The sequence below is a fragment of the Artibeus jamaicensis genome, unplaced genomic scaffold (genome assembly GCF_021234435.1).
Source record: "Artibeus jamaicensis isolate MK-2021 breed Jamaican fruit bat unplaced genomic scaffold, CSHL_Jam_final contig_335, whole genome shotgun sequence".
In the NCBI taxonomy this organism is placed as follows: domain Eukaryota; kingdom Metazoa; phylum Chordata; class Mammalia; order Chiroptera; family Phyllostomidae; genus Artibeus; species Artibeus jamaicensis.
Window position 1 is genome coordinate 1,935,232 of NW_026521800.1, and position 288,358 is coordinate 2,223,589.

The window sequence follows — 288,358 nt, forward strand, 5'->3', positions numbered from 1 at the left end:
TGAGGTTCTATCTGAGCTACAATTGTTCAGTAATGACTGCCATAAATCAAGGTTCTCCTGTGAATATTTGCCATATATTTTTATCTGTTTTAAGACCACAAAAGGTATTTATTATGATAGGTATTCATTATGATAGATATTCATGCTGGCTTGTCCACAGATTCACCCGAATGGTTCATGAAATTATTTATGAAGAAGTTTCTACAGATACTTTGCAGTTTCTAGAAGCTAGTTTTTGAATGAAATATGTAAATATTCTCCTTCCATGAATGCAGTTCAGATGTAGAGAGAGCAATGAGGAAAGCTAACTGTGACATCAGTACCTATCAGAATCATTTTTTTGAAAGGAGAAATACTTGTCTTCCTATCCAGGTGGATTACCCACTGCTATAGGAGGGTGATTTATTGAGCAGTTGTGATTTGTAGTATGTTGTATTAAAAATTGAAAGCATTCACTTCTGTGCAGATGCAAATACAATTAGATTAACTTTATTTTAAGCTTTGATTACATTATAGTTAATAAGAACATACTATGTTAAGCCAGTTTAACAGTCTAGCAAAATGCATTTAATTTTAAAATTGGATATTGGAAGGTTTGACAAATGCTGGGAGATTATTCAGTAGAGTTAGTATGATGTTCCTATGGGGACCTTCATGTACTCCTGGTGCTGAAAGCTCAGGAACAGTCTTCAAAGGCCTGAAATATGGTTATACAGACCAGGGAATTCCATTCTGGCTTCTCCCTCAGGTTTCTTCCTGCTGTTTTTTTGTTTGTTAAGAATCACAATCTGCTAATCTAACTCACACCCTAGGCATATCAGTGGATAATTCTGACCATAAATCAGCCTTGCAAATAAATACCCAGTAGCCTTGTCTGTCGAAACCTTGGAGCACAATACAAATGATAGGGCAGCAGCACTACTGGCTGTAAGGTGGATATTGCCTCTCAGCACCTGACTGATAAGCTGAGGTCCCCTCGTGAATGATGTGAAGGACAAGAGAGAATTAGTGGCTGCCCACCCTCCCACATGTTTGGTCACTTAATCTGCCATCTTGTCCAAATTGTTTGGCTTATTCTTATTGTATCTCTAAAAATATACCTGGGTCTGCATCATTATACAAAGATGATCTCATAGAGACAGGTGAAGTATAATCACTAAATAAACAGACTAATTCCTCATTCCTCTTGTCCCAAGCCAGCCTTATTACTTCCTAGTACAGGCATACTTGCATTTTTTTACAAACTGAAGGCAAAACCCTCCATCACTATAAAGACTACAACTCATTTTATTGGATATTCACTTTATCATGGTGGTCTGGAATGGAACCTGCAATGCTTCTGAGGTATGCCTGTACCATAGCCCCAAAAAAGGGTTAAAATAAGGGCTATTGGTCCCTGCTGATCAGACCATGGTGTGATACCTCCTATAAAATGAACCATAAAACTACATTATTTAATAGAGCTGAGTGTTGCACCTGCTTTCTTAGCTCCTCTTAGGTGATTAAGTTTCTCACAAATGCAATTTGTTGATATGGGGGCACATCTCACAAGGTAAATCTGTGAAATTTGGCAGGCAGTTGCCTTGCTGCAGGTGCAAGATGAAAGACCTTTTCCTGGCTTTGCCAAGAAGACAAATGATGTTGTATTCAGTCCGTGGGAAAAATATTCTGACACAGAGGGCAGAACTTGTTTCTATAAAAGGAGAATAGGATTCTAGGGCTTGAATCATGTGCTTCTCTCCTTTTGGGGGAGTATGTTACCATTAAGGGCGGAGTAGGGGAGCAGAAGTCTTATATGTGCTAGGTATTAAGTGAATCCCCTTACTAAGGGAATTCCTCTGATATTTGAAGCTGCAGCCATTTGCAATGATAAATGATGACTTTTATGATCTATGAGAGCTTAATTAGGGCTTAATTAAAGCTAATGCTTAGAATCCTTTGGAAGGTAGAGTCATTATAAACTAACTTCCACTCTGAATAGTCTGGGTTTGGAAAGCATGTCTTTGCATTCACTCTTTGGTGCCCTATTTAATCCTGTCTGGGTCTTCACACCTAAGTTAAAGCAAGAGCTGACTATTTTTGCATTAGAATTTCCTTAGGCAAGATTACAAGAGGCTGAGTGCCCAGTTCCCTTTCAGCCCCCTGTGCATTTAGACAGAAGGTTGTTTTTCAATCTGCAAATTCAGTTCGCCATACACATGTCTCAGGGAGTCACTGGTCATGCTGGCTATCAGCTTCCGAGGGCCGGAGACCCAAGGCCGACACACTTCTTCCCACTGCACAGTGGAGTTGGGCCGGATTTCACTGAAAGGATGAAAAGAGAGGAAAGGTTTTACTTCCCAACAAAGCAGATCCAGTTTCATATCTTGATCAAGAAGCAGTGAGAACACCTGATTTCTTCTCTCAGTTAATGGTGGCTAGAAGTCTGGTTGGTTACACTTGTTAAAACCCAAATAAGGTCCCTGAGAAGGCTCTGCCAGGGTCTGCTATTGACAGCCCTTTGGGTCATGTTTTTTTCCTCTTGGATGCATCAGCATCTCTCTCAATATGTATGGTCCATGCAGTGTGTGGTGAAGCTGTGCTGAGCCCCATGGCTACAAGTTAACTGAACTCTAACTCATTCCCAAGCCTCCTTGTCAATGTGACTGATATGCCTTGACCCATTTTTTTGCTCCCTAGTTCCTATCTGGGACTCAGCTCATGTCTAAATTCCCTGGATGTGTTTGCTGAGGTGCTGACACTCTAATTAGTTCTTACCAGCCCTCTTGGGATAGACTAAGGCCGAAGATCACAACCCTGCCTACTACCCATGGACTATTGAGTGTCTGTATGCTCTGTGGTTTGTAATCCTGTTTCAACCACCAAACCGGGTCCTCTGCCCATATTTTTGCCTGTCCCACCTTTCTCTCCTCATTTGTTGCCTGCTAATAGTAGTCTTGGTATTCTCCTCTTCCTCTGCAACCCATGCTCTGAGGCCTTCTTAAGCTTCATGGACAAGCCCACCCCAGTGCATAAATGAGGTCATTAAGTGCTGGGGGTATTTAGGTTTCCCTAGAGTGCTTCATGTATATCACCCCATACAGGGTTTAAGAGGAGATTATAACAGATTTAACGTGTATGATAGTCCCCTGAGGTAGATACTATTTGACACATTTTAGAGTTAAGAAAAATGGAAGATAAAACATGTGAAGCAACATTTACAAGATCACAGATATGTTAATGGGTAGAGACAAGATTCGAATCCAGTTTTATCTGATATCCAAATCCATGCATTTTCTACTACTCTATACTGTATTTCATACTATGTCCTATAAGATGGCATTTTGACCACTGTGCTTGCTTTTCCACATGTTTGATTTCTCAGGCTAGACTGACACCCTTTTATTCTGTACCAAGAGCTTTCTGCAAGTGTTGTCATTGGAGGACTCCTGGAATTTGCTCTCTGACTCTCAGGGAGGGCATATGCTGGGTGGCAGGATGGGACCCTTGGCCAGTGCTTTTCTGGGAGAGCATTGGGGAAATGAATGCAGACTCCATGCATGTTTTGAAAAGAGGGGAAAAAGAATCTAATTATTGTCAGGGTATATTGAGGGACAGCATGTGAGAACTGGAAAGCATGTAGACATTACTTAGTTCAATGCTTTAATTCCACATATGAGGAGACTGAGATCCAAAGAGTCTTATGGAAGCTCCCATGGTCATAGAAACCAATGGTCCAAATGGTAGAAGAAGAGATCACACTGGGGGACATAATAAGGATGCTTGTGTTAAAAAATGAAAAATGTGTTGTGTAGATGAATTCTGTGGATAGATCCATAGATATATAGGTCAGGGGGAGGAAGGCACTTTTGTTAGCATCATGGAGGACCTGGGGAAACAAAGAACCTGAAGTAAACTGTAGCTTCAGACTTGGGAGTTTAATGGGCTGCAAGGAAGAAGAATGTTGAAGAAAAGTCAGGAATGGTTCAAGGAACTCATCTGCAAGAGCTCGCATTTGCTCTTGGGGGCTGGGGCCATATTGCGTCACTTTATTTTTTTAAGTATATTTTATTGATTATGCTATTACAGTGGTCCCATTTTTTATCCCCTTTACCCTCCTCTGCACTAAAACCACCTCCCTCTAGCATACCCAACTTAGTTCATGTACATAAGTCATACATATAAGTCCTTTGGCTTCTCCATTTCCCATACGATTCTTAACCTCCCCCGTCTATTTTGTGCCTATCATTTATGCTTCTTATTCCTTGTACCATTTTCCCCTTCCCCTCCCCACTGATAACCCTCCATGTGATCTCTATTTCTGTGAATCTGTTCCTGTCCTAGTTTGTTTTTATTTTTTTTAGGTTCAGTTGTTAATAGTTGCAATTTTTGTCACTTTACTATTCAAAAATTTTTAAAGATTTTATTTATTTATCTTTAGAGGGGAAGAGAAGGAGAGAGGAAGAGAAATATTAATGTATGGTTGCCTCTTGTGCATCCCCCGGTGGGAACTGGCCTGCAACCCAGGTATGTGCCCTGACTGGGAATCGAACCACGATCCTCTGGTTCGCAGGCCCGCACTCAATCCACTGAGCTACATCAACCAGGGCTTTTGAATTTTTTATCTTGTTCTTTTTCTTAGATAAGTCCCTTTAACATTTCATATAAGAAGGGCTTGGTGATGATGAACTCCTTTAACTTTACCTAATCTGGGAAGCACTTTACCTGCCCCTCCATTCTAAATGAAAGCTTTGCTGGATAGAGTAATCTTGGATGTTAAATCCTTGCCTTTCATGACTTGGAATACTTCTTTCCAGCCCCTTCTTGCCTGCAAGGTTTCTTTTGAGAAATCACCTAATAGTATTATGGGTACTTCTTTGTAGGTAACTGTCTCCTTCTCTCTTGCTGCTTTTAAGATAGTCTTCTTAAAGATTAAGATTAAGATATTTAATCTTGGGTAATGTAATTATGATGTGTCTTGGAATGTGCTTCCTTGGGTCCAACATCTTTGGGACTCTCTGAGCTTCCTGGACTTCCTGGAAGTCTATTTCTTTTGCCAGATTAGGGAAGTTTTTTTATTATTTGTTCAAATAAGTTTTCAGTTTCTTGCTCTTGTTCTCCTCTTGGCATCCCCATGATTTGGATGTTGGAATGTTTAAAGTTCTCCTGAAGGTTCCTAAGCCTCTCTTCATTTTTTCATTTTTTTTGTTTCTTTATTCTGTTCTGGTTGAATGTTTATTTCTTCCTCCTGCTCCAACCCAATGATTTGAGTTCTGGTTTCATTCCTTTCACTGTTGGTTCCCTGTACATTTTCCTTTACTTAACTTTTCATAGCTTTCACTTTTTCCTCTATTTTGTGACCTATACTCAACCATTTCTGTGAACATCCTGATTACCAGTGTTTCGAGTTCTGCATCTAATAGGTTGGCTATCTCTTCAACACTTAGTTATATTTTTTCTGGAGCTTTGATATATTCTTTGATTTGGGCCATTTTTTTTTTTGTCTCAGAATGCCTGTTCCAATGTAAGGGGTGGAGCCTTAAGTATTTGCTAAGGCAGGGCAACCCACATCGCTGCCTTGTAGTGCTATGTGCAGGGGAGGGGTCTGAGAATGAACAGTGCTGTTTACATGGCTCTCAGCTGGCTTTCAGCCCCTTCCACAGCTACCCACAAGCAAATTGGGCCCTTCTGGTGCTGATTCCCAGGTGGGTGGTTTTGTGTACATTCTAGGACCCTGTGGGTCTCTCCAATGAACTCTTCTGTGATGTGTCTTGATGTGTCCCTCTTTGGATCCAGCTTCTTTGGGACTCTCTGAGCTTCCTGGACTTGCATGTCTTCTCTAGATTGGGGGAGTTTTCTTTCACTAATTTTTTCAAATAAGCTTCAATTTCTTGCTCTTCCTCTTCTCCTTCTGGCACACAGGTAATTTGAATTTTGGAATATTTAAATTTGTCCCAGAGGTTCCTAAGCCTCTCCTTAATTTTTTTGAATTCTTCTTTTTTCATTTCATTCCAGTAGAATGTTTGTTTCTTCCTTCTGTTCCAAATTGTTGTTTTGAGTCCTGGTTTGCTTCCCTTCACTTTTGTTTCTCTGTGTATTTTTCTTTTTTTAACTTTGCATAGCCTTCACTTCGTTCTTTATTTTGCTGCCTTACTCAATCATATCTGTGAGCATCCTGATTTGAATTCTGCATCTGATAGGTTGTGTATCTCCTCATCACTTAGTTCTTTTTCTGGAGTTTTGTTCTGTTCTTTCATTTGGACCATATTTCTTTGTCTTGGCACACCTGTTACGTTGTAAGGGACAAAGACTTAGGTATTCACCAGGGTGGTGCAACCCACTTTGCTGGGTTGTGGTGCTGTATGTGGGGGAGGGGTCAGAGAAGGAACAATGCCACTGGCTCAGCTCTTACTCTGCTTTCAGTTACTTCCCCTGCTACTCACAAGTGGATTGAACCCTTTGAGGTGCTGTCCTGATGCTGATTCCCAGGTGGGTGGGCTTGTGTACATTCTAGAATGCTGTGGATCCTCCAATGGATTCTCCTATGAGACTGTGAGTTTCTCCCATCTCTTCAACCCCCACAGGTTTTTATAGCCAGAGGTTTTGAAACTTTCTTTTCCTGTGCTGAAACACTGGGTTGTGCGGTCTGTCCCACCTTCCAGTTGTTTCTCCAAGTATATCTGCATGTGAATATGGGACCACCTTGTCCTCCAGCCACTGCCTTGCCTACCCAGTCCACAAGTTGCAGGCTTTTTCCATGTCTTCTCTGCTCACGCTTTCCATTTCTGCCTCTCCTACCCATGTGGATGAATGTTTCTTCTTTAACTCCTTGGTTGTTGGACTTCCATGCAGTTTGTTTTGGGAAGTTCTGCTTTATTTTTGTTTTGAAATTGGTTGTTGTCCTTGCTTTGGTTGTGTAAGAAAGCACGTTATAACTATCTACACCTCCATCTTGGCTGAAGGTCATGTTGTATCACTTTATATAGACAGAGCCAAGGTAAAGGGAGAAACCTGGGGCCACATACTTGTACTTGACCAATTCTATGTAAAGTTGGAACCCCAAAATTTCCTTATATGTCACTAAAACTACATATATTTCAGCTGGCTGTGGGTATATCCTCTGTGACAAAAAAGGGAAAGGACCCAAATCCCAGAAATCTAAGAAATCCCTTTCTCTCTTGTATCTGTGGCTACTAGATAGAGAAAGGCATTGAAAGCCTTGAGAACCTCTTTCTTTGGGGCTTCTCCAGGCACTGACTTTGACACCAAAAATTTGCATGTCTCAATTAATTTGGTATTTGCTAATGCTTTTTCTAATTTTTGTTCTTTATAAATGTGACTATATAAATATTTAAATCAGATATATATATAAAAGCCAAACTATGTGAAAAGTACATACACATAACCTATATATGTATTTTTCAAACTCATTAAATTGATTTTATTATTCAAGGTTTAAAAATCACTGATTTCATCATAGGTTTTTTCACCAGTAAAAGTCAGATACTGTGGAAGATTGAATAGAATGTGAAGAGTTTATATTTGTACTGCACTTAGAACTATGGTAAGCCATGGTAAATGACAAGTGTTAGGTGTGTGGTTTTATTTTTATTATCACCATAACTTTTGTGGTTGCTGTTTGCTCTGCTTGGACCCTCTGCAAAATAATTTAGAATAATAATTCCTATTGCCTATATGTAGAAAAATAGTTCTCCATCCTTAGCTTACAGTGATTATTTCAATAGGTATATAAGTTTTGAAATATTTATTTCTCAACAACTGTGTTACTTTACCCTGATCCATTCATTTTCCCTTCTCTGGTTTCCCCAAGTGATCAATCAGAAATGTTTCAACATGCATGACCCATGGACATGAACTAAGAGGGATATTGCTGGGGGGGAAAGGGAGGTACCAGGTGGATGGGGGCAAAAGGGGAAAATGAGACAACTGTATAGCATAAAATTAAAAACAAAGAAAGAAATGTTTCATGGAATAGTCATTCATCTTTCTCAAAGATCTGGCTTGGAGCCATGTAATGGAGGTAAGTATTGACTTGGCCAAAAAGTCTGTGTGGTCTTTTTCATAAAATAAAGGACATGTTTTTCATTTTCACCAATAATTTTACTGATTTGGTTATTTTGAGTCTGTTGGCCATGTCCCATTATTGCTTCTAGTGAGTAGAGGCCAGGGGTGCTGCTAAACATCTTCCAATGCATCAGGCAACCCCACAGCGAATAATTATTTGGCCAAAATGTCAATAGTACCAAGAAACTCACAAACCACTTTTGACACATTTGATCAGCACCTTATCCATACACCACACAAATATTTTTTTGCATTTCAGTTGTGTTTTTACCTTTCTGAAATAATATAGCATAATATGCCGAAATATTACATATCTTCTTCCATCTTCAATATTAAAATGGCTCCACAAAAATTCACCAATTTTGATAAGTTTTTAAAGTTCATGCTGATATGATAGCGCTCACAATACAATCTAACAAAATTGTTTTGAATTAAGTTAAAGACAACTAAGCACTACTAGAGCATTCTTATAAAAAAAAAACAAACAAAAGGACATTTTGGCCAACCCAATACACCTAACAGAAACTATAGTCTCTGACCTTTTCTTCATCATTTGTGCTTACTGATTAATTTGTCCACATGATGATATTCATACCTGTATCTCACACATGCAAATATGTACAGTCATCATATATGAATACCACACAAAGATACTCATAAAAGAAGATACACATTGCAAGTCTAAATGTGCATTTACCTACAGATAAGTAGATACAGAAAGAGAGAAATAAATCCTTTACCCATGTTGGTAGGTAGAGTAATACTGAAATAATCTCATTTGTCTGGAAATAGATGTGGTGATAAATGATTCTCAGTAATGTGCTGAGCCATCAGGATATGCTGGCCATTTATCATCTTGAACACATGCAGGCAAGTGGGATTATTATTACAATAAACTGCACAGAGGTTTGTCCTCTGTGGGTCTAGCCCTCAGTTTCTATCCTACTTGAAAAACTCAAAATTTAAATAAAAATCACAAAGTCAGGGAACTTTTCTCTTGAAATAACTTCCTGAACCTGATCATTTTTCAAGAGAAAAATGAACCTGGAAGATGAATTATTTGATGTCCTAGGAGTATCAAATGCAGAAACTTGAAAGCTGAGAGTCTGTGGGAAGAAGTAGGGGAAGAGCAGGAAGGTAAGCCTTCTCAGAGTAGAGTTGGCTTATACCCTGATCAAGGAATGAGACATGGTACCCACTGCCTTCCTTGTTCCTAGTTCAGTTTCCTGCTCATCAGGTCCCACCTTCTAGGCCCCCTGTTTTGAGTAAGAAACCCTCTGCCTTCTAGGACCCCAGCAGGGATGTGGGTAGACAGGCAGGGTGGCAAGTCCCTCCACTATTAATGATGAGTATCCTAGAAAGGAACATAATCTTGTGAAGGATTCTAGTTCTACACAGTTGCCTTTTTTAAGAGTCCAGGTTGTTACCTAGATCTGCCACTCTTAGATCAGGTCTTTGTAGCAGAGGGCACACTGGCATGTTTCTAATTGGCTGGCAGTAGGGATGTGGGCATTGGCTGGCTCTGGGCTTGGTTGTGAAGGTGTGTGCTAGAGTCAGGTGGAAACGGATAAAGTAGTGCTCTCTCCAGAGTCCCAGACCCTCCCCTAGATAATATGTATTTTTCAATTTTTGACCACTTCTGAGAAATAAGGCTTCCCTGGTTTTGGAAAGATATACACACCCCCTCAGATCTGAATTCCTATAAGACACTAAGGACCTGGTGTCCTCTCTGTTACCTATCTTCCAGAGAAATATATGCTGAAGTAACTAGTTGTAGTACCTTAAGCAGAGGATGGGTGGGATGTTTGCCTAGTATCCATGTAGGGACTAGTCTCTTTCACCCTTTCACTGATTAACTCCACTTTGTCCACCCTAATATAAGATATTAGCAATAAACAATTTGCTGGACATTCAACCTATTTTGAGCATTATACCTCCCAAATCATGGGTCATTGTACTGTGTGAGCATTAATTTTCCCTCTAACACATAGATTGTTTCTTTTCATGTATTGGCTTTTGATCAATGTGGGATTTTTTGGCATAGCCCAGGTCTAAAGGTAGCAGGAGGTTCTGGCACTCTCAGATGAAACATGTGGGGTTACTGTTTGAGAGAGAAAAAAATGGATACAGTAGGGGGCTGTTTTGAAGAAGAAACATGGTTCACTTTGCCTGAGTAGTTCTTACATCTTATTCCAGTGGGAAGGTGTGAGGACGGGTAAGTTAGACCATCATTTCTGATGAAAGCAGGACTATTATTGCTGACCTCTCCCTCTAGCTGCGGTTGATTTCTAATTTAAATCATTTTTCCCTGCGTCTTTCCTATTAGCACAGGAAGGTTGTTATATTTTGTGATTACATATTTTTAAAGCACTCAAATTATTTTCTCTGCTGTTTATTGCATGCACAAACACCAAGCATCTCTTAAACTATGGGAAGCAAAAGCTGTGAGCACTGTAATTTAAAAGAAATGCAGAGAGCCCTTAGTGGGCAAATTGATTTTCAAAGATGCCCCAGAAGGGGTGAAGGAGGCCTTGCAGTTGTCCCACAGATTGCAGAGCAAGGTAGCTTCTGTATAGGACATTGGAGAAATTCCTAACATACCTGGTCATCAGAAAGTTCCCAAAGCTTTCTACCTCCTTTTCTATACTTTAGAAGGTCACCCCACAGGAAATTTGCTAGATTGATTGATGCTGACAGGGGCTTACTTGTGGTAGAAATGAAAGTAATAAACCTCAGATTGGGATCTCTTCTGGGTGTCACACTCTAAGAGGATCACTGACAAATTAGAGTATGTGGGAGAGGGAGGGAGCTAGAACTACATTAGAGGCAAGAGGAATGAAGTCAGCGTGGGTATAGAGAAGACTCAAAGAAGATGTGACAGTTGTCTGCAAACATTTGCAAACCATGAAATGGAAGAGAGATGGGCCTTATTTTATGTATAGGTTTAGATGACAGAGTTAGGATCAATGGAAGGATGAAAAGGTACGATTGTTTTCTAACAATTAGAGTTACCTGACCATGGAATGGTCTCTTTTCTTGGGTGACAGTCTATGTCAGTAGAAGTCACAGAAGCTGAGAACTGTATGGCACAGTGTGATGATGTTAGGTGTGAATGAAGAAGTTTCACTATGTTATTACAGAGCCTGGGTTAGTCATTGGTTCACTGACTAGGGAACTATGTCCACAACATTTTAGTCTCAACTTTATTTTACTGAAAACAATAGTTCTAGAGAGAGTGCTTGGCTGGTAAAATCTGGGAGCTGGTGCTGAAAGGAAAGGATCCAAGAAAAGAAACACCTAAGGAATAGCATGATAACTAATGCATAATAGGAACTCAATAAATATTAGTCAAATTGATACATAAAGAAGTGGGATGACAAAATGCTTGAAACTTAGGTTCTGCAATCAGCCACCCTGAGTCTGAATCTTGGTGCTACTCTTATAAGCTCTGCACCTTGGGGCAAGCCAGTTGACCTCTCAAAGCCTCAAATTCCTCTCCTACTGAATGGAGATAATAACGGTACCCACCTTATTTGGGTGGTTTTAGGGATTCAAAAATGGAAGTGCCTATCAAACCAACCCTATTTTTACCCCATTCTCCACAGAAATTCCAGTAAGGAAGTAGCAGCTTCTCAGACATTTTCACTGAGAATTAGATGTAAATTGGGAAAAGACGCATGGAAAGAAAACTCCCCAGATCCCCACATCACCATCCCACAACCCCCAGCACATACCGGAACATCTTCCTCATTGGTTTTATTACTCCAGGACCATCCAGGCGGATCCAAACATTTTGCAGAGTTTCGCTTAGAGGATTGGTGAACTCAACAGTCACAACCATGTCAGAACCAACCATTTTAGCGCCACGGACCTGAGAAATGAGTTGGGGGAGAACACAACTCATTAGCAGCACATAAACCTCTCTTTGTTCTGTGTCCTTAACCACCTTCACTTCTGCTTCAGTTTTACAGTAAGATTATTTTTTTGACAGTGGAACCAGTGTGATGAGGATAGCTTACTGCTTTGACTGGGAGATACCTATTGAGAAAATGATGGAAAATTACTAATTAGAATCACACTCTTTTCCTCATTATAAAACCACCCTAATTAGAGTTCAGGTTAATAGCCTGGCTACCGGCTGCTCTTTGTCAGCAGGAGGTGGAAATGCATTTGGTGCAGTAACAGATTTCTGTGGTGAGGGCAGCAGGGCCAACTCTGCTTCTGGATGGGGCTCAAGTTTCATGTCAGAACTTGGGGGATTCCTGAGTTCGAGAGGAAAAATGCCCCAGGGAGCCTGTACCTTTTCACTATTAGAGACACTGTATAGAAATATGTTCAAAGAGGGAGTCCTCACTGTTGAACTTGAAGAAGAGGAAGCTGGACACTAAAATAGTTAGAAGAGACTTCGTTTGCAGCTACAGCCTCTGAGTCCGGGAGAGTGTGAGGCTATTTGTGGGTGAATTTATCCACAACAAATCTTGGAAGTATCAGGTATTTGGCAGGAGATGACAGAGTTCAATGCCAGCTTCAACACTTCCTAGCAGTAAGGCCTTGTGACTTCCTCAACCTTTCTGAGACTGTTTCCATGCCTCTGAAATAGACTGACATTTCCATGGTGTGATCTATGGAATGCTATTATTAGTAGTTGTTTCGATGCTGTGTTTCCCTGTGCCAGCACTGTGCCACACACTGGGAGCTATATGCTTTTGTAACACCAACACAACGTGCTGGAAAATGGCCTTTGCTTGTTTGCTTAGGGGCTGTGTATCCCAAATGGATGGATCTGTATAAGTAACTTGGATGGTAAGTTACTTGGATGGATGCTAAGTAACTTGGGAACAATATAATAAAAGTTCTTCCTCGTAAGAAAGGGATAGAATGAAATGATATGTAAAAAGCAGCTGGCACACTGTATAGCCCCTACTTTTTTTGAAGTGGAAATGTTTGAAGTAGTTTGTTTTATTAACCTTACATTCTAGCCTGCTTTCTGCTCCAATATCTAGCCAATGCCCAGTAAATATTTCTTAAATTAGGTTGACTGCTTAAAAAAAAGAATTTAATGGTCATTTGACTTTTCTATATAACAACCCATTATGATACCTTCTTTCTTTCTTTTTTTTGTAAAATGGGAGACAACCTGTACTTTATTTTATTTAAAGTATATTTATTGATTATGCTGTTACAGTTTTTCCCAATTTTCCCCCTTTATTCTGCCTCTGCCCTGCAACCCCCAACCCTCGAGCATTCCCTCCTCTAGTTCATGTCCATGGGTTGTACATATAAGTTCTTTGAATTCTCTGTTTCCTATACCATTTTTGACCTCTCCCAATCTATTTTATGCCTATCAATTATGCCTCTTATTTCCTGCACCTTTCCTCTATTCTTCCCGTCCCCCTCCCCATTGATAACCCTGCATATGATCTCCATTTCTCTGATTCTGTTCCTGTTCTAGTTGTTTGCTTAGTTTTTGTTTTCATTGTTTTTCTTTTTTTAGTTCATTTGTTAATAGTTGTGAGTTTGTTGTCATTTTAGTGTTCATAGTTTTTGATCTTCTTCAATTTCATAGATAAGTCCCTTTAACATTACGTATAAGAAGGGCTTGGTGATGATGAACTAACTCCTTTAACTTTACCTAATCTGGGAAGTACCTTATCTGCCCTTCCATTCTAAATGACAGCTTTGCTGAATAGAGTCATCTTGGATGTAGGTCCTTGCCTTTCATGACTTGGAATACTTCTTTCCAACCCCTTCTTGCCTGTAAGATTTCTTTTGAGAAATCAGCTGATAGTCTTGTGAGCACTCCTTTGTGGGCAACTGTCTCCTTTCCTCTTGCTGCTTTTAAGATTCTCTCCTTATCTTTAATCTTGAGTAACTTAATGATGATGTGCCTTGGTATGTTCCTCTTTGGGCCCAACTTCTTTGGGACTCTCTGGGCTTCCTGGACTTCTTGGACTTCCTAGAAGTCTATTTCCTTCATCAGATTGGGGAAGTTTTCCTTTATTATATGTTCAGATAAGTTTTCAATTTCTTGCTCTTGTTCTTCTCCTTCTGGCAACCTTATGATTCAAGTATTGGAACATTTAAATTTGTCCCAGAGTTTCCTCGGCCTCTCTTAATTTTTCTAAATTCTTGCTTTCTTCATTCTGTTAGGGTTGTATGTTTATTTTTTTCTTTTGTTCCAAATTGTTGATTTGAGTCCCAGCTTTCTTCCTGTCACTGTTGGTTCCCTGAATATTTTGCTTTATTTCACTTTGGGTATCGTTCATTTGTTCTTCCATTTTGCAACCGAGCTCGATCAGATCTGTGATCATTTTGATTACCAGGGCTTTGAATTCTCTATCAGATAGGTTGGCTATCTCTTCGTTGCTTAGTTCTCTTTCTGGAGTTTTGTTCTATTCTTTAATTTGGGCCCCATTATTTTGTCTTGGTGCATCTGTTAAGGTTTAAGGGGCAGGGCCTTAGGTATTAACCCAGGCAGGGCAACTCTCCTCGCTGTGCTGCACTCCTGTGGGGGAGGGGCCAGAGAGGGAACAATGCAGCTGTCCTGCTTGGTTCTAGCCCCACTTTCCATGAACTCTCGTGTGAGACTGGGAGATTCTCCCACCGTGGAAATCCCTGTTGTAGTCCACAGTCAGCTCTGAGTGTCAGTTTTCTATTCAGCCAGCCCCGCCCACAGGGTCTGTCGCCTTGGTTCTCTCCATCTGCCCATCTTACTGGTCTGGTTGACTATTTCTTTAATTCCTTGGTTGTTGGAGTTCCATGTAGTTTAATTTTCTGGCACTTCTGGTTGTTTATTGATTTTAGATTGGTTGTTATCCTCCTTTTGGTTGTTCGAGGAAGCGAAGGGTTTCTACCTGTGCCTCCATCTTGGCCGGAACTCTATACCTTATTTCTTTAAGCAGTGTGTGTAATACCAGAAATAGCATGTGGAAATGAACCTTTCTTTTGAAAGGGTGAGAACAGTGTCCAGAGAAGATGACTCTACAGTCAAGAATAGAACTTTATGGCTTTACTCTTTAAGATACAGTTTACTACTAAATCTCTATAAGATCTTTCAACTCTGCAAGAAAACTAAAAATTGCAGTCAATTCCAAAGCTCCATCTCTTGGGGTGGGGTTGGTGGAGAATACATTCAGAGGAGTCAGAGTGGAGCAGATGGTGATCATAATGCCGACTACAGCAGATGTCACCAACACAGCCCAGACTGGGGGCCAGGCAGTGTGTTCAGCACTATTAGCCCATGGTCCTCAGCCTGGCACACATAATAGAATTGCTTGGGGATCTTTAAAATTACAGAGGTCTAGGCCCACCCCCCAAAATTACATTAAAATCTTGGGTGGTATAGCCTGTGTACTTCAAGCACCCCTGTTGATTTCTAAGGAATAACTTAGAAAACTACCCCCCACCCCAGTTGAAAACTGCTGAGCAGACTCAACATTTGGAAAAGAGACTGGATTTTTCCTTTTTCTCATATGTCCCGACTCTATCATAGATGTTGGAGGTATGGAAGTGCATTATGATAATACTTCACATGATACCCTAGGTTTAATTCTCAAGTGTGTCCAATATATTTTTCCTAAGTTGAAAAAAATTTCAGAATGCTTTTTCATTTATAAAAATACAAACTAAACATAATATTTATAAAAAACTATGTGAATTTGAGAAAGCAGGGATGCTTCAGGGACACTACTGGTAAAAACATTTTCTCTGATCACTTTAAGTTGGGGGGTATTTTGAAGCCATCTGCCTTCCTCTGCATGCTTTGATAAGTCTGAGCACAAGTCCCTTAAAAAATCTGACCCTTCTTCCACACAGACATACACAGTGACAAATAGGAGACATGCACAACTCACATCTAGTTTTAGGGTAGTCATTTAGACAGACCCAGGTTATCTGTCCATGGCCCGCTGGGGCTCATGTGCTCCAGGTTGAGAGTCACTTCCATACTGGTTGGCCAGCTCTACAGGAAGATCCTGGAGCTGTGGAAAGATAAGTGCACCTTTCCAGGTCACTGATGAAAGTGATGGGGGAAATTAGGTTATCTGAAATGTTGGTCCATGTGTTTGGGCCTTCATGGATAGGTTTTAGATCTGAATATGATTAGAAAAGTAAGTCTTCTCAGATAATTTCATATGTCATGCCTAATCAGTTTGCTTCCAAGAGATTATCTCTGTAATTAGCTGCTGACAGGGGTATATAAATACTGCCTCGGCTTCCCTGGTGCCAGCAGGGAGGAGGCTGGGAAGGAGTGGGAGAAGAAAAAAAGTGGCTGTAGAATGTTTCTTTTGTGATTAACAAAGACTCAGTGTCTGTTTTCTGACATTTGCCTCCTGTACCCAAATTTAAATGTCCTTTGCCTGACTGCTGAGATGATAATCAGCTTTAAAACTCAAACCAAACCAAATACAAAAGCCGGCCCAACATTTAACATCACTATTTTCTGCTTAGGAATTTAAGTGGTGATACTTTCCTCCATTCTTTTGAGGAAAACAGAGCATACACATAGCATTTTCATATTGCATGTTGATTTGAGTGATGTGTTATGTGATGGTATCTGTGAAATACTGTGAATGATGATTGTTGTGGCTGAAAGTGTTTGTTCAAATACTAATTTTTTAGGGAATCTGCACTGCTTTTCTTCAATGCTGTAAAAATAATTCTATATCAACATATATCGGAAATTATATTTTTTATTTTCTTGCTTTCATAAAACCTTAGGTAAAAGGAACCTTTAGCAATCCAGAGATGGTTAGATTAAGAAGACAGTTTTGTGTATATTCACCTTAGAAAAGAGGAGCTACCACTCAAGCCAGAGAAAAGGAAAAAGCCTACGTCATACTTGGTGACATTAAATTCTTTCCCATGTGTTTCATGGTCCTGATTCTCTAAAATTTTCTGTTAAATACATCTGTTTTGAGAAGTTGACAAAATATGCTTACCAAGTTAAACACCATTCACCAATATTGACATACTGAGTTGTCTTTTATGCTATTTCATGATAATGAGCAACTTCTGATTCTTTGATGAGTTGTGCATGTCTCCTAATTGTCACTGTGTATGTCTGTGTGGAAGAAGGGTCAGATTTTTTAAGGGACTTGTGCTCAGACTTATCAAAGCATGCAGAAGAGGGCAGATGGCTTCAAAATACCCCCTCAACTTAAAGTGATCAGAGAAAATGTTTTTACCAGTAGTGTCCCTGAAGCAGCCCTGCTTTCTCAAATTCACACCGTTTTTATAAATATTATCTTAGTTTGTATTTTTACAAACAGGAAAGTTACTGACATACACAAACACAAACTTTTGGGAAGATATTTCTTTTTTTAGGAAATCACAAGATCTCTTCCATAGAGTATATGCTTTATGATATACATAGCTATATTCAAAGTTGAAACTGAAATGAAGAAAAAAGTTTGAGAGAGAATGAATATAGTTAACAATATGATTCATATGATTTATGAATTCACCTCAAAGCTCTTACTTCAGGTGCTTTCAATAATGTGTTACATGTATTGCTGGAAAATTAACTTCTTCCTCCTCCTCAGCCTGTGGTCACTGCAGGTAATAAACAGCTACTTGTTTGTAAACTGTGCTCATCAGCACTGGCACCACCACTGTTATTAGCTAACACATTTAGCTTGTCATTTAAATGGTTTAAGATAGACAGGCAAGTGTGGTTCAGACCCTGGCTGGTATGGTTCAATTGCTTGGAGTGTCGTCCCATAAGCCGAGTGGTGATGGGTTTGATTCCTGGTCAGGGCACATGCTTAGGTTGTGGGTTTGGTCCTGGGTTGGGGCACGCATGAGAGGCAACCAATCCATGTTTCTCTCTCACAGCAGTGTTTTTCTCCCTCTCTCTTCTCACTACTCCCCTCTCTAAAATCAATAAGCATGTCCTTGGTGAGGATTAAAGAAAAAAGACAGCCAGGCAATGTTCTGCATCTGCATTGTTTGATAATGGTGGCCCCTAATAACATGTGGCTATTTAAATTTAAATTAATTGAATTAGCATGGATGGAAAGGATTATGCTGAGTGAAATAAGCCAGGTGGTGAAAGACAAATACCATATGATCTCACCTGTAACAGGAAGCTAAACGACAAAACAAACAAGCAAGTAAAAATATAACCAAAGACACTAAAATAGAGAACAGGCAGACAGTGACCAGAGGGGAAAAGGGAGGGAATTTCAGGGGAAAAAGGGAAGGACTTACAGGAACTAGTAAAAAGGACACATGGATAACAACTAAGGGGGAGTAGAAATGGGAGGGAGGTGGGGAGCACAGAGGGGGGTGGGATGGGAGTAAAAGACAGAAAACTACTTGAACAACAATTAAATAAATTTAAAAAAATTAATTGAATTAAATTTAAAAAATTAAAAATTCAGTTTCTTATTTGCATTAGCCACATTTCAAGTGCTCAGTAACTAACTACTTGTGGCTAGTGGCTATTGTATTGGACAGCACAGATTTAGAATATTTCCAAATCATAGAAAGTTTTAGTGAACAAGTGATTTACGTATATTAACTCATTTAATCCTCACAACCATATGAGGTAGATACTATGAGCCTTCATTTTATAGATGATGAATCTGGGGCACAGGGAAGATATATCACTTGTTTAAGTTCATACAGTAAGTAGGGGAGTGAGACTTAAATTCAGACAGTTTGGTGACAGAGTCAGTGTTTAACCATCCCTCTAGACTGACGCTGATTAGTAATAATAATATTAATAACTTACATTTTTTTAGTGTTCAGTTAGTAATGCAGGCATTCTTGGCACCATTTAATTTGTATTATCTTGTTCAATTCTCCTTACAGCCCTACAGACTTGGGAGTATACATTACATTCTACTGTGTGATATGTGGTATGATCATTACATACCACATATCACATATCACACTCTACTGATGTGAAACTGAAACTTAGAAGGTAAGCAAAGTACCCAAGTGACAGAGCTGGTAAATTGGCAGAACCCTGATATAAATCTAGGTCTTTCTGACTGCAAAACAGTCATAGTTAAATACCACGTACATTGTAATCTCTCACAGCACAGAGGCAAAAACAGTGATATTTTCTTTGCTGGAAATAGCCTCATTATTTTCTGAAATCCACTGAGGAATCATTTGCTGTATTATCTTATATTGTCACTAAACTACCAGTTGAGTGCAACGATTATAACTTGACCCTGAACTAAATTTGAAACCATATATACAACCAACTCTTTTTTTACTTTATGGAGAGAGAATCAGATTCCTATGCCAGAGCAAAATGTGGCAAGATAGGCTTGGGGCCTTGATATATTATATTACTTGATGATAATAGGATTTTCTATTTAGTGTAAAGATAGAGATATCATTTTAAAAAATAACCAGTAACCCAAATATAGTGGGATTATATGATAAGGTAAATAGGACTCATTATTCTTGATGTCTTATTTTATGTGTGTCTTTTTTTAAGATTAAAAAAAATGGCAAACAGGATACGCATAGAGCAAATTATGTTTTAGATACCCCAGTTACTAGAGATTTCTCATTTTCAGTCTCCAGCACAGGCTGTTCTGCAGCTGTACTGCCAAGGGAGAAGGAAATGTGCACGCTCTGGTGGCTGGGCTCACTCACTGCCATGCTCTGTCTAGCATGTGCTCTCCTGGCTGTACACCCACTCTCTATCCTTTGTGACCACCAGCCATGAGTGGGTGAGGTCAGCAACCTGAGCATGTAAAGTCATAGCTGGTGGTGCCCTGCCTGGGACCCAGGATACATAGGTTATAACTGCTCATGATACATAGGCTATAACTGCTCAGAGCCTCTCATTATAGGACCTCAGGTAGACGTGTTTGATTTTCTCCAGAGATGGTGTAGGACCATACCATGGGGCACAAGTGCAGTGGCTGAGGCACAAACAGTGACCATATTTGAGGAAGTTGAGGGGAAAGCTTGCTGGACTCAGGGTCTGAAGACCAGGGGCTGTGACAATATGTCCTTGGGCCAAGTGGCTTGACCTCTCTGGTGTCAGTTTCATACGTGGTTAGGGAGAGGATTCAATGTGAAAGTGTCTGGTGAAGCATCGGAAACATACCAGCATTTACTGAATCTAAAAGTTGCTGAGGTTTAAAGGAAGATATGTTGCTGAAGTGACCATGGGAGCCTCCTCATCCCTAAGTTCCCCTATGGAGAATGAGGTGAACTTGGTTTCTTAGGTACTGGGGAAGAGAACCACAAAGGAGAGAAGCTGGGAGCACTCACCAACAATTTCCAAAGAGAAGTGGAGAAGCCCAGCTCCCTGTGCCCCTGCATCAGCCTCCCACTAAGAGGCCATGGAGATGGGCAGGGTAGTAGTGTGTCCTGGTGCACACCAGGGAGAACACAGGGAGGTGGGAAGGGAGACGAGTGCTTGGTTGAAGGCATGGGAGGGAAAATGGTTCACAGTCAGGGCTTAATTAGAACACAGTATCTATTTCATTCTCTATCTTGATGGAAAGTTTCAAATATTTAGGTTCTCGCAGAACAAAAGTAAACTGTAGGTAGGTCTCACAATTTACCCACTGGCTGTCAAGCATTTGGGGGACACTTAATACATCTCAAGTGGATTCCCCAAGTTTAACCATTCCTGTAGAATAAGGGTGTATGAGTTGGGATGTCTGTCATGGGAGCAGGGCCCTGATACCCACCATAGCAACTGTCCCTGCCTTGTTCCACTCTGGGTAAAATGAAGGCCATGGGGAAGATTCTACACTTAACCCTAGGAAGAGTTGTGTGCTCAATTAGAACATGGCATTAGAGCAGCTGTTAAGAAAAACCGTGAAGTGTCTTGAGTTTGAAGAGATTGGGATGTGGAGCCAGCACCAGGTATGTCTGTGCAAGTTGGGAATGGGTGTCACTTTTCTGGGTGGGTGCAGCTCTTTGCATGGCTTGGTGAGGGGTGAGTAGTGACAGGGCTGGTTTTGGTGTCCTTGCAACCCCCACCCCCCAGGCTGAGCAGTTTGTACTAGGAAGGGAGCCCATCCAGAGGTGGGTCCCCGTAGTCCTCTGGAGGGTTGGTGAGGACATTGCCCACGTGACCTGCATTATCCTTACTGCTGCAGGACCAGAGCACCAAGGCCCAGCTAGTCAAAGCTGGTGGTACAGCCATTCTGCTAGTGATGTCTATGAATTACCCACTTTCATAGGCCCTGTATACACTGTCCATGGGAGAGGAACCTGCCAGGCTGGGTAGTGGTGGTCAACCCATGAGAAAACAGGGTGGCTGTGCTCTTGGAGCTGATCAAGGACTGAAGAGAAAGATCAGCAATCTTTTAAAGAAAAAGTCAGTAACAATGTTCTCAATGTTGAGTTTTTCTCTGATAATTTCTAAAAAGCATTTTCTATTACTTATATACAGAGGGGGCACCAAATTACTATTTGTTGAGTGAATTAAATAAACGAATGAACTAACAAGTGACAGACTAAACAAAGGAATGAATAAACACTAGAAATTTCTTTTAGTCAACAGCACAAGTAAGTAAGGAGTAAATGTGTTAAAATGTGTGAAGTGTTAAAATCATGTCAATGCCACTTTAGGCCAACACTTACACTTGCAGGGACTGTGTTCATCCTAGGGGTGGGGAAGTCAGCAAAGCATGTTAAAACACATGTTAGAAAAAACTTAGAAACAGTTAATTTTTCTTGTTTTAAAAGTTCAAAAGAATTTTTTTAATGTGGAGGCACCTGTGTGTTCATGGTTGTAATTTTTAGTATTATACACATATAAAGTGGTTATATTTTCTGTTAGTAAAACTGCTTCTAGCTCATATGAGAAAATGAGCTACTGGTGTTTTGTGATGTTCTTTCTGCAAAGGCTGCAGGACTTGTTTCACAGGATAATACTACCAAGGTCTTGGCACCTGAGCTGCTTTAGAATGGCACTTGGAAGAGTTTATTTCCCAGATGCTAAACAGAGGTCATCTGAGGAACATGTAAAAGCCTCTGCTCTCCAGGTGGTCCCACATTTGTGTGCAGATAAACCAGGAAGAACAACTAGGGAGCAAAATAGACCACAAAATCCAGGGCTCCAGCTCAGGGAAATAAAGCCTCAAACCACTGACTGAAAACACCTGTAGAGGTTGAGGCAGCAGCTGGAGAAACTCCCAGCCTCACATGAGAGTTCCTTGGAGAGACCCACAGGGTCCTAGAGTGTACACAAACCCACCCACCCAGGAATCAGCACTAGAAGGGCCCACTTTGCTTGCAGGTAGCAGGGGAAGTGACTGAAACCCGGCAGAGAGCAGAGCAATCTCCATTGTTCTCTCTCAGACCCCTTCCCCACATACAGCATCACAAAGCAGCAATTTGGGTTGCCCATCCCTGATGAATGCACAAGGCTCCACTTCTTACTACAAAACAGGCAGCTGAGACCAAATAAAGTGGCCTAAATGGAAGAACAGATCAAAGCTCCAGAAAAAAATACAACTAAGCAACTAAGAGATAGCCAACCTATCAGATGCACAGTTCAAAACACTGCTAATCAGGATGCTCACAGGGATAGTTGAATTTGGTCACAAATTAGATGAAAAAATGAAGCTATGCTAAGTGAAATAAAGGAAAATGTACAGGGAACCAACAATGATGGGAAGGAAACTGGGACTCAAATCAACAATGTGGACCAGGAGGAAGAAAGAGACATCCAAACAGAAAAGAATGAAGAAACAAGAATTCAAAAAAATGAGGAGAGGCTTGGGAACCTCCAGGACATCTTTAAGCGTTCCAACATCCAAATTATAGGGATACCAGAAAGAGAAAAGGAAGAGCAACATGTGAAAAAGTTATTTGAACAAATAATGAAGGAGAACTTCCCCAATCTGGCAAAGGAAATAGACTTTCGGGAAATGCAGGAAGCTCAGAGAGTCCCAAAGAAGTTGGACCCAAGAAGGAACACACCAAGGCACATCATCATTACATTACCCAAAATTAAAAATAAGGAGAGAATCTTAGAAGCAGCAAGGGAAAAGAAGAAAGTGACCTACAAAGAAGTTCCCATAAGGCTGTCAGCTGATTTCCCAAAAGAGACCTTATAGGCAAGAAGGAGATGAAAAGGAGTATTCCAAGTCATGAAAGGCAAGGACCTACATCCAAGATTGCTCTATCCAGCAAAGCTTTCATTTAGAATGGAAGGGCAGATAAAGTGCTTCTCAGATAAGGTCAAGTTAAAGGAGTTCATCATCACCAAGCCCTTATTATTTGAAATGTTAAAGAGATTTAGCTAAGAAAAAAAGATAAAAAATATGAACAGTAAAATGACAGCACACTCACAGTTATTAACAACCACACCTAAAACAAAAGCAAACTAAGAGGACAGCTAGATCAGGAGCGAACCATAGAAATGAAGATCACCTGGAGGGTTAGCAACAGTGGAGTGGGAGAATGAGAAGATGGGAGAAGGTACAGAGAATAAGTAGCATAGATGGTAGGTAGAAAATAGATAGAGGAGAGGGCAAGAATAGTAGGGAAAATATAGAATCTAAAGAACTTGAGACATGTGGTCATAAACTAAAGGGGGGGAATGGTGGGGGAAGGGCTGTGCAGGGTGGAGGGGAATGAAGGGGGGTAATAGAACAACTATAATGGCATAATCAATAAAATATATTTTAAAAAAGAAAAAAGAAAAAATAGATAAAATATATGAACAGTAAAATGACAGCAAACTCACAGTTATTAACAACCACACGTAAAACAAAGACAAAAGCAAACTAAGGAAACAACTAGAACAGGAACAGAACCATAGAAGTGGAGATCACATGGAGGGTTATCAACAGGGAAGTGGGAGGGGGAGAGATTGGAAAAAGGTACAGAGAATAAGTAGCATAAATGGTAGGTAGAAAATAGACAGGGGAGGTTAAGAAGAGTATAGGGAATGGAGAAGCCAAAGAACTTATATGTATGACCCATGGACATAAATTAAAGCAGGGGAATGTGGGTGAGAGGGGGTATGCAGGGCAAAGGGGAGTGAAGGGGGGAAAATGGGACAACTGTAATAGCATAATCAATAAAATATATTTTTAAAAATAAAAACCTTTGCTCTCTTTCCTCCCAGCCTTATTCCAGGCTCTTGAAGACTGGCTCCCCTCACATGAGGGGACAATGCACACACTCAACACCAAGGAGTCAGATTCAGATTCGATACCACCAGGTGAATATTACCTTCACTTTAGGCCAGAGGGCCACATGCTGCTCCAAACAGCTCTTAGGCTGTGACCGTGGGAAAAATGGGACTAGGTAGGGAGGGAGAAACTTTTATCAGCAACTATTAGGTCCTAGCATGGACTAAACCTTCTCACAAACTTTATAGATGTTAACTCACAAAAACTTTGTATTTTATACATAATTGAAATTAATGGTAGTAGTATTATATTTATCAGTAGGTTAAGCATTTTGCAAAAGTGGACACTGAAGTTCAGAGAAAGAGGATGTGTATTTATGAGAGAGGGAGAAGAGAAAGAAGAGAAGGAGCAGAGGAGAAGAGAAATAAAGTGGAGGTTGGCTATGTGTGGTGGAAGCTAAAAGACATTGGTCTTCATTGAGTGCTTACTATGATCAAGGTATTCTACTATGCTAAGCTCTGTATGTGAATTATTTCAGTGATCCCTCCCAGAAACCCAATGGGGTCAGTACTATTACTGGGCCCACTTTACTTCTGAGATGGTTAAATAATTGGCCCAAAGGAGCCTGGGCAGCATTATGAACCCAGGTGGTCTGACTGCAGCAGTCTCTAAGCCACCATGCTACTCAATGTCTCTATGAAAGGGGCTGCAGGGGTCCCTGCTTGTGGTCTTGACCTAGCAGACTTGGATCAGATCACAAAACATGTGAAATGTAACTACTAACTACCAGTGGGAGAAAGTCCCCAGAATGCCATTTCCATATCACACACCAGATTCCAGACAAACCAGTCTATAGCCTGAGTTGGGGGAATTCAGTGGGGGGCACTCAGCTGGGGCACCATTTGAACTCAGATAGTGCCTCTACCCTTTCCAAAAAATAGCTGTTCATTAAAAATTAAAATGCTGAAGAGTCTTTTTTCTGACTTAAAGCATCTTACAACTATCAACACATGCGAAGGCAGAGAAAAACTCTATGTCTGATTTTAATAAAATATACTTTTCTCATCAAAATATTTTGATAGCATGGAAAAAGAAATGTGTGCTCATTAAAGTTTAATGAATGTCTCTTCCTGCCGTTTTCCATATGAAGATCATACACTATGATTCATGCATGGTGGGTGGTGGGAATAGTTAACTTATCATCATGGGGAAGAATGTGATCCAAGACTGAGTTTACAAGGATGTAAGTACATGTCCACTGGGCTACTGCTTTGATTGACAGGTGTCTGAATCCCACCTGTGGATTCAGACAGGTGGGCTCAATATTGTTCCAGGTTGACTCTATTGCTCTGAAAAGGGGGCTAGTTAAGAACAGCTACAAACTTGCTGGCAGGTAACTCTGGTCCCAAGGCTAAGCTCAGGACTCCCAGAATAAGACGATGATTTGGACAAAGTCCTTGAGGAGAAGGGAGAAAGAAAAGGAGTTCTGGCTCTTGGGAGCCAGACAATAAATGTTGACAGTAATGTCACATTTATGCTCTAGAATCTTCACTGAAGCCTCTGTTCATAGACTGAATTATAAAGTTCTCATCTAAAAATTTAGGCTCAGCCTATAATAGCCCCAAGCTGCCTTTCTAGGTTTATCACCATTAGGCCCCTGCTTCCAGCCTCGACTCCAACCAAAGCAGGCTTCTAGTTGCTCCCCACTCCTGCTATCTACCTCTCTCCTTGTCATTGATTACATTATCGCCTAGGATCTGGAGTGATCTCTCCATCCATCTCTACTGCTTGAAATGCTGTACATTCACTGAAGATCACTTATAGCCTTAATTTTTGTTACCCTACTTCAACCTAATTCATGTGATTTTTCTCCTCTGAAAACCACAGAAGCTTTTGTGAAGGTAGTCACCATCTTCTACTTCCTGTGAAAGTTCCAGTGTAAAAGCAATGTAGCCTCATGGTTATCTGTACAGACTTTTGAGTCAGAAGGACCTAGGTTAGAAGCTTCATTCTTTCTTTTATTAGGCACGTGATCACAGGTGAGTTGCTTACGAATAGTAATAATGACAGTAGTAACAACAACCAACGTACACTTGGCACTTACAGCAAGTTGGGCATTAGGTGTCCCTTAATTCATTATATACTCAAAACAACCTATGAAGTAAGTATTGCCATGATCTCTTTTTCACAGGTGATAACATGATGCTGAGAGAGATCAAGTGATGTGTCTAAGGTCACAGTTATTATGTTCAGAATTCAGGCTTTGAACTCAGATAGTTTGGTCCCAAAGCCCATGTTCTGAACACTATGCTACAGGGGACAACCCTGTCTGGGCCTCAGTTTTCTTATCTGCAATATATGGAGTATAGTAGTAATATCCACCTTGTAAGATGGCATTGAGAATTAAATAAAATAAGACAAGAGAAGTATAGTATTGAGCACACTAACTCATAGCTTCTATCATTGTCATCACCACGTGCTGCTCTGTCCCCTCCTCCTAACCAAGAGTTAAGGACAGATAGGAGGGTAATGTCCCCCTCACCCTTTGGTATTCACATCTTCTCCCCTGTGCATGGCACATTCATTGTAGAGACCTTGAGAGGTCCTGCCAGCTGTGGATCCATGCCAGGCTCAAAGAGATTGACAAAGATTTCTAGTATTTTCCTAGAATTTGGGGAAGTGTCCTAGGCAATTCTGGACCTCTGAGCCATTGTGCTTTCACTGCATTTAGCTCCCTCCCCAACTCCTGTTTTATTCATTATTTTACTCCTCTTTGTAAAGTCTCTTGTATAATACTTCAATTCAACATTTTCTTTCTTTCCTCTCCTGCCCCTTTCTCTTTCTTCCTTCCCCCCTGCTGGTCTCTCCTCTGTCCTCTCCTCCTTTCCCTTCTCTTCTTTCCCTTCCCTTCCCCTCCTTTCTTTTCTGGTGTCCTCTTTCCCTCCTCAGTCACTCTCAGGATGAAGACTGCCATCTGAATGTCATGACTGTATTTTATTTCTTCAGTAGGTTAATCAGGTCCCTGCTCCTTTAGCCAAAGTTTCTGGAATCAGGGTGTGAGGTGCTTTACCCAGGAACACCTCTTCCCCTGCTTGGATTTAGTTTGTTCTTAAGGTTAATATGGTTAATGGGGTTAGTTGTTAAGGGGTAAGTGGTATGTGAGCCTGCCTCCCGCCTCCTTTCCTGAGCAATCTGGGCTCGGAACACAAGCCAGAATTTCCATTTCCCTCATGCTTGAGTTCTCATCAAATAGTTCTACCTCTAAATAAGTTTCCTCCAGGCAAAGCATCCCTGATACATTAATGATAATTAAAAACAAAACAGAAACACAACGTTTTAAAAAGTGTATCCTCCCTGCCCATCTCACCCAACTTGTTGGAGAAAGTATTTTGTTGATTCTGCCCCTGAAGAATTAAACTGCAATTTAAATTAAGTAAACCAAACAGATAGCTAACAAATAATCCTTCACATTAATAATGTCTAAAGGATGAAAGTTACTAGTTTTTTTTTATACATCCAGTTTACTGTCAGTGGTGCAATTCAATTCCACTCCGTGGCAGGGTGTGAGCACTGCACAGCTTGGGGGGGCTCTCTCCCGAGCTGTTCACAGGGACAGGCTGTTGCTGCATAGGTAGGGAGAATGTGCAGGCCTTGGCTCTGCTGGAAAAGCTTCCTAGGATGAGTCTAGGAAGAACAGTGGGAGGGGATAACAGAGAGACCTGTAGGTCACCGCCCACGTGTGCCAGGGCCAGTAGGCCACGAGGGAAGCCTGCCATTTGGGAATAGTAGGCAGGACCACCCTGGTTATAGTAGCCAGAGCCTCATGCTACTGAATTCATGTTTTCATGGACTAATGGCACCACTGGAAGAATGCCAATACTATGTCTCCATTTTGCATGTTTCCTATTCTGCCTACAGACCTTGTACATCCTCATTTTTGTCTCCTCAGGCCTCTTGTGCATATGATGTTCAGATGGGCCTTTTTGGAGCAACTGGGGTGAGAAAAACAAACAGAAATGATGACTTAAGCCTTTCTAGAAATGAAGGGCCTGGGGTTCTTTTCCTCGGCGGGCACATGTCTCTGCTTGAATGAGCCTTGTTCTAGGGTGACACATTGTATGATAGTCCTCAAGTGCTACCTATGTGGCATGAGATGCGACAAGAGTTGCTATTTTTAATGCTACTCAACAATTATTAGTTTTACAAATGATTCACAGAAAATCATTCATAAGATACAAGGCCTAACTCCCTCTCCCTCCTCTTGCTACACCATACCCACAGCTCTAGGGCATTTAAAATATGAGAAATTTTTTAAAACTTTGATTTGGCTATTATTTTAGGGGAATGCAGCTTAGGATCTGTGCTAATCACTCTTAATCACTTCAAGAAAAATGTTGTCCAGTGACTTGGGAAGGTCTTTAAGCCCTATATAAGGCTGCCACAAGATGCCGCACCCCAAGGACCTGCTAAAAACCTGGTTTCTGCTCACAGGGCATAAAGGTATGTCAGAGGTGTGGCCACAATGCTGCCAGTGCTCCTGAGATGTGGGAGCTAATGGGCTATCATATTCAGCACTTCTTTGCCAAGTCCCTTTGAGCCACCTGGGCAGAGATTTTTGGCGGTAAATGGGGAGACAGTGTTAAAACTACTAGCCAAAAGAACAAAAAACAAAAAAAGCAAAACAAAACAAGAAAACAAACCAAAAAACCCATTGTGACAAAAGTCGGAAAACTGGTTATCTTGGTAAATGGGGGTGGAGGTTATTTATGGGAAACAGCATGAGGGAACTTCCCCGGGTGTTGAAAATCCTCTGCATCTTCATCTTGTTGGTGATTGCAAGGTGTGTATGTATGTAAGAAGTCATTGTCATCAAGATGACATTTCACTTCGTGTATTCTACTGTATACAATTATATCTCAATGAATAACAGTACCGTCTCAAACGCAGGTGGAAGATGATCCAAGCAGTTCCTATTTCATGCCAGGCCTGACCCACTTTGTGCTGGAAGCAGTGAGAGTCTAAGTTTATGTATCCATTACACATCTTTATCTTCCTCTACATGTGTTTTTATACCTACAGGGTATATTTATATCTGCAGCCAGATTTATATATTTAACTCTGGAGAGGAGAGAAAAGTGTTATATATGTATGTCTATATATAGGATGGTTTACTTCTTTCAAAGAACAGGAGGATCCTAGCTCCATTTTATTTTTGGGGATCAGGACACACACACACACAAGAAAACACAATAAGCCTGAATAAATAATCAACAACCTTGCCATTCTCTCTTGTCTGAGATGCTAAAACTGACCTTGATGATGATCTTGGGGATTGTCAGCACGGTGGACTTCTGCTTGGCCAGAATATCCCCAGTATCATTGACACGAGCTGTGACAAAGAAGTGCAGGGTTGCTTGCTCCAGCAGCTGGCCCATGTACTCGCCTGCTCTGACCAGCACCTCCTTCTTCTTGACTGGCAGAGGGAAACAAACACGCCAGGTGTCAAGACCTGAGATAGGATCTGATTTACTTTTTCCAAGCACCTCCATTTTTCCCACATTAGCACAGCACCCACCAGAAAAACAGCAAAGGTGAGGGAGGGGCAGACGGAACAAGGAGTCAGTCAATCAGGGATAAACTCTCCTGCTTCTGGGTAAAGAATGTGTTGGAAATTTGGTATTCAGTACAGTCTTATTAGAGAAAACGTGTCAAGTTTTCCAAACGGTGCTTTTGCTGTTGTAAAATATATAATGCCATGTTTAAAATCAAGGACCAAGGGTTTTAACTGCAGCTGCTTTGATTTAGGCAGGGACAATCTCAAGATAACTGATGTGGAGCAGTGAAGTTCAAGGACACCACTCCACATGCCGACCGCTTATGCCATAAGAAACAGCTCATGCAGACCATGGGCCACACTGGAGCAAGACTGTAAATTACCTAAACCTTTTAATCCTGTGTAGTGCTCCATATTTTCTTTCCAGCTTCTTCTGAACCTATCTGACATTTTTTTTTTATTTAAAAGAAAGAAGCTGTTGAAACCAGTTTTCACCATAGGCATTCAACTTCTTCCCAACACCCCCCCCCCTCCGACTTGCCACTTAAAAAACATTTGTGCCAAAAGGTTGTTTCCTCAGGTTCACCATTAGGTTGAGGATGGGGATTCCATCTTGTGGCTCTGGCCATAGCGGTGAAGTTCAGTTTGGCTTCATCATCCACTTTCTCTATTAGTTCCCTGTCCCACAGCCCAGGATTCTAGAGAGCAAAGGGCAGTTCTTCTGCAGGCCAAACCCAGGCCATGATGCAGCACTTGCTGCTACCTACATGGTCAGAGCCACAGCCATATGTTAGTGTGACATTGCCAGACAGCAGCCCAGAGAGAAATGGTGGCTCACACCCCGACTCCCATGCACAGAGCACGGGCTCTGCAAATGTTCAGGGAGCTGAATGTCTCCACCACTGCTTCCCTGCCCAATGTCTGCTTTTTGCCAAAGGTTTCTCCTTTTTGCAAAAGTTATTGAAGGAAGTGACTCCCATGATCAATAGTTCCAAGTGCAGAGCATAGTTCCTTACAGCCCTCTATAAGGAGCAACGGCCCCCATAACCAGGAAGGATGCTGTGTGGAGGCAGCTCCGGGGCACAGGGAAGCCTCCTGACTGACTGGTTCACAGGTGAATCAGCCCCTGATTCAAAGCTCCTCATCAATGAGCAGGTACTGTGACCACCTCCAGCTCTCTGACTGAAAAGTTCTTAATTTTGGCTCCACATCTGAATCATCCTGCTAGACCCCACCCCAGACCAATTAAATCGGAATCTTGTGGGTTGGGGCTGGGCATTGTTTTGAGTGCTGATGCAGACTCCAGTATGCAACCGGGGGCAGAGAAGCAGTGCCCCAACCACCACAGATTCTCCAAGGAATCAGCTCTGAAAAAGCTGTGGTGCAAGCAGAAAGGACGTCCTTTCTAACCCAGGTCCCCACTACTCCAGGTGTGGTCTCCACCCCAGCAGACCGCCATCACCGAGGTGGAGGGAGGGGGTGGCTTGTTAGAGATGAAGGTTTTCCAGCTCTACCCCACCTACCGGATCAGGCTCTACTCTTGATTAAGATGCCAAGATGATGGGTATGCAGGTTTGAAAAGCCCCCATAGACAGGAGGTTTTAGCAGCAGAAGCAGCAGAGTTTGAGCAGAGTTAGGGCAGACAGGACAGTCAGTTTTAAAAAGGAAAGTTCTGTACCCCAGAGCCTACTCAATTCCAGGCAAACTGAAAAGGCTGGTCATACTAGACCAGTGGTTGTCAACTGGCATCAATTCCCCTTCCCCACCTCCCAGGGGAGGTTTGGCAATGTGGAGACATTTTTGGTTGTCACAACTGAGGGTTGCTACTAGCTTCTAGTCAGTAGAGGCCAAGGATGCTGCTAAACTCCTACAATGCACAGGACAGCCTCCACAAGAATCACCTGCAGCCTGGAGTGCATGTGGTGCTTCAGCTGAGGGACCCTGCCCTAGGCTATGCAGAATTATTAGAGGGTATTGGTCCCTCCGAGGCAGGTACTAAACAAATTGGATTGATTTCTGGAGCAGTCCTATACCAGCCAGAGCTAGCCATCTGAAACTATGAACTGGCCTTGATCTTGGCCCTTGAATTCTGTGTTTTTGAATGACCCAATTTTACCACTTTGGGGAGGCCTATGCCTAGACCCTGCATCCTCCATGGCTCCCCCATCAATTAATTGTCCAGATGAATAAGACTCTGTCCCTCAGTTAGATACAATCTCAGATGAGCACGAGGGCTTGCTTTTCACTTCCCTATATCTGGATAAATGAAGTGGCAAAATAACAGGCCTTGAAGAATGTGCCTCTAGATACCTCCAGCGATAAGAAAATAGGGGCTTCCTCTGGTCATTTCTAGAGAATTGTGTTTGAACACTGGGTTCCTTAAGGTTTGTGAGATACGCCTGACTTCTTTCCATCAATATTTACAGAGGCTCTCACTATGCACATAGTGTTGGCATCAGGACCCTTTTGCCTCCAAGGCAGAGCATTCTCTCACAGCACCAGGGAAACTGGGCTGTGCTTCCAGCCCAAGAGAACAGCATGCTCAAAATAGTACATTATGTAAGTGCTGTATTTTGCCACCACACAAGAAATTGTTCTAGATAAAGTTTATTAAACGTGGCAAGAGAAAGAAGAATAGATTTTCATTCTATGAGTGGTGGAGCTGGGATCCTGCCAATATCATTTACGGTGTCTGGGGAAAGCCAAGGGAGACACAGACTGGAGCTGTCTCGTCTCTTTTCCAAAAAGCAAAGAAAACTAAATATAGCCATGTGGAAATGATAGCACCTTTGAAGGTACTGGAAGGTTTAAGTTATTCAAGTTTTCCAAGCTGATTCCAGCCCACACATTTTCTTTAATCATCAATCTGGAAAGTATTCCTCCCATTCTATTTAGAAAACTTTCTTTGCAAGACAGCCTCCTAAGAAAGTACTCTGACCTGCTAAATTAAGGTCTAGAATCATGTGGCATTTTGCAATAATGTGCGATTTATTTTAGATTGCAGTATGCAGTTTGTTGCATGCAGTTAATGCCACCTACCTGTAGGGTAAAGCAAGAAATAATTTCCAACTCCTTTCAAGTTTTTCAGGACATGCCTTGGGGTGGGCTGAGTGGGTGGGACCAGTGTTAATACTGAGTCTGGCTTAGGTTTGGTCAGCTGTCCCCAGATCAGTGACTGAGAGGGCTAATATATCTTTCTAGCCCATTAACTCACATGAGCTCACTCATCTATTTGATTATGGAGAGAAGCAGAAGGAGATTGAGAGATGGGCTTTCATGAAGTGGAAAAAGGGTGGCATATAGTTCCCTGTTCAGTGGAGGGAGGGGCAGCTGGACTCCAGGTAACAAGAGCACGAGTAAGGAAACTGGCCCACTCAGGGCCGAAGGTTACAGCAAGTTGGCTTACTGTCATTGCCTGAATGGGATCTGCTTTCTATTATCTGCTTTGCCTTTACTGACTGTGTGTGACCTTGAACACATACATCTTCAGTCTCAGTTTCCCCAAATGTAAACATGTTGGAAATTAACATTTACTGAGAGCCTATCTTGTGTGAAGCATTCCACATGTATTTATCTCATTTAATTTCCTCCACACTCTCCTGTCATACTGCACAACCAACAGTCAACCACGCTGGTGGGCTCTACCTTCAGAACATCTTATCAGTTCTCACTACCTCCCTTGCTACCCCACCATCTCTCAATAAATTGTTGCAATAGCATCCTAACTAGTCTTAAGCTCTAGCCCTACTTCCCAGAGTCTATTGTCAACATAGCAGCCAGAGTGATCTTTCGAAATCTAAGTCATGCCATACTTCTGCTCTAAACCCTTTAATGTTCTTCAGGTCATCTGGAAGCAATACCAAAGTCTATAAGGGCCTACTACTCTTCTCATGGTCTGCACCTACCACTCTCCACTTGCCATTTTTGCTCCTGACTCTGATCTTGTTGCTCATTGAACACATCAGGCATGCTGTGGCCTCAGGGCCTTTTCACTTATGGTTTCTCCTGATTGGATAGTTTGTTCCCATCGTTCTTTCAGATTTCTTTTAAATGGTTTTTCCCCCAAACATCCCATCTCTACCACCACTTCCTATCTCCATTAACCTGCTTTTATTTACCTAGTACAGCTCAACCACACTACACATTCACTTGTCTGATTGTTTATTGTTGAGCCCCATCTCCACTACAGGACACTATAAACTCCACGTCTTGCTCATTGACATGCCTCTAGCATAAAGCAGAACTGGACTTGTGAGCATAAAATAAAGGTTTGAGGAATGAATCAACAACCCTGTCATGTGGGTGGTATTGCTTCCATGTACAGATGAGGGGAGTGAGCTCACATTACTAAAGTAGCTTGCCTAAGGACACATAGCTAGTAGGTGACATAGTCACATCTCAAATCCAGACTTGGCTAATTCTAGACTCAGGCTCTAAAATTCACTGCGGCTTCCTGCACTAAACAATTGCAATGACTGTTCTGCTCCTGAGTCCTTTACCAAACTGCCCTTTTCTCTAAGAATTCCTTTCCCAATCCCTACGATAGGAAAAGTGCTGAGTCTTATAGTTTCCAAAGAAAATAACATGGTGATTAATTTCCTAGTTGTTAAAACCACAGTGTGGAAGCTAGGGTGCATTGCTTCCTTCAAATTAGGGTAGGTTTCTTAGAATTAGGATTTTTAGGAAGAGTTTTCCTTTTTTTTCTGGGAATATCTTTCTGAACTTACTGATGCTTGGAACAGACATCAAATCCAGAAAGCTTGAACACTGTGGAGACATGATATGGTCCTGTTTTGTAAAAGTTATTATTTGTATACCTTTCCTTTTTTCTTTTCTTTTTCAGTGCCACACATCAGGCAACAACAATCTGGTATCCTGAAGTGCTCAGGTCCTTTCCAGCCTGCTCTGTCTGACTTGACATGCTCTACCTGGAGGCCAGTTTCTTCTACTTGACTCATTTTGCCACTTGTGTGCTCATCTATTGTGCCCACTAAATACTAGGACCCCAGGAAATGAGACTGATTGAAATTGCAATCCCCAGTGCAAGCTGCAATTGTGTCGATCCCAATCCTGCCCAAAACATTCTTAATTTTTATAGTGAAGATACTTTGGAGGGCCATGTATACAGGGGAGGCTGGAAGGGATCAAGGGTGATTAAGAGTCCCCTGAAAGATGACAGAGAGAACAAAGCCCCTCAGAGACTCCTGGACAGCACATCCTGAGCCTCCCACCTCCTCTCCTAAGGGTGGGCTTTCTCCTGTCCTTATATATCAGACAGATCAATTTTCAGAAACAGCCTTTAGGCAGAGCTTAGATCTCCCTGCCTTCTGAATTGTAAAGCAACACCCATCATTCCTGCTGGGGAAGCCCTACAAAACCTGACTTGGGGAGAGAGGCAGCACAAGGAGACCTGCTTTCTGGGGTGTGTTCTTTACCTACTTTCTTGTGCACTCAATGGCCTTGGTATCTTGTTCAAATCAGATCCTGTTTTGACAGGTCTGGATGGGGCCTGAGAGTCTGCAATTCTAACCAGCTCCCTAGGGATGCTGGTGCTTCAGGTCCTCAACCCACACTTTGAGTAGCAAGAAGTTGTTATATTTAATTTTCATGACTCATGGGGCTGGCTCTAGACTTTGAAAATTTCAATGCTCATTTCTATGCATGAGATATGAAGATGAAAGGTGAGGCCTCTCTGAAAGAGGTTGGTTCTCCCATGTGGTTCCCACTCCTGAATTCTGGGGTAGAACCTGAACTTCAACAGAAAGTTATTAGAGGATATCAGCACTGAGTGAGACAGAGAAGCAGATCACAAGTTCTAGATGGAACAGCGCCCCCTGATTAGCTTACATGACAAAGGCTCCAGAGTTACATCAAATGTTTCCTTCTTGAATTCCTCCTTGGAAACCCCAGTGTAGAAGATAATGTTGCCTGAGAGATAGGCGGAGATGGTGTAAGTGCTGGGGCTGTTGTTCCGAAAGGTGATGGTGAGCATGAAGTCTTTTCCAAGCACAGCATTTTCCACTTCAAAGTCCATGTCCACATCAGACTTCGACTTCATGATGCCCTCTGTGTTGAGAGGTTTTTTAACCCCGTACATCAGGGCAGTGTCAAGGGCCAGTCTCTCTTCCTTTTGACCTAGGAAAGATGGAGAGGTAATGACAGGGGAAAAGAAATGCAACCCATCAAAGAAAAGTTGCAGTAATAGACACCTTGTGTGCTGTACCTGTTGCATTTCCTCTATAAGCCATACACCTTCCTTTGAGGCAGGTGTCAAAATTTTTCCTATGTTACAAATTCTGCCAGATCAACTTCCAGAGAGTCATGACCTGCCCTCATTGTGGAGTTAGGCAGCATTCCCAGTGCCATTCTGGCAGGGGTTGCTAAGGGGCTTGCTCTAACAGTTGTTTCTCCAGTGTTCAACAGTAGAATTGCAAAAATCTAACACTCCTCAAACTGTAGTATCAATTTGCTTCCCTCCCCAAGTCCTAGCCATGTAGCTAGAATTTGGGAATCTCTTAGCAAAGATGTTGGCAATAGTCACATCTGCCCATTCCTTGTTCTCCATTATGAATTTCCTACTATTCCTGGATCTCCCCAACAAGACCTGTCTTCCCATTTAGGCCTGTCCCCTTGGCTCCTGCTGAGCTGACCCTGGGCAGCTCTCATCTTGTCAGCCACTCCTTCCTCTGTTGTCATTTGCTTCCAACAGAGTGCAGAGATCGCTGTTTTTCAAAGAGTGCACTGCACTGTAGACCACAACCTAGCAAACTGTTCACAAGTCTTTCCTGAAAAACGGTTCTAGGTCAAGTTCCCCTGGGGAGTACTGGATCCTTTAGTGCCTCCTGGATATTCACAATGTCCAATAGCCTAGGAAAGATTCTGAGATCAAGCCCTACATCAGGGAGACTTGTTTATCAAGTTCCCCCAAACTCATCTGACACTGAACACTTTTTTTTTGAGGGACACCTATTGGCACGGTGGTACTGTTGAGACATGTGGGCTGTTTTTAGGAATATGTCTTTTGTAGGATTTTGAAGGTGGTGGTGGTGGTGGTAGAGGTGAAAGTAGGGAGAGGAGGAGTAGGGGTGAATTCTGAAGGAAGAGATAAATAACTTTTCTACAGGTGAAGAAGTGAGAAGTACAGGTACAAGTTAGGCCTCAGAGTTTGCTGCTTCCAACTCCAAGTTGGGTAAACGTTCCTTGCAGAGTACAGAACAATGTGCTTGGCCTTGGGGACAGGGATTGCAGAGGTGTGGAGGAATAGTCGGCAGTCTCTTTACCATCCTAGTACCTTTGGGTATATCTTAGTGCACTGTGGAAACTAGAGATGCACATTTTTTGGCTTGTAAAAAGTAGTCATGGGAATGGCTAGCAAAAACAAAAGAAACACTTCAGCATAAAAATGCTGGCTTGTATAATTATGTTAATTTAAGATATTGTTACTTTACTCAGTTTATAATAAAATGCAATAGAGATGAAGAGGTCAATAAATGATAATATCTACCATTGACAGCTAACTCTGTGATGGGCATTGTGGTAAATACATATTGTATATTATCTCATTTAATCCTCAGAACAACTCTACCAGGCAGGCGCTATTATTACCATCAGTTCCCTGATTTGTAAAACAAGGGAGCCAACATTGTAGAGTTGTTAGGTGGATTTAAGGTAGCATATGTGTAAGAACTGACAGCTACTTGTATTTTGCAAAGTGAGAGAAAACGCCAGCAGGTTTTGCAAACAATGGAAAATGCATATTTGTGTGTGCATGTGTATTAACAATTTCTCTAATTGTTAAGACAGGCAGAATGGTCCTCAGCTGGTTGGGCAAGTCCTACAGAGCAAAGGGTTGTTGGTTTGATTCCTGGTCAGCCATACGCCTGGATTGTGAGTTTGGTCCACTGTTGAGGGTGTATGAGAGACAACTGATCTGTGTTCTCTTTCACATCAATGTTCCACTCCTATTTCTCCCTCTCTTCCCCTCTGTCTAAAAATAAATAAAATCTTTAAAAAAGACTGTCAGAATGTGCCTGAAGCTGTTTGTTTAGGACAAAGATTGGCTAGAGCACATGTTTACAGATCAATAGGGGGAGATAGTAATAAAGGGAAGGAGGGGCTATGACAAGGAAAGTGCAGTGAAGTATTTTAGCAGAATGCATCTGGCAAATAGCTCTGTGAAAAAGAGAGCATTAGTGGCTATTGCTTTGGATGGATACCAAATATGCATTTAGGCAAAATGCAGGGGGTGAATAGCAGCAGCAGAAACACAGCCAGGGAGGTGCCTACTTTGAGGAGAGAGGCTGAGCTGGATGGGACGAGGGGAGCCTGGGAAGGCTTGTAGGGCTATGAGAGACTTTACAGCTGGTGGTGTCATGGATAAGGGAACCTCCAGCTTCATTCTGGGGTCTAGCCTGGCCCTGTGAGCAGGAAGTGCCAGGCAGAGGCAGGCGGGGATGTTACAGAAAGCACAGGCTCAAATAGGAGGCAACAGTGCAGGGTTTCCCAGTTTGGCAGAAGTTCCCACCCCTCTGAAGTTGGGCTTTGTGCTCCGATGTTTCACATAATTTGGGCCATGAATTTAGTGCCATGAGAGTATGATCAAAAGCCAGATTACCTTTTCTGAGATTTCTCTGTGGCCTCCAGGAGCAAGGTCACAGACATCTTTCTGTTAACTGGGATGCAAGGGGAGTGCCCTTTTGTTTGAAGAAGCCTCTTCTCATTGTTTGGGTTTTAGCTCAGATGTCACCTTCTCAGAGTGCCCTCCCTTCCATTACCCTGTGTAATATGTCCCCAACCCCAGTCCTCTCATCTCTCACTGACATATTACCTGATTTTATTTCCTTTTGCCTTTCCATATGTCACTATATGGCATTATTTCCCATTATAACGCAAGCTTTGTGTCTTAGGACCCAGCCTGGCACAGAGACTCTGAATGACTGAGACTTGGTGAAGTCCTTTGCTTTCATCCAGAAACAAAACTTTTATCTTTATAACAGATACTAAATAGTCCATTTTAGGACATTTGATGTTTAATTAAGCTCACCCATGAAATGCCCCCTGAGTTACCACTTATTTGATCATTTCATGCTAGTTGAGTGCCTATAATGCCCAGGCACTGTGCTCAGGTGAGAAGCACAGCAGTTCCCTTAGGGGCCCAGGTATCACAGATGCTGGGGCAGACGTTTCTGTGTGATGCTGGAAACTGGGAAAGACTCAACAGCACCTGGGGGCAAAGAAAACTTCTCTGAGGGGTTTTCCCTCTACAGTGGGAAGGCAAGCGGGAGCCTGGCTTGCTGGAGGAACTGTCACCAGCTCACCTGGTTGCAGCTTATGATACCTGTGGGTGTGGTTAGGATGGGCCCGGAGGGGGCCAAAAAGGCAGAGATCAGAGGCTTGGCCAAACTGATTGCAATGCCCTGGAGGTGGCTGAAGAGAGGGAGGGCTTTCAAGCAGTGTGGTACCAGGCTCAGATTTACATTTTAAATATATTGCTTTGGCAGCAATGCAAGTTTAGGATGAGGGAAAGTGGATAAGGGAGAAAGGTAAAACTGGGAAGCTTTGGCATGTTTCCAGGAGAAAAAAAATACTAGCCCAAGCTAATAGTAGTGTTATGGTAGAAATAATAAAAGTACTAGCAGTAGCAGAAACTTACTTTTATTGGACCTTTCTAGGTATGAACACTATGATAAGGGCTTTCTGCATATGATTCCAGTTAATTCTCAGAGAGTGGCAATGGAGGGAAAGAGGAGCAGATGAATTTCAGCTATTTCAGAGGGGGCATTTGGAAGATTTGCTGCTTGACTGATTTTTAAATTGCTAAATTTGGTTGGATCCTGGTTCTCTTCACTGGGGTAGGGAGTGGGGGAGAAATAGATCTGGGGTGGGGTGGGAGGAGTGGGAAAGGTGACATTTGGGAAGGTTCAGTTTCAGGTTTCTGGGGGACATGTAGGTAAATGTGGAGCTGAAAAGAGAAGTCTAAACTGGAGTGAATAACGTGGGAGTGATCAGTGTTTATTTGGATGTGTATAGAAAGAATGTAAAAGAAGTGGCCATGAAACCCAAGGATGGGAGCTTTGAGTGAAGTAAAATTCAGAGGGAGTAAGAAAAGGGGAGCTTAGAATCAGAAGGAGATAGAAAAAAGAACCAAGCAGGTTGGGATGGCAGTGGGAGACATTTATATCATAGAAACAAAGAAAATAGAGAGTTTTAAGACTTTGGAGGGAGCAATTGCATCAACAGATGTAGGAAGGTCAGGCAAGCTTAGGTCTACAAAATGACTATACCACATGGCAACCTGGTGGTCTTGGTAATCTTGGGAAATTTCAAGGATAGGCTGTAGCAGATCTTGGGGTATGATAGGTGAGAAATAAAAGAAAAAGGAACATGACAGGATGCCAGGTGTAGGCAGCTCTCCCAAGACACCTGCCTATGGAAGCGAGGAGAAAGAAAGTTCAGGTATGTCTGGTGGGGGATATATTGTTGAAAAAGAATTTGTATAACTTTTAAAAGATAGGTGGCACTTGAGCCTGCTGAAATTCTAATGGGAAGGAGCTCATACAGGAGAGAAAAAATACAAGTGACAGAAGGAATCACTGATGAAGCAATGAGGAAATATGATTCAGACACCATCATGAAGGAGATACACTGTCACAGAACAAGTTTTAAGGATTCTAGTTTTCAAAGTTTTATAGTATAGAAGGTGTAAAATTAATGTAAAACTTTAGTTCATCAAAGTGAAAAATGATCTATCCATAATTTAGTTAATTAAAACAATAAATTCCTAAATCTAGTAATAATTTCTTTATTTATGTGTTTATACATTGCCAAGTTTTAGTGGCCTCAATTGAGAATTTGTGGATAGAGAATTTATATGAGAGATTCAACAATGAGAATCAATGTGGCCAATTCAGGGCCACAGATGCTGGCAGCGCCTTCCTGGATGCCCATGGCAGACATCAGTTATCACTCACTCTTCCACTACATTGAGAGCAGACTCGGCATCCTTCTCTAAATAGTACTCCACTCGGTCATTCCCAAAGCTAGAATTTGAAATGCATATGCCATCTATGATTAAAAAGTTAACGGTCCATCTACTTGGGATCAAAGTCTAGCCCAGAAGTGGGATGGGTGTCTCTTACAATTATCTATGCAAATTTAGGGACTATTTTGTTTTAGACCAGACCCCCACTCAGTCCACCTATCTGAGCTTTGGCATCTTGCCAGACTCTGGAGGCCTGGATTACAAATGTTTTCCACATTCAAAGCTGGCACATTTTATTTGTTTTAATCTGGTGTCCACTACTGGCCAAGCTCTGGATTTCTTTTTTGTAGTCAGGAGCTTTTCCAGTAGTCTTTAGGTCCTTCCTTTCTTGACATCTGACCCTTATTTGGACTTCACTGTTGCCTCTGCCGCTGACAGGTAATGCCATTCTGCTGTGTGATTTAGATAAGACAGCTGATGGCTTCTATGGCTCCTGGTAGGCCTATGTCTTGTTCTCTTGTCTGGTTAGGACTTCTTCCACCCTAGGGGATTTTATTCACAATGCTTATCCTGCTGCCTCTTCCTGGAGAGCTCCTTCCTCATGCTTCACCTAGCCAATTTTTGTTTGTCTTTCTATCTCAGTGAGCCCATCAGGAAAGTCCTCCAGGATCTCTGAGCCTGGCCCGTGACTCCCTTCTCTGTGTTCTATAGCTGCTGTCCACCCCCTTTTCAGGACACACATCTCGCAACTTGGTGATGGTTTGCTTCCTACTGGTCTCTACAGCTAGATGGGAAGGCAGGGATCTTCATGTCTCCATTCATACCCAGTGTTGAAAATATGGGGGTGGCTAATACCAGTTGTTGAATGAATGCACAAAGGAATGAATGTTGCAGTTAGTTTCTTTTACTTTTTTTAATGCATTTTTCTTTTTCCTTCCAAACCTTTTTGCCTGTAACTCTATAAGAAGAGAACATTGCTTGTTTGGTTTATTTTATCATGCTTATATTTTTTAGCACAAAATTATTTTTTGGATTGTTTCTATTGCTATGCCTTCAAATTAATTATTTCTCCCTCTTTTTAAGAAAAAGCCAAAAAACCCACCCCTTTTGTATTTATGTTGTACAATGTGTGATAACCAAAAGAAGAGAAGGATAAATGATTTTAGAAACACAGCAACAATTCACTAGGTCAGTGACAGAAATTTTGAATTTCTAATACTATGCACAAGAGTTCTTAGTTCAGCAAACTTCCTCGTCATAGTGCAAATTACTTTTGTAAATAAGAGCACAAGAGTGTCTAAAATATTTAAAACAAATTCTGTACTCCTTAGCACTTCAGGAATACTGATGAATATTAGATATATGCTAATTATTTATCATTTTTATACATTTACTAAAATAAATACTACTCCTAAGATCTCTGATGGTGAATCATCTAAAAAATATACTCCAAAATCCCCATCAAGACACCTAAGCTCCTTCCTCTCTTGTCTCCTGTTGACCTTGGGCAGCTTTGTCTTCAGCTACTGGGCACTCTGAGCTTGATGCCTGCAGGACCCTGAGCACACCAGGTGCTTCATATTGCCATGCTTTGGCCGTGTTCCCACTGCCTGGGAGCCAGCTTTCTTTAACTATGGTCTGTGATTTCTCTCACCCATCTTCACTTTCCTTGCTTCTCCTGGTTGGACTGAGTGCCTCTCTTCTTTTTATCAAATCTCCTTCTGCATAATGATCCTATCACTTGGCCAGAATCCAAAATTGAGTCCTGCTCACTAAGATGATCCCCAGCACTAAACATATTCCCAGGTATAGAGTAGGCAATCAATAGCAATTAAAAGAGAATTGAACTCAACAGCTCCATTTAAGATATTCCACACAATAAAAGTTAACAAAACCACCTTGTCACTATTTTATAATTGAAATGGGCCTTCAACTTAATTGGCCTAAATTAGTATGATTGCACTGTCCTGTTAATATTGTATTATCTTCCTCAAGGGATTCCCATGATAATTCAGTGGAATTCAGTGTATATAAGAATAGTGTATGAAGCAGTAAAACAGATGTGAATCATTATTAATATTTATATTATTTAACTAAAATTATATTAGTTATACAATATTTTCTAATAGGATAATTTTAAATTATTTTTGTTCTTTTATTATTCCATATGCTGTTAAAGTAGATATGACTTAAAATCAAATCATTCTGACAAATCATGTGAAGGGGAATTCTGCTCAAAGCAAACACAAACTATAATGAAAAATTGTGGGAGTGATGTGTCTTTCACTCATGAGAGTTTATACTGCTCTGACTCCCATATGCTGTAAACACCAGTGCAGCCTCTGGAACACAGCTGGTAGGTACCATGGGTAAGTACTAAATGGACTGGGGCAAAGAAATGTCATTGAATTACAGTAAATTACCTTCTTGGAATTTGTAGGTATCAGTAATATCCTTCATGCCATCTCCTCCAACTTGTTTTGTCACAATTAATTTTCCAACATGGGTGGTATCAACAGCTTCCACTACCTGAGTGCCGTCTTTCTTCGCTGTGATGTAAACAAGATCACTGTTGACCTAAAAATGGGAAAAGGGAGCATTAGCCATCATCAAATGTCTTTGTTACCAAAATCTCTGGCTCTCAATGGTTTAGTCATCTAAAATCCCTAGAACTGACGTGTTTCTTCAACGACCTTGGATTCATGGGGCTAAACTATTTTAAAACTGTTCTGAAAGAGAATCTAGGCTAGATTATTGATCAGGTATTTTAAATTAAGAATATTTAGTGCTGAGACTATCAGTTGTCTAAATATCAGTGACTTCTTCCCCTTCCCTCCTTTTTCTTGCTGGTAAATTTCACCTAAGAGAGAGCTGAGAATTCCATGTATATTACTATATTTTCCAGGCTTCTTTTAATGTAGTAATGGCTGTGTGACATTCTTTTGGGAAAAAGAGAAAGTCTGTTGGGTGGTTTCTGGGAAAGATTTTTCTTTTTTATAAGAGGAGAGAAGACTTGGGAGAGTTTGCCTTTCTCTTCCTGCTTTTCACGTGAATGTGAAATGATGCTTGGAGATGGTTTAGCCATCCTGAGACAGTGAAGAGCAACATTGCCAATAGTACAGAGACAGTAGAGTAGAAACATAAGAAGCATTGGAGGGATTTACAATGCCATTAAATGGCTAAGCCAACCTCAGGACTACCTACTTCAGATGTCTTGAGTACATTACGCACCAGTGAGTCACTTCTGACTCCTGGTGACTCCATGAATGAGTGGTGTCCCCCATGTCTTGCTGAGCCCTGCTCAGCTCCTGTAGACTCCTGCCTATGACTTATTTTATGTATCCTATCTCATACTTGGTCTCCCTTTTTTCCCCACTTCCTTCTTTTTTTCCCATTATAACTGTTGATTTCAAAGAATCTTCTCATGATGTGCCTGAAGTAGGTAGGACGGCTTTAGTTTTGTCATTTTTGCTGCCAGTGATGTTTCAGGCTTAATTTGCTCTAAAGCCCACTTGTTCATTTTTCTGCTTGTCCAGAGTATTCACAGAGCTCTCCTTCAACACTGTATTTCCAATAAATAATTTTTTTCTATTACCTTTATTTGCTGTCAGATTTCTGCGTCCATGCATATTAATTGGGAATACAAGGGTCTGGATAATCAGCCTTGGTCTCTAATGGCACACCTTTGTTCTTGGTGATCTTTCCTAATTCTTTTATTGCTCTTCTTTAAATCTCCATCTTCTTATGGGCTGCAGTCTCCATTTGTATTTATGACTGAACCAAGATAAGCAAAATCTTTAACAATTTCAATGTCTTCATTGTTTATGTTAAAGCTGCATATTCCATGATTTTTGTCTTCTTGATGTTCAAATATAGTCCTGCTTTGGTGCTTTCCCCTTTCACTTTCATCAGAAGTCGTTTCAAATCATTGCTACTTTCTGCCAGCAAGATAGTGCCATCTGTGTATCTTAAGTTATTATTATTTCTGCCACCAGTGTTCATTGCTCCTCCCTCTGAGTTTAGTCTAGTGTTTCATATGATATGTCCTGTGTATAGATTAAACAATATGGAAATATACAGCACATTTGTCTGACATCTTTGTCTGTAGGAAACCATTCTGTTTCTATTTACTAGCTTTACAGTGACTTCCTATCTGTGACACAGGCCAGGCATCAGGATGCTCCAGTGCTGAGCTACATCCTTTTCTTTCAGAGCAACCCAGAGCTTTCCATGATCCCCACAGTCAAGGCTTTACTGAAGTTTGTAAAACATACACTAACCTTTCAACCTTGAGGGTTTCTTATATGAGAAAAATTAAACTTAAACTCCTACCATTTAAGTCATTTTCATTATTACTTGCAGCCAAAAGCATTTTTATTGAAAAATAATTTTAGACTATCCAGACAAAATTCAGGCAACTTTCTGATGATTCAGCAACCAAACCATGCTATCTGTGGGGCTTGGAAATAAGATCTTGGGGCCATGCTGGGTGACTCCCTTCCAAGGTTCTGCCTCATCACTTTGTATTTGAGAGACAGTATCTATATCTGTGCCCGAAGGCTGATTCCCCCAGAGTCCCTTATTAGATTCTTTATAATCACTACCTTGTGTTCCATTTATTAGTATGGAAGCAGGCAGGATACACAAATTGCACTGCTATATCAGGTGCTTCTGCTGAAAATAGTATCTAATGTGTTTACTAAGTATTTCCAACCTCCTCCAAGCCTCAGTTCCCTCCTCTTTTTAAAAGGGCAATAGTAGCTTCTTCCTCAGGATAGTTCAAAGAATTAACTAAAAGAAACACATGTATATTACTTATCATATAGTGCCTGGCATAGAGCAAACACTCATAAATATTATCAATAATAAAAATAACAAATTATTTATTAGTATTGCCAGATATTTTTAAGGTACTAGAATTCTAGTGACATAAATGAACAACATAAATTCAGTCACTTGGAGAGTTTATACTCTAGTAAGAAATATTCTGTGTATCTGAATCACCTGGTAGAATTAAAGAAAATAGATGTCTGGTCAAGGAGGTCTTAGATGCAACCCTAAATCTATTACCTTTTTAAAAAAATGTCCAAGATAATCCTATTGGATACCCAAGCCAGAGAATCCCTGCAATACATACAATGAGTACCTAGCAGGGAAATGTCTAAGATACCATGGGGGCTTCTGGGGTTGGGCAGGATGGGTTGGGGGCTAGGAAGTAACAGCCAAATTTCAATCTGAAAGATGCATAGAAATTAGTGAACTAAAGGATCTCACATTAAGTGTTCTTACCAAAAAAAAAAAAAAACCCAAATAGACAAACAAACAAACAAACAAACATAAAACTCACAAAAAAACACAAGGAGTTTTTTTGAAGTGATGGATATGTGTAGTACTTTGGTTGTGGTGATAGCATCACAGATGAATACATTAAATGTGTGCAGTTTAAAGTGATCAGTTATGCCCCCAATAAAGCTAAAAACAGTTAAAGTGTAAAAAAAGAAAGAAAGAAGTCTACAACAGGCAGAGTGCCCAGTCCCTGTACATGTTCTGAAGAACATATTCAAAAAGCACACAGGATTAACTGTAAGATACTTGGATTCTGATTTTGCATGTGTACTTTTTACAAGTTACCTTATCCTCTATGATCTTCAGTCTCTGCTTCTATAAAATAAAAACAGTTATACTGGTCTTGCAACAGTTTAGGACTGAGTTAGATAGGATCTAGGTGAGCATGACTTGTAAATTTCAAAACCCAGTAAAAATCTAATGGAGAAACTTGATAATAGTCTTATGTTTTAAAGCTGAGGTTAAAGAGGTTTAAAAGTCTCTACTTTCTCAAAAAATGTTTGGAATTTACATAAAACTTGATTCTACTAGGGAGAAAGTAAGTAGCTAACATTTGTTAAACACCGATGATGTTTCAGAGATATTTCAAAATTATTTAATTTAACCCCTACAACAATCATGTGAGGTATGCGTTATTATCCCAGTTTTACAAATGCAGCCACCAAGACTCAGAAGGTCAACAAAGTGTGGACACATGGCTGAGAGCTGGTAGAGAAGAGGTGTAAACCCTAGGCTGGCTCATTGCCTGCTCCCTGACTTCTGCTCCCTGACTCTGACTCCGGAAAGGAATTTTCCAGCCCCTGGTATATTTCTTGACCTTCACAGCTCACGGCCTCTCCCAAAGCACCCTGCAGGACCATGATCAGCACCGTGCATGGTGAACTGTTTCCCTGTTTGGGCCTCAGAGTTCTGAGGGGAGAAAAATGGTGACCCTGCTACTCAACGGAGTCTCTGGGCTCTGCTGCAATAGCCATAGGACATGAAAGGTTGAAATGTGAAATCAGGAACCAGGACAGAAGATGACAGAGCAGACCCATAAAAAATGTCTGTCATTTTGAAAAAAAGAAAAGAAAGTTAAATAACCGTTATATGAACTTCCTGAAAACTTTGCCTTTTTCTCTGGGACAGGCCATGCAAGCACAAAGAGCTCCTCCTTCACTTGCAAATTATAGCAACAATAATGACAAATATCCTCTTAATAACAGCCTTTATAATGGCTTATGGTTACCCAGGGAGAGAAGGCTAAATATGAAAGTGGCTTGATCCTTGTCTCCCCTTGGGCACAGCTTAGGAAACTTATGTAGGTGAAAACTCAGGGCAGCCCAATAGCACTGTCCCTTGTGGAGAGAGGAGAGAAGAAATACATAAGAAATGGCTTTTGCATGTGTATGCTGTGGGTGGGGGAACAGGAATGTCATTAACATGATATTAACATGTCATGTTAATACTTCCAATTAACATAACACCCACCAGATTTCTTTTTAGTTTCAGCCACTATACTATCAGGAGAATAGTGGAGAATCAGGATGGTTCTCCATCCTGATCACACATTAAAGTCACTGAGGGACTTAAAAAGCAGCAGTGATAAGTCCCCACCCCAAACCAATTGCATGTCTACAGTAGAATAGTCAAAAGTGCAGGGGATGCTGGAAAAAATATTGGATAAATGCTGTGTAACTTTAAGAAAGTAACTGAATGTCTCTGGGTTTAATAATACTATCCTTGTAGAGCTGGTAGGTGGATCAATACTACTTGTGAAAACCTATGTTTAAGGCCAATTTCTTTTGAATGGAAAGAAGTCTTCATGATTATCTAGTCCAGGGGTGTCAAACTCATTTTCATCGGGGACCACATCAGCCTCGTGGTTGCCTTCAAAGGGCCAAACCTGCCTGCTCCAACTGCCCTATGTCTGCTCTGTGCTCACCATTCCTGCAGCCTGTAGCATCCGTGCTGCCAGGCCCCATCAGTGCTGGGGGCATGCCATCTAGTCCCTAGCTTTCTGAGACACCATTCTCAGCAGTGTACTCAGGTCAGCTTTTGTTTGCTTGCTTGCTTGCTTGCTTGCTTGCTTGCTTGATTCATTCATTCATTCATTCATTCATTCATTCATTCATCCAACAAGTATTTATTCATGACTACTATGTGCCAGAGCTTGCTTTCAGCAATGAGAATACAGAAAGAGTTACAATCACCCTTAAGGCAGGATAGAAAAATTAAAAACAACAGAGGAAGGTGGGGCGAGTGAAGGCCTCTTGGGAAGTGACTTGAACAGAGACCAGGATACAGTGAGGGAACAGAACAGTCCCCTAACATACAACAGGGAAGAGTTTTCACTGCAAAAGGAACAGTATGTGTAAAGACTCTAAAATGAGAGCATGTTTGGAAGTTTTCAGAAGAGTAAGAGAGTCAGTATAACTGGAAGGAAATGAGCAAGGGGTCAGAGTGAAGGGGAAGCTGGGGGCCAGATCACAGCAAATCTGGTAAAGATTTATGTTCAATTTTATTTGAAGGGTGGTGGGAATATATTAGAGGTTGGAGCAGAGTAGTGACAAGTTTTTATTTACATTTTGAAAATAAAATTCTGGCTGATTTGTGGAGAATAGATAGAAAAAGGGGTAAGAGGAGGAGGGAGATGGATTAGCAGGCAACTTCACAGGGCTCGGTCCATTGTATGCTCAAAGGGTAATGATCAACCATCATAAACATAGCTGATGAATGACAATTTTTAAAGGTGTTTCTGGCAAGGTGCCTGAGGAAGATTAAGAAAAGAAGTCAAGATAATTTCCAAGTTTTATGTTATTTAATTGAATAGATGAATAATTTTAGGTCAGAAAAAGGTGCCAAAATTGGCTGCATCTAGTAAATGGTCACAATATAAACAACTTTGAATAGAGAATAAAGAGTCTGCAGAGAAGCAACTGCACATGTTGGACACAGAGAACTGATGGCCCAGAGCTTGGGAAGGTGGAGCTTCTGGAGCCACAGGGTGGTTACTGTGGTCATCAGGAACCAGTTGTCACCAGCTCAGTGCCGGGAGGGAAGACAGGAGTGTGTGTGCTGTGTACATGAGTGGGGTATGTGTGTTTGCATGCACATGTGTGTGTGCATGTGTGTATATGTACATACATGCGTGAGTTTGAAGTGGGATGGTGTGAAGGAGACAACAGATCCAATTAGAAGAAGCTAAGCTAGAAGAGAAGCAGCAATTCCTGAGAGCTTAATGAACATGGTGATTCAGAAGGTGACTTCAGACTTTTAGGACTGCTCTGCTCCCTTGTTACCTCTTGAAGCCTGAGGGCACTGTGAGCTGGTGAAAGAAAAGGCAGATGGCCCTCCAGAACTGAGAAACTCTCTCCTGCACTGAGGGCATGAGAAGGGAAGAGGAGAAAAATAAATTTCAAGCCCTGAAAAGAAACTATAAATGCTCAGGCTAAATTTCCAAAATGGAGGAGGAGAAGAAAAGGGACATAGGTAAGATGCTTTCTATGCATAACCCCTCTTGTTTGGGGTTCTGCTTCACTAAAGGAGACCAAGTTCCTGACAAGAGCAAAATGTCAATAAACATGATGTTTGCTCTGGCTTGGAAATGAGTAAGGAATGACCAAGAATGCATGCCAAGAGACAAGAAACGGCAGAATCCAGATGACCCCCCTGGGTAGGTAGTGAGAGGCAAGTTTACGCAGCCAGGAAGTGAGAATGGGAAAGGAGGATGCAGTCTAAAGCCTGAGTCATGAGATGCCCACTGTGGTGTCCTACTTTAGGTACCATTGAGAAAGGATTCTTCATACCCTTTTCAACAGCTCAAACATTTCTTATAAATGACTCAGCCCTGGTACTCAGGCTGTACCAGAGCAACAGACCGTATACTCTGCCAGACAAGTATGCAATGATAAGTGGAGTGATTATAATTTGCAAACTCTGGTGACATTCAAAACACCCCAATCTATATTTATTAACAGCAAAAGTGTTTACTTTAACAGTTATTAGGCAATTTGCTCTTGGAGGGAGGTTCCTTCCTTTCTCCCTCTTAGCAGCAATAAAACATAAGAAAAGTATAAAAACAAGGCTTTGTGCATTTTAGAGTGATTTTCTATTAAGAGGTTCTCATAGCATCATAAACTATTAGATGGCAACTCAGAAGTTTAGATAAATATTCAAATCCCAAGGCAAAATTGAGGAAATAAAATTCCAAATATGATAAGTTTGTTCTCCCAAGGCTTCTAGAAACTGTAATGGGAGATATCGTGGAAGAAATGCTGTTCGTTTTGTGTAGTTCACATTTCTGATTTTGCTGTTTAAATATTTATGCTTTTTGTGCTTCCTGAACATTTCCCAATCTTGCTTCCTCCGTTGCCCTTGATTGCCATTTATCCAGTCCTCTCTGGCATGGAGTGATGTCACAGTCTTCTTGTGAGCTTTGAATAGATAGCTTTGAATGTCTCCCACACACCATTTGGGTGATCAAGTCATCCTCCCTGTCTGAAATTTTCTCCTTCCTTTGGCTTCTTTCTTACCCCCTTTGCCCAAATAACCACTAATCACCTAACAAGACTCAGCTCAGGCACTAATTCCTACAGTCAGCATCTGGATGCTTCTTACAGGCGCTGGCAACACTCTGCTCATCTTACTGTGGCTATCACCAGGGTGTCATTACTGCCTGTCCCCATGTTACCCGCCCACCCGAGACATGGTCTTATGGCCTTTGCTCTCCTACTTCAGTTCCTGGCCCACATTTCTCAGTTAATGAATCTGTATGTATAAATATAGATCATTTATCACCTAAGTTGCCTATCTGACAGTTAGTTTCATAGCATCTCATGTACTATTATTTAACTTTTGATGTGTTTATGTACTCTACCCTGCATCAAGAATTAAATTTCTTAAGGACATAGGACCCTGCATTCCCCACAGCACAGTGCCTGATGCATGTTAATAATAAATATTTACTCATTCTAGTTAAAAAGTGTGGTGGTTAGTAAAGCAATTGCTTATGAGGGAAAAATAATCTCAAAACATCCAGGAAAGAAAAATGTTAGCTAAGAACTGCATTTACAATTAATAACCTGGAGGTTGGCATGATGTCTAGTTAACTGTGTAAGCACAAAGCATATGCCACACACCTGGGAAATCTAGGAGGAAAAAACCTCAGTATCTTATTCTTTGAGGTGTTAAGAGGTCTGGGGGTAAAGGAGCCCTTTCCCCAGCTTCCCGCTTACCTCTGCAAAAACGAAGGGTGCATCAAACTGGAAGCAAACATGACCATGCTTAATGGCTTGAACAGAGGCTGGGCCACACCGATACATCCCTGCATTACACAAAGGAAAACAGGATGAGTTTGTGTCTTCAAGTCTGTTCACATTTAGGACAGGGCATAGCGCTGAGGTGGCTCCACAGAGGCAAGTGCTCCTCAGGGTTGTCACTGATTTAGCCCAGTGCTTTCCATGCCAGGGAGGGCAGAAGACCAGTGTGTGTAATCAGAATTGTTTTGTTGGAAATGTCTCCTCAAAGTGAAATTTGAACTCATGAAAAAACTCAGGAAATCACTGCTCCTGTGTTTATTCTTCCACCTACAAACACATACTCAAGTGTGGGTGCCATGCTACTGGATAACATAATATTTATATGCTTTTACAGTTGGCATCTGGGATGTCGGAAATGGCAATATATCCTCAGGGGTTGTGCTGTTGTTTGTTTTGTGTTTTGGACATTAAGAACACCTACCAAGAGAATTTGGACTCTAATCACACACACTGACCAATGCCCAATATGCACAGAGAAAGTCAATAGGACCACGTTTGTTTATTTACAAAGTTTTAAAATTGTCAGCTGTCTCTAGTTAACAAGAGATTTACTGCTATTAGTCATCTCTAAAGTCTCTTCGTGATAAAGGGTGTGGCAAAAGTAGGTTTACTTTGACAGTGTGCAAAACACAGAGTTTATTCTTTTATTAGTATTTATTAATTATTGCATTATTTTTTCATATGAACAACTGTAAACTTACTTTTTCACCACCCTGTATAACCTAGAACACCAGAAAGTGTTGAACTTTCTCCTTTAAAATCCACTAAGTTTTTATATAAATACATAATGAATGTTTATATATATGTATTTGTATACATATACACACAACCAATATCTCATATCAACCTAAGGAAATAAACATAATGTCCCCAGGCCATTGCCTTTCATTGTCATATTAAAGATAAATAGAGGCTTATGATGTGATTTTATTAAAATCTGGTGGGGGAGTCATACTGCTATTCTTTGCTAAGCGTAGTTTGCAAGTTACATGACAGATACTCAAATTTTGAAAGAAATCACATAATATGAAAAGAAATTAGATTCTGGGGAAAGACAAACTTTTTGAGTCCCTTATTTCTCTACTGCCTTATTTCTTACTACTGTATACCAGGGAGGGTGGAAATACGTTTTGTAGCCTAGTAAAAGTGCTTACCTAGATATTTTTTCTCCTGTCTTCAAAACTGCTTATCATAGCAGGAGTAGATGAATTATGTATGTATGTAAAGTTTTATGCTTTTTTCCCTACAAGTTATGAAGCAATCACCGTAAAGCCAACCATTGAAATGAAATTAAGTTAAAGAACACGCATAAATGACCATGGACATGGACAATAGGGTGGGGATTAGGTTGAAACGGGAAAGGGTGGGGCAGAGGAGAGCAACAGGGGAAATTTGGGACAACTGTGTTAGAACAACAATAGGAAAAAACAGAAAAAGAAAAAAACAGACATAAAATTAACCCTGATTGGCAGGTAGTACCACTGCATATGTGTACAGAAAGTATGTTTTCAAGGTTGGTTCCCTCTCGCAGTGTTTCCCACACATCAAGGGCAATCATAAAAGTGAAATGAAGATCAGCAGTTAAACAGCTCCCTCAGGAAGGATGCAGGTTTACCGTCACTGTTTTCCTGGGGGGTGCTGTCCACAGCTTGCCAACCTCCAAACCCGACAGGTAGATCAGGCCTCGTCATCCAGGCTTCATTCCAGCAGTGGTAGTTCCTTGGAAAACACCCTCCAGTGAGAATCAATTTCCCATCACATTCAATACTCCAAAAAATTAAAAAGTGACCAAAATCCTGAGAATATACCATCTACTAATTATCTGAATGGATTAAACTAATTGAGGACTCCCAGAGATAGCCTGGGCTCTAGACTTCAGTTTGCTGGGAAGATCCCTGCCCATTGGTAGCCCTAGGGGCACTCACACAGCTGGACAGTGCTCTTTTCCAGCTAACCTCAGTTTCAAGTCTCCTCAGAGATATTCTAACTAGCACATTAAACAGTTTTGATATTAGTTATTCTCTGCTGCCTAATGAAACAGAACATACTACATGCTAAAGGGGTAGGAAAATGTTAATTGAAAACAAAATACATACATTTTTGCATTCCTTTTATATTTATGTATGTTACATTTATAAAGCATATCCTTTGTAACAGTTAAGCAATAAAATACCTGTGTTTATGTGTTCAGACCATTGTCATGGAAACTATAACATTAACTCCTGATTATAATTGTTGCAAATTTCCATTTGCTCTTCAGCAAGAAGGAAAGGTTGTCAGGGTGAGTGTCTCTTTACTCTTTATCAAGGTGAATAACCCATGAGCTGAGGGCCATGCAAAACTTGTCACAACTTTGCAAGTGACCCTGGAGGCAAGAGCATGGGACAAAATGTCCTCATGAATTGTATTATTATGTCCTTGAAAAGACCTGTAATTATATGACACTACAGAAACAAATGAGAGCACATGAACCCATCCACACTACAGAAAACTACAGAAAATATTCATATAGTAAAAACAATTTAATGGGAGGTAAAGTAGTTTCAGCAGTCCTATAGCACTGATGAATTTCAAGCCCAACCACTAACTACCCTTTTTCTAAATGTCCTTCAGCATTATTAATTTGTACATGTTGTCATATCTTTGAGTATAGCTCAACTTTCATTGGCTCAATTCAGAGATGTTTATTGAACGATGCACCCATTATGTGTCAGACGCCATGCTAGGTGCTAGAGATTCAATGAAGATCAAGATGTAGGTTTTTGCCCATAAAGAGCTTCACAATCTAGGAGAAATGGCAAATTTAAACCAATTGTTCAAACATTTCATAAGTTTGCTATGAGGCTTAAACAAGATAATATATGTATAGCACTCTACGTCTGGCATGTGATAAGTGCTCAAAAATGGTAACTCTCAGACTTTTAAAAATAATTGATGTGATGTATACTACAGTGGAAATTCATCTGGCGTACAATAGGTCTCAGTGGAAAACTCTCAGGGCATAAGCAGAGAGTTCATGGCAGAAGTGATACTTGAACTGAGTCCTGAAAAGTAAGTGGGACTTTCACAGGTCAACAAATGCAGTAAGAACAAAGTTGTGAAGACATGAAATAGATCCACAGTGTGTTTTGGGAAATGTATGCTGTGGCTGTGCCTGGGTAGCTTTTTTTTTTTGCATATGTGTGTTCATGAGAGAAGAGGATGATAGGTGAGGGTAGGCAGTAAACCCAATGCTGACAAATACACATAACACTTAATATGTGCCAAGCATCATTCTCAAAGCTTTCTGTATACTAACTCACTGGATGTTTATAGTGCCCTATCAGAAGGGCATTGTTATCTTCTCCAGTTTACAAGGGAGGAAACTGAAGCACAGAGAGGTTAAGACTCTTGCCTGAGATTACACAGCTAGTTAGTAATAGAACTCCCAGATCTGAGTTATGCTGCAGGTAAAGATGAGGCAGGTAGTGAGAACCTTTTATCCCAAATTAAATATTTGGGCTTTATTCTTGGGAAAATTAAATCTGCAATTCTGTATTTGTGAGAGATGTGTGAACAAACAATATGAGAGATTGAGCCAAATTACTCCTGCTCCTAAATACTACAAATAGTTGCAATGGGTCAAAAATATGTTCACTACAGAGACACCTGGCCATCATAGTGGAGAGAGGAGCTACAGGAGGTTCAGTGATGGCTTATGGAGATGTGAGGGAACCAGAGGCATTGAGGAGGACTTTTTACATTTACAAGAATGAATGAAGGAGGAATGGAACAAGGTTTGTGTTGAAGGAGGCAGTGTTGGGTGGGTGACAGGTTTATTTTGGACACGATGAACTTGAGTGTCTGTGGCAAATTCAGGAGATGAAACCCAAGAGGCATTTTGAAATACTCATGTGGCATTCAGGATTGGATAAAGAAGAAGTCATTTATGGATGATGGAGGGAAATAGGGGAACAGCCAGAGGAGGAGTGAGTGAAGGGGAAAGATGCAGTGTAGATTTGTCCCCTAAGAGTGATCTAGACTGTGAAGGGAAGAAGAGAAGATTGGGCAATGGCTAGAAATTATGCTATGCAGGAAAGATTGTTTGAATTATTTTTACATTAAGAGAGATTGTCAGTTTGTAGAGGGGAAAAACCAGTCTAGAAGGAGTTGAAATAAAGAGAGATGGATTGAAAGGAGTCTCCAATGCCAAGGGTGCAAGAGATCAAGAGCAGCACCATGGACAGGTGTGGGGAACAAGGTACTGTCTGTAGGGGAGAGAGGTGCGGATGTGGATCAGAATCAGGGTATGGAGGTGTTGGGGCAGGAACATGAAGTTGTCTCTGTCTTTGCTCTGAAGCTGGAAGAAAGGTCACTGTATTAAACAATGGTGTCTAGCCTCCTTTTAGGACAGTGGAGTTCATACCATCAGGCAGAGAGATCCAGAAAACACAGCAATGAAATATTTGCAATACCACATGGGCACAGTTCCTACACAATATGTGGTGTTTACCAACTCTGCCTTTCACCAATATACTACCACTCTAGATTAATATGCCCTAGAATCTCCTTATTTACATTTAAGTATCTTGGGCAAAATTAGCCTTGAACAAGATAAACAAGCTTTGCATTTAAGATCTCAGGTAAAAACTTTTATTTGAGAATAATATTTCTTTTCAAATGACCAGGAGGTGGGGAAAACTTTATTTTCTCTCATTATGATATCTAAGTATTTATTCATGATCTCTTCCACTTTAACCTATGACTGAGACCTTCTCTAAGGGTAGAAGAGGTTAATAAGAGGGTCCAGAACTTGTAGGCAGTGAGATAGACAGAACTATGACCTATCTACCTCACCCACTGCCTAAGAATTCCAGGGGTTGGGTCTCAGTCAACACACAGAAAGGCAATGGCTGGGCTCCCAGCATGGCGGTGAGCAGAGGGAGCCATGGGGCTCTTTCCCGTCATGCTGTTCTCCGTTCAGCAATGTCCAGGAAGAGTTTATTCTGGGCCACTCATTCCAAGAGGGTTCCCTTTTGGCTGGATGTTAAGTATTTCTGGGTACACGTACTTGTCTTTTATATTTCAAGTTCCCCCATGGAAAAGGCTAACAGTTACATACATTTCTGAATTCCATTTTCCTACTCTGCAGGCTGGGGAATCTAAATGCTTCCTGAAGGCTCATTCTTATTTTATAGCTTCTTTACCTAGATTCTTAATAGCCATTCTGCTTTCATCCTGTGGTTTCATCTCGCATGTGCGGAGTACACGGATTCACTTTGGAGCTCTGTCTTGTTCACTGTCACATTCTCAGCACCAGAGCTGGCTCTTGGGAGGCACTTGCAAAGTAATGGTTGACTAGAAGGTGAGGGCATCTAGCAAGGCAGGTATAATTAAACCCCTGTTTGTTTTTAAAATTCAAAGTTTTATATTTTCTCAGAGTCCTCATATGAAGCCTGACTTCCCATAATACCACCAAAATGTGCAGTGTACCTTTAAAGTAAAAATTATAAATCTCTCAAGTGATCTACTTTCCTTATTGCCCTTTCTAAAGAAGCAGTGTCAAAATTAAAACAAAGCCCCCATCTCACTGAGAATTATTTAGTCAAGTTGAATTAAATGGGGGACAGATAATGATGGAGATGGCAAGTGAACACATTTTTGCTTTATGTTACTTTCCGTGTGCTTCCTATACTGACAGTTAGTGATTTCTGGAGGTCCTTTCAAGGATGCTAATAATCCAGCAGTTTCAGTACAAAGGACCCAGAAAATGTTCACTGAAGGCAGAGCCTCCCTAATGAAGCAGCAGCATGCACACTGCTGGGGACCCGCGAAGGTATGCCACAGCCCTGAAATTAAAGTTTCTCCTCTGACTCAGGAAACCCCTGTCCTTAGAATTCACACTCAGGAGATAATCACACAGATGTGATGGCAAGTACATAGAATATTCATCGTTGCATTATTTGTAAGAAGGGAAAATCGGAAACAGCCCAATTGCCCAATATTTAATTAATTATTTGAAACTCAAAATAGAATATTATTCAGGCATAAAAATGCAGGTCTATGTTTATTAGACAGGAAATATTTCTATGGCATACTAACTTTTAAAAATCACACTATAGCACCATATATAGTGTATATGTTCATCATGTATATAAATAAGTGTGAAAGGAAGAATTTTAAATGACCTTCACCCCTGTATAATTTTCCCCTTGATGTCTATGAATAAGATGGTATATCACTCCTTGGATTTTGCAGTTGCAATTAAGATAATTAACCTTTTGACTGACTTAAATGAGAGATTACCAAGGTGGGCCTGGCCTAATCAGGTGAGCACTTTAAATGTGGGTTTAGAGGACAGAGACAGAACAAGTCAGAGATTCAACGTAACAGAGACATTATATTGCTGGCCTTGAAGAAGATGGCCACTTATATGAGTTTTAAAGCTGTAAGGAACTGAGTTCTTCCAAGAACCTAAAGAAGTGCTGAACCTTAGATGGGGCAACAGTCCCAGCTAACGCTTTGAGACTGTAAGCAAAAGACCCAGTTAACCTGTGCCCAAATTCCTGACTTGCATAAATGGTTTGATAATAAATTTGTATTGTTCTGAGCTGTTAAATTTTTGGTAATTGTTATGCAGCAATAAAAAATAAATACAATATTCAAAGATGTTAAAGAATGCTTAACAAAATGTTGACAATGTTGAGTAGTTAGAAAGCATATGACTTACTTTCATGATTGTTTTTACATTTGAAATTTTAAAAATAAACATGTACTAGTTTTCTCTCTCCCCCCAAAAAATGTTAAGAGGGCTATTTTTAATTAAAACATGGTAGAGCATAGTTCAAAATCTTCCCTGGTTCTAACAGCTGGCTAACGTCACATCCAGATTGCAAGAGCCGATGGGAGTGTGGAGAAGTGGATGGAGAACATAGCTGAAACCACAATGGGCTTTAGAGCTCCCTGTGCTATATTTTTAAGGAAAATAAAGTGGATTATTGAAGCACAGAGCCCTTTACTGCCTTTAATTTAGCTGATGCTTAAACACTACACAGGGTCATCTCATTTACAAACTGTGCAGAAAGGTTGCAGAGAAAAGGAATCCCTAAAAGGGAAGAAAGAGATATGAGCTTGTAACTCTGTTTCTGCAGCTTTATTAGGGCCCAAGGGAAAGCACAAACAAGATCCAGAGAAAGCCCTGAAGGAGCTGTCTTAGACCAACTTCACATGTAAACCAAATATTTGACTTCTTTTATTTTAAAAATGGCAGGGGATGGAAGAAAGGTGCTTGTCTGGCTTGCAAATTATTTGTGTATTCATAGAAATGAGCACAGCCCCTCCACTCTGGCTCTGCTCATGACTTCTAATATAGGCAGTGATATTAGTGACAAAATGACAGCACAGGTCCAGCCAAGATGGAGGCATGGGCAGATATGCTTCACTTCCTTGCACAACCAAAAAGAAGGATGACAACCAATTTAAAAACAAAAGACAGCCCTGGCTGGTGTGGCTCAGTGGATTGATTGTCAGCCTGTGTATCAAAGGGTCGCTGATTCGATTCCCAGTGTATGGCACATGCCTGGGTTGCAAGCCAGGTCCCCAGTAGGGGGCATGCAAGAGGCAACCACACACTGATGTTTCTCTCCCTCTCTTTCTCCCTCCCTCCCTCCCTTCTCTCAAAAAATAAACAAAAATTTTAAAGAAAGAAAACAAACAGAACTGCCAGAAAAATCAAACTATATGGAAGTTGAACAACCAATAAGTTAAAGAAACATTCACTTAGACTCATAGGAGAGTTGGAGATGGGAAGCTGAGATGGCAAGGACATGTGACAAGGCAGAGGCTAGTGGGCTGGGTTATCCGTATTAGCATGAAGATAAACTGGCAGGAACAACTGGGGAATAAGACAGACTGCACAGCCAAGGGTTCTAGCACAGGAAAAGAAAGCTTCAAAACCTCTAACTGTAAAAACCTGTGAGGGTTGTGGCAGTGAGAGAAACTCCCAATCTTGTTGGAAACCACTCTGCCTGGTGTCAGGAATTGTAACTACCCCCTATGGCTAAGGCTGAGTGAGTGACCTCTGAAATTTGAGCCACAAGAAGACAAAGCTTGTCTCTAGTAGCAAACGCCGCCTCTGCTTCCTCCCCTGCCCCCAGTGCATGGTTGGATAGTCAGAGACAGGTATGACCCCTTAGAGGAGGGGCAACCTAAGCCAGACACAATCACGTGGGAGGCCATCATGGAAGGACTCAGGGGGCTGCAACAAAAAGGGAGTGATGGACACTCGCCCCCTGGCTATTCTGACATAGCTGAGTCCTCATGTCCTCTGGGAGAAGTGCTTCCTGGCTCTAATCCACTTAAGCCTTAAAAACTTTGATGGGGAAGACGGTGCAGCCCTGTGCTGAAAAGGGCAGGTTCCCTGGGTGATTGGGCCTAAGAAAGAATATGTAAAATCCTGTTAAACCTGCTTTGTTTAGAATGCTCTCATTTAAATGATAAGAGTCCAAGCAAGAAGTTTGTTCCTCAGTTTTATGGCTCTTTAGCTACCTGACCCTGACTGAGAATAAGCCCTCTTAGTTCTTTGAATGCTATCTATTGTTTGAACCCTACCTGTATTCTTGTGCAAACAAACCCAATAAAAGCCCATTGAGGAAGGGGCTCTTGGCCCTTCTTTTTGAGGGATGGGCTACCTTTCCTCCCGAAGCAGATCATGTCTTGGTAGTTTCACTTTCATCCAGAGTGGATGGGGGACTTTGCAGGCAAGTTGCCCTGACACAGTCTCACAGGAGAGTCTGGTGGAGGGGCCCATGGAATCCTTGAAAATGCACAAGCCTACCTACCTGGCATCAGCATCTGAAATGGCGCAGTCCACTTGTGGAAAGTGAGAGAAATAACTGAAAGTGGGGTGAAAGCCAAGCAAGCAGCATTGTTCCCTCTTGGACAACTCCTCCACATACAGTGCCACAACCCAGTGAAGCGGGTTGCCCCATCCTGGTGAATGCCTAAGGTTCTGCCCCTTACAACATAACAGGTGAAATAAGACAAAGAAATATGGCCCAAATAAAAGAATAGATTGAAACTCCAGAAAAAGAACTAAGTGATGAGGAGATATACAACCTATCTGATGCTGAGTTAAAAACACTGGTAATCAGGATGCTCATGGAAATGATTGGGTACAGTTACAAAATAAAGGAAGACATAAAGATTATGCAACATGAAGTAAAGAAAAATATACAGGGAACCAACAGCCAAGGGAAGGAAACTGGAACTGAAATCAAAGAAGGAAAAGATGAATACTCAACTGGAACAGAGTGAAGAAGCAAAAAATTCAAAATTGAGGACAAGCTTACGAACCTCTGGGACAACTTTAAACGTTACAACATCTGAATCATAGGGGTGTCAGAAGAAAAGGAAGAGCAAGAAATTGAAAACTTATTTGAACAAATAATGAAAGAAAATCTCCCCAATCTGGCAAAGGAAGTAGACATGCAAACCCAGAAAACTCAGAGAATCCCCAAGAAATTGGATCCAAGGAAGCACACACCAAGACACACCATAATTACACTACCCAAGATTAAAGATAAAGAGAGAATCTTAAAAGCAGCAAGAGAAAAGGAGAAAGTTAACTACAAAGGAGTTCCCATTAGACTATCAGCTGATTTCTCAAAAGAGACCTTGCAGGCAATAAGGGGCTGAAAAGTTTTCAAAGCCATGAAAAGCAAGGACATACATCCAAGATTACTCTACCCAGCAAAGCTATCATTTAGAATAGAAGGGCAGATAAAGTTCTTCCAAGATGAGGTAAAGTTAAAGAAGTTCATTATCACCAAGCCCTCATTATATGAAATGTTAAAGGGATTTATCTAAGAAAAAGAAGATCAAAACTAGGAACAGTAAAATAACAACAAACACAACTATCAACAACTGAACCTAAAAACAAACAAATAAACTAAGCAAACAACTAGAACAGGAACAGAATCACAGAAATGGAGAATCACAGAAATGATCACATGGATGGTTATCAGTGGGGAGGAGGTGGGAGGAGATAGGAGGAAAAGGGACATGAAATAAGAAGCATAACTGGTAGGTACAAAATAGACAGGGGTAGATTAAGCATAGTATAGGAAATGGAGAAGTCAAAGAACTTATATGTATGACCCATGGACATAAATAAACTAGGGGGCATGGAATGCTGGCATGAGGAGGGGTGCAAGGTGGAGGAGGATAAAGGGGAGAAAAAATGGGACAACTGTAATAGCATAATCAATAACATATACTTGAAAAATGACAGCACATCCTGGAATTTTAAAACTTTGTTCATTTCAATGGTAATGGGTAGGGTAGAATCAGAGATGTTGGGAAGAAGTTGGGACAAGTTGGTGGAGTTGGTTGGAGTTGGTGGAGTTGGTCTTAGTAAGACATTCCAAAGTGGAAATAAAAACTTTGACCAAGAAAACACTTTCAGATAGGAAAGGTAATGAAGCAAGACAACGAAAAGGAATTATTCAGAGGTACTGGGGCATGCTGAGGGAAACTTGTATGGAGCTGGGATCCGGGAGCACCACACTGTTTCAGAATGCATCTGTTCATTGTTAGGGACTGCTGGAGTGCTTAAACCAGGAAGGGGCATTTAGAGTCTGTCTAAGGTCATGTCAGTCAAAGGCCGGAGGCCCGGACAGGTGAAGACCAGGCCAGCGCATCCACCCCTTCCCCCCCTCCCCCCTGCTGTAGGAACCAACTGCTCACCAAGGAAAAAAGACGATATGACGGTTTTTGCTTTTGCTTGTCCTGCATGGGGAAGGGTCCTATAATGTTCATTGAGAAGTTGAAGTTTAAGCACAGTCTGATGTGGCAGGAGAGAACCCATTTGAGGGGGTTGAAGATAGGGGCAGACTTGAGTGTATACTGTAACTTCCAAAATGAAACTATGAAGTATATTTACAGCAGAGGTGATAGTCAAAATAATTAATAACTGCCCAGACACAGACATGAACAAACTGGAAGTTGTAACCAATCAGAAAGGATACTCACTATAAATGCCAGGAAAGTCTTTCCAGGGCATATTGGATAAATGCCAGCCCAGATGTATTCAACCACATGTACAATACGATAGTACTTAAATTTCTTTCCATTTACAAAGTTATCTGGGAGTGCGTCTTTCCTTAGTCCTGAGAGTATAGCCTTTCCACTTTCTTCTTCAGCTTCCAGGTATTGATTTCTTGAATATTTGTTGAGAGAATTCTATAGCAGTTTCATTGACAATGAATTTTAGAAAATTAGGGGATAATCATGTAATTTCTTTTTTTCTCCTCTTTTGATAGCTCCCCTCTTTTGATTATCTATTTTACTTATTTTTTCATTGTGGGACAAGAAAATGGAAGAGTCAGAAGGATACTAAGTTTGGTGCTAATGAAAGAAGCAAATGACTTCCCAAAATGCTCAGGAAGTAGATATCACACATTCAAATACTTATTGCCATTACTAATGAGTAGAAGTTCCTCTGTAACTCTGCTGGGTTCACTTTTGAAAATGAGCCTCTGTCCCCCTTTACTACTCTCTCTGACATAGCAATTAGAAATTGATATTCCACCTGAAAATGAAGAAAGTGTTGGATATTGAGAGTATTTATTTGAATAACGCTAATGTGTAAAAACTTTCTATAATTAATGCTGGCCAAGTTTGTCCATAGATATTGAAGAAAGTGTTTAAAAAATACTATCAACAATCTTTGTAAGTTCCAAAGTTACTGTTTTGCACTTTAAAGCTGTTTATTAGTATAAGATCCTAAGGTTGATAGCTCTTATATAAAGTTTTTCTAGAGGTCTTATTAATCATCAAAAGAAATTAGTTTATATTCAGTATAGATTAAGTGGTACATATTTTATTAGCTTCTAATTATTTGAAAACTGGTAATCTTTGAGTGTTGTATATGATGACTCTCTTAGGCAGAATTTATGATTAACCAAAATGACATTTATCTTATTATGAAAAACACCTTACTGTGTTCTATGGGTTTATCAGATGACTTCAACTTTCTTTTTCATCCTAATCTCCTGAGAGGTATTTGCAATGACATCTGCTTTTTTAAATCTCCTGACTTTCTCTTTGTTCATTCTCAAGAGGGATTTGAGTAGGGAACTACAGGCTCTCTCAGCAGATATTCCAGATGCAGCACTAGGGTAGGTGTATGAGAGGTATGGGAGGAGAGCCTAGTGCGATGGGTTTCAACCTTCAAAAAAGGCCCTTCCTAATTTTGTAACAAGTATTTTGTAACACCCCTTTATTATGCTGAAGTGAACTCCACAAATACCTTTCTATACACATATTTTTTCAAGTACCAATATAATGCCCTATAGTGTATAAAGGAATATGGAAATAAAAGGATAAACATAAAGTCATAATTTCAACAAATATATGTCAGAAAGATGATGATAGACACCAAGTTATTCCTACAAAATGTAAAACCTGAAAGGAGCGTGACAGACTCCCAATTTGGAACTGCTTTGTGGTGGTTCAGTGTGTGCTCTTGGGAAATACTTCCAGGATGGCAGAGTGAGGGCCTTCAAAAAACTGGTTCTTCATAAAGTCAATGAGAATACTAGTAAACATGATCAAAACCAACTTTTCCAGAAATGAAAATGTACCAAGACTTCCGACAATCTAAGGAGGATTAATACATCAAAAATTGAGTCTCATTAAGAATAGCGACCTTTGTGACATTTTAATTTGCCTTATTCCCACACCCCTCTTTACGTCTCCATTGTAGTCTTGAAAACCTAAAGCTTTGTATCTACAGTAGTTAGAAAAACTTGCAGCCTATAAAACAATGAAGGGGAGAAAATGGGTTTGGAACTCTCTAGAAACTCAACTTCAAAGAATTATTACTGTTCAATCTGTCTGGAAGCTCTCTAAAAATCTCCACTCTCGGATTATTTTAATTTGATCTGATTCAGAGATCACTCTGTGCAACTAGTCCTATTTGTATGATGTTTTTCAAAAACAATTAAAAGCAGCTGTTTAACGTCATACCTGCCTGAAGGGGTTGGTACAAGCTGAAGATAATAAAGGCTGCCCCCCAAAACTTAAAAGGAAAACCTAGGGACTGACATTCTCATAGGGGATTTGAACAACTCTTACATATTCTGAGTCTAAATGGCCACATACACATGCAGGGTTTTGTGCATGCCCAGGAAAGCCCCAAGACAGTCCTAGTCTCCCACTTCTGGCTGACCTTGAGGCTTTGTACAAGCAGAGAATGAAGGCTACAGTAGAACTGTAAACTTCTTGCTGGATCAGTTAAGACATTCACCCAACATATGCATACACAGAGCTCCTAAGAAAAATGAGAACTTGTTGGTTCAAGGTATGTAAGGTCCAATTATTAACAGCCCACTAAATTAACTCAGCAAAGAGGCTTTAGTGGCCAGACATGATAAAGAATACAGACTATAAAATTAGTACAGGAAAGTCACTAAACAAACAGCATCAGCCACAGCAAAAATAACAAACATCAACAACAGACTCTGGGGAGCAGGAAATCTGATTTTCAGAGTTACCATATTTATTATTTAAAATGTTCAGTTTTTAACAAAAATTGCAAGACATATAAACAAAACAGAAAGGTATGAACCACACACAGGGAAAAAAAAAGCAGTCAAGAGGAACTGTCACTGAAAAAACCAAGACATTGCATTTACTAGACAAAGATATTATGTCAGCTGTTATAAGTGTGTTTAAAGAACTAAAGGAAACCATGAGAGTGGTATCTAACTAAACAGGGAAAATTAATAAAAAACTTAAAAATTATGAAAAGAAACTAAACAGAAATTCTATAGTACAATAACTAAAATGAAAATTTCAAAATTGCACCTAAAGGTCTTGAAAACAGATTTAAGTAGGCAGAAAGGAGAAAAAACATCAGTGAAGGTAAAGTCAATTGAAATGATCCAATCTAAATAACAGAAGAAAACATGAAAAATGAACAGAGCCCCAGACACAAGTGGGACACAAATCAAGTGTAGCAACATACTTATAATGTGACTCCCAGAAGAAGAGAAAGTAGCAGAAAGAATATTTGAGAAATAATAGCTGAAAATGTTCCAAATTTGATTATAGAGATGAATATACATATGTAAGAAGTTAAGAGACTCCAAATATGATCAACTCAAAGATATATACACATCAACATGTCGCAGCCAAACTGTCAAAAACTGAAGACAAAAACAATCTTGAAGATGGCATGAGAAAAGTAATTGACTATGTACAAAAGGATATCAGTAGTATTAAAAGTAACTTTTTATCAGAAAACATAAAAGCTAGAAACCAGTGATATGATGTATTCAAAAGGCTGAAAGAAAATTGTTAACCAAGAATTGTATATCTTGTAATACTGTCCTTCAAAAGAAGAAATAAAGGTAACTACATAGAGTAATATGGAATGTAGTATAAGTGTATATTTGTTTGTAATTGTCTCTGATTTTTAACAAAACTTCATAAAACAATAATTATAAAATTGTATCAATGGGCTTATAATGTAGAAATATATAATCTGTATTGCAACAATACCTCAAAGGGAGGGGGAAATGGAACAAAGTTATTATATGCTGTGGAAATTAAGTTGGTATTAATCTGAACCCGATTGTTGTAAATTTTTATGTTAATTGCAATCCTCAGGAAAACCACTGAGAAAAAACTGAAAAACATATAGTAAAAAGAAACAAAAAATATATTAAAATTGTATACTAAAATATATATTACATAATATTAGAAAGAAATGGAGAAACAGAAGAAGAAAGATAGAATATATAAAAAGAAAATAGCAAAATGGCAGATGTAAGTCCTATTTATCAGTAATCACACTGAATGTTAATAAAATAAATACTCCAATCAAAAGATAGAGGTTGGCAAAATAGATAACAAAAAGTGATTTAACTATCAATATATACTGTATATAAGAGATACATTTTATACTCAAAGATGCACATAGGTTGAAAGTAAAAAGATGAAAAAATATACCATGTAAATAGTAGCCAAAAGATCGCTAGAGTGGCTATATTTATATTAGGAAAAATAGAGTTTATGACAAATATTGTTAGTAGAGACAAAGAAGAACATTTTTAATAATAAAAGGATAATGCTATCAGGAAGACGTAACAATAGTTAACATATCTGCATCTAATAAAAGAGTCCCAACATACATGAAGGCAAAACTAAGAAAACTGATGAGAAACATAGATAATTTAACAATTTAAACAGAGGTAGGTTGTATTGGTTGGATGAAATGGATGAAGGGAGTCAAAAGGTACAAACTTCCAGTTACAAAATAAATGTCATGGGTTTGTAACTACAGCATGGTAACTATGGTCAGTAAGGTGGTACTGCATATTTAAAACTTGCTAAAAGAGTAGATCTTAAAAGTCCTCATCACACACAAAATATTTTATGTCTCTTGATGGATATTAACTAGACTAATTGTGGTGATCATTTGTAATATATATAAATACTATTATTGAATCATTATGTTATAGACTTTAAACTAACACAATAATATGTCAATTATACCTCAAACAAACCAACAAACAAATAAAAACTGTTCCACAAATACAAGTTTGAGACTTTAATGCTATACTTTCAATATGGATGGAACAAATAGGTAGAAAGTTAACAAGGAAACAGAAGACTATAATACACCAAATAAACATAATGGACATCCATAGAACACGCTACCCAACAACAGAAAAATACACAATGTTCTCAAGTGCAAATGGAACATTTTTCAGAATAGATGATACATTTTACCATAAAACAAATCTTAAAGTTGAATCCATTAACATTTAATATAATTACTGATAAACAGGATTTACATCTGACACTTTTTTATTATGTCTTTTTTCTTCCTCTGTTCCTCTATTCTTTATTTTGGGGAAAAATATTTTCTAGTGTGTCATTTAATTTTTTTTTCTGTTTCTTCTTACTACAAGTTTTTTTCAGTTTTATTCTTAGTACTTTCCTTTGGGATTACCATTAATATCATAACTTAAAACAATATAGCTCAGATTTACTAATAGGAATATAATTTCAATAACAAAATTTTTGTTCCATTCCCCCTGTCTTTTTGCTGTTAATGTAATAAAGATTACATCTTTCTATATTATAAAAACATCAACATGGAGGAAGATGTTCCCCTTACACTTGGGGTGGAAAAACCGAGCTGATCTAGGGAGGAACAGAGCAAAGAGCCACCAGTACTATAGCATATATGAAAATAGGAGATCAAAAATTGGAGTGGACATTGAAAAACGAGATGGTAAAGAGAGTGCTTCAAGACAATAAGGGCCCAGGGATCAGAGCAGGGACAGGGGTGGCTGCAGTCCCATGCCCAGCACCCACCACAGGGTTCTTGGGAGAGAGCTGGGTCAACTGCTCTCTCTTTGGCCAAACAGGGTTTGAGCAACATTGGGAGAGACTTGGTTGCTTAAAGTCACAGAAAGGGGAATCAGAACTAAGTGGCAAACACACAGGGGCTGTGAGCACCCATGCATAGCCCTAGGAAGACTGCATGCCCCAACCTTGAGGTGGCTGTGCTCACCTGCGAGATCGTGCCAGCAATTTGGGGAGAGTGTGCCTTGTGGAAGACACAACTGTAGACCTGAGGAGAGTGTGTGCTCAACAGGAGGCCTGGAGCCCCCACACAAAGCTGTATGAAGAGGAACCATGATAGTTCTGGGGACAGTACCTGTGAGGCTGACTGAGCACTATGGGAAAGGGAGAAAAGCCCCTCAGCCTGCTGCAGCCAGCAAGACCAGAAAAACAAGTGGGGCCAGTTTGAAACCAGCCAGAGGCTTCTTCTTCTTCTTTTTTAAGTAATTTTTTATTTTTAAATTTTTATTATTTTTTTATCTCTCAATTCCTTTTTCCTGTCTCTCCTTCTTTCTTTTATTCTTTCTTCCTTTCTTTCCAATGTTATCTTTTTTCCTTCCTTCTTCTGCTTTTTTTTTTTAATACCCACAAATGAGACAAAAAACCCTGGAGCTGTGAAAATACCAGAGTTGGACCCAAAGAGGGGGCATCCCAACAGCTGAGATAGTGAGATAAATTTCACTTTGCTATTACAGAGAACCTGCAAGTTATTGCACATTTGTACTATTATTTTTCATTATTCTTACATCTTTTATTTTAATAGTATTTTTGTATTCCTCTTCTTCCTGCTTAGTCTTCTTTGCTTGGCTGGTTATGTTGCATCATTTGACAGGTTTCCCCTGTTTTCTCTTTCATAGTGTACTGCTAATTTACTGACATCCACTTCACTTGTGTTCCAATAGCATGCTACTCAAGGTCCTATACTCCCTATTCTTGTTATCTAAATCACCTAGATTCTGTCATATGACTGTTGCTTTAATATTATTGTAAATAATAGCTGTTCCATACAGTTGTAAATACTACACAACACTCCTCCCAGATCTTAGCTCACTTCACGGTTTCCTAATCTCTATTACTGTAGTGGTTAACTCTATTCTCTCACACACTACACCTATTTACTATCCTTTACTCTCACCTTACCTCAGAATCTGACCTCCCACAAGCTTACTGCTTTCTAGATACAACTCAAAAGCCTTCCCTCCCCAAAAAGAGTCTTATTTTCTTTCCATCCTTTCTTAAAAGTGGCTAGTTGGGTGGAATATCACTATTAACACTATACATAGCCAAAGGATCTCCCATATCTTCTCTACAGGCTGCTACTGTAAATATCACAGAATACTCTCTTGCTGTCTAAAACCATTTGCCTTACCCCTCCAATTGATCACAAAAAACAGTAGGTGGAAGCTTTGAACATGAGGATGCACAAAGGAGATTGCACCACTGAATCTCACAGGTATTCTACCGCAGAAGTCCACACCATAAACTCAGGGAACCAGAACAGATCAATTTAAGAAGCTGAGTCTAACAAGAAGAGTCTCACAAACAGTGGGAAGACAAAGAAACAATCCCCAACTGAAAGGAAAGACGAAAGCCTCAGAAAAAATGCTAGATGAAATAGAGGCAACTGAACTATTAGATATTGAGTTCAAAGCAATGGTTACCAGAAAGCTCAATAAACTCACTGTGAATTTCCAGAAACTACAGGGAAACTACAATGAACTCACTGCAAACTATATCAACATGAAAAAGAAAATAGAAACTATCAACAAGGGCCAAGAGGAAATTAAGAATATAATGTCTGAACTGAAGAACATAGCAGAAGGAAACAAAAGCAGGATCAATGAAGCAGAAGATTGGATCAGTGAGTTGGAGGACAAAGTAGAAAAAAACACCCAGAAAGAGCAAGAAAAGGAAAAGAAGATCAGAAAGAATGAAGAGGAATTAAGAGAAATATAAGACAATATGAAATGTAATAATATCTGTATAATAGGGATACCAGAAGAAGAAGAAGAAAAAGGGATAGAAAACCTATTTGAAAAAGTAATGATGGAAAACTTATCTAATTTGATAAGATAAAAAAGTCACACAAATCCAGGAAACACAGAGAGTCCCAATCAAGAGGAACCCAAAGAGGCCCGACTTAAGACACATCATAATTAAAATGGCAAAATTCCAAGACAAAGAAAGAATTTTAAAGGCAGCAAGGGAGAAACAGGAGGTAACATACAAGGGAGCCCCAATAAGGTTAACAGCTGACTTCTCCATGGAAAAGCTCCAAGCCAGAAGAGAATGGCAAGAAATATTCTAAGTAATGAGAACCAGAGGCCTGCAACCAAGGCTACTTAACCTAGCAAGGCTTTCAATCCAGATAGAAGGTCAGATAAGAAGCTTCCTAGACAAAAGAAGTCTAAAACAATACACCTCCACCAAACCAGCTCTGCAAGAGATGTTTAAGAGCCTGCTTTAAGGCAAGAAAGGAAAAGAGAGAGAGGAACATAGGTACAAAAATGGCAATGAATAAGTTCCTATCAATAATAACCTTAAACATACGTGGATTAAATGCTCCAATGAAGACATAAAATAGCTGAATGGATAAGAAAGCATAATCCACACATATGCTACATACAAGAGAACCACCTCAAGACAAAAGACCTACACAGACTGAAAATGAAGGGCTGGAAACAAATTTTCCAAGCAAATGGACAGGGAAAAAAAGCTGGGGTAGCGATACTCATCTCAGATAAAATAGACTTCAAAAAAAGGGCCATAAAGAGAAACCCAGAAGGTCACTTCATAACACTCAAGGGAAGAATCCACCAAGAAGACATTAACATTGTAAATATATATGTACCCAATATAGGAGCACCCAAATACATAAAGAAAATCTTAGAAAACTTCAGAAAAGATATTGACAGCAACACAATTATAGTAGGGGATTTTAACACCCCACTGTCAAATATGGACAGATCTTCCAAACAAAATATCAACAAAGATATTGTGGCATTGAACAATGCCCTAGATGAAAGGGCTCTTTATATAGAGCCCTTTATCACAAAGAAGCTAAATACTCATTCTTTTCAAATGCCCATGGAACATTTTCAAAGATAGACCACATGATAGAACACAAAACAAGCCTCAACAAATTTAAGAAAACTGAAATCACACCAAACATTTTCTCCCATCACAAGGGACTGAAACTAGAAACCAACACCAAGGGAAAAAAACAAAAACACTCAAAATCATGGAGATTGAAGAGCATGTTATTAAACAATGAATGGGTCAAGAATGAAATTAGGGAAGAAATCAAAAGGTCTCTGTAGACAAACAAAAATGAACACATGACAATCCAAAACTTATGGGACACAGTGAAGGCAGTCCTGATAGGGAAGTTCATAGTGATAACGGCCTACCTAAAAAAGATAGAAACATTTAAAACAACCTAACTCTATGTCTACAAGAACTCAAGGAATAACAGCAAAGACAGCCCAGAGCAAGTAGAGGAGAGAAATAACCAAAATCAGAGCAGAATTCAATGACATAGAGACTAAAAGCACAACTCTAAGGATCAATGAATCCAGGAGCTGGTTCTTTGAAAAGATAAACAAAATTGACAAGCCATTAAGTAGGCTCATCAAAAAAAAAAAAAAAGAGGAAGAGGATGAAAATAAACACAATGAGAAATGAAAGAGGAGAGATTACAACCCATACCACAAAATACAAAGATATTACTATGAAGAACTGCATGCCAAGAAATTTGAAAACCTAGGTGAAAGGGACACATTTCTAGAAAAATACAGTCTTCCAAAACTCAATGAAAAGAAGCAGAAAGCATGAACAGACCAATAACAGCAGATGAAATTGAAGAAGTAACAAAAAAACTCCCAACACACAAAAGCCCTGCACAAGACCATTTCACAGGAAATTTCTATAAAGCATTTAAGAAAGAGCTAACCCCTATTCTTCACAGATTATTCCAAAAAATTAAAGAACATGGAAGACTCCCAAACTCTTTTTATAAAGCCAGCATTATCCTAAACCCAAAACCAGATAGAGACACAACAAAGAATGAAAACTTCGGGCCAATATTGCCGATGAACATAGATGCTAAAATCCTCAACAAATATTGGCAAACTGCATCCAACAATACATTAGGAAGATCATACACCATGACCATCTGGGATTCATCCCAGGGAAGCAAGGATGGTTCAATATTTGCAAATCAGTAAATGTAATACATCACATAAACAAAAGCATAGACGAAAACCACATGATCATATCAACAAACGCGGAAAAAGCTTTTGATTAGGTACAACATCCATTTATGATAAAAACACTCAGCAAAGTGGGAATAGAAGGAGCATTTCTCAACATAATAAAGGCCATATATAAGAGACCTACAGTCAACATCATACCCAACGGGCAAAAACTAAAAGCTTTTCCACTAAGATCAGGAACAAGACAAGGTTGTCCACTTTCACCACTTCTATTCAATATAATATTGGAATTTTTAGCCACAGTGACCAGACAAGAAAAGGAAATAAAAGGCATCCAAATCAGAAAGGAGGAAACCAAACTGTCACTGTTTGCAGATGACATGATAGTGTATGCAGTAAATTCTATAGACTCAGCCAAAAAACTGCTTGACCTAATAAATGAATTTGGCTAAACAGTGGGATACAGTCAATATCCAGAAGTCAAAGGCATTTTAGTATACCAACAATAAAACAGCAGGAGCAGCAATCAAGAAAAAGATCCCATTTTCTATAGCAAAAAGAAAAATAAAATACTTAGGAATAAACCTAACCAGAGGTAAAAGACCTGTATTCAGAAAACTACGCAACACTGAAAAAACAAATCAAGAAAGACACACACAAATGGAAACATATACCGTGTTCATGGATTGGAAGAATTAACATCATCAAAATGTCCATACTACACAAAGAAATTTACAGATTCAATACAATACCTATTAAAGTCTCAACAGCATATTTCACAGACATAGAACAAACACTTCAAAAATTTATATGGAACCATAAATGACCTCAAATAGCTGCTGCAATTTTGAGAAAGAAGAGTAAAGTAGGAGGGATCACAATACCTAATACCAAACTGTATTACAAGGGCACTGTAATCAAAACAGCCTGGTACTGGCATAAGAACAGGCACATAGACCCATGGAACAGAACAGAGAGCCCAGAAATAAACCCAAGTCTCTATGGTCAATTAATATTTCACAAAGGGGGCAGCAACATAAAATGGAGTAATAATAGCCTCTTCAACAAATGCTGTCGGGAGAACTGGATAGCTTTGTGCAAAAAAATGAAACTCAAGCACCAACTTACACCATACACCAAAATTAATTCAAGGTGGATAAAAGATTTAAACATAAACCGTGACACCATTAAAGTCCTAGAGGAGAACATAGGCATGAAAATCTCAGATATTTCATGCAGCAACATTTTTACTGATATGTCCCCTGGAGCAAGGGACATAAAAGAAAGAATAAACAAATGGGATCTCATCAAAATTAAAAGCTTCTGCATGGCTAAAGAAAACAGTATTAAAATAAAAAGAGAACCAACAGTATGGGAAAACAGAATTGCCAATGACACCTCAGACAAGGGTTTAATCTCCAAAATATACAAAGAATTTACATGGCTCCACTCTAAGAAGACAAGTAACCTGATTAAAAAGTGGGCAAAGGACTTTAATGGACACTTCTCCAAGGAGGACATACAGAGGATCCAGAGACACATGAAAAGATGTTCAATATCACTAGCTATCAGAGAGATGCAAATTAAAACCACAATGAGATACCACTTCATGCCAGTCAGAATGGCTATCATAAACAAAGCAACAAAAACAAATGTTGGAGAGGTTGTGGGGAAAAGGGGTCCTTAGTGCACTGTTGGTGGGACTGTAGACTGGTACAACCACTATGGAAAACAGTATGGAATTTTCTCAGAAAACTGAAAATGATCTGCCTTTTGACCTGGAAATTCCACTGCTAGGATTATATCCTAAGAACCCTGAAACACCAATCCAAAAAAACCTATGCACCCCAATGTTCATAGCAGCACAATCTACAATAGGCAAGTGCTGGAAGCAACCTAGGTGCCCATCAATAAATGAATGGATCAAAAAACTCTGGTACATATACACAATGGAATTCTATGCAGCAGAAAGAAACAAGGAGCTCCTACCCTTTGCAACAGCATGGATGGAACTGGAGAGCATTATGCTAGGCTAAATAAGCCAGGTGGTGAGGGACAAATATCATAAGATCTCAGCTTTAACAAAGAACCTAAACAATAAAACAAACAAAGAATGAAAATATAACCAAAGACACTGGAATAGAGAACAGGCTGACAGTGACCAAAAGGGAGAAGGGAGGAATTTCAGGGGAATTTCAAGGGAAAGGGGAAGGATTTACAGGAACAAGTATAAAGGACACAAGGACAAAAACTAGGGTGGGGTAGAAATGGGATAGAGGTGGGGAGGGCTGGGTGGGTGGGCTGGGATGGGAGTAAAAGACAGAAAACTGTACTTGAACAACAATTAAAATAAAATAAAAAATAAAAACAACACAATTTTATAACTACTGATGTTAATTTTTTAAAAAATATGCTCTAGGGTGAGCCATCTTGGGTTTTTAATTTAGGTTCTGCCACTTTCTGGCTGCTACCAGGGTTATGTTCCTGTGCCTCAATTTCTTCTTCCATAATGGAGACAGTAACAGTAAGTACCTTAACAGGTTGTTAAAAGGACCTGATGAACTAGTACATGTCACCCACTTAGATCAGGATCCAGTTAGAAATAAACTCATTTTAGATCATGAGCTATTTTGATTTGTTGAGGGTGATAATGCCTGTCAATCCTATCTTCAAGAGGCTGCTGTGGGCTCACAGGGTATATTCTTAGTTTTCTAATGACAGCTGTTTTCATTTTGCTCCAGGTGATTTTGTCAAAAACAATCTGGCTGACAGTAACGTGGTTAACAAGATTTGAAGATAATATTCTTTTTCTCCCTTCCTCTTCCTTTCTAAAATCAATTTTAAAAGATTTTAAAATTAAAAGAAAATATGTTTGGTAGCTGTTTAGAATTGGTAATTTGCATGCATTGTGGGATAATTTTATGAACCCTTAAGTATCTTGAAGTAGTTTGGTCTGTATATAGAATTTTTCCCTACTTTAAAAATTTTTGATTCATTTTTAGATAATTATTTCCACACAGCCATCAAAACTTAAGATAGTAGAATAATATGAAAGTTCAACTTGTTGGAACACACTGAGTATGTCAAGTAATATACAGGTGAATTTGTTTAAATCTCAAAAACACACTATGTGCAAACCACCATCCCAAGTACTGCAATGAGAATTAGAATTGGTGGCTGTGTTAAACCCAGGACTGACTCACAGGTGTGAAACTTACTTAATTTCTGTTCTGAAACTTGCTTTGAAAGAGCTCTGTTTACAGATTCAGTACATTGCAGCACAGAAATGTTTGCATTCGGAGTGAAAAAAACAAAACAAACAGCAGCTATACTCTTTCTAAAAAGTATTAAAGAAAGTTGGGACTTTTTTCTTTTCTTTCTTTCTTTTTTGATCATTTTTTCATTATTCTATTACAGTGGTCCCAATTGTTCCCCCTTTGCCCTCCTCTGCCCTTTCCACCCCTTGCTCCCACGGTCAATTCCCACACTGTCATCTATGTCCATGGGTCATTTTTTAATTTTTAATTTTAATTGTTGTTCAAGTACAGTTTTCTGCTTCCATGGGTCATTCATACACGTTCTTTGACTAGTCCTTTCCCCTTCTTTCAAAAAACCAGATGCATTGAGGCCAGCCAATAATTACAGACATTTTCTGTGGTGTGTTTAGTTTTAGTTTTGTTTTGCTTTTTCTTACTGGGGAGCTGATGTGAAGCCAATCTGCAAAGCAGCAGCAAAATGTGAGTAAGCAGATCATAGCCCAGCCCTGTGCAGATAAGAGGTCTTTACACAAAGTGGCAGAATGTGCTGAATATTGGTGGGAAGAGCAGTATTTAAAAATAATTTAAAACATAAATAACTAGGGTCCTATAGAACTGGAAATGATGCTAAAGCTCATTAAAACCAAACTCACACATTTATACATTTATATCTGAGAAAATTAAGGCCCAGAGACATCAAGCAACATCAAGTTGCTTGCCCATCAAGTTGGGCAAGCCACTTGCCCAAAGTCACCCAGCTAATCTGTGGCAGAGTCAATCACATTGCTTTGTACCATGGAGAGAGAAAGAAAGGGAAAAATTACAAGAATAGTTTGACTTATTCAGTGTTTTTCCATGAAACCCCGAGGAAAATAAAAATAAAAGTGTGATTTCTTTCAACTTGGATCATCAACTAATTTTTAGATTAGTTGAAACTTTGGGATGAAACTGATAAATACAAATTTGCTAGTTCACAATTATTTTAAAAGATTAAACTTAAGTCTGTTTAATTAAACCTATTTAATAGTGAATGAAGAGGCAATAAAGGAAATAAAGACTCTTGTTAATTGTTTTAGCATTCACTATTTTTACAATTATCATTAATATCATTTAAGACATTTAAAACTCAGCTTAACTGAGTTAAGCTATTTTCTACATCTACAAGTGGCCCATCAGCTGGACTTTGAGAAGCAGACTGGTCAGCTTACAGGTGTTGGTGTAAACACATGCTCAGCTCCCTTCTCCTCATGTCCTGAGGGCATAACTAGCACATACTTTCCCGAACCCCACTTGGAACTCCACTGTCCGGAGGTGAACCAACTTTCTCTGCAACATGTGCAGCATGGAAAGGGTTACATGAGGAAGGGCCTAGAAGCTGGACAAAAAGGAGTCAGAGTCTGGAAAACTGTTGGCTCCAAGAGGGAATCTGAAACACTGTTGACTACTGGACCCTCTCAAACAAAGCGGGGGAGGGGAGGGTTTATCTCAAAGGAATCAAAAGCTAAATTGGACAGCACCTAGAGGAGTGACAAGCAGAAGTGGTGATAGATGGGTAACAGCCACCCATCTCCACCCCTGAACCATATTAACTCCATGGACTCCTGGTGAATGCAGGCCTGGAGGCATCTGCCCTTCAGGAAGGCAGACAAAGAGCTAGGTTTTCTTGATGTTGCACAGGAGGGAAAGGCAAGGAATTGAGTCACGAGTGTTACAGTGAGTTTCAGTATTCATACAACTGCAGTCACAATAATACAGGATAACTCTGTATAAAACTCCGTTCCTTCCTGACTAGTCTTTGAAACACTGATCTTCGGTTGTCTCATCTCAGCATGAGAACGGCCTCTCTCCTTGCTCCCCAGGGCTTAGGACTGAAGCCCCTTCCCCTCATCTCCATGACTTCTGACTCACATTACAGCCCACCTGACGTGTTTTTGTGGAGTGCTCTATACGTGCTCATGTCACCCACAAATACTGGATGGAGCTCCTCATGGGCAGAGATCTTATTAATTTCACTCACATATTAGTGCATGGTAGTGTTTGTTGAATGTATTACATGACATTTATTCAGTTAAATGAGCATTTACAAATTTTCAACTAATTTCATTTGTTAAATTCTTATTCTATTCTCTGTACCCTGTTACATGCTGGCAAAATAAACAAAAATAAGTTAGATCAGACATTGATCCCCACTGTGGGGGCAGCATTCTGGTGGAGCAAGCCAAGAGGTGGGCATAGTTCTTTCACCCAGAATGATAAAATCTGACTATGTCCTCTCCAGCAAAAGCACCCAGGATAACACTTTCATTTAGGAGAGAAGCCTTTTAATGAAATGCCTTTCACAACCATAAAAAGTGCCACTATCTGCCTTTCTTTTAAAATTGTTTCTCTTTTCTTTGTGATCATATAAAGAGGTGACTAAACTGAACTTTCTCCTTTCTTTCTTTCTTTCTTTCTTTCCTTTCTTCCTTTCTTCCTTTCTTTCTTTCTTTTTCTTTTTGAAATTCACAAGATCTCTATTAAAACTGAGATATTTCAAGGTGAGGCCAAAGACTACTCCCCCGCCCATCAGACTGAGCCTGTAGTTCCCTCCTCAGTGAGTCCTCATATTCATGTTCACTGTGAATGGCAGCTCGACGTAGCACAAGCATCTTCATTAAAGTGTCCACAGTGATTCATAGATGCCTTTCCTCAGAGGTTACGCATAATTCAAAACCCATCAGCACACTGGGGACAGGCAGCTTAAATTATTCCTTCCAGGATATGTTACCTCGCGTCAGTCCACTCGGAATTTCATTTGCTACCCTGAGGTTCAATTACTCTGCCCAGCTGTGTCTATTTAAGGTTCCTCAGCCCCTCCCTCTTCCAAATTGCTAAGAAGCTGACGCTTCCCTCTGTGGGCATCAACACCGTGTCCCCTCTGTGCAAAATTTCTGCCCCCCTGTCAGGCGAGGCATGCTCAGATGGAAACCCATCATGCAGGGACCTAAGGTGCCAAACCAGAAAGGAGGTGAATAAGCAGTGCAGCCATCATGATGGTTGATGAAGGGATAAGAGTCAGAACATGGGAGCAAGTCCAAACCTCGCTTCTCTTGGCTTAGGGGTGTATTGAGCATGACACACCCTCACATTCACCCTTGTGGTCTCCTCTAAACCTTGAACTGGCTTATTTCTACTTTGGGCTTGCTGGACCTGGCTGAGTCATGGGGAAAAAGACACCTGGGCTTTGAGACCCAATCAGGTAAATTAATTCACCACAAAATTTGTACCATTGGGATCTCAGTAAAGAGATGGTGGAGGCACAAGAGAAAGAAGCCAGGAAATATTTATCATGGTTTCCTTTGAAAAGAAAGGAAAGCAGCAGGGGGAGGAGAGCAGGAACCACCTACAAACTGAGAGGAAGTTGGGGTAAGTCTGTTTTACTGGAGCCTATGGAGGAAAGTGAGTCTGGGGCTTGGATGAGGCCAATTGCTCCCTTGACCCCCTGCAAGAAAATTCACTAGGCCATGCATTGCCAGCCACGCTGCCCTGGCCTCTCTGGGGTCAACCAGTGCCCACCAAATCTTCCCTGCATTCACCTTGGCCTCTATCAGTCTTCTTCCATTTCTACCTGCTGCCAGTGCCCTCCCAGCATCTCAGGTAGCCCCTGTTTCTAATCTCATTGGCAGGCCCTGATTGGGCCCTTCTGGGCCCAACACTGTGGTAAGTGCTTTGCCTGGATCACCTCATTTGTCACATCAGGAAATGGTTGCTATCAAGATTACCCTCACTCTACTGCTAGGAAACTGAAGCCCAGAGAGGTAAGGCCATTTTCTCAAGGTCACATGACAAGCAACTCCCCAGCACAGAGCTTGTCAGGAGGATGTGTTTGTGTTGATCCTGTGCTGGTTAATATGTCAAAGGCAGCCCATACCAGCCCTTTCAGTCAAGGGAGGGCTTAGGAAAACTTTTGTTCTGCTGGAACATGTGTAGCTTCTAGGGTCCACTAGAGTTTTTGCATTGGGGAGGCATACATTTCCGGTTTTGTTTTAAAAATACCCCAAAGTAACAGAAATAGCACAGTCATCTTAGTACACTGGCCACCCCCTTTTTTTTTTCTGACTGCTTCTATGTGCCTGGTTGGGTTGATAGCGACATATTGCCTCTAAGAAATTCCAGCTGTTTGACCAATAATGAAGGCAATAATAACAGCTAATATTCATGAGGCACCTGTTATGCTTATCTTTGTGCTGAGTAAACTAGAAAATTTTGTTGTCTTTAAAGGAGGAAAGAGAGGCACAGGGAGGTTGTGCCTTACCCAAGGTCACGTAGCTGGTCCATGGCAAAATCAGGCCTTGGATACAGACCAGACTGAGCCCTTTATTCTCTGTGGTCCATAGTCTGGTGTCCCTTGAGTTGGGTTAATATCAGCCATTCAGTTAGTCAGACAGTCAGTGATTACACAATATATTAGAAACCTGCTATGCCTGCACCAAGTGAGGTGAAAGAAGTGGAGCCTAGGGCAGTCTGACTGTGGAGTATGAATGAGGGCCCCAGACCAGGGAATATAGTCCCAGGGTAATGGGATATTCGGGGAAGGCTAAGGAACAAAGGGTGGCAGGAACAAAGTAAGGAATTTGGAGCAGAAAGATGAAAGGGTTACCAAGAATAACATCTATCAGCTTCACAATTTTGTTTATGGCCTCGTGGGTTTTATGTTGGGGTGCTTCCTGGGAATTTATGATGGGAAGCATTTGGATCAAGAAATCGGGAAGAATAATTTTGAACTGACTACAGTTGACTACAAAGGCATTGTGTGTGTCTGTAAGGAAGAAGTACACAGTGCAGAAAGCCAAATAATTCTCATTTTGCCAATTTTGATTGTCATACCAGGCTTTTGGGTTAGCTATTTGGGTCTGTTTTTGTCATTTAATGTACACGCAGGGCTTCTATAATGCTCTTCTAAGGGTGGATACTGCTATTAAATGGTGCTTTAAATTGCTGTTCAGCTTACAGAGGTGAAGTTTTGTCTTGCCTATACTCTCTAGCTTACCATTGCTCAGCTCATTCCCTGCAAATGAACTGCACTATTTTTTATTCATAGTAGTGCTTTGCTACTAGTTCAGTGATTTCCTTCTTCCAACATTCTCAAAAGAGTGTTTACTGGTACTAGTGAGTTAATACTACTCCTACAACTGTGATCCATTCCTGTAGCATGGGGGAGTTAAGGCACTTCTAACTCTTAATATCTCTTAAAATGAGCTTATAACTTCCTACTGTCCCCATCTGGATGCTTTTACAACTGTGAATGTTTTAGCTTTATTATTTATTTTAAAAAACAATGGTGGAGGGGTACACATTTTTAGGTTAGAAATTCCACCTAGTTCAGTGCCTGGCAATTTCCTCCCATAAAGGCCCTCATAAATGTCCTTTACATTTGGACTCAGGATTTTCCCCTCTTTTTTAAAATTTTGTTTTAGACTGTGTGAGTGCCATGTACAAAAGGAATTCCTTTGGAATCTTCAACTCCCTGTAGCCAGCTCGTGGTGTAGCTCTTCAGGTCAGTGGAAGAACACTGTGACTGTTGTTTGGCAACAGCATCACCTTTACCCTTATTTCTATCTCTGAATAAGTGATGAGGTCACAGGTTAAGGAAAACCACATTGTTATGCTCAAATATCAGTCCTATACGGCAAAGGCAAAAGTGGGTTGTAGTTAAAAGTCAGTTGTTTTTCATTCTCAGCTTATCAGGTATATGTCCTTGAGTAACTTACTTTAACCTCTCTGGGCCTCAGTTTCCTTACCTGTAAATGGAGGTATTAATAACCATCCACCTGATAAGAATTAGAGAAGATCATACACACACAGAGACTGGTACATAGTAAGTGCTTAATAAATGTTAGCTACACGACTCTTAGAGTATTAACATAGACAATGTCAGGTTTCCATATCTCTGCTACTCACAGTTTTCATAAACTAAGGCAAAAAACAGCTAGTATAAGTTCTAGCCATTAAAACAATGGCTTTTATCAGTGGTTGCTGTCATAATGAAATGCTCCATCTTTGTTTTTTTACTTTATTTTTTAAATTTTATTTATTTATCTTTAGAAGGAAAGGGAAGGAGAGGGCGAGAGAAATATCAATGTATGGTTGCTTCTCTTGCTTCCCCTGCTGGGAACTGGCCCCTGCTGGGAACTGGCCTGAAACCCAGGCATGTGCCTTGATGGGGAATCGAACTGCAATCTTTTGGTTCACAGGCTTGTGCTCAATCCACTGAGCTACACCAGCCACAGCCCATCTTTATTAATAAGAGCCCAATCTTCATGTTCAGTAGTATTTGTCATTAGGTAAAAACAATCTCTGACAACTAGACATTTCTACCTATGATATTGAACAGTCCTTAAAATAGAAGAGAAAGAAATAGTAGACAAAGTCTGTCTTGTGGTAAATGTGTAATGTCACTTTAATTAGAGATCAGCAAATGTCTTGTAAATCAAACTCACCACACTGAATCCTTTGTGAGTTTGGAGTTCACATTCCCATCTTCTTCCAGGAAGATGTCCATTTGCAAATTGGCATCGTTATCATGGGCTGAGAAATAATTGGTAACAACTCTTGCTGGTATCCCCAGGCATCGCAAAACTACAGGAAAAAAGGACAGACCACAACTAATCACATCACCGAAATCTAGTAAGTATATAAGGCACAATCCCTTCTTATAGGGACTGTCTTCTTTAACAATGTCAAAAATTCTTAAATAACAGAAGTAAAACCAATGAATTACCAAAGTAGTAATAAGTGAGAATTTATTGTGCAGACACCAAAAAGATAGTTCAGAAACCAGGAATGCTCAAACCAAAGATGGAAGAAGGCTCAAGGATATATTATTATAAAGCAACTTGTATAATGAGGGGGCAGTAACTGTTTATTCTTCACAGTGATTGGTTATATACTGAGAATTAAAGGAATTGGTTGGTGGTTATCTTATATTGATCTTACGAAGCAGTTCATGCTTTACCTACAATTTCCAGAGGCATAAGCAAGAAATGACCCAGGTCAAGTTAGCCTTGCAAAATAAGCTAAAGTAAGCTTGTACAATCAAACTGTTTATTTCTACTTGGGGAATCTTCAAGGCTGGTCTATGTTTTTGATTTTGACACTAATGTGAAAAGCCTCATTGGCACACATTGTCCCCAAATATTCCATACTAGAGAATGGGGCTACTGTCAGGCATCCAGGCTGCAGAGAGAATCCCTGCTGCCTGATCATTCAGAACTGCGGTTGGGCCACATGAAGCCAGCTGCAATAGAAGCCCAGGAACAGGGTTCCAATTGTTTAATTGCTAATCATACAATCATCAAAGTAATATTATTTTAGTGCAGCTAAGGGGGTTATGTTTCTGAAGATAAAATAAGATAAAAAAACAAGCTAATAGAAAGTTAAGAATTTGCAAAGCAGATCCTCAGTGGGGTTCGCTTTCCTGGCTGGCATTTGCTCTGTGCCATGTGGTGGAGGGTGACACCACAGATTCATTTCAATTGCTAGATAATAAATTACTAGGATGCATCTCTTGCCATATGTACCTATTGATTAAACTTAATCCAAATGCCCTCCATGGCTCCCAGGACGCCATACATCAGGGCTCATTGAAAATAATTCAGCTGACAATTTTAAGATTAATGACTTGACTTGCCTTTTACTTTCTCAGAATAGTTTAGCATTTTTAACCAAATATTATCTACCCACTTCTACAGAACAGCCTTGGAAGTTCAAACTGGAGTCTGGTAAGGTGGAGCTTGACACTGGGGTAAAAGAACCTCCTTCGCTTCAACTTTCCTCTTTAGGTTTATTCTCACTGTGCTTCTCCACATTGAGCTTCTGACTTTTCCTAGCTTACCATCAAAGCCTGGAGTAGATCTGATGACCCTTTTATACAAGGCATAAATGGATAGGAGGTGCTCACTATTTTATCTGACTCTAAACCCAAAGGAATTACACAGGGATAATGAAATTGCAGGCAGCAAGAGGACATGGGGAGGCAGAAGGCCCCTTTTTTTCTCTGGAATCATTCCATAAGAGTGGCTGCCTATGTTGGGTGCCATTTTGTACAGTCTTGGCTTGCGAACCATGAGGGAGGGGAACTACTGTCTTGAAGCTAGGGCTTCTTGCTAGAACTTCAGAGACAAGACTTTCTAGGAGACTATTCATTGACCTTGTTTACTCTCAGGAAATATACATATATTCCTTTAGTCCTTTGGTATACTCAGATGGCTGAGAAAATGATCTTACTCATTTTGAGGCTGTGGTGAAACACAATACCTGGTACAAAAACTCATTATTTCCCCCTGCTTGGATCAGTAATTCTTAGATTGTTACGACATTGAGCGGAAACTGATAGGCTTCATAATCATTTTTAGAAAAATGTCTGCATCCTAGCTTCCAGTCTCCAACCCCTCCTTGATATTTCTGAATAAAAAATGCTAACTAGGTAGAGTATTCATTATTAATGAGCAAGCAGAAAGGACACTCCCATTCAAGCTTATCATTTTCTTCAAGGCTGTTGAAATGGCATGTGAATGAAAATTACTACCAATGATGAGATCACACTGAAATACATGTATTTTAGAAAATAGTCACTGAATTAACTATAACATTGGGCCTAGATAGGTAAATGCCATTAAAAAAATGATGCATGAGGTTTAAGAGAATAATTCTGTTCCCATATACTTTCTTCTATGCATTGTACATTGAGTGGATTAAAAGCCAGAAGAGAAACTGGGGAGTAAATATTGTTCATTAACTTCTGATATCTAATTGCTCATGGTCATTGAGATTCCCATGTTAAAATGGAGATTAAAAAATTGTGAGTAGATGAGACCATCTACCACAATTCTTTCCATAGCTAGGGTAAAAATTAAGTAAATATATTTATAAAAAATTTCAGTGATAAACAATAAGCAAATAAGCATAGTTGTAAAACTTCTCAACAACAAATAAGCAGCATACATCTTTTCTTACTAGTATTTAAATTTGGCTAATTTTAACCTTTCCAAAATGTGGGAGTCACTGAAAACAGAGTGCCACACCAATTCCCCCACATCCTTACTTCGCCCCTGAGACCCTCTATTTCTCTGCATATAGAATGATGGATTATGTAGGAAATAATCCATCATTCTTTCTATAAAGATACTGCAGTCAAAGAGAAACTATGAGCATATTTGGCTGAGAACAATTTAATTATGCATTGACTGCATCCCAGAATAGCCACTCATAAATTCTATAGAGCCAACAGAGATTGCTAGGGCTCTTTGCCAGGTTATAGATGAAACGTCATGAAGCGAAATTTTTTTTTTACATTAAAAGATATCACTCAGTTGGATACTTACATGTGTTAAAGACACCAGCAAAAACCCAGCACTGACCATAACGAACTGGATTCTGGGAACTCTGATACTCCAACAGAATGTCGATGCTTCCAGTCCAGGCTGATGGGGGGACACCATAGGCATAGATATTGTCCCAGGATCCAACAAGGACACCTTCATCATCTTTGGAATTAACCTAAAAAAATATCACAAGTGATGAGAAGGAAGGAAGATCATTTAGAAAAATTTTCTCCAGACTTTGACGTTGGGCGAGATAAGGCTCCCATTGCCTTCCTTAGGTCCTACATGATGAAAACAGTTCATTACTGCTTAATTCAATGCTATGTTATCAGAGAAAGGGATGTAATAACTAAGTATGCTAGAGGAAACCAATAACCAGATTTCCTCCTCAATAGCATATCATTGTAGTAAGGTGGTTTGAATAGCAGATAGGAAGATTTTTAATGTCTTCTCCAGTGCTTAGGAGAACATACACATAAAGTACTTGGTCTGGTTGAAATAGTGCTGGAGAATGATGTGAGAAGGAGAGGAAGAAGACTTATACAAGAAGACAGTTCTAGTAGTGATCGAACAGGCAACTTGTCTTGGTGGAAGGAGAATTCAAAACTGACAAATGACTAAAGATGTATAGGTAGAGCAAGGACCAAGAATCTCATGTTCTAAGGAGTTTTGATTTTGGTGATGAATGGCAGGCACTAATGAATTGAAAAACAAACAGATGCTGACATACAAACCATTAAAAGTTAGTAAGATTACTACTGGTACTTTATAGAATATGTTCTAAAATATTGCATTGAAGTATTTTTATTTATGATTATTTTAATGTGATTAAGATTTTATAGTTTTGTTAAAAGAACCCTAAGAGCCCTAAAACACCAATCCAAAAGAACCTATGCACCCCAATGTAAATAGCAGCACAATTTACAACAGCCAAGAGCTGGAAGCAACCTAAGTGCCTATCAGCAAATCAGTGAATCAAAAAACTGGTACATTTACACAATCAAATTTTACGCAGCAGTGAGAAAGAACAAGCTTATACCCTTTGCAACGGCATGGATGGATCTGGACAGCATTATGCTGAGTGAAATAAGCCAGGCAGTGAGGGACAAATACCATATGATCTCACCTTTAACTGGAACATAATCAACAAAAGAAAAAAGCAAACAAAATATAACCAGAGACATTGAAATTAAGAACAATCTAACAATAGCCAGAGGGGAAGGGGAGGGCACAATGGGGGGAAGGGTGTTCAGGAACTACTATAAAGGACACATGGACAAAACCAAGGGGGAGGGTGGAATCCAAGGAGGGAGGTGGGTTTGGCTGGGGTAGGGCACAGAGATGGGGAGAAAATGCAGACAACTGTAATTGGACAACAATAAAGTAAAAAAAATATATATTATTCAAACAAACAGAAAAAGATATTTACATAAAGGGCCTTTCATATTTTATAGTTTAAATATGGAGATTTGCTGAAATATAAGCAAATAATGGCAGTCTTGGATATTTTGGAAAACCTAGCTGCATATTCAGACCATAGCCATCTGGTCTCAGCAAACCTCAAGTGCAGGAACAAAATAATTTTGTATTTAGACACTAAAACAAAGGTTAGGAAGTAACAGTTCCAAGACATTCTGTCAGTTTTTTTTTTTTTTTTGGAGAGGTGGGGTATCGCTGAATCTTATCTCTCTTTGTATAACTTTTAAAAATTAATTTATTGCATTGATATTGATTACATTGACATTGGTTAATAAGATCATATAGGTTTCAGAGGTACATTTCTATAATACTAGATCTGTTCATTGCATTGTGTGCCCACCACCTAAAGACTCTAACCATCTTCTATCACCATATACTAGGCCCCCCCTGCAATCCCCACTCTCTTCCCTCTGGAAACCACCACATTGCTGTCTGTGTCTGAGTTTCAATTTTATATCCCAAATGTGAGCGAAGTCATATGACTTTTACCTTTTTATCATGTTTGAATACAGTCAGAAGAATGTTTAGGTGAGTAGCCGTGGAAGTTTTTTTAAAAACTGATGCTACTTTAATCATGTTTATATGTTGACATGACCGTAGTTTACACCCTTGCTCCTCAAAGTGTGGTCTGTGGCCCAGCAGCAATGGAATCCCCTGGGAGCTTGTTAAAAATGCAGAATCTCAGGCCCCTCCCAAGACCTGCTTAAGCAAAGTCTGCATTTTAACAAGATGCCCAGGTTATTTGTGTGCACATTAGTTCGAGAAGCATAGGTCTAGATAATGCTGAGAAAACATCAGTAAGCAATGTGAAACGTGCAATTGAAACAGGTATGTTTGGATTATGAAAACCATAGAAGACATACTAATATACAGTGAGTTTTAATGTGTTTACCACCTTACCCACTAATAGCTCAGCATCAGTTGATGGGCCCACTTGTCCAGACCCCCTCTCCTAGGCTTGCGGCATTTGGCAGTATAGGAGTCTATATTTTCCAGTGGGTTATGAGTTAATTGAGACAGAGATAAAAATCTGTCTTTCTGACTTCTAGCAAGTTTTGGAAAAAAGTAGATTGTTGAATAATCACTTGTATACTCAACAAGCATTAGGCATTGTACCATTGAATAAGAATAAGACCTTCTCCCTGGGGAGAGATAGATAAGAAACCAATCAAGTGCAGGTAAAGGTTACTGGTATTAAGACAGAAATATGTACAGGTAGACTGGGGGCCCAAAGGAGGGAGGAACCTGTTTTATCAGGCTGGAAGGTGGTGATGGTGGTGGTGGTGGGCTGAATAGAGGAAATGAGTGGCTACAAAGGGCCACTTATATACTGGAAACAGTTTGGATAAATGCTTGGTGTCATGAAACCATGTGGCAGGTTTAGGGACCTGCTAGGTAGGAGCTGCCTGGGTATTGTGTAAGGCAATATTGGATGAAACAGAAAATACTAGAAGAAAACAAATAGGATGTGCAAGTACTTTCTACTCTAAATGACAGACCATCCACTAAATTTGAAATTTACTATAGCACTGAGGGTTTTTTTCCAAAGAGGGCCCTTCTGGGGAGTGTTCTCTAGAAGATCACTATCCCATTTGATTTAGACAGACTACATTTCTCCTTTAACTCTGTACAGGCAGGTTAAAGTGAGGGTAACTACCTAGTTAATTTGTTTAAGGTAGAGAAATGGTAATTCTTTGAAGATTTCTGAATAACTGTTCAACTGATTGCAAACTTATGCTTTTGATGTAAACCTTTGACCTCACTCTGTAATGCCATGAAATGACAGGGACAGCAGGAGTCAGCCAACCATTTTGATTCTATTCATGATCAATACTCTGTTGCAGCTAAGTTGATTATTTAAAATTCTTCATTTATAATGAAACCCGAAGGGTGCCTTTGTAGGCTCTGATGTGGTTTGATTTTTGTGGGTAGGTAGATTCAACTTTAATTCACATTATTATTTCCTTATCCTCATCATTGAGAAATAGAATAGGGCTTATGAATTTCAGAGGTAAAAGTTTCTAAACTATGGTTCAATGACTACTTTTCAAATAGAGAGCCATTAATTAGAAAAGCTATTTATAGCTTAGGGTTAAACCCACTCAGCTAAGGGAAAAAGTTAGGAGGAAAAAAGCTATCTCCTCTACAGACCTTTTAATTGTTAATGCTGAGCTGTTCCCCTGTTGTTAGATAAATCACAACTCTCACTTATTAGCATTTGGCCATATTAGCTACTGTTTTCTAATTAGAACATTGATTTCTGGGGAGCACAGACACTGAAACAGATAAGTTTTAGTTATAGATGTAAAGGGTTAAAGTAATAACTTCCTTTCTAGACAATAAGATATGTTTGGGGGTATCTCAAGGGCATTTTTAAAAATGCCACAATGGACTATTTTCAACACCTATCATGAACTCAGAGTTTGACCAGTGACAGATGAAATGTCTCAGTCTTGCATCACTGATGGTGAAGGAGACAATGTGGACTTTAGATAGGAAGCATTAATAAACCTCATTAAGATTTGGACTAAGTTATCCTCCCATAATAGCTACCAATATTAGAAAAATGAAATACCAACCTTCCCTCTCAAGTCACTGTCACCAACCTCAGGTGCATAACATAATTCAATAAACTGCAAAATCTGGTTCCAAGGGAAAATAAGGATTATGGAGTGGAGCAGAAAGACAACATGACTCAGTTCCTAACCCTAACCACTAGTTTTTCAGAAGCCCTACTGTCAGCTCAACACAATCCTGAGACTTTTTATTTGTATTTCAAAGTCTAGAAAGAAGCAGACTGAATTAAAGTGCAGATAATTTTTTGTTCTGACCAGAATAGTGGACACAGGTGCTGTGAACAAGTGGGTGAAAAAAGGCCTGCTTCTCTAGAGAGGCAGAAATTCCAGGACAGTGGGGAAAGGATACAAAGACTTAGAGTTATTCTCCCATGGGAATGATATGTACCTTCAAGTAGGTGGAGATGATTCTGGAATGAGAAATTTAGGCTTAAAAAAGAGAGCAAATCTCAAGTATTCTAACAGAGATTGTCACATCTTCAGCAAAATTCCCTTCCCTGCTCCAATATTTCTCAGGGTCTAAAGATGAAATACATTGGGTAGTATGACCATTTTGATTATGTTAATTCTTCCAATCACTGAGCTTCCATTTGTTTGTGTCTTCCTTAATTTCTTTTGTCAGTGTTGTATGGTTTTCTGAGTACAGGTCTTTTACCTCCTTCATTACTTTATTCCTAGGTACTTTATTTTTCTTGTTGCTAGATCAAATGGGATTTTTTCCTGATTTCTGTTTCTGATATTTCATTGTTGGTGTATAAAAATGCCTCTGATTTCTGAGTATTGACTTTGTATCTAGCCGTTTTGCCAAATTCATTTATTAGGTCAAGTAGTTTTTTGGTGGAGTCTATAGGATTTTCTATGTACACTATCATGTCATCTGCAAACAATAACAGTTTTGCTTCCTCCTTTCCTATTTGGATGCCTTTTATTTCTTTTTCTTGTCTGATTGCTGTGGCTAGGACTTCCAGTACTATGTTGATTAGGGGTGGTGAAAGTGGACAACCTTGTCTTGTTCCTGATGTTAATGGGAAAGCTCTAAATTTTTGTCCATTGAGTATGATGTTGGCTACCCAAAGTGATTTATAGACTCAACTCAATCCCCATTAAAGTACCAATGACATATTTCACAGATGTAGAACAAACATTTCAGAAATTTGTATGGAACCATAAATTTATGTGGACCCTGAATAGCTGCAGCAATTTTGAGGAAGAAGGACAAAGTAGGAGGGATCATAATACCTATGGGATGTGTATTACAAGTCCAAGATAATCAAAACAGCCTGGTACTGGCATAAAAACAGGCACATGGACCAATGAAACATAACAGAGAGCCCAGAAATAAACCCAAGTCTCTATGGTCAACTAATATTCAACAAAGGAGGAAAAAGCATAAAATGGAGTAAAAATAGCCTCTCAACAAATGGTATTGGGCGAGCTACATGCCAAAAAATAAAACTCAATCATCAACTTACACCATACACACAAATAAATTCAAGCTGTATAAAAGACTCAAACATAACTTGTGACACCATAAAAGTTTTAGAGGAAAACATCGGCAGGAAAATCTCACACATTCCATGCAGTAGCATTTTTACTGATATGTCCCCTAGAGCAAGGGACATAAAAGAAAGAATAAACAAATGGGACCTCATCAAATTAAAAAGTCTCTACATGGCTAAAGAAAGCAGCATCAAATTGAAAAGAGAACCAACTATATGGGAAAACATATTTGCCAATGATACCTCAGACAACAGTTTGATCTCAAAAATATATAAAGAACTCACACAACTCTACTCCAGGAAGAAAAAAAAAACATTTAAAAATGGGCAAAAGACTTCAACAGGCACTTCTCCAAGGAGGACATACAGAGGGCCCAGAGACATATGAAAAGATGCTTAGCATCACTAGCTATCAGAGAGACGCAAATTAAAACCACAATGAGATACTACTTCACACCAGTCAGAATGGCCATCATAAACAAATCAACAAACAAGTATTGGAGAGGATGCGGAAAAAAGGGAATCCTAGTTCACTGTTGGTGGGAATGCAGACTGGTGCAGTCACTGTGGAAAACAGTATAGAATCCTGTTTTTCATATCTTCAGAAAACTAAAAATGAAACTGCCTTTTTGACCCAGGAGTTACACTGCTTGGATTATACCCTAAGAATTCTTAAGTAACAATTCAAAAGAACCTATATGTCCCAATGGTCATGGCAGCACAATTTATAATAACCAAGAGCTGGAAGCAACCTAAGTGCCCATCAGCAAATCAGTGAATCAAAAAACTGGTACATTTACACAATCAAATTCTACGCAGCAGTGAGAAAGAACAAGCCTATACCCTTTGCAACAGCATGGATGGATCTGGACAGCATTATGCTAAGTAAAATAAGCCAGGCAGTGAGGGACAAATACCATATGATCTCACCTTTAACTGGAACATAATCAACAAAAGAAAAAGGCAAACAAAATATAACCAGAGACATTGAAATTAAGAACAATCTAACAATAGCCAGAGGGGGAGGGGACTGTGGGGAGAAGGGTTTCCAAGAATTAGTATAAAGGACACATGAACAAAACCAAGGAGGAGGATGGAAGCAAGGGAGGGAGGTGGGTTTGCCTGGGATGGTGGGAAGTGGTGGGGAGAAAATGCAGACAACCATAATTGAACAGCAACAAAATAATTTATGGGAAAAAGATGAAATACATTGGCTTCAAACTGACATTCAGAGGAGATATCAAACTAATCTCAGATTGGGAAGAGTCAAGATATTATTTACACTATATCAGAATAAATAGAACACTTGGAGAAGAGTTACTCAAGTATGAGCATGAATTAAAAAAAAGAAGCTTTGAGAAAAGAACAGAGGGGATGAGAAAAATAGAATATTACAAAGTAATTTATGCAAGAAAACAAAATTGAGGAATACAAAGAATTTCCTCACAATCTCTAAGGAGATCACAAACATAAAGAATAAAATGAGAACTAAGTTACATTATCATGGAACTAAAAGAATATAAACAGAAGCAACAGAATAGTTACTGCTGAAAATAAAATTAATGAAGAAAAAAGGCTTGATATGAAGAACATACCAATGAAAAACATGAAGTGATGATGTTATTTAGAGAGAAGCTAACAGTTATGGAAAATAAGAATGATATATTATAAGAATAATTTATATCTTTAAAATAGAGAACCCAACAAATGAAAGAGAAGATATATTCATGATATAATATAAAAAATATTTATCAAGTTGAGAAAAAATTTAATTTCTATATTGAAAAAGCAATCTATGCTTTAGGGTAACAATGCAGAATGTTCATTGCCTAGGAACTTTAATTAAGCCATTTGAACTTAGGTGTAAAAAAATAATACAGAAAGAATATGCAAATTAGCAACAAGGGAGGAAATTATACTGCCTGCAGACATCTCCATAGCAGCATTCAATGGCAACACACCATCAATCAAAACAATCAGTAGTCCTAAGAGAAAGAAAGGTTGACCAAGAATATTATGCAGAGCTAAGATGTTCTGCAAATATAAAGGCCACCAGCACATATTTCAGACATGAAGAATCTCAGGAAATATAGTATCCATCAAAACCAAGCTACTTGAAAAGTGATATCAAGATAATTAAGGACTAAATCAAACAAAATACCCAGAAGTAGAGATTCTGTAGTCAAAAGTCAAGTGGTAAGAAAATCCATGTAAGTATAAAAATCTTTGGGAATTGTAGTAGCAATAGGATGGATATGAATTAAAACTTGATACTGGAAAAACAGTACAATCCTAAGAAAAATTAGACATGAGGGAGAAAAGAAAGAATGGAAGTGCTAATGTCTTAATATATTGATCTCTCTTAGTTAATTGACACCATCTAAAATGAAAATGTAATTAAAATATAATTTCTATATTGTTTTAATGGTTTCATAAATTTTTAATAACCTTAGAGGAATCTGTTAGGTAACAAAGTTTCTGGTAGTAGAGAAATAGTTATTTAAAGTTAACAATTCCATCTATGGTAATTTAGTTTTCCTCTTTTGTGAAAGTAAAATTTAATATAATTAAATAAAACTTAAAATTTAATATAATTTGAATATACTAGATGTAGTGTTTTAAATTAAATAGTACAACACTGTTGGGCATAAATACAAACAGACCGATAGAACACAATAGAAAACACAGAACTAGACCCCAGAAATATAGTTAACTCATTTTTAACAAAATTGTAAAGGCAATTTTAGAGATAAAAGAATAATCTTTACAACAAATGTTGCTGGAATAATTAAATATTCATATGCAAATGTGAACTTTGATTCATACATTTATCATAGACAAACATTATCTCAAAATGAATCTTAGCCCTAATTTAAAGCCTAAAATTCTAATTCATCTAGAAGAAAACATAGGAAAAAAAATTGTACCTTTAGTCAGTCAAGGATTCCTTAGCTATAATACCAAAAGAATGACCCCTAAAGAATATATTAACAAATCTGACTATCAAATTAGGAACTTCTGTTCTTTGAAAGACATTGTTAAGAGAATGAAAAGATAAATTCAGGGTGTGCAAAAATATCTGTAAATCATATATGATAAAGGGCTTGTAATCAGAATATTGAAACTCAATAACAAAAAAATGAACAAAATTTAAAAGCATGGACAAAATATTTGAACAGACACTACATCAGAAAAGATACATGGATGACAACCACAACAAAAGATGCTCAACATTACTAGTCATGAGGAAATGCAAATTAAAACTGCTATAAGATAATAATACATACCTATCCAAAGTCTAAAATTAAAAAGACTGATCATGTCAAGTGCTGGGGAATACATGAACACCTGGGGCTCATACACTGCTGGTGGGAATGTAACATGGTACAAGCACTTTAGCAGTTTCTTAAGAATTAAACATACACTGATCATATGACTCAGCCACCCCCACTCTTAGGTATTTGTCTAAGAGAAATAAAAGCTTATGTCTATACAAAAATTTCTATATGAATATCCCTAGCTTTATTTTAAAAACAGGAAACAGCTCAAATGTCCATCGGTAAGTAAATGGATGCCCAAATTGTGGTTCATCTACACAATGCAACACACCTCAGCAATAACATGGAATGAACTACTGATGCACAAGGAGGATGGATGCATCTCAAAAAGAGGTAAAGAAGCATGAAAGAAGCCAGACAAAAATAGCGCATTCTGCGTGATTTCATTCATAGGGAATTCTAGAAAATTAAATCAATATTTAATGACAGAAATCTGAGCAATGATTACCTGGGGATGGCAGAGAAAGCAGGGAGTCATTAAAGGGAGAAATTACGAAGGAAGTGTCTGGGAAGTGATGCCATGTTCATCATTTTCCTTTTGGTGATGGTTTTATGAGTGCATCAGAATCACAAAATTGTGTATTTTAATTTGTATATTTCACTGTATGTCAAAAATATCTCAATAACACTTCCAAAAATAGGCATAATACTTTTAAGTTAAATTAGCATTATGCTACAATGCCCTTTTTGATTTTAAAATTACATTTATCTAATTGGTCTGATGCATGTCAAATATTAATAAATGTTTCTTGGTGGTGAAATTTGGGTAATTTTTTTAAGAGGAGAATTAACTTTTATTTAAAAGTTTTTCTAGGATGTTCAGATTCTTTTTGCATAGCATTATCTTTTTTTAACCAAAAAATAAAAAAGATCTTTTATTAAAAAATCCTAGAAGCAGATATGCCAAGATACTAATTGTGATCAATTCTTGCAGTGCAAATATATATAATAATTATTTTCTTTCTTTAAAATATTTTATTTATTTATTTAATTATTTCCGATATTGGGGAAGGGAAGGACAAGGGCAGGGAGAGAAACATCAGTGTGTGGTTTCCCCTTGAATGTCCCCAGCTGGGGAAGTGGTCTGCAACCCAGGCCTGTGCCCTGACTGGGAATAGAACCAGTGACCCTTTGGTTCCCAGGCCCACGATCAACACACTGAGCTACACCAGCCAGGGCTATTTTCTTATTTATACTTTAAAAAATGTTTAGAATTTCCCCATATATTTATCCTGGGGGAGACGGTAGTTAAAATTTATTTTGTGCTCTGAGAGGGTAGGCTGCCTCTCCGAATTCAAGGCTTAGGTCTATGGGGAGTGATTGAAGGAGTTTCTGCAAATCCAAGGGAAAGAGGCAATGTTCTTGGAGGGCTGATGAGAAAAGGCAACCATTCAGGAAATGGACCATCAGGGACTTAGGAACTGTGGGAAATCCAGCCAAGAAATGCAGTGCTTTGGGATGACAGGCCCTTTAAATGGGGTGGCTGTAGGAAGGAAGACTGGCCTGGGCTTGGTTCTAAAGTGGAGCTGCCTGACCTTAGGGCCTGGAGCTGGAATCACATTAAGCAGCCCTCACCCTAGGTCAGAACAAACCCTGGGTCCTATAAAATCCAAAGGGGAGGGAGGGCCTGAAAGCATAACCAATACTGGACTTCTCTTTAATTATGGATATGGGGGCATTGAGTAGATTTTAATGTGATATTAAAAAAAAAGAAATGTGACATTTCTTATTTCTTGATTCTCTAATTTCCTTAATATATAGCTTTACATTTTGCATAGTTATTATGTTTTTCTGCATTTTTAAAGGTAAAGGTATTTTTTTTCATTTTGCATGTACATTTTATTTGGTTATAATAAGATGAGTTTTCAGTTATAAACCTGTATTGTTAAATTTCACTGTTAAAAGTTCTCATAAAGGCTAGGATTAATATAATGCTTGTAGAATACAATTTTATACCTAATACTGTCTGCAATAGTCTCTCAGAGACAATTGGATATAAATTTTGGGTAATATGAGTTAGTTTCAAATGTGGTGAGTTACACTTATAAAGGAGAATGAGCACAGTCCTTGAATACGATCTTTCTAGGTTTTGTGAGCCACAAGCCCCCAGCTATAGTCCGGTAGTGATCAATCTTAATTGTAGGTAGAAGCAGTACAGATGTGAAATTGGGTTCATGACACTCTAGGGTTCTACAAAAGTACCTCAATAGTCACTGTTTGGGGGGTTGTACAAGGAGATTATCAAGTGCTGGGGAGTGGGGGTTTTAGGCCCAACTCTCTTTAATAACAACAGCTCTCTGTTCTCTTCTTTATATTTAGGTTTGATTGATATTTGTTTTAAAAAGTAGTTCCAAAAAGTAAAACTTGAAAACCCATTGGCCTGGGAATTTGGAGATATGTTTCTCATGTCTCTTCTGCCATTTTTCAAATTATGTGGTGAGGATAGAGAAGGAGATGAGCTGAAAATGAAGTACTTATAGAGAGGTTATTCCATGAAGTGGGTGGGGCTCCTAGCAAATACACACAGGAGAAAGGATTAGTATAGCAGAACCCTTTTCCTCCCAAGCCTAGAGCCTCATCTTTGATTCTTTTTAGAATTTCATAATACACATGACAAAGTAAAAGAAAGCCATCTATAATCTTAGCTTTTTACAGTGGTGGGTTTAACAGCAAGCTGATTAATACCTCAGTGCTATTGGAAGTGTCAGCCTTTCTGGAATGCCCTTCCACACTCAAACCCTTTCTTTACCTGGTACATTCCTATGGATTTTTGAAAACTCAGATAATTTCATTCTGGAAAACTTTTCTATTTCTTTGATATGGATGTCTTTTCTCTGTGTTCACATAGTTAGTGTTCTTTGCTTAGTACTGTCCTTCTATTTATTAGATTAGATTTCCTTGTACCTTTGTTCCCATTACCAGATGCACATTCCCAGAAAGAAGTCACCATGCTGTTTTGACCTTCTATTCCCAGTGCTAGCACAGATTGGGCACTAAATAAGTTTCATTGAATGAATGAATATGGTAGCAGTGGAAGGTGTGTATAGGCCACCTTTTAATATTTCTTTACTAGATCAAGACAAATGGGTTAATCAGAATGCTAACAGACATTCTGTTGAAACTGACAAGTTGTTTCTAAAATTTATATAGAAATGCAAAGGATCCAGAAAAACTAAAACAGTATTGAAAAAGAAGAACAAAGTTGATGAACCAAATGATTTGCAGATTTACTATAACACTACAGTACATGAAGTAACATAGTATGTAAAGATAGACAAACAGACCAATGGAACAGAACAGAGCCAGAAATAGATCTATATTTTAATATATTTTTTGATTTTCAATGAAGTCACCAAAGCAATTTAATAGGAGGGTGGGAAATGACAGTCTTTTCAAAAATTAGTTTCTAACAGTTTTGTTTTCAACAAATGGCACTAGAACAAATGTATAAACTGGGGAGAAAAACCCTTGACCCCTACTTCATACCACACAGGATGATCACAGACCCAAACATAAAAGCCAAAATTGTAAACCTTCAAAAATATAGGACAATATCTTGATGAACTTGTGAAAATAACATATTTCCTTGGGAGGATTCTTTTATTTTTTTTTCATTGAATTTCATAAAATTTAAAAACTTGCCCTGGCTGGTGTGGCTAAGTGGATTGAGCGCAGGCCTGCGAACCAAACAACTACGGATGGATTCCCAGTCAGGGCACATGCCTGGGTTGCAGGCCAGTTCCCAGCAGGGGATACACGAGAGGCAACTGTACATTGATATTTCTCTCCCTCTCTCCTCCCCTTCTCCTCTAAAGATAAGTAAATAAAATCTTTAAAAATTTTTGAAACTTGTTTCTTGAAATACAATATTAAAAAAATTTAATGGCAAGCCATATGTTCTTGAAGAAAATATCTTCCATACATATTTGACAGAGAACTTGTATTAAGAATATAGAGAAAGCAACTACAACTCAGTAATAAAGCAAACAAAAATCTAATAACAAAATGGGCATAGATTTGAAAAGATATCACGCCAAAAAATATATACTTTGTCAATGAATTCATGAAAAGGTGCTCAGTGTCATTAGTTATCAGAGAAATGAAAATTAAAATCCCAATGAAATACCACTACACACATTAAAATGGTTAAAAGGAAGAAAGCTGAAAACACCATGAGGAGGTGAAATTACGGCTATAGAAATACTGGAATGCTCATGAATTGCTGCTGGAAATGTAAAATGGTCCAATGACTTCAGAACACTGGCAGACTCTCCTAAAGATAAACATATATGTACCCTATGATTTAGACATTCCACCTTCAGCTACTTACCCCAGGGATATGAAAATATATGTATGTAAAAAGACTTGTACAATAATGTTCATAATAGTTTCACTCCTAATAGCCCCAAATTGAAAATATCTCAACTGTCCGTCAGTAGGTGAACAGATAGAAATTTGTGATACAGAATACAATGAAATGCTGCTCAGCAATAACAAAAGAACAAATTAAAGACACATGCAACAATGGATTTAGTAAAAGAAACCAGTCCCAAGTAGTACATACTATATGCATTCAGTTATTTGACATTTAACACAGACAAATCTAATCTGTTGCAACAAACCAGAACAGAGGCTACCTATGGGGATGTGGATTGATTGGAAAGGGAGCCCAAGGAAATTCTCAGCTGATGGTAATGTTTATATTTTGGTTGGGTGGTGATTACCTTTATGAAAACTAGCAGAATTTTTCACTTAATATTCATTCATTTCACTGTATGTAAGGTTTACCTCAATTAAAAAAAAAACATGGACTAACCCTAAACTATAGTGTGAAGCATACAACCACTGTTATGCGAGTGTCCTTTGGTATATATACTTGTCACAAGCTTTGTCAGGGGTGGGTAATTAGATTCATTTTTCATGAAAACCATTATAACTAGAAATTATTAATCTTGTCTCCCTTAGTAAGTGAGTATACTTATTTGGCCCAAACATATTTTACTAATTGATCAACAAAAGAGAAATAACCAAATGTGGATCGAGGGAGAGATACTTAGATTTTAAGCTTTTCTAATGTCTGTTTTTCTTTTCCTTTTAATTTCTATACCACTGCCGTGTTGTGTAGGGCTGGTGTAGAACAAGACTCCAAAAAATTTTGAATGGAAGGAATGGTTAAACAGGAAGGAGAGAAAAGCAGAGTAAGAAGAGGAAAGGTGAAAGATGTCAAAGGAGGAGAGAGGGGAAGGAAAGAGGGTGAGAAGGGAACCCAAGGTGCATGTTCTATGAAGGCATATCCTAAAGGGCTGTGCCGGCTTCGCTACATTTCTATCCATCTGTCCTGGGAATATCTGCCCAGGAAACCAGAACGGCCTGACTGCGCAGCCTACAGAGAACGTTTGAAGCATCCCCATGTTTCAGAAATAGCTAAGTGAAAAAAGCCAGTCAGTGAAAGACAAATACCACCTTACAAGAGGAATCTAATGAACAAAATAAACTAACAGGGAAAATACAACCACAGGCATGGAAACATGGAACAGACTGACAGTGACCAGAGGGGTGGGGGAGGGGGATAATGGTGGAAAGAAGGGGAAGGGTCTAGACAGAGAATTTGCATGAGTGACCCACAGACATGGACAACAGGGTGGGGATTGACTGTGAGAATCAGGGGCATGGACAGAGGAGAAAAAAAGGGGAAAATTGGGACAACTGTATTAGAATAACAATAAAAAATGATTTTTTAAAAAAACCAACCCATTCGATTAAAATAGATGCAGCACTGAAACCTCATTCCAGGAAGCAATTCAGGGAAAGCAGACATTTAGATTGACTATCATTATCACATTCGAGAGATGGCTCGTAATAAATGTCTGTTTTTCTCCAAAAATATGGGGAGAACAGGCATAAGAAATGTAACCTTAATCATTGAGAAACCAAGCTGTTTGCCCACAAATGGAAACTTCATTACATTGCTGGCTTTACTATAAGAGAGAAAAATGATGTCTAAACAGTTCATTGTTTTCTTCCTCCCCTGTCCTCTACCCTGAAAGAGAAGGATTAAATCAAACAAGGCTTGTAAAAAACATTCTATTTGTATTCTTGGAGCTCATGTGATGTGGAGAGAGGACAGACAGAGGACAAATCCAGGGAAATACGACACCAAGTGTGGACCAGTGGGGTCAGGCAAAATGGAGTCCATTTCCAGTTCTATCAGTGACCTTGTGTAAGTCATTTAACTTCCTGAGATGTCAGTCTTTTTATCTGCACTTTGATTATTTATGTAATGGGTATAATTTCTCAAAAGTGGTTATGAAACAATTTCTGTTAGGTAAATTCTATTTTCTCATTGGCTTCCAATATCAGAAATAGAAATCTCTAGTGAGTAAAGTGGCCTTAAGATATTATATGTAATCAGAAAAGTACAAGAGATTGTCCTGACTCTGGACCTCCCATTCATCATTGGATTCCCTGGGTCCTTCCTGAACTGTAGAAGCTTCTTCCATGCTCAAAGATATCTTGAAAGGTCAACTTTAAGGCTTTAAAAAAATCTTTTTGGAATTGGCATTTTAGTATTTTATTCTGCTGGACTAAAGTAACATTGTCCATGAATCCTTACCAGTGGATTCTCAAAAGTTGCCATCCCTGCGAGCCCCTATTGACTGAGATGCATCACCAGTAGAAAAATTATAAAGAGCGCCAGAAACCTCTGTCTTTTTTTGCTACCCCAAAGTGAGAAACAGCATTACTAATATTTCTAGGCATGAATCATGGAGAGAGAAAATAACAATTTAAAATAAGAAAGCCGATAGGGTTAGAGACCCAGACTCAAATCCATCTTGGAGCCTAGCCTACATCCGGCAATGCTTGCCGGCCTGGAAATTTCAGCTCTGAGGCATTTGTGAAGTCAGAATGCAGGTGTGTTAGTCATTGCCACTCAGAACACCAAACAGATGTATCTTTACCTTTGCAGAGGTGGTGCTGAGCCAGTGTGCTGCACCGACTACCTGGTGGTGGTGATGACCTCTTCCACCTCCATTAGAAATTCCGATGGGCAACTATACTCACGTAAACCATTGATATAAACATTTGGAAACTGATTATCACATAACCATACTTTTGTGATAGATTCAATTGCTGTAAAAATAAGATCTATATGGGGAATGTGAAAAAGCTCCTCAGTGGTGATATGGTTGCCAATAATTGTCATAGAGCACGCAGGTCCTCAGATTTCTCCAGAATGGTTCACTCCAAGAAAGGAGATTTTACATGTTTATAAATCAAAGGAACAGCTAGGTAGTGCTTTTAGAATTTTCATTTAAAAATGCTCAGGGAGCTGTGCTGTGGTTGGTCCATATGATCAGGGACAGACTTCATGTATTTATTTCTGACTTTAAGGTTCCTTTGGGATAACAAGGGTAGAATTTCTAGCCCAAGTGAATTTTTAAGTGTAATGTGAATAGTCATAACAGTTTGTTGCATTATGAGGAGGTTTGCTGAATGTGGAGCTTCCTGTAAGATGCCCAAGGAATCAACTGGAGGAAAATAAAAGCATGGTTTTGTGGTAAACCTCTTGTGGAGCTTCTTGGCAAAATATCAAAGGACTAAAGGTATTACTGAGTTTTTTTTCATTCATAGAAAGAAAAAATAACTTTCTAAATACTGAGGTAATAAGGAAACTAAAGATGGACAAAATGAAATATAACTTTATTTTCAGTTTATGAGATCACATATGCTTAGGGATCACAAGCCCTAAAGTTCAATTAATCTCACAGGTCTATAGTCATTCATCTTGAACTGGGCCTAGGAAACTTCAGGACCTACCACCAGTTGTGGTCAGTTTGATTTACTAGCTGGAGTTCAAGATTTTTTTTATAACACTAAAGAGTACACTGAACATCGATTGGTTAAAAAAAGTTCAATCTCGACTTAGTGTCCAAGAGGCACAGTCAGAACAGGTATTAATGGGGATTAATGATGGCACCGTGGTTCGATATTAGCAAAAGATCAGGGTTAAAAATACACCTGTATACCTCAAGGGAAGCAGGAAAGTCTAGACTGGCAACAGTATAAAGACTGGAATTTTAAAATATGCAACTATATTGACATTTTTTCCTGTCCTTTCCAAAATTTCTCAATAATGTCACATCTTAAAAATTATAATGGGTGAATCACCTAGGTCCCTGGAGGAGCAAATTACCCTGGTCACCATTTTGTCGTGCTGCTTTTGGTGACTGGTTGTTTGGGTACAATTTCCACCATGGAGAAAGGGCTTCCATGAATAAGAGCATGGTTTTTTCTCACTGTGGGCCCTTGTCACCCATACTTCTACTCCTTGAGCCATTACCCTAACACTTGGTAGGCCAGTACTTAATTCTGGGAAAACTCTGAGCAAAGCTTGAGAGATTTACTTTCTCATATGTTTATTTCATGAGAGAATTTGCCACACTGTGTTGAAATTTTCTACTTACCAGTCTGCCTTCTCTGTTCTCTACTGTATCCTAGTATCTAGACTGGCAGATTCTCAATGAGTGGTTGTCAAATAAATGAGTGTTTTACTACCATCAGCATCATTACAGCAATCACCACCACCACCACCACCACCACCAATAGCACCACCAAACCATAGTTGGTACCTAATCCTCTTTCGGAACTCTTTCCCCAGGGTCCCAGTGCCTCTGGCAACTAAGAATTCTAGGATTTACACCTTTCTTCAAGTATTCCCCCATTTCAAAATTCATCTGTTCTGGACCCCATTCCCTTCAGTCCTCTTTTGCTAGGAAACAGATACCTAATTGATATAGTAACTGTGTATTGGTACTAATCATTGGTAATGGCCTTCTAAGGTAATATGATCTGAGAACAAGGGCAATATCTACTTCTAGCTCAGACACTGATTTGCTATGTGACCTTGAGTGACATCATTGCCAAGGGCCTCTGTTTTTTAATCTGAAAGGCCCTTAAAGCATCTTCCAGATTGCACGCACTGATCTCTGTGTATTTCAACACAGATCTTCTATTGACAAAGTCTCAGCCGGAAAGAATAAACCTGAACTGAGGTGAGATGTTAGGTCTTTCACAGGGAATAAGCCAGCGGTACCTGCCTAACAAGCACATAAACTAAGAAGCAACAGAGGCTGTTCGCAGCAACAGTGCGCCTCCCTGCAGAACTTCTCTGCCTGCCATTGCTGCCAGATCCAATCGGTCAAGGGGTAGAAACAGATTCAGACATGTAACTACTCAGCAGCAAAGCCAGGCTGCTTCCACGGTCTTCCCTTACCCCACGCACGACCATGCTGTCCTTGCCACAACATGACATGGCACAACTGTTTTGCTAGTCTGATCAGGGCTCGGAGTCCAAGTGTGGTTTCTTCACAGTAATCCAGGGCCAACAAGGGAATGCTTTATTAATGCTCTGTGAGCAAAGTAAGTTTTCAGATGGCACAAAGCAGCTTTCTAAAATTTTCCTGGCATATTTCCTGACAATTTTCCTTTTGGGTACTGTCACATCAGATCTGAGGTAGAAAGAAAACAGCAACCAAGCAATATAATTTAGAGGTGAAAGTATAACTTTGAGCAAGTTTCTTCTTTTTGACAATTTTCTCTTTTTTAAAAATTTCCTCTCTTACATCAATCTGCAGTATAGCTTTGGTAAAATATATCACTCAGTATTTAGAAGAACCTAAACAAGAGGTAGCTTACATAAGGTTATAACATTTCAGGCCCAATCCCCAGACAATGAAATGACAAATTTTTTTGACTCTCTTTCTCCTGGGTGTCTCCAATAGCCCAAGGCTGTCCACATTATCATAAGCTTTTCCTATTTTTGCATCAAAGTAAAGTAATGGCAACTTAAAATAAGAACCAGATCAACTATTGAATTTAAAGAGGGAAAAATAGAAGAGAAGAGCATTATTTTAAAGAACAAAAGGATATTTTTGCTGCCATTGGGAATAACAAATGCAGTTTGAGTACAGGGACAAAATCTCATTTTAAAGATGAAGTGAAGCCTGGAAAGGTTGACTAATTTGCCCTGGACCACATAGAAAGTGGCCGAGTCAGAACCAAAGGTCTGATGTGCCATGGGCCAGACCCTCTTCAGTGGAGGAATGAAAATGAATAGGTTTTGAATGAGGTCAAAAGACAGTTGCCCTGTGCAGGCAAGAAGAGAGCGTTATGTCCATTGCACAGGCAAGGAAACTGAGCCACAGAGGGGTTTACTGTTGTTGTCCTCATTGAGGTTGATTTTGATCAATATTTGGGTACTGTCACATCAGATATGATGTAGAAAGAAAACAGCAACCAAGCAATGTAATTTAGAGGTGAGAGTATAACTCTGAGCAAGTTTAGCAATAAACTTCAGATATTTAGCAATATCTGAAGACATTTTTGATGGTCACTGCAGGATGGGGAGGATACTAGTGGCATATCTTTAATTGAAGACAGGGATGCTGGGAAACATGCTCTAGTGCATAGGAGAGCCCCCAGGACAAAGAATCCTTCAAGGTCATAGACACTGGACAACAACAATTTTTATCTAGGGATTATGCACTTAAAATTGAGGCTTCTTCTTATCATCATCATCATCATCATCATCATCATCAATCATCATCATCAGAAAGTTTGCACAACCTGCAGTACTATCTATGCTCATTTAACATCATACACCCACCTACTCCTTGCAAATTCCTTGCTAATCTTCAGTGCTCGATTTAGCTGTGACCACCTTAAGCCAATTTGTCTTTGGGGCCTCAGGCTTCTGCTCCTGCCTTTTGTCCCCACTTCACCTTTTCCAGGTTCCCAGCCAGGGCCAGGCTGCTCATACCGACTCCTTCCTGGCAACAATTGATCCCAGGAAATTTCTGCCCTCCATCACTTTCTTCTCAGCATGAACTGAAGTCAGTGTGTTACCCTTCCCAGAACATTTATGTGTCACAATGTATCTCTTTTCCAGAACTTGTATCCTGTGAAAGGAATTTCTAGCCTCAGTGACCACGCTGGGGAGATGCTTGAGAACAACTCCCAAAAAACCTGTAGCAGCCTCTGTTCTTCCCGTGGACCGCGTGGACCGGGCCAGCATCCTGAGAAAATGCATATAGTCCCGTCTGCCTTGGTTCTGGCGGGACTCACAGCTTCAGAACGTTTTCCTTCTGAGCTCCCTAAATACATCTTCTCATATTTTGAAGGAAAGCTCTAATTGAGAGTTTTTTATGTTCTTTTTTTTTCAGGCTCTGCTTAACTTCACTCAATAATTTCATGATAGATTTCCAGGGTTTGTTAGCAGGAGAGGAACTGCCTGAATAATCAGAAAACAGATGATTTTTTAAAAAGTGTCACCTTTCTTACTGGTTTTGGAGGCTGAATTTGCTTTCTAAAATCATTATAACTGAATAGATTTTAGAAATATTCACAGAGCTCTTTTATGGATTAAAGGAAATAATAGTCATGAAAGGATTTTGAAAACTAGCAAACATGCGCTTTGAGTACATAAACAATGCTGGTAACGAAAATAGAGATACTGCCCCTCACACTGTAAGGCCTCTCCCTCCAAAGCACAAAGCAAACCAACCAAACCATTCCTTGAATAGAGTCTGTTGTAGAGTTTCAAAACGCGAACTTCATAGGCTTTTTATGATTACTAAAATTTCAAGGCAATTTGCATTCAGGTTATATGCTGAGTTCAAACTGTAACAGCCTCCACTCGGCCAGATGCCATTAACAGGAAGTACTGGGTTAGCAGCTTCGTGTTTGCTTCCCGGGCATTGGCTTGTGGTAGGCAGCAGTTTCTGGACTAGTGAAAATACATACAAAGTGTGAATAGGCTTAGGCTGATGAGCATGCCATTTTAGAGTGCTTGAGAAGGAATTAAGTTATATGCAACCACTACTAGCTTTTGCTTCCCTTCTCACTGCAGACCTGTCAGTGACTTCAAAGGTGAAGGAAAAGGGGAATCTTGTCTGTGAAACAGGAAAAATGTGATTGGCTGCAAGTCGAATGTACGTTATAAGTAGTTATTGTAAATAAATTCCTAAATCCTCTAGAACTCATTTTCTTTTCATATACAATGTAAACTAACAACAGAAAACAAAACTGCCTTTAGAGGTTAGCTTTTACCTCTCCTTTTAAGCTACACTATTTCATAAATTCACATGTAGCTTAGTTATTAATAAAATAAAAACAAAAAAGCAGTTTTGTTTTCTGTTTTTAGTGTACATTCAAAGCCAAAGGGGGGTAGGATTGAGGGTGGGAGGTGGGGGTGGTGGGGTGGGGCAGAGTAGGGGGGGAATGGAGGCAGCTGTACTTGAATAAGAATAAAAAGTAGGTTATAGATAAAAATAAATAAAAACAACCTTTGTTAAGAGCTAACCAGAAGTTATATTTCATATCATTCTCAGTCTAATATTGATTGATTGGACAATATTGATTTTATTTAGTTCAAACCAAACTCAACATTCTTCCAAAAACAGGTTACTTTTTTAAAGAAAACTTAAGAAAATTGTTAGGAGAAGAATTTTTTTGTTTACTTTGCTCAGCCTTTCAGGGAATAAGGTAGCATCTATCTTGATGTGTGTTCAGAAGTACTCTGCTCATGAGTCGGCTTTTATCTGCTCTTGTGCACCAAGGGCAGGACCTCTGTGCTGTGTCCGCCGGCTCGGTCCAGGGCTGCATGAGAGCTGGGCGTCGCCTGTGTCACCCCCATGCCTGGCCCCCAACCTTCCCACTCGTGGGACTTTGTTTCCTCTCCCAGGAAGCGGTTCCAAGCAGGGTGTCTGCATTCTCAAAGATCCTTCAGGATCTCCTACCCAGGGCAATGGGGGAAAGGAGAAATGTCTAGACTTGGGGTCAGCAGGCCTGGGTTGCAGGGGAGCTTTGTCACTCACAACCTGCCATCGCACTGTTTCCTCCTAACTTGTGAAATGGCGTGAGTAACACCCACCCTACTTAACACAATTACTGTGAAGAATCAAAACCATTTTATAAACAATTAAGCCCTGTGGTGAGGTATTAGTGTCCTAGAAGCTAGGATTAGATAGAGTTGGTTATTTCTTTGCTCTTACTGTGGGTGTGAAAATGAAGAAAAGATGTGTCTTGTGTATTTTTGGTCCCTCTTGATATTTGTTTGACTGATTGATTATGGTCACTGACATTTTGTCATAGTCACTCCTTAGTTCCTAGGCAAGAGATTCTTAAGAACAAGTAGTCTATAGTCCCAAGTCACCTATAACCTATAATTTGTCTGAAGCCAGAGAAACATGCAGTACTAAGATACGAATTTTGTTTTATAGCATGTGACAAGTTCAGAGAATTGTATACTATTACAAAGTTTAAGTCACCATTTCAATAGCTCTTAACGAACTGGCATCTATACTGAGGCAAATTACATGGACTTGATTTTAGCCCTCAGAAATTGTTGCTTACCATGGCAGACCCAACTCGGCTGACTTTGATGGGATTCCCTCGGCCCGAAAGGTCCATCTGTGCTCTGTCCATCATATACAGGCAAGCATCCAGAATGCCATCCTCAAACTATTTGGAAAAAAAAAGAGAAACTACTTAATGTTCGCTCTGCCAGCAAGATGCTCTCTGGCAAGAAATAAAATAAAGCACAACCTAATGTTTAGAAATGTGTATTAAGAACTTAAAAGCAAGCTATCAATAGAAACAGAACCAGCAGAGAATTAATGTACAGTTCTTAAGGATCATGAACTGACTTGAAGTTCTTCAGAAAACTGTACAAGTTAATTTAGGGGGTCTCTACAACACATTGGCTCCAGTGCCCAAGGAAAAGGGAATCGACAATGTGCCAAAGTCAGGCCAAAGTCTTGAGACCTCAGCAGTCACATGAGTTCTTGCATGTCTAGAAAATAAATGGCTCTCAGGTATAGCACAAGAAGGCACAGCAGGCCTGTATTCCTTGCATGGGAAATAGAAGGAGACCTCATGCGGTGAATGTCTGTCTAAGGGTTTCCCGCTTCTGAGACAAGGTGGACCCAGGGTCAAAGAGAGGGCAGGACAAAGTAGATCATATTATCAAGGGAGCAACCTAGTAGTCAGTTCAATTTCTTTAGCAAGAACAGCTAGCCATTTGCAATACCAGTATTTTCTAAAAAAGGAATAAAAATAAAGTAGTAATAAAATGACAAAATGGGAAGGGTTCACCAATACTGTACCCCACTGTACAGGAGATTTTTCTCAATACAGAAATCCTGCAATTATCCACACAAGTACTTGTGACAGAAACCACAAACCTACTGGCTAATTACTACGTAAGTCTTTATTAAATCCAGTGAGAATACCAGCTCTATGTGTACTCTAAACAGATACAATGGAAGTGATAAAGGGTAATTATACTATTTCTTTGTGTATATAAAGAACTCATTATTCTGGTTCTTCTTAAGTAACACCCTTCAGCTGTGTCTATGGGACATGATACCAGCTTGCTGGAGAGTGAAAGAATAGTCATGGAACTAGTTGTTTCTCTGCATCACTGCACACCACTGGGCTACTTGCCTCTTTATGTTTAAGGACCTGAATTAATGGACTCCAAATGACAATAGAGACAGAAGTGCCTGTGTTCAAGGGTGACTATCAAAGGCATTCTGGCTAAGGAGGACCCTTTTCCAGTCCTTTTTGCTGCCCACCTTAGAGCCTTTTTTCCTGATTACCTCTCTATAGATTGTCACATTGTGAACATTAAGAGAATTACACCTAGAGGTTAGGAATCAGGGACCCAGCACAAGGGTACCAGACAATAGGCAATAGTCAAAGGTTATGTCTCTTGGGAAGGGGAGAGCTTATAACCAGGGAGCCAGGCAGGGGTCCAAAACAAGGGAAGAGGACATAGGCCATTAGCTGGATGGGATGTCAGAAATGTAGGTGGCAAGCTTGAGCCCTGGGCATGTGACTCTCAGGAGTCAAGGGGAAGGAGCAGGAGACAAAGCCAAGTGGACACAAGTTAGAGGTGCCATGGGTGCCATAGGTCAGTCTGGAGCAGGGATGAGGGATGAAGGGAGAGCCCCTGTGGAAGTCAGAACAAGGCATGAAGAAGCCAAGAAAGTATCATGCGACCTGGGGAGGCCATACTCTGTGAACTTTCCAACCTGAGAACCAGAACAACATATGTACTTCCAATCTTTTCAGCCAAAACTTTGAGAAAGGCACATTCATCCCCTCTCATGCTGCTAAGAAAAATTCGCTTCTGAATCACAGGACATGCATTTATTTATGGAAATACGGTAAATAGCATTCATTTTCTCAATTGTTAAAAACACCAAACTGACATAGTTTTAATTATTCAATGTCTTAAATGAAATCCTTTTAAGATATTTTATATCCAGACAGTATCTTCAGGTTGCAGCTGATAAATAAAGTGTCTTTAGGTAAAAGCACAGTGGGCCCCCCTTTGATGAAATGGTAACATTCTTTTCCAATCAGCAATATTTTATACTAGCTCTTAAGAAGTTATTTCTTTGAGTTGGGTACACAGCTTGCTATATCTGTTGCATCGTTGTCAAAACACCTTTCTTAACAGAAAAAAGCTCAGTCCATTTCAGGTTGCAGAGCAAGGTCTGAGCTAATGAGACTTCACTGTACTAAGATGCCAGAGCACCTCCACTACAATGCTATGTTTTCCATAGAATCTCTGATCTCTGTCACATTGCAATAACCTAAGAAATGTGATTTCAGCTGATAAATTATGCAGTTACCTTTCTAAGTCTCTACTTCTGGGCTCTCAGTCTTGGAGTCTCAGATCCTGAAAAGCAGGAAATTAGGCTTGTCTAATATTGACATATGGCACCCTGCACTGATACGTGTGACAAAAATATTAAGCAAAAATGTCCTTGACAATGACAAAGTTTAAATGGCTCACCTGGCCATAGCTCCAGCTTCTTGTCTTGATGTTATTGACATCTCCATAAAAAATAACCCCAATGTCATTCAGGACATACTCTTCTCTTTCTCTGTCATCTTCTAGGTATACGGCATCCTCTGCATCATAAGTGAAACATAATGACCATTATCAAACCAGATTATAGTCATATATTTGGAGTTTGTTTGGCTTTGTTCCTATACTGTAATTTAATCAATTAAATAAAAACAAGTCTTTTGTTTCACTAAATATAGCTTATTTCTCAATATATAATTTTAGCACTGGTGAACCTAAATGTCTGTAAATAACATTTGCCAGCAAAATGCTGGTAAACTCTGGCTCTTTAAGTTCCAAGCGGCATGATTAAATGGACATGTCTCATTAAACATTTTAGGATTCTGGTGCATTAGTAGTTTTAGTGTCAGAATTCTATGAGGCAGATATAAATCTGTAACCAAATCAAAAAAATAATTTTCAATTTATCAGTGTTAATAGAAAACTAGCTGAATTGAAAATGATATTTAAAACAGGTCTGGGGCATATGAGAAGACTGCAGCATTGTCTGTCATCACTGATGGGAACAGGGGGGCTGCAGCTGTCTCCTTTCAGTGGATAATTGTTGTGGGTGTGTTGGGAAGTAGGTGCCCAACCAGCCTCTCTGGTCAGCTTTGCAACAGCTTTTCTTCCCTGTGGCTCTAAAGTTAGAAAGGTCACACTACCCATCTGCCTACTTGGTAATCGGTCTGGAACATTCCCAGGGCAGTTGTGAAAGCTCAAAAAGCATCTTTAACACATGCAGAATCATACAGGTATGAATTACACTCAGGTAAATTTGCATGTCTGGCACAGGGTCAGTTCGTGTTCTCACTGGGGACATGGTTCATTACATTTCTCTGGCCCAGGTCATACCTGCCATCCCTGTCACCTTTTCAGTGTTTTTTCCTCCTCATTCCCTGATAAGGCTTTTACCACTATTGTCTCTGGAATAGCAGTTATCAATCTTAGTAGCACATTAGAATCATCTGGGTGTATTTAAAAACTCCTAATTCCTGGACTGAACTCAAGATCGATTAAAGCAGAATATTTAGGGGTGGGAGTGAGATGCAGGCATTGAGGCTTTTAAAAATATTTATTTATTTATTTTAAGCTCTCCAGTCATTCTGATATAGAACCAAAGTTGACAACAAATGCTCTAGCCCCTTGCTACTGGAAGACTGGTTGAAAGAACAGCACCACCGGGAAGCTTGTGAAAAATGCAGAAGCCCAGCCACCAGCTCAGACCTACTAAACCAGAATCTGCGTGTTAACAAGAACCACACAGGATTTACATACAAATTAAGGTCTGCAAAGTACTGCTCAGTGCTACCAGCTTCCATCCCTGTCCTGGGCTGTATATAGCTTTGATGGAATCCTCTGGAGACTCCCTGGTTTTGCCTGTTCTCCAGTACTTTTGTGTCTTCCTCATTCTGTTCTCTGCCTCTTGCCTACCATTTGCCTGGTTTAGCACAACTGTAAATACACACACTTACACACACACTTACACATATACCAATGTCTAATAAACTGTATGCATTTACAGTGTACAATTTCACAATCAAAATTATAAAAATATCCATCACACTGAAAGGTTCTTGTGCCCGTTTGTAATTCCTCCTATCTGAGCCTCTCTCTGATCCCCTCGGTTCCACCAGGGAATCATTAATCTGCTTTTTGCCACTATAAGTTAGTTTGCATTTTCTAGAAATTTCTGTTAATAGAATCATACAGTATGTACTTTTTTTTTCAGGGGGTCTTGCTGTTTTCACTCAGGCTAATTATTTTGAGATTCATTCGTATTGTAGTATGTAGCAATAATTTATTCCTCCAGGAGTCATTTTATCTTTCTAAAAAAATCAGAGTTACAGGGCGAGTGGGCAGCAACATTTCCTGAGCCCTTCAGGTACGAGCTTTGATGCCCCAAACTGCTGGCCTTGGCAGGTTCCAGGGGCCCAAGGCCATGGTTTCACCAGCAACCTCTCTATGGGCCTATGACTGCACATGGAAACGACAGCTGCATTCCAAGTGGATAACACATGAAGAAGTGACAACCGAGTTTGAGGCCAATATTTCTGGGTAAAAGCATGAAAGAAGAGTTTCATTTCAGAAGAAAATAGTGTGAGGGTGTAAGTGAAAAGGCATTAATTGTTTGCACATATATGGCACTCACCAGATGCTTTCAAACATCCTGAAAAGAAAAAGTTACTTCTCTTTTTATTGTTTTAATAGTGGTTTAACTGTTGGTGACCATTGTAATAGTAAACATTTTAGCCACTTTGGTTCCAAGTGCCTGTTTTTAAGATAGAAATTTCCTCTTATGACCACTGAGTTCTAGAAGACATTTAGGAATGTTTTAAACCTGTTTTCCTTATGATATAAGATGTATATGAAATTGTCCTATAAGATAATAGATGTTAGATTAGGTTTTAGAGCTACTATAAGTATTTGTTATAAAAAGAAATGAGTCAAAATAAATAGCCTAGAAATAGAAGCTATAATATGTATAGCTCTACCTGTAAAATGTACATATAATAAAGAAAGTATTGCAAATCAAAGGAAGTAACTAGAGTGTTCATTAAATTCAGCTAAGAAAACTGGTCGAGGAAAAGTAAATTTTATGTGTATGTAAATAAACTGAAAATTAATTTAAATGTGAATTTAACAATGGAAAGCATAAGAAATCTAGAATAAAATAAAAGTGAATATTTATTTGATTTCTAGATGAGACAGTTTTAGCTAAACAAAAGTAACAGAAAAAATCAAAAGGAAAAAGTGATTAATACATTTTATTTAATATAAATATAAAACCTGCTTTTCAAATATGGTAAAATTTAAAGCATATAATAAACTAGGGAAACATTTACAGAAATAGAAAGTGTTAGTAAACTTCTCTTATATGTAAAATGTTCCAATAAATTGATAAATGTGCTGATTGAGAAAGACGCAAATACAAAACTCATTAAAAAATCATAGTGTTTAAAAGAAAGTCAGCAAAAGGAAAACCATATCACAGAAGAGGAAATGTGACCATATATACATAAAAACAATTTTAACTAAGTAGTGTTCAAAAGACTGAATATTTTTAAAGAAAAAATATGTATGAACATCCATGTAAATTTATTTATGCATTTACACTTATTATACTCAATACCAGTTAATGTGTGATGAGTTTTCAATCTACTATTGGGATTGTAATAACTACAATATTTATTATTTTATTGTTTAAATTGAACCTTGAAAATATGTGATCTTTGAGTTCATTACCTTTTACCTAAAAAAGAAGGGAGGTAAATAGGTAGTGATACACATTTTCTGTATTTTGCTGTGTATAATGTGCACATTTTTGCCCAGATTTTTGAGGGAAAAATAAAAATGTGCACTATACATGAGTAGTACTAATCCCATATCTATATAAATGTCTTTAATTATTTTATTTATGCTTATACATTAAAAGTGAAACTCTAGAGAGCAATAACAATATCCTTTTGCAAAAGAATACCCTGGAATATGATAATAAGTTTTGTTTCTAAATATAAATAAATGAAGATTGAATTAAAAAATTAAAACAATAGATTTTTTCCCTAGAAGTTTGGGCCAAAAACATGTGTGTGCAGCATACGTGGCAAAATATGGTACATAGATACACATAGGTGCTTGTGTTTTAAAATGTAGAGATAAGGCAAAATTAACAAAGTTATCTGAGGGGAAGGGAGGGTTGTAAGCTGGACTTTCTCTATGAAGTATCTGTTTTGTGAATTTGACTTTGGACTAATATAAATGTTTTGTAAAGTTATAAAACAAAACTGAATAAAAATGAAAGACAAAGCAATTTCTAAATAAATGAAACCAAAAGGAAGCAAATGAATATGACTGTGTAATAGGTTGGTGGCTTAACCACAGAGAATTACTTCAAGCTATTTTAAAATTTCACTGTGTACTCCCAGTACAATATGACATAAGGACAAAAAAATCCCTGCAAAACAAGCAAATAAACAGAATTTTTAAAAAGGTAAATTGCTTTAGTAACCATAACATTTAATAATATTATAGTGCTATTTTGAAGCCAATATAATATAAGCAATTATCTTGATGACATTAGAAACTCAGATTTGCAGGATAAGAGAAGATATGCATAAACTAAATCAAAGAAATAAAAATTTAAACCTTGAACACTAAATTTAAGACATTTGTTACCTAATATCCCTTTCTTTACAAATCATTCTAGATTTAGTATTACTTTTCCACACTTCTGTTAAAGATATTTTTTTAATTTGAAGGGGAAAGATATTCTTTCAGTTTTTAATGACTTGCATGCATGATATAGGTAGTACTGCAGCTGCAGACTGATAGCTGGACTGATTTTTTAAAAAAAGATTTTATTTATTTATCTTTAGAGGGGAAGGGATCGAGAGAGGGAGACAAACATCAATGTATGGTTGCCTCTTGTGAGTCCCCTGCTGGGAACTGGCCTGTAACCCAGGCATGTGCCCTGACTGGGAATCGAATGCCATGGTGTGGTTCTCAATCCACTGAGCTATACCAGCCAGGGCTGGACTGATTTTAAATAAGAATGAAATTGTTAAAGGATTTGACTACAATATGAAGTTTTTCTTTAAAATCCTTGTTAAATGGCTACAAAAAGATTGACTCTTTTCTTTGGAGAGCACCACATGGCATGAGGTTCACACACGTGCTGATGCTCGCCAGCCGCCACAGTTTTCTGTGAATTATCTTTTTCTCTTCCAGAGTCAACAGTAAGAAAAACTGAATAAATAAACAAACAATAAATAAGACATTAACTGCTTAGTGTAATTTATTCACTTACAACATAGCAAGATAAATTAAATGAACTTTTGTCTAAAAATGCTGTCTGGAGACTGTTGTGTAAACACAGATCAATGGGGGAAAAGGACAGGACAACTGTAACTGAACAACCAGAAAAACAATAGAAAAAATTATCTTGAAACTGTAAATAGACACAGGTTTGTATCACGCTTAATTTGTTTTGTTTTCTTTTTTTTCATTGAAAATGAAAATTGAAATGAATTAATTCCATGCTTACCATGTTCTGCAACTAAGGGAAATATGTTAGCACAGTAATACTACAAAAACCCCAATGAGTAAAGAGTTTTGGGGTAGGCAGCTTCCTTGTTTCTTTTCTATCCACTCATGTCAATTAAGGTATTTGTTTCTAGACTAATAGATTCTTTGATATTTCTAGCCAGAAATCAGTCCCATAAATCTATTTTTGAGAGTACTTTGTGTAAAATAAAAATATTTAGCTTTGGTAATAATTTTTTAGGCTGAACTCCTAGCAAGATATTTTTCAATGCTTTTATTTACTATGCACTTAGACTATAAACTGTTTCTGAAATATTTTGTAACACTTTTTTTGTACTCTTGCCATTTGAAGAGGTTGTAGTGTAGCTGGTTCACATTTCAGTTGCAAAGTCAAAGACACTACTGGCTTTGTAAATGAGAATATTGGTGTTTCTGTGCTGGTATACCATCATTCCATCTGCAACTGAAGCTGGAATCCCATTGACCTTTTAACTCCCATTCACTTCTTCATGGTTAACAAAAGAAGAATGTGAAATTCATCAAATGTAGTTAACAATCCTATCAGGAGATGAATCCAATTTCACCAAAATTGAATTATGTTTTCTTCTGCTAAAATGATGATGCAGCTTGAAGACACATTGCCCCAAAATATGAAGACCTCCCTACCTCCAAAGTGATTTTCTCAGCTTGACTCCAGATTGCTGCTCTTTACTTTGTTCACCTACTGGGGGGTATGGTTACTTTAAGGGCGGGAGATGGGCATTCTAACTACTGTTCTGGGAATGTACAACAACAAAAAAAGAACATATGTGAAGGGAAAGACTGGTTATCTCTTCCCACTTATCTCTTCACATTTGGTTATGCTTATCTCTATGGCCTACAAGTAGATTTTTGGAGGTTTGCTTCAGAGATTTCCTATCTCTAATAGTTCTTAGAATACTGTTAAATATTTCAGTCAGAGTATACTGTAGTGATCATAAACTTAATCCCATTATAATAAAAATACCAAGTAAAATAATTAGTTGAAACTGAAAATATCAGTAATACCTCATGATGCATTTTCTCTTTAAAAACCACATTTTCTAGTTCTGTCCACTGAAAAGAACTAGACAATATAACAAACATAGTAACAACAACTGCCCTGAGCCTGAGTTATATTCTCTAAGTAACATTCTTTCTCCTTCTTTCTTCCCACTAAAAGGTGCCTGGGGTCCCTAAGAAAAATGACTCAGGGTCTGTGTCAGGAAATGTGTAAAACTAGACGAAAATACCCTTCCTACAAGAAAATAAGGAGGTTATTAAAGACTCTAGGGGACACGTTAAAGGAATTAGAATCCAACTTGATGGGGATTCCACTGGCAAAAAATGGGATCATTCAAATATCAAAAATAATAGTCACTGAAAAAGATCAGAACAAATAAAATATTTCAATAATTATGAATCCATAATGATTCTAAATGTTTATTATTCACCTTTGCAGGAATCTAGGAGCCAACTCATTATTCTGAAAATTTAGAAATAAGGAAAGAGACATGTATCTAAATCCATACAAATACAATCTCAAGGCAACAAAATAACTGCTGTAATAAATGCAAGAGGAATGGCAGATGGGAATAATACCATTTGGCAATCCCTAATGAAATAATGGATCTAGACTAAAATTTGGTCAATGACTAATAGGGAATTTCACAATAGATGGGTGGAACTGATAAAGTCTAATCCTATTGATAAAACTAAACATCAAAAAGAGGAACAACTAGACATTATTTATCTCCTGATAAGATGAGTGGCCTGGGAAACATATATCATGATTTATGAAGTTTTCTTCCTCTCCTTCCCCCCACCCTCTTGTACCCCACAACCCAGCAAAGAAAATGATTCACTTAAAAATGAATCTGATTTAGTCTCTATATCAAACTAACGACCTCACAAGAAATAGAGGGATTATAGAAATATTACATGACATCAGGAGATGGAAATTATCAAGCCTGAGAATTTATAAGTTCTACATGCTAAATGACTCAGTTTTAGCATCAAGTTTATGGGAAGAAAAACACAGATGAAAAGGATTGCTCTAGAGTAAAAAGTTTTAGAGATATATCGACCAAATTTTATTGATGGAGATTGATTTAAACAAAGTATGAAAATACTGTACATTTTTTAGAAATATGGGAAAATTTAAATAAGGACTAGTTATTAAATAATACAAAAGAGCACTTTTGAGAAAGAAGAACAAAGTAGGAGGGATCACAATACCTGATATCAAACTGTATTACTAGGCCACTGTAATCAAAACAGCCTGGTACTAGAATAAAAACAGGCACATAGACCAAGGGATTAGAACAGAGAGCCCAGAAATAAACCCAACTCTCTACAGTCAATTAATATTCGACAAAGGGGGCAGTAACGTAAAATGGAGTAAAGATAGCCTCTTCAAAAAATGGTGTTGGGAGAACTGGACAGCTACGTGCAAAAAAATGAAACTTGAGCACCAACTTACACCATATACCAAAATAAATTCAAGGTGGATAAAAGACTTAAATATAAGCCGTGACACCATTAAAGTCCTAGAGGAGAACATCAGCAAGAAAATCTCAGATATTTCACGCAGCAACTTTTTTACTGATATGTCCCCTAGAGCCATTAGTCACAGAGGATGAGACACACGTGGAGCAGAGGATCCCCCCAGCCATGCAGTGAGTGCAGAGCATCTGCAGCTTCTCCCACCTGAGACAGAGCTGGCCAAGCAAACTCCATCTACTCCAGTCCTGAAGCCATGAGATTAAATGCTTATTTTTTTATGCCAGTAAGATTTTCTGTGTTTTATTTTTCTTATGGAGCTAATTAAAACAAAGATGTAATTAAAATAGATTCTGGCGCAGTAATAGATAAATATGAGTATTCAGTTAGATATATATTTAGTCTCAGTATATGATACAGATGGCATTTAAAAGCAATATATAAGACAGATGGGATCAGTAAATGATGTTTTGACAACTGGTTATCCATGTGAGAAACAAATTCAGTTAGGTCTCTTTCTTTCACTATATATACAATTTACTGACAGATTTAATAGGCACATGGGTCTCCTTCCATTCCTTAATTCACATAAATTGTCCCAAATATGTACAAGTAGAGAAATACAACATTCAATAAATATATTAAAATATATTAAAGTTTACTGATAGTTAGAGACATTCAAACTAAACCATGAAATATATATTCTAGTTACTATATTGGCAAATTAAAGAAAATAGTAACACCAAGTGCCAAAGAGGGCTTGAAGAAATGGAAACTCCCATGGGCTGTGGCTGTGTTATAAAACACTGCAGCCTTTTTAAAGGGTAATTTGACAGTATACGTGCAAATCTAAAGTGTGAATTCACTTTGACCAAGCAATGCTATTTCCAGGTATTGATTTACAGAAATACATTTGTACAAAATGTATGTGAGACATTTAATATAGCATGGTATGCCATAGTGAAAATGAGAAGCAATCTAAATATTTGTAAATAAAAGACCACATCAATTATGGGCCCAACAATTTCCAGTAGTCATTAAAACATATTATATACTGATATAGAAGACTTTTAAAAAAAAGTAGGGTAGAGTAACATGTATAACGCAATCCCATTTGTTGTTAAAAAATCCACACTCTATAGATGAATGCATATGCACAGTGATACATAAAATTATAGCAAAGTCCAGAAACATATAAACAATTAAAATTGGTTTTCCCTGGAGATTCTTTAGGATTAGATGGTAAAAAGAAAAAGCCCACTTTTAATACTATATATGAGTGCATGTGTGTATATTTGAAAAGGACGATGTATTCAATTAATTGTTAATTTAAAATTAAAATATTCAAAAATACATTATGTAGATGAAAATACACCAGAATGTTAATAGTGCCTCTGATGTATAGATCTCTGAGTTCTTTTTATGTTTTCATTATTTTTATTTCTATAACACTTTCATCATCAGAAAAAAATTTCTTTTTTAAATTTGGTTGCATTTAAGTGAAACTGCCAGTTTAATAAGAGGTTACCAAGTTCGACTTTTATGTATTATTTTTTTTGAGGAGCAATACTGTTGTGTTTTTAAATTATCCATGTATTTATTAAATATCATCATCTAATCACAACCTTTTTTCCTTCTTTAAGTCTCCCTGAAACCTTTGTTTACCAGCACAAGTTGAGTTAAACCTTGTTCTGTTAGGGTCCTATGGATGCTGTGGTGACATCCATCCTACTAGAAGGAGGTTGTTCTGTGACTTATTTACTGAACAAGCATGTATTCAGTATTTATTATGTGCAAGGAACTTTCTAAGTGTGGCACAAAAACAAACTCATTAAAACTCATAACAGCCCTGAGAGAAAAATATTATCTACTCCCCACTTTACAGATGAGGAAACTGAGGAACAAAGAAGTAAAGCACTTTCCCAAGGCCACAGTACTAGTAAAAGGTGAAGCCAAGATTTGAATGCTATGCTGTCTCCCAAGTGGATTGTGACTCTTGAGTGAGGTGTCAGGCCAGTGTAGCCCCAGCCCTCAGCACAGGGTGCCCGGGAACACATGGTGAATGCCTCCTGTGAGAATGAGAGAGGGATGGATGTCTAGAGCTTGGCGAGTGAGAGAGCAATCCGTGGAAAGGAAGGATTTACCTTTGGGTTTTGGTTACTATTGATGGGAAGTTATAAATTTAAGTGGCACACTATGAATTGGGAGGAGTGCTGTAGTCAATATGAGGCAACCCCTTTGGTTCCCGGAGCCAAAGTAAATCTTCCCTGAAAATGGGCGGGCATAATCATGAATCCTCAGCAAGGCAAGGAAGTAAAACAGGAAGCCTTGATTTTTATTTTAAATTTATTTATGATTTTAAAAGAAGATTGAGGATGGAAAGTACTGCTTTATTTCCCATTTCTATTCAGATCTGTCACTTTAAAATATAGTTGTCCAAAGCTTGGATAAATAAAATCACCATGGAAACTCCAAAAAACTTCCTATGTTTGACAGATTAATAAAAATAGGAAAACTTAATCATTTGCCTCCGAAGAATTTTGTTGTTGGCTTTCTGGCACTGTTTTTGTTTGTTTTTAAGATTTTGCTTAGTGTTGCACAGGTGGCAAACACAAGGACCATGGGTCGAATCAGGCCCTCCACCTTGTTTTATCAGGCCTGGCACCTTGTTTCTACCCGGCGGCAGTGCCAAGCTCCCACTTAACTGTTAAGGAGTAGTTACATTTATACAGTCCTAAAATTACATTCAGCCCTTTGAAGGCAACCTTGAGGTTGATGTGGTCCCCAGTGAAAACGAGTTTGACACCCCTGTTACTGGTAGAGTGAGGTTTTACTAGATCCAGGGGAAAATGTATTCCCTATTTAGTCAGAGGATGCTACTAAGAGGAAACGCAAAATGACCAATAACTCAGTGTTCTAGAAAGCCAATAATTTGAAGTGTTAGAAGGCAGGTATGTATGCGTGTACATGCTTCTAAGTGTGGTGATTGGGAACTATACTTCTCAAATAAATAAGAACTGACAGGAGAAGCTAGGTCTCGATAGCTCATGGGGTTGGAGTGGCAGCACTGTGGACCTGCTATTGACAACTCCTTGATCCTAAGGGAGGTCTGGCAAACAACCACTAGCATAAAACTCAACAGGAAAACAGACCCCACCCACAGAGAGCCTTTGGTGAATGTGGCGCAATCCCTCCATCAACTGTATCCACAGCCCTGCCACCAGAAGAGACCTTAATTATGCCTTGTAAATAATCGCCTTCCCGGGTGACTAACATGAAGCAAGAAATAAACAAGAATGATTTCATTCATTTTATTCTTCCTCTGGTGGGAGTAGTGAGGTAGTTTTAAAAAGAGCATTATGGGCTGAGACATTTTGTGACTCAGTTATATGGCTGATTTCAGGTACCCTTAATAATTACCACTTACCTCCCCAACCAGAGAAAGTAAGAGTTTACAACAAACACATGAAAATGAATCCCAAGCCTATTGATTTTAGTATCTGTATAGTGCCTTTGGGAGAAAGAGGATTATTCATCACCACCTGGGCTGAAAAAAATCTTTTTTGCTTATTTACATGCTATTTTAAATTTAAAGCAAAGTCATTGAAGTCAAGCTTAGCAGAGTGAACTCAGGGATCAAAGAAATCTATAGTGGCCAGAAATGCCTTCATATAAGTTCTCTGAAAAGAATGCCTGGTGGTCTAAATTACTTTGTTTTTTTTTTAAATCTAATCATTTAAAATGAATAATGGTGTGGTCGCTTCAAAAAGGCAAAATGTGTCTCCTTTTTAGTGAAGAGAAATTTTAAGTGAGGGGTTTAGGAATAGCTTCTACTCACCTCCCTTTTATGTAGAAGCTGGACCTCACTAACAAAAGAGGGACCACTTATGTGGGTGAGTGTACTCACTCTTCGAGGAGCGACTTCATCTGCAGAGCAAATGTGATTCCAGACTAGTGTTACCATGATGTGGTTTTCCATCTCAAAGTAAATCAGAAGGGGTGGTGAACTCCAGCAGGCCGTGCATGCTGTAGGCATGTTGGGAATAACTGTGTCCACTGGAGCATATTAAGAAATGGCATTTCCAGAGCCTGTGCTTTCTTTCTCTTTTTCTGAAAGTTTCCAGAGTCACTGTCTTCCTAAAATTGTTTACTATGTCTTAAAGGCCTGCCTTTGTTATTCAAATGGAATGAATCCATGAAACACAGGCAAGTGGCTCCATTTATGTTCCCTGCAAATGTTGCATTACATTATAGCTCAGATCAGCTTGATAAGTATATTTGATTTGTGTTAATTTACCAGTTTTGCTGGTTAAGGACTTTTCAACTTTTCAGTATACTCAAATATCTTCAGAAGTTATTCAAGAAGCAATTCTACAGAGAATACCAGAGGTTCTTTACTTAGCATGAAGCCTTGAAGGGAGGGAGTCTGTGCCCCTGTGGCATGCTTACATTTTTTTTTAAACAAAATTTTTGTTTGATCTTATAGCTGTCAACTTGGTTTTACATTTATTTACATTTAATGGCAGGACTTTGCAATGTTGATTATAGAAGATTTCTGACTGGCTTCTACTTATTTTTTTTCATGTTACATGGGACAGAATAGCCATGGTTCTGGTTTTTAAAAAGCTTATGCTTACTGAATCAAGATACCCAAGTTTTAGCCTTAGCTTGTTTCCTAATTTTCCATGTGACCTTGTGAAATTTTTTAACAGAGTCTGTTTTGTCTCTTGAAATATGAGACTAATGACCATCAGTTCAATTAAGTAAACACCCACTGAGCACTAACTCAGTGCCTAGCACCATGCTAAACTGAATGAGAGAAGGATCCTGCTTTCCAAAACACACAATGCAGAGACACGGGCTATGAGCATTCTTTGAAGACTATAAAAAGCTACACATATAGGGAGTTGTAAAGCACTTGAATTGGCAGATTAATGTGATTCTGGATTAGATCTTTTCAAACTTGTTTCTTCCAGAAACATCTCAGCTTCGGGCCTTGATTCTGGGACCTCCTATATGCATTGAAAAGAATGTTTACTTTGTGCTCTCTGGGATCCCTCGTGATTGCAATGCCACACTGAATGATACTCCCTTGGTATAAAAAAAATGAATGAACCTCTAATGATTCAGACAGTGAGAAGAGTGATAATGCAATTTTATTAGAACTCCATAAAATTTAATTAAACAACAATTTGATTGCTATTGTATGTAAGCACTATTTTAGAGGCTAGAGAGGTTGCGAAGATATCAAGTAGGCCAGATGCCTTTGTTACATAGTCTAGTTGTGACATAACTTGTTTTAGTACCTTTCACATTGTAAGTTGTTTTTATTACTAGCTCATTTGTGAAATCTTTTCTAGAAGCTCTATTTAAGGCAAAGATTGTCTTTTTCACTGCCATATCACCAGTGCTTGATACTGCATTGACCCCTCATATTTGTGAATAAATAAATAGTACTGTTGTACTACTCATGGGTAATTATGTTGTCATGGGCACAAGGGGAGAAATACCCTCAATATTTATGGATTGAATGGATGAATGGCTCTAGTCTGAGGGTGTGAATTTTGGTTCTGGGCACAGGGGTTGGTTTCCAGGAGAAATGAGTGTTGGTCATTGTCACCCTGACAAATACCAATGCTGGTGAATTACTCCATTCTGTACTGAAGAGTCTAAAAGGCTTGAATAATTTTGAAGCAAATAGTACAAGGATAAATTTCATAATATACGAGCTGTCCATATTTACTTACTGTCTATTAGAAGCATCCAGATATTAGAAATTTATTAATTTCTTTACATTAAATTGATTTTTTGTTTCAAGAAAAATACAAAAAATCACATGGAATAAAAATGTAGAAATACCAGGTGTTAATTTGGTGTCAGATGCTGAGAGAGAAAAATCTACACATACATGTTCCCACAAACACAATGGCACGTACATCATATAGGTTTTTGACATTTTTCAAAATGGTACAATGTGAGATTATATCTACAACTTATTTATGATGGTAGGTGGAGTGAACCTAAAAAGCATTCATTTGGAATTATTAAAGCAATGCAGCAAATATTCTGTAAGCATCAAGTATGAACTGGGCACTGTGCTAGGTGCTAGGTACAAGGCTGAATGAGGTAAAGAAAATCAATGACGTGGAAGGGGAGAACAAGTCATCAAGAGAAAACATACCCCATGAAAATGAACGATGGTCAACCAATCAAATATTTCCCCGAATGGAGTACAAAGCACAAGCACAGGACATCTACATTTTTCAGAATATGCTGTCTGGCACTAAGGCTAGACTACCAATCTAGAAAATTCTGAATTTAAATAGTAAAATGCATTCAATAATTCAGAATTTCTGAGTGGCCAGAAAAACAAGATGAATGAATAATAACTGTCCAACTCACTTCTGCTGCCTTTGTGGGTACAATTCTCTCTCCATCTTCATGGAGCAGGGCTCCTTCATAGAATGGATTTGAAGCCCATTTTGTGCTATTGAATTGAAAAAACTAGCCAATATTTCTCCCTGCATCCTCCCTTGCCCTCACTAGTGTGGTATTGCTATCCATCCCCATTAATGATTTAGTGATTGTGGAGAATAGATTGTCTATGAATGCAAAGCAAGCTGAAGGGTTCCCAGGCAGGAAGCTCAGCATTCTTTTATCAATAAGTACTGTACATACTCATAAAATTTTAACCTAGTGTCTTAAGTCACTTTGGATGTCACATCCACATTGACTGTGTTGTGTTTCAGCATCTTGCAGATCCTGTTCTCTTTTGACAATTTCTGATTTGCTCTTCTGTTATCTTTTTCACTTGGGCAGTGGCCAGACTTCTCTCTTTTTACTTACTTTCCAATGGTCAGACCATAACTCTAAGAGTCCCTTGTTATGAGTTAACATATGCATGCACAAAACCTGGTGATTTTCAGGCTATGGTGTATTTGAGTGTGTAGGGTGTTTTGGGGGCTATTTTTTAGCTTCTAGACTGGAGAAATCACACAATGAATGAAATGAAGAGATTATCTATTTCTCCCATTTCATTAACATTCTTTGGGAGATATCAGTGATTATTAATATAATATAATATAGTATAGTATAGTATAGTATAGTATAGTATAGTATAGTATAATATAATATAATATAATATAATATAATATAATATAATATAATATAATATAATATAATATAATATAATATAATATAATATAATATAATATAATATAATATAATATAATATAATATAATATAAAATAATATAATATAAAAAGTTATTATCTTAAAAGCTGACACCGGAGTTTTTCTGGAGAGAATGGGATGGTTTTCAAAAAGTGTGTGGTCACCAAAAGCCTGACTGTTGGAGGAGCTCAAACAACAAAATAAAAAAGCTGGCTCAACTATTTTGCATAAGAATTTGCTTTCAAGAGAGGATGGGAGGGAAGTTTGGAGAACATGGAAGAACAGAAAGGGAGAGTAGAGCTGCTGTAAGAGAGAGAGACAGGGATTAGGTTTAGGGAAGAGTCGATGTAAGTTTAAGAGTATAAACACTCTCCTCTGTTTTGTATTTATTGATTTATGATTATTATGTAAACTAGTGGTTCTCCAGGTGTGGTCCCTGAACAGCAGCATCAGCATCTTCTGGGAATGGTTAGAGATGCAAATTATCAGGCCCTACCCTAGACCTACTCAACCTCAGGATGCTGCTCAGAAAGCTGTTTTAACAAGCCCTCCAGGTGATTCTGATGTGCACCAAGTTTGAGGACTGTAGTAAATCGTTCCTCCCTTCACCTTCCACATCAAATTGCCATTTATTTCTAGAATTTTACATATGTTTTTTGGAAGTAATTTGTCTGTCTTGAGGTAGAATAGGTGTCAACACTGAGAGAAATAGGATGCTTAGAGGCAGAAATAGCCATAAGAACAGAAATCCCCAAGGAATTAACAGAAACGTTTGGAATTCCAAAGGCCAAGGAATTGGGATTGTGGTAGTTTCTTTGTGTTCCAGGGAGGACCCATCTGCCAGGGTTCTGTAATAAGCCCACTTCCCACTTCCAATTCTCATACCTTTCTCTCCTTGCTTCTTGTTCTCCACAGATGACTTTGCTTTACACTTCACTGAGAGAAAGAGAATCACAAAAGGGCAACAACCTCATCTTCCTTCATCCTCCTTGATTCAGTGGAACCAAAAAAACCTGTGTTTTTCCCATCTCCTGCTTTTTTCCTGTCACAGTGAAGGATGGGGAGTGCCAACTGTGAAGTGCTTTAGACATCTGTTTCCTGGGTCTCACCCTCTCAAGGATTTCACTCTAGAAGTCAGCGCTTCTGAACCTCAGCTCCAAGAATGACTTGTAGAGCTTTTTAAGTACCCTAGAGCCCATGCTGCACTTGAGACAAATTACCTCAAAAGTCTGATTGGGGAGACTGAAGGAGCAGGTTTCTAAAGCTCCCCAGGGGGTCCCAATGTGCAGCCAAAGATTTTAAACACTTAAATCTAATGCTTTAAAAAGGGCATTAACCCCCTTTCACTGGTTTCTCTCCATCACAATAAAATTATGCCTACTCTCTCATGTCTTTAAAAAACTCTCCTTTGATGTTTATATCACCATCTACATTTCACAGAAAGTCTCCCTGAAGGAAATGGCAATATCTACTATCTCCATTTCTTCACCTTATGTATACTCCATGTCCACCTCTCTGACTTCTTTCTCTAGAAAAACAAACTTTTTTATTTCTGTGTTTCCAAAATGTATGACCACTGTGTCTCCTTATCATCCAAATCAGTGGCAGCATTGCTAACAGAGCTAATGGCTGCCTTCTTGAATGCACTGATACATCTGGCTCTGTGACAGCACACTCTTCTGAATGCCTTTCAGCCACTGGCTACTCCTTCTCAGTTTAGATTCTTCTCCTTTGTCTACACTGTTATTTATTTATTTATTTATATTAAAATTATATTTTATTGATTATGCTATTACAGTTGTCCCATTCTTCCCCCTTCACTCCCCTCCACCCTGCACACCCTCTCTCAACCACATTACCCCCCTTTAGTTCATGTCCATGTGTCATACTTATAAGTTCTTTAGCTTCTACATTTCCCGTTCTATTCTTCCCATCCCCCTGTCTATTTTCTACCACCATCTATGCTACTTATTCTCTGTACCTTTTCTCCCTCTTTTCCTCTCCCATTCCCCTGTTGATAACACTCCATGTGATCTCCATTTCTGTGGTTCTGTTCCTGTTCTAGTTGTTTGCTTAATTTGTTTTTGTTTTTGTTTTAGGTGTGATTGTTAATTATTATGAGTGCTGTCATTTTACTGTTCATAGTTTTGATCTTTTCTTAGATAACCTTTAACATTTCATAAAATAAAGGCTTGGTGATGATGAACTCCTTTAACTTGACCTTATTTAAGAAGCACTTTATCTGCCCTTCCATTCTAAATGAAAGCTTTGCTGGATAGAGCAATCTTGGATGTAGGTCCTTGCCTTTCATGACTTGGAATACTTCTTTTCAGTTCCTTCTTGCCTGTAAGGTCTCTTTTGAGAAATCAGCTGACAGTCTGATGGGCACTCCTTTGTAAGTGACTGTCCCCTTATCTCTTTCTGCTTCTAGAATTCTCTCCATTTTAATCTTGGCTTGTGTGCCCAGGGTCTGCCAGCCACCACTTTGCCACAACCCCTCTCTGCATGGCTTCCTGACTCTGCCCCTCCTACCAGTCTGGATGAATGTGTCTACTTTATTTTTTAAATATTTTTTTAAATTTATTTTTAGAGAGAGGGGAAGGGAAGGAGAAAGAGTGGGAGAGAAACATCAATGTGTGGTTGCCTCTCATGTGTCCCTTACTGGGGACCTGGCCTGCAACCCAGGCATGTGCCCTGACTGGGCATCAAACCAGCAACCCTTTGCTTCATGGGCCAGTGCTCAATCCACTGAGCTACACCAGCCAGGGAAGAATGTGTCTACTTTAACTCCTTGGTTGTCAGACTTCCATACAGTTAAATTTTCTGTCAGCACTGGTTGTGTCTTGTTTCTAAATTGTTGTTGTCCTTATTTTGGTTGTGTGAGGAGGCAATGTGTCTACCTATGACTTCATCTTGGCCAGAAGTCCCTACACTGTTATTGTTGATGGCACTAAGTCCATTTTTGTTCTTTCTTTAAACATCTCTACCAGCTCCTTGTGGTACCCATGTCTGTATCTCTAACTCAGCCATCTCCTTTGATCTTTGGCTTTCCTTATGCAGAAGCTTACTTAATATTTTCACTTGATGTCTCACAGATGTTACCAAATTAACCTTTCTAGATGTAACTCTTAGTTTCACCCCTAGATCTTACCCTCCACTTTCCCTTGGTCTTCCCAGCTCTGAAAATGGCAACCCAGTTGGTTAAAGCAGATACATAGAGTAATTCTTGACTCTATCTTCTTCTTTACCTCCTATGCTAATCCCTGTGCACTTAGTGTCCTAAATCCAAAGTAAATCTCTGATCCATTTCCTCCTCTTCTACAATGCCACCACCATAGTCTAGTCCATCATTGCTGTTGTCCTGCACCACAGCTTTCAAACTGACCTCTTGGATTTTATTATCAACTTCATGTAATTGGTGATACCTGGGGGGGTCCCTCTGTTCCTTTGTGAAATACAACATCTAATGCTGGGGCCACCTAGCTGACTCTTTTTGAACAGAGTTAACCAGAAGCTGCTCACCATGGATACAACTGAAGGAAAGGGGGCAGAGGTGGCACTCCTACCAGGAAGATAAGCTTTGTCTCCATAGTGGCTTATGGTCTCAATGTCTTTTTACTTAGCTTTAGCCATGAGGGGTTACAGTTTCCTGAATACTTCTGTAAAGCTAATATGCCAGACAACAGGACTAACTCTACCTTGAGAAGAGTGGCCACATAGGTTGAAATGTATCTCATTGTACACAGATGATGTCATCCAGAAAACTGCAAACCAACCAAAGTTTGGGTAAATCATATCATTACTTAAATACCTTAGTGATTTTGTGAAAGAAAATATTGTGATTTTCTTTTTGCAATATGAAGAAAGTCCATAACAAATTTATGATTTATTTATCTTATAAGTATGAATTTTTAAAATTGATTTTCTTATAGTAGGTCACTTCCTATGTACTCCTCCATCTCAGTCTCTGGTGATACCTTCTGTATCAGAATGTTAAATGTTGGTATTATTTAGGATTTGATACTACATCTTCTTTCCTTCCTTATCTACATTTTTCCCTAGGTGCATATAATTCCCAAATATGATCTCTAAATTTTATCACTATACTCACAGATCAGGATACTTACCTGTCATTTCAGCTTCATATGTAAAGTTATCTCTAATTTAACATTTCAAAATCTTAGTTTGCCTCTGTGCTAACTTTACTCCCTTCAGTCTTTTCCATCCCCATAAATAACATCCTATTCACTCAGCTGCAGAATGCCTTTTACCTAGTTGACAAGATTACTGTAAACAGGAGTGCACCTTTGAACTGCAGGTGGCCCAGTTAACATGTTATCAGCAACTGTGAATATCTGTCACATAGATACAATTACTGGGCACAAAATAATAGGGGTGGTGGGTGAGGAGTATAGAATTAGCTCAGTGCCATCTGCCAACACTACTGGAATAGATAATTTGAAGAAAAATTCAGTAGAATGCAGGTTAATGTTATATATGCATAGAAACCATTGTTCACTTATCTATGTCCAGATCAACTTCGATTCAAATGCACCTCTCACAAACAAGGGCCGTTCAAAATTAGCAATACTATTAGCTCATTTTGGAAGATTTTAGAGAATATACATGGAGTAATATGATGTGAGAAGTCCCCTGCCTAACCACCTACCCTTTGCAACAGCGTGGGTAGAACTGGAAAGCATTATGCAAAGTGAAAAAAGCCAGGCGGTGAAAAACAAGTACCATATGATCTCACCTTTAACAGGAACCTAATCCACAAAACAAACAAACAAGCAAAATATAACCAAAGACACTGAAAATGAGAACAGGTTGAGAGTGACCAGAGGGGACAGGGGAGGTTAACTTCAGGGGAAAAGGGGAAGGATTTTCAGGAACAAGTATAAAAGACAAATGGACAAAATTAGAGGGGTGGAAATGGGAGGGAGGTGGGGAGGGCTGAGGACGGGTGAGCTTGGATGGGGGTAAAAGGCAGAAAACTGTACTTGAACAACAATTTTTAAAAATCTGCTAAGAAATAAAAATAAATAAAGTTATATGCCTGCACATCCAGAGTTACAGTTTATGAACTTAACATCCACAATGCATATAAACAAATTTATGGGATTCTTTAGACATTAAGGCTTTCTGTTCTTGAATTAGAGATACGGAGACTTTAGTTCCATTATGGACAAAAACACAACTTTATTGTATTTTTCTGAAGCCAGATTATAGGTCTTAATATTTTTGAAAGTCAAGTTTGATAAACCTATTTTGTTCACAGAGCAATAGCAAACACAGAGTGATGCCATCAACATATGGTTTGACAATTAACTAATTGTGCAACTTTAGGCAATCTTTAATCATTTCCTGGAATAAATGTATAAAGGCATTAATGGTATATGTACACATATACACATACATACATACAGGTCTTATCCTCATATACACTAAGGACAGGTTTCTCATCTTTACTGTCTTTTAATCTTGGGGGGAAAGTGTGTGTAGAAAAGGAACATGTCTTCTAGAATAATTCTGCTATAGCTCTAAAAAAAAGAGAAGCATTGTAAATATATAAGATATTTTTATGAGAAAAATAAATGCCTGCACTTTACCTTCACACCAAGGATTGAAGAGAATGTACGTGTCCGTTTCTGTGTTCCGGCTGGTGCGGATTATTCCATAGGGGGTCCAGACAGCAACGTACATGCGGAATTTCCCCACAATGCACTCCGGAGAAGACTGGATGGACAGCCGGACAGACCTGTCCTCTCTCATGATGACTTTGGCGCCCCACTTGCCACTTTGCAGCTCCGAAACGACAGGAACTGGGATGTAGGTTCCTTTGTTCTTTTGAGGGTAGCGCCCTAGGAGAAGACAGCACAATTTGGAGTAGATTTCACAAACCAGTTTTGTTCCCACTCTGTCATCTTATAGCTGAAAGTGGAAGATAATTTACTAGACTTGAAGTCATAAGAATTGGGTTGAATTTCATTTCTGCTACCAATTATCTACATGACGATAGTCCATTTTTTTATCCTTTTCGAGGCTCAGATTTGTCATGTCTAGCTAAAAAAACAACAATATTTATAGGAATTTTTATTGGTTGGTTAGAAAGTGAATTCAAATAAGACAAAGAAATACTAATCTGGAATGCAAAAACAAAAATGGAGTTTATGGTGTATGGTGCAGTTACTATTTTCTGAAATTCTGCCTTCTAAAATGTTAGAATTATTTTTTTAAGGACATAAGGCATTTTTTATTATTCTGGATATAATTTTATTATTTGTTATATTACCTGTAATAGGATTATATTTATAGGTTGTCATATGTAACTATTTTCATACTCAACAAAAACATGTGTTTATTACTAATCTTAATGATTTAGGCATATGTCATAGGCAAGAACGTAGGCTTCAGAGGTAAATTATCTAAGTTTGAAATTTTTTTAAATTAATTAATTAATTTATTATTATTATGCCATTACAGTTGTTCTATTCCCCCCTTCATTCCCCTCCAGCCTACCCCCCTGTCCTCACCATTACCCCCCTCTAGTTTATGACCATGTGTCTCAAGTTCTTTAGATTCTATAATTCCCATACTATTCTCGCCCCCCCATCTATTTTCTATCTACTGTCTATGCTACTTATTTTCTGTACCTTCGCCCCCTCCTTCTCCTCCTCCCACTCCCCTATTGCTAACCCTCCTTGAGATCTTCATTTATATGTTTCCACTCCTGATCTAGCTGTCCTTTTAGTTTGCTTTTGTTTTAGGTGTGGTTGTTAATAACTGTGAGTTTGCTGTCCTTTCACTGTTCATGTTTTTTTAATTTCTTTTTCTTAGGTAAGTCCCTTTAACATTTCATATAATAAGGGCTTGGTGATGATGAACTCCTTGAATTTTATCTTATCTGAGAAGCACTTTATCTATCCTTCCATTCTAAATGAAAGTTTTGCCGGATAGAGCAATCTTGGTTGTAGGTCTTTGGATTTTGTGACTTGGAATACCTCTTTCCAGCCCCTTCTTGCCTGTAAGGTCTCTTTTGAGAAATCTGCTGACAGTCTGATGGGGACTCCTTTGTAGGTGACTGTCCCCTTAGCTCTTGCTGCTTCTAAAATTCTCTCCTTCATTTTAATCTTGGCTAATGTAATTCTGATGTGCCTTGGTGTGTTTCTTCTTGGGTCCAACTTCTTTGGGACTCTCTGAGCTTCCTGGATTTCCTGGAAGTCTATTTCCTTTGCCAGATTGGGGGAATTCTCCTTTATTATTTGTTCAAATAAGTTTTCCACTGGTGGCTGTTCCTTTCCCCCTTCTGGTACCCCTATAATTCGGATGTTGGAGCATTTAAAGATGTCCTGGAGGTTCCTAAGACTCTCCTCATTTCTTTGAATTCTTGCTTCTTCACTCTTTTCTGTTTGGCCATTATTTGCTTTCTTCTGGTCCACTCCATTGATCTGAGTCCCAGTTTCCCTTTCATCGCTATTGGTTTCCTGTGCAATTCCATTCATTTCAATTAGTTATGCCTTCATATGTTTCTCTAATTTGTGGCTATAATCAGCCAGTTCTATGAGGATCCTGATGACCAGTGTTTTAAACTGTGCGTCTGAGAGTTTTGCTATTTCCTCATCGCTTAGATTTATAGGCTCTAGGGCTTTGAGATCTTCTTGAGCTATTTTTGGTCTGTGCTCGCCCGTTGTTAAATATGAGGAGCGAAGCCTTGGACTCCCAGGTCGCTGGGTTGTGATGCTGTATGTGGGGGCGGGGTCAGAGCAGGGAAATGGCAGTGCCCTCTGCTGCAGCTGGGGGCCTGCTGGGTCCCATCTAATCATCCACTCCCTCGCTTGTCTATCCATGCACAAATGTGCGACCACAGTCAACCCGCAGCCCTGCTCCCTCGCTGTTTCCCCGAGGTCGCTAGCTGTGTCGCTCACTAGGTCCAACCCTGCGCCTGGATTCCGTGCGCCTGAGTCCGTCTGACCGAGTTTTCCTGTGCAACCCCACTCCGCGAGCTGCTGGTTTCGCCCCTCTTACCGGTCAGGCTGAAGAATTTGTGGTTATCAGACTTCCAAAAAGTTCAATTTTCTGTGTTCTGGCTGTGTTTTCTGTTGCTAATATTTAGTTGTCTTTAAACTTGGTTGTGTGAGAAAGCACGGCGTCTCCACCTATGCTTCCATCTTGGTGGAAGTTCTAAGTTTGAATTTTGACTTTTCTATTTCCTCAGCCTTGCAATCTCTGGCAAATAACTTGACCTTTACAAATCCCTCTTTGCTTCTCTTTTTCTTCATAAGTAAGGATGCTTTGTATATAATTTTTTATGCATAACAAATATTTAGCTATTAGTTCAATGGCAGATTAAAACATCATTATATGTTACCATTTTTCCAGGCTCATTATTCTTTATATATAAGCTATTTCAGGGTAGATCTTATTTCTCTTTATTACTGCCATTTTGGACCAAATTCTTATCTCATATGTTAACCTTGTAACTATGTTTTACCAATGGGTTCCTGAAAAATCAAAGTCTTCACTGTATATAGAAAGTCAACCTCATAGTATTCTTTAACTCGTTTACTGACAGTTTAGTCTACAGTTTGGTTTATAAGATAATCAAAAGCATCAATAACTTACACTGAAGCAAATATTTCCATTTCACACATTCCCAAAATATATTCAATATGTAATTCTTCTTCACTTGAAAAAAATATGTATCAGATGAAGTCTGCACATTGTTTTGATTGTAAATAGAAGAAACTTCAAGAGCAAAACTTAGTCACTTCAATTGTTTTATATAAAACACAGAGGATACAACAATAAAACGAGTAAAAATGATGCTTTGTTTTAGCATCTGCAATTACTGAGGTCTTTAAAATATTCTTTGGTAGGTATTTAGCTGAAGATGGAGCATTCTGAGGAGGTGGTTTCCTAAGTTACTGCTGTGAGAGGCTTAATCTTAATGAAAATAATTTACACAGTGCAAGACAGAGAGAAAAATTAGAACTCTGGAACTTTGCTATGTGTTAAGGGTATCAGTTACTCAACACTCAGAATGAACGTTATAAATCTGATAAAGCTTTAAATGGCTTCCTGCCAAGGTGCTACAGTGTATAGGTATTGTTCTTGGGATGACATGGGGCTCAGCTTCTGAGAAGCCTGAATGAATTTCCACTTTAAAAAGCTGTTTGTTCCAAATGCACCCTCATCCCAGTATTTCCCATGTACACTCCTCTTTGTGCATGATCATCTGGGTGTGAGGTTGCCCTTTCCTCTGGGGGCACTGTTGCCCTGTACAGCCCCCATCACTGCTGAAGTGTAGACATCAAAGGCAATCAATCTTGCTAGCTAAATAATTCATTTATTGCAGTAGCTGTTGTCACTAAATACTGGCTTGGACTTAAAATACACAGTATTAAATACAACACAAGTTTGGTAAAAATATACTTTCAGAGATAAAATCTATGCAATAATGACAGACTTATGATTTTTGAAGAAAAATGGATAAAATGGATTTTATTATTTTTAAAATAATTTTTAAATAGTTTGTTTTTTACTGTATTTTCCCATTACCATTTATCCCCCTAATACCCTCTTCCACCTTCACCCACCCCAAAGGATGAAAGGAACTTTGAAATGAATTGCATCAGAATGTTCCTTTGGGACTAGCAAAGAAGTAGGAGGGTACCCATCTGAAACCATGTGCTATGGGCCATGAACCTCAGCATCACCTTTGCACTAACATCCATTTTTGGTTGGAGCACTGAAATAATAAAGACAATGACTAGTTTCCGTTATTACATATTATGATTTTAAAGACTCGTTAAATTTGACCTATCAAATTCACATTATACAAAAAGAATTGTCTTTGAGCCCAGACATGACCTAATTTAAACACTCTTGTTTGTTTGAACATTTTTCACTTCAGCAATAAATGTGCTAGGAGTTATTTCAAGTACTAGGGATACAACAGTGAATGATACAGATTCCTGTGGTCATAGAGCTTATAGTTTACAGAAAAAGCAGATGACTGCACTGTTTATTATGTGCCTGTCACTGCTTTATTACTTGTCCCAAACTGGGGGAGGGGAATCATGATCATCATTCCAATTTCACAAATTAGGAAACTAAGACACAGGGTCATTTACACAGTGCCAGACAGGGAGAAAGATTAGAACCCCAGTGCTTTGCTATGTATTAGGGGTATTAGTTAATCATCACTCAGAATGAACATTATCATAAATCTGATAAAGCTTTGAAAATGGTTCTCTGCCAAGGTGCTACAGTGTCCAGGTGGTGTTCTTGGGACTACATGGGGCTCACTGTGAGCCACTAGTAAGTGGTGGAGCTCAGATGTGAGTCCAGTCTGGCCTGAGAGCCTGAGAGTTTAACTGTTAAGCTTTGTAGAAGTTATATGTGTAGAAAACACTTTGTAGTTGGTGAGAACTATGTTCAAGTTAAGACTCCACAATTTACTATTGATGCTTCTTTGAGAAGATTTCTTAAATGTCTAAGCTTTCCTTTTCCTGTCTCTTTGCAGTTTAGCTCTGGAAATGGAAAGAAAATAAAGTTTATAATTATTTATAACAAATAATAAATATAATAAATATAATATATATAATATAATATAATATAATATAATATAATATAATATAATATAATATAATATAATATAATATAATATAATATAATATAATATAATATAATATAATATAATTAATATAAGCTTCATGCCTGGCATACGGTATGGACTGACTCAGGAGATACTTACTGTTTGTGTTTGAAACAGTTCCTGGGAAAATTAGAAGGTAGAGGAGGCCATTTTAATCTCACTGGTTCTGAATCTGAAGAGAGGTGGGTGCCCCAGGGCAGGGAACTTTCATGGCCACGGGGAGAGCTGCCTCTGACCTTTACTGCATGGGTGTGGGCAAAGCACTCAGCCTCTCTCTGTGAAACTTTCATTTATTCCATAAAATGGGGGTAATAGTGGTTGTAGTTGTGATGAGAAGGGCACCTTAATAAGTGGCAGTTATTATTATTATTCCTGTATTTTCCCTGGCTTTCTGACTTTTCTGCTCCAGAAGTGGGAAGCCAGGATGGGTTCAGGCAATGAACCTATAGAACCGAAATCTACTTACTTTCAAAGGTCAGTTTATTCCAGATTCCAGAGTCTTGAGCTGACTAATATTTCTGTCAGAAGAACTTATACAGGCTACCCTCACACACACACACACACACACACACACACACACACACACACACTGGTGTTCCTTATTAACTGAGAAAGCCCTAATAATTTCAGAATTATCATGGAAGAATCACCTGAAACCTGTACTTCACTGATAATTTCTGATTTCTGAATGGTCATTATTTATGCTCCAGAGCAGGAGTTGGCCAACTATTGTCCAGGGACCAAATGTAGCTTGCCACTTTCTGTAAAGTGTTATTGGAACATAGTCCAACTCATTTATTTGTGTATTATTGTGCTGCAGCAGCAGAGTTGAGTAGCTATGACAGAGACCATATGGTCTGCAATGCCTAAAATGTTTAGTATCTGGCCCTTACAATAAAACTTTGCTAACTTTGCCTTGGAGAATTTTACACTTTAGTTACTTAAGGGGTAATTTATCATAGACACAGAATCTGAGACTCAGGCCTAAGAAGAAAATACCATTACCTACTTTCTCCTTTCAAAGAAAAATTTGGTATTAAACCAACAGCAAACATCTGTGCTACTATCAGGTCAACATTTAGTTTCCTTAAAGCGTGTCAGCTAAACTGCTCAGAGTTTCAGAGGGTGTTGAAGACATAGCAAGTTAGTTGTAACTTTTCATTGCTTTCACTGTACGTAGCTAAAATGTTCAATTTTATTGCTGTAACAGTTGTCAAGGCCTCTCACATAGAGATGGAAATAAAATGACAGGAATAAAGGTTTGTTTCCTGGGGTCCTTACAACAGCCCTTTGAGGGATTTTTCACAGATCGGAAACTGAAGCTCCAGGAGGTTGTTACCTGCAGGACATTGTGTAGCTAGCTAGGCAGAGAGGAGGCAAGGCTTGGACCAAGCTCTCTGTGCTGCGAAGGCCATTCTCCTTCCCCTATATCATGCCACCTCCACAGAGGTAAGGGGGAGGGAACTGGAGGATTACAAAGATGAAGGAATCCAAGAGAAGAAGAAAGTGGGGCAATCCAAAGGGTATGAGTCAAAAGGAGAGTGAGAAGATACACTGTGGTGGATGGCAGATTTGTAAGAAAGAAGTATGAATCCAAGAGCTTAATGAAGGGTGGTGAGAAAGAAGACCTGGCAGGCAGGAGTCTGCAAAAGGGTCTCAGGACTCCAAGGGATTTGATCTGGGAAGGTTTTGAGGGTGGTGTCAGTGACTGAAGGGAGAAGGGTGAGCAGTGCTGATGACAGGTCAGGCCATGTTGGTGCCAGACCAGTGTATAGAAGAGAATCAGGAGCAGGCAGCAATTACATTCAATACAAAGGGAGAAAAAAAGAACCCAGATTTGCAGGCCTTTTCATATTCACTGTATGGAAAAGGTGATTATTAATGTGAGACCTGACATGTCAATAGTACCTCAGGGTATTGTCGCCTGCTCCGTTACAGCATGTTTAATTCTGAATGTAATGATTTCTGTGACAGCACTGGGGAAGAATTTTCCATGATTGAATTGTGAGTAAGGAAGTTGTGACAGAGTAGTATTTCATTTCATTAAATAGCCCTTCTCACCCCCAGGAGGTGGCACATTTAAGAAACCACAATCAGGCTGCACTCTGAACACCCATCCATCAACACCCATGACTGCCTGCCAGCTATCCTGGGCCTATTCTGAATGTGAAACACAGTCCTACACAGGTGACCACCATTCACACATTTGCTGAAAGTGTATAATACCTAGATAGATGTTTTGTTTTGTACCCCACCCCCCATACTGTGTAATTTTGTGTTTAAACAAAAATGTGAGCAAGACAAATAGAATCAGAAAATGTAATATTCCAGAAAAGATCCTTATTTTGTTTTTTTTTAATTTGATCTTTATTGTATTTTCCATTACTATTTAGTCCCCTTATACACCCCTCCCCAGCAATCACCACACTGTTGTCTATGTCCATGAGTCATTTTTCCATTTTGTGTGAACCCTCCATTTCCTCTCCTCTAACCCCTCTCCCCAACTAGCTGTCATTCTGTTCTCCATCTATGAGTTTCTCTCCAATTTCCTTGTTAGTTCAGTTTGTTCATTAGATTCTACATATGAGTGAAATCATTTGGTATTTCTCTTTCTCTGTTTGTCTTGTTTCACTTAGCACAGTGTCCTCCAGGTTTATCCATAGTGTTGTGAAGAGTAAAATTTTCTTCTTTTTTACAGCCAAGTTGTATTCTATTGTTATTATAAGTATTCCATAGTTATTTTATCCACTGATGGATACTTAGGCTGTTTCCATATCTTGGTGATTGTAAATAATGCTTTAATGAATATAGAGATACTTATGTTCCTTCAAAGTAGTGTTTTGGGTTCCTTCGGATATATCCCTAGAAGTGGGATCATTGGGTCAAAGGGAAGATTCATTTTAAAATTTTCCTCCATACTGCTTTCTGCATGGCTGCACCACTCTGGATTCCCATCAACAGTGCAAAGGCTTCCCTTTTCTCCACATCCTCACCAGTACCTGTTATTTGTTGATTTATTGATGATAGCCATTCTGACAGTTGGGAGATGATATTTCATTATGGTTTTAATTTGCATTTCTCTGATGATTGTTGATGTTGAGCATCTTTTCATACGTCTATTGGCTATCTGTATGTCCGCTTTGGAGAAGTGTCTATTCAGGTCCTTTGCCCATTTTTTAATTGTGTTGTTTGTGTTTTTGGTGTCGAGTTTTGTAAGTTCTTTGTAAATTTTGGATATTAGCTCCTTATCAGGTGTATCAGCAAATATGTCCTCTCATTCTGTGGGTTTTTTAAATTTTGTTAATGATTTCTTTTGCTGTGCAAAGTATTTTTTGTTTGATATAGTCCCATTTATTTATTTTTTCTTTTGTTTTCCTCGCCTGGGGAGATATATCTGATAAAATATTGCTACAAACAATGTCAAAGATTTTGCTGCCTATGTTTTCTTTAAGGATTTTTATGGTTTCAGGTCTAACATTTAAGTCTTTGATCCATTTTGAATTTATTCTTGTGTGTGGTATAAGGAGGTGGTCTAGTTTCATTTTTCTGCATGTATCTGTCCAATTTTCCCAAATCATTTATTGAATAAACTATCTTTTTTTAAAAAATTCATTTTGTTGGTATTTTAAGGTCTAAAAAATGTACAAAGACTTTACAAAAAGCAGGACAGATGCTCTCAGTAGTGTGGACATACTGTCATTTTGTTTCGGGCTTTGCCATAGAGATTTGATTTTTACATGTTGGTTCCCATTTTCTATATATACCTGTCATTTTTGTCTCTACTCTGCAATGAGGATGATTATAAATTAAGCCATCCTAGAAGAAGAAAATAGTTTTATGAATGACTCTAAGTTTGTCATTATAATAAGTTGAAGCACTAAGTGAAATATGCTTTGCTACATTCAGACATTCCTGCTTAACATTTTTTTCATTAACTCTTCTTTGAGTGAAATAGAGAGAGTGGTGAATTTACTTACGCTTCCTCTTGGTAGACATACTCCCTTCCATGTTCACCTTTTTTCCTTTTGACCCAGCAATTTCACTGCTAGGATTATATCCTAAGAATCCTAAAACATCAATTTCAAAAAACCTATGCACCACAATGTTCATAGCAGCACAATTTACAATAGCCAAGAGTTGGAAGCAACCTAGGTGCCCATCAGTAAATGAATGGATCAAAAAATTGTGGTACATATACACAATGGAATTCTATGCAGCAGAGAGAAAGAAGGAGCTACTACCCTTTGCAACAACATGGATGGAACTGGAAAGCATTATGCTGAGTGAAATAGGCCAGGTGTTGAAAGACAAATACCATATGATCTCACCTTTAACAGGAAGCTAAACAACAAAATAAACAAGCAAGCAGAATAAAAACAAAGACACTGAAATAGAGGACAAGGGGACAGTGACCAGAGGGAAGAGGGAAGGGAATTTAAGGGGGATAAAGGGGGAGGGATTTGGAGGAACAAATATGAAGGACACAGGGATGAGAACTAAGGGGGGTGGGAATGGGAGGGAGGTGGGAGCACGGGGCGGGGGGTGGCTGGGATGGGAGAAATAGACAAAAAACTGTATTTGAAAAATAACTAAATAAAATTATTAAAAAATAAATAAAATCAATCTATTCTTAAAACAGGGGAGGCTGGGATGGGAAAAATAGACAAAAAACTGTACTTGAAAAATAACTAAATAAAATTAAAAAAAAAAACTAGGAAATAACAAAATCATATTCTGCACCTGGAAATTACTTACAGAAACTCTGTGACTATAAGAAATAGATTTTTTTAGTGCCTTGATAGAAAATCTTTGGTTCTCCTTTTTAATAAAATTTATTGGGTGAAAAAAAAGTATTATCCTACAATTCTGTTTTACCATGTGATCTAAAACATGAAAGGGATTATTATTGGACTATAATGGGAGGGTAGTTTATCAAAGTCTGTGAATCAAACTAAAAGTCCACCAAGACTTGCAGTGAGAATCAACTGCTCCCCTTTGAAGGAAAAGGAAAAAAGGTGAACATGGAAGGGAATATGAATAAACTATCTTTAGCCCATTGCATGCTCTTGCATCCTCTATTGAATATTAACTGACTATAAAGGTGTGGTTTTATTTCTGGGTTCTCTATTCTGTTCCATTGATCTTTGTGTCTGTTTTCATGCCAGTACTATGCTGTTTTGATTACTATAGGCTTATAGTATAGTTTGATATTAGGCGGTGTGATTCCTCCAGCTTTGTTCTTCTTTCTCAGGCTGACTGTGTGTGGGGCCTTTTTTGATTCTGTATTAATCTTTGAAATATTTGTTCTAGTTCTGTGAAATATGCCACTGGAATCTTGATAGGAATTGTGTTGAATCTAGATTACTTTGGGTAGTGTGGACATTTTAATGATGTTACTTCTTCCTATCCATGGTCACAGTATTGCTTCCATTTATTTGTATCTTCTTCTTCTTCTTCTTTCTTCAGTGTCTTATAATTTTATGAGTACAGGTCTTTTATATCTTTGGTTAGGTTTATTCCTGGATATTTCATTCTTTTTGTAGCAATTGTGAATGAGATTGTTTTCTTAATTTTCTTTTCTTTTAGTTCATTATTGGCATGTAAAAATGCAACTGATGCCCTGGTTGGTGTGGCTCAGTGGATTGAGAACCTGCCTGCAAACAAAAGGGTCATCATTTCAGTTGTCAGGACACATGCCTGGGTTGCAGGCAGTGTCCCCAGTTGAGGGTGTATGAGAGGCAACCACACACTGCTGTTTCTCTTCCTCTCTTTCTCCCTCCCTTCACCTCTCTTTAGATATAAATAAATAAAATCTTTTAAAAAATGCAACTGATTTCTGGATATTAATTTTGTATCCTGACACTTTGCTGAATTCATTTATCAGTTTTAGTAGTCTTTTGTAATCTTTGGGGTTCTGTACATATAGTATCATGTCACCCACAAATAATAAAGTTTCACTTTCTTCCTTCCAATTTGGATGCCTTTTATTTCTCCTTCTTGTCTGATTGCTGTGGCTATGACTTCTAGAACTATGTTGAATATGAGAGATGAAAGCAGACATCATTGTCTTGTTCCTGATATTAAGTGGAATGTTTGTATTTTTGCCCATTGAGTATGATGCTGGCAATGGGTTTGTAATATATACCTTTTATTATGTTTAGATATGTTCCTTCTATTCCCACTTTCTTGAGAGTTTTATGATAAATGGGTGCTAGATTTTATCAAATGCCTTTTCTGCATCTATTGATATGCTCATGTGGTTTTTATTTTTCATTTTATTCATGTGGAGTATCACATTTATTGATTTGTAAATGTTGTACCAACCTTGCATTCCCAGAATAAATCTCATTTGATCACAGTTTATAATCTTTTTTAATGCATTGCTGTATTTGGTTTGCTAGTATTTTGTTGAGGATATTAGCATCTATGTTCATCAGGGATTTTGTTTATAATTTTATTCCTTTATAGTGCCTTTATCTAGTTTTTGGAATTGGAATAATTCTGGCCTCATTAAATGAGTTCGGGAAGCTTCCCTCCTCTTGAATTTTATGAAATAGTTTGAGAAAAAGAGGTGGTAGTTCTTCTCAGAATATTTGATGAAATTCACTTGTAAAACCATCTGGCCCAGAGCCTTTATTGGTAGTTTTTTGATTACTGCTTCAATTTCACTAGGTGTAACCTGTTTATTTATATCCTCTGATTCTTCCTGATTTAGTTTTGGAAGATTGCATGTTTCTAGGAATTTATCTGTTTTGTCTAGTATGTGCAGTTTATTGACATAAAGTTGCCCATAGTATTTTTTTACAATTCTTTGTATTTCTTTGGTCAGTAGTTATCTCTCCTCTTTCATTTCTGATTTTATTTATTTGGATTCTTTCTTTTTTTTATTTATGAGTCTAGTTAAAGATTTGTTAATCTGGTTTATCTTTTCAAAGAACCAGCTCTTGGATTCATTGTTCTTTTGTATCATTTTTTAGACTGCATTTCATGTATTCCTTCTTTGATCTTTATTATTTCCTTCCTTCTGCTCACTTTAGGCTTTGTTTATTGTTCCTTTTCAATTTTCTTTAAGTGTGAAGTTAGATAGTTTATTTGAGTTTTTTCTTCTTCAGACAGGCCTGTAACACTATGAATTTCCTTCTTAGGATTGCTTTCCCAGTGTCCCACAGATCTTAGATTGTTGTACCCTCATTTTCATTTGTTTCAAGCTATGTTTTGATTTCTCCTTTGACCTCATTATTGACCTATTCATTGTCTAATAACGTGTTATTTAGCTTCCATGTCTTTGTGTGTGTGTTTTCAGTGTTCTTCCTGTGATTGGTTTCTAGTTTCATAGCACTGTGGTCAGAGAAGCTGCTTAATGATTTCAGTCTTCTTAAATTTATTGAGACTTGTTTTGTGTCCTAACATGTACACTTGAAAAGTATGTATATTCTGCTGCTCTGGGATGAAATGCTCTGAAGATAACAATTACATCTATTTGATCTAGAGTGTCATTTAAGGTTGTCTCCAGTTGATTTTCTGTCTGAAAGATCTATCAGTGAAGTCAATGGGGTGTTAAAACCCCCAACTATAACTGTATTTCCGTCACTTTCTCCCTTTATGTCCATCAAGATTTGCTTTACATATTTAGGTGCTCCTATGTTGAGTGCATGAATATTTTCTTGGGTTATGTCCTCTTGTTGGATTGTTCCCTTTATCATTATGTAGTGTCCTTCTTTGTCTCAGAATAGTCTTGGTTTTTTTTTCCATTATTTTTTTTAATTTATTTTTTTAAATTGATTATGCTGTTACAGTTGTTCTATTCCCCCCTTCATTCCCCTCCACCCTGCCCCCCCATCCCCACCATTACCCCCCCTTTAGTTTATGTCCATGTGTCTCAAGTCCTTTAGGTTCTATATTTCCCATGCTATTCTTGCCCCCCCCATCTATTTTCTATCTACTGTCTATGTTACTTATTTTCTGTACCTCCTCCACCCATCTCCTCCTCCCACTCCCCTGTTGCTAACCCTCCTTGAGATCTTCATTTCTATGTTTCCACTCCTGATCTAGCTGTTCTTTTAGTTTGCTTTCGTTTTAGGTGTGGTTGTTAATAACTGTGAGCTTGTTGTTCTTTCACTGTTCATGTTTCTTTAACTTCTTTTTCTTAGATAAGTCCCTTTAACATTTCATATAATAAGGGCTTGGTGATGATGAACTCCTTGAATTTGATCTTATCTGAGAAGCACCTTATCTGTCCTTCCATTCTAAATGAAAGTTTTGCTGGATAGAGCAATCTTGGTTGTAGGTCTTTAGATTTCATGACTTGGAATATTTCTTTCCAGCCCCTTCTTGCCTGTAAGGTCTCTTTTGAGAAATCTGCTGACAGTCTGATGGGGACTCCTTTGTAGGTGACTGTCCCCTTAGCTCTTGCTGCTTCTAGGATTCTCTCCTTCATTTTAATTTTGGCTAATGTAATTATGATATGCCTTGGTGTGTTTCTTCTTGAGTCCAACTTTTTGGTACTCTCTGAGCTTCTTGGATTTCTTGGAAGTCTATTTCCTTTGCCAGATTGGGGAAATTTTCTTTTATTATTTGTTCAAATAATTTTTCCACTGGTGGTTGTGTCTTTCCCCCTTCTGGTACCCCTATAATTCGGATATTGGAGCGTTTAAAGATGTCCTGGAGGTTCCTAAGACTCTCCTCATTTCTTTGAATTCTTGCTCCTTGACTCTTTTCTGTTTGGCCATTATTTGCTTTCTTCTGGTCCACTCCATTGATTTGAGTCCCAGTTTCCTTTTCATCTCTATGGGTTTCCTGTGGAATTCCATTTATTTCCCTTAGTTTAGCCTTCATATGTTTCTCTAATTTGTGGCTATAATCAACCAGATCTGTTAGGATCCTGATGACCAGTGTTTTAAACTGTGCGTCTGAGAGTTTTGCTATTTTTTCGTCGCTTAGATTTATCTCTGGGGCTTTGAGGTCTTCCTGTGACATTTTTGGTCTGTTCTGGCCCTTTAAATGTGAGAAGCGGCGCCTTGGACTCCCAGGTTGCTGGGTTGTGACGCTGTATGTGGGGGCGTGGTCAGAGCGGGGAAATGGCGGCGCCCTTACTGCCGCTTGCCACGGGGACCACCGGGCCTCGGTCCAAGCGCCCACTCCCTCGTCTGTCCGCTCGCCGGCAGATAGGCAACCGCAGTCAGCGCGCAGCACCGCCTCCCCACTGTCTCCTCAGCAGTCGCTCACCCGGTGGGTTGCTCGGTCGCTCACTAGGTCCAATCCTGGGTTTGGAACCCAGGATTCCAAATGAAAATATATAATTGCCAATTGCATTCTTTCACACCCATCTAAAATTGGTGCCATCTTCCCAAGTGATCTAGGAATTAACATATGTTCTTAGTTTAAATGCTTGTTTTAATCTGCAAATTATTTTTGAGGCCACAGAAATACTATTTGTAAGGCAAAATTAGGTTGGACCATGTGCTTATATTGGAATGCCCCTGCGCTTTCTCTAATCTCACTCTTCCCTTATACATATGTGTGTGAGTAAAGAGAAATGCAGCTACCTTGAACCCTTAGCCCCCTAGCCTGGTATCAGAAGAAAAAAATGGTGAAAATATTTAATTCCTTTGAGATTTTATTCTTTTTCAACTATGGTTCAATGGGCCTAAGCTTATTGCATGGCCTTTTCATATTAGTTTCACTTACAAGTTGGCAGGAAAAAATCTACCTCTGGCTCAGACTAAGTTACATGTGACCTTGGGGAAAATTTAGTCTCAGTCATTCATTTCATATCTGAGAACCCACTGTAGGCAAAGCCCTACATAGGTAGTACCCCACAGAGGAATGTGTTACATTTAAAAAATTAATTATTTACTCCATTGATGACTTTGGAATATGTTTACAAAAAACACAATATCCTATGTAGTGATTAGTTCCCAGGTAGGCCAGGAAAGCCACTAATTATCATATAGCAGGGTAAGTATGGTTGAATATTGTTTCTAATAGGATGTTTCTTACTTCACCTTGCTGTGTCTAGAACCTGTAAGGATGTACTCAGCATGGAGAAGTAGGTCCATGCAACTGAAGAATACACACCTGTCAGCCACTGTTTCCCCTGATGCTCTGACATGAATAAGCTCGTATGTCAGGACATCCCAATTTCTGTCACCTCATGGGCATCTCAACTGTAAATCAAGTGCCCTATGCTATCCTTAGTAATAGTGACACTTCTGGTTGTGCAAACCTTAATTAATCACCAGAAAGCTCCAAACAAATCTTTTCCCTTTATTTACTTAGAGATCTATTTTTTTAATGAAACTGAACTAATGATATTATCTTATTTGTCTCCATAACCCTACAGAATGTCACAAGCCTTGCACTGAATGGGTACACAATAAATGTCAATGCGACTGAATTGAGCTTTTGGCAGCTGTCCAGTCCCATTGAGAATATCACAGAGACTTTAGAAGTCCTGAAAGAGATGCTTGCAGCAAGCCTGTTGTCAGTTCCAAGAGCCCTTCACACAAAATGAAAACTAGTTCTGAACTTTTCTTTCAGAGGGTGTTTTCCATTCAGATATAAATACTTTCAAGCTGAACATTGACTCCACGTAACTGCAAGACTTTCTTTAATAGTAAATTCTTATGAGAAGACTGTCTCTAAGGAACTCATGAATATATAATGCCTCTAGCTGGTAAGTTAATTTCATGATGTTAATTAATTTTTCCATCTGAAACACTTGTTTTTCCCAAGACACACCTTTCACATTCAAAATAATCAATCTACTTCCAAATGAGCCCTGCAAGCATTTCTGTGACAGTGTGTTCATTCTGTGGGGCAGAGTTGGAAGTGGGAACACAGTGTCTTCACACTTCCATGTCCTAGGGTGGAAAGGGGGTGCACAGAGACCAGGATGCAGTAAGTCCCTGAATAACTTGGAAACACGAGGTTACTAACTAGAGAAAAAAACAACAACAACACCACAACACCACTATGACCAAAAAAGAAACAATAAAAAGGTACAGAAATCTTAGATGATAGCAACAAATAAGAAAAACACAAATGTTTAAAAGCAAGTCATTTTAGTAATGATGTCCAGGAACCTGTCCCATTCTATTTCACACCTTATTTTATATAGCTGTAGATACATAGATATAGATACATGTGTAGATGGATATATGATGTTTCCTAAAGGAAGAAAGCTGCCTGGCACTCTTACTCTGTGGCTCCAGCACACTGGTGAAGGAAGAGGAACTTCTTGAGGACAGAAACTGAGTTTTACTTAGCTTTGTATATCCAGTGGTTACTTGATGTTTGGAACATAGTAGATGCTTAAAAAATACTTGGCAAAGAAAGTAGTTTGTTTATGTACCTTAATTTTATTTCACTTTTCTTTCTAGCCTGTCTAATTCTCTTAAAATCTTTTTGAAGTAAAATGTAATTTTTAGCACATATATGAAACCAGCACTGTGCTAGACTCTTCAAATGATTCAGAAAAAATAATGAAGTGACTGCTGCTGACCATCCACATGAAGATGTACATGCCTCCGATGGCCAACCAAAGCCATAATCTGGATGTGAATAGATGAGGCCCTGGCTCAGGGTACTGCCAACAACGCAGAGAGAAAGAGAGGACAGGGGATTAAAATTCGAGGAAACTTCAACAGTATTGAGATAAGACAATTTCTTCATCTGTGAAATAAGATTATAGAGCTTCTTTAACAAATTTAATGTACATTTTAAATGTGCCTACAGTATACCAGGCTTTGGGTGGGATTACTCACCATGAGCAACAGGTAGGGTGGAGGCTTCAGAAACATAAATCATCATAACTGTTGGGTGCAGTATAAACCCAGAAACTGTCCCTACAAAAGTTGAAGAGGACCCCTCAGAGAATGTGGCTTTGCAATATAATCTTAAAGGTGGACAGGGTGGGAAGAGCCTTCCCAGCAGAGGTAATAATGAAATAATAGAGCCTAAGGGAGCAAGGAGACACTCTAGACACTTGTGGCAGGAGCAGCAGCTGACTTGTGCAGGGTAAGAACCACAGAGACCTTTGATGCTGTGCAAAGGAATTTAGATTGTATTCCAGGAGGGGCCGGACATGAGGCAAGCACCATCAAAATGCTTTAAGCATTTTGCATCACTTATAAGCATCACTCTGGCAGAAGGATAAAGAGTGGTCTGGAGAGGACAAGAGTGGAGCCAGGGAAACCAGTCAGAACACTGCTGAAGTTTTCCAGCGAGACATGCCTGTGTCTCCAGAGTGGTAACTAGTGGCTCTGGAGGTACAATAAGTGGAAGCATGCAGGTAGAAGTAGGAAGCTGTACCAGAAATGAGATGCTAGCTCTAAGTGGGAGAAGCTGGGCCAGAGATAAACCCTAGGTTTTGTTCATTCCTCACCAAAGAGATTTTGAGTGCCTACTAAGCTGCCAGGTACCATTTTAGATATTGGGCATATAGCCACAAGAAAAAGCCATCTCTTTTAACCCTCAGAGTCATGACTAAGCCTCAAACCTTGAGGAGAATGCTTTTTTGAAGAGTCTGCTCCAAAAATTAAGAGACTGGTGTGGTTAACTGCTATGCTGATTTACTCAGTGAAGCTGGTTTTCTGGAAATTCCCTTAACCACATGTGTCAAGGGAATTACCTCATTTGAGAGAAGACAGAATATTTTTAGTCTCTAAGAAAAAATAATTGATGTAAAAATCTCAAGTTCTTAAATGAAGTTGGTTATAGAATATTACATTACACTGTAGATTTGTTCATATTGCTGATCTAATTCCTAAGGAAAAGGAGGAACAGGAGTTAGAGAATTCTAATTTTAATTTGAGTTATAGGTTATCAACTGGGGTATAATAACTACTGTTTGTGCTTATCTACTGTGGTCACAACAAGGAAAACTTAGTAAACCTTTTTTATTTTTATTTCTGAGCATGACCACATGGGTGGCAAAGAAGGTAGCTACTGATGTAGTGTGGTTAAGGGATTTACTCTATAAGCAATTATTGAGCATCGTGTAATTGCCAGGCACTGTTCTATGAGCTGAGAATGCAGAGATGTCAACCCAGATACGTTCATGGAACATAAACATGAATATATATTATCTACATATATATATATATGTATATATATAAGTATATATATATAAGTATATATATATATATTCTATGATAAATAGAGATAAGTACAAAAAATAAATAATGTAGCTTAAGGGGGCAGAGAGTGATGGGGTTGTATGAGCTAATTGGGAGAAGGTGCCCAGAACAGGGTACTCTGATAAGGTGACATTTGAGCAGTGATGTAAGGGAAGTGAGGAGATTAGCCATGTAAACATTGGGTGAAGAGCATTGTAGTAAGTGCAAAGGTCCTCAGGAAGGTAATACTTGAGATGCTCGAGGAGGAGGTGATGTGCCAGGAGCAGAGGGAACTACATGGAGATCCATAGGTGGTTAAGGTCAGGGAGAACTAGGAGATCAACCTCAGGCCTTGTAGACAGTTTTCAGGACCTTGGAATTTATTCTAATTGGGAAAAGAAGTCACTAGAAAAGAACCATGTTAAGTTAGTTTTAAAAATAAATTTGGTTGCTGTATGAAGACTGTAGCAGAGCAATTAAAACCTTTATGAAAATCTCTTGACTTCCCATAATATTCCCATTTTGATTGTTGATCATGAAAATCCTTCAAAAGAGAACAAATTAGAGAAAATGCTAAAATGCTTTTACCCCTAGAAAAGACAATACATTTGCTTAAATTTGTTATTCTATGATAAGAAACCTTTTCTAAAAGCTGGTCTTAACAGCTGGGAGAGAACTGGACATTGGGAGTAAGGAAGCTTGCTCTTGGGGGATGGTATAAAAATGTGGAAGTACAAAGTTCATCTATGTCACAATTGTTTTTAGAGCAAGCTCTAGCCCTTTCCAGGCATGAGTTTAAATGAGTCTCTATTGTTTTATCAGTCCATAGAGGTTGAACTCTGCTAGGATCTAGGGATATGAGGAGAGTGTTAGGAGGCTGGTGTCACAATGTCTAGTTTATTGTACTTTGATGGATTTCATGATTGTAAACCAAACTGCATAACAGCTTTTTGTCCCTCCTCACTACAACAGTTATGCAACACTTTCAACTGACAAAGGTTGTTTCAACATGTCTTGGGGTTTTGCTACCTTCAAGCTGGGCACTGGAAGCCCAAGGCAGATTTGGAGGTGGCAAGAAACACACTGTACACTGAAAATAGGGATCACTTTATTTGTAGACTTAAAGGGTGTAATTTGGCCTCCCACAAATGATACCCAAGTCCAGTCCTTTGGAAAATAGCACAGTGATAAAATTTTGTCTAAAACATCTCACTACTCATAAACTCCAAAGTTTAACTCCAAACTTAGAGTATGTATTCTGAAGTTTCACACTGTCTGCTGAATGGCCAAAGAATCCTCACTTTTGGACTTCCTCTCAGCTTGTCTTCCCTGGAAGCTTTTGGTCACCCCAGATCTCCACACTATACCCCATAAAAATAGACATTTGGCAACTCATTCTAAAGGAGCTGGTCTCAGTTAACAGCTAATGGCAAGATTCTGGTAAATCCATTCTTGCTAAAATTTAAATATCTGGTAAGATGAATTATACTTTTTTACCTCCAGGTTTACTCTTTATAAAAAATAATTCCATAACATTGTAAATGAATAACTACCATAGTTAAAATCCATTTATTGCATACAATTTGGAAAAGGGGATGGGTTCCTATTCAGTGGACTCTGTATCCTTCCAAGACCTTTCCAGATTCCAGGGGAGGCGTCAGGCCTGAGATAGTAGTAATCAGGATTCAAATTACACAGATTCCTCCTCCAGCGAAGAGAATAGATATGAGGAGTTTGATTAAGGTACCATTACACTTGTGTAAGTTATTCTCATTATGCCTAATGTCAAAATAATACATTCTTGTTGTTTTAAGCCACTGAGATTCCAATTACTTTTTCCAGCAGCAATGGAAAAGTAACCTAAACACAAAGCATGTTTTTGGCACACTGTAAAGATTCACCAAATGTCATTTTATGAATGATGAGGCCATTGGCCCTATACTCATACTCACTCCAGTATCCTCAGGTATGAATTAAGAGAAACTTCAAGGATGAGAAATGTTATGAAGTTCAGAGGTCATGGGTCAGGAGTCACCACAGTCATACCATGGAGGCAAAAACAATGCTGAGAAAAACCTAGGTTAGATTGGGGAATACTGAAAGGAGGTAAAATAGCAATGAACATACCTCAAGCCCAGATCTTGATTTCTAAATATCACTTTCTTAAAAAGAAGCAGAGCTCCATGGAGAAATTGTTTCCAGGACTGTGGTGTGGAAAATATAAGAAGAGCCTGAAACATCTTATTGTGCCAAAAAATAAAAAAATAAAATACTGAAGCCAGTTGGAAGAGTTTCCAACTGACAAAATCTAGTACAATTAGAGCATCAAATTAATTAATGATAGTAACAGATTTAAGTAAGCCATTTAATTAAAGAGGAAATTATGAATTCATACTGATATCAATTACTCTATCATTAAGACTTTGATGATGAATAGAAAAATCTCATAGTGTCAAGGTACTTCTTTTAAAGCACTTATCAAGTACAAAGGGAATAAACAGTAATTCTGCAGTACAGAATCCTGAAAGGCACCCCTGTGTTGGAGTCTGTGATGTACTACTGCCCAGAGGCCCCTTTAAGAATGACAGACTTACATAAAGCCGCTGGAAGTATTGTCAGAATGTGGTCCTCAGGATCAGCCCCCTTTGGGAATAGCCTCAGCTAAAGTTAACTGCTTCATCTAAGACCTCACCTCATTCTAAAGGAAGTTCTCATCCAGTGGATGAACAACATAGGGGTATAAAAACCCAGTTCCCTTGCTTCTCTCAAGGAGAATTTTAAGAGCCATTCCAGCTCCATATCTCCTCTATGTGGTTGGCTATGGTCTTTTTGGGGACTGCATCACAGCTCAGCTTCCCCCTTTGCTAATTCTGATTTCTTCTACAGGGGTTGATCCCAAGAGCACTCCCTAATCACCTTCTTGCAAATGGGGAGTCCAATTGCTATGAGTTGAATGTTTTTGTTTCCCCAGATTCATATGTTGAAACCTCATCCCCAATATGATGGCATTTTGAGATGGGGTCTTTGGGATGTGTTTAGGTTTTGATTGTAGAACCCTCATAAATGAGATTAGTGCTCTTACAAAAGAGATTCCAGACAGCTCCCTTATCCCCTCTGCCATGTGAGGGCACAGTGAGAAGACAGCCATTTATGAACTAAAAAGTAGGCTCTCACCACACACCAAATATGTTGGCATCTTCATCTTGGACTTCCCAGTCTCCAAGACTGTGAGAAAGAAGTGTTCTTTGTTTAAAAGCCACCTAATATATGATATTCTGTTATAGCAATGGAAATGGACTAAGACACCACCCTAAAACACTGCTCAATCAAATGATCAAAGTTAGTATCACCAGTAATGGAACCTGTAAAAAATTATGTGTAACCAGATAAGATTCACTGAGAAGAACACAGCATCATTTCTGTGTCATTACTGCCAAAGATACATAATCTGGTTTTAATCATGAGGAAAGAGACAAACCCAAACTGAAAGGCATTCAACAAAATTACTGCCTTATAATCTTCAAAGGTGTCAAATAATGAAAGCCAAAGAGAGTATTACACTGTTCCAAATTGAAGAAAACTAAAGGGATGAGACATGACAACAAAATGCTACATGTGATTCTGGACTGGATTCTCTTGCTATCAAAGACTTTATTGGAACAACTGGCAAAACTCAAATGGGGGGTAAAGATTAGATGATTATAATGTATTGATGTTATTATCCTGATTTTGATGATTATGTAGGAGAATATATTTGCTTATTGCAAATATGCACTAAAGTAGTCAAGGATGATGGGATATCACGTTGACAACTCTAATAATTCTGGGGGAAAAACCCAGAAGTTCTTTGCATTCTTGTAAATTTTCTGTAAAGTGGAGTCTATTTCAAAAATTTAAAAAACTTCCCAACAATAACAACAGAATAACATGTGTAGCCACCGTTTGTACTATTATCCTGTATATTCATATCCTCCTCTTTATTTATTTATTTATTTATTTATTTGTTTACAATCAATGATATAGGTCTTTTTTTTGAAGATTTTATTTATTTATCTTTAGAGGGGAAGGGAAGGAGAGAGGGTGAGAAACATCAATGTATGATTGCCTCTTGTGCATTCCCTGCTGGGAACTGGCCTGCAACCCAGGCATGTGCCCTGACTGGGAATCAAACTGTGATCCTCTGGTTCACAGGCCCGAGCTCAATCCACTGAGCTACACCAGGGCATTGATATAGGTCTTTCAGTTTCTTTAGAAGAGCAATATTTTTTATCTTTCTCTCTGGAACACCAACATCAGTTCTTCAAATTATGTGCTGAAGGGATATCCCAGGTTGCCCTGTATTGGGCAACATCCTATGTCAAAAAAAAAAAAAAAAGTACCATGTGCCCTTCCTCTCAAGGATCATCAGCTCTAAGAGGACAGGACTAACTGGTGAGAAGCAGAATTTCAATGAGGAGCTCAACCTGTTGCATAACAATGCAAACAAAATCCAAGTTTTAAGAAATCAATATGTGGGTATGGGGATTAGTAAATCATTGAGACAGGGATGATTTAGTGTTCACAAAGCCAGGTTTACTGTGCCATAAAAATCTGGGGGAGATGAGGCAGAGAGCAAAAGAGACTTTTTTCTACCTTCTGAAGATGATTACCTTATACTTGTGCCCTAAATAATCAACACTATGATTTTTTTCTTGAAATTTTATCTTAATGGTTATAAACACAAGTGCTGTCTTTATGAATCATCTTTATTTTTTTAATTTGGCTAACACTCCACTCAAGTGTCTTTGACATGTTTAAAGCAATTTGTTTCACAAACATGAAAGTTAGAAAAGACTGAAATGATAAAAATGAAGTAATGGAGACAGTGTGTCATTTTTCATCACTTGGAAATATGTTACACAAATAAAGAAGTTGCTTTATGGAAAATGCCACCCTCGCTGTCTCCACTTCTTTATGTCCATCAATTTAGGCATAGGATCATTATTTTTGTCTCTTTTTTTTTGTGAAATCAATTGCTTCAGAATAATTAAGGCTCTTATTTACCCTGTGCACTGATTTTCCAGAAAACTTACAGGGTACATATCAACCTAATTTTGAGATGTTGAACATCAAATGTGGCTTCTCTTTTTGGGAGCAAGTTATGGGGCTGAGAGGAAAGGATATTTTGCCTTCATATTTTCCTAGTTAAGGAAACAGGACTTGAAATATTATTAGTTCTTAGGTTATAGTTCAAATGGAAAGCATGATTCTTTTTTTGGAAGAGTTGACAGCATTATGCTGATGACTGTTTTACCAAAAAAAAAAAAAAATCCTGCCCATGTGTTTCTCCTTAGATAATACCATAGTGTGAAGGGTTGCACACACTTCATCGGCTAGTGGACTGAAGGAAGTCTCAGGCTTCTATAACAAAACACTATAGATTGGGTGGTTTAAATAACAGGTATTTATATACATATTTCAGTTCTAGAGACTGGGAAGACCCAGATCAAGGTACTGGCAGATTTGCAGATTTGGTTCTTGGTGAGATCCTACTTCCTGGATCTCAGAAGATCATTTGTTAGCTGTCTCCTCATATGGCGTGGTTGGGAAAGAGAGAGAGAGAGAGTAAGCTCTGGTCTCTCTTTTTCTTCTTAAAAAGATGTGAACCCCACATGATGGGGCACCACCCCCATGACTTCATCTAAACTTAATTACCTCCCAAAGGGCCCACCTCCAAATACTATCATATTGAAGATTAGAGATTCAACACATGAATTTTGGGGGGGGGGTTGGATGGACACAAACATGCAGTTTATTCATAGCAATATCTCATCCCTCTTTTCCATCCCCTGCCTCTTACTAAAGGCCTTCAGGTTGTCCTGCCAAGACTATGCTTTAATCAATTTCCTCATACCTAATCTGTCTCCTCAAGGAGGAATCAGCAGAACAGATCCAGATTACAGGCTTATCCTAGAATTTCTGACCTGATGTAAGACCAGGGATCTGGAAAGGTCTCAGAAGACTATGGAGTCCACTGAATGGGAAGTGATGCCAGGGACCCACATCCCCCTCCAAATTGTATGTGATGGATGAAATTCACCTCTAACAGTTTATCCTTTTAAGATGTTAGGGAATTATTTCCATAAAGAGCAAATATGGAGGTAGGAGGAAGTATAATAAGTCTGATTAGATATTAAAATTTTAGCAAGAATGGATTTACTAGAATTTTGCTACTAGCTGTTAGTTGAAACCAGTTCCCTGGAAAAAGTTGCCAAAGGCTGTGTTTATGGAATATAATTCAGAGATGTTTAATGACCATGCACTTCCAGGGAAGGCAGGCCCAGAAGTCCCACATAAGGATTTCTGAGTAGGCAAGTGGGGAGTGCAAAATTCTTAGTATATTCAGAAGGCTACTGACTCAGTTTCCTCCTGTGCAAAAGATGAATGATAATTGTAACTATCTCCTATATCTAGATCACATGCACGGAGAATGACTGTAGACCTGGGTTTCCACAGCGGTTGAGCCACACTCATGTGACTTTGACCCATTTATTTACCCATTAGCTCCGAACTTCTGTCAGCGCCTGCCCTTTCAAGTCCTGATCCTCTCCCATTGTGATCTTACTGAACATCCAGGTAATTCAAGGTTGTCACCCTCACCCAAAACTCTGAGGGATTATGGAGTTCTTTATCAACACCCTGCACAGCCCCCAAAAGAGAAATCTGAAGAGAGGCTTGTCTCTTATATGCTGAGTGCACAGGTAGCCGGCTTCTTGCACAAGTCTTTGGGTTTCTTTGCTCCTGCAGTGAGGAGGTACAAAGGAGCTCTACTATGCCTCTGATAACATCTTCCAACTTTGTGCCCATTCACTCCTTCTTCCCTCTGCCTTGCCCAATCTTGAGTGAATGTCTTTGCTTGACCTTACTTATCCTGTATGGACTCACAATCTTCATTAATTTGGGACTTCCAAAGCCAAACCAATACTGTACCCCACCCAACCCAATGCTGTATGTTTCTGACATCTTCCTTCATCTGCATGGATTTTCTGTGCCCTGTTTGAACACTTATTCCCATTGTTAATACCATGCAATTGCTCCATTTTTCCCTCTACATTCCTATAGCTTTCTAGTAGCTTCCTCTTGCTTCAGTTTTGATTTGGCAATCACATATCCCAAGTGTGCTAAGTCCCAGCTTATGCCTGTTTTCCTAATATCCCATCTATTTAGCCCTACCTTTCCTCTCAAAAGTTCCTGGTTTGAAAGATAAATGGTAGCATTACCCTAGCTGTGACCCACCAAACTTCATCCAGCACTGGCTGACCTTGTAAGGGAATGTATTTGAACCTGTTACTGGGTATGGATAGTTTTAAAACCTGTAAAACAAAGTGGGTTGGGGAAAGTGATTGCTATAATTCCTTCCATCCCTAACATTTCTGATTCTTTTATTCTATGAAGCACACCAGGCTTTGGATTGCTTCACCTTAAACAAAGAGCATTTGCATACAGCGAACCATTTAGAGAGACATGCCTCTTTTTTGGAGGAACCAATCCTATTTGCTCAGTAGACAATTATGCCCAAGTAGGTTTCCTCCTCCTTTAGCTTCCTATTTCTGCCTCGAATACAAGCTCAGCCCTCAACATGTTCATTACACTCACTTACAACTCATGGTACCTTATTCTCCTTCCTCTGTCCATGCCTTACTCCCCATGCTCTTTATCTTTTCTCTCAAAATGAGCTTTAGAATGTCTTATTTCCTTCAGACACTTCCCTTTGCAGAATGTCAGCTATTTATTCTGCAAAGCCAATTTGTGTGAATTTATAAATAGGAGGCCGTTGGATAGTATTATCTATCCTCAAAAAGCATTTTTATTTTGTTAGGGAACATTCAGATGTTATAATGTTATGTATTAATTCAAAGTAGTAACTGTAATGAAAGAATTCAATGTGCTGTTGCTAGAACACCTTCCATGCCTGTCTGGCTATAGATTTAGCAGGTGGCAAATCCTATGTTCATCAACATATGACTGGTGAACATAATGTACAAATAAATGAATGCGTGAATGAGGTTGAAAAATCTGTTTTTATTGTAAGCCATTTTATTGTTATTCTACACAGCCCTCCCCCAGAGCCTTTATTTTTAAAGATATATTTGATTTCACAGTTCAAAATATGAGAATCTGATCATGTCTAGATTAGCAGAAAAGTGTGAATTGTATATGTCCCCTTTCTCCCTTCCCACAAACATTTCTGGTGAAGAAATAAATGGTGGTGGACATCTTTCAAGTCTCTCTTCACTCCCACGTGAATGGAGACCCACACCATTTATTGGTTGGTGAAAAGTAATGGTAATCTGTTACACTTTTATACTGTTGTTGAAAAGTAATGCTAATCTAATTGCATTTGATCATGTTAATGAATTCTGATTTTTGATAAAGGATTGTTTTTCAAGGTGCCTGTTTTAATATGACACAATGAAATGGATTATTTAGGAAGGATAATGATTTTACTGTGTGGAGAAACCAGATGCCATAGCTTACCCCTACACAAGCAGAAAACCTGAGCTTTTACTTTTACTACCCCAAAGTTTGAAGAGTCACAAAACAAACACTGATGGGAGACTGATCCCATCAGCTGAGCACATCCCTATGGCCTGCCAGAATGAGCCTCCCATACCACTGCTAGTTCCTCAGAGCCCTGGTATCCTTGAGAGCCAGTGGTTCTCAAATGCCAGGACATTTATAACATCTAACCCTGGCTTCCTGAAAGCTGAAGAAACACTTGTGAACAGATACAAATGTTTCTATAGCCACCTCCTAAAAATAACTGCTGTTAGAACAGTGTTTGTGTGTGTGTGCAAGAGAGAGATCAAGAGAATGAGAGCAGGAGAGAAACAGAGACAGAGATGAAAAGTAATGATAAGAAAGGGAAGAAAAGATCAGAAGGGCTGATATTGAGAAAGATAGAAAGGGTGAAAAGGATAGCAAAAGAGAGGTACAGCGAGCTATTTATAGGCTATTTTATGGTCCTCTAGTATCTAGCTATTTTATGGTCTTGGCTCTGACTGCTGTTATAGAAAAGCTTTATGAAGGTTATACTTCCTTGAGGCATACTATAAAGATTTAGCTTTTCTATATAGTGGCAATATTCAAAATAAGGCTGGTAATTGGGTCACCTTATCAGCAAGCAACTATCATTAAGGGGTTCCAAGACCTTTCCTGTTAGTCTCTTCAGGCCTTATAACACATTCATAGCATAATGAGAGGGCACAGATTTTGAATAATTAGTCCACCTTTATTCTTTCTTCAGTGGGCCTTAATTCTGCTTGGACATTGTCTCTCTTTTCACAGATTGCAGACTTAAGAGCATGGTGTAACAGTGGGTGCATTAGTTTTCATTAAATATTTCTCCCCCAACTTTTTCACCCCTAACGTCACATAACTGCAAGTATTTCTCAGAATTTAAATGGAAAAGGCGGAAAACACCTACATAGTATAATCCCTGAGTTTGGATCATGAGTTTCCAGTAGAATATACTTTCAATTATGTGGGTGCTAATTAGCTAAGGTTATGAATTCTCATAAGTGAGAGAAGTTAGTGTAAGATACAAGCAGGAAGATAGAAGCAGAGAGAGAAGTGAGGTTGAAGGCAAATTAAGAGGATAAAAAACAGATGGGAGGAGGGAGGGAGGGAGGCAGGCAGGCAGGCATCTATGTGGGAATTCCCATTGCAATATCCATGGTCCTTCACAAGTGCTCCACACAGTGCACTTCATGTTATGAAACACACTGGCAACTCCATTGCCCTAAGGACACCGAGCTTTGCTTAGAAACTCAAACTCTGCAGGATGAGATGTGGGCCACAAAGCAGGGCTGAGGGGGGCTCCCTGTGGGTCTCTGGAACTAGAATGTGGATGGCAATCCCTGCTACATTGAGACTCAACAGCCTCTGTCACTTTAGCTAGAACTTTGGGCAAATAATTTCAGGTAGAGCTTCTATTTAACTAATTTATCTGTCAGCATGGATGTTGAAGACACTGGATATTTTTGTTTGGAGTTCAGTGATTGTTATCTTTGCTTTGCAACAAGGAGAGAAAAAACAGAAAACAGTGGTCTTGTATTTTCCTTTTTGACAGAATTTCTTATTTAGTACTCCTCTTTCACTGGAGAGTTTCACCCAGCACCACTGGTGCTGACTACAAAGTCTTTAAGGGCTCACCCTAAGGGGGAGGGTGGGGAGCCTTCTCTCTCACTTCCATCTCTTCAGGCCCAGGATGGAGGTGGGTATTTCTGAGTGGATACCTAATAATAACGCAGATCCCATAAGAAGCTGCTTGAAGAGTCACACATATCTAGGGTCAGGCTGGGCTGGTGCCTCAACAAAAGTCTCCATTTATAAGTAGATAGTCAGGGAGATTAGAACAAAATAAACAAAGTAATCCACCAAACAATGTAACAGTAATCTAAAAAGTAAAAATATAGATCTTTTAAAAACTCTTTCACAGAGGCCCCTAGATCTTTGTAGTATAAGATCTTAATGTCTTATCTAGGTGTACAAGACTATCAATATGTTTCCAAGTGTTGTTTTTCCCTGAACTTGCTTTTTTTCTAGAATATATACTCTTTTTTATTGGAATATATTGGGGTGAGTTTGGTTAATAAAATTGTATAGGTTTCAGGTGTACAATTCTATAATACATTATCTGTATATTGTATTGTGTGTTCACCACCCCAAGACAAGTCTCCCTACAACACCATTTATTCCCTCTTTATCCTATTCCACATCCCAACACCTCCTTTTCCCTCTGGTAATCACTGTACTGTTTGTGTCTATGAGGGTTTTTTGTTGTTGTTTAATCCCTTCACCTTTTTCACCCAGCGCCCCCAAAACCCCTCCTCTCTGACAACTGTATACTTTTTCTACTCAACTGGGTCAACTCCTACCCATCCTTTGAGACTCAGCTCAAATAACACTTCCTGGGGACTCCTCCAACCAGCCTCACAATTTCTCCCTCCAGGGTGCTTTCTAATATTTTGCCTAAGAGGCTGACATTGAACTTAACTTCTACTGTTCAGGCTGAACTTTCCAGATTCTTTGAGGGGAGAAGATTATATATACATATATATATGTATATATATATATACACACACACATATATAATTATGTATACATACATATGTATATATGTATATATGTATAGTATATATATGCATACACACACAACTCTAATCCCAATACAGTGCTTTGCACATAACACATTCAAAAGGAAAGTAAATTGGCTTTATGGTAAAATAAGCCAAATAAAAACCAGGAAAATAAATATAAAAAGGTAATCACTTTTGAAAAGAAAAGATATTTTATATGAATGCCATATTGATAGTTATTTTAATGTGGGCACAAAATCTTAAGTGTCAAAGAGGAGAAACAGATATTATATTGTTCCCATGACACATGGACTACAAAACCACCAGGTTCCATCATCCTTCCTCCCTCCTATTCTAAAGAATACAGGTAATTTGCAACTGTACTTAGGCATTTTCTAGAGTGAGTCCTGCATTTTACTAAAGGGTATTATAAATAAAAGTATGGTAAAGTAGTGTTTGTCATAAAGCAATTTGGGGCAATGTTAGGTTAGAGGAGATTTTTTTTCTTTCTGCCTCCTCAGAGCTTTCAGTATACTAGTGTGTATTGAGATTGGGACTCTCTGAGAGGAGGCATGAAGCACAGCGTGACCCAAATGTGTTTGCCCACAAAATTTATTTTAAGGAGCATTTCACATGACAGGTGTTCACAGATAGCAAACTCTAGGAAACACTGTCCTAGTTTCTCAGATGCCATTATTAGTCACTTCAAGAGGCACTTAGAAATGAACACACTGATTGTCATGATGCCAAAACACACAGAAGCAAAAATTTTAAATGATAGCCTATGTAAATGTTGCTTCCAAAAAATGAAACAGATAACCTATTCCCATGAAAATACAGCATAATATGGTAGAAAGAGCATAGGCTAAGAAATATTTCTTTATATCTTACCAGCTGCATGATTTTGGGCAAGAAATTTCTCAGCAGGGAAAATGCAATGTTTCAAAAATCACAAATGGTGATTTCACTTGGAATGTCTGAACCAAACATTCATAGGGACACACAAACTTAAAGGATTTGGGTGATGCTCTCAGGTGTGAGATATGGTCCTTTGCCTGGCTTTGATTCTCTTAGGCTATTGTGATTGGACTCTAGAGAGAAAGAAACTTGTATATGCACCATGTCTTAACTTTGGAGAGCTCACCGGGTAAGGTGACTGACATCTGTTGTTTTGAGGGGGAGAGCTGGTAAGAAGTACAGCTCTGGTGAGAATTCTTTCCTAACAATGAATAAGCCTACCTCAACAGAGTATCAAAGACAGAGGGGGCCCATGTTAAAGGAATAGCAAATTAACACCATAAGCCGTCCCTAAGTTTTCACAGCTCCAATTACAGGTTAGTAAAACCTATCATTAGCACTCTGCTCCATGCCTTTCATGATTTTCCACTGAACCCTCAGAGCTAGAAAGAGACAAAAGAGCCCACAGACTACCAGACACATTTTCAGCCACACCCCCCTACTCAAATTCATTAACACCTCCTGCCTGCTTCACAGGGACGGCTGTGCTCTGCCAGCAACTAATGAATGCTGTTACCGAAGCCCAAGCCCGTGGCCTACCGACCCACTGACCTTCTGCAGCACGTGTGCCCCCATCTACCTTCCTTTGTCAGAGAACCTGGCACCTAGTGGGTTCATCTGGGAACATGTAAGAGAGGCATTTAAATATTTAAAAAAGGAGAAAGAAACTTAATTTTAAGGTAGAATCACATAAACAAATCCTATGACCTAGGTTTTGAGGACAGCAACAAAAGGAAACTCCAGTGTATTAACACATGTTAGTTCATCTCATATGAAGTCACAGCAAGAGAGAGAAAAAATAACAAAAAACTGAGTGCAAACTGAAAACAATTAAGTGTAAAGTGTTTTTTCTGCATTTTAATATAATAATGAATTGCTCTATGACATAATTATATTTCTTAAATTATTGCATGTATTGCCCTGGCTGATGTGGCTCAGTTTGTTGGAGCAGTCCTATAACAGAAAGGTTGTGGGTTTGACTCCCTATCAGGACACATGCCCAGTTGCTGGTTTGAATGCTGGTCTGGGCATATACAGGAGGCAACCTACTGATGTTTCTCTCTCCCACTGATGTTTCTCTCTCTCCTTTCCTCTCCATTTAAAAGCAATTAAAAAGAATCTTCATTATTATAAATAATACTGCTATGAACAGAGTGGTGCATATATTCAGTAGAAGAGTAGATACAAAAGCTATGGTGCACTTCCACAAAGGAATACTATGCATCAGTAAAAGAGAAGAAATTCTTACTTTTTATGGCAGCATGGATGGCATTGGAGACTATTATGCTGAGTGAAATAAGCCAGGCAAAGAAAGACAAATAGCACATGATCTCACTTATAAGTGGAATCTAATGAACAAAATAAAGTAACTTCCAAAATAAATCAGAGGCATGGAAACAACAAACAGACTGACAGCTGTAAGAGGGAAGAGGGAGCGTAGGACTGGTTGAAAGAAGATCTAGGCATCAGTCAAAGAACATATATGTGCACCCCTATGTTCATTACAGTGTTATTTATAATTGCCAAGATATGGAAGCAGCCCACGTGTCTATTGGTAAGTGAGTGGATAGAACAACTAGGGGACATTTATACAGTGGAATAGTGCTCGGCCATAAAAAGAAGAAAATGTTACCCTTTGCAACAGTATGGATGGATCTGGAGATTATTATGCTAAGTGAAATAAACCAGTCAAAGGAAGAAAAATACGGTATGATTTCACCCATATATGAAATCTAGTGAACAAAGCAAACTAACAAGCAGAACAGAGACAGCCTCATAGATGGAGAACAGATGCCAGCTAGTGGGTGGGGGGAGGTTAGCGGGTGGAGAGACTGAGCAAAAAGGAAAAAAGACTCATAGACATGGACGACAGTGTGCTGATTGCTGGGGGTAGTGGGTATAAGGGGACTAAATAGTAATGGAAAAATACAATAAAGATTAAAATTTTTAAAAAGAATGTATAAACCTGACCCATGGACATGAACAATGATGAGGGGATTGAGTGGAAATGACATTAGTCTAGGGGAGGGGAACAAAGGGGGAAAACTGGGACAACTGTTAGAGCATAAACAATAAAAAGCAAAATTACAAAAAATAAATAAAAGCAATGAAAAAAATGGGCTAAGATAAAAATTGTTTTTTTGAGTATTGCATATATTGATCTTTGTTGATAAATCTAACCTTGTTATATAAACTCTAAAAGAAATATTTGAAGAGATTCTTTTATGTTTCTTTTGTTTTTTATGAAGTCGTCTCTATTTTGTTTTTTAAATTACTGTTTTCACATTCTAGGTTTCCTGAAATTCAAGCACACCTGCATATACAAAGTTTTATACTTAATTTCATTTTCAGTTCATATTTGAAACTTATCTCTCATTACAATTACTTTTAAAATAGAATTTCCATGGCTTTATTCAATCCTACTGAAATAAGTATTGCATTTTAAGAGAATTATTTCTGAGCCCCAGTGAGTGCCCAACACCACTCTTTTTTCATCTTAGCCCTACCAGAGTGATGGAGCCTGAGGTCTGCTGCACATCTGAGTAGGCAGGAGGGGCAGAAAGACACTCATGGGGATAGAACCTCCATCACCAGTCCTTTAAGGCCCTTTAGAAATGTGCTTGGTTTCTCAAACATTAAATAGTAGAATGTGGACTTTTATCATTTTCCTTTTCCTGTTTCTACAAGATGTTTGGAAATAAAGTCCTGAAAAGTACAGCAAGCCCTCAAGTAACAACACTTCATTCAACATTGTTTCGTTATGTCACTAAAGAGAAAAAAATCGATTCTTGGCCAGGGCCACTGTCTGTAGACTACATCGTCTCCATTGTCTGCAAAGGTTTTTTCCAGGGATTTCAGTTTTCTCCCACATCCCAGAGACAGCAAGTGAGGTGAACAAGCGTGTCTCCACTCTGAGTGAGTGTGGGAGTGTGTGTGAATGGCCCTGTGATGGAAGGAAGTCCTATCTGGGGTGGGTCCAACCTCATGCCTGAGCTGCCAGGAGAGGCTCTGGATACCTACAACCCTGAACCTGAATCAGTGGGTTGGAAAATGATCATCTTACTTGTTTTTATGCATCCTTCTTAAATGTATAAATAGCTTACATTTATTTCAATGTTTAACATTGGAAGTGTTTAGGGTCTTTATTTAGAAGTTTAGTGATTTTTTTACTAGAAATATGCTGTAGGAACTTAACTCTTGTGTATATCAATTTAGCCTGTGGTAAAATTGGTTTCATTCTATGTCATTTTGCTTAAAGTGGCAATTTCCAAGAACCTATAGATAATTATAAGTGAGGACTTACTGTAGTAAACCTTGCAATAGGCCATGCATACTGGAATACAATTTAACTCCAAAAGTGCAATTTGTAGTCTCTCAGAAGGGTTTAAAAATACATGTTGGCTTTTAAGATATACAAATTTTCATCTCAAAAGCAAATTTGCTATGCTTCCCTCCCCCCACCTTTTCACTTTTGTGAAAAGGAGGACTTCAGATGCTCACTGCAGTGGATGCTGTGGTACAGTGCACAGACCTCTCCCATTCAGGAAGGCAGTATCAGTGTCTCTGATGCTGAGCATGTTGGACACAGAGCTCTCACTGAGCTGCTTCCAAAGGGTTTCCCTCAGCCATAGAGAGCCAACTGCAGTAATTACCCTCTCCTCGAAGGTAGCATGGAGCCAAAGTCTGGTACATACTGGAGCATAGAGGCCCACATCCTGGCCCCAAGGCTGGACAACTCTGAAGATCTGATCCAGGCCCAGAACTCACCATGGGATCCACGGGGACCTTTGTTGGTAGTAGTTCAACTCCTCCCTCTGTCCACCCCTGACTCCTTTACTCCCTCACAATTCTGATCCTGTGAGTACTCCCCAGTAAACTTTTTCCACACCAATTGCCTTCTCAGAGTTCATTTCCAGAGAACCCATCTTATCATTCTTCTTAAGACTTCCATTTTTAGAATTATTTTTTGAATGGTCAGTAGAAGGTCTCAGACCTCAGATAAGTTCTATTTAGGAGCAAAGCTTCCCAACCCTGTTCTCATCACTATAACTATTTGGCTAAAAGCAGAGATAAAAATTACTGTGAAGTTGGAGCAAACCTGTGGACAGAACTACATGAAGTAACCATTTCATTATGTGTCAAGGGCATTGTAATGATATCTGGTCCAACAAGCATGTGCATGAACACACAAAAGAAAAAGGTAGATAAACTTAGGGAAAGGAATAAAACTAAACTTTCATCACATTTCAAAATATTGTTAAAAATACTAGCTGTGTATTCCTTTTTCAACTTAAGTAGCCATTATTAAACAGTATTAACAATAATAGTCTGTTCTCTAAATGTAACTCAGTTGTGGTTGTTTCATTTTCCCCAACACAGGAACAGTAATTTAGTTTTCCCTCTCTTACCCCACAACTGGGATGGAAAACAATTCTGTGTGGAAACCAAGCATCACACTGATGCTGTTTATTTTAACTCAGGAGTCTCTTTTCTTCGACCTCCATTTCTACTCTGGTTTCAACCAATTTTCCAACAATAATATGCAAATTTGCACTGTAAATGCGAATAAGCCCCCAAAATATTACTCAAGTAGTAAGGGGCCATAGATTTTTTTCTAAGAAGGTAATTTTAGTTTTAATGGAAATATTTTTAATTTCTTTACATATACTCCCATACAGAGCAATCATTTTACAGATGCCTTCATATAGTCATATCATTCTTTCCCCTCCCCTTCTTGCTTGGTTTCCCTCCCCTTTGCTTCTAATATTTTGGCCACACTCCCACCAGGAACCCATGCCAGCATGTATGTGCTTCATATTCTTTTCTGCACTTAACACTACACAGATCTTCTTCACATTTACAGTTGCACATACATGTAGAAGATGTTGTGTTCACTCTTCTGTATTTTGTTTTCTCACTTACTACCTCTCTTGAAACCCTCTGACATAGATTTAACTTATTCTTTTTAAAAAATAACAATTCATTATGTGAGTATATCACAATATTTTAACCATTTAACTACTGAGGAACATTTATTTTCAGGGTTTTTTTGTCACTGTAAACAACACTACAGTAAAAAAAAAAAAAAACAAACCTTTATGAACTGGGTTTCAATATGTTCAATAGAAGTTCCTCAGATTAGAATTGCTGAATTAAAGGCATATACTTTTAAATATTAATAGAAGTAAATTTGCTTTCTAAATAGATTATAGAATTGTACATTTATATCAGTAATGTGTACTTTTCTCTATATACATGCCAGCAGATATTATAATCTTTTCTAAATTTTTGCCAGTCTGGTAGATATTACTTTGATTTGTTTTTCAAACATACAAGTGAATTTGAGTACATTTTCATATGATTGATTGTAGACCATTTGGATTTTTTCTTTTGTGAAATGTCTCTATACCCTTTACATATTTTTCTATGTTTTGTCTTTATATTGCCAATTTGTGAGAGCTTCTTTCACTTTCTCTGTTAACCCTTTATCTCAATGTATGTTTGAATATTTTTCCAGATCTCTTTTGTCAGTTAACCTAATTTGTGGTATTTTTGGTCCTTTGGTCATATGTATGGTCATTTGTGGCACTAGGGTATGTATATAACAAACATACATATATATTGTATATTATATTCATATGTATACTAAAATATCAAAATGCAAAAAGTTCACATACCTTTCTTACTCCATTAAACAAACAACTATATTAGGTACTCATATACTGAGGTCTATTTCTGGATTCTCTGTTTTACTAAAGAATTTTTTTTCCTTTTACTCTTGTAGCCGCTTCTGATAGAAAGTGCTCTATGATTTCTTTGTGTAATTTTCTTGGTTATTATCAGGTAATTATTCTTTCAAAGCAACTTATTTTATCCAGTCAAGAAATAATAAAACCTCCATTGGGATTCTAACAGAAAATCAACTAAGTATATACTTTAGTCTTGGGAGACCATTTTTAAAAATACATTGATACTTCAGAACCAAGAACATATTTGTTTTTTATTGGTTTCTCATGTCTTTTACATGTCTTTTGTTAAGATTTTATATCTGCTTTTTATAGGTTTTGTCTTGTTTTATAAAACTTCTTTCTATATTTCATAGTTTTACTTACTTTTATATGTAGAATTTTAAAAAAATTTCTTGGTCCTTAGTGGTAGAGGAGTGAAAAGCTATTGACGTCTAACTAGGAATTTTACAAAGCTTTATTAATATTGTACTTGTTTTCCTTTAATCTGTTGGGTTTTCTGCATATACAATGATTACATTAATAAAGTATCATTTTATCTCATTTTTTAGTTTTATAGTATATATTTTATTTATAGTATATATTTCTTTTATATTTTTTATTTGCTAAAACCTTTACAGCAATACTTTGAAAAAATAAGGAATGGTGATAGTAGACATCTCTAATTTTTTATTATTATTAAGATTATTAAATTTTTGCCAGTAAAGATACCAGAATGTTGTTGGTTTTGGGTAGATAATTTTTAGTATAATTGAGGAGAGTTCTTCTATTTCATTTTATTTAAAATTTTTTTTAAAAACAGTTGTTGAATTTAGTAATTTTTTTAGTGACTTGAGTTGATTGCCTGATTTTTCTTTTAATTTATTTATGTATAGGGTTATGTAGACAGATGTCTTGATATCGAGCCATCCTTACTTTTTGGTGCATGCACTTATTTGCTACTCCTTTAAATTTCTAGAAAAATATTTACCAAATGTGTCAAATACTAGTAGCTATAACTTAATAAAGGGTTTCATGATCAAATTAGTTTGAGAAATACTAGACCAAAGTTAAATGGTACTTCCCAGAACCATTAAAGTTAATGAGCATTGTCAACTTACAAGAGGAGAATAGAGTACAACGTGTTGTGTGAACTTTATTTGACCATCCATTTTTCAAGGACTGTTCCATGTTACTATGTTAAAGTAAAACAAACTTTTGGGAAATTCTTAAATGAATATTGCCTAGTAAGATCTGCAATGTTTCACCTGAGACCAATTAAATCATGAAGGAAGAAGAATGAATTAAAAGTCACAAGTGTAGAATACTAAAACCATTTGGAGAAAAATAACAACTAATATTTGTGCCAACTGCATTTATGCCACATTCACTACTCTTATTTATACCAGAGTTATTCCCAGATAGGCCAAAATTATTGATGTTTGGCATTATATAAACCCATCTTCAAGCACAGGGTTGTCAGGGGCTGAATGCAATTTCAACTTCAGCCAACTGTTAAAGTATGATTCTAGAAATAATGCAACTGAACCTGTACTGACTTCTATTCTGTGACCACAGTGCCATAACTAACATGACACGATGATGTAGATGGACTATTGTGACTTGGGTTTACACATGGCACTCACCAATGACATATTCCACCCTGAAGAGATCTTTTCTGGGGTCGTATGGACGATTGAAGTCAATCTGGATGTAGAAAGACTGCCCTCTGCGTACAATGAGTTTGTTGTTATCATACTTGTCGGTGTGATGATCCACTTTGTTGCTGTCCCATCTCTCCTTGAATAGGTGAACACTTGTGACATGAAGGTAGTCTGTGCACAAAGAAAGCAATCAAGGGAAATCACTTAGTAACTTTGTTAAAATGTAAACTCAAAAACAAGATCATTTTTTCCTGAAGCAGGAACGTCTATTGGATAAAACTCTATGCAGACTGGGAGGTTTGAGAGTCAGTGTCTTGCAACACTTTTGCTTTCAGAGAGGATTTTATAAAAGCTTTTACCCACTCTGATCTCATTTCAGACTGCACAGCACTGACTTTGAGAGAGATGGAGCAGTGTTGATAATGCCCAGTGTACAGGTCTAGATGCAGAGAAGCTAAGACCAAAGTTGAAGTCTTCATATTCCCTCGTTTCTTTATGTCAGGTCCTTCTCATGGTGACTATGGCCACACTGTGTCACTAACTAGAGACAAGCAGGAAATAGTCACTTCCATTTTCTTACCCTTAAAAGGGGAACATTCAAATTTGACAAAGCATCAAAGAATGTTCTAAAGGACAAAATTGACCATTAACTCAGAACTCTCTTCTTACTTCAGGAAGGGTCAAATACCCTTCCTTTTATAATCTTAAAGGTATATCTTTACCCTCAATGGCAGAAATGAGAGGGAACAGGTATGGAGAAAAGACACTTACATTTCTATGAGATAAGTATAATTGCTTCTACTCTGGACATGCAGAAACAAGCCTCACATTTCCCTAGCTACTAATCAACCAATCTGAAGGCAAATGCTGGTCTGTTGCCAAAACCTGCAGATTTTTTAGTGTTGAGAGTTTAACTGTCAGTAATATATTTATCTGAGACATGCTAGTGCTGGATAAAGGTTATACATCCTCCTATCATTTCCCCATTCCCTCTGCAAATGAGCACTGAATGTGACGCTAACTCTAACTACCCATTTGCACTGTAGTTTAGAATATCTAGTACAGAAACAGATTTCTGTCTATGCATTTGTAGTTTTAATGGGACACTGGGGAGAGAAGTCTGGGCAAGGGATGTGCTGGCCTTCCTTCTCTTTCCCTGATGCTGCCTGCTACATGGTTTGCCCTCACAGCTGTCAACACAGAGTGCACATCTGCTGAGCTTGTGCTGGGCATCACTTTTCAAGACTCCAATGACTTCCTTTACTTTTACACAGAAATCTATGTAAAGTGTCAGATTTTCTCTGGTATCATTTTTTTCTCATTGGGAAGAGGTTGGGCTCATTAAGATACTCTCCAGTTTGAAAGTCTAGGAGTTCCTGAAACACTCTGAATTAATAAAATTCAGGTAATCCTGATTTGAATCTCCAGTGTCATAATTACTTAGATAAGAAACATTGCTTCTCAGAAGCTGAACTTTTCTCAACTTTAAAATGGGGATACTAATATCCAGAGAATTTCTGTGAAGATTCAATGTTATAGTGATGCAATGTGCCTGGCTCATAGTGGGGTCATAGGCTTGCTTGTGGATCACTGCATATGAGCTCTGACGGAGCCAGTTTGTATTTTTCATACTGTTCAATAGACTATTCTGACTGCAACACTACAGCAAACAGAAATGCAAGATGCAATTTTATTTTTACCTTATCTCAGAACCCTGTCATCATAGTACATGATCCCTGAAGGAAACTTTCCTTCCATTATGTTGTAGGATAAAGATGTGTAATTCTCTACACCTTTCTCCTCCAAGCTGCCTTACCCCTAAGTTTTGGGGCCTTATTAAAGTCATAATTCCCAGTGTTAACCCAGCTTCAGAAAGGCTGAAGTGTAGGGGGTCAAGATCATGGGGTAGGAAAATCTTGAGCTCACCTACTCCCACGGACACATCAAAACTACAACTACATGTAGAACAAATATCTTTGAGAGTGACCTGATGACTATCAGAATAGATTTTTCTACAACAAAGAATTTAGAGAAAAACCACATTGAAACAGGTAGGGGGGGGTCTAGTTAGGAACTACATCCCCAGTGTGACTTCCTGCCAGTTGGAGGTATTTCACCACCATAAAAATGACTCCTGGGAAGTGATGGATCTGAGCTTCACATTGAGTTCCCCCAGCGAGGTGAACCTAAACCAGGAAGGTAAGACCCTATAACAGATGGCTATGAGAATCAGTGGGGTGCTGTCCAGGAGAGCTGAAGGTCTCTAAGAAACTAAGACTGCTCTTAAAACACTTGTACACAAATTTACCATCTTGGAGTTCTAGGACTGAGGCAGCAGTTTGAAAACTCCTGGGTTGTGCATAAGGGAAATACATTGACTAATTTTAGAGCAAGTGCTGGAGGGGCAGGAATCTAAGCTCTCTCTGGGGACAAAAGCACTGGCAGACACCATTTATTCTTTAAACTCTTAGCTGGCTTAGAGCTGGCAGGCACCATTTCTAACACTCCCCATTAACCATTAACCTTGCTAATATTGTTCACCCTGGTGTTCCCCTGAGATTCCACCTGGCCCAGTCTGCCACTCCATCTAGCATCACTCCTGCCACACTTGTTGGGCAGCCTTAGCCAGCACTGGGACCCTCCAAAACATCCTCAGCCCTGACCTGCCACATCTGGTGGGCAGCTTCTTCTAGGATAAGTGTTCCTACAAGATGACTCTTACTCCACAGGGCTAGCCGTCACACACCAACATGTCTACACCAGTTGAAGCTGAGCCTTGCAGTTATGTTGGGACTCTATCTGCATACCAGCATACCCACAGAAATTGTAGCTGGGCTTCACAGGCAGCTAGGCGACGGAACAACCCTGCCCACCAGTGCACCTACAATAGTCATACAGAGGCCTCACCAACAACTGGGCTGGGTACCAATCCTGTCTACCAGTGCCTCTGAAACACCTGTGGCAGGGTCTCACAGCCACCCAGCCTGGGTACGAACCTGCTTACAAACATACCTTTACTGTATGCACCCTGATCTCAACAGGCACATGCAGCCCACACAGGGAACAACCTTGGAGCACCTGGCTCTGATGAACAGAAAGGATTACACAACTGGGTCCCACAGGACCTCTTTTACATAAGCTCTTTCAAAACCAGGAGAAAAAGCTGATATGCCAAATACATAGAAACAACATAGAAAGTTAGGCAAAATAAGAAGAGGAATAAGTTCAAAAGGACAAGAACTAACAAAACCCCAGAAAAAGAACTATAAAAATGGAAATAAGCAGCATACCTGATAAAGAGTTCAAAATAACAATCATAAGGATGCTCCCCAAATTTGGAAGAAGAATGAATGAACACAGCGAGAAACCCAGAAAATATAGTTAGAACTGAAAACTTGAATAAATAACTAAAATTAAAAAAATACTTCAAAAAGAATCAAGAGCAATTATATGATGTAAAAGAACAAAACAGCAATCTGAAAGATTGGTAGTGATAATCACACAATCAGAACAGGACAAAAGAAATTGAAAAAGAAGAGGATAGTTTAATGGGACATTAAACATACTAATATTCACATTATAGAAATCCCCAAGGGAGAAGAGGTTTAAAGAAACAACAACAATAATAATGATAACAAAAATCCTATTCAAACAAATAGTGGCTGGAAACTTCCCAAAGTTGGTGGAGAAAACAGACAATCCAAACTAAGAGTCATATAGAATTTCAAAGAAGATAAATCCCAAGACACTCACCCCAGACACATAATAATAAAAAATGTCAAAGTTAAAGAGGGGATTTTAAAAACAGCAAGAGTAAAACTACTAAAGCTCAAAGGAACCCCCCCTAAAACTATTGGCTAATATATCAGCAGAAATTTTGCAGGCCAGAAGAAAGTGACATTATACTCAAAATGATTAAAGTATAAAGCCTACAAAGTAAAGGCTACAACAAGAATACTCTAATCAGTGAAGTTATTACTCAGAACTGAAGCACAGTTTCCCAGACAAACAAAAGCTAAAGGAGTTCATTACTACTAAACCGCCAATAGAAGAATGTTAAAGAGAGAAGTCTGTAAAAGAGAGAACTCCAAAGACAAGCAGAAGACAATAAGATGGCAATAAATACATTCCTAGCAATAATTACTTTAAATTTTAATGGACTAGATTCTCCAATCAAAAGACATAAAGTGGCTGCTTACAAAATATTAATTTTGGACCTAAAGACACAGATTGAAAAGGAAGGGATAGAAAAGAGATTTTTAATGCAAATGGAAATGAAATGAAATCTTGGGCAGCCATATTTACATTAGACAAAATAGACTAAAAGGACGACTGTAACAAGAGACAAAAAGGACATTATGTAATGATAAAGAGAACAATCCAACAAGCGGATATAACTCTTGTAAATATCTATGCGCCCAGTATAGGGTCATGTAAATATATAATGTGAATGTTAACAGACATAAAGGAAGAGATTGACAGTAATATAGTACTAGTTGGGGACTGTAACATGCCACTGACATCAGACAGACAGACAGATGGATGACAGACAGGTCATCCAGACAGAAAATCTATAAGGAAACATTGGCTTTAAACAACACATTAGACCAGCTTATAGTAATAGATATATACAGGACATCCCATCACAAAACAGCAGAATACACACACTTTTCATGTGCTCATGAAACATGCTTCAGTGTAGATCACATGTTAGGTCACAAGTCTCAGTAAATTTAGGGAGATTCAATCACATCAAACATTTTTATAACCACAAGGGCATGAAGCTAAAAACCAATTACAAGAAGAAAACTGGGGAAAAAGCCACATACATGGAGGCTAAAGAATATGCTACTAAAAAACCAGCCAGTCAACAGAGATATCAAAGAGGAAATGAAAAATACCTTGAGACAAATGAAAATGAAAACATAACTTTCCAAAATCTATGGGACACTGCAAAAGCGGTCCTAAGAGGGAAATTTGTAGTGACACAGGCCTACCTCAGGAAACAAGAAAAATCTCAAATATATAATCTAACCTTAAACCTATAAAAACTAGAAAAAGCAATAGAAGGAAGAAAATAACAAAGATCAGAGAAGAAATAAATGAAATAAAGATAAAATAGGAGATCAATGAAATTAAGAATAGTTTCTGTGAAAAAATAAACAAAAGTGATAAACCTTTAGCCAGGCTTATTAAGAAAAAGTATGAGGGCCAAAATAAAAATCAGAAATGAAAGAGAACAAGTGACAACTGAAACCAGAGAAGTACAAGGGATAATAAGAGAGTACTATGATCAATTATATACCAACAAATTGTACAATCTGGAGTAAATGGATAAATTCCTATCAACATGCAACCTTCCAAAACTAATTCAGGAGGAAATAGAAACCTGAGCAGACCAAAAATTACTAAAGAGACCAAATCAGTAACCAAAAAACATGCAAGAAACAAAAGCCCAGAAGAGATAGCTTCACAGGTGTCATTAAAGCAAATGTGTAAAGAATTAATACCTATCCTTCTCAAACTAGTCAAAAAAATTGAAGAAAGAATGCTTCCAAACTCACTCTGAAAAGCCACCATTACCCTGATATCAAAACCAGACAAAGACACTATAGGAAGGAAGGAAGGAAGGAAGGAAGGAAGGAAGGAAGGAAGGAAGGAAGGAAGGAAGGAAGGAAGGAAGGAAGGAGGGAAGGGAGGAAGGAAGGAAGGAAGGAAGGAAGGAAGGAAGGAAGGAAGGAAGGAAGGAAGGAAGGAAGGGATGGAGGGAGGGAGGGAGGGAGGGAGGGAGGGGAGAAGGAAGGAAAGGAAGGAAGGAAAGAAAGGAAGGAAGGAAAGAAAGAAGGAAAGGAAGGAAGGAAAGAAGGGAAAATTACAGGCCAATATCCCTGATGAACAGAAATGAAAAAATTCTCAATAAAATATTGGTTAGCTAAATTTGACAGTACATTAAAAAGATCATACAGCACAATCAAATGGGATTTATTCAAGAGATGCAAGGATGGTTCAAAGTTTGCAATCAATCAATGTGATATGCCACATTAACAAAATAAAAAACAAAAAGCATGTGATAATCTCAATATATGCCCCCAAAATTGACAAATTCAACATTCATTTATAATAAAAGCTCTCAGCAAAGTGGAGACAGAAGAAATATGTACCTTAACATAATCAAGGTCATATATAACAAACCCACAGCCAACAATATACTTGATGCTGAAAACCTGAAAACGTTTTCTCTAGGATAAGGAATAAGACAAGAATGCGCACTCTCATCACTTTTATTTAATATAGTATTGAATGTTCTAACATTGCAAGCAATGAGATAAGAAAAAGAAATAAAGGTATTCAAGTGGAAAGAAAGAAGTAAAACTGTCACTATTTGAAAATGACATGATACTATATATAGAAAATCCTAGATTCCTCCAAAGAGCTTTTATGACTAATAAAAATAAATTCTGTAAACTTGAAAAACACAAAATCAATATGCAGAAACCTGTTGCATTTTATACATTAATAAAAGAACCAAAAAGGGACATTTGAAGAATAAACTCATTTACAGCTGCATCAAAAAAGAATGTTTAACCAAGAAGGTGAAGGAACTGCACTCTGAAAAGAATAAGACATTGATAAAAGAAATTTAAGAAGACAAATAAATGGAATGATATACCACGCTTGCTGATATGAAGAACTAATATTGTTAAAATGTCTATACCACCCAAAGCAGTCTACAGATTCAATTTAATTAGTATGAAAATACCATTTTTTCACAGATCAGAACAAATAATTGTAAAATTTGCATGGAACCACAAAAGATCCCAAATAGTCAAAGCAATCTCAAGAAAAGAGTGGGTTGAAAGTATGTTCCCTGATTGCAAACTATAGTACAAAGTTACAGTAACCAAAACAGCATGATACTGGCACAAAAACAAACATATAGATCAGTGAAACAGAATAGTGAGCCCAGAAATAAACCCATGATTATGTGATCAAATAATCTGTGGCAAAGGAGGCAAGAATATACAATGAGGAAAAGACAGTCTTTTCCAAAAATTGTGTTGGGAAAATTGGAGAGCTATATGCAAAAAAAATTTTAAACTGGACCACTTTCTTACACTATATATGAAAATAAACACAAAATGAATTAAACACTTAAATGCAAAACCTGAAACCATAACTCCTAGAAGAAAACATAGGCAGTCAAATCATTGACCTCAGTCCTAGCAATAATTTTTTAGGCTAAGTCTCCTTGAACAAGGGCAACAGATGCAAAAAATAAACAAATGGAACTGTTGAAACCAGAAAAATAGAGGTTAAAATAGGGACTGCCTTAAAGAGATTTGGCCTGGAGACAGAAACCACAAGGAAAGAACACAGGGAGTGGAGAAGGCGGAACTACGAAACCAATGGGGCTGAACAAGCAGAGGACCACCTGTTCAAGTGTCTAGATTAAAATTTTTCCATTACTCAAAACCCAGAAAGCTTAGGTCATGCTCACACCACCCGAGTAGCCAGTAGCTAACAGCCACATTTGCTTCTATACAATGCTTGCTTGCTCGCGTCTATAAAAAGACTTAGCTGTAAGCGCTTAGGGCGGCTCTCATTAGCAGCTCTTATGAGCACCGTGTCTCCGGACACTCTGAGGGTCTGCCCCTGTGCAGGTTAAAACTTTGGCCAATAAAATAACATCTCTGAATCCTGAAAGTTCCTGACAATTTGTCTCTCGCATTGGTGGATGCAAAAGGGACCCCATCAAACTGAAAAGCTTTTGCAAGCAAAAGAAACATTAACAAAATATAAAGACAACCTATGAAGGAAGGTATGTGCAACATTGAAAAACAGTGTAATTAAAAAATGAGCAGTGGTCCAGAATACATTCTCCAAAGAAGATATACAGACAAAGACAAATTCTGTAAGATTTTATTTATATGTAAAATTTTAAAAACAGACTCTTGGACACAGAGGAAAAACTGATGGCTGTCAGAGGAGAGGGAGGTGAGGGGTTGGGCAAAAAGGTTAAGAACATAAAAAATTACAAAATTCCAGTTATAGAATGAGTTACAGGATGTAATGTACAACATCAGGAATATAGTCACTAATATCATAGTGACTTTTGACAGACAGTTGCTAGACTTAGCGTGATGATCATTTTGTAAGATATGTAAGTGTCAAGTCACTATGTTGTATGCCTAATATAATAATATTGTAGCCCACTATATTTTCATTTTAAAAAAAGGAAACAAATATCTGGATAATCATAAATGTCCGAGTTTAAAAGGACATAATTAATCAACTTGTCTGGTTTTCTTTTTTAGGACCATGGCTTTTAGTAATATTTCTTTTCTAAAAAGTCTAAAATCCTATATTCTCAGAAATGAGTTTAATCAGCTCTTCATTCTTCAGCACCAGCAGGAAAAATATACTGATGTTTTAACCTCATGGAATTTCAGAAAGCAAAGTTACTTTGTAAACCATCTGGAAGGCCTGTTATATACAACAGAAAATATATCCAGGAAAGCTCTAATAAGTAGGCTTCTAGCCTCCATCTCAACAGGGAACCCACAATCTCACAAAGCAAATAGTTCCTATTTAAACAAACCTAATTATTTGAAAAGCCCTCTTAACATTAACTGACACCAGTTCTTCTGTAATTTTTCTAACTATGGAACCTTGTTCTAACTTCTGCATATGTTTTATTCATTTCATCTGTCAGTCTTTAGTTTTAAAAGTAATAGTTCCTCTAAGTCAGAGGTGTCAAACTTATTTTCATTGAGGGCTATATCAGCCTCGTGGTTGCCTTCAAAGGGCTAAATGTAATTTTAGGACTGTTCTTCAACTAGGGGCAAGGAGCTAGACACTGCTGCCGAGTAGAAACAAGGTGCTAATCCACACAAAATAAGGTGGAGGACTGAATTTGGTCCACGGGCCTTGCGTTCGCCCCCCGTGCTCTAAGTAAAACATGGTTTGTATTCTTCAAGAAATTATTTCCCAATCTTCTACACATTATTCTATTTTAGAATATACATTTCATTTTGTAAATTCATCTCTTGTAGTATTTTCTCTAGATTTAAATACATTATTCTAGTTCTGGTTTTTCTAGTGAAAATCAATGAGACCACTACATCTGTCAAAAGAAATAGTATATTTCTATTAGTTCAGATCAAGTCACCATTAGTGTTTTGACCACTCTTATTTTATTATTGATTCAAATAAAGCATCCAATAAAACAAAAGCCTTAAAAATACATTCCAATGTCATTTTAACCAGTAATGGATTAAAATTCATTCCAGACACTTACAAGTTACTAAATTATGTTGCTATTTAGCCATATCTATTTACGCAATTTTTTCTCCCTTTTAGCTTCATTTTAAGACCTTACATGTATTAACATTAAGTTTTATTATGTTAAATTTGGTTCATTGTTTCAAGATCTGAAGATAATTGAGAACCTAAGCATATATACATAGTGTACTCAATATTTTTTCTGACTTCCTGTCCTCCAGAAATTTTTGTAAGTGTGCTATTTTTTTACATGACATGCAAGACATGAATATAAATGCTGATTAGGTCAGAGCCTAATTAATACAAGCTAGGTAAATGCACAGTGGTACAGCTTAAAAAGTGAAGAGATAGTTACGATACAGTGTCACAACGACTCTGATAAAGGAAATATAGGGTATTGATTGGATGATGAAGATTTCTGGGTGGCATAGGGGAGCCCATAACCCAGATTAGAGGAGGTTAAGGAAAAGAAGTGAGGTATAAGCAACGGTCAGAAAGATGAACAAGTTATAAAGGTAGAGAGCAGTGTGAGGAAGAATGTTTCAGGGAGAGGGGAGAATGAGTGAAGACTGGAATGAGAGAGTGCATGGTTTACTTAAAAAACTGAAAGATGGTTGGTTGTCTAGAGTGCAGTAGTGGGATCACAATGGCAGAGTAGGCAGGAGCTGCTCATGCCAGCCTTGTAGGCTCTGTTAAAGAGTTAAGTTAGTAGCACTGGGGATCCAGTAATAATCTGAAATTGCAAACTGACATGATTACACACACATACACACACACACACACACACACACACACACACACACACACACAAATTTAACCTACGCCTGGAGACCGAGTAGAAAACAGATTGGATGGTGACAGGCTTAGAGGCAGGAACGTCAGCTGAGAGGCTGCTGCAGTGCTCTAGGTGAGGAACTGGGTGAGTCTAGTCTGCCTGTAAGAAACGGGTGCATTGGTTCTAGAGAACTGTCAGGATTTGCCTAACATCTTCTCACACCCACCCCATGACAATATGTTCCTGAGAATTAAGTAGGTTAGCTTAATACCTTGGTTTCTCCAGCAGTTCTACCTAAAGGGAAAAAATAAAGCTGGAGAGGGAAATTCAAGTGTATCTTTGGCATCTATAGTTCTCATTGATTCTAATTTTTACTGCAAAAGAAAACCCTGGTTTTCCAGTTCTATACCCCATTCTAGTAGACCTGCTTAATGTCCGGTGACTGCCCATCTTGAGATGATGCAGTGCAGAGCTAGTTCTATGGGATATTTACATGTATTATGATAATTAAGAGTTTTGTGATTAAACCAGTTTGGGAAATGCTGGTTTTAAACAAGATTAATCAGGATTCCTTCAGAATTTATGGGAGACTTTAATATATTAATATATATTGCAAATCTCCTACAAGTACAATGTTTTCTAAACTTAAATGACCTTGGAAACTATTTTTGTGGAATATTTTATAGAATATGTTTTGGGAGATGCTTCACTATTGACTAATTTTGCAACCTCAAAAAATTATATAATCTCTCTGAGACTAGTTTTCTTATTTTTAAAAAGGCAACAAAATGTCTTATAGTGTTGATGTAAGCATTAAACAAAAAATGAATGCAAAGTGCTTTAGCACAGTGTCTGGCAACTGGTAAATTCTCAATATTTGTATTATATAATAATTGTTATTATTAGTATATATAATAATATATGGTAACCTAGGGGAGACTGACTGGAATCAAATCTCAACACTGACATTTACTATCTTTGTGATTTTGACAAGTTACATAAACTTCCTGTACCTCAGTTTCCTGATCTGAAAAATGGTGGTTGTATGGGGACTAAGTGAGAAAACACACTGTTTTCTGAGTTGACAGTCTTCTTTCCCTTTTCCTGATTTTCTATGGGTAGATGAAATCATTTTCTGCTTTTGATTCCCAGAATATATTTTTCTTTATAAAGGAAAACAAGCCGTTATCATTAATCACTTGGTATTATCATAATAAAGATGATTTTATCCATGGATCTCTAAGCCCCTTGAGGGCCAGACCCTGTCTTAATCATCTTGTTGCTGTGCCTGGGGCAATGTGCAAAAGTTCCTCAGCAAATACACCACTTTTTACTTTCAACAAACTTAATACCTGAAAAATTGAGCTTTAAGTTCCTTATTTATTTTAAAATAGGTTATTCAATTTACCATGGCATTAACCATTGGAGTTTCTTCAGTGACTTATCAGACAATTCATTCTCAGAACATGCTAGTTTCAGGACTGTGTATCTATGTCGTTGCCAATGGTAACATGGGGGTTCATAACATGAGATCTTCAGACCAGCAGTTTTGTTTCAAATTGGAATAAAGTGCCATATTATCAAAGCCCATTTACACTGCTTATAACAAAGGGTAAGCAAAAGGATGTTTATAAATTCCTTTAAGTATAAAAAAAGTAAGGTCCCTGAAACCTATGTAATTTTAATAACCAATGTCACCTCAACTCAATAAAAATTCAATAAGAATAAATAAATAAGTAGATAAAAAACATAAGCCCCTCAAATAAACCTCATGTTTTCTAGTATTTGAGTAAAAGAAAACATATAATAAATATATATTAATATGTAGCATTTGTTTTAAAATAATGTACTCTATATTGTTATGTGTGTGACAACATTTAATTTTAAAAATGTAGTTTCTAAAATGTTATTTTTTCCAAGTGATCTTTTTATTCTCCATTGTAATATGCTGCTAAGTCAATGCCTTCAGGAAGAAAGAGAAAAAATTCATAGGAAATCACAGTGGTGCTCTATGTAGGGTAAAACTAAGGCAGTGGTAAATAAAATTTCTCTGTATAAGTTCTTATTAAAATAATTTAAGCTAAAAAACATTTCACTTAAAAATGAAATGACTAAAATATGAGAGGTTAAAAGCTACACCAAGAAGTCAGGAGTTTAAAGAAATAATGTTCTAGACTGCGGTCAAGTTTATGAGACACACGATTTATTCTTTAGAAGAAGGCAATGGCACCCACACTGCATTCTCTCTAGCATCATCTCCTAATATGTCTATAGATGTACTAGAGTTTGCCCCAATATCAGCGAATGAGCCGAAGTTCCCAGTTTCATAGATTAAACAATATTTCTTTCATCACTCATGGAGAGTGACCCATGGATCAAGTCAGGCATAGATTTACAAATATCATAGATTTTCTGTTGGTTCATTTTTCCTAGTATTGCCCCTTCCCACAGAGTAGGCACTCGGTATACATCTGTTAAGCAAGAATATTGATTTTTGCTTTGTTCATTGCTTAACAAAACATAGTTTAGATTGTAAGAGCTTTCTCATCACCCAAGTTCCATTTGCCACAAACAGTAAATTAATTTGCTTCTCCCTGTCCAAGTCCAGTTCTTGGCAAAATAGAGCAACCATTGCTAAGCTACTTTTTGTTTTTTAGAGAAATATTGTAGCTGGAAACTTGGCAGCTCACTCTTGCGAAGTGACAGCTTAAAAAAAGTCTACCTAACACAATTTAGCCTACTTCTGAACATATCAGATAATGGTGTGTTAAGAAAGAAAAAAATCTCTCCTCATGAGCCAGCTGCCTCCTCATCCTTCTACCCTTTCCTTAATATGTAAAAAGTAGATTATATGCTCCTTTGGTTATACAAATATACTTCAGAGAATGATTATACCTGTCATAGATGGAATCTTGAAATAAGTTAAATATTTAGGTTTGTATCCTAGGAATTTTCAAGTGAATTGAATTCTCAGTGCAATTTAAAATATATTATTTATTACCAAAGTGTAGAAATATATACTGTCCATGAGGAAGTAGGTCTGTTTATTGTGAAAACAACAAGATAAAAGTTTACTTTCTCATATTTCTTTTGAATAGACATAATTTTTAAGTATCATGAACTAGAATGATTATGAACAGTTTCTTACATAGCATATTGTTTTTAACTGTTGCTATTAAGATTGTCCTGCATCTAAAAATGTGTAAGACATACCCAGCTGCCTATAGGAAGCTAGAATAAAAGAAATGAGGCTAATGTCCTCTCCAGGGACTAAAGCCTCTCTGGTCAATTTCTTTCTATCCCTAAGTATCTCAGTAGCCTTCAAATGCATCTTCTTCACTCCATTTTCTCCTCACGGAAAGATTTCCCTTCACAAAATACGATTCCGATTATGTCATTCTGCTGTTTAGAATCTTTACAGGCAGAAGGAAAGGTAAATATTTGGTGTGATCCCTGCCCACTTGTCCTGGGCTCATCTCTTTCTCTTGTCCTCACTACTTGACATACAATGTTCCTTCCACTAAAAACGCTACTCCATGCTCTTGTCTGCCTGGGACACTTCATTCATCTTCATCATCCTCTTTCCTGATCCACTGGCACTACTAGTCATTCCTTTTACTTGTTTTGTCTACTAGGTAGAGAGCTGCTTGAGGACAGGAACTGACCTCTTCATCTTGGTGTCCCTAGAGAGAGGGTGGCATAGTTCCAGACACATAGATGGTAACCACAGTGCTTTTCCTCAAACGAAATGAAAAAATAGGTTCTATGCAATATCATTTCTTAATCACACCTTTCTTATTCTTTCAGTGACCTTGAATCCATAGAGGTTTACTTCGCACAAAGGGCAGATTAACGATTTAGTTCTGACGTGGAGTAGTGAGAGGAAGGAAATGATCGGAAAGAAACAAGATCCTAATAAATACTAGATTCTGCCTGCATTTGATTTTTAAAAATAGGTCCAACTTGCTTTCCAGTTTGAATTCTGTGTATTAGACCTGTCAAACACGTGTTACATTCACTGCTGCGAACGATTGCCTATTGTTAATAACGCAGAGTCAAACAAGCCCGAGAATGTAAGGTTGTGTTCCAGAACCTTACATCTCCTGCTAAAATAACCTTTGAGACAAGAAGGCTGTAAAGAAATTTTCAGAATACTAAGTATGTGTGCAGAACAGCCTATTAGAAATAGTTGCAAATTCAAACAATCTGAAGAGATTTTCACATACTTTTCTCAACTGTAATTGAGTTCAAAGGGGGCTACTAAGGATCCTTAAAAATACACGAGGACATTAAACCCACTGCTGACTGGCTGGTCCCCTCTCCAGGGTTCCAAGGCCACCTCAAATATTTGTTTTTTTAAAATATTGTGCTGCTGTATGGGAGGAATCTTACTTAAGTTTATAGATAGTGAGTTATAAGCTAAATTAATTCTTAGCAAGTGATTATGAAAGCTGTGAATTAAAGGTATTACATCCACCCACCCAGTATGTATTATATACATTTGCTGTCATAGGATTATACAAAATGAAAAATGTGCCATTTCCCACCCCCTCTTTTCTCCTCTTGCTTCTCTGGCTCTGTTAGTCAATTTTACAAGAATGGCTTGCTAAAAGGACACTTGAGAAAAAGTTCCATTGAAATAAATGAGAAGAAAGAATTTGTTTTGGGCTTTGCGCTCCTGGAGCCGAAGTCATGGTCAGTTAGGGAATCCAGGTCAAATGAGTCCTCTTAGTGACCACTAGTGGCCACTGGGTGAATTGCAAGAAGGTGTCATTAAATGCATGACTGCTTTAGCAGGGATGGTTTGGGGAGAAATCATTTATATATTTAGTGCCAGAAAACTATTTTAGCATAATTAAACAAAAATTTGAAATGCTGGAGAAAACTTGGAGACAGGTCTACTTTATCAGATGATTTATTTTGGTTGATCAAATGCTGTTATTTATTTAGTTATTTACTTATTGCCTTACTCATCTGGGACTAAGTACTGTGTTTCATGGGTTCAGGTTCCTTACCCTCATAGCATGTAGCACTTAGCTTATTTGTGTGAGAAATATTAACTTAATGAATGTTTATAAAAATCCAGAAGCTGTTATTAGTAATAGGATCCTAATGACTCTAGGACTGATGAGTCATTTAATTCTCAAGTGACTGACTGTACATTCATTCTACAAACAATCATTGAATCCTTATACTCCAATGCCAGGGCTTGTAATAAATGTCCCAGAATGTCACTTGGGTGTGGACATATGACTACCTAGCAAATAATATATTTTTCAAAATCATTTAGTTAAAAATAATTTCCACCTCTGCCTCCAAAAAAACACAAAACACAATAAAACCAGGATCTTTTTCAATTCACCTCCCCGCTCAAGTTGTCTGTCAGTTTTGGTTTCTTATTGACAACATTTTGTTCAGATTTCAGATATACAGAGGCTGCAGGCTGTATATATTTCTCTTAGAAGATAGAGTGGGCTCCTGACAATGTAGAGTTATGATAATTGATATTCTAAATCAATGAGCATGTATCAGTTTTGTGCTATGAACTCTCACAAGCACTAGTCATTTGATCCTTATGACAACTGTGAAGCAGGTCTGGCTTCCATTTCTGATGGAAAAACAGAGGCTTACATGACTTCGCCTAAGTCCCAGGGTAAGTGAAAGGCAGATGTGGAACAGGAACCCAGGTCTTCTGAGTCCTGGACCAGGGGGCCACTTCCCACATCACACTGCCTTTATGTAGCTTCACGGTTCTCCGCAGTGATAGAGCCTGCACCTCTCTCTCTGTTTTTCCTGTGTACTCCCTCCATCACCCTTCCCTGGGTCCCAGAATCTCCACTGCCAGAGGGGAATTTTGCTAGAAAATTGAATACATTAAGGTAACCTACTTGATAATTTGAAGTCTGCACACTTTCCAATTTATTTGCATTCTTAAAAAAACAAAAGGACTCCTGCACCAGGTGGTGAAGGAGTTGAACATCAATTGCTTACTTTGTCCTCAGTTTCCTAACCTATAACATGGGGATTTAGATGAGTTGATCAGCAAGTCCATTTAAACTCAGTTCTGTGGCTCTAATGGTGGAGTTTTAGTGAGTGCAGCACTCACTGGGAGAGAGCTGGGAGCCACATGTTTACAAGTTTGTCTTGCTTTCTCTACTCAGCTAAAGAAACCCTTTGTTCTGTGAGCCCTCTCCTCCAAATTTGAATGGTACCTGATGGATGGTACTGAATGTCTCTCAGTTTTCACAATTGGATATCAAGCCATCTAGACATGAGGGTAGCATGGTCAAAGCCTCCCACAGCATCCAGGTGGTCTGACCTGCTGCACTGTGGGGATCAGCACTGTCCTTATCTCTGCTTTCAATAACAGTCTCTTGCTGATGAGGCATCTGAGGGTGATCTTGGGCCCTAACCCATCAAGTGGGTGCTTACCCTCTGGTAAAACCAATCACAGAGCAAAGTGGGTCTTGGTACATGTGTACTGATGACAAAAAGTGCTCCCTGCTAGATGACATTCAGGGACATGAGCCTACATGTCTCTGCCTGGCCAAGAGAATGGTGTCTGTGTCACCAAGCACAGTTGGCACCTGGGCCCTGTCACAGCTGACAGGGATGAGTGGAGGTCAGCTGCTGGCTGCTACTCCCAGAGCAGATCCCTAGAGATCTGCAGATGCAAGAGCAGAGAAAGCAGCTTGCCTTGCCGGCTCTGCAGGCTGCTCTGGAGAGAAATAGAGGGCTTCCATCTCCATTACTGTCAGGCTCTGGCATCTCTTGTCAGCTCTGAAATTCATAGCAATGCATAGACCGTAGAAGGGGGGAGGAGGGAGAACGAAGGTGGTGCAAGCCAGGCAACCAAAACAGCCACAATATTTGGGAAGTGGAAACTTCCAGCTAGAGAACATTCTTAAAAACAGAATAGTAGAGCTGGAAAGGCCTCAATAAGCCAATGCCCCTGTTTTGTAGAGGTGACTTTTCTAAGATTACTGAGCTATTAAGTGGCAGAACTGGAACAACAATCAGGTCTTTGGTACTTTTACCACTCAAAAGATTATTTTGGAGGCCTTTCTTTAAAACTAGAGATTGGCAGGGAGTCCCCTTCTGGGAGAGCTCAACAGAAACAAAGGGTGTTGACTCAGCAGCACTGTGGGGAGGAGGGGTGAGGCCAGCTGTGCTTGGGCTGGAGGTGCCCGTCTATACCTTGCAGATTGACTCCTCGGGGCACCAGGCCCTGCAGCTCCATAGTGGGGGGCTCATTCTCTTCGGCATTGGAGTTGTTGGGTGGGACAGCTCTCCTGCCTCCAAAGGTGGTCCTGGGGGTCTCTGACATGGTCAGCTTTACAAGATCCTTGGGGCCTAAAAAAGAGACACTGAAAAGGAATATGAAGAGAGTTACATTTGACACAAGGCTTCAAAATTAGAGAAGCAGACATAACTGTATGTTATAGCACCTGAGCAACACCTTTTGAGGTTCACATAAATAAAAAGTGAGAAGTGGTAGTGAGGATTAGTCTCATGTTGGAATAGAGTTCTTCAAGGATCTTGGAGAAATTTGTCAAATATATGGAAAGCAAAAAGGGAGTGGTCAGGGAAAAATGGAGACAACTATACTTGAACAACAATAAAAATGTGAAAAAAAGAAAAAATATCATAACATGATGCCTGCTAATAAATATTAATTTTAATAAATATAATTAATAGATGCTTAATAAATACTTCATAAAAATTGAAAAACATAAGGAAAGCAGAAGAAAGGGGGATGGTTAGAAGACATAAAAATGTCAAAGATTTTGGAGAGCAAGGGGTTTTTTTTCTCATTATCCTTAAGACAATATTTTTGTAAGAAATGTTACATGCATGTACACATGCTCATTTCACATGGACTTATGAGGCTTAAGTCTCTTTGAAGAATAAACTCAGGAAACCATGTCCAGATAGGTGGCATCTTCCCAAGCATTTGTGTTTGCAAATTCATCAGCCCATATCGATTGAGGACCCACTATGGACCAGGCTGTGGTCTGGGCACCTGGGATATATCAAAAATAAGAAAGAAGATTTTTGCCTTGGAGAGCTTCTGGTCTAGCAGGGGTTAGGGCTCAGTCCAACAAAATTCAGAAGTAAACTCAGTAGGCTGAGAAAGTGGTAACTGCTTAGGAGCCAGGACACAAGAAACAGGGTAAGGGTGACGGAGAGTTTGGGTTGGTGAGAGGGAGAGATGGAAAATTAAATAGGGCTGTAAATAGCCCATTCTCTAAACTTACTCGGTCAGTGGGGTTGACACTGACTTCACTCTAAGCCTGCTAACCCTTCCTTTGGAATCGGTGCAGGCAAAGAGCCAGTGTGAATGCCGCATACCTTACTGTTAGGGCCCAGTAATTACTTGTTGACCAACTGACCAAATAAAGGGAGAACTTGTTTCTGGCCCCAATGAATTGTGCCCTTAATCACCTGGATTACTCAATCATGACTCCTGGTGATTTGGTTGTTTTCAAAAACAGGCACACCCTCAAAAGATGAGGAACTACTGTTACAGAGGCAACTAGGGGAGACTGCTCCAGAACATGTTGAGCAAAGGCAACATAGCTGGAGACAAGAGAACCACTTCAGGTGTTTGGTCTTGGAAGGAGACAGCACTGTTTAGAAGTATACAGTCTAAATAGGTATCCATAAATATCTACAAACACATTTGCCAACAGTCTTCAGTGAAATAGGGAGGCATGGAGGAAGAAGAGAGAAAAGGGTGAAGAGAGAAGGGTGAAGAGAGAAAAGGGAGAGAAGGCAAAAAATGGCAACTTCTGATGGAGAACAGCAAGGGTGGCCTGTGGGATCATGGTGGGGAGTGAAGAGTTTGGGAGAGAAGAGCACGGAACTTTGCAACTATGCAGTAGCCTGTAGGGAGAGAGAACCCATAAAGCAGAGAACAGGGGAGCCTGTGGAGGTGGACAGAAGCTTTCTATTCTCTCAGGTCTGAGGGAGGGGAAGGTACTCAAGTTCAGCTCCTTCATGGTGATGCGGTCAAACAAGTGTTCTTATCTGGCCCTACTTCACCCCTTCTTCAATCTTTTGTGTCCTTTCTCTGTAGTCTATCCCCCTAAGACCCCCAATTTCCCTATTCCCATTAGGTGGCCTTCTTAGCAAGCAGTGCCTTCAAGAATGCTTCTTGGAATGCCTGAGAGAAGTCCCACTCAGAAGAGGGGCTGGGTAAGTGTGGAACTAGGGGCCAAGAATGGGGAATTGAACATGTGGGGCTGCCTTGGACCCCCAGCCCCTGGAATTCCCACTAGACACCTGAGAGATCCAGTTTCAGGAGGGTGGACACAGAAGGCCCCAGGCAGCCACTGGGCTCAGGGCTGTGGCTATGCTGGCAGAAGTAACAGCCACTTACCTGCAGTCCCCTCCTGAGGTTTCCTAACACAGGCTGGCTCTGTGTGTCTCCAGGCTACTTCCTCAAAAGAACACAGGAAAAAACGACAAGAAAGTTGGCTCTTAAATAACTTCCTAAGAGCTCCCTCCCTTCTCCCCCATCCCACAGGGTTTTCTCCTCCCCCTTGACAGCTGGAGCAATCGAACCTCTTCTGGACTTTTTATTTACTTCTTCCATCCTGCTCTGTTATTCTGGTAGGCACTCCTCCTACCATTCTCCCCACCTTTGGCCCCCTTACTCCCAATTTCCCAACACAGCTTCTCCCCACCAGCCCCACCTCAAGTTGTGCCTCTTTCTTCTCACTTGGTGGCTGGAAGAACCAGCTAATGACACTGCAGTGTGAGGCAGACCCCACCCTCTTCCTTTAGGTGAGGAGGGCTAGAAGGGTCTAGATTTTTGCTATCCAGGTTGGTGGGGCTTGGCAGAAAGGAGGGTGTGCACTTGCACAGACAGGTCACAGACAGCTGTGACCATACATACAGCAAGAGAAACATGTCCTTTTTGTATAAATAAAGCTGAGGGATATGGTCTGTATTCTTCAACCACCATGGGAGCCACAGCCACCACCTAACCACAGACTTCCTGTAGGAGAGAGTGCCCAGGGGGAGGGAAAATGAGTAAGTACTTTTAAGAGTTCCACACAAATTAGAAAATAGCAATATTTTTGGAAAACCATTTTGGTTTATCTTCAAATAATTGAAAAAAGAAAATAATTTTTCTTCTAAAATTTTCCATTTGTTTTCTGAGTCTTCATTTCTCCAAATACTCCAATTTTCTGTCATGTCCATTTCTAACCTTTTACTGTTTCCAAATTTCTGACCCTGCCACTTATTCTAATTTTGTGGAGAGAGAGAAAAAAGAGATGTCATTGTTTATACAGTCTCTCAATTTTCTGCTGCCAAATCTATGAACTTACCTGCAACCTTACAAGCCTTTTCCCTCTTCCTGTTGCTAATGTGGGAAGGATTCACACACCCTGGTCTATGGCCAAGGATGCCCTTTGCCTGTGCTCCACATGCCCTTCTTCTCCAGGCCTTGCTGTGTTGCTCACCCATTTCCCCCCTGAATCTTTAGCTCCTTCCCTCCCTCTAGCTGCTGCTTCCCATCAGCATGCACACAACTTAAAGTCAGGTCTCTTCAATAGTTTTGAAACCCTTTGTCATCCACCCAGCTCTTGTTCCTCTTTCTCCTCTTCATTGCATGTTTCTCTAACTTGACTCCTGCTCGCATCATTCTGCTGAAACCGGAGTTGAAGGTCACCAATGACCTGTGCTAAATCCAAAGGACAGGATTAAATTCTCATTTCTTTAACCTTTGAAAGCACTGAACTCTGGTGCCCACCGTAGCCTTGAAGGCTGTTTTCCCTGGCCTCTAAGACATGGCACTCTCCAGGGTGTCCTCAGTGCTGCACAGGTCCCTTAATAATCTCAGCAACTCTGATGCCTTCAAGTTCTATCTATATCCTGACACCTCCTAAATCTAGGTCTTTGGCTGTGATTTTTTACAGGATGCCAAACTCCCCCATCTAACTGCCCACCAGCCATCTTTACTTGGTATGTCCCAGTGGTAACTCATATTCATCATGTCTGAAATGAGATTAATAATTTTCCCTGAAAACCTGGATCATCTCAGGAGTTCCCTATCTCAATGAATGCCATCACCCTATAGCCAGTTGCCCAGCCAAACAAGTAGCATTGTTATTGACACTTCTTTCTCATTCCCCAAAGCCCCCCAATCCAAGCCTCTAACAGACATTTTCTACTCTACTTCTGAAATATCTCTTGGATGTACCCATTTACCCCTTCCAATCGCTTCTCCACAGTGCAGTCAGGATGAGCTCTGTGGAAGTCAACTTTAATATCAAATACTTTGAATAAAATTTTCTGTTATTTATTTTTGCTTTTACTACAAGTTCCAAGCATCAGATGACACAGTGCTGTACAGCCTAGGTCCTGCTTTACCCTCTAGACCTATGTCTTTCACTCTCTCTGACACACTGTCTCACTCACCACCCCCACCTGCACCCTGTTCACTGCATTTTATGATGCAGTCACAAAGAGCTTCTTACTTTGTGCCTCTTCCCTCTCCTTCTCTCACTAAGAGACTGTTACTTATTTACCCTCCAAATCTCAACCTAGAATTGCTCAGGTGCCCTGCAAGGAGCTTGCCTTGTCATGTTGCTCCTTACACTGTCTAACCATTTTCTGTTTCCTTAGCTGTACCCTCACTAGATAAGAGAGTGGAGAATTCAACTAGAATTCCCCAATGAGAGACCACTGACCAGTCAATTACTCAAAGCCTATCCTTTCCATACTCTTTGTTGAGTGGTAGAGAAAGGCCCCGGAGAAAGTGTCACCACACGCTGGTAGTTCTGGCAAACATCAAGCCTGAGTGTGCTGCACTGCTGCTTACCCCTGCCCACGTAGGTTGTGAGAAGAGTGGGCAGCCTTGTACCCTCCAGATGAGGTTGCATAGCTGCCAGGCCACCCTGGCTGTGTTGAGCATTTCAGGACAGGCTTGTCACCCTCATAACCACCATCATGATGTCACTTTGGCCTGAGGTTCACTGATTATTGTGTGAGAATACACACATGCTGGTTAACTTCCTAACTCTTCCAAACTACCAAATTAGGCACATTGAAAGGAAACGTGTGCCTAGCAAATAAGAGAGTGCCTGAGCATACCAAGTCCTTGCATGTGGTTGAAGACCATCCATGTTACAGAACCTTTCTTCACAGTCCTGTGACATAGAAATCAGAACAAAGTTTTCTGGCCATCCATTGAACCATGAGCTGTGCCAGAAAATGTGACTTTTACAGAAGCAGCAGTGTGGGTAGGCTTGAGGTCTTCAAGCCTTTTATCTCTGAACATCTATTGCATGGCACAGAGGTGGTATAGTGTAAGAAGGTAGCAAGTGGGGTCTTGCCAAGAAAATAAAAACCACTTTAGGTATTTTTTTGAAAGAGGGAATTTTACACAAGGATTTGTTGCATGAGTGATAGAAGAGAGAAGCCAAACAAAGACAGGCCAGTCAACTCAGCTATTAGCAACAGCAGGAAGAATTGTTGTCATCACAGCATAGGGTTATGTGGTAAGGACTGGAATTTCCAGAGGTTCAGTCATTACCAGACTCACTGCCTGAGGTCAAAACGGAGGGAAGAATGATCCTAGCTTGTCGTTCATTTGCCCTCCATTTTCTCGCACTTGCTGCAGTCGATTGATGAAGGAGATGGGGGAACACAGCCTGAGAAGTTGGCACCATCACACTTATATTGGAAGGGGGTGTCCCAAGCCCCTCCCCATATTCAGTGATTCACAAGGTGGACCCACCAGGCTGTCATCCTCACAGCAATAACTTACTAAAATGAAAAGATACAAATCAAAATCAACAAAGGGACAAAGGAAGAAGGAAGCCTGGCACAAGTTTTCATCCTTGAAAGTCACATGGGACATAGTTAACACCCCCAGCAAAGAAGTGTGACAACATTTGTGAAATGTTATCTACCAGTGAGACCATTGAGACTCAGAGCCCAGAGTTGTCATTTGAAGTTGGTAACACAGGCACATACCAGACTCCACACTCTCAGAAGTAGAGGATGAACACTGTTCATCATATATCATATTCTGTGCAAACCATGTAGGCACAAAGAGCCATACTTGTCAGTTAGGGAGTAGTGGGACAACTCCTGAAATCCAAGTTTCTGGACCCCAGCCTAGGGCCAGCCTTGCAAGGAGACCTTTCTCTGGAGAGCAGCCTCAGGTCTGTTGTGTTGACTCCTGTCTGCACACCGTCCTCACCCCGCCCAGAGACAGAATGAAGCAGAGGAAAGGTGAGGAGTGGATCTCAGAGCAAACAGTGTCATCAAACAGTGGATCTTTCATCACAGTACAGCCAGTCTTTCACTCTCCTTTCCAGACATTGCTGTTGGGTCACAGCAATGTCCTGGAGAAAGAGAACACGCTAGTGGGAAAGTCACTGGGGTCATGCAGTTTGGCCCACCAATTTCTCTGGCTTCCCATGCTTAGATGGAATATCTGAGAAGAGATGTGTTTTCTTTGAGCTCATAAGCCCTAAAACACCTTCTTACCTCTGTGCAACTGAAGGGGTCTTGATCCCAGTGTTGTTCTGTTGATTGCAATTTGAAGAAACCTGGAATATACACCTCACTGCCTACTCCAGGGTCAGGGCAAGAATGCCTAAACAGTCACTTAGAAACCCTGGCTCCTGTCACAATCACCTAGCAATCTTTGGGAGCTGTATGTGACAGAAGACTTGCGGGAAGAGGGATCCAAGTTTCCTTATTTTGACTCTTTAATTTTGAGTTTTTAGTTCTATGGTATGGAACCTCTTCTCTCTAGATAAAGTACTATCTTTCTCCTTCTTTGTAATATCTGGGAAGCAGACTGTATTTGCTCAAGGAATGACTTTTTCAACAAATTTTATTTGATTGACGTGCAAAACTTCACATCCCCCCAAAACAAAACAAAACAAAACAAAAAAGACAAAAAACTCAGTCATGTCTAGACCCTGCTGTTTTTTTCCATCTGGATTTTGTTGGTTATAGATGTAAGCAGCTGAGGGAGATGAGTGGATATAAATAACACCTGGCCTGGTACACAGATGCCAAACCTCCGACGTGAATGATCAAAGTCCATCTCCTGTGGGAGTCTTTCTCCTCCAGTGCCCTTAAGCCTGAGGAGTTTGGGGGAAACTTTCCACTCCAGAAGGAGGTGGGTTAGGGTTGAGAATGAGACGGAGGCTAGGAAAAATGTTTATAACCATGTTTCAGCCTCAGTAGTGAACAGTTGGTGAAGGAGAGTGACCCTCTGCATTCATTCACATCTTTAGGAAACCTCAGGGGAATTTTCACAAAGTCTGACAGTGCTACTTAAAACCCCAAGAAGGAATTTATGAAGCACTAGCTCAGCCCCACAGCAATAGAATTTGGGGTCTAAGAGAAGAGACCTCCCTTCCCACAACTCTTCTCCCTATTCTCCTGCTAGGAGAGTCTAATCCATGCCAGTGACAGCTCCAGATGGCAGACGCCTCTGGTTGCTCAGCCTCCCCAGGCATAGCCATTTCTTGCTGGTGCCCTGCCATCACCCTGCCATCACTGTGACCCGCTTTCTGGAGGAGCAGTTGATGGCTGGGCTGTCTCTCTTGGGGGCAGAACCCCCAGGAAGGACAAATGGCAGAAAGCTGTTTTCTCCTTACAATGAGTCATTTAACTAAGGCACACACACCCTTGCAGTGACTATCTGTATTATTATTGTTATTTTAAGTATATTTTATTGATTATGCTATTACAGTTGTTCAATTTTTTCTCCCCTTTATCCCCCTCTGTCCTTCACTTTCCTCCTTGCAGCGTTCCCCTCTACCCTTAGTTCATGTCCATGGGTCGTACATATAAGTTCTTTGGCTTCTCCACTTCCTATACTATCTTAATCTACCTCTGTATACTTCTTATACCTACAAATTATATGTCTTAATCCCTGTACCTTTCCCCAAAATCTCCCCCTGCTCCCTCCCCACTGATAACCTTCCATTTGATCTCCATTTCTGTAATTATGTTCCTGTTCTAGTTGTGTGCTTAATTTGTTTTTGTTTTTTAGGTTCAGTTGTTGATAGTTATGAGTTTGTTGTCATTTTACTGTTCATAGTTTTTAACTTTTTCTTAGGAAAGTCCCTTCAACATTTCATATAATAAGGGCTTGATGGTGATGAACTCCTTTAACTTGACCTTATCCAAGAAGCACTTTATCGGACCTTCCATTCTAAATGATAGCTTTTCTGGATAGAGTCATCTTGGATGTAGGTCCTTGCTGCCACAAGGCAAGGTGGCAGCTGGGGGATCAGGTGAGTGAAGTGGTGCCTGGCAGACTGAGTGGTCCCACATTCACATGTAGATAAACTGAGAGGAACAACAGGAGAATGGGACAGACTGAGCAACCCAGGATTACAGCATGGAGAAATAAAGCCTCAAAGCCTCTGCCTGTAAAAAGCTGTGGGGGGTTTGGCAGCAGGAGAAACTCCTAGCCTCATAAAAGAGTCCAACGAAGAGGTCCACAGGATCCTAGAATATACACAATCCCACCCACCTGGGAATCAGCACCTGAAAGAGAACAATCTGCTTGTGGGAAGCCAGGGAAATGACAGAAAGTGGGATGAGAGCTAAGCAAGCTAGCAAGCAGCACTGTTCCCTCTCTGACTCCTCCCTGACAGCACAATAAGGTGGGTTGCCCTGTTGTGGTGAATATCTACGGCTCTACCCCTTACAATGTAAGGTGCCATGAGACAAAGAAATATGGCCCAAATGAAAGAACAGATCAAAACTCCAGAAAAAAAGAACTAAGCAATGAGGAGATAGCCAACCTATTAGATACAGAGTTCAAAACACTAGTAATCAGGGTGCTCACAGAAATGATTGAGTATGGCTGCAAAATAAAGGAAGAACTGAAGGCTATACAAAGCAAAATTAAGAAATGTATAAAGGGAACCAACAGTGAAAGGAAGGTAGGCAGGGCACAAATCAATGATTTGGAACAGAAGAGAGAAACAAGAATTCAAAAAAATGAAGGAATGTCTGTGAGAACTTTAAATGTTCCAACATCTGAACTGAAGGGGTGCCAGAAGGAGAAGAGGAAAAGCAAGAAATTGAGAACTTATTTGAACAAATAATGAAGAAAAATTTCCCCAATCTGGTTAAGGAAATACACATGCAAATCCAGGAAGCTCAGAGAGTTCTGAAGAAGTTGACCCAAGGAGAAATACCCCAAGACACATCATAATTAAATTACCCAAGATTAAAGGAGAGAATCTTAAAAGTAGCAAGAAAAAAGAAGTTACCTACAGAGGAGTTCCCATGAGACTATCAGGTGATTTCTCAAATTAAAAAAAAAAACCTCACAGGCAAGAAGGGGCTAGAAGAAAGTATTATTGTTATTTTTAATTGTGGTACAGTACACAAATCATAAATTTACCATATGAACCATTTAAAGTATAAAATTTAGTAATGTTAAATATATTCACACCGTTGTGCAATCCATCTCCAGAATTTCTTTATCTTGGAAAACTGAAAGTCTATTCCCATTAAACAACTGCATATGCGAGTATGTGTCTGTATAACTATGCGTGTATAAGGGTATTTGTGAATGTGTGTGTATATATGAGTGTATGCTTGTGTGGGTGTAAGGGTACTTGTGAGTGTGTGTGTCTCCATAAGAGTATGTTTTCTATGTGAGTGTGCATATCCAACCATATCTGTAAATGTGTGTCCATCTTTCTGAGTATTGCAATAAGACTGTTTGTGAGTGTGTGTGCAGGGGCAGGGGGAAGACTGAAGGATTCCTGAGGGTATGTGTTAGCCATGGGGTTTAGCTACAGAAAACACTCTCCATTGGCTTTCTAGAATCTCCAGATTTCTGGCTGGACTGGTTTGAAGAGATTCCAACAGTTTTTTGGTGCTTTGTAAAATCCTTCTTGGGGTTTTAAATGTCATTGTTAGCCTTTGTGAAAACTCCCCTGAGGCTTTTCTGAAGAGGCACTACAAGCAATGCTTGCCTCATTAAAGTTGCCAGAATGCCAACTCCCCACGTGTATGGATATGCACATGTGTGCATGTATGGGTGCAACTTCAGTGGGAGTTTTCAGTGTCCCCAAGGGTAATATGGCAGCTGAAGTTAGAACCTAGGCTTCCTCGCCGTCTACTTATGTGATCTCGAGCAAATTACTTATTGCCTCCACACCTCAGTTCTCTGACCTGTAGACTGATGATCACAAGTCTGTCTACCTCACAGGTTATGAAGATCAAAGAAGAAGATGTTTCCTCTTCTTGTGAAACACCGTGTGCAGCCCCTGGCACAAAGCTAACTAACACTAAACATTACTGATCGTGGGAGGTGGGGACTGAGCAACCTTCATTCATCCTTGAGGAATATTTTAACTTTTCCTAGTAATTGATATCATCCATACTTTCTCACTATTTAGGACAATGAATATTTAACTTACTAATGATTTCAGATATTTGAGGGGCTGGTCATAGTCAGCATTTATTGTCAGAGTTTTCAGTTCAGAAACTCTTCAGCACTTTCATCTGCCATTCACACTTGTCAATGGGGAGTTAGATTTATAATTGATTGATTGCACTTGTGTATGTGAAGATATATGTGGGTCTATTTCTAACTGAAGCCAATGAAAAACCTTCTAACCTAAAGAAGCTGTCAGGAAAGTGGGTCAGAGAAAAATTTTAAATGAAGTATGTCAAGTGAACAGATCAGTTTTTTGTATTGTTCTTGGCTCTCTTTGGAAGCCCACATCTAAGTAGGTCAAAGAGCAGACCTGCCTGGGCATCTCATCAACCTCTTCCAATGAAGCTTATAGATGCCAGCAGCAGGTTACCCGGTTAATGTCAATCACTGTCTGCTCCCTCTTGTGGTTGCACAACACCTTCTTGCTGTTGAGGTAAAACTCCAGAACTAGGGCTGTTGGACTATTCTGAAGGGGAGCAAGAACAGAGACAAAAAACAAACTTGAAAACTGGAATGGGAGCTTCTAGCGAAGCCAGGCCGGAAATGGAAAGGATGTAATGTTCTGCAGGATCTTCCTAGAAGCAGAACTTCTGGATAAAGATCTTTAAATTTACAAAGCAAGCCAAAGGCCATTGCATAATCATATGTTTGAGCCCTAAAATACATCCAAAAAGTTGGGTAAGTTCTCTTTTCTTTAGTGCTCACTCAGCAATTTCTGCATGAAGCTTGCAGATAAATATGCCAGAGTCCTTCCTGTGAATATGTTCCTTGTTAGTGCTTTTCTCCTATCATAATAGTGACCATAAATTGTTAAAATAGCGTTGGAAATATTAGCTGTACAGTATGGACATATATTGTGATCCAATGAAAATATTTCCCACAACTCTTTTTTAACTTAAACAAAAACAGTTTACATACACACTCTTCATGTTCAATAAATTCAGGTACAGTGATGTATAATATTAGGCATCTTGAGTGGTCCATCCTACCTTTTATATTCTATGTGCCATAGTAGTCTAGCATCAGTTCCAAAAAGAAGTCCTGCAACAGCCATAACTTACTATATGACATTGACCTTGATTACTGAAATTCCTTCTTTTATTATTATTTTTTATTAAAAGTTTTTCAACTGAAGTTTACATTTAATATTATTTTGTGTTACTTTCAGAGGCACAGCATAGTGGTTAGACAATCATATACTTTATAAAGTGTTCCCCTTGAAGCTCATTAAAAAGATTTTTGGTGGGGAGAATAGAACCAGTAATGTTGTGTAGGTATCATTGCACTTTATGGAAATTGACTTGGTCTAAAATGCACTCATGTATTTCTGTACTATATTTTCATTTTGTATGCAGCCTTCTAGGGTAATACATATGGTTTTATGCAGTGCTTTCTTTGACTTGTTTTAAAACATCCTCTCAAACCTGAAGTATTATTTAATGATTATGTTTATTTATTCATTTATTCTTGAATTAGCTAGTTTGCAAAGATAGCCTCAATTATCCATGCCTCCCTGTATTCATGCCCTTGTGTAGTAGCCACCTGCCCACAGTGAACTTGGGCATTAACCAGCAGAGTGTAGTGGAAGTGACAGTGTGCCAGTTCTCAGCCTAATCCTTAGGGGGTCCAAACAGCTTCCACTTTGTGATTTTTGTGACCTATAAAGTCTAGCATAAAAATGTCTAGCTATACTCATAGAGTTCAGCTTCCATGTGGAGGGATTATATGGAAATGTCAGGGGGAGAAGCAGAGGCTCTGAGACTACTGAAGAAAGAGGAGCCCAGCTGTTCCAGCATCCTACCTGAGGCCAGACTTCACCTGTTCATGCCAACTCACTACCCACGTGAGTGAGTCACCTTGGAAATGGGTGCTCGGCCACAGTCAGGGCATTCCAGCTAGTGCCACATGGAGTAGACACAAGCTGCACAGTTGAGTCCTACCAAAATCATAAAACTTTGAGCAATTAAATAAAGTGGCTGCTATTTCAAGACACTAAGCTTTGGGATCAGTATTTATACAGCAATAGATAACTGAATACATTAATCCAACAAGTATGTATCAAATTTCTACTATTGGTGGACTGAGAAATAAATAGAAATGATATTTATCTTTAAATAATATAGTTCAGGGGGGAAAACCATATTAAACATTAGTCTTTTCAGAATTTAATCACAAGCCTGTTTAAATGATTTTATAAACTTCAAAATATTTTCTTCATTGCTCCCATGACAAATATCTTTTATAAAAACCTAATTTGGGATATAATGTAGTTCAAAATATGTGTTGAATAAATAATGAATTAAAGTCAGTAACTATTGCTGATCAATGAAAGCAATGTGGGCTGCTGACAAAAAATAGGAAGTAAGTCTTTCAGTGAATTGTGTATGGAGAGCTGGATTTTACTTTCTATCTTGCTTTAAACAGCCAGCTACTCACTTTAAACTTTGGCTTCCAAATCTGAAAGCAATGCAAATGGAGCACTGCTCCTATGTCACTGCTCAGAGAATCTGAGTCGGGGATTCGGCTAAGTGCTACAGGAGATTGATACTTGATTGATGATAATTGATTGATTGGTATAGGGAAATTCTCATCAATCTTGAAGCTCAGAAGGAGCCAAAGGTGAGCTCCAAAAGGCCGCACTGTGCTCAGCACTGCCTGCCTCTCAGGGCCACACACAGAGGCCTATGGCAGAGAGTGACCTTCTGGTACCTAGGTGCCTCCCCCTGCCAGGCTGCTTGTCATTCATTCACTGCACTGGGTATCAGCTGTATTGGCCAGGTATTCTGCTAGGTGCTGCAGGAGGTTCAGTGGGGAGTGGGAGAGATTTTCCTTAAGGTCATCAGTGCAAAGAAGAGCAACATATATTAGGTGTCCTGAACACTTCAATCCTGATACTCCCATTACTTAGGGCACTTGCCAATGGATCAGCCTTATGGAATGTCACTCATATTGTGGACCCCTTGGTTACCCACAGCAGGTTAAAATCGCCCATTATTCTGAATATATCAGCCAACTACCATCCTCATTGCATCCCTCACTTCCTACCACTTCTTCTTCAATCCAAAAATGCCTTTCAACACAGGCAAGAAATATGATGAAGGGACTTTCCAGTCTAACAAATAATAGTAGAAAATAATCTTTGTTGCCAAGCTTTGGTGATCAAAATGCATCACACATGTTCATCAGCTGTAGTTCAGATGATTTCTATTTTTCCCTGTATTAATTTCTTATGAAGTCTCTTGAGAGCCCAGGGGATCTATAATTGGCTTTTAGTCATTTATTCTGCAATGTCATGTCTAATTGCTCAGATGGTTTCACAATAAGACTCACATTTTAAGGTGGCTTCAATGTATTTACCAGCCTTCCCATCTTCAGGCAGGCTCATGTCTTCATATGGAATTTTATCATATTTTTCCTTTAAAATGGAGATGGAGGAATTATTGAGTTATTTATATATTTGCTTTTTATCATCAGTTTTTTCACTGGCATAACATATAGAGCATTGCCAATAACAAACCTCAGACGATACTTTCCAGTTTGATTGTTTTTTTTTAATTTACTTAATGTTCAAGTACAGTTTTCTGTCTTTTACTCCCATCCCAGCCCACCACCCAGTGCTCCCCACCTCCCTCCCATTTCCACCCCCCTTAGTGTTTGTCCATGTGTCCTTTATACTTGTTCCTGTAACCCCTGCCCCTTTTCCCCTGAAATTCCCTCCCCTCTCCTCTCTAGTCCCTGTCAGCCTGTTCTATATTTCAGTGTCTTTAGTCATATTTTACTTGCTTGTTTGTTTGGTTGTTTAGCTTCCTGTTAAAGGTGAGATCATATGGTATTTGTCTTTCAATGCCTGGCTTATTTCACTCAGCATAATGCTTTCCAGTTCCACCCATGCTGTTGCAAATGGTAGGAGCTCCTTCTTTCTTTCTGCTGCATAGAATTCCATTGTGTAAATGTACCATAGTTTTTTGAGCCATTCATTTACTGATGGGCACTAGTTTGATTTTTTAGGAGAGCATGATATGTGTAGAACAGAGGCAAGTCCTGTTTAAAATGAAGCCTGCTTTTCCTATGAAACATGCTTCTGTGGTAAGGTGTGATATGGGACCTACTAGGTCCAAGGAGCATCTTTCCTCTCCCTTAGCAAAAGCAGCCCTGATTTTTGTATCAGGTTGTCTGTAGGTCCTTCAGTGTGTCCAGCTGGTGGTTCTCAAAGCCTGTCTCTGGACCCCTTTTGCAGCCTTCATTAGAAAAGAACCCCATGGACAACCTAGAAAACACAGTGATACAAAAATGAGAGGGCTTGGAGAGTTAGACTCTACATCCAAGGCCAGTGCTACAGTCTTTCTAATTTCAGATGTTCCTTTTCTTGCCAACTTCATATGTCTTCTGAAATATAAGAAAGATGTAAAAAATCTGGTTTTCTGGTCTCACTTCCTTAAAGTAAAGCTAATAGAGGTACATAGGATCTGCCTACTATGGCTTATTTTCTCCCAATAGAGATTGTAGCTACACACCATGTGCAGACAGCGTGCAAGTTTCCCCCCAAATACAATTTTACATTCTTGACTTCTTCAACTGGTTTCAACTATTTCCAGAGTACAGATGTTGCAGAAGTTTCTATGTTTGTTGAGAAAAAAACCCTCCATTTTTGTCATTTTTTTGTGATAGCACTATTCCCTCTTTTTTATTGAATTTATTGGGATGACATTGGTTCACAAAATTATACAGGTTTCAAATATACAACTCAATAAAACACAATCTGAACACTGTATCATGCACCCATTTCTCCAAGAAAAGTCTTTTTCCATCCCCATTTCCCCTACCCTCTTTCCCTCTGGCTATCACCACTGCTGTTGTCTGTGTCTTTGTGTTACATAGTTATACACCCATGCACATATTTTCTTTTTGCTTACTTTTTCACCTTCTTTCATCCATTCCCTCTTCTGCTGTGACAGCTTGAAGGTATTGGAGGATTCATTCACTTGAGTGTCAGGCTTTTGATCCAGCTGCTGGATAGGACTCAGCACTCTCCGTGGCCATTAACCTCCTTTCTTCTTTAAGACTTTCCTTCTAATACCAGCTTCAGCACTATTGTTAAGTCTGCATTTGCTAGTATTTAACTCAGTCTTCACAGGCTATAAAAACCTCTGCTCCTTGAAGTCTTTCAAGTGTAGGAAGGCCAAATGTGTGGGGAGGAGTTGCCTTTTAATGAGTGTTTTACCCTGTGTTCTCAGGGCAAAGGCGTACTGTTCACTTGCATTTGTTCAGTCCTTGAAGGCAAAAGGCGGTGCTTCTATTTGAAGTTTTGGTTCATTCAAAGGGGAACAATCAATTTAATTCTGCAAGTATTCACTGAATACTTCCTATGACCTATGAAGAGTGCCCAAGGCTGTAGGGCAGTGTCTCTCAAACTGTATTGTGACTGGCAATCACTTGGAGAGCTACTGTTTAGATGGGTCTGGTGCATAGTCCAATTAATTTGTATTTATAAAAAAAATTCCAGGGTGATGCTGATGCTGTATGTAAACCCTATTTGAGTGGCACCACTGTGAGAGACCCCTTAATGAATTTTCCAGGAGTTTTTGGAAAGACATTCAAACACATTTAAATTAGAGATGAAGACAACAAGTAATATAGGACTGAATAATCCACATCCCTAAATGCATACTGGAGATATCAAATACCAAGTGTGTTCAGAAGGTAATGAGAATAATGTAAGCCAAAGGTATCAGACTATATAGTTGACCCTTGAACAACACAGGTTTGAATTGCATGAGTATTGTATTTATATACAAATTTAAAAAATTAATACATTCAATACTGTAAATGTATTTTCTTTTCCTTATCATTTTCTTAATAACACTTCATTTTCATTAGCTTACTATATTGTAGAATACAGTATGTAATACATATGACATGCAAAATATGTGTTGACTCAACAGTTTATGTTATAGGTAAGGCTTCTGGTCCAACAGTAAGCTATTAGTAGTTATGTTTTGGAAGGGAAAGGCTTTCAAGAAGAGAACAATAAAGGTGATATTTCATGATAGTAAAGGTGATTATGTGGAGTTTGCACTGAGAGCTGATGAGATTGGAGTTGCAGGACACATAATTTCTGTGGAAATAAATGAAGACCAACTAAATGAGAACAGGAAAAGTTCATTTATTTTGACCTTGCTCTAGCAGTTACCAGCACTTGTGTTTTGGCAGAGACTCAAAGGGAGACAGAGGAATGGAACAGTTTTATAGTAACTGAAAGGAAAGACTTCCAGTGTGTCTTGCCTGGAGGCTGCTAGTGTGAGGAGGCTGTAGACCAGGTAACTCAAAGCAGGGTACCCCATGTGATTGGTTAGGGGTATATTTGGCTTTCTCTGGTTAGTCCTAAATTGGAAGTGGTAACAAAAATTAAAGAAGCTTCCATTCTTTTAGTCCTGGCCATTTGGAGCCAGTTGATATAGAAGTCATTGTTTGGCTTTCTGGATGGTAATTTAAGATAGCAGTGAGGCTTCCTGTAAATTCTGACTTAGAGCAGGCCAGCTTCCTGGGCTAGTTTTTGTAGACAAGGGCTTGGTTTGCTAAGCAGGTTGCTACAGAGCTCCACTTTCATAGATGGTCTGATGATTGTCCATTTGTATATTCAGTCTTTCATTTTTGTTTAACAGACATGGATAGTAATATTTTGTAGTTTTGTCTTAATGTCATCTCTTTTATTATTTTTTAAATTCATTTTCTGGGAATGTGGACTTGTAGCCTCAGTCCATTAATTGGTGACTTTTTGAGTGTCTCTATTCTTTTATTCTGAGCGCCTTCTATGTTGTGTTTATTCTATAAACCCTCAGACTGATAACGAGTAAACTTCTGGACAATATATTGGTCCAGTGGTCCTTGAGTAAAGTACAATTCTTGGGCTGCTGCTACTTATGAGGTGAAGGCTATGGCTTGTAGTCCTATGGAGATGCCAGGGCTGCTTGGGAGACATCAACAAAGACTGAGCTCCTATGAAAGAACAACTTAACTGCGTGCTCTCTGTAGAAACTCCTGAGCCTCCATACAGAGGGGAGTCCTGCAGATTCTTGTTGGGTGGATGCAGCTGCAGGCCCCAGCACCTCTGCTGATAGAGGGAAATGGAAACTCTGCAGGAGGAGGTCTTGTTGCAAAGACAACATCCTACAGCCCTGCAGGCCCTAAACAACTGAGTGATGTCAGCTCTTTTCCTGGCAAGCACTTTAAAATGCTGCACAGCAGTGCTCCTTAAACACTACATGGAGGCTTTGCTGGAATACCCTCTGCACTCACCTTCTGTCTGGAGCTGCTTTGGCCACAGAGTTGGGCTGCCACCTTCCAGGAGAGATGTTCTTCCTTCAGGTTTCCTGACCAACTCCTGTTTATCTCATTTTCTTTTGCGCTCCAAAACTCCTCTTGATTTGGCTCCCAGGATGTCTAGTGAGCTATGAGCACTAATTAGATTTTCTAAGTGGAGCTCATGTGTTGGGTTTTCCTTTCTCTTTTTTTTCCGAATTGCTTATTTCCTGCACTTAGATTCATTTTTCTCGTGGAAAAATCAACATGTAAATCAATCACATATTATATTAATCCAGTAAAGTAAAATGGCCACAGGCACTCAATGTAAAATGTTTTAGCATTTAAAAAGATCATAGCAAGGATTTGTCATTTATAATAAATATAGATATTCTTAAAATAAATAATACACCTGGATACTAGGGCTTTTTCAGGTTTGATTTCAGACATGTTGAGTATGTTTGGACATATGTATATTTTCTGGGGAAGAAAACAAATATATTTGTGTTTATTGCACAAGGGATAAAATTATTACAGAAATAATTATTTTGTTATATATATTGAAGTAGAGATTCTTAACTATCCCACAATTATTTTCCTTTTCTAAAGTAATTGAACCCTCAGTTTTTATCTGAGCATTTCTCTGGCAGAAGAATCTTACTTCCCAACTTCTCTGTTAGCTAGTAATGGCCAGGTGACAGAACTCTGAACAATGAGAAATAAATGAAGATGTGTGTGAAATTTCTGGCATGAGTTCTTAAAGAGGAGGATGGGCTCCTCTTGCTGTAATTGCCTTCCTGCTGGCTGGAATGCAAACCTGATGGCTGGAGCTAAAACAGCCTCTATGAGCCTTAAGGATGGTGAATGAAGCAATAAGAAAGAGTCTGAGCTCTTCATGGCTGTGGAGCTCCTATTCCAGTTCTTAAATAGTTGTCTAATTTAAAGCAATATTTTTTATCATTTGCAACCAAGTCTATTCTTAATATACACACCAAAATAATCAAAGAATAGGGAATAATTTTTTCATTGTTCTTAGAATGTTGAGGATAGCACTGATGCCATATGGGACTCCTCTTGCTTTTATGGCCTTAAATCAACCTGCAGTCACAAATAGTAACTCATCATGCTCCCAGACATTAGTGCATTAGAGCTGCTCATATGCACAGGATGATACAGAGGTGGTTATATCCAGCCACTGATGTTTATTTGCCTTTGTGTTTTCATCAAGAACAAAGTAATGTCATGTGAACTACATAAGCAGTGAGGATTCAGTACCTGGAAGGCCTCAGGTTAGAAATGATGGAAGGATGAATTTTCTTAAAAGAAGCCTGGTAAAATGCCAGGTTTCACAATCTTTATCTCCAGTACCTTCAGAGACAAGCAGTTTATATAAATGTACCCTGATTTAACACTACTGGAGTATCAGGAACTCATGCTTAAAGCCTGAAAGTCCATTCGCTGCTTAAATGCACTCAAAGTTTTCTAAAACATGCCTTGCAGCTAAATAAAACACATCTCTCAGCTTGTCCCATGCCTGGGTCACCAACACACACCCCTGGCATATGATGAATGTTTCATTGGGTTACAGTACATTCTATTGTTGGCACAAGACATAATCTCAGGCCTCAAGGAGTTTATAACCAGGGGAAAGAAGGCAAGATGGATCCACACAATTTCTGTTTATATGATGACTTTTAGAGCCTGAACTGCCTCACTAGGATCAGGAGTTATAATCTGGGGAGGCTACCTTTGAGCTTAAAATGAGGTATGGAGGCTAAGCGAGTGACCTTGATCAGAAACTAAAACCTTCGTACTAGACAGAGAAAGGAAGGAAGTGCATACACAAGGTTAGAGCAGGAGATACCTAATTTGCTGAACTAGGGTTTCCAATCCTAAGAGTAAGCTATTAGCCTTTTTTCCCCTTTCCAGATTTATTAGTTGATATAACATATTGTATAAATTTAAGGTGTACAAAGTGACAAAATATCAGTCTTTGATGCATATGACAAGAAATAACCAGAATAAGAAGCAGAATTTTAAAATGTTTTAAATGAAACAAAATAAAATTGATGTCTTGTGTGTTATATACAAAATTCAAGCTTACATTAGGAAGGATAATATGCAGACAATATTGACTGATATATTGATAGTCATTCTCCCCCTCTACCCAATCAAAAATACAAAACTCAAAAATACTTCATAAAATCAGGATTTTAAACAAGGCCTGGAGTTAATGACCTATTTGATTTAAATCCCCATTACTACAAATGGGTGATATAATCTTGAAGATTATTAGGAATTCATCTTTTCCCTTCAATCTCTAATTATTGGCAAATATACATCAATATTTCATAAACTGTTGTTAAGACTGGCTACACTGGTTTAACTCCCCATATGACAAGACTGATAACAATTCAGAAAAATAAAACACATTTTTTCTGTCAAAGCATTGTGCCCAAATTAACATAACCTAGCTAGAAGGAAGTTAAACAGTTTCATTTGAGATATTTAAGGACTAGAATATTAGAAGAGACTACGAGAAACCGTACACTAAGAGCAGCTGGGAATAAATCACAGCTCCTCTCTTATACTCTTCACTTGTGAGCTATCTTCACTCGGACGGAGGGAGATGCCATGAGAAATTGCCAAAGAGGCTCAATGTCAGAATTAACATATTGACACTCAAAAGTAGGAAAACGTGGCTCAGTAGCACACATCCATTTTCTTGTGAGACAGCTGGAGAAACAAATTGACATCAAAGGGTAACTGATATTTTTTAAAAGGTTACTGATTTTGATATCCCTAGGACAAAAGTGCTTCCACCTGGGAGTAAATCTATGAATCACTGAATCTGAAGAGTTAATGAACTTAAATGCTGTGTCAAATATTTAGAAATGGCACAATACTCATTGGAAAAAAGCAAAAGGATAAAAAAAGATATATTTATGTTATATGGTTTAAATATGCACAAGCTATACACTTTATTAAAGCATCAGAATTATTTTTTTATGAAAACAAGAACTTCTTAAGTGGGACTTGAGAAATAATCAATGGCACTGTGTATCCAAAAAGGTATTGCCAGTTTTACATACATCTTTACATGGTAACATTAAAGTCCCACTAAAACTCACAGCATAGGGGAGACATAGTGATCACAGGCCAGATGTAAACACCTGGTCTACTGGCCCAGTGACTGATTTTTTTACATTAATCTGGTCTGACATTACAGATTTACTTTAACAGCTCAGTTGTTGACAGAGAGTACCAGTGAGGTTTCCTACACTAATCTCTCCCTCCCTGAAAATTGTTTCAGGGGCATGAACAAAAAAAATTCACTAAACTGCATGTGGTTACTTTTTAGAATAATTAAGTATAAGGCCTTCAATATGTGAGGTTGATCACTAGAATAAGAGTTATTCTGGGATCCACTCTAAATATAATGAAATAATGCATTAAGCAATAATATAATACCTCCAAATAAAAGCTTCTTCCTAATAATTTTTAAATTCTACACAACTAAACAATGAAACCTCAAGAATCCAACCACAATCAAATTTGGTTCAATATGATACAGCAGGTTACAATACAAAATAGCAGTTGTTGCAAATTAATGCAGCTTTGTTCCCCAAGTACTATAGTTCTTTTTCTGAACACTGAATGCCCTTTTAAATTTTTATTGATAAAGGGCAAAATAACTATACAAGACCAGAATGTTGAAAGGTATTCTATATTCTCAAAAGAAACTAAAGTATATTGTAAACAAGTTATATCACATAAACTGCACTTACCTTTCTTCTTACTATATGTCATGGTACTCACCAGCACCTGAAGTCCCCAAGCAATGGAAATACAATCAGAATTATGTGCTTTGTTTTTGTTTTTATTAGGTAAGGTGAGAAAAACAGGCTGGTGTTGAAAGCACAATAGATTTGAAATAATAATGCCCACATTAGAGTCACAGCTATATCAACATTGGCTGAACAATCTTGGACAATTTACTTTACTTCTTGTCTTGAGTTTCTTTCCTATAGACTGAGGAACTTCAATAGATTATTTCTAACTGCTTTTTAAGATCTGACATTTAGTATGTTTACTTGTAGCTATGTATTCCTTTAGGACTTCCTAAAAAGTTTTGTTTTCATTTTTTTCATAACATCTGTTGGGATCACTACTATTTTCTCCTTCATCCTTCCTATAAAACCCCCCAGGCTTAGGGCAAACTACTTTTGTTTGCAAGTAGTTCAGAACCAGAATGTGACTCAGGTTGGAAACATTGAATTCAAGGGGTTCTGGGACAGTTCATTCTTATTTTTGGAGAAAACTTCCATTCTCTTCTGTGGAACTCGTTGGGTCCAGAATGTAAAATCTAAAAGGTTATCACTATTTCTCTGCCACTCTAGAGGTGAAGTCAATGTCAAAAAAGGCTGAGTCAAAGAAATGTTGAGAAAAATAGAAGCAGAATCACAGGATTAAATCAGGTCTGCAGCTAACTCTACTCTGGACTTGCACTTATATGAGCCAACACATTTCCTATTGCTTCAGCCACTTGAAGTTGGTTCTTCTGGTTCTTGCACACAAAGACATTTGAAATTTTCATTTCATTGTACTTGAAGACTTCATTCATGCTAATCTTCCTCTGCACTCACTTAGCATGCTGTGGAGGAAATAAGAAGAGTGATTCACCCACAATATGTCCACTTGGTCTAGAATCTCAGAAGCGGAAAGAACATAAGCTATGTGATTGTTAAGTAGAGAATCTGCATTTCATTCACCTTTGAATCCCTGGTACTTAGCAAGAGCCAGGTAGAGAGTAAGCCATTAATAAATACAAAACAATAATATTGACAGCTAACATTTATTGAGGACTTACTACTTGCCAAAACACACTATAGAAAGTGTTCCTTCTGAATGCTCACAACCCAATTGGATACCACCATAATTATTCCCCTAATCAAATAAAGTGAGAAATTAAATAACTTGCCTGGGAACACTCATAGGATTTAAATCTAGATTTTCCTGATTTTGAATCTCAAACTTTCTACTTGTAATTTTAACTACTGTAGATGTTTTCTAGTTCAGTGTTACTCAAAATGTAGTCCAGGAATAAGCTACAGATTGTTTGTGTGGAGTAGCTCAGCTGATACAAATTTTTTCCATAACAACACTTAACCAATGAAAGAAGCATGCATTCTATTTGAATAACAGCCAGTCTTTCCCAAGAAATGGGTTTCCAACCTTTCACCAACAATTCTGTGTTGGGAATTGTGTCCTAGTTCAGTTTATTACCTGAAAGAAATCTCTCATTGTATGATAATCACATATATAGAGAGTTTATACATGGTGCAAAACATTTTTTCAGCTATTCCTTTCAAGTTACTGATCAGCCCATAAATCACTCACTTCAGGTTTCCTCCTCTCTGATATCACTTCCTTTTCACTCTTGTTCCATGGCCCCACACCCCCTCAGCATTTCCATCCTCGATTCACTCCCAAGGTCCCAGCTCCATCTGAGGTGAGCTTTACCACATCCCCAAGGTTCTGAGCACCCTGGCTCCAGCCAAGATACATGAAGGCAAGTCCTTACTGTGCTTCGAAAAAGGAGGCCTGAGGTCTTTGCGATTCCTCAAAGTGGAGCATCTGCAGAACAGATAAACACACAAAACATAAAAACCATCCTTTTTTTTTTTTTGCTAATATCAGCCACTTCTTATGGAATAGCTTCAGGTATTGTTTTGTTAACAAAGCACTGTTCTCCCTCAAAGGACAAAGAATGAAATAAAGAGATGAAAGGGAATGAAAGTCCTACGCTACCACACACACACTCTCTAGTTGTGCTCATTTTTCCTCACACATTGAGGAATATGGAAAATGATATCCTTGGGACCCCAGTGGTATTGCACAAGCATCTATCTGTCAGACACTAATGCAAAATCGATCTTTTACTCAGAACAGAATATAAAGAGCCTTTAAAAACAAGAGAAGATATTTTCTTTCTCACACTTGAGGCTTTCATACTCTGAGGTCATTTGTTATCTGGTGAATTTAAAAAAGGAATGAAAAATCTTGTGTATTTGCATATTTTTCTGGAGAGTCTGTGGCTGCAAATAGATTGATGACACATTCCTCATGTGTTTGCTCAACACAGAGAGAGCAGTCAGTGCTGTGTTTAGTATATTTTCTCCTTCCATTTACTGGAATATGCAGGCATTATTCTTAGTCACATTTTAATGAAAATAAATTAAGAAACAAACTGATATAGCATAACCACCTAACTCTATTCCATGGTTTCAGACTGTTACCAGTGTCTTTTCCAGCCATACCACATAAAGAGGGAGTGCTAGGGATGAACCATGGGAACCTATAGCAAACTCTTCATCCCTAGTGGGAGAAAAAAATAAATGTATGTCTTATTTTATGTGGGTCAGTGAAGGAAGGTATGCACATTTGAATTTCATTTGAAGATGGCTAAAGGAAAAGAACATATTGCTCAAAACATAATGAAGCTTAAAGACAATAAATTTCAATTTGGAATTCAGCTGTACTATGAAACAATTTGGAATTTTACAGGAGATGAATGTTTTCATTAGCTGAAAGAAATCTCTTTTATTTTTCACTGATGATAGACATGATGGAGGTCTGTTCTTAACCTTCAACACTTATTTTGTTTCTCCTTTGGACAGACATCACCTGTAAAATTATCAGAGTACAGACCCTCATCTGTACTTTGTAAACAAATAAGAAAATTAGCTGTACTACATCTAATCATACTTTCTGAATGAGAAAGAAGTCAGTGTATATAGAAAATCTTAACTGAATTAAAAACCACATGTTATTTTTGTAGATATAAGTTTAGATAATTATCGTTTAAGGACTTTTGTATTTATTTGGAGAGTCTTGCATCTTAATAGAGATTTTTGTAAATAAGTACATTGGCTTAAATATCCGTTGATTTATAAAGCAAACACTAAGCAGTTAAAACCACCTGTCTTCTTTGCTGTGACTTTTAGTTCCCAGAGCTTTACTAGGTCACTCTGAATGCCTCTCAGTGGTCACCCCTGACATTTTCTGACATGCTTCCTAGAACTCAGGGACCAAGCAACATCTGGTGCCGCATTTATGATTTGCCATTACATAAACCAAAGAAGCTGAGATTGCCCATATGAAAGAAACATACTGCAAACAAATTTAGTTCCAATAATAGGCATTTTTTTTACTTGTGTTACAAACTTTTCAAAGAACTTTCATAAATGTGTAATATGAAAACACATTTAAATAGTACTTTATTGTTTATAGAACTCCTTTACATTCATTATTCCACTTAATCTTTCATAAGAATTCTATAAGATAGATAGGGACTCAACACTTACATACTTTTTTCAGATGAGAAAACCTAGGCTCAGAAAAATGAAGGTATTTAACTGAATCACACAGCTAGTAAGGGGTAACACTAAAAGTTCTCTAGTGTTCTTTTTACCATACCTTGATGTAATTTGCTTTTAATGTCTCCCATTGATCTTACAACTACTTTTTCAGATAATTAGGTGATATACTATGATAGACATCATAATTAAATCAAAATTATAATTAGAATGTAGTCTCAGGTTGGGGAGTCATTTCTTCAAGAAGCCACTTCTGGATTTCAAAGAAATAGAAGTGGCATTTGATTTGAGTTTTCTGGACACAGTATGTTCCCAGACACCAAGACAAAATAAATTAAATAAGTTTTTAATATTGGTAATGTGAAGAGAAAAAGCACTGAGGGTAGAGTTCAAGATCATTTGGGGGTAGATCCATACTTAACTGGTTATGTGGCTTTGGTCAAATCACTAATGATGGGTATTAACTTTGTGGCCAGTTGGGCCAACTGCTGTGATAAGTGCCCAAATTCCTTATTGAGTGCTCTTAAAATCCTGTTTTCCAAATGAGGAGAAATTAACTAACTCCCAAGACTACATAACTGGGAAGCAGAATTTGGCTCCCAAAACATCCTTTCCTCAACATACTCACTAACTTTATTGATTGCAATGACCTTTAAAAGTCTCTTTCTTCTTTCAAATTCTGTGCCTGCTTTAGATAGTATAGAATTCCACCAACAAACCAAACTCTCCCAGTTGATTTCATTGCCCTGAAATATGTGTTTTTGAGAATAATTTGAACTTAAGCTAGTAAATAGTGATGTATTTTAAAGATCACATGGTTCAATAGTGCTGGTTTATTACTCTTTGTCATTATTATTGTTGTCATTACTGCTTTTGGTTTATGTTTTTCTAATTGTTTACTGGCATCTAATTTAAATTTTATTTGTTGCACCAAATCATTCATTTGAAAGACTACTCATACTTTGCCTATTTTTCTGCTATACAAATAAAACATTGTCTGGCAATAAAAATAACTATCTTTTTTTAAAGAAGCCCAGCTTGACAAGCTAAAGTTTAAATTTACTTGTTAGTTCTCTTAGGAAGCAACTAAATATAATGTTCAGTAAGAAACATAATTGAAGACTTTACATTTTAAACCAAATTTGGGAAATTTATAGTCTTTCTCCTTAAATATAATTTTCTTCCTTATTCTCTTTTTTCTGTGGAGGATTTCAATTGCATGTATGTTAGAACTTCGGAAATTATTCCATTGAAGGTTTTTTTTGTTTTTTCCCCAATCTTTTTTCTCTGTTCCACAAATTTGATAATTTCTATTAATGTTTCTATTTATCTTTTTCTTGTGTCATCTCCAATACACTGTTAAACCCATTGATTTATTATTTCAGAAATTTTATTAATTTAAATTTTTTAATTAGGTGTTTTTAATAGTCTGTTTCTCAATTGGACTTTTGTATATGTTCCTATATGAAATTTGCTACACATGCATTCACTATAACTATACTCTTTTTTATGTTTTTGAGCATAGCTAATAACTTCTATAAAACACTTGTATGGTGATCTCAATATTTGAGTTATTTCAAAGTTAGTCTCCAATAATTTCTTTCCTTTGAGTATGGGCCATGTTTTCCTGCTTTTTTTTTATTATGTGTAGTAACCCTGGATTGAACCATTATATTATAAATAACATATTGTAGAGTCCATGAACTGTGTTATATTCTTCCAAATAATGTTGATTTGTTTGTTTGTCTTAGCATTCAGTTAACTTGACTGAACTCAAAGTCCAAATTCAGTCTCCTGTGTGGTGGGCAGTAGCTTAATTATTTTTCAGCTGTTTGGAATCTACCCCATACATGTATGCTTCATGGATTTGAGCAAATTTTGTTTGCAGAAATTGGAGCTTCCCTCTAATGCTCTCTCTCTCCTTTTTAAGACTCCTCCTCCCATGTCCTTGGTTGCTGTGGTAGAACCAAAGTCTGTGTTCTGATTTCTCAATCCTAAAATGGCTGCTTCCTATCTATGTTCTGGTTGCTTTTCGGGTCACTGACTACCGCCTGCCCTTAGTTGAGAAAAACAGGAAACTGACCTCTTGCTATTTCCTTTTTTCAAGAATGGCTTCCCATCCAGTTTCTGATTTTAGTCACTCTTCAGATGTCAGATAGTTATTTTCTATTTTGTTACTGTTTTATGAAGAAGAATTGATCTACATAAATTTTTTACCCATTATGAGAAGTAGAATTCTTAAACCTTTTATTTTAAATGGATTCCTAGAAGCATATAAAGAACCTGATAATAGTCAGAATTTATAAGCTGAAAGAATATTATTATATCCAAAAGTAAACTAAATAGATGGTTTGAATAAAAGTTTACAGAGATCCTTAGTTTATAGAGAATCCCCAACTAAAGACTAAAAAATTGCCTCTCATAGCTCTGTGTTTTCTAAAACTAAGAGAACTGATAAATTCATTAGATCATAAAAACATAAGCCTTTATAATTCTGTCCATTATTGTGCAGATATTTGAGTTCCATTGATATAAACCAGATTGACAGCTGGGGGGATTTCTTAGATGACTTAGGTGACTTGAACTTCTTGGATGAATCAAATTTGATCTCAAGAAAAATCTTCAGTTAATGAAAGTACATGTTTTATTGTTACACACACTGTAGAAAACAAAATAGCAGTGTTTAATGAAATTGGCCTCTGAAACCCAGGGTGGAAGGCTATCTGAAACTGACCTGACAGTAGAAGCGAAATATATGTTCTGGGTTAGCTGCAGACCAGTTCAGACATGACCAACTCATGCTTGTGCTACAGATGATTTCATTGGTACTCCGTTAGCAGGTTTAAGGATAAGGTATTTTTGCAAGAAAAAGGCCATCTTGAGAAGAGGTTCTGAAGTTTTATTATTTATAGTACTTAAAAATCTTAGGGGCCCAAGTAAGAGGCTCAAGATAGAGCCATACATAAAGCCGCTCTCAGAAATAGGTGACCATAACTTGAGGTATAACCAGGATGCCTCCAACAACAATGTTGCATCAGACAATAGCAGCTGACAAATGACTTCATAAAAGACTTCACTTTTTCGGCTGGCAAATAGTCTTCAAGAATTTTAATTATCCCACACTTAATTTTCTTGGAAATTAAGTAGGTTAGCTTCTTTATATAGAAGTTTTTACTCATCACTGTGAAGACAAAGGCTGAATCTCTATGGACAGGAATTTATAACTGTAGAAATCACTACGCCAGGAAATGATAAAATTTAAACCATTGAACTTGTCAGATTACCAAAAATGTTCTCATCTAACTATCATGTCATTTTATGTAAAAACCAGATGTGCAATATTTAGGACTAAAGAAAACTTGACAGATCAAGTTGTCAAGCCCCTATTACTTCTAGACCTGGGAAACTGAGGCCTAAAATAGAGATTTGCTTCTACAGCTAACTGAGCATAAAGCTTGTTGGCTTGTTGTTTTTCAGGTCTCTGTATACATATGGGATAAAAGCTTTCAGGGCTTTAGTCAGTCATCATACCCAGAATAATTCATGAAAACACACACATCCTGCATACCTGAGACTTGGGTTTCAAATCCCTATTTGATTTTCTATCCTTGGGGAACTGAGTCACATAACAAGTGAGGTTTACCCATGATCCTAAGGCATAAAGTGGGAATTAACAAGTAGCCTGTGCTCTAAAATTACATTCTGGCTTTGACTCTGAGTCTTACCTTTCTGCAGTGGGAGATAGAAGGATGCAAAAAGACAAAACCAATGACAAAAATAAGCCCTTCTTCCCAAGCCTGGAGACTAGCTAGCTTGAGTTCTCCCACCTTTTTCTTTTTAACCAAGCCCCACTTTAATTAATTTTCCAAGTATAAAGGCATTTCCTAAGATAAAGACCTATTCAGGATGGTGGTATCACATCAACCATTTGGGGTAAAAGAAAGAAAAGAGCCATGTGGAGCTACTACTACTACTGTCCAGAAATAGTGTCCTATGGAATGTCTCTGCAATCAGGAGCATATATCTCAGGGAGGCCTGTGCCAAATGCGGATTAGAGCTCAAGTAGTTAATTCTCTGGTGCCCAGATAGTGAATAAGCCCAACTATGGAAAGAAAGGAAGGTGAAAGGGAGGGTCAAAACTGTAAATCCACCAAGTGTTCATCCAAAATAGACTGCATTGAATACAGAACTCTACAGCTAAATTTAAACTAACAGTATGGTATTATTACATTTATAGAGATTGAGAGCTCATGAGCTCGGTAACAGAGCAAAAGATTGTTTTTATTTTTGCACACGTTTTTAAGAGTGAAGTGAATCTCCCTACATAAACATTTGTTGCACACCCATTGTGTGCTGGGTGCCCTGTTATACACTTAAAATTATATCACACAAAGCAAATTTTTCTGGAATAGATATTAAAAAAGAAAGAGCAGGGACATGGAGAATGTGTAGTTTTCATTTTAATAAATATTGCCAAAATTCCCATTAGAATAGCCATACTGATTTCCGTTCCAACTTGCATCGTGTGAGGATGCTGGATACTGGTTTCCCCAGTATCATCATAACAAACTATCAAACTTAAATTGATATTTAATCATACCTACTTTTGTAAAAAATCAAATCTCATTGCTTTAATTTCTCTTAACACTGATGAAGCTGAGCAAATGTTAATGTGTGAAATTAAATAATTGGACCTCTTTTGTGAATTATATATTCATTCACATTCTTTGTCTGTCTTATTGGATATTTATATTTTGCTTATTAATCAGTAAAATTCTTTATTTATTGTAATTATGAATTTCTTGTTACATATGTTGTAAATATTTTCATGTAATTATAATTTGTCACTTAACTTTTTAAGTGTTTTTTAGAGGAAATATTAATTTTTATGAGTTAATGTCTGCAAATCATTTGTGTTTTGTTTTAAAGACCTGCTCTAACTCAATTACTAACAAAAAAATCTTCTAATAATTTATCTTTTTTTTAACATTCGGGACTTTGAATCCAAAATATACTTCAGGTATGGTGTGAGACAGAAAATTTTATTGTTTTCATCAAATGGATAGCCAAGTATCCCAATATAATTTGTTGAATTTCTTTTTAGTTGTTGATTTGAAGTGACACAGTTCTCATACACCAAATTTTCATATAAACACAAGGCTGTGTGACTCTCTCCAATATTCTTTTCCATTGATTTATTAATATTATCTCATGTCGCCATCTCAGTTCAATTACTATAGAATTGCATACACTCATGCACACACACACGGTTGTCATGGTTCTTTTCTTTTAAAATTATCATAGCTACCTTGCCCATTTACTCTCCCAGATGATTCTTTAAATATGCTCACCATTTTCCATGCAATATCCTGGTATTATGTTAATTAAAATTGTTTTGTTTATATATTGATTTTGAAATAATAGCTGCCTTTAACTTACTTAGTCTTCCCTTAAATAAACATGATCTATCCTTCTGTTTGTTCAGATTTTCTTGTTATGTACTTTACTAAGCATTATACTTTTTAATTTCTTATGAGTTTTATTTTTCAGGTTTCATAGTCTTTATTTTTATCATGAACTATTCTTTCTCTTTATAAGATCAATTGGTTATTTTTTATAAAATATACTGATTTTTGGATATTGTTCTTATAAATGATCACTTTGCTAATTCTTTTATTAGTTCAGATTATCTCTCAGTTGGTTTTCTTCTATTTCAAAAATATACTGCCTTATTATTTGCAAAAAAATTAAACCCAAAGTTTTTATCTCTTTTTTCCAATATTTAAAACCCATATTTTTCTCCTGTTGTATTGTATAGTCCAGAACCTCATGTTGAGGAATAGCAATGATGATGGGAATCCTTTGTATTTTAGACTAGAGGTTGAGAAGCACAAATGTTGCTTCAGTAAATATGAAAAGTTTAAACACAAGTATTTCATATTACTAAATTATCACCTAAAAACATTTGCAGTAAATCTTATCTTGACCAGCAGTATATGAGAGTATCTAATTAATCCTTCGGCTACATTTTGAATTCAGTAATTATAAGAAAATGAATGTGATAATTTAAAAAAATAGTTCTGATATTGAAAGGACTGTAAAATAACAAAATATGTATTGGACAACTTAGCATATGTTTTCAAAGATACTGACCAAGAGTTTATATTGATTTTGTAAAATCATTCGAAGGAAATACATTTTCGATGGTGATAGATAAATACATTCTCAAAATGGCTCAAAATTTACCTCATTCTAGCACAAAGTGTAAACAATCACTGTTCTTACCCAGTTATTGCTACACTTGTATTACACCACTCCACTGTTTCTGACAATGCAATTTTTTTTTGCATTTGCATCAGTTAGGTTTATGAAGTTTGTGTTTTTTGTATTTACTGAACTTCTAACTTCTCATCTTCCAATAACTGGCCACTGTAAAAATTGCTGCAAACTTCTAAAGGTTCTTTGCAGTGCAATGTTGGATGAGGTCTGCTAGAGAGACTTGTCAGATGTGTTTCATTATTTCACCTCATGCTTTACCACAGCAGTCCAACCTGCTGGGTTTTGAATGGAGTAATATTTCTCATTAGTTTCTATCTCTACCCTGACTTAGTTAAAGATTTTAATAATGGGGGAAAGAAGGATAAGGGTCATCAAAGAACATGTATAAAGGACCTATAGACAAAGACAATAGAGGGGTAGGATTGGGTGTGGAAGGTGGGGTAGGTGGGGCAGGGAGAGTGGTACAAGAAAATGGGGAAAACTATAGTTGAACAACAATTTAAAAAAAAGAAAAATACTTCTGGGTACTGATTTCTACATGGGTGTTGCTCATTTTAAACACAAGAGTTACCCATTTTTTAGAAATTAAGAGTTGGAAAAAAATGGATTTTTTTCAACCTCATGGCATTTGGTCTTTAAAGGCTCAAATATGACAGGGAGAGAATTTGAAAAGCAATAATTTATCACTAGACATACTATTAACAGAGTAATTCTACACCCATCTGTACTCCACATAAATCCCCATCTAGTGCCTTCTGGATGGTTAACAGATCCTATAAACTAAAGAAGTGAGTATAGTCCATATTAGTAATTTTGATTCTTTGGCTTATTGAAGCATCCTCTCATAATCGATTCTCTTATTTTGACACATGTATGCTGCATTCATTCATTTAGTATACAATTAGCTTAGGGTAGTTTTTGTAAAAACTAAAGAACTGTTTAGTAAGGGTCTATTGGCTCCTTGCTTGTTTTATTATTGTCAGCACAGCATTTAAAAGGACTATTTAATAAAGTAGCAAAGTCTTAAATGATTGCTCAACCAGCTCATCAAAATGATCTAATAGAGACTCATAGGGCAAACTATCCTTGCATGTTCTTTCTTTATTATCTGTTGGTCATCAAACAAGGAACAGCTTGCATAGACAAGCACCCAGCAGCAGCAGCTCTAAACCAATAATGTGGAAAAACAGTAACTTTATAGTGGAGACATCTGGCAGACATCTCCTTAACCAAGAGATCAAGTAAGTCCAGTGATGAAACAAATCATCACCCTATGCCTCCGGATATGATTCACTGAGAATACAACATCGCTCTGGAATTATTGCTGCCAAATGCACAGCCTGCATCTCATGGTAAGGAAACATCAAACAAACTCAAATGGAAAAATGTACCACAAAATATGGGGAGCACAGGGGGGTGGGCTGGGATGGGAGTAAAAACAGAAAACTGTACTTGAAAAACAATTAAATAAAAAATTAATTAATTTAAAAAATAAAGAGCAACGACAAGAAAAAAATATCTGCCCCCTTCTGCAAATATGTTAAGGTCATAAAAATCAGGCAAAGACAGAGGAACAACCATTCCAGATTAAAGGGGACTAAAAAGACAACTAAATGTAGGTAACCCCATTGGCCTTTGTTCCCAGAACTACCCCCAGCCCACCCCACCATATGTGTGGAAATAGATGGGGCACAGGAAGGGCAAGAGGCAGTCAGCACAGGCAATCTGCAGGGATTGGGACAAAGAACGTATATGAATGACCCATGGACATGGACCACAGAGTGGGACTCACTGTGGAAGTGGGGGATGGACTGGCCAGAGGAGGGCAAAGGGGGAAAATTGGGACAATGGCAATAGAGAAACAATTAAAAATAATTTTAAAAAAGAGAGAGAACTGAAACCTGGGAGGCACCCCCTCCCTAATAAGCTTTCCGCCTTTCCTTGAATCTTTTTCCTAGACTCAGAAGGTCTTGGTAAATCTGTCAGCTGTCACAAAATACCATCTGTCTAAGAAAATGGGTGCAGAGGTGGCTGTAACCCAGGGGATTTTCCCAAATGCTGTCAGCAGGCATTTTCCTTGGAAGAGGAGCAGCATCAAGTCCCTGACAGGAAAGTGAAATCTCACAAAGCAAATTCCCAAAGTTGTATTCACAGGGGAAAGGGTGCAGGTTTGGGTGCAGTGTGGGAGTGGTGGCCACCCACCTGGGAGAGAAGGGGAAATAAGCAGTCCACTTAAGACCATACCTGCTTAAGAGAGGCAGGAGGAAGAAGGGTGGGGCGTAGGGATTATGCAAAGTGGACAAAGGTTAGTCATGTGAGAATTCATCATGCCTGGTTCAGTGTATGGACTTCCTCTGCCCTGTCTGTAACTTCAGCCCACCAGCTGAGGGCATGCTGCTAACCTGAGGCCCTGTTGACACTTAAATTCTGTTAGCACTCAGTCTAGTTAACTGACAGATTCAAAGCTGTCCTCTTTAGCTCTCTTTAAAGAAGTCAGCCAAGCATTGGAGAGGAAACTCTTTTAGCCCTGTTCTGCTGCCATCACTGATAAGAGGAGGCTTCTTCCAAGTTGCAGAGAAAGCCGTCTACCTGCATTTAAGATAAACTCAAGCTGCTGATTCTGTCAGTGTATAGGCAGGTATTGGAGCTAGTGCCTACATTTTCCAAGAGTCAGAGTAATTGCTTATGTATCTCCCCACGAAACTGTGACTCTGAGTCCCGGTTGCTTTTAGATCACCCATCATGCTTTTGCCCAGGCCCATGGCCATTGTTCTGAGCCTCTGTTAGGACAACAGCAAACTTGCAAATGAAAACTTCAAAGCCTGTTGTCCATGTACTGAAGGCATGCAAAATGCAGCAAGAAAACCCTGATTGCATGAGGTATTTGAGAGATATTTGAGAGATACCTCTAAAAATTAAAACCTTGGTTAGGCAAAGGCCAAATGCATAGAAATGAGAAAAGCCCAGATACATGCCCAAAGGAAACAGACATGCACACACACACATCCACCACACACATGCACATACCACACATGGACTTTTTCAGTCCACAGGAAACCCCAGACAGCAGCAGTTTGTGAACACTTCTTTTTCACATGTAAGAGATGGCATGAATTTTCTTCTGGACAGGTGTCTGAGCCATGGGCACAGAGTTTCCCTCTTAATGATTAAAGGACTTGGGGGCCTGGAAATGTCAGTCACAGGGCTTTTCTTCCTTGAAGGGGCTGCTGCAACCCAAAGGATTAGGAGCAGATTCCTTTGCGGGGGCTGCAGAACCTGTTCATTTGCCTGGACAGAATACACCACAGCCTGTTCACTTTGAGTTGCATGTCGTGAGACCTGTCAGGTGTCTGCAGCCTGGGTAGGAGGGACGCAGCACCCTGCCTGTTCTGAATGCATCTGTTCTTCTGGGGCTTGAGGCACTTAGGCTACACATTTAGGGAGATGCTCTGCCCCTCAGGCAATATATGGATATATTTTATCTCTGGCTGTATCTACCAACTGGTTAGAGGAGCTTCTTTACAGGTAGTAAATGAGCCGAAATGCCAAAGGAATGTAGGAATCTCCATTGTCACCCTGGGTTCCAGGTTTCATTAGAAAATAATGTAAAAAATATATACACGTAGACATACTATATATGTTCATACATATATGTATATGTCTTTTATTTAATGAGCAAACACATATAATACCAACTCTTAGGTACACTTGTATACCAGTTACTATGTGTAAGGTACTCTTTTAAGCCCTTTATATATGATAATTTATTTTATCTTCATAACCCCAAATAAGTGTTTCTTATTTCCACTTTAAAGGAGGAAACTGAAGTGTGGGTAGGTGGAGTAAGAAGCTTGAGGTCACACAACTAGCATGCAGTGAGGCCTGTATTCACCAGACCCTCTGACTCCAGAATCGTCATATCCCTGCTATAGTCCACCAGCTTGTCCACATCTCTGCTCACTCTCTACTGAAAAGGGACCTGTGAGGGAGGATTTAATCACACTTAATTGAGCAATTTGGTAGTATTCAAATTTTTACATGGATATTTTTCCAGGCTAAAAACCCTCTCAAATGAGGGTATGTTCATCTATACCTTATAACTTTTCAATTCAGCTTTGCAAAGCCTTAGGTTTTATATAAGGACTTACAGATGATGAATTTGTTAATACTGAAAACAAAACAAATTGTAATAAAACAAGTGTGGTATAATTTGTACAAATGAGTAAAAAAAGTCAGAGGAAATCTGTTCTCAAAGATTTCATTTAATATATTCATTTATTTACCTCCAAAAAATTTGAAAGCATCTAAATTTAGTTCTAAAAAATGCCATCAAATAGTGCAAAAGACAAAAAATGTAAGTGTAAAGGTGTTGTTATTTGCTTATTATTGGCTTTCATTTTGTTAATCCCATTGTTAACAGATTATTATCGCTCATCACTGATCTTTTATGCTATTTTTACTTGCTTTAATTTTATTCTAATTTTTAGGGAATTCTACTCATGTTTTAAATCCCACATTGAAGCTATATCCTCCCTAACTTTGTTTGAATGCAGTCATTGTTTGAATGTAGAATGTAATCAGAGTTACTCAAGGGTTAAAGTATTTTTTCACAGCAATAGCAGTTGCTTGTATAGTATCTTAAAGACATTACAATCTGAGTAAGAACAAGATTTTTAGAATGGAGATGAGAGTTCAGACCCGGTGTCCTCTGAGCAAAAGTACCAATGTCATTGAAATTAAGAACAATCTGACAGTAACCAGAGGGGAGGTGGGAGAAGATAATGGGGAGAACGGTCTTTAGGAACAACTATAGAGGACAAATGTACAAAACCAAGGTGAGGAGCTGGAAGCAAGGGAAGGAAGTAGGTTTGGCTGGGACTGGGGGGAAGTGGTGAGGGGTAAATGCAGACAAGTGTAATTGAACAACAATAAAATAATTTTTTAAAGTCCCAATGTCAGAATCAGGTGGCCCACATGGAGAGACTTTTGAAGATTATAAACCCCTTTACCACACTGTGCCTGTGACATACCCCAAAAGCACTATTGTCCTGGGATGCCTGCCATTTTTCTGAAAGATGTAAAGACAACAGACATGATGTCCAAAGCGGCCCAGGCACAGGCAGAGACCATGGAGTAGGGTTTCCAATTTAGCAAATAAAAATACAGGAAGGCCAGTTAAATTCAAATTTCAGATAAATAAATAATTTTTAGTGTAAGTATATCCCAAATATGGCAAGGGACATACCTATACATAAAAAAATCATTCAGACTTAAGTGGGCAACCCTACCAGGGGGCAGTGAGGGCATAGCTGCATTGAGGCCACTGCTCTACTGATGGACAAGTGTCTGTGCATCTGCTTCACCCAGATGAGTATCATAAACTAATCGATGTATGAACATATTTGGGGAAGTCTCTGCTTGGACATGAATGAGAAGATTGTGTTAGTAAAAAAAAATGGGTGAAACTTGAGGTCAGCACTGAATTTAAGCCATTCCTCTGACACCTATGTGAGCCCTTGAACAAGTCAGTTAATGTATGGTGAAGGGAGAAGGAACTAAGGTTTTTCTCACGTGCAAACTATGGCTCAGCTTTACCCATAATCGAGGATAATATCTCCCTATTGATTACAGTTTTTGTGAGGCATAAATAATATCACCAACCATAAAAGTTCTTTTTGCACACAAAAAATACTACCCAAATACAAGATAGCATGATCACAGTCATCAGCTAGACCTGTCTGGGGAAGGAGAGGAGGAGGGGGTGGAACACAAGAACCTCTTTTCCTCTTTCTCTGGTTTCTGTCATCCTGACTGTGAGTACTGGATATATATATCTCTCATATATTAAGGACTGTAGCATTGCTATGACCAACTCAACTATTATTAATTAATTTAATTGAAGTTTTTCAGTAAGTGAATGGCTCAGCAAATTTGGTATTTTGCTAACTTAAACTTTTTAGCTTAGAGCAGCCAGGCTATTTCACAACTAACCAAATAGATGTCAAAGAAAGTTGAGCTTTTACCTGACACAGGTATATAATGGGGTTATTTACAAAGTAGACATGTGAGGTCGATATTCATTGAAGCAAAAGGCAGAAACACCTAAATCTCTACCCAGTATAAAGCACTGTTATTGTGTTAAACACTTTTAGGGTCAAAAGATCTGGATATCAGGACAAACTGACACATACTCTGTGATCTGGGGCTAGTTATTTAACCTTTGTCCTCAATTTTATTATTTATACTGTCAACATAAGAAATGATTAAACCTGTAGAAAATGTTTAGCAATTGATTTAAGTCAAACTGATGACAATTGCCAGGAAGCAAAATCTCAATGAATTGAGAAAACGGTCCAGAGAATGGCAGTTTTGCAATTTATTTTGTGCGTAACAATCAAAGGAAGAGATATGTGGGGAAGGGGATTAAATGAAATCCATGAGTGGTAGATTAGGGAGGCAGGAGAAAGAAGAGTGAGGCAGTCTCTGGAATTGAATAAAGAGTAAAAGGGAGAAACACATATTCTTCTTTTACATTGGTGGTACAAGAGAGTTAACATTTACAGGACATGGAGGTGGTATGAGGGGGACAAGATAATAATCAGAAGTTCTGTGGTCTCCTGCTCTGGTGGGATGTTGTGCCCTGAGGAGTCTGGAAAAGGGGATCACTCTGACATTCCAAAGGTATGTTATCTTAGATGCAAAAAGAAAATAGATGGCTTACTTAAGGTGAAGATTGACCTTTGTCAAGGAAGCTCTCAGCCTAGGACATGACTACCCACCATTTTTATGTTCAGACCATCCTCTGTGGTTAATTTCCTTCTCTGAGTTGGTAAGGCAACATAAAGCCTCCCCTGAGTTCATTAGATTAAGTATGTGAACTTTTTTTCATCCACAATACAATAAAACTAATAACCTTCTATCTTACATAGGCTGTAGTAAGGATTAAATGAGGTTTACATACATATATATCACTTTGGGAAATGTAATATACAATAAAATGTAAGTCATTATTCTTGTTAACCTATGTTTGTGTTTGTTTTATCCTAACTGAAATAGGAATAAAATCTCCTAAAAATGCCCAAAAGTGTCAAAATCCTGGCATTATTTTTTATCTATTTCCTACATTTTTTTTTACTATATACCTCTCTAGAGTAAAATTGATCCTGCTTTCTTTCAACTAAAATTACAAGTATTGGGAAGACATATACAATTTAGTAATTTGAAAGGCTGTTCAGTATTTAAAATGAATTTTTTTCTGAGGCTTCATGGTCCTCAAGGTGATTTTGGTGTGTGCAGATACATTCTCTGACAACCCAAAATCAACTTTGTGAAGCTCTCCAAATATCATCTGCAGGCAAACTTGTTAACAGTGCCAACAAATGAGAATTACAGTGCAGTTCAGACAAAGAGGTGTAATAAGTCAGAGGAATTCTGCTTTGGCAAGAATCACTTAGTAAGTGAAATAAAGACAGCTCTGAACTGCAAATGTCAATCCCACTCCCTGCCTCATGTGGGTCTCAGCTGAGCAGGCAGAGGTCGGCAGTATGTTGAACCACTGAACAAGTAGGAGCCTGGCTAATGTCTATTATTCATAAGAAATGAAGCCAGTGCATTTCAGACATTTGCAAAGCATTGCAGCAGTTAATGAGGTAGGGGAAGTGATCTGTTCCCCAGTGGCCCCCCACTGTATTTACTTGAATGTGTGATCATTAGACTGCACAGGTCTCTCTGGGGCTCAGTGCCCAGAGTGCATTACACCCTAGAGAATGTGAAAATACTTTAATTAACAACAGGAGTGGGCAGGCCTGCTGGGCTCCTTCTGTTACTAACCTCAGGACCTGAAAAGTCAGCACTCAGCCATCACCTCCACTATGTTCATGATCAACATAAAAGAAAACACTAAGCAACAATTTTATTTAGAATTTATTTGGAAAGACCTCTAACTATAAGACATTACTGGCTCAATTTTATTAGTAACCAACACCACGTCAACACATACATCCACTAGCCTTCACACATCCATAAGACATGCACTTGATATTCCTTTATATTTCACATGCTTTGCAAACAGCACAGTACCCCGGGGTGTATAGATGGATAACATGCCAAATTGGCTGGGAATATGCAATCATATGAGTGCATAAATTTATATTTGTCACGCAGATAAATTATTTGGCTCATTAATCTAAATAAAATGCTGGCAAATTCCTAGCATATTATTTAGCTGAGAGACTCAGAGACAATGTAGTCTTGTTTACTTGTTTGCTTGATTGCTTGTTTTAAAATGTCATACCAGTGATTCCTGCCTGAACTCATTGGTTATATTTAAGACCATGTCACACTCAGCCAAATTTGCAGGCAAGGAGAGTAGGGCTGTTATGCCCATTGTCACAACAAAGATTGCCATGATTAATCTTGTAATCTATGTCCCACACTAATTTGTTGCTCCGTGTGAGTAAGAATGTGAACAGAGCTAATGGCACACACAGAAAGCTGACCAGAGGCATGGCCCCCATAGCTTAGTCCGTAGGCTGGCTTCTTGTAGGATACATTTATTTGATGGCAAGAACTTTAGTTTTATCATAATTCAGAATTCTCTAATGAAGACTTAATTATTGCATTGTATCAATTAGTATTTATTGAGCACCAACAGGAGCCTGCCATTGACATAGGCCCAAAAAAGCAGTGGGCAATCCAGATGGAGAAAGACCAGTATTTGAGAGACATTTGGAGAAAATTAAATGTTAATATGTGAGGCTGGGACTTTAACCTTCTTGAGAACATACTATCTTTTCCGGGGCATATTAGGGAAGTTTTATTTTTGTTTTTTTAGGATAGTATGTGGAAGTAGAATAAGTGGTAATCTAGGAACCTTCTAAAAAAATTAAAACATTATTTCAGAACAATTTTAGATTTGCAGAAAAACTATGAAAGCAATACAGAGAATTCCTACATACTTAGTTTTCCCTATTATGAACATCTTACATTGGTATGATACATGTATTCCTAGTAATGAATCAGTATTGATACATTGTTATTAATCAAAGTCCATATTTCATTGAAATTTCCTTAGTTTTTCCCTAAGGTCCTTTTATTTTGTCCCAGGACATTATATTACCTTTATTCCTCATGTCTCCTTAGTCTTCTCTGGGCTATTATAGTTTCTGAAAGTTTCCTTGTTTTTGATGATCTTAACAGTTTGAGAAGTACTGACCAGACATTTTCTAGAATTAAGTTGGGACTTGTCTATGCTTTACTCGTAATTAGACAAGGGTTATGATTTTGGGGGGAGGAAGACAGAGATAAAGTGCCATCTGTATCACATGATATCAAGTACCTACTATTAACATGTCAGGCATTGTGTTTTTCTCCCCCAATAGACTATTTTCAAAAAATGTTTGAGAGCCTTCTTGAAAAAGTGGACCTACAAGGAATCTATCATATCCATAAGCTCCCTGATCCACTTGCTGGGCCATGGTTGGCCTCTTTATGCACTTAAATGACCCTAGCAAAAATCATTTCAATATTAACATTAACTAGCTAGGATACACAGAAGCTAGCTCTCATACAGAGAGCATAATTTCAACATCATTCTAGAACAATTGAGTAAATATTGATTGGCTTATATGTGAGGAGTGTTGACAACTGAAAAGAAATTTGGCAGTTCCATTTTTATGTATGCTAAGCCTTTATATATAACTTGTTGGTGTCTTTATGTTACATTTTAAATATTCCTATCACAGCAGGGAAATTATAGGTATAATTTTTCTTTACTTCCTGGGGTTGAGAACACAAATATTTACTGAGCATCCACTCTGCATAAGCATTTTACACATTGCATATAATTTAATAATTACAGTACCCCTACATTACCATAGGTACAAGCACGTACATTTCACAGATAAGAAAGTAGCTCTGGAAGACCAGGTCACATGATTGATAAACAATGAGCTGCAATGTGTGAATGACCCAGGCTCTTTCTCTGATGCACCCAGACCTGCTGGAGTTGATAATGGTGTATTTTGAGTGAGAACAGACAGGCTCCTCTCTCATGCCTGATGTGCCCCATTAGAAGTGCAAGACTCTTGGTCCTGGATCCAGGCTTCAAGAATATTCTGGGAAAATGCAACTTTTATTCTTACAGACATTGCCATAGCCTTTGCATATTTAACAATGATTCCTGCTCCTTTTTTATAATATTAAAATAAATGTCCATATTTTATTTTTTTGACAAAAAGGTAGTTTTGTCTGAAAAATCAAGTGAGAGTTACTTTAATAATAAAGTAGAAAAATACTTCACAGTAATGAATAATTGATAAACATGAAAATGGTTCTAACTATAGGACAAAATAGAGTTTCTTTCATAAGGAACTCAAATAAACAATGAGCAAAGGAGCAATACAATGGAATCATGGGTAAAGCTCATGAATAGGCAGATTTTTTAAATTTTTCTTATTTAATTATTTTACTTTCTTTTAATTAATTTTACTTAGTTATTTTTCAAGTACAGTTTTTTGTCTATTTTTCCCATCCCAGCCTCCCCCGCCCCTTGCTCCCCACCTCCCTCCCATTTCCACCCCCCTTAGTTCTCGTCCCTGTGTCCTTCCTATTTGTTCCTCCAAATCCCTCCCCCTTTTTCCCCTTAACTTCCCTTCCTTCTCCCCTCTGGTCACTGTCCCCTTGTTCTCTATTTCAGTGTCTTTGTTTTTTTTTTTCTGCTTGCTTGTTTGTTTTGTTGTTTAGCTTCCTGTTAAAGGTGAGATCATATGGTATTTGTCTTTCAGCACCTGGCCTATTTCACTCAGCATAATGCTTTCCAGTTCCATCCATGTTGTTGCAAAAGGTAGTAGCTCCTTCTTTCTCTCTGCTGCATAGAATTCCATTGTGTATATGTACCACAATTTTTTGATCCATTCATTTACTGATGGGCACCTAGGTTGCTTCCAACTCTTGGCTATTGTAAATTGTGCTGCTATGAACATTGTGGTGCATAGGTTCTTTGATATTGATGTTTTAGGATTCTTAGGATATAATCCCAGCAGTGGAATTGCTGGGTCAAAAGGCAGGTTGATTTTTATTTTTCTGAGAAAATTCCATACTATTTTCCATAACAGTTGTACCAGTCTGCAATCCCACCAACAGTGGACTAAGGACCCCTTTTCCCCACACCATCTCCAACATTTGCTGTTTGTTGCTTTGTTTATGATAGCCATTCTGACTGGTGTAAAGTGGTATCTCATTGTGGTTTTAATTTGCATCTCTCTGATAGCTAACAATATTGAACATCTGTTCATGTGTCTCTGAATGTTCTGTATGTCCTCCTTGGAGAAGTGTTTGTTTAAGTCCTTTTCCCATTTTTTAATTGGGTTGGGTGTCTTCTTAGAGTGGAGTCATGTAAGTTCTTTGTATATTTTGGAGATTAAACCTTTGTCTGAGGTATCATTGGCAAATATGTTTTCCCATACAGTTGGTTGTCTTGCTAATTTAATACTGTTTTGTTTAGCCACTCAGAAGCTTTTTATTTTGATGAGCTCCCATTTGTTTATTCTTTCCTATACATTCCTTGCTCTAGGGGACATATCAGTAAAAAAGTTGCTGTGTGAAATATCTGAGATTTTCTTGCTGATGTTCTCCTCTAGGACTTTAATGGTGTCATGGCTTATATTTAAGTCTTTTATCCACCTAGAATTTATTTTGGTGTATGGTGTAAGTCGATGCTCAAGTTTCATTTTTTTGCATGTAGCTGCCCAGTTCTCCCAACACCATTTGTTGAAGAGGCTATCTTTACTCCATTTTATGTTACTGCCCCCTTTGTCAAATATTAATTGACTGTAGAGAGTTGGGTTGATTTCTGGGCTCTCTGTTGTGTTCCATTGGTCTATGTGCCTGTTTTTACGCCAGTACTAGGCTGTTTTGATTACAGTGGCCTTGTAATACAGTTTGATATCAGGTATTGTGATCCCCCCTACTTTGTTCTTCTTTCTCAAAAGAGCAGCTGCTATTCGGGCTCGTTTATGGTTCCATATAAATTTTCGAAGTGTCTGTTCTATGTCTGTGAAATATGCCATTGGTACTTTAATAGGTATTGCATTGAATGTGTGTATTGCTTTGGGTAGTATGGACATTTTGATGATGTTAATTCTTCCAATCCATAAACACAGTATAGGTTTCAATTTGTTTGTGTCTTCCTTGATTTCTTTCTTCAGTGCTGTGTAGTTTTCTGCATAGAGGTTTTTTACCTCCTTAGTTAGGTTTATTCCCAGATATTTTATTTTTCTTTTTGCTATATTGAATGGGATTTTTTCCTTGATTCCTGCTTCTGCTGGTTCACTGTTTGTATACAAAAATGCCTTTGATTTCTGGATATTGTCTTTCTAACCAGCTGTTTTGCCAAATTCATTAATTAGTTCGAGCTGTTTTTGGGTAGAGTCTGTAGGATTTTCCATGGACACTATCATGTCATCTGCAAACAATGACAGTTTTGCTTCCTCCTTTCCTATTTGGATGCCTTTTATTTCCTTTTCTTGTCTGATAGCTGTGGCTAAAACTTCCAGTACTATATTGAATAGAAGTGGTGAAAGTGGACAACCTTGTCTTTTTCCTGATCTTAGTGGAAAAGCTTTTAGTTTTTGCCTATTGAGTATGATGTTGGCTGTAGGTCTTTCATATATGGCCTTTCTTATACTGAGGAATGCTCACTCTATTCCCATTTTGCTGAGTGTTTTTATCATAAATGGGTGTTGTGCCTTATCAAAAGCTTTTCCCACATCTATTGATATGATCATGTGGTTTTTGTCTTTGCTTTTATTTATGTGATGTATTACATTTATTGATTTGCAAATATTGAACCATCCTTGCATCCCTGGGATGAATCCCACTTGTTCATGGTGTATGATCTTTTTAATGTATCGTTGGATGCGGTTTGCCAATATTTTGTTGAGGATTTTAGCATCTATGTTCATTAGTAATACTGGCCTGAAGTTTTCTTTCTTTGTTGTGTCTCTGTCTGGTTTTGGAATTAGGATGATGCTGGCTTCATAAACAAAGTTTGGGAGTTTTCTATCCTTTTGGATTTTTTGGAATAGTTTGTGAAGAATAGGGGTTAGCTCTTCCTTAAATGCTTTGTAGAATTCTCCTGTGAAACCATCTGGTCCAGGGCTTTTGTGTGATGGGAGTTTTTTGATTACTGCTTCAATTTCTTTTGTTGTTATTGGTCTATTCAAGTTTTCTGCTTCTTTTTCATTGAGTTTTGGGAGATTATATTTTTCTAGAAATTTGTCCATTTCCCCTAGTTTTCAAATTTCTTGGCATACAGTTCTTCATAGTAATTTCTTACCACCCTTTCTATTTCAGTGGTATCAGTTGTAATCTCCCCTTTTTCATTTCTGATTGTGTTTATTTGTGTCAGCTCTCTTCTTTTCTTGATAAGTCTGCTTAAATGCTTGTTGATTTTGTTTATCTTTTCAAAGAACCAACTCCTGGATTCATTGATCCTTAAAATTGTGCTTTTAGTTTCTATGTCATTTAATTTTGCTCTAATCTTGGTTATTTCCTACCTTCTGGTTGCTCTGGGCTGTCTTTGTTGTTGTTCCTCAAGTTCTTGCAGGCGTAGGGTTAGGTTGTTTGTTTGAAATGTTTCTATCTTCTTTAGGTAGGCCTGTATTGCTATAAACTTCCCTCTCAGGACTGCCTTCACTGTGTCCCATAAGTTTTGGGTTGTTGTGAGATCATTTTCATTTGTTTCCAGAAACGCTTTGATTTCTTCCCTAATTTCATTCTTGACCCATTTGTTGTTTAATAGCATACCATTCAGTCTCCATGATTTTGGGTGTTTTGGGTTTTTTTCCTTTGGGGTTGGTTTCCAATTTCAGTCCCTTGTGGTCAGAGAAGATGCTTGGTATGATTTCAATTTTCTTGAATTTTTTGAGGCTTGTTTTGTGTCCTATCATGTGGTCTATCTTTCAAAATATTCCATGTACATTTGAAAAGAATGTGTATTTAGCTTCTTTGGGATGAAGGGCTCTATATATATCAGTTAAGTCCATTTCATCTAGGCTGTTGTTTAATGCCACAATATCTTTGTTGATAATTTGTTTGGAAGATCTGTCCATTTTTGATAGTGGGGTGTTAAAATCCCCTACTATAATTGTGTAGCTGTTAATATCTTTCTTATAGTCTTCTAAGATTTTCTTGATATATTTGGGTACCCCTATGTTTGGTGCATATATGTTTACAATGTTAATGTCTTCTTGGTGGATTCTTCCCTTGAGTATAATGAAGTGACCTTCTGGGTCTCTCTTTATGGCCTTTTTTTTGAAGTCTATTTTGTCCGATATGAGAATTGCTACCCCAGCTTTTTTTTCTTGTCCATTTGCTTGGAAAACTTGTTTCCAGCCATTAACTTTTAGTCTGTGATGGTCTTTTGTCCTGAGGTGGGTCTCTTGTAGGCAGCATATGTGTTGGTCATGCTTTCTTATCCATTGAGCTATTCTGTGTCTTTTGATTGGAGCATTTAATCCATTTACGTTTAAGGTTATTATTGATAGGTACTTATTCATTGCCATTTTTGTACCTGTGTTCCCTTCTGTCTCCCTCTTATTTTTCTTCCCTTAAAGCAGTTCTTTTAGTATTTCTTGTAGAGCTGGTTTGGTGGAGGTGTATTCTTTTAGACTTCTTTTGTCTTGGAAGCTCTTTATTTGGCCATCTATCTTGATTGAGAGCCTTACTGGGTAAAGTAGCCTTGGTTGTAGGCCTCTGATTCTCATTACTTGGAATATTTCTTGCCATTCTCTTCTTGCTTGAAGTGTTTCCATTGAGAAGTCATAGCTAACCTTATTGGGGATCCCTTGTATGTTATTTCTTTTTTTCTCCCTTGCTGCCTTTAAGATTCTCTCTTTGTCTTGGAATTTTGCCATTTTGATGATGATGTGTCTTGCAGTGGGCCTCCTTGGGTTCCTCTTGATTGGGACTCTCTGTGATTCCTGGATTTGTGAGACTTTTTCTCTTATCAAATTAGGGAAATTTCTCTCATTACTCGTTCAAATATGTTTTCTATCCCTTGTTCTTCTTCTCCTTCTGGTATTCCTATTTTTCAGATATTATTATGTTTCATATTGTCTTGCATTTCTCTTAATCCCTCTTCATTCTTTCTGAGCCTCTTTTCATTTTCTTGCTCTTTCTGTGAGATGCTTTCTACCTTGTCCTCCAACTCACTAATTCTATCCCCCACTTCATCTATCCTACTTTTGAAACTTTCTACTGTGTTCTTCAATTCGGAAATTGTATTCTTCATTTCTTCTTGTCTCTTGCTGATAGTTTCCATTTCCTTTTTCATGTTGCTGTAGTTTGCAGAGAGATCATTGTAGTTCCCTGTGGTTTCTGGTAGTTCACTGTGAGCTCTTTGAACTTCATAATAAGCAGTGCTTTGAATTCACTATCTGATAGTTGATCAGCCTCTATTTCATCTAACATTCTTTCTGAAGTTTCTGCTTTTTCTTTCATTTGGGGATTGTTTCTTTGTCTTCCCATTGTTTGAGACTCTTCTTGTTAGTTTCTGCTTCTAAAATTGATCTGTTTGAAATCCTGGTTTTATGGTGTGAACTTCTGTGGTATGGTCCTTGTGAAGTTCAGTGGTGCAGACTCCTTGAAGTTTTTTGATGTTCTTCGTCTCCACCTACTCTCACACTGGTCCTCGCGCTGGTCCCTGCATTGGTCGCCTACCACTGCTGAATGTCCCGGCTCTAGTAGCCGCCTCCTCAAGCACCCAGGCCCATTACTGTGGCAGCGGGACAGAGGCTGGGAATGTCCTGGCTCCCGTACCTGACTCCCTGGAATCCAGTCCAGTTGCTATGGCAGCGGCACAGGGGCTGAGAACGTCCCAGCTCCCGTAGCTGGCTCCTCAGGGCCCAGGCCTGTCTCTATGGCGGCGTCACAGGGGCCTTTGGTGTCCCAGCTCCTGCAACTGACCCTTCCGTTGCCCAGGCCAGTAGCTATGGCATTGGCACAGGGGCCGAGAATGTCCCAGCTCTGGTTCCTGACTCCTCTGTCTCCCAGGACCGTCACAGGGGCTTGGAGTGTCCAGGTCCCGTACCTGACTACCCAGCTCCAGGCCTGTTGCTCTGGTGGCAGCACAGGGGCCGCGTGAGACCCAGCTCCAGTAGCTGACTCTGCCGCTTTCTGGTGTTTCAGCGTCAGTCACAATCTCTGGTCTTTTAATTTCATAAATGCTGGGTAACCGATGGTTTATTGTGCTCTTTCTCTATAGATCTGCCAGGATTTTCACCCATGAGTACAGGAGCTAGCATCAGCTCCATCTTACTCTGTCGCCATCTTCCCAGCATCCCCTCTTAATTATTTTTCAATTACAGTATTCTGTCTTTTACTCCCATCCCAGCCCACCCCCGTGCCCCCCACCTCCCTCCCATTTCCACCCCCCTTAGTTGTTGTCCATGTGTTCTTTATGCAAGTTACTGCAAATCCTTCCCCTTTTCCCCCTGAAATTCCCTCCCCTGTACCCCTGTTCTCTATGTCATTGTTTTTGTTTTGCTTGCTTGTTTATTTTGTAGTTAAAGGTGAGATCACATGGTATTTGTCTTTCACCACCTGGCTTATTTCACTCAGCATAATGCTTTCCAGTTCCATCCATGCTGCTGCAAAGGGTAGGAGCTCCTTCTTTCTCTCTGCTGCATAGAATTCCATTGAGTATATGTACCAAATTTTTTTGATCCATTCATTTACTGATGGGCACCTAGGTTGCTTCCAGCTCTTGGCTATTGTAAATTGTGCTGCTATGAACATTGGGGTGCATAGGTTCTTTTGGATTCGTGTTTTAGAGTTCTTAGGATATAGTCCCAGCAATGGAATTGCTGGGTCATAAGGCAGGTCCATTTTTAGTTTTCTTAGACATTTCCATACTGCTTTCCATAATGGTTGTACCAATCTGCATTCCCACCAACAGTGAACTAGGGACCCCTTTTCCCCACAACCTCTACAACATTTGTTGTTTGTTGCTTTGTTTGTGATAGCCATTCTGACTGGTGTAACGTGGTATCTCATTGTGGATTTAATTTGCATCTCTCTGATAGCTAGTGATATTGAGCATCTTTTCATGTGTCTCTGGATCCTCTGTATGTCCTCCTTGGAGACGTGTCTGTTCAAGTCCTTTTTCCATTTTTTTAATTGGGTTATTTGTCTTCTTAGAGTGGAGTTGTGTAAGTTCTTTGTATATTTTGGAGATTAGACCCTTGTCTGAGGTATCGTTGGCAAATATGTTTTCCCATACAGTTGGTTATCTTTTCATTTTAATACTATTATCTTTAGCCATACAGAAGCTTTTTATTCTGATTAGATCCCATTTGTTTATTCTTTCCTTTATGTCCCTTGCTCTAGGGGACATATCAGTAAAAAAGGTGCTGCAAATAGGCAGTTTTTAAATGAAAAAAAAAAAAAGGTGAGTAAATGTGTAATATTTACTATAAAGGACATTCAGACTCTTTAGCAATCAAATAAATGCAAATTTAAACAACAATGGGATTTTTGGCACATCGAATTGGCAAAGATTAGAACTGTTAATACCCAAGTACAGCTTAGGCAATATAGTACATAATATTGTACTAACTATGTGTGGGTACTAGACTTATTAGGGTGATCAGTTTGTAAGGTATGTAAATGTCTAATTACTATGTTGTAGACTGAAATTAATATAATATGCCAACTATAATTTAAAAATTAATCTTTGAAAAATGCTAATACCCCAAATTGTCAAGAATGTGGAAAGGAATGATTTTTAGCAATACCGATCAGCTTTAAAGTACATTGTCTTTTGAACCAAAAATTACCCTTCCAGGAATTTATCTTATAGGAATATTTGTTCAGCTCTACAGAGATATGCTTTCCATGATGTTAATTGTATCATTATTTACAAATTACCGAAGAGAGAGAAAACAACTCAATGTCATTTACTGGAGGCTCATTGAAATAAGTTGCAGCACACACAATGGAAAGCCATGCATCACTAGAAAGGATGAGGGAAAGCTTTGTATATCCCCATGATGTTTTTGAGTAAAAAAAATAAGGTTGATAAAGAGTTTATACTTTTTTTATCCAATTTATGTCAACATATGTGGCTTTACCTATATATTCCCATACCTCTTTTGAATGTAGCAGTGATGGGGCTTTATTTTAAAAAGGATCCATAGACAAAACCAAAGAGGGTAGGATTGAGGGTGGGAGGTAGGGATGGCTGGGGTGAGGAGAGTGGTGGTGGGGGCATATGGAGACAACTGTACTTGAACAACAATAAAATAAAATAAAATAAAATAAAATAAAATAAAATAAAATAAAATAAAATAAAAAGTCCTAAACTCAGTATGCTTTTAGTTCTTTGTATGAAACAGTGTATGCACCTGGAAACACACCAGTAGTTAAAAAATGTCTGTAAGCAGAGTGAAGATGTTATAAGCAGGTTGCTCAGAAGTTCGTTGAAAGCATGTTGGATTGAAGTTAACATATATTATTAAATGAGTCTGTGGTAACTCCAGAAAATATCAGGAGCGTGGAAGTTATATAAAATGACCCTCAAACATGCAGATTTAGAGCAGAAAATGTGGGCACAAAAAACCTTTAATGAGGGTGCACAGAAATACCACATCTAACAACAGCCAGTAAAGAGAAAAACAACAATAAATGAAGCAACTCTAGAAAATAAATCAGGAAAGTATGGCAGCCTGGTTGGCCCCAAGGATTACTTTTGAAAAGCATCAAGTTCTGGAAATAGCTGCAGAATTTCACCCAGTCATATGTACAGTCTGGTCTGTGGGCAGTTGTTCATTCAGTGTGGTCTCTTTAGTAACCTCTACTCAAAAAGGTGGGGCCAAGTGGTATAAGACTCTGTTATTACACCTTTAAATCTGGTGTCCATTCTCAAATTGTTGCATAATATTTATGTGCAATGACACATACCAAGTTTTGAAATATAACAAGCAAACCTCAAAGGCACAGAGACTGAGATTAACCTTCTAAAAGTCCACCTCCCTGGTTAAATATATCATAATCTCTTTGATCTAACATCTGGATGGCATTTTCTTTAAGGATCTTATTCTCTATACATTCACCTCTCTTCCTCATATCACAAGATCCAGCCTTCAACACACAGGCTAAAGGCAGGGAAATTTTTCAGAGTCTAAGCTGAAATGTTAATTTTATTTTTTCAAGGATCATGTTTCAGCCTTTTGTTTATACTTATCAGAAAACATTAAACAAATTTGGGATCTTTTATCACTTTAATTCCAATGTATCACATAGTGCTTGGCACAAAGTAGATAATAAAAAGGTAATAAACAAATAAGGGAAAGGGGAAATAGTTTATTTGAGATTGTTAGACTTAATTATCTGGTCATATCTTCAATGTCCAGATTTTTTGTAGCATGAGTCAACAAGTAACCCAGTGAACAACAGAAATTTTCAGTATTTAAAGAAAGAAGGTAGGATAGTTCTATTTCTACTGCCATCAAGATCAGGGATGGCAATAGCAGAGAAATGAATAAAATCAAAGTTCAAGGCTAAGAGTAACCAATAGTCTGAGCAAGAACCTCTAGCTTCTGAGGTGTAAGCTGATGCAAGGATGGCAGTGCACCTGTCAAAGATGTGGGGGGCCAAACCCAGGCCTCCTCTGGCTGAGGATGCTGAAGTCTTGGTGCTCTTTCCCACTGTGGCAGAAGTTGCCCACATGCATGTTGTTGACATCTTATAACTTCATCAGGTGATCATGACCAGTGTTTAGAGAAAAAACAAAGTAAGATAAACAGATGGTAATGTTGGAGATACTATTTTATATACCGTGCTCAGCAAAAGCCACTCAGAGAAGACAACCTTTGAGCTAAGACGGAAGGAGGTGGCCATGTGCAGAGTACCCCAAGCAAATAGATCAAGAAGTGGAAAGGCCCTGGGATAGAAGTATTGCATGTGACATCTTCCAGCAAACTTAAAGGACACAAGTGTGATTACTGTAGAGTAAATGAGCGGGAAATGAGGTCAGGGAGTAGAGGTATCAAATCACATAGAGTCTTCTTTTTTCACATAGAGTCTATAGGCCTGGAGAAAGGCTTTGCATTGTCTTCTGAGTTAGATAAAAAGCCATTGTGGAGATCAAGAAAGTGAGTAACATGATCTGGTTTAGGTTTTTGAATCATCACATCTGGTGGGGCTGCAAAAGAAAAAAAAACAGATGGAAGGGAGCCAAGAACAGAAGTAGGAAGACCATTTGGGGGCTACTGAAATAACACAGGTAAAAGATGATGGTAACTTGGATCAGGATAATAGCAGTGGGGTTGGAGAACATGGGTAGGCCAAGAATTTGCTACCATACTGGATGTGAGTTGAGAGGGAAGAGAATAAAGGATGACCCTAGGCTTTTTAACCTGAGTAACCTGGGGAACAGTTATTTATCTTAAATCGGGATGTGATAGATAGAAGGAGAAACAGGCTGGTGGGGTAAAATCAAAACTGTGGTTATGGACATGTTGATTTCAAGATACCTATTAAGCATTCAGTGAAGATTATGATTAGGTGGCTGACTATATTAAATTAGAGTGTAAAAGGGAATCAACTGATGATTTAAAATTGGCAGTCTTCATTATATAAGTCAATGGGACTAAGTGAGATCAACTAGGTACTAAGCATTAATAAATAAAACATCTGAGTACCTTTTCCAAAGGATCCTGGAGACCTGCAACATTCAGAACAAATGAAAAAATGAAGGTGTGGCAAGAGGTGAAGCAGGAGCAGCCAGTGACAGTGGTATCCTGAAGACCAAGTGAAGAAAGCATATCAAAGAGTGGGGAGTGATCAACTGTGTCCTGTTGACACATCTGGTATCAGATGAGTCTAAGGACTGGCTGAGAATTGAAGATTATGGTTGTCAACATGGAGGTTACTGGTAGAGTGAACATTTATTTCCCAAATTTTGAGAATGAGAGAACTGTGTATTACTAACCTATTGCTTGGTAACAAATTTGGTAGCTTAATGTAACAAACATTCTTTATCTCACACAATTTATGTGGGTCTAAAGTTTGGAAAAGTCTCTGCAGGAAAGTTCTGGCTCAAGACCTCCCATGAGATGAGAGTTGGATATTGGCCAGGGCTGTAGTCATCATCTGGAGTCTTGACTGGGGCTATAGGATCTGCCTCTGAGGTGGCTCACTCACATGGCTAGCTGTTGTTGGAGGCTCCAGTACTTCCCCAGATGGGCTCCCCACAAGTATCTTGATTGTCCTGGCAACATGGGAGCCAAATTCCTCCAGAGCAGGCTGAAATTGTAACATATGTCAGCTCTACCTAATTTGGGGCAGGGAGAGTACCACAGAAGAACGTGAACATTTGGAAGCTAGGATAGTTTGGAGGTCATCCTAGAGGATCACAATAGAGTGTTATTAACATTTTTGCCCAGACAACAGATATAAATATGAAGCATCTCAGGCAAACTGAGGTGTATGGTCACCCTAGTCTGGTGATTTTGAGTAGAACATTTTCAAGGGAATAAAATGATAGAGATGAGAACCACACAAAAGAAATTCAATCCCAAAACTCATTCAATTACTGGATAAAAAGTGAACTCTTCCACTTCTTTCCATGAGGCATGAAACTGGTAGAATTGTGAATATGACTGATAGCCACTTTGCCATCAACTTGGTGTCAATGAATAAAGTCAACAGAGAACCCTCATTAAGAGGTGGAAATTACCCATAACATTGTTTAAGCACTTGGATCCAGTCAAGCCTAAAGCTTATATTAACTGGGACAGTCATCACATTCTTCTCCCATCCTCTTTAAAAATGTGTTATATTTCTCAAATTTACAATAAAAAAAAACAACCAGACCAATGTCTCCCTTATTTAAGTAGATCATTGTGAACCACAACCCACTAGTCTCTCAGACACACCCAGTCATTTCTGAGTAGAGGGTAAACATGCCTTAAACTCAGTCTGGTCTCCCTACCATACCAGGATGACTGTTCAGGTCAACTTCTTTAAGAACTTTCACTTATACTAGCATCTTAGTCTGTGGCTAGGGTTATATGGTAGATTTTATACACAAGAGCACATATTGACATTGGGTTGGTACTGATATTTGAGCAGTTCATAAAAGTCAATCTTCAAGGTGGGCAATGCCACAGGTATTTCTTTAGAAACAGCTTTACTCTATAAAATACTGAGGATTCTTCCTTAAATAAACCCAATAACTAAAGTCTTGCCTGAGAAAGTGCTGCCAGCAGAACAGCTGAATCATCCATCTGGAACCAAACTGAAGTCCATCTCTACAAGAAAAAGAAAATGTCTGTTTTTAAATTGTATGCTAGTTGCTTTCTCTTCCCATTCTTTCTAAACCCCCTTCAAGATCTTGTTTCCTTCAGTTACCCAGCAAGAAGAGCACTGCTTTTTCACATAACATCTCAGGATTTATTCTATTTACAGTATAACTATGTTGAATTTGAAAAAAATTTTTTTACTGGTAGAGTGACTCAGAAGAGAGGCTAGAGGTGATTAGAAAAAGGTGACTGGCTTAAATCTGTCTGTAGGGCTCTCCCTTGCAGAAGGAGTATCCCAACCTGAGGAGGAAGTTTTCCTTAAGCAGTGCCTGTTCAAAATGCACATTCAGAGGGAGGAACAGAACTAAATTGTGCATGCAGAAAATTGAATGTGTCTATTGATCTGGCAAGTCTGAATAAATTTTGTTCTTAGCAAAGTCCTTGTGGTCACTGAAGTTAAACAAGACAGTTCTGGTGCCACTTGTCTTACTCCCCCATGTTACCCAAACACAGCACATCCAGATTGGGACAAAGCAAACCTCCTTAAATTTCAATCACCACCTACTTCAGTTTAGAAAATGGGCTGAGGAGAAGGAACAGCATGGAGGTGACATTTAATTTTGAGATCTTCCCACTGCTGCCACTCAGCATTCTCTTGGCCCTTTCAAAGAATACAAACATTTGAGGGGATTAAAAGATGGCACTGGAGTAGAAGGATATATCACACACCTCCCAGAACCAAATAAGAAATAAAACCAAAGAGGGAAGTAGTCACCTGAAATAAGTGGAAAGCTACCTAGAAAAGAGACTTTTAAGCAAGGAGAGGCAAAAAATCCACTATGAGACTGGTAGGGAGGGTGAGGTTGTTAAAGGGGCCAGCCCATACGCAGTGGTGGTGGCACAGCTATGGGAGATTCCCCTTGAAAGTAGAGAAGCTAGGACTGCAAACTGGGCTCCCAAGCACAAAGTTCCAGTGCTGGAGTCAGCAGACCACATAGAACACAGTGGTGAAAGGCCATGGGGTTTTTCTATGATGGGGAGAGACAAGACCCACTGGAAACAAAGCCACTATTTCTTTTTTAAATTTTGCACATAGTGCTAATTCTTTTTTTTAGATTTATACATTTTTATTTATGAAAGAAAACTAAGTAAATAGAGATAAAATGTTAATATGTTTATCTCAGGATTATGAACATTTGTGAGAACTTAAATATTTATGTATTGATTGTCTTTTGTTTACTATGATATATTTTTTTAATAGTTTGATCTTTCATTTCAGTTTACAGGCATCACCATATCAAAGCCACTATTTTGTTTCTTAATTCTTAAAGGGGCCAAAGCACAGGTTTTGTGTTAACAACCACTCACCTTGGGCCCCAGAGAAGGGAGGGCTATGGTGTGGACTGGAGTCCCACAAGGAGAGTCAGGAGCAGGAGGCACTGGGGAGAGATGGGGTGGGGGGAGTGGCTGTGGCGTTTTGTGGGCCAGGATATACCTGGATTCTGCAGCAGCCATCTTTCTTGAAAAGAGCAAGCCCCTCCCAGGAAAAAGTAATTACCTTACTTTATGGGATGTGGCTTGCCCTACCCCCTGGAATCCTACTCTCCCAACTCTGCATCCATTTTTTGTTGTTGTTGTTTTGTTTGGGTGGGTGGTTTGTTTTTTCTTTTCTTTCATCCTGCATCTTAACCTCTGCTGAGGAGACAGCAACATACACAAACTCAGGGAATGTCAGCCACTCCATTCACTTTCCTGGGAAACAGGTTAGTGCTTTCTGTTTCCAGGAGAGCTATAGAAACACCCTCCTGGTTTCCAGCACACCCAAAATCTGGGCTCTAGAGACCACACCCACTAGCTTACTAGGGGCCCTTCCTCACCAAGTACAGGCTAAAGTTCCCATACAGACTCAGACTAGTGGCTCGGGGACAGGGGAACACACACACCATCTTCCCTGAAATATGAAAGGCACCTTCCTCAAAAGACCCAGGATTCCCATTCCCCCAATTGTACCAGGAAGCCTTTTCAGGAACAGTCAAGTCTGTGACCACTCTAAGACCGACAGCAGGCCAGCAGACAGAGATAGACAGAGACAGATTCCATGGTAACTTGGGACATTTGCTGATATACCTGAGGTCCCAGTGCTGATAAAACCCAGCTTTGCAGAGCAGATTAGCCCATCTTGAGAGCAGCCAAGCTGGGAGAAATCAGCCACAAACTGTAGATTGCTTGTAGCTTTAAACAGGCTGCCTAGGGCTAGACGTAGCCAGCGTTTGACATTGGCTTACACCAGCCTCAGACAACACAAAGCTATATCCAAAGGGATAACCCAGTAGGCAAGTGCTAAACTCTGCTGAGACAAATTCCACTTTGTTCTTTTTCATTATTTGCATCATTTTAAAACCTTTTTATTATTTTTTCTTTTTCTTCTATTTTTGTTGCTCTACTTTTTCATTTCTCTGATTTTACTCTTACCATTGATTATCCCATTGTTCCCTTCTTCTTTCCTTTTGTTATTTTGGTTATTCTTTTTCTTTCTCTGTCCCTTTTTCTTGTTTTCCTCTTTTAATTCATTATTTGTATTAATTCTCTTCCCTTTTCTCCTCTCATAATGACTTTCTGGTTTTGGCCTTCTCTTTTTCTTTTTTCCTTCTTCTCCCTAATATTCCATTTATCTCTCCACATTTATTGTTCTCTGATCTTTTGTCATTAATATTGCTATTGTTGTTAGGATGGGTTTTGCTTTTTTTTAGTTTATGTATGTGTGTGTTGTTTTGCTTTGTTCTGTCAGCACCATGTATACAATATACAAGATGTGGTGGTGTTGAGCCTCTCAGTCAGTGAGCCAGAGGGAAGATTCCACCAATGAACAGGTCAAAAATATTCAGAACCCAAATATAACAGGAGAGCAAACATAACCCCTACAAAAGGCATTCCTAGAGCATCCAGATCAGGAAATCAAGAAGTCTGCACCAGTGGTTGTCATAGGACTCTTACCACATAAGCCTACTCTACAAGACAGGGAGTCAATGCATATCTATCTAATACATAGAAAATGAACAAAAACAGACAGCTGAAATGAGGAGATGAAGAAACAACCTCCAAACAGAAAAATGAGGGATCACCACAAAAAGAGCTAAATGAAATTGAGGCAAGAAAATTATCAGACATAGAATTCCAAGTAAGGGTTATAAGAATGCTCAAGGAACTTAATGAGAACTACATCAGCATGAAAAAAACATAGAAACTATGAATAAGAACCACTTGTAAATGAAGAATGCAGTATCTGAAAAGAAAAATACACTAACAGGAATTAACAGCAGGCTAGATGAAGCAGAAGATTGAATTGGGGATTTGGAAGACAGAAAAAAACCATTCATAGCAACAAAATGAAAAAGACTCAAAAAGAATGATGATAGTCTAAGAGAACTTTGGGACAACATGAAATGTAACAATATTCCACCATAGGGACACCAGAATGAGAGGAAAGGGAATAAAGGATAGAAAGCGTGTTTGGAGAAATAATGACAGAAAACTCTTAACTTGCTGAGGGAGAGAGTCACACATGTTCAGAAAGCACAGAAAGTCTCAAACAAGATGAACCTGAAGAGGCCCACACCAAGACACATCATAACTAAAATGCCAACGTTTAAAGGCAAGGAGAGAATCTTAAAGGCAGCAAGAGAGAAATAGTTACCTATAACAGAACTCCAAAATGGCTGTCAGCTGATTTCTCAACAGAAACACTAGAGGCCAGAGGGACTGACATAAAATATTCCAAGTAATGGAAAGCAAGGACCTAACCAAGACTAATTTATCCAGCAAGTCTCTCATTTAGAATGGGAGGTGAAAAAAGAGCTAAAGGAATATATTTCCACCAAATACACATTGCAAGAGATGCTAAAAGGGCTGCTTTAAGAAAAAGAAATAGAGGGAGAAATGCAGGTACAAAGGGGAAAAACGGCAATGAATAAGTACCTATCAATAATATCCTTAAATGTAAGTGGATTAAATGCATCAATCAAAAGACATAGGGAAGCTAAATTGATAAGAAAACATAACCTGCATATATGCTGTCTACAAGAGACCAACGTCAGAACAAAAGAATTACAAAGACTGAAAGTGAAGGGATGGAAAAATATTCCATGCAAAAGAAGGTGAAAGAAAAGCTGGGGTAGCAATACTTCTATCTGACAAAATAGACTTAAAAACAAAGATCACGACAAAAGACAAAGAAGTCACTACATAAAACTTAAGGAGTCAGTCAGACAATAGGACATAATCCTTATAAACATAAATACACACAATATAGGAACATCTAAAAGTATAAAAAATTATGGAGGTCTTTAAGAAAGAGATCAACAGCAGTAGTCATTGTAGGTGATTTTAACACACCATTGTCAACAATGGACAGATCTTCCAGACAAAAAAATGAACAAGGAAATAATGGCATTGAACGACACACTAGATCAGGGATGTCAAACTCATTTCACCTGGGTCCACATTGGCCTTTCAGTTGCCTACAAAAGGCCTAATGTAATTTCAACTCCTTAACAGTTAAGGAGTCATTACATATTTACAGTTCTAAAATTATTTCAGCCCTTCGAAGGCAACTGTGAGGCTGAATGTGGCTCCCAATGAAAATGAGTCTGACACCCCTGCACTAGATCAAATGAATGTAATTGATAGCTACAGGACATTTATATACAGGACATGTATCCCAAAGAAGCAGAACATAGGTTCTTCTCAAAAGCACATGGATCATTCTCAAAGACAGACCATGTGGTAGAACACAAAATAAGCTTTAACAAATTCAAGACAATTGAAGTCTTATAAAGCATTTTCTTGCATCACAGTGGCTTGAACTAGAAATCAACCTTAAGGAAAAACTCAAAAACATCAAATATGTGAAGGCTAAATAGCATTTTATTAACAGTTAACAATGAGGTCAAGGAAGAAATAAAAAAGTTTCTGGAAAAAAATGAAAATGAACACAAAACGGCCCCAAACCTATGGGATGCAGTGAAAGAAGTCCAGAGACAAAAGTACATAGCAATACAGGCCTGCGTAAAGAAGACAGAAAAAGCTCAAATGAACAAACTAATTGTACACCCAATAAAACTGGAAGGAAAGAAGTGAGTAGAAGGAAAGAAAGAATCAAGATCAGACCAGAAATAATGGCATAAGAACTAAAAAATAATTCACAAGATCAGTGAATCCAGGAGCTGAATCTTTGAAAAGATAAACAAAATTGGCAAAGCTTTAACGAGGCTCATCAGGAGCAAAACAGAGAAGACCCAAATAAAATCAGAAGTAAAAGAAGAAAAGTAACTATGGATACCAAAGAAATATGAAGTATTGTAAGAAATTACTATGAACAATTATATGCCAAGAAATTGGACAACCATTTCACTGTCAGGGTGAAATGGATAATTTCCTAAAACATACAATATTCGAGAAATTAATCAGATAGAAGCAGAAAACCTGAATGGACAAATAACAAGTAATGAAATTGAAGCATTAACCAAGAACTCCCAGCACACAAAAGCCTGGGACCAGATGGCTTCACAGACAAATTTTACCAATCATTCACAAAAGAACTAATACCTATCCTTTTGAAACTATTCCAAAAAATTCAAGAAGAGGGAAACTCCCAAACATTTGTTACAAAGCCAATGTTATCCTAATTCCAAAACTAGGTAAAGACACTAAAGAAATAAAATTACAAGCCAATATCTCTGGTGAATATAAATGCTAAAATCCTTAGAAAATTTTTAGCAAACTCGACCCAACAATACACTAAACAGATCATACACCATGATCAAGTGGGGATTATTCTAGGGATGCAAGGATGGTAGAATATTCACAAATCAATAAATGTAATACATCACATTAACAGAATGAAAGACAAAAATCACATAATTGTATCAATGGATGCAGAAAAAGCATTTGATAGAATCCAGGACCCACTTATGATAAAAAGTAAGCAAAGTGGAAATAGAGGGAACATACCTTAACATAATAATGGCCATATATGAGGAACCTACTGCCAACATCATAATCAATGGACAAAAACTAAAAGTATTTCCCTTAAGATCAGGCGCAAGACAAGGGTGTCCACTTTCTCACTCTTATCAACATAGAACTGGAAGTCCTAGCCATAGTGATCAGACAAGAAGAAGAAGAAGAAAAAGGACATCTGCATTAGAAAAGAAGATGTAAAACTGCCATTATTTTCAGATGATATGATATTGTGCATAGAAAACCTTATAGGCTCCACCAAAAACTAAACCTAATAAATGAATTCAAGAAAGTAGCAGGATGCAAAATCAATACTCAGAAATCGATGGCATTTTTATACATCAGTAATGAGCTGTCAGAAAGAGGAAACTAAGAACACAATCCTATTTATCATTGCAACAAGAAAAATAAAGTACCTAGAAATAAATTTAGCCAAGGAGGTAAAAAAAATACTCAGAAAACTGTAGGACTGAAGAAAGAAACTGAGGAAGAAACAAATAAGTGGAAACATACCGTGTTCATGGATTAGAAGGATTAACATCATCAAAATGTCCATACTACCAAGTCAATCTATAAATTCAACACAACTCCTATTAAGATACTAATAGCATATTTGACATAGCTAGAACAAGTATTCCAGAAATTAATATGGAACAAAAAAGGCCCCAAATAGCCTCAGCAATCTTGAGAAAGAACAAAGTTGGAGGGATCACAATACCTAGTATCAAACTATATTACAAGGTCACAGTAATGTGGTACTTGCATGAGAACAGAAACATAGATCAATGGAACAGAATGAAGAGCCCAGAAATAAACCCAAGTGTTTATGGTCTATTAATATTTGACAAAGGAAGCAAGAGCATTCAAGGGAGTAAAGACAGTCTCTTCAATAAATGGTGTTGGGACAACTGGACTGGTACATGCAAAACAGGAAACTAGACTATCATCTTACATTATACACCCAAATAAACTAAAAATGAATAAAAGACTTAAATATATCATAAGTTGTGATACCATAAAAACCCTAGATGAAAACATAGCCAGTGAAATTTCAGATATCTCTCCTAGCAATGTTTTTACTGATAGAACTCTGAAGGTAAGGAAAATAAAGGAAAAATTAAGAAGTGGGGCTATATCAAATAACAAAGCTTCTTCACAGCTAAAGAAATTGTCATCAAAATGAAAAGGGAACCAACTACAGGAGAACATATTTGCCAATGATACATCAGACAAGGGTTTAATCTCCAATATATATAAAGAACTTATACAACTCAACACCAGGAAGACAAGAAAATCCAATTAAAAATGGGCAAAGGGCCTGAATAGACACTTCTCCAAGAAGGACATAAAGATGGCCCAGAGACATATGAAAAAATGCTCAACATCACTAGCCATCAGAGAAATGCAAATTAAAACCACAATGAGATTTCACCTCAATATGGCTATCAATAAGTCAACAAACAATAAGCGCTGACAAGGTTGTGGAGAAAAGGGAACCCTAGTGCACTGTTGGTGGGAATATAGACCGGGGCAGCCACTGTGTAAAACTGTATGAAATTTCCTCAGAAATTAAAAATGGAACACCTTTTGGCCCAGCAATTCCACTGCTGGAAATGTACCCTGAGAATCCTGAAACACCAATTCAAAAGAATTTATGCACACCTCTGTTTTAGTAGCACCATTAAAATAGCCAAGATTTGGAAACAGCCTAAATGCCCATCAGTAAATAAGTGAACAAACCCCCCCAAAAAAAACTGTGGCACATTTACATAGTAGAATACTGCATAGCACAGAAAAAGGAACTCCTACCTTTTGCAGTAGAATGAGTGAAACCTAAGACCATTAAGCTAAGTGAAATAAGCCAGTCAGTGAAAGACAAATATCATATGGTCTCACTTATAGAAGGAATCTAATGAACAAAATAAACTAATTAGCAAAAATAGAACCATAGGCATAGAATCACGGAACAGACTTATAAGTATAGCAGCATAAACAGTAAAATATTTTAAAAGCAAAATTAAAACATAAAAAAGAATACAAACATTTCCTGAGCATCTGCTTTACATGAGATACTTTCTTATACATTGCCTCATTTAATTCTCACAATTAGGACTTATAGTAGCTTCTTGTGAGGAGTTATAGTTTACACAAAACACTTAATATTGCAGAAACATTAGCGATGGAGAAAATATGCTAATGGGTTGAGCCTAGTGCCAAGAATCAGAGAGTCAATTCATGGTCCCAAATTCACCACTGCTCTTGAAATATGGACTGAACAATATCATCTGCAGTTCATTTTCTTTTATTTTTAAGAATATATTATTGATAATGCTATTATAGTTGTCCCATTTTTTTCTCCCCTTTATCCTCCTCCACCAGGTATCCCCATTCCCTCCAGCATCAACCCCTCTTAGTTCATGTCCATGAGTCATACATATAAGTTGTTTGGCTTCTCCATTTTTTACAATATTCTTAACCTCCCCCATAATTTGTACCTACCAATTATACTTCTCATTCCCTGTATCTTTTTCCCCATCCTTCCCTTTTCCCCTCCTCCCACTGATAGCCGTCCATGTGATCTGTATTTCTATGATTCTGTTCCTGTTCTGAGTGTTTGTTTCGTTTGTTTTTGTCTTTTTTCCCCTTAGGTTCAGTTATTGATACTTGTGAATTTGTTGTCATTTTACTGTTCATAGTTTTGATCTTCTTTCCTTAGATACCCTTTAACATTTCATATAATAAAGGCTTGGTGATGATGAACTCCTTTAACTTTACCTTATCTGGGAAGCACTTTATCTGCCCTTCTATTCTAGATGATAGTTTTGCTGGATAGAGTAAAGTTGGATGTAGGTCCTTGCCTTTCATGACTTGGAATACTTCTTTCCAGGCCCTTCTTGCCTGTAAGTTCTCAACCGAGAACCAGCTGATGGTTTTTGGGAACTCCTTTGTAGGTAACTGTCTCCTTCCCTCTTGCTGCTTTTAAGATTATCTTGTTATCTTTAATCTTGGGTAATTTGATTATAATGTGTCTTGGTGTGTTCTCTTTGGATCTAACTTCTTTGGGACTCTCTGAGCTTCCTGGGCTTTTATGCCTATTTCCTTTGCCAGATTGGGGAATTTTTCTTTCAAATGAAGTGTTCCACACTAAGATAAGCAGAGGGGTGGTGTTATCAAGTTAAATGTAACACTTTGTTCTTTAAAGAAAGGTGTTTAAAAATGCATGGCATGATAACTGATGAGTTGCTGAGTAAATAGGAATTTCACACTCAGACATAACTGGTGGGGGTGTGGATGATGGTGTGAAGTGAGCCCCATGCTCACTCCATGCAATTCAATATTCCCAGATGGTGCATTCAATTAGAATATATTTCAGCATCTCTAAATGAAATTTACTGAGAAATGATAGCTCACCTTAATAGTGTATACTCTACAAAGTTGGGGCGGGGTTGGGGGGGAGCATCTAACACGCTATGTTATTTTTCCATAGCTCATGGCATGAAAACTGTCGTAACTTTCCAAGCCACACACACATAGAGAAACAGACTTTGTCCTTTCCTCTTCTGAGCATCAGTTTCTCCCCCTCCAACAGGGTTTTACAACCTCAACACAATTGACATTTGGGATTAAATCATTTTTCATTGTGGGGCTGTCCCGTGCACTGAAGGCTGCTTAGCAGCATCCCTGGACTCTACTCATTAGATGCCCATAGCAACAATCTGCCCGCAGGTTGTAACAATCAGAAATGTTTCCAGACTTGCCAAAAGTCCTCTGGGAGTAAAATAAGCCTCAGCTGAGAACCACGGCCATAAAAGATGGGTAGTAGCTGAACCATGGAATGTTTGAGTTAGAAGGTCTAGAGAGCTGAGCAATCATTTATGTAATCATTCATTTTATAGATGAAGAAACTGAAGCCAGAGAAATTTGGTGACTTGCTTTAGGTAACACAGAGGTATTCTGGTGACTTGGCTCTAAGTAGCACAGCTAGCATTAGGAACCAGGCCACTGACTACTCTGCTCACCTTTTCTTGTATTTGGAAACAGTGAAGGAATTATATTCTTATCTACCTGAAAATATTAAGGAAGTATATATGAATTCCCTTTAAAGGGAGCCCATTAAATCCGGAAGGCAAAATATTCTAAAACTATAGTCGTGCCTAAATTATTATAGGCCTAACCCAAGCTCCTCTGAGGTCATACCAATTTAGGCAAAACAATCCTTTATCAATTTCATTCCCCAACATCTTTCACCTCACACATAATCCCCCCCTGTGGTTAGAGAGGTCACACTATTTCCAAAACATATAATCACAGAATATCCTACAAGATCAGATACCTTCAAATTGTCTAACACATGCACCCTTAACCACCCCAACACATGATCTGGTGATAAATAAACTCAGTCTCCACCACTATCATTTCCTTCCTCAGCTCACCTGACTTTCCATTCTCAGGCCTTGGAACAATTCAGTAGTTCATGCCTTCATTCGCCAACCTCTCACCCACCTTCAACCAAAAAACCCTAAAGTGCCGCTACTGTCAGAAGAGCCATGCCCTACAAACCAGAAGTAATCTTAAACACTTTAATTGAAAATCAATTTTTCCTTTAAATGTCCACCATGTTTTTGGCCTTACCTAACCATTAGGTAATGTGGAGAGAGAGAGAAAGAGGAACTAAAGATTTCAAAACTGCTGCATATGCTTGAAATTTTCTTTTCACTTTCATGCATCAAGCCATATCCCCTTCTCCTCTAAAACACATCCTTCAAATATCTCCAGGAATCTTCCCTAGGCCTTCAGCCTAAGGCCCTATGGTATCATGAGAATACATTCATTGCCCTTAGCATAGTCCATTGTTCTGTGTTGCAAATAGAAAAACATGCTCAAGAAACAAACAAGAACAAAGAACTTGTATAGAGTATTCTGCTGTAATTGATTCCCAATTTACAACAATGTGAAAAAATTAATATATGTTATTGTTGCAATACTGCATGGAATTTCAAAATGGTCAGTTCTCATAAATAAATGACTTAACTGTATTGTCAAATAATTAGCATATCTTTCTTCTAACTTAGCTTATTCTATAGTCAGTGTCAGTGTCAATGACTTCTCAGCTGCTGCCTGGAAATGCTCATCACATATGACATTGACACAGGTGCTCTCACACAATTAAAAAATTAGATACCCAGGTTTCCCTGGTCCTCCTTTCACATCTGTCGTGCTGAGGACTAGGTTTCCTGGGCCTCATCCGTCTGCACAGGGCATCCTACTGCTTTCTCCACAGCCACTCCCCCCACGTGTCTGTGCTGGGTGTCTAGGCAGCTTCTGCAGCAGGGTTGGACTCGGGGGGGCCATGAGTCCCACCATCAGAGAACTTAAAGTAGAATGAGGGCCTAGTCAAATAAACGGTAATGAGTGGACACAGCCCATGGGGCAGGCTGCTAATCCTATTTAGGGACTGGGCTCCAAAAACCTTCCTAAAGAAAATGGCATCTATTTTAACTTTAAACATGCATGAGTGATCCAGGCAGAGAGGTGGGAAAGTGTTCGAGGTCTGAGTAATGGAAGCTGTTACAAAAGCTCAGGGAGGACTAGTTCCTCTGACTCACACTTTCTAACTATTAGCAACAGGTTGCAATGACAATCTGTCCATAGGCAATACTTCAGGACAACATGATTTCAGGACAAAGACAGAGTCCCCTGATGCCCCCACATATCTCTTTATCTGTTCAGTAGTGCTTATAATAAATTGGGAGAATGTATGTTTCATTCCATAATTAGAAATAAAATGCCTTCAGAGGGGTAACTTAAGATTTATAAAATTTGAGCCAGAATATAAATAATGATATCAGGTCTTTTCTAATTTTCTATACAAGAATGTCACATCTTTTCTAACTTCACTATGGTGATAGTTCTTAAACATTAAAAAACAGCAAATTTGTATTTCCTAAATGCCACACTGTAGTGATCATATTCTTAGGTGTGTTTGTGCAACTCTTTTTTTCCTTAAGGGGAAAAAGAGTAAAAACCCTGGTCTAAATGCAAAGCACACTTAAAGCAAGTTTTACTTTTGGTTGTATTTTACTTGTTTATTATAAAAATTTACTTAACTTGTTACAGTTTGAAGTAAAACATTTCCCAAATGTGTGCTCAACAATAGTTATCGAAATGTTTGTGGTGCACAAAAATAAAAGAATTACCTGAACCTCTTATTTAAAAATCAGGTTCAGGCTGGGCTGGTGTGACTCAGTTGGTTGGAGCATTGTCCTGTACGCTGAAAAGCTGTGGGTTTGATTGCCGGTCAGGGCACACACCTAAGTTTTGAGTTCTACCCCTAATCAGGGAGCATACAGGAGGCAACCAACTGATGTTTCCCTCTCCTAAAAGCAATGAAAAATGTCCCTGGGTGAAAATAAAATAAAATAATAATAATAATAGCGGGTTCAGATATTTGTGCACTCATTTACAAAGGAGCATTCTTCCTCATAGTCAAAGGGTAGAAGCAACCTAAGTATCCATGAAGAGATGAATGGATAAACGAATGTGCTATTTACATATAATGAAACACTGTTCAGTCTTAAAAAGGAAATTCTGACACATGCTCCAACATGTGTGAACCTTGAAAACAATATGCTAAGGAAATAAGCCAGCCACAAAAAGACAAACACTGCATGATTCCAGTGTGTGAAGTCTCTAGGGCATTCAGATTCATAGAGATAGAAAGTAGAATGGTGGTTATTAGGGGCTGAGGGTCAGGGGGACAAAGGATGAGGAGTTAGTGTTTAACGGGGACAGAACTCCAGTGTGGGAAGATGAAGAGAGTCCTGGAGATGGACGGTGGTGGTGGCTGCACAACAAGGTGAATGTGCTTAATGCCACTGAACTGTACACTTAAAAGGGTAAATTTTATATTATATATATTTTATCATAATTTAAAACAGTAATACAAAGGTCAGGGCAGCAAGTTCCTGGGTCCTACTGTCAGAAAGTCTGATTTCATAGCCATATCTGTTAGGGTCTCATCAGAAGACAGAATTTATCCCACATGGCTCAAATGAAGGGAGTAGGGTGAGAGACTACTTAGATGTGGACAGGGCTAAGAAGGCCAACGGGGATGCTGTGGCACCCAGGGAGCAGTGACAGCAGACAGACATTACTGCTGCAAGGCCTGAAGAGGCAGAGGACAGAGAGTGTGTCACCCGAGCCCAGTAAGAACTAAAGCCGTGATGATGCCCAGTCTAAGATGAGGGCTGTCTCTCAGGAGGATGCAGGTGCTGCAGGGATGTGAGGGCAAAGCAGGGAAGGAGTAGGAAGAAGTAAGCCAACCCCTCTTCTCTTCTATTCATGCATCTTCCACTGTGGCCTCCCATTCACTAGACCCAGTTAGAAGCCAGACAGCAGACCAGGAGCCAGAGGTACAGTTAACAAGGGTAAACATGGAAGGACAGAGAGCAGAGGAAAGCAGGGAATGGGTCTGGGAGAGGCTAAAGGACAACCAGCATAATAGTTTAGGAAGGGGCTTTGGAAAAGCCCCTTGTTTAAAAATGGACCTTAAGAAATCCATTTGCAGCCTGCCCACCACTTCCACCCCAAACACATCTTGGAAACAAAGTTTTAGGGGAAGGGTCCAGAAAGCAAGAAAGCATTGAGCAGTCAGAGGTGCTGATGAAGGTGCGGCACTAGACAATGTCACAACTGTGATTCACAGACTGCTATGACTACTCCCCTCCTGTTGACAAACCAAATTGGTATGTGAGGACACCTTCACACACGACAGCACCTCAGCAGGCTCTGCACCACAGTGTGTACCAATCTGGTTTCTGTGGGCAGGTAGGCACCTTAAATAGACTTGCCTAACTGAGAAAGTGAGTGAGTTCACGTTTGCCCACCTAGGTGTGATATAGACCACACTAAAACCATAACCAACATCATTCTAAAGATGGCATCCACTTTCCAGTAAACTCTCAGATTAAATAATAAGCCTGGGTATTTCTAAGAAAACCAGATACAACACAAAAAAAAACTTTGTAAATAAGCATAAATACAAATATGTTGGTAACTGTGGGCAAGTAACAAGTAGCTATATTAAGAAATCATTTAAGTTATGTAGATGTTAAGTGTGAGGCTTCTCTATGGAAAAGGCATCAATTATATAATCACAGAATTTATTATTTATTCATTTATATACCTAACACTTATTGAACCCCTGTAATATTCCAGGAGCTAATCTAGATGCCGGGATGATAGTGCTGAACAAAACAGATGAGACCAGAGCCCTTGTTCAACAGAAATAGCTGAAGATGTGCACTACACTTTGGGTTTCACTTCCTCCACACCACAGGTTTCAGAGCCGCCCCTCACAGGACATTAGTGAAGGTGCTGATGTTGACATAAGACCAGGTGGATGGAAGAAAATCCCAGGCTGTGTCCCATAAACTCTGTCCATTACAACTTGGCACATTCGTTTCTTTCTTTCCTCTACCTCCTCTTCCTCCTTCTTTTCTTTGGGGGTTTGTTTTTTCCCAATTTATCTAAACTGTTAAACTAGTTGTGTTTTAAAAACCATTGCTCCAATACTCGGTCTCGGTCAAATAGTTCTAGGATGCAACCTTAACCCATCCACCCCCAACACATTCAATAAAGGGTCTTTTAAATTGAAGTAAAAAAAACCCCTGGAATTAATCAATTAATAATTTGTTTTGTGTTTCTGTAAGCAAACAGAGAAAATACTAGTACATAACTACCCAATCACATTTTATTTGTCACTGACACTTCAGCTCTAACCAGAGTCACCAAATCATCTTGGCTTTAATACTCAAGTCCCATGTCCCTGGATACTCCTCTTTCCCCGGAAAGCTCAAACAGTCGTTCATCCTTCACCAAATGCAACAGAACCTAGCAGGTACTTAATACATATGTTCTGTATGAATGAAAGAATAAATAACCTCATTAAAAATATGCAATACCTTCTGTCACACTACACCAATAAAATTTTCTCTAAGACATTTTGTTAGATAAAACCAGAAAAACAAGACTTTCATACAGAAATAGATTTTCACTTACAACCATTAAACATTAGACGGTTTAAGTTTGAACCTTAAAACATTTAAAACCCACCTATAAACTCAGTCAGTATGCAATATGTTGATGTCAGGATTCTTAGAGAAAACTGTCATAATATTGAGATTAGCCAAAGGACATATATGCATGACCCATGGACATGGACAATAGTGAGGGGATTGCCTGGGGGAGGGGGCGAGGAGACAAAAACTGGGGACCACTATAATAGCATAATCAATAAAATACAATAAAAAGGAGAAAAACGTCATGTGTTTATTCTTTTTATACTGTATAACTTTCATTCAGTTAAGTGTAAGTGAGGTTGGCAAATAGATTTGGGGAGGTAGAGTTTGAAAATCTCGTTTAAAAACAATCTGCTGGCTTAAGCCAGTGTAAACCTGAGAGGCTGGCTTCCTTCAAGGCAGAAGCAATGAGGCTGCATAAATGCTATTGGTCCCTCTTCTCCCTTCCCTAAATGGCCAAAAAGAGCCACATTGCATATGTAATTACATATCACCTTTACATGAACCCCAGACCCCAGACAATCTCATTTGTGTTTCATCTGTGAAGGCAGCCCCTGCCTCATGACCTCACACTTAACAAACCAGTGCAGGGCCAGTGACTCTCCATCGTGCACAGATGTTTCCCAGCCCAGCTCATCAGGAGATGGCAGGCTGCAGGCTCACTTTATCCTACTACAAAGCTTTATTAGCCATTATCCTTCATGACTTCAAGGTGAGATTTTGTTGTGCAATAAAAACTGCTCATTTTCCATGGTTTTCCACTTAACAGACAAATTTATTTCCCTTATTACAGGAATCACAGGTGTAAATGCCACCTACACGACTATTGTACTGCAGGGCCCACCCCTGAAAAAAGAGTGTCTTTTCAATGGGATATGCTTTTCTGTGTTTTAAAACAATGTAAATGAGAAGCAGCCACAAACTTACTGTTTCTTTCTTACTTGTTAAATATTTTTTTTATATTTAAGTTGTCTGTTATGGAGCACAGTGTTAAATTCTTGTTTTAGCTTGTTGAGTTATAATCAATAAATAAGATTGTAATATATTTAGCCCTGGCTGGTGTGGCTCAGTGGATTGAGCCCTCACCTGAAAGCCAAAAGGTCATGGATTCAAGTTGCAGTCAGAGCACATGCCTAGGTTGTGAGCCAGGTCCCCAGTTGGGGGCATGTGACAAGAAACCACACATTGATGTTTTTCTCCCTCACCTTCTCCCTCCCTCTCTCTCTAAAAAAATTAATAAATAAAATATTTTTAAAAGATTGTACTATATTTAAAGTATACAATGTGATGATTTGATATATGTATACATTGTGCAAGAATTCCTATCACTGAGTTAATTAACACACCACCACCTTACATATTTACCTTTTTAGTGTGTAAGAGAACATTTAATTTCTATCGTATTAGTAAATTTCAATTACACAATACAGTATTATCAGCTATAGCAGAGGTGGCAAACACAAGGCCCACAGGCCAAATTCCATTCTCCACCTTGTTTTATTCGGCCCAGCACCTTGTTTCTACCCAGCAGCAGCACCGAGCTCCTTACACCTAGTTAAGGAGTAGTTACATTTATACAGTCCTAAGATTATACTCTGCCCTTTGAAGGCAACCTCAAGGCTGATGTGGCCCCTCTTGAAGATGAGTTTGACACCCCTGAGCTGTAGTCAACATGTTCTATATTAGATTCTCAGACCTTACTCATTTTATAACTGAAAGTTTGTATCCTTTGCCAACTTCTTATTACCCTTATTCCCTAGCCCAAGACAGCCGCCATTATACTCTGATTCTACTCTGTTATTATGTTAGAGCATTTTTTTTAGATTTCACATGTAAGTGGTACCATACATACATTGTCTTTTTTTTCATCTGGCTTATTTCACTTAACATAATGCGCTCTGGTATGATGCATGTTAGAAAGGATAGAATTTTCTTCTTTCTTAAGGCTGAAAAATATTTCTTTATTCATTCATTTGTATAGAGACACTTATGTTATTTCTATACCTTGGCTTTTTTTAAAAAATGCTACAATGAACATGGGAATATAGATAACTCTTTTTTTGTCTGTTTTTGTTTTCATTAGTATTTGTGTATTTAATATGTGGCCCAGGACAACTCTTCCTTTTCAATTGTGGCCTAGAGATGCCAAAAGATTGGACACCCCTGCTTACTTCTTCATTCTTCTGCATAGTTTCTTTCTTTTCTTTTTCTTTGTACTTAAAAAAATTAATTAATTTATTTTTAAAATTATTTTTCAACTACAGTATTCTTTCTTTTACTCCCTTCCCAGCCCCCCACCTCCCTCCCCTTTCCACCCCACTTAGTTGTTGTCCATGTGTCCTTTATGCAAGTTACTATAAATCTTTCCCCTTTTCCCCCTGAAATTCCCTCCCCTCTCTCCTCTGGTTGCTGCCCCCCGTTCTCGATTTAAGTGTCATTGTTTTTATTTTGCTTGTTTGTTTTGTTGTTTAGCTTCCTCGTAACGGTGAGATCATATGGCATTTGTCTTTCACCACCTGGCTTATTTCACTCAGCATAATGCTTTCCAGTTCCATCCATGCTGTTGCAAAGGGTAGGAGCTCCTTCTTTCTCTCTGCTGCATAGAATTCCATTGTGTATATGTACCAAAACTTTTTGATCCATTCATTTACTGATGGGCACCTAGGTTGCTTCCAGCTCTTGACTATTGTAAATTCTGCTGCTATGAACATTGGGGTGCATAGATTCTTCTGGATTGGTGTTTTAGGGTTCTTAGGATATAGTCCCAGCAATGGAATTGCTGGGTCATAAGGCAGGTCCATTTTTAGTTCCCTTAGAAAATTCCATACTGTTTTCCATAATGGTTGTACCAATCTGCATTCCCACCAACAGTGAACTAGAGACCCCTTTTCCCCACAACCTCTCCAACATTTGTTTGTTGCTTTATTTATGATAGCCATTCTGACTGGTGTAACGTGGTATCTCATTGTGGATTTAATTTGCATCTCTCTGATGGCTAGCAATATTCAGCATCTTTTCATGTGTCTCTGGATCCTCTGTATGTCCTCCTTGGAGAAGTGTCTGTTCAAGTCCTTTTCCCATTTATTAATTGGGTTATTTGTCTTCTTAGAGTGGAGTCGTGTAAGTTCTTTGTACATTTTGGAGATTAAACCCTTGTCTGAGATATCATTGGCAACTCTGTTTTCCCATACAATTGGTTGTCTTTTTATTTTAATACTATTTTCTTTAGCTATGCAGAAGCTTTTTATTTTGATGAGATCCCATTTGTTTATTCTTTCCTTTATGTCCCTTGCTCTAGGGGACATATCAGTAAAAAAGTTGCTATGTGAAATATCTGAGATTTTCTTGCCAATGTTTTCCTCGAGGATTTTAATGGTTTCATGGCTTATATTTAAGTCTTTTATCCACCTAGAATTTATTTTGGTGTATGGTGTAAGTCGGTGCTAAAGTTTCATTTTTTTGTACCTAAGCGTCCAGTTCTCCCAACATCATTTGTTGAAGAGGCTATTTTTACTCCATTTTATGTAACTCACCCTTTGTCGAATATTAATTGACTGTAGAGAGTTGGGTTGATTTCTGGGCTCTCTGTTCTGTTCCATTGGTCTATGTGCCTGTTTTTATGCCAGTACCAGGCTGTTTTGATTACAGTGGCCTTGTAATACAGTTTGATATCAGGTATTGTGATCCCCCTACTTTGTTCTTCTTTCTCAGAAGAGCAGCTGCTATTCGGCCTCATTTATGGTTCCATATAAATTTTTGAAGTGTTTGTTCTATGTCTGTGAAATATGCCATTGGTACTTTAATAGGTATTGTATGGAATTCGTAAATTGCTTTGGGTAATATGGACATTTTGATGATGTTAATTCTTCCAATCCATGAACACAGTATAGGTTTCCATTTGTTTGTGTCTTCCTTGATTTCTTTCTTCAGTGTTGTGTAGTTTTCTGCATACAGGTCTTTTACCTCCTTGGTTAGGTTTTTTCCCAGATATTTTTTTTTTCTTTTTGCTATATCGAATGGGATTTTTTCTTGATTTCTGCTTCTGCTGATTTATTGTTAGTATACAAAAATGCCTTTGATTTCTGGATATTGACTTTGTAACCCGCTGTTCTACCAAATTCATTTATTAGTTCAAGCAGTTTTTGAGTAGAGTCTATAGGATTTTCCATATACACTATTATGTCATCTGCAAACAATGACAGTTTGTTTCCTCCTTTTCCATTTGGATGCCTTTTATTTCCTTTTCTTGTCTGATAGCTGTGGCTAAAACTTCCAGTACTATATTGAATAGAAGTGGTGAAAGTGGACATCCTTGTCTTGCCCCTGATATTAATGGAAAAGATTTTAGTTTTTGCCTATTGAGTATGATGTTGGCTGTAGGTCTTTCATATATGGCCTTTATTATATTGAGGAATGCTCCCTCTATTCCCATTTTGCTGAGTGTTTTTATCATAAATGGGTGTTGTGCCTTATCAAAAGCTTTCCCCACATCTATTGATATGATCATGTGGTTTTTGTATTTGCTTTTGTTTATGTGATGTATTACATTTACTGATTTGAAAATATTGAACCACCCTTGCATCCCTGGGATGAATCCCACTTAGTCATGGTGTATGATCTTTTTAATATATTGTTGGATGCAGTTTGCCAATATTTTGTTGAGAATTTTAGCATCTATGTTCATCAGTGATACTGGCCTGAAGTTTTCTTTCCTTGTTGTATCTCTATCTGGTTTTGGAATTAGGATGATGCTGGCTTCATAAAGGGAGTTTGGGAGTTTTCCATCCTTCTGGATTTTTTGGAATAGTCTGTGAAGAATGGGGGTTAGCTCTTCCTTAAATGCTTTGTAGAATTCTCCTGTGAAACCATCTGGTCCAGGACTTTTGTGTGATGGGAGTTTTTTGATTACTGCTTCAATTTTTTTGCTGTTATTGGTCTATTCAGGTTTTCTGCTTCTTTTTCATTGAGTTTTGGGAGATTATATTTTTCTAGTAATTTGTCCATTTCCCTTAGGTTCTCAAATTTCTTGGCATACAGTTCTTCATAGTAATTCCTTACAACCCTTTCTATTTTGGTGGTATCAGTTGTAATCTCTCCTTTTTCATTTCTGATAGTGTTTATTTGTGTCAGCTCTCTTCTTTTCTTGATGAGCCTACTTAAAGGTTTGTCTATTTTGTTTATCTTTTCAAAGAACCAACTCCTGGATTCATTGATTGTTAGAATTGTGCTTTTCATCTCTATGTCATTTAATTCTGCTCTGATCTTGGTTATTTCCTTCCTTCTGGTTGCTCTGGGCTGTCTTTGTTGTTGTTCCTCAAGTTCTTGCAGGCGTAGGGTTAGGTTGTTTGTTTGAAATGTTTCTATCTTCTTTAGGTAGGCCTGTATTGCTATGAACTTCCCTCTCAGGACTGCCTTCACTGTGTCCCATAAGTTTTGGGTTGTTGTGAGATCATTTTCATTTGTTTCCAAAAACGTTTTGATTTCTTCCCTAATTTCATTCTTGACTCATTTGTTGTTTAATAGCATACCACTGAGTCTCCATGATTTCGGTGTTTTGGGTTTTTTCCTTTGGGGTTGGTTTCCAATTTTAGTCCCTAGTGGTCAGAGAAAATGCTTTGTGTGATTTCAATATTCTTGAATTTGTTGAGGCTTGTTTTGTGTCCTATCATGTGGTCTATCTTTGAGAATGTTCCATGTATATTTTAAAAGAATGTGTATTTAGCTTCTTTGGGATGAAGGGCTCTATATATATCAGTTAAGTCCATTTCATCAAGGGTGTTGTTTAATGCCACAATATCTTTGTTGATATTTTGTTTGGAAGATCTGTCCATTTTTTATAGTGGGGTGTTAAAATCCCCCACTAAAATTTTGTTGCTGTCAATATCTTTCTTGAAGTCCTCTAAGATTTTCGTGATATATTTGGGTGCTCCTATGTTGGGTGCATATATATTTACGATGTTAATGTCTTCTTGGTCGATTCTTCCCTTGAGTATAATGAAGTGACCTTCTGGGTCTCTCTTTATGGCCCTTTTTTTGAAGTCTATTTTGTCTGATATGAGAATTGCTACCCCAGCTTTTTTTTCTTGTCCATTTGCTTGGAAAATTTGTTTCCAGCCTTTCACTTTTAGTCTGTGATGGTCTTTTGTCCTGAGGTGGGTCTCTTGTAGGCAGCATATGTGTTGGTCATGCTTTCTTATCCATGGAGCTATTCTGTGTCTTTTGATTGGAGCATTTAATCCTTTTACATTTAAGGTTATTATTGACAGGTACTTATTCATTGCCATTTTTGTACCTGTGTTCCTCTCTGTCTCTTTCTTTTCGTTCCTTTCCTTAAAGCAGTCCTTTTAGTATTTCTTGTAGAGCTGGTTTGGTGGAGGCATATTCTTTTAGGCTTCTTTTGTCTTGGAAGCTCTTTATTTGGCCATTTATCTTGATTGAGAGCCTTGCTGGGTAAAATAGCCTTGGTTGTAGGCCTCTGATTCCCATTACTTGAAATATTTCTTGCCATTCTGTTCTTGCTTGGAGTGTTTTCATTGAGAAGTCAGTAGCTAACCTTATTGGGGCTCCCTTGCATGTTATTTCTTTTTTCTCCCTTGTTGACTTTAAGATTCTCTCTTTGTGTTGGAATTTTGCCATTTTAATGATGATGTGTCTTGAAGTGGGCCTCCTTGGGTTCCTCTTGACTGTGACTCTCTGTGATTCCTGGGTTTGTGTGACTTTTTCTCACATCAAATTAGGGAAATTTTCTCTCATTACTCTTTCAAATACGTTTTCTGTCCCTTGTTCTTCTTCTTCACCTTCTGGTATTCCTATTATTCGGATATTATTACGTTTCATATTGTCTTGCATTTCTCTTAATCCCTCTTCATTCTTCCTGAGCCTCTTTTCCTTTTCCTGTTCTTTCTGTGAGATGCTTTCGACTTTGTCCTCCAATTTACTAATCCTATCTTCTGTCTCATCAACTCTACTTTTAATACTTTCTACTGTTTTCTTCAATTCAGAAATTGTATTCTTCTTTTCCTCTTGGCCCTTGCTAATAGTTTTTGTTTCTTTTTTCATATTGATTTAGTTTGCAGTGAGATCATTGTAGCTTCCCTGTAGTTTCTGGTAGCTCATTGTGAGCTCTTTGAACTTCCTGATAACCAGTGCTTTGAATTCAATATCTGGTAGTTGACTTGCCTCTATTTTTCATCTAACATTCTTTCTGAGGGTTCCTCCTTTTCTTTCATTTGGGGATTGTTTCTTTGTCTTCCTGTTGTTTGTGAGACTCTTCTTGTTAGCCTCAGCTTATTTGATTAATCTGTTTTGACTCCCTGGGTTTATGGTGTGAACTTCTGTGGTGGAATGCCTGTGAATTTCAGTGGTGCAGTCTCTTTCGGTTATCCTGTCGTTCTCTGCTTCCACCTACTCCAATATGCATCAACTTGTGGCCTCTCTCCTACAGCAAAGTGCAATTTGTTTCTCTGACTCTACTGTTGGGAGGCCTCTTCTATGGGTCCAGCTCTGGTCTTTTCGTATTTTCAAGTTGTTTGTGTCTCTTATGGGTAAAGGAAAGACATAAAAGGAAGAAAAAAAGGTAGGGAAGTGGAGAAAAGAGTGATAAGTTTGGAAAGAAAAGAAGAAGTAATAAAACAGAAAATCCAAAAAAAGAGGACAAAAGTATTGAAAGATAAAACAGTAATAAAATTTAAAATAACAGATTACTTTTAAAAAGCGAAAAGATAAAGAAAAGGAAAGGAAAACGAAAGAAAAGTAAAAAAAGAGAAAAGAAAAAAAAAAGAAAAAACCCCAAAACAACAATAAAAGGAAACGTGGCTTGTTGGTCTCAAACTAGGCAAACCGGTTTTTCTGACTGCAGTTGGCTGAGGGTTGATTATTGTGATTTTTCTGCCAGCCCTCTCTCAGGAGCCCGACTATTGGCGCCTCTCCCCAGCTCCCTACAATGGGGAACTAGGACTTCCTCAGAGCGCTCTTTTCCCAGGGGTTACTGCCATGGGTTGGTTTGCAGGTGCGCGGCAGGCCCCTGCGGCCACGTTGCCTGGTTATCACAGGATTGAGCACAGACCTGCCCCCATTCTGTGGGGAAGCTCCAGGCCCTCTGCCCAACCTCGGGTTCGCTGCCAGGGTGGGTGTGGAGCAGACCTGGCAGTTGTATCTATTGGAGTCAGAGCCCCACACTGTACCTATCAGATCTCCGGGGCTGGCAACCAGAGTCCTCAGTTGGGGCCCTTTGTCCTCAGCACCCTCTCCGCAAACTCTAGCAAACAAGTCTCACCTGGCACCCAACCTTGCTTGGCCAGAAAGGGAGGGAGTTGAGGATCTCAGCTCTTTCCCCAGGATCCCTCGGCAGTCCCGGGGCTTCCAAAGAGTTCGAGGGAGATGAACCAGAAGCCGGGAGCCCATCTGAGGACTGGGCTCTGACCTAGAAACACTGGGCGCACGTCAAGGCGCACTGCACAGTGTGTACTGATCCCCCGAACTGTGTGCCAGTTGAAATCCCTTCTGCTCCTGTCTTTGTTTGGGTCCCCTGGCAGGGCCCAGCTGAAAAATCCTAGGGAGGGAGCAGCATGGTAAACTGGTCCGGGTGCTGAACGTTCCTTTGGCCCGGGGCACGTTAGGCACTCGTCCAGATACACTGCGCGCCGGGTGCTGGTCCCTGGAACCAGGCACCGGCCAAAATCCCTGCCGTTCCTCTCTTTGTTTGCTCCGTCCCCGAGACTCTACTGCTGCTGTCTCCCTACCGTCTGGTTCCTCTGCGACCATCAAGATTTTTGGCCCCTTATTTTCGTATATGCTAGGCAACTGCTGGCTTGCTGGCTTCTCCTTCATCAATCACCAATCGGACAGGTTTCTCTCCCTTGTGTACAGGGAACTGGAATCTGCTGTGACCTACTCCTTCGCCATCTTGAAAGCCTCCTCCAAGGAATATAGATAACTCTTTTAAGTAGTGATTTTGTTTTTTTGGATATATACCCATAAGTGGATTTACTGTATCATGTGGTAGCTCCGTTTTTCATAATGGCTTCCCAAATTTACATTTTTACTAACAGTTTATGAGAGTTTTCTTTTCTCTGAACCCTTCTGAGCATTTTTCTTTTTTCTTTTAATAACAGTCATTCTAACGGGTATCAACTGATATCTCATTGTGGTTTTGATTTGCATTTTCTCTGTGACTATTGATGTTTAGCACATTTTTACATATTTGTTGGCCATTGGTATGTCTTTGGAAAAATGTCTATTCAGGTTCTTTGCCCATTTTTAATTAAATTATTATTTTTTGCTATTGAGTTGCATGAGTTCTTTGTATACTTTGGATAGTAACCTTTTATCAGATATGTGGTTTGCAAATATTTTCTCTTATTCTTTAGTTTTCCATTTCATTTTGTTGATAGTTCTCTTTGCTGTGCCAAAGCTTTTTAGTTTAATGAAATCACATGTTTATTTTTGCCTTTGTTGCTTTTGCTTTTAATGTAAATTCCAAAGATCATTGCCATGAGCAATGTCAAAGAGATTATCCCTTATGTTTTCTTCTAGGAATTTTATGGTCATAGGTTCAATTCTAATTTGTAAGTTGATTTTGGGGTATGGTATAAGGTAGGGATTCGGTTTCATTCTTTTGAATAAGGATACTCAATTATCCCAACAGTATTTATTGAATAAACTGTTCTTTCCCCATTGTATATTCTTGGCTCCTTTATCAAAAATTATTTGATCATATATGCACAGTTTTATTTTGGGCTTTCTATTTTGTTTCATTGATCTGTTCTGATGCCATCTTTCTTTTCTTTCTTCTTACTTGCTTTCTTTCCATTTTCCTTCCTTCCTTCCTTCCTTCCTTCCCTGTTCTCTTTTTCCTCCTCCTCTTCTTTCTCTCTTTCATTTTGTGCATGATCTCAAAAACATTTGACTGCAGAAACTATATCATAAATGCCAATTAATAATCTGTAAGAATAATGTTGTTTAGTAAATAGTATAGAAAATAATATCCTGAACATTAAATGAAGATTGATAATCTTGGCTTGTGTGGCTTAGTGGATTGGTCTGAAAGGTAACTGGTTTGATTTCCCGTCAGGTGCCTGGGTTGCAGGCCAGATCCCCATTTGGGGTCTGGTGTGTGAGAGAAAACCAGTCTGTCCATGTTTCTCTCCCTATCTTTCCCTCTCCCATCCCCTCTCTCTAAAACAAACAAACAAAAACAAACAAACAAGCAAATAGATAAATACTGCTCCTGCCTTTCAAACAACATTTTTAAAAAAGATTGATTTTTTAAAAATCTACTGTATTCTCATTTCAACAGAATCTCCCAAACCTAGCTTATAAACTAAAATGTTCTTGCCTTTACTTCTATAATAGAGTGCTGCATAGTGGAAATTCATCAATTCAAGGCCCAGCTTGTCAACTAAATCATTGCTTAACCTCTTCATGTCTATAATGGGAGTTTGGGACAAGCAGTTCTCATCATTTTCTATATTAATTGGTATACACACAGCGTAAACCACATAGATTTGTTTGGGACTGAATTATGTTCCCCCAAACCATGTTGGAGATCAGGGTTTTTTTTAATTTTTAATTTAATTATTTTTTTTAATTTTTATTTAATTATTTTTTAAGTACAGTTTTCTGTCTATTTCTCCCATCCCAGCCCACCCCGCTTTGTGCTCCCCACCTCCCTCCCATTTCCACCCCCCTAAGTTATTATCCCTGTGTCCTTTATACTTGTTCCTCTAAATCCCTCCCCTTTTCCCCCTTAATTTCCCTCCCCTCTTCCCTCTCTGTTTGGAGATCAGGTTTTTAAAGAGATGAGTAAGTTAAAATGAGGTCATGAGTGTGGGCCCTAGTCCCATGATTGGTGTCCTTCCGTGAGGAGGGAGAGACACCAGCAATGCATGTGCACAAAGGAAAGACCCTGCAAGGCACAGTTCAGGGCCATCATCTGCAGGGGCAAGTCAAGCAGAAAGGCCTGAAGAAAAACCTTGCTAACACCTTGATCTAAGACTTCTGACTTCTAGAACTGTATGTTTCTGTTGTGTTATGACAGCCCATTTTAGGACTTTCGCTTTGTATCCTACCTAGCAACTTCCACTCACATTCCACTGATCAGTACCACAAAACTCTTTTTCAAGAGAGGATGATAATAATTTTTTACTTAAACAGTTTGCTGATCACATCTCCAACAAAGTAGAAAAGGAGAGGAAAGGGGAGAATGGAGTTGGAGTAAGGAGTACAAGCATCTAGAGGGCTAAGAGAAATGCATCCATCTGTGATGCTCTGCTGGATTTTTTTAGAGGATGTGGTATATGAGCTGGATCCAAATGCAAACATGGGGTGAAGAGAAGTCTATGTAGGGGGTCATGATAGCAAAGACAGAAAACCAGAGACCACAAGTCATGTAAGAACCAGTGAAGCTAGGGCTTAGGGTATATGGTCAGGTGAGGAAAGGTGCTAAAAGATCAGTTAGAACATTTAGGTTGGAGGTTAGTTTGGGAGTATATATGTAGTTTGATTGGGCTGACATAACAAATATTGAGTGGCTTAAACAACAGAAATATGTTTCCTCATAGTTCTGGAGGCCAGATGTTTGAAATTGAGGTGTCAGCAGGGTTGATTTCTTCTGAGGCCTCTCTCCTTGGCTTGTAGATGCCATCTTCTCTCTGTGTTCTCATATGGTCTTCCCTCTGTGCAAGTCTGTATATTAACCTCCTCTTCTTGTTGGAGCATCCATCATATTGGATTAGAGCCCACCCTAATGACACCACTTTGACTTAATCACCTCTTTCAAGGCTGTTTTTCTAAAGACAGTCATATTTTGAAATATTGGGGCTTCAGTATTCAGCATTTTGATGGAACACAACTTATCCCATAGCAGGGAGGATCTTAAAAGCTAGCTAGGGAGTTCGTGCCTTATTCTATGTGTAATGGAGAGACAGCATAGATTTTGAGCAAATAAAACATTGCAGTTTTTTGTATGTGTCACCCGGCTAGCTTAGTTGGTAGAGCATGAGACTCTTAAAACATTGCAGTTTTTATTTTTCAGCAACCTAGCCTTCATTTGGCATTGTGTGGGATGCATTGACAGCAAGGAAACACAAGGGTAACTATAGTTTTTTCAAGATTTTATTTATTTATTTTTAGAGAGAGGAGAAGGGGAGAAACATCAATGTGTGGTTGCCTCTCACATGCTCCTCTACTGGGGACCTGGCCTGCAACCCAGGCATTTGCCCTGACTGGGAATTGAACTGGGAACCCCTTGGTTCAGAGCGGGCACTCAGTCCATTGGGCGACACCAGCCAGGGTGAAGGGTAACTACTGTTTTAGTGTAGATGAGAGGTAATAACAATCTGAATCAGAACAGTAGCAATAGAACTATAAACAGAAGGAAATGGAGGAGGAAATAAATTCAAGAGACACTCTAAAGGTAGAATATCCAGAAGTTGGTGAATAATTACATGTTGGAATCCTTGTTCAGGACATAGTTCAGTGCTTGAGTGAACTTCTGTTCCCTTAACAGAGGGGGAAAGTGAATTAAAAAGGAGCATAAGAATGGATACATGGAACAGGGTGACAGCTGTCAAAGGGGAGGAGAGTTGGGGAGTGTGGAAGTGCCAACTGAAAGAAGGTGAGGGATTGGGCAAAAACATATATACATAACACATAGACACAGACAACAGTGTCATGCTAGCCAGAGGGAAGGGTGTGGGGTGGGGGGGTAGGTGGAGGTAGGCATAAGGGAAGGGGAAATAGGGATGGAAAGAGTCTTTGGGGCAATGGGTGCACATTACAGCAGAGTGCAGATGGTATTTTGTTGAGCTGTACACTTGAAACCTGTATGGCTTTGTGAATCAATATCACCCCAATAAATTCAATAAAATAAAAGTTTAAAAAGGAGCATAGGAGAATGGAGGGAGAGGAGCAGAGACAATCACATGTAATTGAAAATGGCTGCCACATTATCGTTTGCCTTCACTCCTAGGAGGAAAAGGTGTGTACTACTCAAAAGCACAGGGCAACCCAGACACAGCAGCAAAGGACTATTAAGGAGGAGACTCCATAGCATGAAGGTCCACTTTGATTCTATTTCAGGTACCTCTTTCTTTATCTCACACAAACTGACATTTTTCAAACCAAAGCCAGTGGGAGTGACCCCTCCTTTTCTCATTTCACAGTCTGACTTGCTGGCTAAGATCTGAATGTGCAAGTTCACCTCTTTACAAGCTGTGGATCTTTTGCAGTAAAATGATACTAACTATCCTCTGAATTTTGGGTAGTTGTCACCAACCTGGCTCCCAGGACCCCTTGCTAGCAGCTCCGTGTTTTAATATGCTTTAATTTTGATTTCTTGTAATGTTTGTGTAGCTTGGAATCATTGATTTACCCCTTTTATTATGTTTGGGTTGGGCATGTGTGTGGAGACAGACCTTCCTTTTTTCAGCCAGAATGAGAAAATCTAAGTCTCTCAAGCTCAGATTTGATGCTAAATTAATTCACTATTTTTGTCATTTTTAATGGACAATATGATTCTGGAAACAAAATTATTACATCCTCAATCTCTGCACTTCCCAATAGAGTACCAATTAGCTCATGTGGTAATTTAAATTTAAATTGATTCAGACTAAATAAAATTACAATTCAGCTCCTCAGTCACACTAACAACATTTCAAGTACTTAGTAGACACATGTAGGTAGCAGCTACCATGTTGAACAAGCACACATACATAGTCTTGCCAGTAGAAATCGTGTTCTTTCACAGAGTTGCAAGGAAAGCATTCCAAGGATCCAGGTATGGGAGACTGTGGCATGGTAAGATTTATTTTGTGTGGACATAGAAAGACACCCTCAGCTTCTCAATGTCTCATCTCCATCCATCTTACTGTTGAAAAAGTCCAGCCTTGTCTTCATCAAACCCAGAACAAAGACCAGTGTCCAGGGATTCTGTGCCATATTAAAGCTTACTCCTTTGGAGCCCACATGTTCTGCCACAGACTCCAGGTGGCTGTTAGACCTGCACCTCTGGCCGCTAGGAAATGTGTGAACACATGGGTGAGCACATATTACCCAGAGAAAGCTTCTTTGTTAGGACAATTATATAATCTCAGGCTTGGGACAGGTCTTGTGCTTATTCACACTAACTAAACCATTTCCCAGCTTTCAGGGCTTCTGATGGGTCCACCCCTTATCCAATCTATTTCCTAGATCTTCCAGGGTTTTGTGTCCCTTACCCAATCTGATCCTTTTCCCAGGCTGGACTCACAGGCTTTTATGGCCCCATCTTGGCTCCTACTATGCATATGCTTGCTTCCCTCTTTATTTTTCTATCCCTTCCCTCAGTAATTTATAGGAAACAGGCCAGTAGTTCCCTGGGGAGTGTGTGAAGTTGTAACTTCCTAGTGTTGGATTCAGCTCCCAGCACATTGGCTGAACAATGTCCAATTCCCTTTGCTTCCTTCCCTCATTAATACTTAGCTACCTATGCTAACAATAGAACATTTCCAATTTTGCAGAAAGTTCTATTAAATTAATTTTAAATAATCATTGTTTCATTATTCCATTTCTTATCCTTGATTTTAAAACATAATTTCTTCTTTGCTCTGTGGTCTTCCTGCCACATGCATGGATTTGGTCTAATTACAAAGATCATTGCTTACTGGATATATTCATTTGTATTATTGTCTTAATTACAGTATCATGTTAATTCATAATAATAATATACCTGCTGGGTTTTTGACTGATTTCTTTATTTCACAGATATAATTTGCTTGCTTGATCAATGCAAGCTTATTTGTGTGATTAATAAAGCTTCTCTCTAAGCTTTATTTTGCTTTTCAACTGCTTTCCTGTTCTTGGCATTCATTTATTTATTCTTTACTCATTCACTATGTACTTCTGAAGGCTATGTTCCCCATGCTTAGAGAGAGTGATGTGTGAAGAATAGACAATATAATGTTATAATTAAAATCTGGGACTCTAGTGTTTTCTGTCTAATTTTGTCACTTTCTAGTTCTGTCCCTCATTTTCTCACTTGTAAAATAAGGATGATAAACATATAGACCCCCTGGCATTATGAAAATTAAATAAGCTAAAACATGCACAGTTCTTAACATACAGGCTCTCATATACTATATAGCTAAAATTAATTTTAATAATTGACCTATTTACTTTCATTATTGCTATTAAGGGATAATATTTCAAGTCCAAAAAGAATCTTGTCTGATCTTATTTTGAAGTGTTTTCTTTTTTGGCCAATCATTCTACAAAGGAAATGAGAGGCAGGTCAGGGACTGTGGTTAATGTGAATATGTAGTTTCTTGCTAAAACAATCATTTTGACAGTTCCTGCAGCATGGCGAAATTTCCTGTTCTTTGTTTCACTGCTTTTTCTCCATAGATAAAAACTATGAGTAAGCTGAATAGTAGCAAGCAAGAAGACAAGAAATTAGCTTCTGAAAATGCTTGCTCTTCTTTTACAAAAGAATGGAGCCATTCTAGAACACCTACCCAGGGTGAAGATAATAGAGTTTATCCTGCTCTTCTCTGTCTCATTCCCTCCTTTTTAAAACGGCTTCATTGGAACAAGAATAAAATTGGTGATGGAAAAAAAAGCACTTTTATTATCTTGAATATAGTAGAGAGTGGTTCAAAGAAATTGAAACACTTAAAGAACTAATTTATTTCTAAAGCATATATTCGTGTGTGGCAAGAAGTCAGAGGTAATGGAGTGGACTCACATTTAAGATACTCTGTGGTGCTTGAAGAGTATTTTCACTTCTCTACTTGTTCCTGGTTTTACCTTCTGCAATCTGACTTCTATGCCCATCTGGATCAAGTTACTCTTTGCTCCTTCCCAAGAATATCACAATTTGACCTCCCTGCTGCCTTTGGCATTGCTAACCACCTCACTTCTTTTTGAAGATGTGTCTCCAGTATTCACAGCTTTATTTCTCCTCCTGGCCTTTATAACTCTCTAGATTGGATTACATTAGGGATGCTGTCCTATTAAAATTTAATAGTATCTCAGATAAAGACTTTGCTGTTATGCTATTCACATTTTTTGTATTCTGTGGAGATGAGAAACTTACCCACAGTGTTAAATTACACAATGAAGACAATATGAAATCAACGGATTGCAACAGTGAACTAATTGCAAAATTTCCATTTTGGTGCCTCCAAAGCAACATCGGGGGAAAAAGCAAAGTGGGTTAAGACCTATGTAAGATAGTTGTAAGTTTAATAAAGAAAATTATGGAAGTAAAGTTGGGGTTTGCTTAGAAAACTTTGGGATATAGAACAGAGGAGTCTAACTTTTCTCATTGATTAATGAGATAATGATTCATGGAATGGCTTTAGAGCATCTAGTGGAGTGTGACTGGCATATGCTATGTCCTCATTTGGGCAGTCACCTTTCTTTTCTTTTTGGCCAAACCATAGCTAGAGCTTTGTGAACACTCCTGGGGTGTGTACTTTAAGTCAGGCATGGACATTGCAAGCTCTCAGAGGGGAGAATCCCAAAGGTGAGCATCCCAAAGGTGAGCAGATGAAAAGCTCTGTCACTTCATGTGTAGGGCATGGCATCTACCCTCATATCTCAGAGGGCCATCAAAGGACTCTCTGATTTAGGCCCTGGCTAGTGTGGCTCAGTGGATTGAGCATGGGTCTGTGAAGCAGAGTGTCACCAGTTCAATTCCGAGTCAGGGCACATGCCTGGGTTGCGAGCCAGGTCCCGGGTATGGAACATACGAGAGGCAACCACAGATTTCTGTTTCTCTCTTTCTTTCTCCCTCACTTCCCTTCTCTCTAAAAATAAATAAAATCTTTAGAAAAAAAAGATCTCTCTGGTTTAGTGCCTCCCCAGAAAGAAAAATACTACTTTTCTTCCTGAGGGGATCAGCCTGGAGTTGTGCCACAATTCAGCTGTAATATTGAGGTTGAAATGGGTTGGCTTTTGGGTTGTCTTCCACTTCTAACATGTCCTGATCTTTTCAGTAAGTGTAGGCCATAATTTCCATGAGAGCAGAGGCTACAATTATATTTCATACCCCTAAATCCCATATGTAGCACCTAGTACATGTAAGCACTCCAACAATAGTGCGTTGAATTGAAGTGAAGGTTATTTTTCCCACAAATGTTTGCATTATCTGTGGTTGAGTGCTGCCCTCTCTGAGCTTCTCTCCAGTGCCATTTCTCTCTGACACCTCATTCACTCCCATGGTTTCAACATCACTTCTCTGTAGCAAAGTTGCCTGCAAATCTAATATTTCTTGCCAGGCTCATATTTTCAATTTCCTGCTGAGAATTTCAAACAAAATGGCTTAGCTCAACCTTCTTGTCTTACCCTCCAGACCATCCTTTCCTCCATTTTTCTTTTTCAGTGCTGCCACAACTATTCCCTCAGTGACCCAGCTTCTCAATGACAATGCATAAGCAGACACTCGGGGCTATGAATGAGAGATGTATACTGTAGCTTGTGATCTAAATAAGACCAATTGGTCAGAGCCGGTCAGTGAGGCTAGTGAAGACCCAAGGCTGGTATATGAGCCATCACAGGTGAAGGAGAAGATAATTGCAACAAATATGAATTTCTATGTCCACTTAATAAATTAATTCATGATCATCACCTTCTTCCCATTGATAACAGATATTAGACAATAAAATGCAAGCTAGTTCTATCAGGTGTGGGTTTTTATCCCAATCATTAAGATACTCTTAAATTTTAGTTTAGCCATTGTCATTAAAGAGCTTAGCATTGTGTCTAAATATAGTAAATACTTACTAAATATGTATTGAGTAAATGACAATAAATCTGTTTTCAGGGAGAATAAACAATGTTAGAAGTCATCTAGTCCCATTCTCTTCTGGCATAGGACTATTGCTATTAGGAACTTAAATATGACTAGTCTGAACTGAGATGATCTGTAAGAATAAAAGAAACATTGCAGTTTAAAATAGAATATAAACATTTTATTAGTAATTTTAATTTTGATTATTGATAACATGTGAAAATGATGCTATTTTGGATATATTAAATTAAATCATATAATTGTAAAATTACCTTCACCTGTTCTCTTTAATTTTTTAATGAGACTGCTAGAAATTTTGAAATGATATACACAGTTTACATTACATTTTTGTTGGGAATGGCTATTATGGACTCTTCTGTATTAGTCAGGTTTCTCCAGACAGAGAGAGAGAGTTATTATAAGGAATTGTTTTGTGTGATTATGGAGGCTGAGAATTCTCAAGATCTGTAATCAGTGAGCTGGAGACTTAGGAGAGCCAATGGTTAGTTCCATTTTGAGCCCAAATGCCTAAGGACTAGGAGAGTAATGGGGTAATTTCCAGCCAAGGGTAAGAGAAGACCAATATTTTTTAATATACTTTATTGATTATGCTATTACAGTTGTCCCATTTTTTCCCCCTTCACTTCCCTCCACCCTGTACACCCTCTTCTACCCACATTCCCCCCATTTAGTTCATGTCCATGTGTCATACTTATAAGTGCTTGGCTTCTACTTTTCCCATACTATTCTTACCCCCCCCTGTCTATTTTCTACCTACCATCTATGCTATTTATTCTCTGTACCTTTTCCTCCTCTCTCCCACTCCCACTCCCCGGTTGATAATCATCCATGTGTTCTCCATTTCTGGGATTCTGTTCCTGTTCTAATTGTTTGCTTAGTATGTTTTTGTTTTGTGTTTAGGTGTGGTGTTAATTATTGTGAGTTTGATGTTATTTTACTGTACATGTTTTTTATCTTCTTTTTCCTAGATAAGTCCCTTTAACATTTCATATAATAAGGGCTTGGTGATGATGAACTCCTTCAACTTGACCTTATCTGAGAAGCACTTTATCTGCCCTTCCATTCTAAATGGAAGGACCATCTTGGATGTAGGTCCTTGTCTTTCATGACTTGGAAGTTTTTTCCAGCTCCTTCCTGCCTGTAAGGTCTCTTTTGAGAAATCAGCTGACAGTCTGATGGGAACTCCTTTGTAGGAACCTCTCTCATTTTGTCTTGCTGCTTTTAAGATTCTCTCCTTATCTTTAATGTAATTATGTAATTAATGTAATTATGTAATGTAATTACATAATCAGGTGATTTAATTATGATGTGCCTTGGTGTGTTCCTTCTTGGGTCCACCTTCTTTGGGACTCTCTGAGCTTCCCACACTTCCTGGAAGTCTGTTTCCTTAGCCAGAATGTGGAAGTTGTCTTTTATTATTTGTTCAAATAACTTTTCCACTTGTTTCTCTTCCTCTTCTCCTTCTGGTACCCCTGTAATACGGATGCTGGAACATTTAAAGATGACCTGGAGGTTCCTAAGCCTCTCCTCATTTTTTTTTTGAATGCTTGTTTCTTCATTCTTTTCTGATTTGATGTTTCTTTCTTCCTTCTGATTCACCCCACTGATTCATGTCCCAGTTTCCTTCCCATCACTATTGGTTCCGTGTACATTTTCCTTTATTTCACTTAGCATAGCCTTCATTTTGTCATTGAATTTGTGACCAAATTCAACAAATTCTGTGAGAATCCTGATTACCAGTGTTTTGCATTGTGTGTCTGATAGATTGGATTGGCTATCTCTTTGTTTCTTAGTTGTATTTTTTCTAGAGTTTGATCTGTTCTTTTCTGGGGGCCATTTTTTTGTCTTGTCACACCTGTTACATAGTGCAGGGTAGAGCCTTAGGTGTTCACCCAGGTGGGGCAACCCAGTTGCTGAGTTATGACATTGTACATGGGACAGGGGCCTGAGAGGGAACATGGTTGCTTGGTCTGCTCTCTGCCAGATTTTGGTCACTTCCCCTGCTTCCCACAAGCGAATTGGGCCCTTTTGGTCCTGACTCCTGGGTGGGTGGGTTTGTGTACATTCTAGGACCCTGTGGGTCTCTCCAACAAACTCTCCTGTGAGGGAGGCTGGGGGTTTCTCCTGGCACCTCAACCCCCACAGGTGTTTTCACTTGGTATTTTGAGGATTATTTCCCCACCCTAAAACTCTGGGTTTCATGGTCTGTCTTGCTCCCCAGTTTCACCTGGTTTATCTGCATGGGAATGTGGGACTGGATGGGCTGCTCCCCTTTACAATCAGCTGCCTCACTGGGTCTTCCAGCTGCTGCTTTGCACACTTGGGCTCTGCCTGCTGCCACCTTGAGCACCCAGGGTCCACCAGCTACCCTGCCGAGAGCTGTCTCTGTCCTGGCTCCCCAACTCTGCCCCTCCTACTGGTCTGGATGAATGTATCTACTTTAACTCCTTGGTTGTCGCACTTCCATACAATGCAATTCTCTGTCAGTACTGGTTGTTCTTTTGTTTTTAAATTGTTGTTGTCCTTATTTTGGTTGTATGAGGAGGCACAGTATATCTACCTATGCCTCCATCTTGGCTGGAAGTCTTAAGACTGATATTTGAAGGCAGTCAAGCAAGAAGAATTCTCTCTTACTCAAGGGAGGCCTGCCTTTTTGTTCTATTCAGCTCTTCATCTGATTGGATGAAGGCCACCCAAATTGGGGAGGGTAATCTGATTTACTCAGTCTACCAATTTACTTGTTAATCTCATCCGGCAACACCCTCACAGACATACCCAAAATAATGTTTAACCAAATATCTGGGCACCTCTTTGCCTAATCCAGTGGACACATAAAATTAACCATTACACCTTCTATAGGTAACATTTTGTCCTTCCCACATTTTGGCAATAAATAGGAGTTCTTTGTTCTATGGGGTATACATTCCATATAGGGTAACTGACTATTTAAAAAAGATATTAATCTTAAATTAGTTTTTTTCTATCATTTCCATTCATCATTCTTAGGCAAGAACCCCAACAAGTAATTTGGTTAAATGGAGCAGTTGGGGTAGGTGATCATGAAGCCCTCTCCTTGTCTAAGCATCTTTGAATTCTCAATTCCATCCTTGCTCTTCCTTCCACATGAGGCCATCTGATGATTGCAGGCAGCCCTCAGATCATCCCTTAGTCTCTTTTATAGCTTTGTGTATCTCCTTGGCACCTCTGAGAGTTTTGCAAAGCATTCTCTTCACAGCTGTTCAAAAGGTATCTAGCTGGGGCCAGTGTGAGGTACAAGCAGCTCACAAGGCTCCTGGGAAGGGAAGATGCTGTCTTCTGCCTCCAGACATCTCTTCTCTTCCTCCTGCACTCAGGGAGGAAGGCCAGAGGAGGCCTTTGTAGTGGGCTTCTGTGAGGTTGACTCGCATTTCATTGTAGAGGGAATGCAATGTCAGTCAAAGAAAAGGATGCACCCATGGTTTCAAAGAGGGGAGATAAGCCCCTGTTACAACATAGGGAGAGAGCCAGATATGGGATTTACTGCTGAGCCCAGATGACAGAAGCCAAAAAAGCACCACTATTTCCTTGGAGAGGGGTTCCCAGCAGCCTTACCCACTTCTCCCTGCAGAGTGAGCTCCCTCTTATTACTTGCTGTTGACTGTCCATGCTATTCTATTCTGCCTGATCTTTCTTCCAAGTTAGGATGTGAAATAACTCTCTTTTCTAGAACTATGATGTCTTAAGATTTCAGAAAGAAATTAGCTTTTATTTTAGTCATTGGTGTCCCCTGAACTAGTCATCTGTTAGTTGGAGGTCCATTTGATGTCCCCATTACAGGATATTTCCCATCTAAAATGTCAAATATACAGCCTTTCTTTCTATATTATAATATTCAGAAGGAGGAAGAGGAAGAAGGACTTAGACAATTAAACAGCTTATACAACTCCATTTAGACGTGTACAGAGCTTTTCAGTTTGCAAAGTATCTTACTGTTCATTTAACACAATATATTTCTATTAAACAACTACATAGTGTTTGTAGCAATGTGGCTACAACTTGAAAAGGACACAGTTCCTACCCTCACTTCACAGTAATCCTGGAAAGCACACAGGGTGTATTTGGATTACCCCTCAGGAATGAATGATGAGCAAACTGAAACTTTCTCAGATTATAAGAATACTAGTGGGAGAGCACACAGCTTGTGTGTGGAGGAACTGGGACTTGAATCTAATGTTGCACTCTCTTTCTATACCAAGCTACCTCCTTTATGCTTTGATTAAGTCAAGTAGTGTTCAAGCAACTTGTTGACTGTAATAAATGTCCCAAAATATCTATGATGGACAAAAAAATCAGTATGCATATTCATCAATTCAAATACTGTGAACTTTGCTTTTCTATATAGTTTACTGCCTAGAATCTGAAAAGGGAGGATCAAATAACATTTACACTTCACATCTAGACAATCAAGAGTTAACAACATTGACCTCCAGGATGCAGTAAATATCATACCAAGCTATTTGTATAGGGTTACTAGCTATATGCCTAGCACATAATTGAGCAAGCCAATGTTATTACTGATATTTAGATTTGAACTATGGACCTTGATCAAATTAAAAAGTAATACTTTGCTGAATCCTGAAATGGTAGCAAAAACTGGAAACTGAATTCCATGATCAGAAATAATGTTAAATTCCATGAACCACCAGTGAACCATTTTGTACATGAATTAAGTTAGAAAATACTGGACTTGAATATCAAAACAATGTCCAGAACAATGTCAATCATTTAAAAATTTTATAAAATTTAGCCTTATAGTTGACCAGGCATTCAATAAAAGAAAAATGGGCACCTTCTCACATGCTAGTAAGTACTGACCAACATTGCAGCCAAGTTCACCAAAGCCAACACGCTTGACATTGTTATTTGGAGAATAATATGGATTTCAAAAATAAAATCACAAAACACTAATTTTTCAATGGGAGCGATTTTGTAAAGAACAGCTGCAGAAGCAAATTTCACGTTTCATTCTGTTGCAATCCTCACAAACTGAGAGTACTGCTCTGCTACTTCTATTTTTGTAATGTCACACACCCACAGAGAGTTCACAGGCAAGCCAGCTAGAGGAAATATTGGTTCTCCCTTTTGTACCACTATCCTTGAGAGATAGGCATTCTAATTGCTGCTTAAGCTAATAAACATAGTAACCAGAAAAGAAGAACCAGAGGCAATCAATCAGTCAATTGATCAATCATTTTTCTGAATTTATTTTCACTTATGTCAGAAATTGAACTGTTTAAACTATTTGTTGAGGACATGACAGGAGTGAGAGAGGTAGAGTTAGGAACTGGAGCAAGAAACAGGTGGAATTTGATTTGGGAGGCAATACTGGGTGTGACCAGAGAAGTTATCTGCTTTATTAGTTGGGAAAATCTTTCTGCTCATTTCCTTTCTTCCACTTCAAACAGGCTCTGTCACCACCACTCCACCAAAACTACTTTTGCCAAGATCCCAACTTGCAAAGTCAAGTTTTCTGATTAAGAGTAGTGGCTGACCCTGCAGTATACATGTAGATTTGATTCATTATCACTCAGGAGCACAGTGTGGCCCCTCCTCTACTGAGGCAGGGACCAAGCCTCATAGAATTAAACCTGTTACAGAATAACTTTTGTATCACATGGAGAAGGCACTATGAATCTATTCTCACTCACTCATTCATTCAACAAATATTTATTGTCTGCTCTGCATCCTGCCTGGTTCTAAGCACTTGGGATGTGACTAAGCATTTGAATAAGTTAGATACAATCCTTGGTCTTGTGGGTCTTATATTATAGTAACACAATAAGTTGAAAACAGATAAATAAACACAAAAACAAGATAATGTGAGTGCAAGGTACCTTACACTGTGTACCTGAGAAAGCCTCTTGGAGAAGGTGCTGTTTGAATGCCTTATCTAAAGTCACCTCCCATACCCCCAGTGACAAAACTCCTGTAGTTACCCATTCTCTCTTATGCATCATCACATTTTCTATCTCTACTAAATCTTTCTTGTCTGGATACAACTGGCCTATGATATATCCCTCAATAATTAAAACCCTCCCTTGGTCTCATCACCTTCTCCAGCTTCTCCCCTACTCATTGCTTTACTATCCTTCACAATGGAATTCTATTGAAAAATATTCATTCTTTTTTCTCCATCTTTCCTTCCCTTCTCTCTTGAACCTGCATCCAGTGGGCTTCTATTCCCACCACTTTACTGAAACTGCTCTTGTCAGTCACTGTCAGATGGTCAAATCCTATGGTCATTTCTCCATTCTCACTTCATGATCAGTGCTCTGCCGCTGTCCTCTGTCACTCCCCATTCCCTCACACACAAAGGCCTTCTGCTATGACTACCCGTGACTCTCCCTCAGAGAAGCAAGCCTAGCCACCCTGAGGAAAGCTAGAAGTCCTCATGTGTCAATGCCTCAGGGCAACAACAGCCCTCAGGCAATGTCAGATGAGAACTGGTATATAAACGCCCCAGCTTTCCTCACCTGATACAGATTCTGTACAGCTTCCCAGAGACCTCCAGTAGGATTGAGCTTGGTTTCTCACAGTAAGAGCCTTCCTGTGAACATACCCCGCATCAACTCTCCCACCTTCTCTCTCTTTTTTACTCCTACTCCTTTTACTCCTTTACTCCTTTACTCCCAGTGCTCCTGAGTCTGGGCTGATCTTGAGATTGTTTTACCCTATGGAATAAGTGTGCCAATTCTGAGCTTAGGCCTAAACGATCATTAGATGATCTTACTATCTTGGGGTCCTGATTTAGCTATGTCTAAGATCCCAGGCTAGCCTTCAGAATAATGAGATAACATGTGGGCCAGAGAAAATCACTTTGGTTGCACAGAGGGAGCTTAGCCAAGACAAAAGTTAATCTGCAACTGACTCATTGCTGACTGTAGACATGTAAGATAGCCTAGCCCAGAACCCGAAGAACAACCCAGCTAGGCCCAGCCTTAACTGCCGAACCACATAATCACGATATAAAGAAAAAATTACTTTTTTAAGCAACTAAGATTGAGGGTGATTTATGATGCAGCAAAAGCTAGTTTTTACACTGACCTAAAATGGTGGCACCAGACATCATTTTAGAAAGAAGATCCTTAGGGTGAGATTCTAGAATTGGTTTGCTTCCCAATGAGATAGTACAAGTACCCCATTACTGATGGTGAATGTATAGGTGATAATCCCTGGTTTACAGCCTCACAAATACTAAATCCTCACCTTCAGTGGATTGTGATGGGTACCGGTAAAGAAAATACAGGGACTTTGCAAAAGCTCTAGCACTTGAAATTTATATAGGCAATGGTTATGAGAATTTCAGAATTGCTTGTCTTTTGTTAATGACCATAGAAACCCTGATAGAAGAAAATGACAGCCATCAACTCCAAGGCCTGGTATGAAAGCCGGAAGTCTATAGGGCATTGTTTGAATAGATGGATACTCATCTCCTATAGCCTGAGGACAGACTGTGCTCAGGCATAGTAATCAGGCATTTGATTGTAACTGTGGTGGAGAAACAAGTAACCCACACAAAAGTCAAGATTCTAAAAAATGGAAGCAGCCCAAGTGTCCATCAATAAATTAGTAGATTTTTTAAAAGCTCTGATATAGGTATATAATGAAATACTACTCAGTCATAAAAAATAATGAAATATTACCTTTTGTGAAAGCATGGATGGACCTAGAGGGTATTATGCTAAGTGAAATAAGTCAATTGGGAAAAGACAAACACCATATGATTTAACTTATATGTAGAATCTAAAAAAACAAACATAATTAAAACAGACTCATAGATACAGAGAACAGAATGGTGGATGCAAGACAGATAGGGGGTTGGGGGACTGGGTAAAAAAGGTGAAAACCTTAAGAAGTATAAATTGGTAGTTAGAAAATAGTCACAGAAATATAGAGTACAATATAGGAAATATACCTGGCTGGTGTAGCTCAGTGGATTGAACGCGGGCCTGCGAACCAGACAATCGCGGTTCGATTCCCAGTCGAATGCCCGGGTTGCAGGCGGGTTCCCTGCAGGCCAGTTCCCAGCAGGGGATGCATGAAAGGCAACCATACATTGATGTTTCTCTCCCTCTCTCCTTCCCTTCCCCTCTAAAGATAAATAAATAAAATCTTTAAAAAAATAGGAAATATAGTCAATAATATTGTAATGGCTATGTATGGTACCAGGTTAGTAATAAAAATATTGGGGGGCAGGGGGAGACACTTTGTAAAGTATATGATTGTCTAACCACCATGCTGTACACCTAACACTTATATAAAATAATACTGAATGTAAGCTGTAATTAAAAAATAAAATATAAATAAAAATTTTAAACTCGGGACTTTAATCTGAAAGGGGTGGGACATTGGTACTTGGGATGGGGAACTATGGGTGGATATACTTGAGGACCTTAGATTAACTTGAGTAAGCACATATTCCTATTTCTCCTATAGAGGAGAGCAGCCTCATTATCTGGAAACCATACAAATGCTTTATCTGAGGTGCATGTCTTGCAAAATAATTAACTTCTTTACCATCTGGCCTCAGCTCCCCTCAGTATTTCTATACCATTAACCAGGGTCAAGTTCCTGCAAATACAAATGAGAGGTATTGACCCTTCTCTGGGAGGAAAGACATTATTCATCAAAAGAACTATAGACTCTGACAAATATACAACAGCAGAAACCAGAAAAATATAAGCTTGGGAACACATATGAAGGGCCAATGGATTGAAGAGAGGTAACCTAGAGGAAAGATCTCCTGCAACATAATAGCAAGAATCAGTAGTTATTTTTCTTTTTTATTATATTTTCTTATTGCTATTACAGTTTTCCCAATATTCTCCTTTTGCTTCCCTTCCACCCAGGACACCCCACTCACTCAGGCAATCCCCACATTATTGTTCATGTTCACTGGTCATGTGTATAAGTTCTTTGGCTACTCCATTTCCTATACTGTACTTTACATCCCCATGGCTGTTCTGTAACTACCTATTTGTACTTCTTAATCCCCTCACCTTTTCACCCATTTCCTCACTGCTCCCTCCCACTTGGCAACCAACAAAATGGTCATTGTACCCATGATTCTGTCTCTGTTCTTGTTTGCTTGGTTTGTTTTTTAGATTCAACTGTTGATAGATATATTTTTATTGCCACTTTATTTACAGTTTTGATCTTCTTTTTATTTTTTTCAAGATTTTATTTATTTATTTTTAGAAAGAGTGAAAGGGAAGGAGAAAGAGAGCTAGAGAAATCTCAGTGTGTGGTTTCCTCTCATGTGGTCCCCACTGGGGACCTGGCCTGCAACATAAGCATGTGCCCTGACTGGGAATTGAACCAGCGACCCTTTGGTTTGCAACCTGCATTCAATCCACTGAGCTACACCAGCCAGGGCCTTGATCTTGTTTTTCTTAAATAAGTCCCTGTAACATTTTATATCATAATGGTTTGGTGCTGATGAACTCCTTTAGTTTTTTCTTGTCTGTGAAGTTCCTTTTCTGCCTTTTGATTATAAATGATAACTTTGCTAGGTAGAGCAGTCTTGGCCATAAGTATCTGTCTGCTTTTCACAATATTGGATATTGCTTGACAATTCCTTCTAGCTTGCAAAGATTCTTTTGAGAAATCAGCCAACAGTCTTCATGGGAACTCTCCTGTAGGTAACTAACTGCTTTGCTCTTACTGCTTTTAAGATTCTCTCTTTAACTTTAACCTTTGACATTTTAATAATAATGTATCCTGGAGTGGGCCTCTTTGTATCCATCTTATTTGGGTCTTTCTGTGCTTCCTGGACTTTCATGTCTATTTCCTTCACAAAATTAAAAAGTTTTTTCATTATTTTTTCCACACAGATTTTCAATTTCTTGCTTTTTCTCTTCTCCTTCTGGCATACATATAGTGCAAGTATTGGAACACTTGAAATTGTCCCAGATGCTGCTTATGCTGTCTTCATTTTTTTTCATTCTTTTTTCTTCTTGTTGTTCTGATTAATTGTTTATTGCTTCCTTATGTTCCAAATCATTGATTTGATTCTCAGCTTCATCCTCTCGACTGTTGTTCCCTGTAAATTGTTCTTTCTTTCAATTAGTCTATCCTTCATTTCTGTCTAGATCTTTTTTATGCTGCTGAGGTCTGCACTAATTTCCTTAAGTATCCTAATAAGCATTGTTTTGAACTCTGCATCTGATAGATTGTTTATCTCCCTTTTGGTTAGTTCTTTTTCTGGAGTTTTGATCTGTTCTTTCATTTTGGCCATGTTTCTTTGTCTTTTCATTTTGGCAGCCTCCTTGTGTCTGTTTCTATGTATTAGGTAGAGCTAGTCTGACTCCATGTATTGGTAGTGTGGCCTAATGTAGTGTGTGTCTTGTAGGGTCCAGTAGCACAGCCTCCCCTATCACCCAAGCTGGGTACTTGAAGTGTGCCCTTTGTGTGGGCTGAGTACATCCTCCTCTTGTAGTTGAGCCTTGGTTGTTATTGGGAGATCAATGAGAGAAATTTATCTAGGCCAGTCAGCTGCAAGGAATGGCTATGACTACTTACTACAAATCTCTTCCATGCATGGAGAATCATCTATGCAGGGGCAGGATGGTGGTGCTCCAATTTGGTCTGTAGCCCTCCATTGGGTATATTGGCCCTGAGGTTCCCCAGGTGTGGCAGGCCAAGGTCAGCCCAGTCTAGATGGATATGGTTTCTTTAATTCCGTAGTTGTCAGACTTCTATTGAACTCCATTGTTGATATTCTGAGTTTTAATTGTTCTATATTTTAGTTTTAATCTTGATGTAGTTGTGCAGAGAGGCAAGTCATGTCTAGTAGTTCTTTCTTCAATTCTCCCCCTGAAGGACTTAATGGCTCTTGAGCAGAGTAAATGTGAACTGAGGAAAGAGGAAAGCCCAGACATTCTGGATAAGGATCTGAGCTGACATGGATGCCATGAAGCCATAAACACCATCATGGCCCCAGGGCTGGGTTTCATGGATGCTATAAGATAAATGGAGTCCTTCTCAAAGTGCATCTCACAATGAGTCTGTGGACTCATCTGCATCCATTTTCTTGGTATTTGTTTGCAGAGCAAGGATGGATACACATGGCATCTGAGAGAAACATCGGTTTCCTAACTGGTGGAGTAAGAGCCATAATAACAGATAGGGCCAGTGGAAATTCCTGAAATTGTCTCCCTTTCCTCAACAAAGAAAATAAGTCAGGAGTGTTATGACATCCCAAGGAGAATGTTTGAGATTAGTGCTACCCTCAGAGACTTAAAGCATGCAGAAGTGGTGGCTCCCATCACATCCCCATTTAATCCAATCATATGACTTTTGCAAAAACCAGATGGGTCATGGTAGCTGATGAGTGATATCATACACATAACCAAGTAATAATCACCATTAGTTGCACTGAATATTGTAGGAGATCATTCTTCATGGCGTGGGCCCAGCTCCCAGTGGAAAGCAAGGTCTGATGCGTAGGACCCATGCTCATAGGTAGATTTTCCCATGGAGAATCAGGCCTGCATTGTACCTAGACTGCGATGAGACTTGTGTTTGCTAAAACTCCCTCACCCTGAATTGAGACAGAAGGTGCTTACTGTAACTTCCTAAAATCCATGCTAAACCTTCCAAGGATGAGTGTAACCAGTTCACCTACTTTTCCCTTTGAATTTGCAAATATACTTCTTCTGTGATGTGATTAGCAGCATCATATCCTTTGTTTTCTGTAAAAGGTAATCATCTAAAGTGAACCTGTGCATAGTAAATGAGGACCATCATGTAATATGCCCAGAAAAGAAATAAAGGCCTGTCATGGCAAGGGCCGAGGCTTTTTCTCCTCTTGAGAGAAAAGCCATGTTGTCCCTTTTCCTCCATAGGACTCGGTAGTCCGTGTGAATTTCTCATGTCTCATCCACAATGTGGCAGACCTCACAAGCTGGGGTCCACATCAGAATATTTCTACTATACTTAGAACGAAATCAACATAGTGTCTTGTACTTGCTGTGTGTGTATACTTATTTGGTGAATGCTTTATTTTCTATGCCCATCAAAAAAGAAACCTGGGACAGATAACTTTACACATTTATCATCTTTACTTCTGATATTTGTCATAACATATTCTAAAAAGACTTTGGTCATCTGGACAATGAATAAAAAATTATGTCAGTCTACTATGTTGATGGGATTTTATTAATAAGAGTTAAGAAGCAGGAAATGGCAAGTACTCTTTATGCTTTTGTAAGATATGTGCATGCCAGAAAGCAATAGAAAAAAAATCCTACAGAGATTTATTAAGGTTTCTAGAGCTATGAAGTCTGGAACATGTCTAGATATCCTCTCAAGATAAAGGACAAGCTACTGCACTTTGTACTTCCTACCACCAAGAAAGAGGCACAGTGTTTCGTAATCATCTTTGAAATTTGAAGATACCATATATTACATTTGTAAATCCTCTTGTAACATATTTATTGGGTGATTCAGATAGCCACAAGTTTTGGGTAGGTCCAGAACAAAGAATAACTCTGTAGCAGGTTCAGGCTGCAATATGCTCATCCCTACTACTTGGGTCATATGATCCAGCACATTTAATAGTGCTGGAAATACCTGTGGTAGAAAAGGCCATTGTGTGGAATCTCAGGTAAACCTCAATAGTAGAGGCACAGTAGTTCTGGAGTGAGGTAATGCAATCTGCATCTGAAAATTATTCACTATTCAAAAAAGAGCTCAAGGACCACTATTGGGCTGTGGAGGAAATTGAGTATCTAATTATGGATATCAGGTGATTATGTGACTAGTACTACCCATCATGAACAGGGATTCATTACAGCCAATAAATTAAGGATTGGTCAGGCTCAGCAGCAATGTATCATTTAATAAAAATTGTACACTTAGGATTGGTCTTTAGCAGCTCTGAAAAGCACAAGTCAGTCACACAAGGACATCTAGACACCATTGCCATATATCTCCATTGCATGAATGCTTTCCCCTTATTTCATAGCTCTGTGAGCTAAAAAATGGATTACTTACAAAATACAGCCCTACTCAGGAGTTGCCCTGAGTAGGAGTAGAGAGGAGAAATCCTCCTAATAGACAGAGCTGCATACAGTACACCTGGCCATCACATTTGTGTAGAAAGAGAAGTGGTACTAGATAAGACTACACACTGCTCCTTGGACATTGATTAATGGCTTGTCTGTATCAGAGGTCAAGGTGTACACATTTGAAAGACTGGAGACAAGGAGGTCTGGAAAAGAATATATCAGGATATGTGGGAATGGGCATAATGTGTATGAGTCTTTCAGTTAATGCAGAAGCTCAACCACTCAGTCACTCAAAGGAACAAATTAGGTGTGACGATGGGCATGTCACAGTGGGATGCATCATTCCTACCCTATGTCAGTCACATCACCCACAAACTGCAAGGCTGAGAGAATGTTGGTTATCCTTTCAAAGGCACAGCTGGGGCATGAGCTTGTCACAACTGTGACCCTCCATAGTATTTGAATGAAATATGGTCATTTAGGATACAGTATATCCTTTGAACTATTATGTGGTCATTATAAGATACTTTCTCTGTGATAGCTAGATTACATGAGCCTAGGAACCAAGGGTTAGGATAAAGTACTTCTCCTATCATCATTCCAAGTGACCTGATTGGGAAAATTTAGGCTTCTTAACCCGATAATTTTAGGTTCATCTTGATTACAAGTACTAATTTTCAGGGAAGGGAACTTAGAATTCATAGTGAAAATTCCACAAAGCTATGTTTTCACCTGGTCATTCAGGGTTCCTAATGCAGTGTACAAGCAGGCAAAGAAAAGAATTGTTATACTGCTGGATATAACCAACCTGGAATCCTTAGGCTCTGTGGTTGCTGCAAGATAAAAGGGACAGAGGAGTCTATCAAGAACTCAGGGATGGTCTTTGGCATTCCTGTGCCTATGGTAATGGGCAGCTATAACAGCCATGGCACGACCAAGACACAATAACCAGTGGCTCAGAACTCTCAGGGGTAAACATCTGGGTTACCCATTGCACAAGCAACCTCAGCTAGCAGAAGTGTTGAATGAGGGTGGTGAAATCTAAAGTAAGAGGGGAAGATGAATATCTATTCTGTCCCTTATTTTGTGGCTTGTCCCATTACTCCACATGCTGAAGTTTGTTCTGTTGTATTTAAGAGGAATTATGACCGGCTTCCACCTTGAAGAATCAGTTACTAGGCAGAGTGAACCTAAGATTGAAAAAGAAGTTAATTACCACGGTGCAAGCATCAGTACCTCACTCAAGGCATCCTGTTAGCAGTCACTGTTCCCTTATACATGGGTGGCTTTGTGCTGAACCACCTGTGACCTTTTTGGGGGCATTCTCTAATCACAGAAGCAGGTTTGGTCTATGTAGGAGACTAGCCTGAAGTGCCAGGAAGTTAATTTCCTCAAAAAGAGACCTCAACTAATGTCAACTGAGAGTTGGTGGGTAAATAACCAATCCTTCTCACTCCCAGGTGGACAACTGTGAAGTAGATTATATATGGTTTCTCAGAGATCCTCCATTGGGGTTAGGCCTCAGCTGCCTACATGGTAGCATAGCGCATTAATGGAGTCCATATTGCCTTCCTTCCCTTTCATATCTCATTTCCTCAGCCCCAGTGGTTCCTTCTGTTACTGCAGAAGTTCTGTATCTCCTCAAAAGTTGGGTGTCTTGAGCAAATGAAGGCAAAGTTTGTTTTTCTAGTAATAAAAGAAAAAACATATTATAATAAATTTTAAAATATTACTCTCAAAATAAATTTTATAATTAAGGTAGTAAAATGGTATAATTTATGTTTTAAAGCAAAATAATGATTTCTCTGTGGAAAATGAGTCAAAAGCAGACAAACTGAACATTATTGCCATGACCCAGGAGAGCAATGCTTGTGGCCTCACCCAGGCATTTAGGAATGGAGATGCATTTACCTTGTCAGATTCAAAAATGGCTCTGGGTTCTACTTAGTCCTCTTAGAAACAGAAACCTAAATTTTTAATCTGCAAGGGTGTTTCAGTGCTACAAGCTCAGACAAAGGGAATTAGTTAAAATAAACATTACCATCCAGGGATGAACTTTAGAACTCTTCAGAATATGTCTTAACTAGTTGAGCTAACATTTTCCCATATATTAATAATGATATAATGTTGTATAAAGGCTACGTTACCCAAACTGTAGTTTCTCAGGTCTTTGAAGTATCACTGTTATCATTATTATGAAGGAGAGAATAGAACATAATGGTTAGTGAAAAGTCAAGGAAGTGAAGCCTGGCTACCAGAATTCAAGTCTACAATCCATCCCTTAACATAGATGACTTAGTCACAGAGTGGTGATAGTAGTATCTACTCCATAGGTATATTAGGAAGATTAAGTGAGGTAATATAAAAAAGTGAATAAATAAACATCAGAACATATGCTACAGTTATATAAAAAAGGAGAACATTGTCAACTTAATGACAACATATTTGAAAATGTGTTTTAAAATTTTTTATTAAATAGTTTTGAATTTTATTGTTGTCTAAGTACAGTCTTCTGCCTTTTCCTCTACCTCTCCCCACCACACTAGCCATCTGCACCCTGATTCCATGCCCCCGCCTTATTTTTGTCCATGTATCCTTTATAGTTGTTTTGGTAAACCCTTCACCCTTTTCCCCACCATTATCCCATCCCCTCTCCCCTCTGGTTACTGTCAATTTGTTCTTATTTCAATGTCTTTGGTTATATTTTGCTTGCTTGTTTGTTTTGTTGATTAGGTTATACTTATAGGTGAGATCAGATGGTATTTGTCTTTCACTGCCTGGTTACTTCACTTAGCATACTGCTCTCCATTCCATCCCTACTGTCATGAAGAGTAGGAGCTCCTTTTTTGTTTCTGCTGTATAGTATTCCATTGTGCAAATGTACCACAGTTTTTTGAGCCACTCATTTACTGATGGACACATAGATTGCTTCTAGCACTTGGCTATTATAGATTGTGCTGCTATGAACATTGGGGTGCATGAGTTCTTTTGGACTGATATTTCAGGGTTCTTAGGATATAATCATGGAAGTGGAATTGCTGGGTAAAAAGGCAGTTCCATTTTTAGTGTTCTGAGGAAATTCCATACTGTTTTCCATAGTGGTTACATCAGTCCGCATTCCCACAAACAGTGCACTAGGGTTCCCTTTTCTCCACATCCTCTCCAACATTTGTTATTTGTTGCTTTGTTTATGATGGCCATTGTCACCTGTGTGAAGTGGTATCTCATTATGATTTTAATTTGCACCTCACTGATGGCTAGCGATACTGAACATCTTTTCATACATCTCTGGACCCTCTGTATGTCCTCCTTGGAGAACTGTCTGTTCAAGTCCTTTGCCCATTTATTAATTGGGTTGCTTGTCTTCTTGGAGTGGAGTCATGTGAGTTCTTTATATATTTTGGAGATCAAACACTTCTCTGAGGTATGATTGGCAAATATGTTTTCCCATATGGTTGGTTCTCTTTTCTTTTTAATGGTGTTTTCTTTAGCTATTCAGAAGCTTTTTATTTTGATGAGATCCCATTTGTTCATTCTTTCCTTCATGTCCCTTGCTCTAGGGGACATATCAGTGAAAATATTGCTATGTGGAATATATGAGATTTTCCTGCCTATGTACTAGTGAAGACTTTTATGGTGTCATAACTTATAGTTAAGTCTTTTATCCACCTTGAATTTATTTTTGTGTATGATATAAGTTGGTGATTGTTTCTTTTTCTTTCTTTCTTTCTTTTTTTTTTTTGCATGTAGCTGTCCAGCTCTCACAATACCATTTGTTGAAGAGGCTATTTTTACTTCATTTTATGTTGCTGCCCCCTTTGTAAAATATTAATTAACTGTAGAAACTTGGGTTTATTTCTGGGCTCTCTATTCTGTTCCATTGGTCCATGTATCTGTTCTTATGCCAGTACCAGGCTGCTTTGATCACAGCGGCCTTGTAGTACAGTTTGATATCAGGTATTGTGATCCTCTCTACTTTGTTCTTCTTTCTCAAATTTGATGCGGCTATCCTGGGTCTTTTATGGTTCCATATAAATTTTTGAAATGTGTGTTCTATGTCTGTGAAATATGCCATTGTTACTTTAATAAGTATTACATTGAATCTATAAAGTGCTTTGGGTAGTATGGACATTTTGATGATGTTAAGTCTTTGAGTCCATGAACATAGTATATGTTTCCATTTGTTTGTATCTTCCTTAGTTTCTTTCTTCAGTGTTATGTAGTTTTCTGAGTATAGGTCTCTTACACCCTT

The 288,358-nt window shown here is 38.7% G+C and overlaps 1 protein-coding gene across 1 annotated transcript; it reads right to left on the reverse strand.

Moving 5' to 3' along the window:
- Positions 1-478: 478 nt before the first annotated feature.
- On the reverse strand, positions 479-187,818 carry F13A1 (coagulation factor XIII A chain). Its single transcript, XM_053664120.1, has 16 exons — positions 187,796-187,818; positions 186,841-186,901; positions 184,656-184,825; positions 167,384-167,572; positions 129,709-129,960; positions 109,307-109,425; positions 106,855-106,962; positions 84,550-84,724; positions 81,667-81,805; positions 52,934-53,037; positions 51,235-51,323; positions 43,096-43,249; positions 35,539-35,826; positions 29,450-29,610; positions 11,799-11,935; positions 479-2,304 (listed from the first exon to the last, which is right to left on the reverse strand). Exons 3-16 carry the CDS (start codon positions 184,783-184,785, stop codon positions 2,151-2,153), a joined length of 2,199 nt encoding a protein of 732 aa, XP_053520095.1. The 5' UTR covers positions 184,786-184,825; positions 186,841-186,901; positions 187,796-187,818; the 3' UTR covers positions 479-2,150.
- Between the last annotated feature and the right edge of the window lie 100,540 nt (positions 187,819-288,358).

Excerpts from the sequence above, each read along its gene's own strand:
- F13A1 (XM_053664120.1), bottom strand. The coding sequence starts at position 184,785 with ATGTCAGAGACCCCCAGGACCACCTTTGGAGGCAGGAGAGCTGTCCCA. Across the intron at positions 129,961-167,383 it reads CAGGGTGGAATATGTCATTG|GGCGCTACCCTCAAAAGAAC; the intron begins GTGAGTGCCATG and ends GTCTTCTCCTAG. Across the intron at positions 106,963-109,306 it reads GAAGCTGGAGCTATGGCCAG|TTTGAGGATGGCATTCTGGA; the intron begins GTGAGCCATTTA and ends TTTTCCAAATAG.